Below are 263,194 nucleotides of genomic sequence, written 5' to 3'. Positions count from 1 at the left end.
TACATTACTGACGCTATAAAGCGCAGTGAAACATATCTCCACTCCAGCACTTTACACTTGACCAGTGACTTTGTCACAATATATAAATATATATATATATATATATATATATATATATATATATATATATATGTATATACAGTACAGACCAAAAGTTTGGACACCCCTTCTCATTTAAAGATTTTTCTGTATTTTCATGACTATGAAAATTGTAAATTCACACTGAAGGCATCAGAACTATGAATTAACACATGTGGAATTATATACTTAACAAAAAAGTGTGAAACAACTGAAATAATGTCTTATATTCTAGGTTCTTCAAAGTAGCCACCTTTTGCTATGATGACTGCTTTGCACACTCTTGGCATTCTCTTGATGAGCTTCAAGAGGTAGTCACCGGAAATGGTCTTCCAACAATCTTGAAGGAGTTCCCAGAGATGCTTAGCACTTGTTGGCCCTTTTGCCTTCACTCTGTTGTCCAGCTCACCCCAAACCATCTCGATTGGGTTCAGGTGACTGTGGAGGCCAGGTCATCTGGCGTAGCACCCCATCACTCTCCTTCTTGGTCAAATAGCCCTTACACAGCCTGGAGGTGTGTTTGGGGTTATTGTCCTGTTGAAAAATAAATGATGGTCCAACTAAACGCAAACCGGATGGAATAGCATGCCGCTGCAAGATGTTGTGGTAGCCATGCTGGTTCAGTATGCCTTCAGTTTTGAATAAATCCCCCACAGTGTCACCAGCAAAGCACCCCCACACCATCACACCTCCTCCTCCTTGCTTCACGGTGGGAACCAGGCATGTAGAGTCCATCCGTTCACCTTTTCTGCGTCACACAAAGACACGGTGGTTGGAACCAAAGATCTCAAATTTGGACTCATCAGACCAAAGCACAGATTTCCACTGGTCTAATGTCCATTCCTTGTGTTCTTTAGCCCAAACAAGTCTCTTCTGCTTGTTGCCTGTCCTTAGCAGTGGTTTCCTAGCAGCTATTTTACCATGAAGGCCTGCTGCACAAAGTCTCCTCTTAACAGTTGTTGTAGAGATGTGTCTGCTGCTAGAACTCTGTGTGGCATTGACCTGGTCTCTAATCTGAGCTGCTGTTAACCTGCGATTTCTGAGGCTGGTGACTCGGATAAACTTATCCTCAGAAGCAGAGGTGACTCTTGGTCTTCCTTTCCTGGGGCAGTCCTCATGTGAGCCAGTTTCTTTGTAGCGCTTGATGGTGTTTGCAACTGCACTTGGGGACACTTTCAAATTTTTCTCAATTTTTCGGACTGACTGACCTTCATGTCTTAAAGTAATGATGGCCACTCGTTTTTCCTTACTTAGCTGCTTTTTTCTTGCCATAATACAAATTCTAACAGTCTATTCAGTAGGACTATCAGCTGTGTATCCACCAGACTTCTGCTCCACACAACTGATGGTCCCAACCCTATTTATAAGGCAAGAAATCCCACTTATTAAACCTGACAAGGCACACCTGTGAAGTGAAAACCATTCCCGGTGACTACCTCTTGAAGCTCATCAAGAGAATGCCAAGAGTGTGCAAAGCAGTCATCAAAGCAAAAGGTGGCTACTGTGAAGAACCTAGAATATAAGACATAATTTCAGTTGTTTCACACTTTTTTGTTAAGTATATAATTCAACGTGTGTTAATTCATAGTTTTGATGCCTCCAGTGTGAATTTACAATTTTCATAGTCATGAAAATACAGAAAAATCTTTAAATGAGAAGGTGTGTCCAAACTTTTGGTCTGTACAGTATATAGATAGATAGATAGATAGATACACACGCAGAAATGTATTTATATATTTTTTATTACTTCACAGCTTTTAATGTATACCCAATAAAGTATTTGTGTTTGAATAATAAGGGTTTTTTCATTTGTTAGACTAACTTTGAATCTATATAAATTTTCCTTTTATTTAAATCATCTGTGATGACGGATGTTTTGCTTGGAATAGAAATAGCATATCCAGCAGCTTCGATTCCCTTGGACTAGTTGACAGAGACCTCATTGTGCCCCCTCACAGCTCCCTGCCTCTCCTTTTACTAGTAATTTTGTAAACATGGAAACCACCTGAGGGAACTGTCCCAAATTTTAAAAGTGATACCTGCAGAAAACAAAAAAAAACAAACCTAACTTTATACAACCCCAATTCCAAAAAAGTTGGGATGTCATATAAAATGTAAAGAAACAAGACAGCTTGTGTTTGGGTGTTGGCGTTTTTCGCTTTGCTGAGCTGGCTCCTGTCACTTTGGTGTTTGGCGGCAGATGCTTACTGAAGTTCGATGGAGGCGCAGAAGGCGATGGGTTCACCCTATAGTCCTGCAATGTCAGTCCTACGGACACTTCCTTGCCTTATACGATGAACTTTGCAAATGCTTAGTAAAGTTTGTGTTTTTCTGTCGCATGATTGTGCATAATTTTGACCTTTTCCTGGATCAGCTGTGGCCTCATCTTGCTGGCCAAATCACTTACATGCGACAAAGCATATCTCCTGAGGAACGTTTGCTAGTGACCACCTTGTCTGTCACACTGATGGCTGCTACGGACAAACGTTCACGTGTTTTGATACAGTATTGTCTTTCTTTGCTCCTTGTTCAAACTTTTGGCCAGGTGGGTAGTGTAAGATAAGTACATTGTTTTAGAGGACCATTATATTGTAAATGAATGACAATTTATTTTTTAACGACTTTCCTTCCCTTTGGAAAATATTGCTCCACCTGTGAGGAGCTGGCCACTTACTAAAGACTATAGAATGAATGGACATAGAGTGGAGTCCATGGCTCTACGGGATGCAGACTTTTTCCAGCATGGACCAATATTATTGTGTTTTATTAGAGATTTGCTAGTTCATCAGTTCGTCCTCAGGAATCAATGTTTCCATTCAGTGACAGAAAGCAGAGGAAGACTTTGCTGGATGGAGCTTATGCATACATGAGGCCAGACAGGAGATTGATAAAGGTAAATGTAAGGGTACTGTCACACAGTACCATTTTGATCGCTACGACGGTACGATTCGTGACGTTCTAGCGATATCGTTACGATATCGCAGTGTCTGACACGCAGCAGCGATCAGGGATCCTGCTGAGAATCGTACGTCGTAGCAGATCGTGTGGAACTTTCTTTCGTCGCTTGATCACCCGCTGACATCGCTGGATCGTTGTGTGTGACAGCGATCCAGCGATGTGTTCGCTTGTAACCAGGGTAAACATCGGGTAACTAAGCGCAGGGCCGCGCTTAGTAACCCGATGTTTACCCTGGTTACCAGCGTAAACGTAAAAAAAACAAACAGTACATACTTACATTCCGGTGTCTGTCCTCCGGCGTCTCAGCTTCTCTGCACTGTGTGAGCGTCTGCCAGCCGGAAAGCGAGCACAGTGGTGACGTCTGACGTCACCGCTGTGCTTGCCGGCTATGGCGCTTACACAGTGGAGAGAAGCAGAACGCCGGGGACAGACACCGGAATGTAAGTATGTACTGTTTGTTTTTTTTACGTTTACGCTGGTAACCACGGTAAACATCGGGTTACTAAGCGCGGCCCTGCGCTTAGTTACCCGATGTTTACCCTGGTTACCGGGGACTTCGGCATCGCTCCAGCGCCGTGATTGCAACGTGTGACCGCAGTCTACGACGCTGGAGCGATAATCATACGATCGCTGCGACGTCACGGATCGTGCCGTCGTAGCGATCAAAATGGTACTGTGTGACAGTACCCTTAAGCAATCCTTCTACTAATCTCCTCTTTATCTCAGGGTATCAGGCCATTGTGTTCCCAGCCTGTAGGCCCATTGTGTGCATAGGAATAGTAGACCCAGGGGAGAAATCACCACAGGGGGGTTCACATGCAATCCCGGGTGATGGAATTCTGGAATATTCTTCATTCTTTGAGCTAAAAGCAAATGTTTAAGGGTGAAGGTGTACACTTTTGCCCATTCAGGGGTCTGATTCCGGGGAAGGAGAAGAAGCCACATGTTTAGTCATGGATTTGGGGAGAGTGGCGTTGAAGGGAAAAGATCGAGGATGATGTCCTTGGAGCCATGGATGGATGGCCTATGGAGTTTGGCGACCGGTTGCCGGCCGTGCTACTGTTGAGGGATCTGCCATCTGGATTTCAGGAACTTTCTTAACTGGCTCTGTTTCTGCGGGATACATGGGCTTTGGTTTTGTTACCTGCCATTTGGAGGAGCGTGGACTATGACTACAGACTATACTGGCGGGAGATACGAAATCTGTGGGCCAACCAAAGGTTGGGAGACAGTGAGTATCGCCTAGTACGGGGCAGTGGGACTACCGGCCCTGGGGAGGGGATCTTGTGGACTGGGGACATTGTATTTTGGCTATATACCCAGAGTTATTGTAAAACCATGGATGTAAGGTATAAAAAATAGTTGCATCGTTAACCTCCCTAGGTGATTATTACAACCCACAACCTCAGATCCTCACATCACCAATCATCCTTGCTGCATTTGGGTGAATCAGAACAGAAAGTATCACCCTGTAGACGCAGAATTAATCCGACTGCTTCTGTCTTCAGTCACATAATCATTAACCACTAGTGACCCGATGCCTTTGGAAGTCAGTCATGTCCGCACCATCACACTGCCTCCGCCATGTGTTACACAGGATGTGCTGTGCCGATGATTATGAGCCATTCCAAGACTTTCTCCTTCCCATCATTCTAGTAGTTTCCAGGACTGGACGGCTTCCTTAGATGTTTTTTTGGCAAAGTCTAATCTGTCATTTCTATTTTCCGGCTGATTAATGGTTTGCACCTTGTGATAACCCCTCTGTATTTGCTCTCATGACATCTTCTCTTTATGGTAAACTATGGATACAGAAACACCGACTTCCTGAAGAATGTTCTTCACTGTTGTGGAGGGTTTTTTCTTCACCACGGAAGGGATTATATGATCATCCACCACTATTATCTTCCATGGAAATCTAGGTCTGTTCGCAGTTCCCAGGCTCACCAGTGCGCCTTTTTTTTCTCTCTGACGGATTTATTCTTTTTTCAGCTTAATAATGGTCGGTTTCTCTTCTACGGAGAGCTCGGTTGAGCGCATGTTTAGGTTCACAGCAACAGCTTCCAAATTCAAATGCCACACCTGGAATCAGCTCCAAACCTTTTACTTGCTTAATTGATGATGGATTGCCGAGGTAATAGCTCATGTAGCCAATAAAAGATCTTTTGAAATATTTGCCAATTACTTTTTGTCTCTTTGAAACAAGTGCAGGGAACCTTTTTTTTCTGCCAGGGGCCATTTGGATATTTATACCATCATTTGGGGACTGTAAAAAATTAACAACTTGATATTTATCCTGCTATATAAAAAATATAATTAACTCACCCCTAATGGAACTGCTTCTCTATGGTGCGGCTGTGATGTTAGGTGGCATTGATGTTGCTACTCGCAACCGATTTTCCAGATTTGCATTGGTCTGGCGTGCAGTCGACAATTTTAGGGTGAATTTTGAAAAGAAAAAGCTGAGGGTACACACATGACAGGGCTGGGGAGGTATGCGTCACAGGAGGGGCTGGGGGAAAACACGTCACAGGAGACATGAGGGCATTATACATAACAGGAAGGGCAGGGGGCATACATATGATAGAAGACATGGGGGCATATACATCACAGAAGGGGCTGTGTAAACACATGACATGAGACACGGGGGCATACACATTACAGGAGCAGCTGGGGGCATATACATCATGGGAGGGGCAGGGGGCATACACATCACAGGAGGTGCTGGTCCTGGGACATATACATTACGGGAGACGCTGAGGCTGTTGTTGTGGTCTTCTTGGGTGGGATGGGAATGCCGAGCGTGCTGACTCTGCCCACAAAGTACATCCTCACGCTGGCCAGCATAAAGACGTAATGCTTTATTGCACAGGCTCAGACTGGCCCATAGGGTAACAGGGGAATCCCCGGTGGGCCCCTGCGCAGATCTGGGCCCCCGACCCCACTGTATGAGCAGTACTTAGCATAATTCACTTGATTCACTCTGTACAGAAAAAACAGCATCTCATCATTCATTTGCCAAACTATTCAGTTTATTATTATATAGAGATATAGGTAAATTTGTGAACCAGGGTAGTGTAATATTTGTATTCAGGTGAAAAGTGGGCCCCCAAAGTCGATGTTACTGGTGGGCCCTGTTATTGCACATGCCATAGCGGTCAGAAGTGAATGATGCATGTGCATGCTCACGCTGCAAGAAGTAATTAAAGGGCCCAGGGGTCTGAGGAAAGGACTTTGTGGGCCCTAAATGACCCACAGGCTGAAGGTTTCCCACCCAAGCTTTAAAAAGAGGCAGATACATATTAAACAACAGAAGACAGTCCGTACTTTCAGCCCTCATTGAATGTATAACTGTGTATTGATTGGATTTGGTGGACAGCTAACATATAAAATCACAAACACACACACAAGTACTTCTTAATGTGGAATTAGACTGTGGACTGTCTCATAGAATATTAACCCCTTACTGTGGAATGGCCGCCAGGGCCGTGGGGTACTCAGTACCGGGTCCGGTACTTAAAGGGATGTGTCATGGCAGCGACCCAGTCCGTGGCCCTGGGCACCCATGTAAAAGGGATATTGATTAAAGTTTACATATGTTCGTGATGCCACCTGTGGTATTCGGTCAGTAGGGACCGACGCTGCTTAAAGGGGTCCTCTGGGGTGATGTTATGGCAGCTAGATGGTATACCTTCCCACAGGTGAAGTGTATCCCCAGGGCTCCCAGTGTATAGGTGAAGATGGTGGTGAGTGGTGCAGTAAGGAACGAGGACACTGGTTTGCAGTCTTTTTTAAAACAAAATAAATTTTATTATAAATATTAAAAAATACACCACTCAGTGCTTTTAGGCAAAAAAACCTAGACATACAAAAAGGAGACCAAGGTGTATTTGCCTAGGTTTTTTTGTATGTTTGTAGGTCTCCTTTTTGTATGTCTAGGTTTTTTTGCCTAAAAGCACTGAGTGGTGTATTTTTTAATATTTATAATAAAATTTATTTTGTTTTAAAGGGGATACATGTTCACTAAGCAAATAATTTATTCCCAGCATATTAATATGTTTTTCTAGTATTTGCAGTCTTTTTACCTGGTTTACTGAAGACTTCAGGCAGCCACAGTCCAGGGCACCAGATCACAGGTACAGGCAGGGTCCGAGCGGCTTGGAAGCAAATCCAGAGTCCCCTTTACCAGGTGGAGATGAAAGCCTTCCTCTAGCGCGGTGGTGTTGTAGTCCCTTACTGTCTATGGCTTCTAAAAAGGTCCTCACAGTTCTTCTCTGTCCTCCATATAGGATAGGACAATACCTGCATGACAGGTAACTCGAGCCTTTTTACAGGGTCTCTATCACGACCCGGGCTCTATGTGTTACTGTGTCTCAGGGGTGTAAAGGCAGACAGGTAACTTAAAGTTCAGCTGTCCTGCCGGTTTCAGCTATGTCTCTTAGAGTCCAACATGGCCTCGGTCTTCTGGCTACCGGAATCTGCGCCAGCCAGGGAGGTAGCCAAATCACAGCTCTGCTCCCCTGGTATCACTCTCCTGTGCCTTCTCTCTCCTGCACACTTTCCACAAACTGTCCTTTCCTTCTGTTTCCTTTCTCCAGGAGCTGTAGCGACTCTGGCTACACGGCCCCTTCAGTCTTTCTGACACTCACTGTCCGACTGCTCTCGTCTCTGTCCTCCGACAGACTGCCCACTAACTTCCCCTCCAGCCAGAATATATTAGGGAAGTTCCCCTTAATGCGGGTTCAGGGCTCCAGCCCACATCTTTCCCGACATGTCAGTGTCAGTTGTTTTGAACAGCTGATATGTGCCCGCAATAGCTGCTGGTGGAATCGCAATCCATCCGCGGCTATTAAATAGTTAAATGCAGCTGTCAAACTCAGACAGCGGCATTTAAATGGCGCTTTCGGCAATCGCGCTGGAAATACGCACATCGTGACCTGCGTCACGCGGGTCACCGGTGCGTCCGCATGACAACCCGAGGTCTCCTGGAGACCTCTATGGTTGTCAGTGCCAGATTGCTGTGAGCGCCACCCAGTGGTCGGCGCTCACAGCAAGTAAGCAATTCTACTACATAGAGTTGTTCCAGCTTTTAGTCTCCTATGGAGACTATTGAAGCATGGCAAAAGTATAAAAAAATGTTTTTAAAAAAATAAAAAAAATATAAAAGTTTAAATCACCCCCCTTTCGCCCCATTCAAAATAAAACAATAAAAATAAAATCAAACCTACACATATTTGGTATCGCCGCGTCCATAATTGCCAGATCTATCAATAAAAAAAGGATTAACCTGATCGCTAAACGGCGTAGAGGGAAAAAAAGTAAAAATGCCAAAATTACGTTTTTTTGGTTGCCGTGACATTGTATTAAAATGCAATAAAGGGCGATCAAAAGAATGTATCTGCACCAAAATGATATAATTAAAAATGACAGCTCGGTGCGCAAAAAAATAAGCCCTCACCCGACCCCAGATCATGAAAACTGAAGACGCTACGGGTATTGGAAAATGGCGCATTTTTTTTTTTTTTTTTTTTTTAGCAAATTCTGGAAAAAAATTTTCACCACTCAAATAAAAAATAACCCAGACATGTTTGGTGTCTATGAACTCGTAATGACCTGGAGAATCACAGTGGCAGGTCAGTTTTAGCATTTAGTGAACCTAGCAAAAAAGCCAAACTAAAAACAAGTGTGGGATTGCTCTTTTTTTGCAACTTCACCGTACTTGGAATTTTTTTTCCCATTTTCTAGTACATGACATGCTATCGTTCCATAGAACAACTCGTCCCCAAAAAAATTAGCCCCCACACGGCCATATTGGAGGGGAAGGAGGGGAGTGAAAAACAAAAACGCAAAACAGAAAAAGCTCCGGGGGTGAAGGGGTTAAAGTGTTAAGAATTTAATATGGCACTAAGATATAGATATAGCGTATTGGCAACTCAATTGACATTAGAATATGTTGGACCATTGATCTTCTCATGATATTAGAAAACAAGTTATTAGAACGCTGATCATCCAATGTGATATTAGAAATACTACACTATATAATGGAAGAGACCTTCTGTTAAATGTAAAATCGAAAGAAATGAACTGGAGTATAAACATGCAAAGTGTGGGAGCATGTTCGCACAGGCCATGAAATGGACAATTGTGACACATCGTAAGATTTTAATACTAGAGGTTAGGACGGTCCCGATTGGGTGCACCTTGACGTGGTGGGATTGCTATTACGCTTTTTTTAATCAAAAAGTGTTTACCAAGTACTCAATTTTAGTTATATGCACCATCGCTTTTTACTTATTACGGCAGGGTAATTGTTCATTTTGTTTCTTTCATATTAGTTTAGACAACCTAAATAGATTCATTCACTAGTTATGCAAATGTGGTGTACAGTATTGATATATGCATCTCGACTCAAGGAAGGCAGATCTGCAGTTACCACCAGCCTTATAGTATTGGGGCTGAGGATGCTATAAAACCTTATGAGGGGGACATCATCATTAGGGCGTTGGGATTTGGGAGCAGAGATTTAGGTGGTGGGAGCCATGTCGCTTTTCCAGAGTCTTTGTTCTTCTAGGAACGTGGAATTTCCATTAAGAAATAATGGACCTGAGTGGACACTTCTTTTGTACGCGATAAGTTAGGGGTTTTATTGGTATTATTTTGGGGTACATAACTTTTTTTATTGCTTTTAACATAGGGCTGGGATCGCATTATGGTGTTCTACGCTGAGCACTTACTTCAGGGTTTCCATGTAAATCCCACAAAAATGTGATTCTCATGAAATCCCCATTGGAACCACTCACTATAATGAGGCAGATGGATACAATTTAGACTCCATTTGGCGCCTGTTCCAGTGGTATCTATCTTATTAGGGGTCCACACATCTGTGGTCATCCAAAATGATGGGCTATCACTGGATTAGAGACCAGTCCAAAGTGTCTCCATCTGTCTCATTATAATGAGTGGTTCCGACGTAGGTTTGAGCAGAATTGTTATTTTTGGGAATTTACCCTATGTAAGCGCTCAGCGGAGAGCACAGTATAAATGTGAACAAAGCAATTTAAGTGATAATACTGTATAAGTGATAAGCAGGGCCGGACTGGGACTAAAATTCCGCGCTGGCATGTGAAGGTACACAGGCCCACTTGTCACATGGTGACTGTATAATATCTTTGTACACCTGTAGGTTACAAGAAGTGAGGGGAGTGTAACACGACTATATAACATATAATCACAGCTGTATCCAGCATTACCGCTCAGTCCTATTTATTGCTTTTAGTTGCAGTACCAAGAAAAGCCGCTACTTTACCTACATAACAGGATCTCGTAGATAATGAAGGGATTGTGGAACCTCATTCTGATGCTCCATAAACTTTGCCTACAGCCACTTTTGGTTCCGCTGCACAGCACGAGACCCGGTGACTCTGAAGAGCGGCGACATCAGTAACATCACCGCTCTTCAGATATTCCGGGTCTTGCGCTGAGCTTGGCGACTGAAGAGCGGTATTGTTACTACCGTCACCGCTCTTCAGAGTCGCTGGGTCTCACCAGGTCTGGGCTAGTACTGGGGGTGTCTGATAGACACCTCTCCATTACTTACACCAGGGATTGATAGCAGCTGACATTACTCAGCTGACATCACCCTAAAAATCATTCCACATACCAGAATTAAATGCTCTGGCGGCTGGGAAAAGCAGTAGAGTTGGCGCTATTCCCAGGCGCCGGGTGCTAACTACAACTGTCATCATCCTTGCCTGGTCTCCCAACGAAGCCTTTCTGTTGTATTTACATGCGCTGATCTCAGGCCACTAAATGAGTGTGATCGACAATACTGAAGTCGTTTGCTAGTTTCCCAGCCTCTTTACACCGAGAAAGAATGATGGGGACAGAACAATCACAATTGAATCAGTCTGCCCCCATACAGTATCATGTTATCAGCAGCACATCTACAGTTTACACCGGCGATGTGCTGCTGAGAACAAGGATTTCTGTTCCCACATAAACTATCCAATCACTCAATGAATAGGCAGCATTTTGCTTGTTTAGAATAATACACCCCATAGTCCTCCATATATTATAATGTGCACCTCAGTCCTCCATATAGTATAATACACTCCTCAGTCTTCCATATAGTAGAATACACTCAGTCCTCCATATAGCATAATACACTCCTCAGTCTTCCATATAGTAGAATACACTCCTTATAGTCCTTCATGTAGTATAATACACTCCTCAGTCCTCCATATATATTATAATACACTCCTCAGTCCTCCATATAGTATAATACACTCCTCATAGTCCTCCATTAAAATACACTGCAATTCCTCCATATAGAATAATACACTCCTCAGTCCTCCAAATAGTATAATACATTCCTCAGTCCTCCAAATAGTATAATACATTCCTCAGTCCTCCAAATAGTATAATACACTCCTCAGTCCTCCATATAGTATAATACACTCCTCATAGTCCTCCATATACATATCCCCACATAAACAATCCAATCACTCGATGAATAGGCAGCATTTTGCTTGTTTAGTATAATACACCCCATAGTCCCCCATATATTATAATATACACTCCTCATAGTCCTCCATTAAAATACACTGCAATTCCTCCATATAGAATAATACACTCCTCAGTCCTCCAAATAGTATAATACATTCCTCAGTCCTCCAAATAGTATAATACATTCCTCAGTCCTCCAAATAGTATAATACACTCCTCAGTCCTCCATATAGTATAATACACTCCTCATAGTCCTCCATATACATATCCCCACATAAACTATCCAATCACTCAATGAATAGGCAGCATTTTGCTTGTTTAGAATAATACACCCCATAGTCCTCCAAATAGTATAATACATTCCTCAGTCCTCCAAATAGTATAATACATTCCTCAGTCCTCCAAATAGTATAATACACTCCTCAGTCCTCCATATAGTATAATACACTCCTCAGTCCTCCATATATTAAAATACACTGCAATTCCTCCATGTAGTATAATACACTCCTCAGTCCTCCATATAGTTTAATGTACTGCCACAGACCTCCATATAGTATAATACACTCCTCATTCCTCCAAATAGTATAATACATTCCTCACAGTGCTCCATATAGTATAATGCCCCGCCATTGTCATCCATGTAGTACAATTCACTTCCCATAGTATAATGCACCCCATAGTTCTTCATATAGTATAATGTATTCCCCATAGTTCTCGATACAGTATAATGCAGCCCACATATAGTATAATGATGCCACCCCAAAGTATAATGCAGCCACCCCAAAGAATATATTGTAGCCCCCTGAGTATAATGTAACCCCCCAAAGAATATAATGCAGCCCCCTCATATAGTATAATGCAGCCACTGCATATATAACCCCTTCACCCCCGGAGCTTTTTCCGTTTTTCCGTTTTCGTTTTTCGCTCCCCTCCTTCCCAGAGCCATAACTTTTTTATTTTTCTGTCAATTTGGCCATGTGAGGGCATATTTTTTGCGGGACGAGTTGTACTTTTGAACGACATCATTGGTTTTACCATGTCGTGTACTAGAAAACGGGAAAAAAATTCCAAGTGCAGTGAAATTGCAAAAAAAGTGCAATCCCACACTTGTTTTTTGCTTGCCTATTTTGCTAGGTTCACTAAATGCTAAAACTGACCTGCCATTATGATTCTACAGGTCAGTACGAGTTCATAGACACCTAACATGACTAGGTTCTTTTTTACCTAAGTGGTGAAAAAAAATTCCAAACTTTGCAAAAAAATAAATAAATAAAATTGCGCCATTTTCCGATACCCGTAGCGTCTCCATTTTTCGTGATCTGGGGTCGGGTGAGGGCTTATTTTTTGCGTGCCGAGCTGGCATTTTTAATGATAGCATTTTGGTGCAGATACGTTCTTTTGATCGCCCGTTATTGCATTTTAATGCAATGTCGTGGCGACCAAAAAAACGTAAATCTGGCGTTTCGATTTTTTTTTTCATTACGCCGTTTAGCGATCAGGTTAATGCTTTTTTTTTATTGATAGATCAGGCGATTCTGAACGCGGCGATACCAATTATGTGTAGGTTGGGTTTTTTTTTTATTGATTTATTTTGATTGGGGCGAAAGGGGGGTGATTTAAACTTTTATATTTTTTTTATTTTTTTCACATTTTTTTTAACTTTTTTTTTTAACTTTTACCATGCTTCTATAGCCTCCATGGGTGGCTAGAAGCAGGCTCAGCCCGATCGGCTCTGCTACATAACAGCGATCATCAGATCGCTGTTATATAGCTAAAATGCAGGTGTGCTGTGAGCGCCGACCACAGGGGGGCGCTCACAGCCACCGGCGATCAGTAACCATAGAGGTCTCCAGGACCTCTATGGTTACAATGTACAAGCATCGCCGACCTCCGATCATGTGACGGGGGTCGGCGATGCGCTCATATCCGGCCGCACGGCCGGATGCGGTAGTTAAATGCCGCTGTCTGAGTTTGACAGCGGCATTTAACTAGTTAATAGCGGCGGGTGATCGCGATTTCACCCGCCGCTATTGCGCGCACATGTCAGCTGTAAAAAACAGCTGACATGTCGCGACTTTGATGTGCGCTCACCGCCGGAGCGCACATCAAAGCGGGGGTCCCGACATGTGACGTACTATTCCGTCACATGTCGGGAAGGGGATAATACATGGCAGCCCTCTCATAGAGCATAATGCAGCCCCCATAGAATATAATGTAGCCCCTCCATAGAATATAATACAGCACCCCATAGAATGTAATGCAACCAGCCCCCATAGAATGTAATGCAGCGAGCCCCCAATAGAATGTAATGCAGCCAGTCCCCCATAGAATGAAATGCAGCCAGCCCCCATAGAATGTAATGCAGCCATTCCCAATAGAATGTAATGCAGCCAGCTGCAATAGAATGTAACAATTCCCCCCATATAATGTAATGCAGTACAGCCCCATAGAATGTAATACAGCCAGCCCCCATAGAATGTAATGCAGCCAGCCCCCATAGAATGTAATGCAGCCAGCCCCACATGCAATGTAATGCAGCCAGCCCCCCATAGAATTTAATGCAGCCAGCCCCCATAGAAAGTAATGCAGCCAGCCACAATAGAATGTAATAAATCCCCCCAAGAGAATGTAATACAGCACAGCCCCCATAGAATGTAATACAGCACAGCCCCCATAGAATGTAATACAGCACAGCCCCCATAGAATGTAATACAGCACAGCCCCCATAGAATGTAATGCAGCACAGCCCCCATAGAATGTAATACAGCACAGCCCCCATAGAATGTAATACAGCACAGCCTCCATAGAATGTAATACAGCACAGCCCCCATAGAATGTAATACAGCCTCCCCAATAGCCCCACAATCCAGTTATCACTCATTGATATATTTAAAAAAAACCACTCTCCTCACCTCTCCTCATGCCCCACGCTGCTCCCGACTCCGGTCTCAGCAGCTGCAGTCTGCCCGCCCGACACACAGCAGGTGCGCGATGATATGACGTCATCGCGCACCCGCAGTGTAAGAGGCAGAGTGGGGAATGATGGGAGAGGGAGCGACAGCGGACACTCTCCCCTCCATCATTGCATTCAACTGTATCAGCCTCATACACGCCGGTATAGTTGAATGCGGCGGCGCTGGCGAGGGGGTGAGTCGCCGCTGGTGGGGAGTCACCGCTGGTGGGGAGTTGGCGCTGGCGAGCTGCCCACTACTGCCACCGGCCCTTCTGGCATTTGCCAGAAATGCCCGATGGCCAGTCCGGCCCTGGTGATAAGACAGCATAAGTGATAGTCTTCGGGTTGGTGTGATTACAGTGATAACAGATTCATATAGTTTTTATGCTTTGCTACTACTATACACTAAAAAAACCCTTTTTTATGAAAAATATTTTTTTGCTGTTGCCATATTCTGAGAGCTGTAACATTGTTATTGTTTGGTGAACAGAGCTGTATTATTTTTTGTGAGACAAGTTGAAGGTTTGTTTGTTACATTATGAAATAAAACTTTTTATTCTGATTATTCAGATGTAGAATCAACAAAAACTAGCAATGTAGTCATTCTTTTTATTTTTTTGTGTGCAGTTTACCATGTGTTAAAAGTGATAACATCAATTTATTCTTTGTGTCAGTGCAATTACAGCTAGATCAGATTTATATATTTTTTTATGCTTTGCCACTTTTACAGACGTAAAACAATGTTTTACAAAAAATGAATTTGTTTTTGCATCACCATATTCTGAGAGCTCTGCCTTTTTTATTTTGTGAATAAGCCATATTAGGGCTTGTTTTTGGCAGGACAATTTGGTACTTTCATTTATCTATTTTTTTTTACATATAACTTACTGATCACATTTTATTCAATTTTTTGTTTGTCAGTATGATGAAAAAGCTACTTTTTTTTTGTTTACGGTGTTTGCCATACAGAAAAAGTAACGAGACAGTTTTACCGTTTAGGTGCTTCCAGTTGAGATGATAACTGCATACGTTTTTTTTATTTTTGTGTTTACAAAAAGCTGCATTTCTAGTGGCAAAACAGCTTTTCATGATTTGTGTGCAATGTTTTTTTTACATATTTAATTGCAGTGTATGAGAATTATCAGTTTCTTACTGACTCTGCCTGTTAGGCCGGGGACACACACAACGTATAAAAAACGGTCCGTTTTTCACGGACGAGAATCGCACAAATGTTTCCAAAACAGTGATCCGTGTGCAGTGCGAGGATGCGATTTCCTCGCATCAAATGATCCATTTGACATCCGTGTGACATCCGTATGGCATCCGTATGCCGAGATTTTCTCGCAGGCTTGCAAAACCAACATCTAATGGATGTTATGTGCTCAAATGTTCATTAAAACATATATACAGTATATATACATATGTATATATATATATATATATATATATATATATGTCATTGAGACACATATATATATATATATTGTGTATTTCTATTTAATTCTGCGTGATATATGTGAAAAGCCGGTAATTCAATTGCCGGCTTTGCATTTCTCCTTCACAAACCCGACATGATATGAGACATGATTACATACAGTAAACCATCTCATATCCCTTTTTTTTTGCATATTCCACACTACTAATGTTAGTAGTGTGTATGTGCAAAATGTGGGCGCTGTAGCTGCTAAAATAAAGGGTTAAATTGCGGAAAAAATTGGCGTGAGCTCCCGCGCAATTTTCGCCGCCAGAGTGGTAAAGCCAGTGACTGAGGGCAGATATTAATAGCCAGGAAAGGGTCCATGGTTATTGGCCCCCCTGGCTACAAACATCTGCCCCCAGCCACCCCAGAAAAGGCACATCTGGAAGATGCACCTATCCTGGCACTTGGCCACTCTCTTCCCACTCCCTGTAGCGGTGGGATATGGGGTAATGAAGGGTTAATGTCACCTTGCTATTGTAAGGTGACATTAAGCCAGATTAATAATGGAGAGGCGTCAATTATGTCACCTATCCATTATTAATCCAATTGTATGAAACGGTTAATAAAACACACACACATTATTAAAAATTATTTTAATGAAATAAACACACAGGTTGTTTTAATATTTTATTGCTCTCTCAATCCACCTGAAGACCCTCGCTTGGCAAAATAATAAACCCACAATATACATACCCTCTGATGAACTGTCAGGTCCCACGAAGTAAATCCATCTGAAGGGGTTAAATCAATTTACAGGCAGGAGCTGCGCTAAAGCACTCGCTCATGCCTGTAAACCCCGGGTGCTGAAAGGAAAGCAGGATGATCTGTACTTACTTGAGTCGCGGTGATGCGCCCTCTGCAGGATGAACTCACATGAACTCGAGCGTGGGAACTTTTCCAAGGCTGCAGTTCATGAGAACATCCACCAGAGGGCGCCTCACCGCGAATCAATATAAGTACAGATCATCCTGCTTTCCTTTCAGCACCCGGGGTTTACAGGTACGAGCGAGTGCTTTAGCGCAGCTCCTGGCTGTAAAATGATTTAACCCCTTCAGATGGATTTACTTCGTGGGACCTGACAGTTCATCAGAAGGTATGTATATTGTGGGTTTATTATTTTGCCAAGCGAGGGTCTTCAGGTGGATTGAGAGAGCAATAAAATATTAAAACAACCTGTGTGTTTATTTAATTAAAATAATTTTTAATAATGTGTGTGTGTTTTATTAACCATTTCATACAATTGGATTAATAATGGATAGGTGACATAATTGACGCCTCTCCATTATTAACCTGGCTTAATGTCACCTTACAATAGCAAGGTGACATTAACCCTTCATTACCCCATATCCCACCGCTACACGGGAGTGGGAAGAGAGTGGCCAAGTGCCAGAATAGGCGCATCTTCCAGATGTGCCTTTTCTGGGGTGGCTGGGGGCAGATGTTTGTAGCCAGGGGGGCCAATAACCATGGACCCTCTCCTGGCTATTAATATCTGCCCTCAGTCACTGGCTTTACCACTCTGGTGGCGAAAATTGCGCGGGAGCCCACGCCAATTTTTTCCGCAATTTAACCCTTTATTTGACACGCTACAGCGCCCAAATTTTGCACATACACACTACTAACATTAGTAGTGTGGAATATGCAAAAAAAAAAAGGGGGATATGAGATGGTTTACTGTATGTAAACCATGTCTCATATCATGTCGGGTTTGGGAAGGAGAAATGAAAAGCCGGCAATTGAATTGCCGGCTTTTCTCTAACACCGGTGCGTATTTCTCGCAATGCACACGCATGGTCCGTGTGTAATCCAATTTTTTCTCGCACCCATAGACTTGCATTGGCGAGTCTCGGCCGGGATACGCTGACAATCGCAGCCTGCTGCGAGTTCCCTCGGATCCTGAATACGGTGGAGAAAATATCGGATGATGGGAGCTGCACCATAGATTAACATTGGGCCGAGTGCTATGCGATTTTTTATCGCATAACACTCGTCCGTATTACGGTCTAGTGTGACCCCGGCCTTAGACTGTGATTATAGCTGGATATAACTGGCCACTGTTCCCTGAGGTCATCAGATGACCTTGAGTTGCCATGGCTACTATAAGCACCCAGACTACGATTGCAGGGAGCCAATTGAGTTAAAGAGGGAACCCTTTTTCTTTTTTAACCATTCAGATGCCACTGTCACAATTGACAGTGGCTTCTCAGGGGTTAATCAGCCCCGAACGGTTCTAAAACCAATCAGGACCGATACCACAGAGTGTCCGCTGTTATGTGCAGATAACACCTGCGGCATGTTCGCCGATTTGGGGTGCTGTACAATTAATCCTCAGCGCCATGAAAAAGGACACCCAATTCATTTTTCTAATTGAGGCCTTTTTTTAGTCAATTTTATATGGCCTCAACTGTTTTTTTTCTATTGTTGCTTTCTGAATTCTGGATGGAGTTTAGTGATTCCAGATGTTTTAGCTGGTTCATCAATATCAACTTTTTAAAAAGTTAAAAATTTGGCACAACTGCACTTCAGTACTGCCCTGAAGAGATGTCATTCACGTTTCTCAAAAAGTCCCGTCACGGGGTTACCGCCACAGAGAGGAGCCCGAAGACCGCGGAGTCTGATTTCTCCTACTCCTGCCCTGGTTTGAAGCACTTCACCTTCATATTAAATGCTGTCAATTTCTTTTAGCAGTGCAAGGGTTAATCATCTCAGTTGAGAGCTCCTGGAAGCTTTCCTGCATTAAGGCACTCAGCTGTGCACTGTTAGCCACTCCCATCTCCTATATAATCTGGGCCCTGGCTAGCACTCATTGTCAGAGTTAGCTTATGCTGCATGGGTGGAGGTTGTTGCTGGTGGTTATTGGAGAAGGCGGTTGGTGGATTTATCTGTGACTGTTGCTAGGTTTTGAGTGTGTGAAAATTCCCTTTCTTCTCCTATTTTGGTTTAACCCCATCCTTCACTCTTCGGTGTTTACCTCTGTTATATGTGTGAGTATATTTGTATGTTGGTATTTTTCGTTACCTCTGTTCCTATTACTTTGTGAGCCTGGTTGATGTACTAAGGTACACTACTACTACCCATTTCTCTGGGTCGTGGAAGGGTACAGACTGAGGAAGGATTCAGGAACTAAGGCAAGGTAAATGGCCCGGTATCTTCACCATCAGAAGTAATCCGAGGACCAGGGCAAGCTAGGGCGCCCCTAGTGTTAGGGACAGGGAAGGATCCCCTGGTCCTGGGACACCTGACAACAGAGTCCTGACAAGTCCCATTTTTTCTGACTTTTTGCTCAAAACATCATAAAAATAATTAATGAGTGACGGGAAAAAAAAAGCCAATTTTAATTCTGTGCAAAATTCATGAAGAGCATGGGCCATTTGGATGAATCTGAAGCAATAAACATCAGCAGATACCACAAGAAGAAAAAAGAAAAGTGTGTTAAAAAAAACTTGCAAATAAATGACGTTTTAGTCTAGTTAAAAAAGCAAAAAACAATAATCATACTATGAAAAAGGAAAAGTTTGCCAAAATTTGTGAAAAAAAATCACATAACACAAAAACTTGATTTATATAATAGGTCGTTATCTGAGGATAGTTTCCATCTTTGTGAACAATTTTTTTCCACTGTATAATATTTTCTACGACAAACATATTAAAATAATTTGTGCTTTATTTAGGAACTTAAGGTACAACATTTTAGCTAAATAGTAATCTAAAACTTTTAGTAATCTACTTATGTACTGTGAAAAAACAAGTAATTTTTTAGCACAAGAATCAAATATATCTCACATAGGTGTGATATTCTGCCCCCTATGTATGTAGGTGAGATGTGTCTGAAGGATGTGACCACGGATCTCTGTACAAGCAATGGTAGATAGGTTACTCGCTATCCTCTTCTCTCTTACCTGACCAGCTGCACGTGGATAATCCAGGAAGATGCAGTGGACAAACTTTTAGGACGAAGTCACAAAAGCATATGGCATCTGATGCTATATGCTAATGACATTCTGCTCCAGCTCTGCTGTGAGCGTGAGCCGAGTGTCTCGTGCTCTGATCCTTTCGCACAGGTGCGGAGGAGATGGAGAAATCAATTTCTCCATCTCCTCCATTGCTGACAGCCTCAGGAATCGCACTGAAGTCGAGTTATATCCGAGTGTAGTGAGATGTTTCACACTCACCCATAGACTTGTATGGGTGAGTGTGATCCGTATTTTGCATACTATCACAGCTGTGAGGGGGGGTTTCAGTACAATCTCGATCCGATTGGAGCGGAAAAAAAATTGCAGATGAACACGCAATCATAGAATAACATTGATTCGAATGCAATCCGATATTTTATTGGATTGCATTCGTCAGATGTATTTGCAAGTGTGAGCAAGCTCTTAGGTAGTTCATTGCCAGTGTGTCATGACACAGTTGTCAGGTGACCCGGGACTCCTTCCCTGTCCCTAACACTATGGGGCACCCTAGCTAGCCCTATTCCCAGGGATACTTCTGAAGGTGAAGATACCAGGGCCTCCACTCTTGCCTTATTTCCTGAATTAGCCCTACGTCTGCTCTTTTCCCCCACCCAGGGAAGAGGGGCGCTACTGTGCACCGTAGTACACCAACTCAACAAACAAGGCAACACAAACAAGACTTAGCAACTGAAATAAGCTTACAGAAATTTCCTTCATACTGCGTTGCTGGGAACAAGTTGTACACAAACAATATTTATGATCCCAAAACAGAGAAAAGCACATTCAGCACTGCTGCACCACCGTGGTCTCTTAAAACAAGTCTACAGAGACTATTCACACACTATATGTTCAAGCCACACACCCCGGGGGACGTGGTGCTCAATCCTGTGTGAATATAGAGTCCAATTGCACAATAAAAGAAAAAAAAAAAAAAAAAAGGAAGGCACTCACTGTTACCAAAAGTGGAAGTCTTTATTTCATGGATAAAAAAGCATAGGCTCGAGAGCAATGTAGAGAGTGAGGACAATGGCCGTTTCGCGCTCCTGCGCTTCAACGGGTCCTAGTTAGAAGTAAACACAATTAAAATGAAGGAGAAGGGCTTCTTCTAAGCCCCGGTGTAGGAGGCATCAGATGCGGCGGTCTTCTGGCCCCACACTGTCGCGGTAACCCAGTGACACAGTGTTTTAACAAGTGATGATATTCAGATGTCAGGGAAGATGAGGTAGAAGATGGATAGTGGTGAGTCGCCCATCAGGGCCGTGAGGTACTCGGTACTGGGTCCAGTCGCAATTAAAGGGGTGGTCACGGTGGCAGCGACCCGGTCCGTGGCCCAGGGCACCCAAGTAAAAGGGACGGTTTTAAAGGGGTTGTGGAAATAAGGAAAGTTCATGACGCCACCTGTGGTTCTCGGTCAGAGGTGACCAACTCTGCTTAAAGCGGTCCTCTGAGAGCGATGGTGCTGCAACAAAGATGGTGTCACTTCCCACAGGTGAAGCAATGTCCCCAGGGCTCCCAGTGTATTTGGCAGGGATGATGAATGCCGCAAATAATTGGACAACACAGGGTAGCAGTCTTTACCTGGTTTACTGAGATGGTATTCAGCCTCAGTCCAGGGAAACAGGTGTAGCTGGAGTCCAGGGAATCCCCTTGACAGGTCAGTTTGGGAGCCTTCCACTATGCGCTAGTGTGTGGTCCCTTGCTGCCTGTAGCTCTCTAACAAGGCCCTCTTTCTTCCCTGTCCAGGGGCAGTACCTGCACGGTAGGCAACTTGAGCCATCTCTTTTGGGTCTCTGTTCACGGTGACTCCGGACTCTGATTGCTGCTGTAGCTCATGTATTATGTGGGCAAGTCCCTTTTAGTTTCCTGCCCTCCGGTTGAGCCGTGGGGCTTGCAGTCCCCCTCAGCCTCGGGCTCTCGGTACCCGGTTTCTGCGCTCGGCTTAGAGAGGTCCAGAAGCAGTCTTTCTCTAGCTCCTAAGTACCTCTGTGCTCCTTCACTGTCTGCTACCATCTGTCAACTGTCTGCTTGTCGGCCTAGCAACTGACTCATCCTCCCGACCAGAGAGAGCAGCTCCCCACAAGTCGGGTGCAGAGCTCCCCCTTCTGGCCTGGAGTCAGAATGTGTTGCATGTAAGGTTTCCTGCCAAAGGGATTCCTCCTGTCTCCAGGCATGGCATTACCCTCCCCGAGAGGAAGGCAGCCCCATTGTGGTACCTGAACTCCTGGGGTGCCACAGTGGTAACAGGGAAATCCACTCTCCAGCTCCAATGTATGATTCTGCTAAGATGGCGTTGACCAGAAAGAACATGAAGTGAGAAAAGAAGAGGAAGAGTCACAGAAAGAACGAGGCACTGGGGTAAATTGCAGCTACATGAAAACATAATGATGGTCAAAGGACAACAACTGTCCCCGGGCATAGTAGCAGCATACAGACCCTCGGCCGATGTCCTTGTGATACCTGTAACCTCATCAGAGGACGGGCCGGACACCACCTAGGAAGCGTCCGAAACACACGGTTACCGACCTTCCATACTTGTGGAAATGCCAGGAAAACAATCTCAGCTGGAGTCCAATGGACAACACCGACTAATGAAAGGTCACAAATGTTACCCAGCTGTGCCGCCTACTGCTGGATGGAGTGAACCGAGAGTCAGCCAGCTCCCTACAACAGTCCGAGGGGAAGTTCCTGACTTTTATCCAGGGTTCAAATGTGAATATGCAAGAAAATAGGTATTAAGCTTACCGTTAATTATGTTTCCAGGAGTCCATCCTGACAGCACTATGGAGGACGTCCTCCTCCCCCTTGCTGGGACAGGAAACACACGAGAGTTCAAAAGGTCCGGTCCCACCCCCATTCCTCAGTGTTGTAACAAGAACCGCCTCAAGGGAGATGCAAAAAAATAATATTTAATGGTAAAGAACATAACACCATATATCAGGAACATATTACATCATATGTTTAGGAAATACTACAGACATGTCAGGTTCATATTACAAAGGCATAGTCATATTAACAGGGAGGGAATTACCCGTGCTGTCAGGATGGACTCCTGGAAACATAATTAACGGTAAGCTTAATACCTATTTTCCAGGACGTCATCCTGACAGCACTATGGAGAGTACCAAAGCACCTCCTCAGGGTGGGATTACCGCTTGGAGAACTTTTCTCCCGAATGCAGTATGCTGACCGGACAAAACATCAAGTTTATAATGTTTGCAGAAGGTATTCACACTAGCCCATGTAGCGGCCTTACAAATCTGCTCTAGAGAGGCGCCTGCCCTCTCAGCCCAAGAAGTAGCCATCCCTCTAGTAGAGTGTGCATGAAGACCTTTTGGAGGAGAGATGCCCTCCGACTGATAGGCCTCAGAGATCACAGACGTGATCCATCGAGCAATGGAGGCCTTAGAGGCCTTCTTTCCCTTATTTTTACCCCCAAACAAAATAAACAGGTTTGGATCGATTCGCCATGGGTTGGTGGCTGATAGGTAGTCGATGACCGCCTGTCTGACATCCAAGGAATGCAGAGCTTCCTCTTTAGAATTGGAAGGGTTACAGCAAAAGGATGGTAACACTATCTCTTGATTCCTATTTTTTAGAGTTCCCACTTTTGGAACGAACGAGGGATCTAGTTTGAGAACCACACAATCATCTCTAATCTGGAGGTACGGATCCCGTGTGCACAAGGCTTGGATTTCCCCCACCCTCTTAGCTGTGGTGATCGCCACTAAGAATGCCGTTTTACGTGTCAGGGCTGAAATGGACATGTTATCTGCCGAGGCGTAATTATTTTTGCAGAGGAAATTCAGGACAAGGTTAAGATCCAAAGGAGGAGTTAACTGTCTAATGGTGGGGCGCAATCTTTGGGTGGCTCTGATAAACCTAACTATCCAGGGATGTGTTGCTAGGGGATAGTCTAGAAAGGAGCTTAGTGCGGAGATCTGCACCTTTAAGGTGCTTGGCCTAAGCCCTTTATCGAACCCCGACTGTAGAAAATCCAGAATTCTGGGTAAGTCGGGAGTGCCTGCCGCAACCTCGGACCTGCCACCCTCCAGACAGAAACGTCTCCAGATCTTCAAATAGATTGCTGACGTGACTGGCTTTCTACTAGCCTTGATAGTGGATATGACCTGGTCAGACAGGCCTCTTGCCCTCTGGATGTTCCTTTCAGGATCCAGGCTGAGAGGTGTAGCTTCTCTGGATCCGGATGGTACACTGGGCCCTGGTGGATTACATCTGGTCTGTGAGGCAGTTCTACTGGACTCTCTATCGCCAGGTCTACCAGAAGAGAGAACCAACTCCTTCTTGGCCAGTATGGAACTACCAAAATTACTCGAGCCTGTTCTTCTTTGATCTTCCTGAGAACAGCCGGGATTAGTGCTAGAGGAGGGAAAGCATATGAGAGGGGCTCTGTCCAACTCTGACTTAGACCATCTATTCCTTCCGGCAGATCCCGAGGGTTCAGAGAGAAGAACCTTGAGACCTTCGAGTTTCTCCTGTTCGCGAAAAGGTCTATACTGGGAGTGCCCCAACGCCGGCACAGTTCCTGGAAGATGTCCTGGTTGAGTTCCCACTCTGTTGCGAACACTCTTCTTCTGCTCAAGTAATCCGCTATGACGTTCTGGGAGCCCTCCAAGTGGATTGCAGAGATGGAGAGGATCGATTTTTCTGCCCAACGAAATATTCTCCCCGCCAGCTCCTGGAGAAGATGGTGCCTTGGACCTCCTTGGTGTTTTAGGAAGGAAACAGCTGTCACGTTGTCGGACAATATCCTTACATGACGATTCTCCAGCGTGCGCCGATTTCTTCTCAGGGCTTCCCAGACAGCATACAGCTCTCGGAAGTTGGACGAGTTGCCGGCTACATCTGGAGGCCATTATCCCTGGAGAATCCTTCCTTCTAGGTGAGCTCCCCAGCCCCAGGCGCTGGCATCTGTGGTAACTACCACGTGAGGGTCGGTAGTCCATAGTACCCCGATTCTTAGATTCTTTGGGTCTGTCCACCAAAGGAACGAACTTCGTACTGGACCTGGAAGATATAAAATACTTTCCAGAGAAGATTGACGACGGTCCCACTTGGAGAGGATTAAGCTCTGCAGTGGTCTTGAATGGAACTGTGCCCATCTTACGCATGGTATGCATGCCGTCATTAGGCCTAGCACTCTCATGGCCATTCTTATTGAGACTCTGCGTTCTAGTAGGAGTCTGACATGGACTTGTATTGACTCCAGCTTGGATTCGGGCAGAAGGGATATTCTGTTTGCAGAATCCAGACAGACACCCAGGAAGATCTTTTTGTGTTCCGGAATCAGATCTGATTTCTGCCAGTTGATGATCCATCCCAAGTGTTCCATTACAGCAATGGTCCGGTTCCTGTGATCCGTTAAGACCTCTGGTGTTCGTGCTATCAGCAGAAAGTCGTCGAGGTAAGGGACTATTATAATCCCCTGGTTTCTTAGGAAAGCCACTATCTCTGAGACCAGCTTTGTAAACACGCGAGGTGCTGAGGCAAGTCCAAACGGAAGGCATTGAAACTGGTAGTGGCAGGTCCCAGACGGCAGAACTACCACGAACCTCAGAAACCTCTGAGATAGATGGTGGACAGGGACCTGGTAATAGGCACTCTTCAAATCGAGAGTGCACATCACCGCATTCCGATCTATGAGGAGGATTGCAGAACGGATGGACTCCATGCGAAACCTCTTGTACCTGACCCAGGCATTCAGAGGCTTCATGTTTACTATTGTATGTGAGTCGCCGGACGGTTTTGTAATGGAGAACAGGGAGGAGTAATGACCCTGGCCTACCTCTAGCGGAGGTACTGGAATTATGACCTTCGAGGCAAGCATGTCCCTCAGGTCTTTTAACATGGGAGAGTCTTGCATAACCACCGTAGGTACGATGTACCTGTCTGGCGGAGGCGAGTAAAACTCTATGCTGTAGCCCTCTGAGATAGTACGAAGGACCCATTGATTTTGCGTGACTCTGCTCCAGTTTACCGCGAAATGGCGCAGCCTCCCCCCTATAAGAGTGGCGTCATTGTGGTTTAGTTTTAGAGGAGGGGCTGAAGAAGAAACTCCTGTTCTTACTACTCTGGCCACGGGAACCCCTGTTAAACCCTCTATTGGACCTTCCCCCTCTGAAGTCGGACCCTCTGAAGTCAGACTGTCGTCTAAAGGGAAATCCCCTCCGAAAGGACTGAGACCTCTTAGGCTTGTCCTCTGGGAACCCTTTTTTCTTGTCTGAGGCCGACTCTAAGATGGTATCGAGGGAAGGACCGAAAACTCTTGCACCTGAGAAAGGGATTGAACATAATTTTGTTTTGGACGCATTATCGCCCGACCAAGACCTTAACCAGACCGCTCTTCTAGCCGCATTGGACAATGACCCATTTCTGGCTGAAAATCTGACTGACTCAGCCGTCATGTCAGATAGAAAAGCTGTGGCGGACTTCATTATAGGGAGAGAGTTTAAGATCTCTGACCTTGGGGTCTTACTAGAGAGATGCTCCTCTAATTGACCCATCCAGAGGTGCATAGACCGGGCTACCGAGGTAGCTGCAATATTGGTTTTAATTAGAGCCGCGGAAGACTCCCAGGCTCTTTTTAGCAATATGTCCGCTTTACGATCCATTGGATCGCGCAAGGTTGACGAGTCCTCGAACGGAATAGCAGTCTTTTTGGCGACCTTCGCCACCGGGACATCCACCTTGGGTATCTCGTCCCAAAGCTTAACATCCTCCGGCTCAAAGGGTAGGCGCGACTTAAAGTCTTTAGACAGTGTCAGCCGACGTTCCGCCTCCTTCCATTCTTCGAGCACCATGGCCTTGATATGCTCACTGACCGGGAAGACTGTCTGCCGACGTGACATAAGTCCCCCGAACATCAGGTCCTGCCTGGTTTGCGGCTTAGATGTTTCCTCTACTTGCATGGTGCATCACACCGCCTGCACCAGCTCATTTGTGTCCTCCGCCTGGAAAAGGTACTTCCTCTGGCGGTCCTGGCTTTCAGAAGGAAGCTCACCCTCTTCCTCGAAGACAAGGTCCTCAGAATCGGACCTGTCCTCAGAAGTATATTCCAACTCCCGCCTGGCCCTTTTGCGACTGGGCATAGGGCTGGATTTTTCGACCATGGTAGCTAGGGAAGCCTGGACCTCTTCTCTGATTAGGGACCTCATCTCAGATAATAAGGTGGGCTGCGCCTCTCTCATAACCTTGGATGTGCAGTTAGCGTTACATAGTGGACATCTGCTGGACTTCCCAGAGGCTTTTCCAGATCTTTTAACTTGACCAGGGGGGACGGCTGGAGTTCCCTTATCCTAAACGATATAAGATAGGGAAGGTGACAGGGTGGCTTTATTACTGGGTGTCAGGGGAGTTTGCGCTCTGCGCACTTACCCCATCCTCAGGTGTCATGCTCTCCATAGTATCCAGAGTGTGACCGCTGCAGCGCCTCTCAAACGCTATAATACCTGGGATCCACGCTGGAGCGCACGCCTTCCCTGTACATCAGCGTTACCGGAAGTCACAGTAACGGATGCCGCAAACCGGAAGTGACGCGGTCCCCGGAACTTCCGCCGGAAGAGTCAGAGCCCGGCGTTCACGCTGCTGAGTGCTACTGACCTCGGGAACCGCGTCCGCAGCCGAGAGCCCCCCCCCCGGGAGGAGCGGCTGCTGGTCTTTGGAGCAGAGGGACCCCCCTCTGGAGGGTTTCTGCCCTGAGCGTCTTGACAGGGGGAAGGATCTGGCAAGCCGCACGATCCCCCTGAGCTCCGGTAAGCTGCGCAGCTTCTCTCATGTGTCCCTTGCAGGGACAGGAAAAACACTGAGGAATGGGGGTGGGACCGGACCTTTTGAACTCTCGTGTGTTTCCTGTCCCAGCAAGGGGGAGGAGGACGTCCTCCATAGTGCTGTCAGGATGACGTCCTGGAAAACAAAGCGTGTAAAGCTGAACGGTGCAAAAGTGTTCACGGTAAAAAAAATACAGTATACGTCACTGGATGTGGACGATCCCTTTAAGTGATTAGAGCTAATTGCAGCTTTTCCCTCATTCCACCCTTCAGAGATTTAATAAAGATGATAAAGTCGTCTGCGGTTATTATCGACGACCACTGAGTTGAATCCGCAGCCGCCAGACGGAGACGTGAGGTAAAACCGCTCTGAGCAGCTCGGTCTGATACTTTGGGCACCGTGTCGCCATTTTTCACTTTCACCTAATAAATAATGTGAATATAGCTGAACTTCCCCTCACACCTGTAACCGCGCTTCTGTCAGTTATTGCTCCGGTACACGGCGGCACAGCTGGGGACAGACCACCACTGACACCACAGCTGTCACCACGACCACCACTGACACCACAGCTGTCACGACCACCACTGACACCACAGCTGTCACCACGACCACCACAGCTGTCATCACGACCACCACTGACACCACAGCTGTCACCACGACCACCACTGACACCACAGCTGTCACGACCACCACTGACACCACAGCTGTCACCATGACCACCACTGACACCACAGCTGTCACCACGACCACCACTGACACCACAGCTGTCACCACGACCACCACTGACACCACAGCTGTCACCACGACCACCACTGACACCACAGCTGTCACCACGACCACCACTGATACCACAGCTGTCACGACCACCACTGACACCACAGCTGTCATCACGACCACCACTGACACCACAGCTGTCACCACGACCACCACTGACACCACAGCTGTCACCACGACCACCACTGACACCACAGCTGTCACCACGACCACCACTGACACCACAGCTGTCACCACGACCACCACTGACACCACAGCTGTCATCACGACCACCACTGACACCACAGCTGTCACCACGACCACCACTGACACCACAGCTGTCACCACGACCACCACTGACACCACAGCTGTCACAACCACCAGACACCACAGCTGTCACCACAACCACCACTGACACCACAGCTGTCATCACGACCACCACTGTCACCACAGCTGTCACCACGACCACCACTGACACCACAGCTGTCACCACGACCACCACTGACACCACAGCTGTCACCACGACCACCACTGACACCACAGCTGTCACCACGACCACCACTGGCACCACAGCTGTCACCATGACCACCACTGACACGACAGCTGTCACCACTGACACCACGACCACCACAGACACAACTGTCACCACTGACACCACAGCTGTCACCACGACCACCACTGACACCACAGCTGTCACGACCACCACTGACACCACAGCTGTCACCACGACCACCACTGACACCACAGCTGTCACCATGACCACCACAGCTGTCACCACGACCACCACTGACACCACAGCTGTCACCACAGCTGTCACCATGACCACCACTGACACGACAGCTGTCACCACTGACACCAGTCACCACGACCACCACAGACACAACTGTCACCACTGACACCACAGCTGTCACCACGACCACCACTGACACCACAGCTGTCACCACGACCACCACTGACACCACAGCTGTCACCACAGCTGTCACCCTGACCACCACAGCTGTCACCACGACCACCACTGACACGACAGCTGTCACCATGACCACCACTGACACCACAGCTGTCACCATGACCACCACTGACACGACAGCTGTCACCACTGACACCACTGTCACCACGACCACCACAGACACAACTGTCACCACTGACACCACAGCTGTCACCACGACCACCACTGACACCACAGCTGTCACGACCACCACTGACACCACAGCTGTCACCACGACCACCACTGACACCACAGCTGTCACCACGACCACCACAGCTGTCACCACGACCACCACTGATACCACAGCTGTCACCACGACCACCACTGACACCACAGCTGTCACCACGACCACCACTGACACCACAGCTGTCATCACGACCACCATTGACACCACAGCTGTCACCACGACCACCACTGACACCACAGCTGTCACCACGACCACCACTGACACCACAGCTGTCACAACCACCAGACACCACAGCTGTCACCACAACCACCACTGACACCACAGCTGTCATCACGACCACCACTGTCACCACAGCTGTCACCACGACCACCACTGACACCACAGCTGTCACCACGACCACCACTGACACCACAGCTGTCACCACGACCACCACTGACACCACAGCTGTCACCACGACCACCACTGACACCACAGCTGTCACCACGACCACCACAGCTGTCACCACGACCACCACTGACACCACAGCTGTCACCATGACCACCACTGACACGACAGCTGTCACCACTGACACCACGACCACCACAGACACAACTGTCACCACTGACACCACAGCTGTCACCACGACCACCACTGACACCACAGCTGTCACCACGACCACCACTGACACCACAGCTGTCACCATGACCACCACTGACACCACAGCTGTCACCATGACCACCACTGACACGACAGCTGTCACCACTGACACCACTGTCACCACGACCACCACAGACACAACTGTCACCACTGACACCACAGCTGTCACCACGACCACCACTGACACCACAGCTGTCACGACCACCACTGACACCACAGCTGTCACCACGACCACCACTGACACCACAGCTGTCACCACGACCACCACAGCTGTCACCACGACCACCACTGATACCACAGCTGTCACCACGACCACCACTGACACCACAGCTGTCACCACGACCACCACTGACACCACAGCTGTCATCACGACCACCACTGACACCACAGCTGTCACCACGACCACCACTGACACCACAGCTGTCACCACGACCACCACTGACACCACAGCTGTCACAACCACCAGACACCACAGCTGTCACAACCACCACTGACACCACAGCTGTCATCACGACCACCACTGTCACCACAGCTGTCACCACGACCACCACTGACACCACAGCTGTCACCACGACCACCACTGACACCACAGCTGTCACCACGACCACCACTGACACCACAGCTGTCACCACGACCACCACTGACACCACAGCTGTCACCACGACCACCACTGACACCACAGCTGTCACCACGACCACCACAGCTGTCACCACGACCACCACTGACACCACAGCTGTCACCATGACCACCACTGACACGACAGCTGTCACCACTGACACCACGACCACCACAGACACAACTGTCACCACTGACACCACAGCTGTCACCACGACCACCACTGACACCACAGCTGTCACCACGACCACCACTGACACCACAGCTGTCACCATGACCACCACTGACACGACAGCTGTCACCACTGACACCACTGTCACCACTGACACCACAGCTGTCACCACGACCACCACGACCACCACTGACACCACAGCTGTCACCACAGCTGTCACCACGACCACCACTGACACCACAGCTGTTACCACGACCACCACAGACACAACACAGATCAGCCATAAATGGAAGCGTTTCCCGCCGAAAATGGTAATTTGACTCCCAACGACCCGCGACTGCGCACAGCTAAGGACGTCGCGGCCATTTTGCTCCTCTCATCCTGATCCGAATGCTCAGGTGTCTTTCAGTGACAGGGAGTGGTAAGATGGCGACGGGAAGAGATGTCACAGCTGTCAGTGAGGGCGGGGCCTGGAGCTGTGACTTCCCTTCTAGCCGGGAAAGATGGCGGCGGCGTGTCTGGTGATACGGAGGTCGCTGCGGGCGGGTCTGCAGCTCGGAGGGCGAGCAGCCTGGCCTGTGGCTCCTCAGGTGAGAGGGGAGCGGGGCAGGTGATGGAGGGAGTCGGGGGTCCCGCGGGGGGTCGGGCGGAGCGGAGAGCCGGTGACCGGGCGGTGAATGAAGGTCACCGGGGGAGAGAGAGGGAGGCCGGGCCCGGAGGCTGCGGACACGGCTCAGTGCGAGCTCCGGGGTCACCGCGGGGAGGGCGCGAAGGTGGCAGCGGCCGGGAATGGCGCAGGCGTGTCCTCAGCATAAATGTCGCCGGAGCCGGGAGAGAATCTGTCCAGACCCCCAGTACGGAGACCCCGATAGACCCCCAGTACGGAGACCCCGCCAGTCTGCAGCCCCCCCAGTACGGAGACCCCCATGGGTAACCGAGGCTCGTGCCCCCAGAGTACGGAGACCCCGCCTGACCCCCAGGAATAGCCGGAGCTCGTGCCCCCACAGTACGGAGACCCCGCCTGACCCCCAGGAGTAGCCGGAGCTCGTGCCCCCACAGTACGGAGACCCCGCCTGACCCCCAGGAGTAGCCGAGGCTTGTGCCCCCCAGTACAGAGACCCCGCTTAACCCCCCAGGAGTAGCCGGAGCTCGTGCCCCCACTGTACAGAGACCCCGCCTGACGCCCAGGAGCAGCCGGAGCTCGTGCCCCCACTGTACAGAGACCCCGCCTGACCCCCCAGGAGTAGCCGGAGCTCGTGACCCCAACGGGAACGGAGACACCGCCTGACCCCCCAGGAGTAGCCGAGGCTCGTGCTCCCCAGTACGGAGACCCTGCCTGACCCCCCAGGAGTAGCCGAGGCTTGTGCCCCCCAGTACAGAGACCCCGCCTGACCCCCAGGAGTAGCCGAGGCTTGTGCCCCCCAGTACGGAGACCCCGCCTGACCCCCCAGGAGTAGCCGAGGCTTGTGCCCCCTAGTACGGAGACCCTGCCTGACCCCCAGGAGTAGCCGAGGCTTGTGCCCCCCAGTACGATGACCCCGCCTGACCCCCCAGGAGTAGCCGAGGCTCGTGCCCCCCAGTACGATGACCCCGCCTGACCCCCCAGGAGTAGCCGAGGCTTGTGCCCCCCAGTACAGAGACCCCGCCTGACCCCCAGGAGTAGCCGAGGCTTGTGCCCCCCAGTACGATGACCCCGCCTGACCCCCCAGGAGTAGCCGAGGCTTGTGCCCCCCAGTACGATGACCCCGCCTGACCCCCAGGAGTAGCCGAGGCTTGTGCCCCCCAGTACGATGACCCCGCCTGACCCCCCAGGAGTAGCCGAGGCTTGTGCCCCCCAGTACAGAGACCCCGCCTGACCCCCAGGAGTAGCCGAGGCTTGTGCCCCCCAGTACGATGACCCCGCCTGACCCCCCAGGAGTAGCCGAGGCTTGTGCCCCCCAGTACGATGACCCCGCCTGACCCCCAGGAGTAGCCGAGGCTTGTGCCCCCCAGTACGGAGACCCCGCCTGACCCCCCAGGAGTAGCCGAGGCTTGTGCCACCACAGTACGATGACCCCGCCTGACCCCCCAGGAGTAGCCGAGGCTTGTGCCCCCCAGTACAGAGACCCCGCCTGACCCCCAGGAGTAGCCGAGGCTTGTGCCCCCCAGTACGATGACCCCGCCTGACCCCCCAGGAGTAGCCGAGGCTTGTGCCCCCCAGTACGATGACCCCGCCTGACCCCCCAGGAGTAGCCGAGGCTTGTGCCCCCCAGTACGATGACCCCGCCTGACCCCCAGGAGTAGCCGAGGCTTGTGCCCCCCAGTACGGAGACCCCGCCTGACCCCCCAGGAGTAGCCGAGGCTTGTGCCACCACAGTAAGGATAGAAGTAGAAAATCTGGAGAGCAAATAAGGTCTTAGCTGGATAAAAACATGGGGTGCATCGGGGGGGGGGCTCACCTAGTTTTGTTGCAATTAAGCAACATGTAAAAAGCATCAGCTGCTGCAGGAGACGGGGCCAGAGACCGAGGATAATGGTGACACCGGGGGGGTGTCCGAATCTGCGCTGCTGATGGATGGCGGACGATATTCTTCAAAGCTTTATTTCAAGCAGGTTAATAGTCAACACGTTTTGAGGTCGTGCAGGACCTTCCTCAGGACGAAACCTACAAAAGGTTTGGACACATACACCCGGTTTCACCATTAAGCACAGTAAGGAGACACCTGGACCCTCAGGACCAGCCGGTGTTTGTGCCCCCACAGTACAGAGACCCATCCAGACCCTCAGGATCAGCCAGGGCTCCTGTCCCCGCTGTCCGGTCGACTGTCGCAGCAGCTTATGTGCCATCATGGCCAGTGGTTGGTGATGGATGTGTCCTGTCTATTGGTAAATTGGTGATTACTGGGGTCTGCCTGCTGGGGCTCCCCACAATCCTGAGTGTAGTGGACGTGCACATGGCCTCAGCTCCATTAATTGGCTATGGGACAGTGCTGCGCTCGGCCTCCATTCATCGTCTGTGGGACTGAGTTCTGTGCTCGGCCTCCGCTTCTTTCATCGTCTGTTGGACTAACAAGTGCTGTCCTCAGCCTCTGCTTCATTCATCAACATCAGAGCAGAATGAGAACAGCGTCCAATCCAAGGTGATGAGTTTCCTAAAAAGATTTGTTCCGCCATAGACGTACAATGTAGCAGGTCTTTACTTGATAAACACCAGCTACAGGTCGAAATGTATATGTCTGTGGCGGAATAAATCTTCTCCTAAACTCATGACCTTGGATTGGACGCTTTTCTCATTCTGTTCCTTGGAGCGAGCCCACATTTTAGTGAGTGCTTTTGTGTCAGCTTCATCCATCGTGTACGGGACTAACGATTGCTGCCCTCGCCTTCCGCTGCATTGTCTGTGGGGCTAACAAGTGCTGTGTTCACCTATTTCCGGCAGTCCTGCAGAGAATGAATGGAGCTGAGGCTGAGCGCTGCACTCGTTAGTCCCATAGACAATGAATGGAGCAGAGGTTGAGCATGTCCAGGATGGGGCCACGTCTCCCTGATATCGCGGAGGTGGGGCACACCAGTTTGACCACTATGAAGCCCCATGTTGGCTATTAGTGATGAATGTGCTCAGATAACGTGTCCTCCGAGTATCTGGTAGCGGTCGTTTATTATGTTTGCATCCCTGTGGCTGCAGGATTTGGGGGCTGTTTGCCTCAGCACGTGGGATTCCCAAACGGGCAATCCTGCATGTGATCAGGCTAACAGCGCAAAATCCTGCAGCCACAGGGACGCAAAGATAATCTACGAGCGCTACAAGATACTCGGAGGACACGTTATCTGAGCACGTTCATCAGCGCTATTCACGATTCATAACGCATGGGAGGAATGTGCTGATCTGCTTCGTGGTGCCCCCGAGATCCTGATATTGGGGCTGTGCAGCAGTCTACCATTGTCTTTCGGACTGTTAGTGCTCATGTCTGGGCTGCACATACCTGATCATGTTTGTGCGGGGGGGACCCTGTGTCTGTGGTCTCACGTTACTGCAGAATCCTGTGCTGATTGTGACTTTCTGCCTGGGAAGAATGGTGGTGATGTAAATGTATTCGATCTGCTCTTTCTGTAGATGGCGATGACCGGTCTAGACTGCGCACTAAACACCTCTTTTCTTTCATGGGTGCTGAGAAAAGCACGTCATCCTTTCCGTAAAATGGGGCATAACGTTAAATCGCTAGGACCCCTGTGAATCTCAGATTGGGGCTAAGGATCTGCAAGGAAGGGGCTCTGCGGCCTGGTCTTGCTTGGAGCAGTGGTGCACATGCTCGCTGTCCGCTCCTTTCATTATTTGGGGCTTCTGGAAATGCAGAGACTGCCCTAAGCTGTCCATTGACAATGTATGGGGCGAGCACGCATCATTGCTCCATACAAGACCAGGCTGCAGGAGCTTAAAGCTGGTGTAACAAATGGCGGGAAACAATACGAAGTACGACTGTGCACAAGTGCAGTAAGCCCCCTGATAATTATAGACGCCAGTCACGGCCCGGGTGTACAGACGGGTTATCCGGGCCGCTGTGTGGTCTCCATACGGGATCCAGTGACTGATGAAGGTCGATGACCAGTTCTAGCTAATACCCAATGCTGTACTCAGGAGAAGCTCATATACCACGTGTACTTAAAAGGGCTGTCCAACACTTAACTCAACCTTTTGAATGTCCTTAATGTGCTCAATAAAACAAAAGTAAGCTTATCTTCCGGGCTAGAGGTTGCCGGTGGGGCTCCGGAGGTACGGAGAGACTTTGGCCAGGACATGTTTCAGCCCACTTGTTTAGCCACTCGTGCTCCCCCTAGCATGATGTTTTCTAGAGTATCAGATGCTGATTTAATGAACAGTTACTCTACAGATCACACAGGTTTATAGACTGCTGTGACCCCATGAGGCCCTATTTCCAGATCGTCTCCCTTTTTGGGCAGCCATTGAGCATTTCCCATGCGCTCTCCTTGGGTGAATAAACCCTTACACCACCTGTCATATCACCTCAGCCTTACACCAGACAGACCCTGCATCCCCACCAAAGTCATCATCACCCATGGACACAGTTTAGGACTTGATTCATCAGGAACCTCTGAGTGGAGTGATGTGACTGCCTGGTACCTGAGCAGATTTTCACCATCCTAGACTCCAAATTCCTCTGTATCTATCGCTCGGGTTGATATTATATTCTGTGGTTCCCACAGCGGAATATCCTGGCGCTTGACCTCACAGATTCATTTACGTATTCTATGGCAGTCCATGTTGTACTTTCATTATTTAACCCCTCTATCGCTCTTGTTGCAGGCCAACATGTCGTTCTCCTCTCTGTCCCGGGGTAGGAGACTGGCACTGTCCACCATCGGTGTCGTCGCCGCCGGAGGAGCAGGATTGATGTTTGCTCTCCACAATTCTGTTAAAGCTACCGACATGGAACTTCACGCTCCGAGCTACCCCTGGAGCCACGCCGGCTACCTGTCCTCCCTGGATCATGCCAGGTAATGCCCTGAGGTGGAACTTTATGATGCCACTCGCACATTTGCTAAAGGGGTTTTAGCCGTAAGCAAACTAAAACCTGAGCAGAGTAATGTGTTTCTCGCTGCATTCTGGGACATGCATGGGGGGCCGGGGTGGGCGGCAGCTGCCGGTGGTGAACCTCACCATATAGGTAACGTTGTAATGGTCACGCTTGATCTCTCGCTCAGCGTCCGCCGCGGCTATCAGGTGTACAAGCAGGTGTGCGCCGCCTGTCACAGTATGGACTACCTCGCCTTCAGGAATCTGGTCGGTGTGTCTCACACAGAGGCTGAAGCCAAAGCCCTCGCTGAGGAGGTGAGTGTGGGGTGGGCAAACCTCCGGGGTATTTCCTATGCTCATAACCCCAATATTGGTCTTTTTAGTTTGAGATCCTTGACGGCCCTGATGACAACGGCGAAATGTTTACCCGTCCTGGTAAGCTGTCTGATCGTTTCCCAAAGCCGTACCCCAACCCTGAAGCGGCTAGAGCGTCCAACAACGGGGCGCTGCCCCCTGATCTCAGCTACATCGCCAACGCCAGGTCAGACTTACCATTGGACGTTGATCTGCCTTTATATGGCCTTTCTGAAGTTTTTCTCAGTCTACAGGACCTTAATTGTATAAAATTGCCCCTCTGGGGTTATGTATTAGATTTGACCCCAATAAATAGGAATAATTTGTGGAGAGATTCACTTTCTGTGGTAGGCATTAGGCCCTGTGTAGCGTTCACACAGGCCATACAGATTTGGTCCAAACACGTGCAGTTTTTATTGCTTTGCACAGCAACAAATCAAACTCTGATATAAATCCCTGCTTTGTCCAGGCGCTAACTAAACACCCCTGATCAGTCACACATACAGCTAGGATTTCACCTTCATCGCCAGGCTAAATTTTATAATTCTTACCACTGTCACTTTGTGGTAATAACTCTGAAACTCTTCAACGGATCCCACCGATTCTGAGATCTTGTTTTTTTTTTCGTGACACATTGTACTTTATGGTAGCGGTAAAATGTGATGTGTTGGAAATGACTTGCATTTATAAGGGCCTAAAAAATTGTTAAAAGGTGCTCAAAACCACATTCAAGTTTATTAATCTGTCAGGTGCTTCACAGGAACTGAAGCAATTTGAAAGGAAAATATGAACATTTATCTTTTTTTTTTTTTTCACAAAAAGTTTGCTTTAGACCCACATTTTATTATTTTCACAAGGGTAACAAAAAATGGACCCCCAAAATATGTTGTGCGATTACTCCTGACTACATAGATGCCCCATATGTGGGAGAAAACTACTGTTTGGGCGCACAGCAGAGCTCAGAAGGGAAGGAGCGCCTTTTGGCTTTTTGAATGCAAAATTTGCTGGAATAATTAGCCCGACCCCATGTTGCATTTGGAGAGCCCTTGATGTGCCTAAACAGTGGAAATCCCCCACAAGTGACACAATTTTGGAAACTAGACCCCTTATGGATTGTATTTAGATGTGTGATGAGCACCTTGAAACCCTCCCAGTTGCTTTGCAGAAATTTTATGTAGAGCCATAAAAATAAAAAATCTAATTTTTCCCACAATGTTTTATTTTAGCCCTCAGTTTTTTTTTATTTTAACAAGGGTAACAGGAAAAAATGGACTCCCAAAATTTGTTGTGCAATTTCTCCTGAGTGCGCCGATACCCCATATGTGGTCGAAAACTACTTTTGAGGTACAGTGAAAGCTCAGAAGGGAATAAGCGCCATGTTGGAGTTCAGTTTGCTGCACTGGTTTGAGGGTGCCATGTCACATGCAGAGCCCCTGAGGTGTCGGAACAGCAGAACCGCTCATAAGAGACCCCATTTTACAGCCTACACCTCCCAATGAATTCATGTAGGGGTGCAGCAATCCTATTAACACCACAGGTGTCATAGAATTTCATACCATTGGGCAGTGAAGAAAAACAAATAAGTGCGTGTTTACCACCAAAACTTATTTTTAGCCCCATACTTTACATTTTCACACTGGGAAAAATGGCACCATAATGTGTCCCACAATTTCTGTTCAATGTAGAAATACCCCATATGGTCCTGCTTAGCTACATCGCGAGACTTGGGAGGGACGGAGCACTGTTTGCCTCCTGGAGCGCAAAGTTTTCTAGAATAGTTTGCGGACGCCATAAACAGATATTCTAAGTGATAGAATCACATAAGCCCCCCATCCCCTCTCAAGTGACCCCATTTGGAAATAAATTCCCAAAGGTGTAAAATCTACAGGTGTAGTGACGATTTATCGGTCGTCCATGACAGCACCACAGAGAGAGGGGATCCGCCCTTCAGGAACAGGAAACCTACAGATACATGAAGGCGGCACCTCTCCCACACATCAGTTGGTTTCCTGTTCCTGGAAGACAGATATCTGCAGTTTCATCTGTAAATACCCAGGCCGGCTGTCCGACTCAGGTAGCGAGGGGGTCTTCCACCTCGGGCAGTGCGGGTCCCTGGAAGCGCCACGGTGGATCCGGGTAGGGCTCTACGACAGTGAGCGGTGCAGGGAGGAGCGGAGTCCAGAGGAGGTCCGTCTCCAGATGCCAGCGAAGGTGAGTATTTTGGGGAGCTGTCAGAGGCCATAGGGGTGGGGCAGTGACCGGCACGGGGAGGGGTGGATCCCTGGCCACACACCTGCACACAATCCAGATCCGGGGGAAGGGCTATATATAGCCGAACAGAACTCTGCAGGGCTGCTTGTGAGCCCATCTGCAGCTATGGATGAGCCAGAAGCTGCCGTCGGTCTGCTGGAGCAGGACAGCGCCTCGGAGAGGTCCCATGCAAACCCCCAGCCGAAGACCCGCGGACGCAGTAACCAGCCCAGTCGCAGATCTAGACTGAAGGATCCGGTTCGCTCCCCCAGTAATCCGGTACCTACCGCTACTGCCACTGCCTGGATAAGAGATCTTCGTGAACGTACCCTGATGTAGTCTTTTCCTATGTTTATGTTTATTTCCTTAGGGGAAAAAATGCGCTGGTAAAGTAAAGAATAAGGAGTGCACACTATGCGGTTGCCCTTTGCCAGACGCCTACCCTAAGAGACTATGTCAGTCGTGTGTGCGACAGACCGTAGGGAGTAAAACGATGGGATATTGTGTAGCGGTAGCACCCGTTAAATTACATAGGGTTTTTTTTTCTTCCGCTCTGATAGGTGGCGGAAGAGTCTCCCGATTTTACTTCAAACCTTAGAGAGATTATCAGGAAAGAAGTAAGATTCCCTAAAATCCTTGTTCCGCGGGGAGCCTTCCAAGAGAAGAAGGGAGCCTAGCATTTCAGCTTCAGATTCCTCTACTGCCCCTAGAAAGGAAAGTGATTCGGAAGCCTCCGTCTCCTCTGCCTCCTCTTCAGAAGAGGATTCTAATTGATTCTGCTTCCCACTGGACCAGATGGACAAGTTGATTAGATCAGTTTAGATCCACCATGGGGGTGGCTGACGAAAGGCCAGAGCTTTCAGCGCAAGACCTAATGTTTGGCGGTCTAGACCCGAAAAAGCATAAATCATTTCTGCTTAATGACAGGGTTCAGAACCTTATCAAAAGGGAATGGAAAAAGCCAGAAAAAAAGGGCTCCCTTCCACCTGCCTTTAAACAGAGATATCCATTTGAATGACCCCTTGGTGAACACGTGGGATAGGGCACCAAAATTGGACACAGTGGTGGCTAAGGCGTCTAAAAAATCCTCTATTCCCTTTGACATGGCTTCCTTTAAAAGATCCTCTTGATAAGAAAGCAGACTCGTTTCTTAAAGGGACTTGGGAGATGTCGGCGGGTGCCCTAAGACCTGCAGTAGCTGCGACGTGCAGCCAGATCAATGATGGTCTGGCTGGATCAACTGGGGTCTAAATTGGAAGATGGAGCCTCCAGGGAATCCATATTAAAATTCCTGCCAACAATACAGAATGCTGCTGCTTTTCTCGAGGACGCATCTGCTGATTCTGCAAGGATGGCGGCTAGGGCGGCAGGATTATCAAATGCGGCACGCAGGGCCCTATGGCTGAAATGTTGGCCAGGTGACCTTCAATCCAGATCCCGTCTGTGCTCTATTCCGTGCGAAGGAGAATACCTGTTCGGTTCAGTCCTAGACAAACTGCTGGAGAATTCCGGAGACGAGAAAAAGAAATTTCCCAGTCTACCGACCACTTCTTATAGGTGTCCCTTCACAGGGAAAAGGTTCTTTCACAGAAGACCGGCTAGGGACCAGAGCAGATGGGACGATAAAAAGAAAAAAGGTACTGGATTTATGTTTGGAGGTGGGGGGCGTCAGGAACCATCCCGTGAGATCAAAAAGCCACCCCAATGACTAGTCACCCCGGTGGGAGGTAGACTATCTGCCTTCTACCCGGCCTGGTCCAAAATTTCCAGTAGCAATTGGATTTTGGGAATAATAGCTACGGGTCTGCGGCTAGAGTTCTCCTCTATCCCCCATAATTTCTTCAGAGTTACCCCACTCAGGTCCTCTCCAGCAGAACAGGTGGCCCTGGAAACGGAAGTTCATGACCTGCTCAATAAGAACGTCCTATCAGAGGTTCCGGAAGGAGAATGGGGTAGAGGGTTCTACTCTCCTCTATTCCTGATACGTAAACCAGACAGCTCCTTCAGAACTATTATCAACCTTAGGGCTCTTAACAATTTTCTGACAGTACAATCGTTTAAAATGGACTGTTAACACCGCAATAAAACTACTGTTTAAAAACTGCTTTATGGTGGTGTTGGATTTAAAGGACGCCTATTACCATATCCCTATTTATGCAGGACACCAACAATTCCTGAGGGTGGTGGTCCGGTTGGATGGGGTGGTCAGACATTTCCAGTATAGGGCCCTCCCTTCTGGTATATCGGTCACCCCTCGGGTATTTACTAAGGTAATGGCTGAAGTTATGGTCCACCTACATGAGTCTGACATTCTGGTAATCCCCTACCGCGACGATATCCTTATCGTGGGTAAAACGACGGATCACTGTCTAGAACAATTGCATAAAGTAATGTCTGCCCTGGAGCGTCTGGGGTGGTTGCTAAATGTCAAAAAATGACGGTGCAGCGATTTTTAGGCCTGACCTTGGATTCCTAGGTTCAGAAATGTCGTTTACCTCACGAAAAAATTGATCGTCTGCCCCTTCAGGTGTTGAATGCCTCTAAAAACCCCACCATGTCACTTAGGAAAGCGATGTCTCTGTTGGGCTCTCTCTCGTCCTGCATTCCAGCGGTCCGATGGGCCCAGTATCATACAAGAATACTTCAGGGCGAGGTGCTGTCACAACAACAAAAAATGTTGGGGGGGTCGTCTAGAGAGCCAGCTGACGGAAATGTCCAACCTGAAGGAATTAACGGCAGTGGAACAGGCAGTTAAAACACTTTGCCTATCTACAGGGCCACCACGTGCAGATATTCTCCGACAATCTGGTCACCGTGGCATATATAAATCACCAAGGCGGAACCCGTTCCAAATCCCTAATAAACTTAGCAGATCTTCTGTTCCAGCTAGCAGAGCAACATCTTCTCTCATTGATGGCTCTTCACATAAGAGGAGCAGAAAATACTATGGCGGATTACTTAAGCCGCGACACATTTGAGGCAGGGAGAATGGTCCCTAAACGGCTCCATCTTCAACCTCATTGTGGAAAGGTGGGGTCAACCGGAGGTAGATCTTTTCGCCACAAAGGAAAACAGAAAAGTGACACAATTCTGCTCTCTGAACCCCAGAGAGAATTCTCTGTCAGTAGACGCCCTCCTCATAGACTGGAACTTCAGGCTAGCTTATGCCTTTCCTCCCCTATCTCTACTTCCTCTGGTGGTGAGGAAAATCAGGAAGGACAAGGCCACAGTTATAGTAATTGCCCCCTTCTGGCCCAGAAGGACGTGGTTTTAATGCCTCAGGACCATGTCAATATCCGACCCATGGGTCTTACCAGACATCCCGGATTTCCTATCTCAGGGCCCAGTCTACCATCCTCAGGCGGTTGGCCTTCATCTGACGGCGTGGATTTTGAGCGGGCGCTGTTAAAAGATAGGGGGTTTTCTCTGGGCCTCATTAACACTCTGCTGAAGAGCAGAAAAATAATCACCACAAAAATTTGTCAGGATCTGGAAGAGATTCCTTCAAAACTCAGGGGTAGTAGCTGGTCAGTCAATACCAATAGACCAGATTTTGGAATTCTTGCAAAAGGGGTTGGATATGAGGTTATCCCCAAATACTCTTAAAGTACAGGTGTCAGTCTTGGGGGCCCTCTTTGGCTGCAACATTGCTGAAAATTACTGGGTCAGCAGATTAATCAGGGCGACAAAACGCTCTAGGCCAATGGTGAAGAATAGGGTCATGCCATGGGACCTAAACCTAGTGCTCTCGGCCATGACAGAGGCCCCATTTGAGCCAATTTCTTCAGCCTCTATTAAAAACCTGTCTCTTAAAGTAGCCTTCCTGGTGGCCCTAACGTCAGCGCGTAGGATAGGCGACATCCAAGCATTATCCAGGCTTCCCCCTTACATGCAACTTAGGGATGAGAGTGATACTATCCCCTGATCCAGCATATCTTCCTAAGGTAGTGTCCAGATTCCACAGAACACAGGAAATAGTTCTTCCATCTTTCCTCCCTAATCCTACTAATAAGGAAAGGAAACTACACACTTTAGATGTAAAAAGATGTATTCTGGAGTATCTAGCAGTGACTGATCCTCGGGAAAATAGATAACGCCCTATTCGTGTCCTATCAGGGTAGCAGGAAAGGTCATAGAGCATCAAAATCCTATATTAGCTAGATGGATCAGGGAGGCTATTTCGCTGGCATACATCTCAAAAGGCAATCCGGCGCCTGGAGGTCTAAAAGCGCATTCCACTAGAGCTATGGCGGCCTCGTGGGTGGAGAGGTTGGAGGTGTCGATCGACCAAATTTGTAAGGCTGCTACTTGGTCTTCTCCAAACACTTTCTATAACCACTATAGATTAAACCTGGGTGCCTCCTCTGACTTCTCTTTCGGTGTAAGGGTGCTGCAAGCCGTAGTCCCTCCCTAAAACAGTTACTCTCTGTAATTCTCTCCGTAGTGCTGTCATGGACGACCGATAAAGTCATAGTTACTCCCTGGTTAACGGTGTTTTTCGGAGTCCATGACAGCACCCATACATACCCTCCCGTTTTCTTAAGTTCTGGGTGTACACCTCTTCCTTTATTTATATAATTCACGGGTAGTGAATAGTTAGTTATTGTATCATTGTTTATTATGTATGCTATTAACCTTGGTGGTCCTCTTGTGCTCTGTAAACCAACTGATGCGTGGGAGAGGTGCCGCCCTTATGTATCTGTAGGTTTCCTGTTCCTGAAGGGCGGAACCCTTCTCTCTGTGGTGCTGTCATGGACTCCGAAAAACACCGTTAACCGGTGAGTAACTAAGACTTTTGACTCCATGGGTGTTTTCCAGAAACAAGCAGCAATGGATGTTGCTGAGTAAATTGCAAACTGCTGTTGTAGTGACCAGCTCATGCTTCTGAAGACACACACCTATAAATTAGGCAGGTTGTCATCGCTGCCGAAATGCAGGAGGGGGGCATTTGGATTTGGGAGTGCTGAATTTCTTTTGAGGGGACGAGGAGCCATTTAGCTTTACCAGTTACGTGGAAGGTTATATTTCTGTTAACAGATGACGGACTTTTTTTTTGTGGGTGGAGTTGAATCTTTTATTGGGAACATTTGACATAACGTTTGGGATCACATTTATCCTGCTCTTCACGCTGAGCACTTATATTGGGGTTTCCATCTAAATCTCTGCAGCGTGATTCAGATGATGACACCGAGGCTTCTGGAGACAAGCACCCGTAAGTTAGGTGGGCTCTCATCTCTTCAGAAATGCCAACATGTGGACGCTGTATGTGGTTTAGGCACACTGTGGGGCTCAGTAGGGAGTGTGGCATTTGGATTTCCAAGCTCAGAATTTGCTGAATTTCTTTTGGTGGGCGAGGAGCCATTTCGCTTTTCTGGAGCCTTTCTACTCCCAGTAATGTGGAAGCCCCTACATTTCCATTAACAGATGACGGACCTGAATGGGGACTTGGTTTTTTTGTGGACTGAGTTGAAGCTACAATTAAGAACGTTTTACATAACGTTTGGGATCACAGATATCCAGTGCTCTACACCGACCACTTACATCTGGGTTTCCATTTACATCTCCTTGTGAAGTGATTCAGATGAAACCCAAAGGGATCCATTGACTATACTGAGCAGCAGAGTTACTCTGGCCTCTGTTCAGCGGTGTCCTTCTGAGAAGTGTACAAAACTGCGTGGGACCACGTTTTTATGTACGCTTAAAAAGACACACCGCCGGATCAAACTATGGCATCCACAGTGTCTCCATCTGCCTCATAGGGAATCTTCTGCCAGAGTTTGTCTGAATCACGTATTTCTCAGACGCCCATGACCGCACTACCAGAGAGAGGGGATTCACCCTTCAGGGACAGGAAACCTACAGGATAAAAGGGCGGTACCTCTCCCCTGCATCAGTTTGGTTTCCCGTCCCTGACTGGGAACCTTCTAGGACGGTACCTGCTAAAGCCGAAGACCGGAATCTGAAGACCGACCGAGGAATCCGGAGCCGGCCAGTCCGAGTTCTGGCAGTGGGGAGGCCCCTGCCACGGCTACGACCGATGGGTCCGGAGCGTGAGCGGGGGGAAGCGCAGCCGCCACTCCGGATAGGAGTTGGGGGCTTCCGGCATTCTGCCGCGCATTCCAAGATGGCGCCGCACCGGAGGTGGTAAGGGGACTTCCGGTTCAGGGGCGGCGCAGTGAGTGAGGTGCCTATCTACCAAAAATTGCGTCCACATTCCATAGGTCTCAGGAAATGATCCTTCCTTCCTTCTGTCCAGACTCTAGAAATAAGAAAAAAGAAAAATTCCACACACTAGATGTGAGAAGGTGTCTAGTTCAATATATTAAATCCACCCAGCAGCATAGGATGGAAGGGTCTCTTTTTATATGCTTCCAGGGACCCAGGAAAGGACTCAGGGCCTCTAAAGGCACTATAGCACGTTGGATAACAGATGCGATAGCCTTGGCGTACTCGTCCACCGGGAACGCAGTTCCAGAGGGTCTGAAGGCCCACTCTACCAAGGGCTATGGCGACCTCCTGGGCCGAAAGGTCAGAGGTACCATTAGATCAAATTTGTAAGGCGGCCACCTGGTCATCACCTTCAACCTTTTTTAGACACTACCGCTTAGACCTAGCCTCTTCATCTGACTTAACCTTCGGAAGAAGGGTTCTGCAGGCTGTGGTCCCTCCCTAAGCAATAATCTCCGCAATTCTCTCTGGTGTGCTGTCATGGGCGACTGAGAAAAGCATAGTTACTTACCGATAACGGTATTTCTCAGAGCCCATGACAGCACCTGCTTATTCCCCCCTCATCACGTGTGCGGTGAGCACCTTATTTTGTAAATGTGTTTTCTCTATATAGACACGGTGTTCACTTGTTAAGCAATATGATAAAGTTGTATATTTTTGTTGTTGTGACTAACCTGGAGGACCTCCGATGCTCTGTAAACAAAACTGATGCTGGGGAGAGGTACCGCCCTTTTATCCTGTAGGTTTCCTGTCCCTGAAGGGCGGATCCCCTCTCTGGTAGTGCTCTCATGGGCTCTGAGAAACACAGTTATCGGTGAGTAACTACGCTTTTCAGAGATTTACATGGAAACCCTGGTGTAAGTGCTCAGTGCAGAGCGCAGGATAAATGTGCGTCGAGCTCTACTGCGATCTTTGGGAGGCAGAATGAAAAAATCAACAGGTGAAGAATTGGTTTTATTTTTTTTCCCTTCCCCATGACAGCACCGGTACATGAGAGATGGTCCCGCCCCCAAGAACAGGAAACCTGCATAGGAGATAAAAGATGGGGGCGGCACCTCTCTCCTCAGTTTGGTTTCCTGTTCTTGCGGGGAACCTGCGGTGCTGCATGGGGAGAGGTCTCCCGTGCTTGGCCGGTCTCTGACCGAGGTCCGCGGTGGGAGCAGCGGTGGCGGCGTGTGCGCGTCGCCTCCATACCTGGAGCTGCAGGTGCGTCCTTCCCACTGCGGACTCCCCGGCGTCCGCTCCTGGCCGGAGGCTGGGCCGAGGGAAAAGAGTGAGCGTTCCCATCACGACGCTGGCGCCGACTGAATGGGGGAACTTCCGGGATTAAACCGGAAGTGACGCTACACGCTGAAGAAGCGGTGTGCTGACACTCCCCGGGGGGGAGGAAGTTCAGAGGCGCACACACCGCTTCCTGCCCGCCATATTTAAAACTGCAAGGCGGCAACCAGACGCTGGGAACAGTCTCCTGCAGGATGGCAGATCCGAAGGAATCGACGATCCCAGCTGAAATCCCACAGCCTGTCGTGGTACTGAGGGTCCGGTGGGTGAGTGCCTTTGTAAGGCAAAAAACATGTCAGTGACACTGTGTTTTTTGTATATATGCAGGGAAAAAAAGTCACCTCTAAACAAAAGCATAAAGTATGTGCACTCTGTGATAGAAGCCTCCCCAAAACGTATGAAAAGCGTATGTGCCGCTCATGCATAGAAAAAACTGTGTCTGAAGAGTCTTCATCTTTGCTTCAGAATATAAAAGATATAGTTAGAAGTGAAGTACAAAGCACTGTAAAGGAGCAGTTAAAACAACATGGACTGCAGAGCTCCGTAAACCCATTCCCTACGTCTGCCCAGACATCTGACGTAGAATCCGAGGGTGAACTGGGTGAGCTTCCGCCCGATGAGGGTTCGGACCTGGACTCTTCAGACGAAGAGGGTGGCCGGCCTTATGTGTTATCAGAAGATGTGGGGAAGTTGCTAAAACTGGTCAGGTCCACCCTGGGGGTTGAGACGCCAAAAGAGAAGCAAACAGTTCAGGACTCTATGTTTAGCAATTTGGAGGATAAGAAACGAAAAGTTTTCCCGTTTCATGATAACATTCTAAATCTCATTAAAAAAAGAATGGAAAAAACCGAATAAAAAGATTTCAGTTCCCCAGGCTTTAAAACGTAAATATCCCTTTAGTGAGGAAATTTGCGAGAAATGGGAAAAGGCGCCTAAGTTGGACGCGGCTATCGCAAGTACCTCCAGGGGCATAGCACTTCCCTTCGAGGACATGGGGGCCCTAAAAGACCCCCTAGATAAAAAGGCGGATGCCTTTCTAAAATCAACCTGGGAGGCCTCAACTTGGGCGTTTAAACCTGGAGTAGCGGCTACTTGTACTGCCTGTGCCATGGTTAAATGGCTGGAGGAACTTAGTGACCAAATAAAAAACAAATGCCCAAGAGACAGACTTCTAGAAGTCATCCCTCCACTTCAAAATGCAGCGGGATTCCTGGCGGACGCTGCCATTGATTCTGTGCGGTTTGCTGCCCGGGCTAGTGCCCTTTCAAATTCAGGAAGAAGGGCGTTATGGTTAAAGAACTGGAATGCTGATTTCCAATCCAAAGTGAAGCTCTGTGCAGTCCCCTGTGAGGGCCAATATTTATTCGGCAGCGCTTTAGACGAGATTTTAGAAAAAGCAGCGGACAAGAAAAAACACTTCCCTCCACCTCCCTTCTTTAGACGACGTTGGTATGACAACCGTCGGTCCTTTCGAGGATCAGGTAGGGGCCGAGGCCGCCCAACGGATAGAACCACACGGGGGAAACCCTGGGGTGAGAAAAGAGAAAGAGGTTTTCTTTTCAACAAACCCCCAAAACCAGATCCTAAACAATGACGCCATATTCCAGGTGGGAGGAAGGTTACGGTTTTTTGTCCATCAGTGGGTAACCTTACAGCCGTCCCAATGGATAATCAACTTGTTATCAGACGGTCTACGGTTAAATTTCATCTCCCTTCCTCCCCACCGAATAAAAGTTACTCGTGTGGCCAAAAAGAACCAGTTGGTTCTCGAAAAAGAAGTTCGTCTTCTTCTAGACAAAAAAGTCCTGGTAAGAGTACCTTCACAGGAAATAGGAAGGGGATTTTACAGCACTCTTTTCCTCACTCCAAAACCGGATGGATCTTTAAGAACTATTTTCAATCTAAAAGAATTAAACAAATTCATCCGAGTAGAAAAATTCAAAATGGAGACGCTGAGAACGGCGGTAAAACTGCTCTATCCAGGATGTTATATGGCAGTGATAGACCTTACCGATGCCTATTATCATGTGCCAATCAGCAGAGAGCATCAACAATTCCTGAGGTTGGTTGTGCAGCTGGGGCAGGTCTACACCCATCTACAATACCAATGTCTCCCCTTTGGGGTATCGGTAGCTCCTCGTATTTTTACAAAAATAATTTCGGAAGTAGCATCCTTCGTAAGGAGAGAAAACATTCTGCTAGTGCCATATTTAGACGATTTCCTCTTGATAGCAGACAATCAAGAAGAGTGTATAAAAGCAGTTACGACAGTACGAGAGCTACTAACCAAACTAGGTTGGATAATAAACTTAAAAAAATCAAGATTGATTCCAGCCCAGATACAGGAGTTCCTGGGGATCCAATTAAACTCAATCAAACAGATCTGTATCCTTCCAGACAGGAAAATCGAGGTCATAAAACAAAGAATAACACAAATACAGGTGGCCCAATACGTCTCGGTGAGGGAAGCCATGTCCCTCCTAGGCATGCTTACTGCAACAATTCCGGCGGTCCAATGGGCACAACTTCATTCAAGGGACCTACAGTGGGAGATCCTGTCAGAACAAACAAGAATACCCTACAATCTAAACCGGAAAATCGTATTGTCACAACATGTCCGGGACTCTCTAAACTGGTGGCTAGATTCCGGGAATCTAAAAAAAGGGGTCCCATGGTCAATCCAGAATCCGGTGATACTGACCACAGATGCGAGCCCATTAGGTTGGGGAGCACACCTATCAGATCGGATCCTACAGGGTCTATGGAATCCACAGATGCAATCAGCCTCCTCAAACCTGAGGGAATTGACAGCAGTAAGGCAGGCAATTCTTCAATCAGAAGAAGATCTCAAAGGGAAACATTTAGTAGTATTGTCCGACAACAGCACAACGGTGTCGTATATAAATCGACAGGGAGGAACCAGATCAAGTTCCCTAATGGAAGAAGCAGGAAGACTATTTCTTTGGGCCGAAAACCACCTTTTATCCCTCACAAGTACACACTTAAAGGGGTCGGAAAACTTTGTCGCAGATTTTCTGAGTCGTCACGTCCTGCACCAGGGCGAGTGGTCGCTAAATCAAAGAATATTTGGAGAAATCTGTGCAGTCTGGGGGCTTCCTCAAGTGGATCTTTTTTCCACAAGGCAGAATCGAAAAGTAAAAAGGTTCTACTCTCTAAACCCGAAAGAGAACCCGGAAGGAGTAGATGCGTTACTACACCAATGGAAATTCCAACTAGCCTATGCGTTTCCCCCGATCCCATTGATCCCTACAGTCCTGAAGAAGATCCGAGAAGAGAAATCACGCATAATCTTAATCGCACCCTTCTGGCCAAAGAGAGCTTGGTTCACTTGGCTCAGACGTATGTCCATCTCGGACCCGTGGATACTTCCAGAGGTCCCAGACCTTCTACACCAGGGTCCGGTGACACACCCTCAGGTTCACAGCCTACACCTCACTGCTTGGAACTTGAGAGGGGACTTCTGCTAGCAAAGGGGTTCTCGGATCCATTAATTACTACTCTACTGTCCAGTAGGAAAAAAGTCACAACTGATAAATACCAAAAGGTATGGGGAAAATTTTTAGAATTCTCAGGCCGAGGGATAACTGATACCGTTCAGAAGGTCCCTATATCTGAAATCCTAGAGTTTCTCCAAAAGGGTCTGGAGAGAGGATTATCTACCAGCACTCTGAAAGTGCAAGTCTCGGCGCTTAGCGCCTTGTTTGACCAAAAATTGGCTGATCACCCCTGGGTGTGTAGGTTCATTCGGGCCTCCTTTACAGCCAGACCATTCAAACCTCGTCCAAAGGTCGCTCCCTGGGATTTAAATTTAGTTTTAAACGCCTTGACCTCCTCTCCCTTCGAGCCTCTTTCCTCCATATCGGAAAAAGCGCTAACTCTAAAAACAGTTCTCCTGATTGCCCTTACCTCAGCCAGACGCATTAGTGAGCTTCAGGCTATATCTATTGACCCTCCGTATACTGAAATTCTGGAGGATAGGGTAATTATAAAATCTGATCCGGCCTTCTTACCTAAGGTCAACTCGAAATTTCACAGGGACCAGGAGATAATCTTGCCTTCATTCTGTGCCAACCCAAAATCCCAGGGAGAAGAAACCTTCCATTGCTTGGACGTCAGACGTTGCCTTCTTCAATATATAGAAGTGACAAAACCATGGCGACAGTCTACAGCCCTTTTTGTCTCCTTTCAGGGGGCAAACAGGGGAAAAAAGGCCACAAAATCGACTATTGCACGTTGGCTCCGTATGGCCATATCACTTTCCTATTCCTCTTCGGGACAGGTCCCTCCACCTGGTGTTACGGCCCACTCTACGAGGGCTATTTCCACATCTTGGGCAGAGAGGGCAAATGCATCGATAGAGCAAATCTGTAATGCAGCAGTATGGTCTTCTCCCTCTACTTTCTTCCGCCATTATAGATTGAATCTGGGGCTATCAGATCTTGCCTTTGGTAGGAAAGTACTATCTGCTGTTGTCCCACCCTAGAGGTTCTTTCTATTTCTTCCTCTCATGTACCGGTGCTGTCATGGGGAAGGGAAAAAATGATAATTACTTACGGGTAATTTGATTTTCCAGATCCATGACAGCACCGCTCTAGTTCCCGCCCTATCTTGGTGATGGTGTGTGATTCACAAAAAAAAAAAAAAAAAAAAAAAATAATAATAATAAATATATACACAGATGAAAGATGGGGTAATAACCACTTAACATAACAATAGATAAATAGTCTTAGAGTTAAATATAATTTTTTATATGCCTAAAACTAACTTAGCGGTTACCTTACATTCTCTGTAAACAAACTGAGGAGAGAGGTGCCGCCCCCATCTTTTATCTCCTATGCAGGTTTCCTGTTCTTGGGGGCGGGACCATCTCTCATGTACCGGTGCTGTCATGGATCTGGAAAATCAAATTACCCGTAAGTAATTATCATTTTTCGCCATTCCTCGTGCAGTATAAGTGATTAGGCGACTTAGGTCGGTGCGATTACAGTGATACTAGATTTATATCGGGCTTTTATGTTTGGCAGCTGTCACACACTAAAAGACGATTTTTATTGCGAAAACTATAGCTCTCAAAATGTGGTGATGCAAAAACTAACGTTTTCATATTTCCGGCCGACAGTTGTGACAGCGTGTGGTTAAAATTGGTAAGACCACTTTATTCATCAGGTCAGAATAATTACAGCGATACCTCATTTATATCTTCTTTTTTTTTTTTTTTTTTTTTTTTTTTGCGCTTTTAGGGTATGTGCACACGTCCGGATTTCTTGCAGAAATTTCCTGAAGAAAACTGGAAATTTTCTGCAAGAAATCCGCATGTTTCTTTTTGCGTTTTTTTTCCCGTTTTTTTTTTTTTTTGTCTTTTTTTTTTTAGCATTTTACAAGCGTAATTAGCTTGCAGAATGCTAGTTTTCCAAGCGATCTGTAGCATCGCTTGGAAAACTGACAGGTTGGTCACACTTGTCAAACATAGTGTTGACAAGTGTGACCAACTTTTTACTATAGATGCAGCTTATGCAGCATCTATAGTAAAAGATAGAATGTTTAAAAATAATAAAAAAATTAAAAAAATGGTTATACTCACCTGCAGTCAGCCGATCTCCTCAGCGGCTTCCGTTCCTATAGATGGTGTGTGCAGGACCTTCGATGACGTCGCGGTCACGTGACCGCGACGTCATCGCAGGTCCTTCACACATACCATCTATAGGAACGGAATTGGCAGCGTGCACCGCTGAGAGGCGGGAACACTCCGGGGGCCATCAAAGGTGAGTATATGACTATTATTTATTTTAATTCTTTTTTTTTTTTTTTTTTTTTCCAATTATATGGTGCCCAGTCCGTGGAGGAGAGTCTCCTCTCCTCCACCCTGGGTACCAACCGCACATGATCTGCTTACTTCCCGCATGGTGGGCATAGCCCCGTGCGGGAAGTAAGCGGATCAATGCATTCCTAGGTGTGCGGAATCCCCGCAATTCCGCAAATTTAATGAACATGTTGCTTTTTTTTCCGCTATGCGATTTTTTTTTTTTTTTTTTTTTTTTTTTGCGGAAACAAATGCAACATTTGCACAAGATATGCAGAATACACTGAAAATAATGGGAGGCATATTTAAGCTTTTTTTTGCATTTTTATCACATTTTTATAGCGAAAAAACGCGAAAAATACTGAATGTGTGCACATGGCCTTACACAATAAACTTTTTCTGCTGATGGAGCTGTGTGGCTGCTTTTTTTTTTTTTTTTTTTTTTTTTTTTTTATACAGACGATTACTTTTCATCTGTACCATTTTTATTTGCATCCGTCTTTTTGATGCTCACAAGCCACCTTGTTCTTGTCCTGATGGAAGAGCGCAGACGTGTGCTGGGTCGATTTCCGATTATAGGATGCCCGTCCAATGGCTCACAGCGGAGGGTCCCTGAAGATGCTGGAACACCGCTGATACAGCATGCGCACAATCGCCGCAACTCTGAACACCTGCTATTCCATACGCATATACTGGCTCAGCCATTGGACAGGCATTTCATAGTCCGAAATCTCCCCCCGCCTCCACCAACACGCGCCTCCTGAAGTTAAAACGAAACGTGCGTTGTGGACTTTGTTACCACGTCCAGTTCAGTAACTCCACTCCTTTTTCGTGTGCTGCTTTTGATTAGGCTTAGTTATAGCCATCTCTTCTACATGGGTTCACACCCTTGTCTGGTTGGTTAGCACATTGCACTTCTTGTCTTTTCCCTCGCTGCTAATGGAATGTGTTCTCTGCACTGTCAATGACGCATATACTTGTTTATGTACCATATTTTTCGGGCTGTAAGATGCACCGGACCATAAGAAGTACCTAGGTTTTAGAGGAGGAAATTAGGAAAAACAATTGAAGCGAAAAGTGTGGTCAATTCTGTACTTCAATATATATATATATCTGCGCTGTGGATAGATCCTTTTTGGTTCTGTGTGCAGTTTTCAGCCGTTCACGTGTAACATCACGTGCATGTGACGTCACACGAGGTCCTGCAGCCTCTCTGCGCCTCGTCGGCAACAAGCGTGTGGAAGCGCTGGCTCACGCTAAAGACCCAGGCTCACTACAGACGAGGTAAGGGGTGACTGTCACCGGCCGGGACAGATCTTTTTCACCCGCTCCTCACATTTTTAGTAGAAGGAAAGAACGTTAGAAGTATTACCATTGTTCACCTACTTAGAAGACTCTGATTGTGCTACACGCGGCAACCTGTGGTTCTAATCCAGGAAACTTGGACTGCAACCGCCCGGTAAATATCAATATATATAATTCAGAGGTAATTTAGTAACTAATTTCAAACTGGGCTACTCACGGTAGAGTGTATGTTGGGTGACATATGTAAAATATTATTTCTATCAACAGATCTCCCTTGTAATCTACAGCGCAGATATATATATATATATATTTATTGATTCTTGGGTTGGTTCACTCCATTTTGGACTTTTTGGTAGTTATGTCCGTTTATCTGCAGCAGTAGGATTACCAGTGTTGATACACTGTGTGCAGCGCCCGCAGTTGTTTTTATTAATTCTGTACTTCATATCCCCCCTATCCTGGGGTATATATGGTCCCATCATCCCTATCCTTGTCTGCATGGCTCCTCATCCCTATCCTTGTCTGCATGGCTCCTCATCCCTATCCTTGTCTGCATGGCTCCTCATCCCTATCCTTGTCTGCATGGCTCCTCATCCCTATCCTTGTCTGCATGGCTCCTCATCCCTATCCTTGTCTGCATGGCTCCCTCATCCCCATCCTTGTTTGCATGGCTCCCTCATCCCTATCCTTGTCTGCATGGCTCCCTCATCCCTATCCTTGTCTGCATGGCTCCCTCATCCCCATCCTTGTCTGCATGGCTCCCTCATCCCCATCCTTGTCTGCATGGCTCCCTCATTCCCATCCTTGTCTGCATGGCTCCCTCATTCCCATCCTTGTCTGCATGGCTCCCTCATTCCCATCCTTGTCTGCATGGCTCCCTCATTCCCATCCTTGTCTGCATGGCTCCCTCATTCCCATCCTTGTCTGCATGGCTCCCTCATTCCCATCCTTGTCTGCATGGCTCCCTCATTCCCATCCTTGTCTGCATGGCTCCCTCATTCCCATCCTTGTCTGCATGGCTCCCTCATTCCCATCCTTGTCTGCATGGCTCCCTCATTCCCATCCTTGTCTGCATGGCTCCCTCATCCCTATCCTTGTCTGCATGGCTCCCCTCATCCCCATCCTGGTATGCATGGCTCCCCTCATCCCCATCCTGGTATACTAGACCCCCTAAACCCCATCCTGGTATGCATGGCCCCCCTAGTCCCCATCCTGGTATGCATGGCTCCTCATCCCCATTCTGGTACGGAGGGCCACATCCTTAACCTGGTATGATTGCCTGCACACACCCATCCTGGTATGCATGTCCCCATCAGAAAACATTAAAAAACAAACCATTATATTTACCATCTGTCACGAACAACACTCACGACTAGGGTTGAGCAAAACGGATCGTTCATTTTCAAAAGTCGCCGACTTTTGGCAAAGTCTGGTTTCGTGAAACCCGACCCGACTCCAGCGTCGGATCGGCCACGTGGTCGGCGATCTTGGCGCCAAAGTCACGTTTTGTATGACGCCTTCCCCGCCATTTTTTCAGCCAATTAAGGAGTGTGGGCAGCGTGATGACTTAGGTTCCGGCCTGGTTTCTGCAGCGTCATAAAGCAATATTACCGTTTGGGTTGCAGTGATTTCCTCAGTCAAACACAACATATGCTTTGCACGGAAGAGAGAGAGAGAGAGATCCGACTTTCGAGAAGGTCGGGTTTCACAAAACCCAACTCGATCCTAAAAAAGCAAAAGTCGCTCAACCCTACTCACGACTGTGCCAGGGGATATGGATACCACCCCGCCGTCACCAATCTGACGGACCTTACACAGTCGCAGCTCTGACGACCCCTTTACCCTCATGTCAGTTAGAGAACTGCACCTAGGATACGTAGTCGCTGAAGCGGCTGCCCTGTCACATGCTGGTTATTGGGGCACTCTGCAGTGAGGGCGGTATATATATCACCAGTCCCAGGCCGACAATACATATATAAACCTCCGGTCCGTGACTGCCAGGATCCCCCAATAACACCAGAACCACTATGCTGCCACCAGTTCCTCGTTATATATAGGCCTGGTACATTAACAAGCGTATATCGGGTCAGAAACCAGCCCCAGGTAGCGTGAATTTGTGTGGAGTACTTGTCGGATCGTTCATAGAGCAAGAAGAACAAAGCTAGCAATCTTACAAGTTTCAATACACTAAGTTTCACTTACAATAATCAGCAGTGTTTACAAAAGATACAAAAATATTACAACCGAGACAAAATACAAATATGAACAAACAGTTATGAAATAAAAGGGATAAAGATACAAAAATTACTAAATCTCAGTCACAGGTATGGCATGTCGCTAAAGGGGAGGAGAGTTCCAAAGAAATGATTCAGTACCCCAGTTCAGCTGTCTCTCCGGCTCTGATTAATGGCCAAAAATGGACATTCATGTTTTAAGCTTTGGCCATAAACTTAGGAACTCCCACTTTGCTAACCTCGCATATGGGCTGTTTTCTGGGAGGTACACATCTCTTTGAAAGTTATCAAAACTCCTTTTCTTCATATCTTTGGCCTGGAATCTCACAGGCCAACGATATTGGCATTATTTTTTCCCTGCAATTTTACTGTTCTTTAGAGTCCAAACATGGTATGTCTGTGATTTGTTAATGGGCAGAAATTCATTTCCCAGGTTTCTGATGGCCCTAAATGCCGCAAAACGCTGCCATGCGTAACCCCAAGTGCCCCGATCTTGGACATCTAATTTTCATGTTTCTAGGATTAATGTGTGTCATTGAATTTGACTGAGTGTTATGCCTAGGAAACAAAGGGATGTTTGGAGAGAAAACACGTTCAGCTCTGCTACGCTGAAGGGAGGGGAGTGGAAAATGACAGAGGGAGAGAGGGGGCTGCATGCAGGACCCGGCCCTGCAGCAGACAATTGTGGGAGGAGTAGCAAGCCAGCTCTGGTTGTATACCCAAAACAATGGAAGAAAATTCATAATTTCCTGACACCTTCCCGGCGATCCCTCGCTGCGTCCTGTTCTGATGCCAGCAGCACATTTTTGGAGGAAAAAAATGCATCTTATAGTCCGACAAATACGGTATATACTTATTTATTACATTCAGTGGTTTTGTCTACATTTTGGCAGCTCGGTTCAACATTGTGGTAGACATTTATTTATTTTTTGTCATCATGTCTACATCTATTAGAACTTTCTAAACTATTTGTTTTTTGCACTTTTTTTTTAATTTGATACAAATTTATCTTTTTGGCTACAATTTATACATTGACTTACTTGTTATTGAATATCTCTGCACTTTGCATTTTATAGGTGACATTCTGCCCCCGCTTGTTTGGTGTCCAGTAGTTCTCTGATTCCCATTGCCTATTTTTTTTTTTTTTTTTTTAAAGATATTAATAACCCCTTCCCGACCTGTGACACAGCGTATGCGTCATGAAAGTCGGTGCCAATCCGACCTGTGACGCATATGCTGTGTCACAGAATGATCGCGTCCCTGCAGATCGGGTGAAAGGGTTAACTCCAATTTCACCCGATCTGCAGGGACAGGGGGAGTGGTACTTTAGCCCGGGGGGGGGCTTCACCCCCCCCCCCCCCCCCCCCCCCCGTGGCTACGATCACTCTGATTGGCTGTTGAAAGTGCAACAGCCAATCAGAGCAATTTGTAATATTTCACCTATGAAAATGGTGAAATATTACAATCCAGCCATGGCCGATGCTGTAATATCATCGGCCATGGCTGGAAATACTGGTCTGCCCCCCCCCCCCACTGCCCCCGATCTACTCCCCAGTCCTCCGTTCGGTGGTCCGCTCCCCTCTGTCCTCCTGTCCGCTCCCCCGTCCTCCTCCCCCGTGCTGTGATCCACCCCCCCCCCCCCCCGTGCTCCGATCTCCCCCCCCCCCCCCCCCTTCATACTTACCGAGACTCTCGGTGTCCATCCGTCTTCTCCCTGGGCGCCGCCATCTTCCAAAATGGCGGGCGCATGCGCAGTGCGCCCGCCGAATCAGCCGGCAGATTCGTTCAATGTACATTTTGATCACTGTGATAAAACCTATCACAGTGATCAAAATAAAAAAATAGTAAATAACTCCCCCCTTTATCACCCCCATAGGTAGGGACAACAATAAAATAAAGAAAATTATATATATATTTTTTTTTTCCCCCCACTAAAGTTAGAACTAGGGTTAGGGTATGTGCACACGTATTCTGGTCCCCTGCGGATTTTTCCGCAGCGGATCTGATAAATCCACAGTGCAAAACCGCTGCGGATTTATCGCGGATTCACCTTGGTTTTTCTGCGGATTTCACTGCGGTTTTACAACTGCGGTTTTCTATTGGAGCAGGTGTAAAACCGCTGCGGAATCCGCAGAAAGTGACATGCTGCAGAATGTAAACCGCTGCGTTTCCGCGCATTTTTTTCCACAGCATGGGCACAGCGTTTTGTTTCCCATAGGTTTACATTGAACTATAAACTCATGGGAAACTGCTGCGCACCCGCAGCTGCGGACACACTGCAGATCTGCAGCGTTTTCCGCAGCGTGTGCACATAGCCTTAGAATTAGGCTATGTGCACACGGTGCGGATTTGGCTGCGTATCCGCAGTGGATTGGCCGCTGCGGATTCGTAGCAGTGTTCCATCAGGTTTACAGTTCCATGTAAACCTATGGAAAACCAAATCCGCTGTGCCCATGGTGCGGAAAATACAGCGCGGGAACGCTGCGTTGTATTTTTTCCATCATACATGACGGCACCACGAGAGAGGGGATCCGCCCATCAAGGACAGGAAACCTTCAAGATAAAAGGGGCGGCTCCTCTCTCCACATCAGTTGGTTTCCTGTCCTTGACGGGGAACCCTCAAGATGGAAGACGTCTGATGAAGATGGATGACGTCTGAAGATTGAAGAGGATGCCGGGGCCTGGGTCGGGTGGATTTGGGCAGGCTCTGTCTGCTGCACCCGTCACCAGGTACCCGTAGTCGCCTCGGGGGTCAATGTATACCATGCCCACCCTGAGCGAAGCATGGCCACAGCCCGCGAGGCGAACGCCCGGGTGAAGTTCCTCCACGGGGGCCGCAGGTGCGCTTCCCCCCCTGTCGAGTTGAGAAAAATCCTGCCTGTCCACGGGGGTCACTTTATGGTGCCCCCCCTGTTGACTACTGGTGGCCATGCAGCCCGTGAGGCACATCGGTGCCCGGGCTTAGTAAGTCTCCTCGGAGGTTGGGGCCCTCCCTGTCGAGTGTCAAAAGCAGGTCTCCCCCCTTCCCCCGCCTCCCTGACGGTACCTGACAAGCGGTGTTCGGAGAGTGGTGAGGTAACTGCGCTGTCTGTGGCATGGACGCTCCGGAAAGCCTCCCTCCAGCGGCACCAGGTATCCAGGAATTGGAGGTACGTGCGCGCGCGCTCGCGCGGAACGTTTAATGCGGGCAGAAGGGCAGGGGGACCAGAATCTTCGGCGCGCACCGGAAGTAAAGGCCGGGTGCGCGCCCGGAAGTGAAGGAGCGTGCAGGGCCGTGTGCACGCGTTGGAACCGGCGGCAGCACTCAGAGGCAGGATCAACCAGGTGAATGGAGCGTGCACCGGAGGTGGTTGCCGGGTGTGCGCTCTGGCATCACTTTACTGCGCAAACGTTGCGCAGGGCGGCAATGGCAGGATCAGCCAGGTAGATGGTGTCTCTAATAGCGCGCACCGGATGTGGTTGCCGGGTGCGCGCTCTGGCATGTTTACACAGCGCAGGCGTTGCGCTTGCGTGGGCACGATCAACCAGGTGATTGATTGCACATAGAAGCACCGGAAGTGGTGCAGGCACGATCAGCCAGGTAATCATTCAGGACAGGTGCGATTATACACCTGATCACTGAAGCAGCCAGTAAGGCAGGATCAACCAGGTGATTCATTAGGAAAAAAAAAAAAAAGAGTGAATCTATTTAAACAAGCCAGAAACGCTGCCCTGTGTCACTAAAACCAGGCCAGGTTGAAGGTGACTACTCTTGCTAAGTGTTAACGTGTATGATGGAGAGTCTTTCACCAGAGCATTTGATGCCACAGCAAGAGATGCAGGAGAGGCGGTCTCGCTCAAGCAAAAAGAGCCAGTCCCGCCATGGCAGCAGCAGAAGCCGCTCGGACAGCGTACGGACGGATCGCCGTGCCAAGGAGGGGTCCCTAGTCTCAGTGGGAGACACGGAGAAAACCAGCCAACCTCCGGATCCGGTACCCGTACTTTGAAAGCGTCCGAGTGGTGAGTGATCTGCGAGAAAGTCCAGCACGCTAATGTCTGTTCTTTTCTCTTCTCTTATCTCCGTCTCTCCCCTCTCTTCTTACATACATTGCGGGGTGGAGTATAGGAGGTCCCCAAAAAGAGTAGAGGAAAAACTAAAAATAAGGAGTGCCCCTTATGTAAAAAACCCTTAAAGACATCTTGGGGTAAAAGACTGTGTCAGGAATGTATCAACCAGACTGTTGCGGAGGAAACACCCTCCTTTACGGACAGCCTAAGGTCCCTGATTCAGACCGAAGTCTCTAGGTCCGTAAACGCATTACAGACAGCTGACACAGATGCCAGATCTAGGGACAGATCCAGCCCTTCAGTAGGATCCCAAAGAGATTCCTCGGGGTCAGAGCAGGATTCCGATACAGCCCGCTGCTCTGATAGTAGCTCAGAGGAAGAAGACATCTTTCCAGCAGAGGCTACGGATAGGCTTATTAAAGCTGTTCGCTCTACCATGGGGCTGGTAGATGAGAAGGCCAAAAAGACAGCCCAGGAACTCATGTTCAGTGGCCTACAAAAGAAAAAGCGGAGGTCATTCCCTGTTAATGAGCAGCTACAAGAACTAATTAAAAGGGAATGGCAAAAGCCAGAAAAAAGGTCCCAGTTAACTACCTCCCTAAAAAGAAGGTACCCTTTTGAAGAGGAGGCGTCCTCATCTTGGGACAGAGCCCCAAAAATTGATGTGGCGGTCTCCAAAGTTGCCAGGAGATCCTCCCTGCCATTCGAGGACCTAGGTTCTCTAAAAGAACCTCTGGATAGGAAGGTGGACAGTTCCCTGAAGACAGCTTGGGAAGCCTCAGCAGGAGCACTAAGGCCAGCCATCGCGGCCACTTGTGTAGCCAGATCCCTTAAAATCTGGATAGACAACCTGGAGGAACAGGTAGAGAAAAAAGTTCCCAGGGAAACTATCCTGGAGGCAATACCAACTATGAAAGCAGCGGCGGTGTTTCTAGCTGAAGCGTCAGCGGACTCGGCTAGGCTGGCAGCAAAATCAGCAGCGTTAGCCAACACAGGACGCCGTGCCGTATGGCTTAAATGCTGGCCAGGAGATACTCAGGCGAAGATGAAGCTCTGCTCTTTGCCTTGTGAGGGGAACTTCCTCTTCGGACCGGCTTTAGACGAGGTGTTGGAGAAAGCCGGGGATAAAAAGAACTTCCCGAAACAGCCGTTTCAGCCCTTTCGTCGCTCCTTTCGGAGAGGTCAAAAATTCCGGAGACAGCAGTACAGAGACCGAGACAGGAGCAACCTGGACAAGCGACCCAGGGGAGGAAAGGGCTTCTATTTCGGCAAGTCCCCCAGAGACACCAAAAAACCCTCCCAGTGACGGTCCTTCTCAGGTGGGAGGGAGGCTCTCTCACTTCCTTCCAGCCTGGGAGAGGATCTCATCCAGCATATGGATCCGGCAGATCGTAGGATCAGGCCTAAAACTAAAGTTTCACCACTGGCCTCCAAGAAGGTATATGCAGACCCCAGTACAATCCTCTCAGGAGAAACAAGACAGTCTGGAAGGAGAAGTAACATCACTCCTAGACAAACACGTCTTGGAGGAAGTTCCTATAGAGGAAAGAAGGGAAGGATTTTATTCCCCTCTTTTTCTCATAAAGAAACCAGACAACTCCTGGAGGACAATAATAAACCTAAAAGGCCTCAACAAATTTCTGGTAATACCATCATTCAAGATGGAGACCATAAAATCAGCGGTGAAACTTCTCTATCCCCAGTGTTACATGTCCGTCCTCGACCTCAAGGACGCTTATTATCACGTCCCAATCAGACAACAAGATCGTCGGTTTCTCAGAGTGGCAGTCCAGATGGGGTCTCAGCTGCGTCACTTCCAGTACAAGGCTCTGCCCTTTGGGATAGCAACAGCCCCACGGGTATTCACAAAGCTGATAGCAGAGGTCACAGCTCATCTCAGAGAAAAAGACGCTCTGATAATACCCTACCTGGACGACTTCCTGATAGTGGGGAAGAACTTTTCTCACTGTCAGGAACAGGTCAGGATAGTGATGGACACTCTTCAGACACTGGGATGGCAACTAAATCTCAAGAAGTCCAAGCTGGAGCCAACTATGGTCCAGAATTTCCTGGGGATAACGGTAGACTCCGTGGCACAGGAGTGTCGCCTCCCAGAAGGAAAAGAGGAAAAAATCAAACAAATGATTATGACCACTTTAAAAAAACCGGAAATGACTTTAAGAAGGGCCATGTCGGTGTTAGGATCCCTAACCTCCTGCATACCGGCAGTAAAGTGGGCCCAGTTCCATGCAAGAGAACTGCAATGGTGTGTGCTGCAGAACGACCAGGAACTTCAGGGGCAGTTAGAGCAGAAGCTCACTCTCCCACTCTCTGTGCTCCAATCTCTCAGATGGTGGTTACAGATAGAGTCATCCCCGAGAGGAGTTCCCTGGACATTTACAGCCTCCAAGGTGATCACAACAGACGCCAGTCCGTGGGGGTGGGGAGCCCACTCAGACACACTATGGGTCCAAGACCCCTGGGCTCAAGAGGAGAAAGATCTATCCTCAAACGAGTGGGAGCTCCTAGCAATAGAAAAAGCGCTAGAGAGATTACTTCCTCACTTGGCAGGGCATCATGTGAGAGTCCTATCGGACAACCGAACAGCGGTCGCATACGTGAACCACCAGGGAGGCACCCGCTCTCGGGCTCTGATGCACGTAACCACAAGACTCATGTCTCTAGCCGAAAGGCACCTCCTGTCATTATCGGCCCTGCATATCCGAGGCGTGGACAACATAAAGGCAGACTTTTTAAGCAGGAACCACTTGAGGCAAGGAGAATGGTCCCTAAAAAAGTCCGTTTTTCAACGGATAGTGCACATGTGGGGAAAACCCAAGATAGACCTCTTTGCCTCAAAAGTCAACAAGAAAGTCCAAAAGTTCTGCTCCCTGAACCCAGCAGACAGGCCGTTGGCAGTAGACGCCTTCAGCATAGAATGGACGTCAGGACTCCTGTATGCCTTCCCACCGATATGTCTAATCCCAGCGGTTCTGAGGAAGATCAGGGAGGACAAGGCCAGGGTAATTGTCATAGCTCCCTTCTGGCCGAAAAGACCGTGGTTTTACTGGCTGAGAGTGATGTCAGTGACGGACCCATGGGTTCTCCCGGAAGACCAGGACCCTTCTAACGCAGGGTCCCTTCAACCACCCGCAGAACTCCGGGCTTCATTTGACAGCCTGGCATTTGAGCGGTCGTTACTAGAGAAAGAAGGGTTCTCAGCTGGGCTAATATCCACCTTGCTCAGCAGCAGAAAGCCAGTAACGACCAAGATCTATGGGAGAATATGGAAGAAATTCCTCTCCAGCTCAGGGCCAATACGGGAAGGGGAGGTCCCAATAGTGGCAATACTGGAGTTCCTGCAAAAGGGCTTAGATCTGGGGTTAGCTGTTAGTACCCTCAAAGTACACATTTCAGCCTTAGCAGCCCTATTTAACGGTGACCTGGCAAGTAATAGGTGGGTGGTGAGGTTTGTCCGAGCCTGTAGTAGAGCTGACTCTGTTCCATCTCCTACTCCTCCACCATGGGATCTAAATCTAGTGTTAACAGCCCTGACGGAAAGCCCCTTTGAGCCATTAAATACAACTTCTGATAAAATACTAACATTAAAAACAGCTTTGTTAGTGGCCCTTACATCAGCCCGTAGGGTGGGGGATTTACACGCGTTGTCAGCTGACCCCCCTTACACACAAATCATGGACGATAGGGTTGTATTAAAATTAGATCCGGCATATCTCCCCAAAGTGGTATCGAGATTTCATAGGGCTCAGGACATAACCCTACCCTCTTTCTGTTCCAATCCCAGTAACCAAAAAGAGGAGAGACTCCATTGCCTAGACGTTAGGAGATGTATCCTACAGTATCTAGAGGTGACAAAATCCTGGAGGAAGCATATAGTCCATGAGCCAAGAACCAAATTTGACGATATCGGTACCAAGCGGAGTGACTAATTCTCTTTGGTATTTTTAGGTAGATGCATGTCTGTAGTTTATTTTTTGATATGATAGCCCTTACATATACGTAGCTTATTAACCCCTTCAGCCCTAGGCCTATTTGTACCCAAGTGCCTAAGCCAATCTGACCTGTGCCACTTCATGGGCTAATAACTTTGGAACGCTTTCACCTATCCAAGCCATTCTGAGATTGTTTTCTCGTGACATATTGTACTTCACGTCAGTGCTAAATGGGAGTCAATATATTTTACCTTTCTATATAAAAAAATGCTAAATATTCGGAAATTTTGGAAAAATCGGCAATTTTTTAACTTTGAAATTCTCTGCTTTTTACAAAAATACTGATACCCCCCATAATAGTTATTAATTTACACTCCCCACATGTTTACTTCATATTGGCATCATTTTGAAAATGAAACCTTATTGTTTTACGACGTAATAGGGCTTATAGTTTTATGCGCAATTTTTCACATTTACAGCAAAACCCACTTTTCAAAGGACCAAGTCACTTCTGAAGTCACTTTAAGGGGCTTACATAACAGAAACCACCCATAAATTACCCCATTTTGCAAACTACACCCCTCAAGCTGTTCAAAACTCATTTTTAAAAACTGTTAACCCTTTAGGTGTTCCACAGGAATTTTAGCATGAGCCAAGAACCAAATATGACGATATCGGTACCACCCGGAGTGACTAGATGTAGTATTTGTAACAAAATTTAATCCAAGTTATGTAAATACACACTGAACATGTCATGTGCATATATATATATATATATATATATATATATATATATATATATATATATATATATATATATATATATATATATATATATTACGTTACTCCATAATATCTTCAACATCGGACTCTGAATCTGACTGTTGTTCTACTGGCTCGTCTTCAGTACCCTTGTTCTGGCATGTCTGTAATCTGCACATGTCTGTGCACTTCAGGCCATTGCTGAGGCAAGTACACTGAGGAAGTTCACATGACCGCACACACTTGCAGGACAGTAGCTGTATAATAGCTTCTGGTGCTGGTGCCCCTTGCATCCACTTGACAACAAGCTTTCCGTCGTTATCTATCATCCAACCGCAGTCTGTTGGGTTTGCAACCCATGGCTGGCTCTGCAGACTTCTCCTCCAGATCGCAGCCTGGTAGTTTGCACGCAGTGCATGCATGAAAAGGCAGTCCTGGCAAGGAGGGAGTTGACTTGACTCTACCACTCCACGTCTGGCACAGAACAGCTGATAACGGAGCCTGTTTACCTCAGTTGTTTGGGTAGTTGGCAGGTACATGTGGCAGGTGATTTCCTGTAACTTCTCAAAAAGTTCGGTAGACACTTCCCATGAACGACCAACTTCCTGAAAGGCATCCTGGTATGTCTTGTTCATCTTCAACTGCTTGAGTGTCGTCATCTTCCCACGGCCAGCGAATGCACTGACGGTGTCACAGCCTGTAAATGCATGCATACCAATCAATGAATCACATACGCTGCCTCCCAATGTTCGGCTCAGAGTGGTGATATCCAGGAATCTTGTCCGGTTCTGTGTACCGCATTTCTGGAACAGGTGGGATGGGATTTTGTGGCACATGCCCAGACACAGGACCATGACATCAGTATCCTCCGAAGTGATGATGACCGACTTGTAACCAGATTCTGCTGCATGAAGAGCATGGAGAAGGAGGCGTGTGTCTGCTTCTTCTTGATTTGACTTAAGGTCAGCAGCCTCTTCCCACTGTTCTTTGGTGATCTTAAAGCAGAGCTGCTCACATGTGACATACAGCTCCTTCTCCTCAAGCTTCTCCCTGTGGTGTTTCGCCTTCCATTCTTCTACCAGAAACTTTATGAGGCTTGCCTTGTTGGAGGAACTACTTAGAAGCTTTTTCCACTGCTGGATGTTGTGCCCATGTTGAATGTTCTTGAAATGGATCCCTGTGCCTTCATATCTGTTGACTCTTTCTGTATCTTTGATGGATGTCTCCTTGTAGACGTCAAAGACAATATCAATGCGCTTGCTCTTAGCACCCTCATGGATAGCGCGACTCATTGCTGTGCCTGCTAGCTGGCCAAATGTTGCATTGTTTCCCTTCAGTTTCTGAACCAGGCTCATCCCATCAATGATGGTTGCAGAGGGCTCGGGGATCACTTCTGCAGGACGAGCATTCCTCTCCAACTCCCTTGCGAGGGCAGCCTTGTTGGTCTTGCGGATAGACCCATCACCATTGGCAAGTGCCCATGGCAATGGACCCAGGGGATGAGTCAAGACATCACTCATTTGTAGCTTTCTGTTCTCAGCTACAAGTATCATCTGGCCAAATAGGTTTCTGTCAGCCTTCAAAATTACCTCCTTGCCAAGACCTTGTCTGCGTGTCTTCATTTGGATGTTAGAGAACGTTTTAAGTTTGTTCTTCGTCATCTTGTCATGAAACAATGTAGTTGGCTTATCGGTACCCAAACGCTCATCCTTGAATGTTTGATATGCATCCTCTCCTATACTGTATGCCCCTTGAAGGTCTTTGGCTACATCTGGTGGTGCTACAGTCGCTGTTGACAAACTGATAAGTTCACCATTATGCTCTTTGTTGAAGGGGTTCACCCAACCTGTCTCCAGCAGTTGAACGAAAGATTGGACATCGGCTTCATCTCTTCTAATCCTAGACACCTGTAGGTCTGAATGGCTGAAGTCAGTATATTGTTGGCCTACCAGGGCCCTCAGCTGCCTCAAGTACATACTGCGGTACTCTGATGTCAGGTAGAACCTGGAAACAGCTCCAACTTTGAGGCTGAAGCCTTTTGTGCCCCCTGGTGTCTGGGTGTCTTTGTTGATTGTCTCTTCAATGGTCTGGTCCACAGGAATTCGTCCAAAAGGATTCTTGCTACCGATCTGGACCGAAAAGCCACCTTGCATGAAGTATTCATGGACCTCTGGGTGTTCTATGGGCAGCCGAGACATTGTGGCATAGTAATAGGTTAGGTATCGGGCATAGTTGACCTTGTCATAGGCAAAACACCATGGTATCATCTGTCGGATTGCTCCTAGGTGAAGCATCCAGTTGCCTTCTCTTGAAGCTCGAACCAGGGCCAGCATGGTCTCGACCATGTCCAAGTATGACATCCAGAATGCTGAGAGTTGTTCATTTCTGAGGGTCTCAAGATAAACTTGAAAGAGCTTCAGGGTAAGTGTGCAAGATTCATTATCCAAGAGCTTTTCGAAGGATCCCTGCGACACACTGATGCGAAAGTTTGTGATGTTCTTCAGTGTTTCATCCAGATGGTGAAGGTCCCTTGCATGGTTTTCTTCTAGCCATGGAAGGAAGTTTTTCCATGCAAGCCTCATAAGTGCTTCATAGACCAGCTTGTGTAGTCTCACTGCTCTGTTGTACCTCCGGCCGTCCATCACTCCAGACACTGATCCTTCAGCGATTACACCGGATTCAACACACAGATCTCTAAGGCCTGCATCCTGAAATCTGTTCCCTATGATAGAGAGGAGATTACAGATTGTGTGGAAGACACCCATTCTAATTATAATGTTCTTGAACTTCTCCTGTTTCCAGATAACCTCGGCAGCTTTGGCATAGAGTGCTTGATCAAACACACACACAATTCTGTTAAGCTTCAGGGTCTGCATGATGGCATGTGTTTGCTCCAAGACTTCATTCACAGTGGACATGGCTGTTGCAGGAGCATTGATAGTGGGCAGGTAGCTTACAGTGTCCTGGGCCACTACAATGTCGCTGCGGATTTTTATGTTGAACCCAGTCCAACTGCTGGTGGTCTGATCCTCATGGTCTGACATTCTAGCCAGAAGCCAGATATGGTTTTTGGTTTTTGAATCCTGGACCTCCTTGGTAGTGTTAACATTCGAAGTCTCAATCCTGGGTGGCTCTCCCCGCTGCCCAACATTGTATATCGGTAGCATTAATTCTGTCAGAGTTATGCTTCTTTTATGCTATGTGACATAGCCCCCTAGATTTCTTCCAGTAAAATTTGCACTCCAAAAGTCATTTGGCGCTCCTTCCCTTCCGAGGCCTGCCGTTCCCCAATACTGCAGTGTACGACAACATATCGGGTGTTGTTGTGTTCGGGAGAGATTGGTGAACAAATAGTGGGGTGCATTTTTTGCTGGTACACCTCTTAAAAATAAAAAAATGAGCCTAAAATGACACCTTCATGTAAAAAATGCACTTTTTCCATTTTCTCAACCAAGTGTTTCCAACTACTGTGAAACACTGGTTGGGTCAAAGTGGTCACTATACCCCCTAAAAGATTCCTTGGGGGTGTAGTTTCCAAAATAGGGTCACTTTTTGGGGTTTCCACTGTGGGGGTACCTCAGGCAGCCTTCAAATGTGACATGGCCCCCTAGATTTCTTCCAGTGAATCCGCCACCCAAAAACCACATAGCGCTCCTTCCGTGTTGAGCTGTGCTGTGTGCCCATACTTTAGTTTACGAGTACATGTGGGGTGTTTCTATAAACTGCAGAATTAGGGTAACCAAGTTTGGGTTTGCCGTTAACCCTTGCTAGGTTGCAGGTAAAATTGGATTACAATGTAATATCTGGAAAAAAAATGAAATTTTGAAATTTCGCCTTCATTCTGCTAAAATTCCTGTGGAACACCTAAAGGGTTAACAGTTTTTAAAAATGAGTTTTGAACAGCTTGAGGGGTGTAGTTTGCAAAATGGGGTAATTTATGGGTGGTTTCTGTTATGTAAGCCCCTTAAAGTGACTTCAGAAGTGACTTGGTCCTTTGAAAAGTGGGTTTTGCTGTAAATGTGAAAAATTGCGCATAAAACTATAAGCCCTATTACGTCGTAAAACAATAAGGTTTCATTTTCAAAATGATGCCAATATGAAGTAAACATGTGGGGAGTGTAAATTAATAACTATTATGGGGGGTATCAGTATTTTTGTAAAAAGCAGAGAATTTCAAAGTTAAAAAATTGCCGATTTTTCCAAAATTTCCGAATATTTAGCATTTTTTTATATAGAAAGGTAAAATATATTGACTCCCATTTAGCACTGACGTGAAGTACAATATGTCACGAGAAAACAATCTCAGAATGGCTTGGATAGGTGAAAGCGTTCCAAAGTTATTAGCCCATGAAGTGGCACAGGTCAGATTGGCTTAGGCACTTGGGTACAAATAGGCCTAGGGCTGAAGGGGTTAATAAGCTACGTATATGTAAGGGCTATCATATCAAAAAATAAACTACAGACATGCATCTACCTAAAAATACCAAAGAAAATTAGTCACTCCGGGTGGTACCGATATCTGGCCCGGCTCATGGACTAATAGGGCTTTATTTGTTTCGTTCCAGGGGTCAAGGAAGGGCCTTAAAGCCTCAAAACAGACTATAGCTAGATGGGTGAGAGAGACCATTATTCTAGCGTATAGTAGTGCAGGCAAGGTTGTTCCACAGGGTCTGAAAGCCCACTCCACGAGGGCCATGGCGACGTCGTGGGCGGAGAGAGCAGATGCTACCATCGACCAGATTTGTAAGGCGGCCATTTGGTCCTCTCCGTCTACGTTCTTTAAACATTATAGGCTAGACCTATCTGCTACCTCTGATCTCACATTTGGGAGAAGAGTGTTACAAGCAGTGATCCCTCCCTAAAGAGAATACAATCTCTGTAACTCTCTCGTGGTGCCGTCATGTATGATGGAAAAACACGGGTATTACATACCTGGTAATGTGCTTTTTCATGAGACATGACGGCACCCTTATATTCCCACCCTTTTGATCACGTCATTAGTTGGGTGCATTATTAGCATTATTTGTATTATACACTCCCTGGGGTATCGGTGAATAGAACCGTATAGGATGTATTATTTATGTGTACACTAACCAGCGGAGTTCCTCTCGTACTCTGTAAACAACTGATGTGGAGAGAGGAGCCGCCCCTTTTATCTTGAAGGTTTCCTGTCCTTGATGGGCGGATCCCCTCTCTCGTGGTGCCGTCATGTCTCATGAAAAAACACATTACCAGGTATGTAATACCCGTGTTTCCGCAGCATGTCAATTCTTTGTGCGGATTACGCAGCGTTTTACACCTGTTCCTCAATAGGAATCCGCAGGTGAAATCCGCACAAAAAACACTGGAAATCCGCAGTAAATCCGCAGGTAAAACGCATTGCCTTTTACCTGCGGATTTTTCAAAAATGGTGCGGAAAAATCTCACACGAATCCGCAACGTGGGCACATAGCCTTAGGGTTAAGGTTGAAATTAGTTAGGGTTGGAAATAGGGTTAAGATTAGGCTTGTGGTTAGGGTTATGGGTGTGTTGGGGTTAGGGTTGCGGTTAGGGTTGGGATTAGGGTTAGGATTAGGGTTGGGATTAGGGTTAGGGGTGTGTTGGGGTTAGGGTTATGGCTAGAGTTGGGATTAGGGTTAGGGGTGTGTTGGAGTTAGAATTGAGGGGTTTCCACTGTTTAGGCACATCAGGGGTCTCCAAACGCAACATGGCGCCACCATTGATTCCAGCCAATCTTGCGTTCAAAAAGTCAAATGGTGCTCCCTCGCTTCCGAGCCCCGACGTGCGCCCAAACAGTGGTTTACCCCCACATATGGGGTACCAGCATACTCGGGACAAACTGGGCAACAATTATTGGGGGCCAATTTCTCCTGTTACCCTTGTGAAAATAAAAAATTGCTTGCTAAAACATCATTTTTGAGGAAAGAAAAATTATTTTTTATTTTCACGGCTCTTCGTTGTAAACTTCTGCGAAGCACTTGGGGGTTCAAAGTGCTCACCACATATCTAGATAAGTTCCTTGGGGGTCTAGTTTCCAAAATGGGGTCACTTGTGGGGGGTTTCTACTGTTTAGGCACATCAGGGGCTCTGCAAACGTAACATGATGCCTGCAGACCATTCCATCAAAGTCTGCATTCCAAAACGTCACTACTTCCCTTCCGAGCCCTGCGGTGTGCCCAAACAGTGGTTTACCCCCACATATGGGGTACCAGCATACTCAGGACAAACTGGGCAACAACCATTGGGGTCCAATTTCTTCTTTTACTCTTGTGAAAATAAAAAATTGCGGGCTAAAAAATAATTTTTGAGGAAAGAAAAAAGATTTTTTATTTTCACGACTCTGCGTTATAAACTTATGTGAAGCACTTTGGGGGTTTAAAGTGGTCACCGCACATCTAGATTAGTTCCATGGGAGGTCTAGTTTCCAAAATGGGGTCACATGTGGGGGAGCTCCAATGTTTAGGCACACGGGGGCTCTCCAAACGTGACATGGTGTCCGCTAACGATTGGAGCTAATTTTTCATTCAAAAGTCAAATGGAGCTCCTTCCCTTCCGAGCCCTGCCGTGTGCCCAAACAGTGGTTCCCCCCACATATGAGGTATCGGCGTACTCAGGACAAATTGTACAATAACTTTTGGGGTCCAGTTTCTCTTTTTACCCTTGGGAAAATAAAAAAATTGTTGCTAAAAGATCATTTTTGTAACTAAAAAGTTAAATGTTCATTTTTTCCTTCCATGTTGCTTCTGCTGCTGTGAAGCACCTGAAGGGTTAATAAACTTCTTGAATGTGGTTTTGAGCACCTTGAGGGGTGCAGTTTTTAGAATGGTTTCACTTTTGGGTATTTTCAGCCATATAGACCCCTCAAACTGACTTCAAATGTGAGGTGGTCCCTAAAAAAAAATGGTTTTGTAAATTTTGTTGTAAAAATGAGAAATCGCTGGTCAAATTTTAACCCTTATAACTTCCTAGCAAAAAAAAATTTTGTTTCCAAAATTGTGCTGATGTAAAGTAGACATGTGGGTAATGTTGTTTATTAACTGTTTTGTGTCACATAACTCTCTCGTTTAACAGAATAAAAATTCAAAATTTGAAAATTGCAAAATTTTCGCCAAATTTCCATTTTTTTCAGAAATCAATGCAAAAATTATCGACCTAAATTTACCACTAACATGAAGCCCAATATGTCACGAAAAAACAATCTCAAAACCGCTAGGATTCGTTGAAGCGTTCCTGAGTTACCTCATAAAGGGACACTGGTCAGAATTGCAAATAACGGCCAGGTCATTAAGGTCAAAATTAGGCTGGGTCATGAAGGGGTTAAATAAAAATTTTTTTTTTTAAAAGGTTATACTCTTTAGTGGTCCATTTTTACGTCCTCCTTTCAGTGTTATGTACTTATGAGGATTTTTGTCCTTGTTATGTGACTTATGTGCTAAATACAGTTTACAGTATTGTAGCTGCTTTCTCCCAGGACATTACATTTTTATACTGTAACCTCCTGTGCTCTCTGGGACTTCATGCCCGTATTCTCCACCAATTGTAGGGATTCACTCGCTGTGGTAGCCATTAGGCCTTGGGTAGCGTTCACATAGGCAATGCAGTTTTGGTCCAAACACATGCAGTTTTTATTGCTTTCCACAGGTTACACAAAAAAAAACCTCATAAACCTAAATCCAGACCTTGTCCAGGCACGATCTAAACAGATCCGACCCTGACTGCTCATACACAGCTGAGCTAGCCCCTGCTCAGTCACACAAGACGTCGATTGTCCATATCAACCAGTGATGCTTGTGGTTCTCGGCACACGGCCTGTGCAGACTCTTCTCAGAGAGGGATTCTAGCTGGTCTCTCTTCAGCTCTAAGACACATCCAGTCTGGTCAGCTTCCCTGAGCCTTAGATGAACTCCTAGCCTGGTTATATGCAGGCCAGCCAGGTGATCTGATCAGAACCTGCAGAGCTAGGATTTAACCCTAGCTTACCTGGCATTGCTACATTGGACAGATCTGTCCTGAATCTTGATCTGTAATTGTTCACCCCCAAAACGGTGAAGCATCGGTGTACAATCCAGGGTGTAAACACTTAATGGGCATCTGTCACATCATCACTGCTGTTGCATATGGTTCCTAATCTAATCTTTGGTTGTTTTCAGGCACGGAGGAGAGGATTACATATTTTCTTTGCTCACTGGATACTGTGACCCTCCAGCCGGTGTTGAACTGAGGGAAGGACTGTACTTCAACCCTTACTTCCCGGGCCAGGCCATCGCTATGGCGCCTCCCATCTACAACGAGGTTCTGGAGTACGACGATGGTAGGTTTGATTGCTTGTAGATTGTGGGGACTCCACACTAAGATTTACACTGTAACAGGACAACCGCGTGGATTGATGAAAGATAAATTGTGTTTCCGCCAGCATGATGGGTTTCTATGAGGAGGTAAGTGCAAATCTGGATGTTGGCCATGTGGCTGATGTGATATATCTGTACTTGGATACTGAGCCACGCCACAGCCTTGTACTGACGCTCCAGAACCGGGGACATATATGTACATGGGTAAAATACTGGCTAAGGGACCAAAAATAGTTGTTGGAAAGGGTACATTCTCTAAGTGGGATAAAGTTAGCAGTAGTGGCTGCAGGCATCTGCGTCGGGAGGGGTGGTGGCCGCTGCGGGGATCTGCGGGGATCTGCGCCGGGAGCGGTGGGGTCTGCGGAGATTCTGTATTCTTTTTAATCAGCGATAAGGTTACAAATAGTCTAAATCTTTGAAATTCTGCTGGTGCAGTCACTGTGTACATACATTACTGATCCTGAGTTACATCCTGTATTATATCCAGAGCTGCACTCACTATTCTGCTGGTGCAGTCACTATGTACATACATTACTGATCCTGAGTTACCTCCTGTATTATACCCCAGAGCTGCACTCACTATTCTGCTGGTGCAGTCACTATGTACATACATTACATTACTGATCCTGAGTTACATCCTGTATTATACTCCAGAGCTGCACTCACTATTCTGCTGGTGCAGTCACTGTGTACATACATTACATTACTGATCCTGAGTTACATCCTGTATTATACCCTAGAGCTGCACTCACTATTCTGCTGGTGCAGTCACTGTGTACATACATTACATTACTGATCCTGAGTTACATCCTGTATTATACTCCAGAGCTGCAATCACTATTCTGCTGGTGCAGTCACTGTGTACATACATTACATTACAGATCCCGAGTTACATCCTGTATTATACTCCAGAGCTGCACTCACTATTCTGCTGGTACAGTCACTGTGTACATACATTACATTACTGATCCTGAGTTACATCCTGTATTATACCCCAGAGCTGCACTCACCATTCTGCTGGTGCAGTCACTGTGTACATACATTACTGATCCTGAGTTACATCCTGTATTATATCCAGAGCTGCACTCACTATTCTGCTGGTGCAGTCACTGTGTACATACATTACTGATCCTGAGTTACCTCCTGTATTATACCCCAGAGCTGCACTCACTATTCTGCTGGTGCAGTCACTGTGTACATACATTACATTACTGATCCTGAGTTACCTCCTGTATTATACCCCAGAGCTGCACTCACTATTCTGCTGGTGCAGTCACTGTGTACATACATTACATTACTGATCCTGAGTTACATGCTGTATTATATCCCAGAGCTGCACTCACTATTCTGCTGGTGCAGTCACTGTGTACATACATTACATTACTGATCCTGAGTTACATCCTGTATTATACTCCAGAGCTGCGCTCACTAATCTGCTGGTGCAGTCACTGTGTACATACATTACATTACTGATCCTGAGTTACCTCCTGTATTATACTCCAGAGCTGCACTCACTATTCTGCTGGTACAGTCACTGTGTACATACATTACATTACTGATCCTGAGTTACATCCTGTATTATACCCCAGAGCTGCACTCACCATTCTGCTGGTGCAGTCACTGTGTACATACATTACTGATCCTGAGTTACATCCTGTATTATATCCAGAGCTGCACTCACTATTCTGCTGGTGCAGTCACTGTGTACATACATTACTGATCCTGAGTTACCTCCTGTATTATACCCCAGAGCTGCACTCACTATTCTGCTGGTGCAGTCACTGTGTACATACATTACATTACTGATCCTGAGTTACCTCCTGTATTATACCCCAGAGCTGCACTCACTATTCTGCTGGTGCAGTCACTGTGTACATACATTACATTACTGATCCTGAGTTACATGCTGTATTATATCCCAGAGCTGCACTCACTATTCTGCTGGTGCAGTCACTGTGTACATACATTACATTACTGATCCTGAGTTACATCCTGTATTATACTCCAGAGCTGCGCTCACTAATCTGCTGGTGCAGTCACTGTGTACATACATTACATTACTGATCCTGAGTTACCTCCTGTATTATACTCCAGAGCTGCACTCACTATTCTGCTGGTGCAGTCACTGTGTGCATACATTACATTACTGATCCTGAGATACATCCTGTATTATACCCCAGAGCTGCACTCACTATTCTGCTGGTGCAGTCACTGTGTACATACGTTACATTACTGACCCTGAGTTACATCCTGTATTATACCCCAGAGCTGCACTCACTATTCTGCTGGTGCAGTCACTGTGTACATACATTACATTACAGATCCTGAGTTGCAACCTGTATTATACTCCAGAGCTGCACTCACTTGTATTATATTCCATTTTATTATGTTGCGTGCATTTTCTTTACCATGCGGGGGCTTATTTGGTGACTTGTGATGTGTTTTTATGCAGGAACCCCGGCAACAATGTCTCAAGTGGCTAAAGATGTCTGCACGTTCCTGCGATGGGCCTCCGAGCCAGAACATGACGACCGCAAGCGCATGGGCCTTAAAGTGAGTTTTCTATGTGGGGAGGATGTGGGCTTTCTAACACACGGAGGCAATAAATCTATCAGTTCTCCCAAGATTCTTATTACTGAGAGTGACAAGTAGGTTAAAGTATCACTAAACATAAGCGTGCGGAGGATGCAATTGTAACAATCCCCCAGCTGTGATCAGGATTTGTCCTATCTTATGTCTTGGCAAGAGTTTAGCAGAACTACTGATGCAGAAATGAAGACTTCTCTTGTCCGGCTGTCGAGGAGCGACACTGCATCAGAGCGCTGCTCAACTCTACTCCCCAGACTGCCACAAATATTTTACTCGTATAGCGCCATTAATTCCACAGACACCCCCATCTCTGGCCCCAGCGGGGCTCACAATCTACAGTCCCTATCGGTATTAAATAGCATGGTGGGATTTGAAGTCTGCAGTATAAGAAATCTGCTTTCACCAGACACCTGTAACCTTCCGTTCCACAAGATTGAAGCATGGCTCCAGGGCGCTTTGGCTCCAGGGCGCTTTGGCTCCAGGGCGCTTTGGCTCCAGGGCGCTTTGCTCCAATCGGTCTTCTCATTTTCCCTTTTTTGCCTCCAGATCGTCTTGATGTCGTCCATCATTATCTCTGTTCTCTACTACATGAAGAGACATCGGTGGACCGTGCTGAAGTCCAGGAAGTTGGTCTATAAACCACCAAAGTAAACAGGATGACTGTAGGTCCTGGTGGACCCCCTCCTCATCTTCGTTGGCGGCCTCGGCGGTGACATCTGGATTGCGCTATTGTCCCTTTCCTGCCTCCTGACAGTGGAAGCTGCATTTGGACAGACCTCCATTGTAATATTATTTCTCTGCTCCCGTTATCAGAGTTTTGTCCTTTTTATATTTTTATTTTTTTTGTTTATCCATCTGTTCATCAGTATCATCCACCTGAGAGGAAAAGGGACTGCGGGAGAAATCTAAACACACACACAGTTCTTGGTGTCCATTACCATCCCTTCCATGGGGAGGCTGATAAATTAAATTAAAAAAGAAAAAAAATCTTTTAAATCTGACGGAGGGTGAATGATTATTTACATGAGGGCTCAAATCTGCTCTGGTTATTTGCCGAAATTCTGTGAGGATTGAGATGAGCACACGGCGTGTACGAAGCATCTGGACTTTGCCATTTTTATGGCACGGACCTGTAAACCTGCACCCTGGTAGCCTTGCTTAAGTCAAAGCTGCAGCTTTCGTTTCTTTTTGGAAGTGACATGATTGATCACAGCGATTGCAATCAAAAAACGCCAACTTGGCTCCGATAACGTAATCCTAATTAGTCGTATCATGTACTTCTATAAATGCTCTCTGTAAGGAATACAGTCTGAGGATTTCTTCACTTAGTTTCTTAGCGTATTGACATGTTTCTTTAAGTTCTTTCAGATATGCCTCATTCTTGCATTAACAAAGCAGATAGTTTTTGCTCCATATGCGGAAAGGTCACTTTTGCATCACAAAGGCGAAACTTGACTACCACGATAAGGAAAAAAGCCTAAAACCTGTATTTTGGCTGCAGAATAGAAGATCAGGACAAGAGTTTGGCTCTACACCTGCTGCAATACATGAGCCTCACATCTTACCCAGTGATTGCATGGGAAGAGGCAATCCATGCCCTTTACAGTCCCAATGAGCTGGAGAGAGCCAACTAATTGTTACTTCTGCATGGTGCCCCCCATTAGGAAAGGAGTTTCAAGGAAGAAGACTCTACAGTATCCGAACCTTCCGTCTACAATACGCCCACTACCACAGACAGAAGAACTACCCGTTCCAAAAGCACCAGAAACATTTTAAGTTGAGTCAAGGGAGGAAGAGGGTGCAGCCTTACCCGAACCAGATCTTGACACAAAGTTTACTGCACAATCTTGTAAGAGATTTGTATCTGCCCAAGAGTAAGGCTGAGCTCGTAGGCTCCAGCACTGAGGCTGAGCTCGTAGGCTCCAGCACTGAGGCTGAGCTCGTAGGCTCCAGCACTGAGGCTGAGCTCGTAGGCTCCAGCACTGAGGCTGAGCTCGTAGGCTCCAGCACTGAGGCTGAGCTCGTAGGCTCCAGCACTGAGGCTGAGCTCGTAGGCTCCAGCACTGAGGCTGAGCTCGTAGGCTCCAGCACTGAGGCTGAGCTCGTAGGCTCCAGCACTGAGGCTGAGCTCGTAGGCTCCAGCACTGAGGCTGAGCTCGTAGGCTCCAGCACTGAGGCTGAGCTCGTAGGCTCCAGCACTGAGGCTGAGCTCGTAGGCTCCAGCACTGAGGCTGAGCTCGTAGGCTCCAGCACTGAGGCTGAGCTCGTAGGCTCCAGCACTGAGGCTGAGCTCGTAGGCTCCAGCACTGAGGCTGAGCTCGTAGGCTCCAGCACTGAGGCTGAGCTCGTAGGCTCCAGCACTGAGGCTGAGCTCGTAGGCTCCAGCACTGAGGCTGAGCTCGTAGGCTCCAGCACTGAGGCTGAGCTCGTAGGCTCCAGCACTGAGGCTGAGCTCGTAGGCTCCAGCACTGAGGCTGAGCTCGTAGGCTCCAGCACTGAGGCTGAGCTCGTAGGCTCCAGCACTGAGGCTGAGCTCGTAGGCTCCAGCACTGAGGCTGAGCTCGTAGGCTCCAGCACTGAGGCTGAGCTCGTAGGCTCCAGCACTGAGGCTGAGCTCGTAGGCTCCAGCACTGAGGCTGAGCTCGTAGGCTCCAGCACTGAGGCTGAGCTCGTAGGCTCCAGCACTGAGGCTGAGCTCGTAGGCTCCAGCACTGAGGCTGAGCTCGTAGGCTCCAGCACTGAGGCTGAGCTCGTAGGCTCCAGCACTGAGGCTGAGCTCGTAGGCTCCAGCACTGAGGCTGAGCTCGTAGGCTCCAGCACTGAGGCTGAGCTCGTAGGCTCCAGCACTGAGGCTGAGCTCGTAGGCTCCAGCACTGAGGCTGAGCTCGTAGGCTCCAGCACTGAGGCTGAGCTCGTAGGCTCCAGCACTGAGGCTGAGCTCGTAGGCTCCAGCACTGAGGCTGAGCTCGTAGGCTCCAGCACTGAGGCTGAGCTCGTAGGCTCCAGCACTGAGGCTGAGCTCGTAGGCTCCAGCACTGAGGCTGAGCTCGTAGGCTCCAGCACTGAGGCTGAGCTCGTAGGCTCCAGCACTGAGGCTGAGCTCGTAGGCTCCAGCACTGAGGCTGAGCTCGTAGGCTCCAGCACTGAGGCTGAGCTCGTAGGCTCCAGCACTGAGGCTGAGCTCGTAGGCTCCAGCACTGAGGCTGAGCTCGTAGGCTCCAGCACTGAGGCTGAGCTCGTAGGCCCCAGCACTGAGGCTGAGCTCGTAGGCCCCAGCACTGAGGCTGAGCTCGTAGGCCCCAGCACTGAGGCTGAGCTCGTAGGCCCCAGCACTGAGGCTGAGCTCGTAGGCCCCAGCACTGAGGCTGAGCTCGTAGGCTCCAGCACTGAGGCTGAGCTCGTAGGCTCCAGCACTGAGGCTGAGCTCGTAGGCTCCCGGCTACAGCCATGGAATCTCCTAGCTGCCGATGTTCGTAATTCTTTGTTCTGCAACTGTGATAAAAATGTAATCCAATGTGTCTTCATGGATGGCGATTGTGTGCATGCACCAACAGCACCAGTTTACTGGAACTTCTGAGGTTATCTTCATCCAGAGGAATGGAGGCCCTTCATCGCTTTGTCCAAAACAAGCCTAAAAGTCATCTTGCTGTATAACGGCAATGCGCTTTCAATTCCAGTTGGTTACGTCGTCCACATGAAGGATACCTATGACATGAATCAGCTGTTGGCGGTGTCTGAACTATGACCAATGTTTGTGGCCCCTGTGTGGTGATGTAAAGGTGGTTGCCCTCTCATGTAGTCTCCAGGGTGGATAGGTAAAGTCCTGCTGCTTTCTGTGTGAGTGGGATAGTCATGCAAGTGAATATCACTACAAGAAGAGACTGGCCTCTCCGACATTCACTTCAGCCAGGAAAGCATAAAAATGTCCTATATCCAGGACTTGACTAACAGTTGCACATCCAAGATGGGCCTAATGAAGATCTATGTAAAGGCAATGGATACAAATGCAAAAGCATTCCAGTATCTCATTGCTACAGGCAACTTTGGAAATTTATCAAAGATAAAAGGTAGGAGTCTTTATTGGACCTCAGATTCGTAACCTTCTAAATTTGTTGCAGGGCAAGGAGAATCCTGCATAGGTAGCATTTGTATTAGTGGAACTCATTTTTGGGGGAAACTCAAGCAGAAAACTAAGTGTTGGGGGGCGGGGAAACGCTCCTCAAAACCTATAAGGATCTTGGCTGTAACATGTCCTTAAAGATTAATTTCTTACTCCACCTAACTGCGGAGCAGTGAGCAACAAACATGGTGAGAAATTTCACTAAGATATTGTGCCTATGCAGAAAAGATAAAGAAAAATGGAATCCATCAATGCTTGCAGATTACTGCTGAACAATTGTAAGAGATGATCCGATGCAGGAGTACAAGAGACAAGCAAAAAAAAAAAGTCACTGAATGAGGAGCAAATGTTGTAAAGCAATTTCTGTAACTTTATAATTCACAATAGTGATTAGACGTTTTACTTATTGAATTGTTGCTAAGTTTCCTCTAAATATCAGAAATTGGCAACAAAATCTGCATCTTTATACCTGCAAAAATAATGTCTCAAAGTACTGAAACTTTTCCTTACAGTAAAACGAAAAGTCTGTTATACAGAAATGAGCAACTAACAGTGTTTGTCAGGTTTGAATTCAGGAGGTCAAAATCATTAAAAAAAAAAATGGCTAAATTCATAACTGAACCTGACAGTTTTTGAGAACATGTAGAACAGTGTGATCCGCCACATCCATGATTTGCTGCATCTTACATATTTTCAGCTTTTAATCTACCCATACATAATGGTGAGAGAGTAAGCGCAGACTAGTGTAGAGCCTGCAGCAGGATGATGGGGCCTAGGAACCTTTACGCATCTTTTCCTTCTGTGTTGCCCACTCAGAGGGAGGCCGTAGCTGCATCGCACTTGGACAAACCCCAAAAAATTGAAAGGATCCATGCACCTTTTTTAAAAGGTGAGGTTCTCAGTGGCTGAGGGCCCAGTCAGCAAGTGATAACTTATTCTGGGTATATGCCTGACCTGGCTGCAATATCCCATCTTCATAAATCGTATTGGCGTATAGTGCTGGTAAATGCAAGCAATTTATTGCTTACTGACATTTTCAGCTGTTCATGAGAACTTTTTTCTTATGTTTAAAGCTCATCCCTTGGAAACTGATCAACCTCAGCTAGAAAACAGAATTGTGTCAGAGCTTGCGTTTGTAGCCTCACCCTTTGTTTCTTGTACTTTCTCAGCCAGCAGTCTTCCAGGCCCTCACGGCTGAGTCCCTGCTCCTCAGCAGTATCTGTGCCCTCGTATACTAATTTCTGCATGTATCCAACCCAAGAGGTGGGAGAGATTGGGCAGCAGGTAAACAGACAGTTGTGTTAGCAATGGGAAAAAAAAGACAAACTTAGGATCTGATCCACTCCGACAAAAGCAAAAATGTGATGGCGACAACTGGGTTAGAGCATCTCCAACATGGCAAGTCCTGCGGGATGGTTAGTGTCTATGAAAGATGATCAAAGCAGTGACAGCTGGTGATGGTCATGAGCGCGTTAGACTTGATGATGTGCGGACAACCAGTGAGCACGGTCGTCGTGACACTTCTGGCAATCATGTGGGTGCAACATGTACCATCTGTCTAAAGGTAGAGCCATACCTCCTGTCAGGGTGTAAGGATTTCCTAGTGGTAATTGCTTGTTCTGCAAGATATTGATTATTCTAACATGAAATTTCAAGGTGATAAATAGGTTCCAGCCTCAATGGGTCAGAGCGGTCTTACTGTCAAGAAGGTGACCACCAATATTGGAAAGTGTTTTGTTTTTTTTTTACTGCAAGAAACGTGAAGCCTTTAGATTCCCCTAAATTTATGTAGAGGTATAAATGTGTTCTGGTGTGCAGAGCCAAACTGGTAATGGTGATCCATGGAGACACTGCTAAAATAGAAGAACGAAAAGCCTAAATGCAGGGTAACACGTCCAGGCAGTCATCTTAAAGAAAGCTCGACACGGGGCTGATCTGAAGCAAACCCTTTACTGTAAATAATTCAGAATATAACTCACACTTATACATTCAAAAACATTTGATTTATTTATTTGAGAAGAACTCTAAAGAGACACTTCTGAGAAGAGTTCCAGGAAATCAGAAGAGATGTCTCAGAAGTGCACTAACAAATCAATTGAGGAAGAGAGAAGCGGTCCTGGAAATCGGAGGAATAAATGAGGACAGAAGTTGAGGCAATCCAAAGAGTAAGTGAAACCACAAAGAAGAGGTCCTGAAAATTGGAGGAAGATAAGGGAAGCTGAATAAGGCTGAAAAGAAAGACACCACTTCGAGAAGAGGCCTAGGAAAATCGGTGAAGGAAGAGACCAGAAGGAAATACAAGATGAAGAGGAAAAGACAACACTTCGAGGAGAGGCCTAGGAAACAGGTTGCGGGAGAGAAGGGGAAAACTGACAAAAAAAAAAAAGACCCCATCAAGCAGGATTGTATAAGGAAATCAGTAGTAAAAGACACTGAGGCGAGAGGCCTAGCAAATTGGTGGATAAAGAAATGAGATGGGAAGTCCAGGAACGCTGAAGAGATGCCACCATGAGAAGCCTCTAATCAGAAGAGGAAGAAATGATCCAGGAAATTGGAGGAGAATAAGATATACTACTGGGAGGAGAGGTCTACGAAATCAGTGAAGGAAGACATGAGAGGGAAAAGCAGTCACCACTTAAAGGGGAGATTTGAGAAATCATCAATGAAGTCAGACAATTCTGAGACTAGATATCTAGGAATTCAGTGGGGAAAGAGATGAAAAGAGAAGTCTAGGAATTGTGAAGGAGGAGTAGCACTGCTGAGGGGAGGGGTATAGGAAATACATGGAGGAAGTGATGACAAGAAGTCCAGGAAGCTTCAAGACAAAGATGCTACTGGGAGAAGAAGTCCAGAATCCAGTGGAGAAAGCGACCACCACGTAGAGATATCCAGTAAATCAGTGGAAACCGAGGTGAAGGAAGTCCAGAGAATCTAAAGTGGAAGAGACACCACTGATCGAAGAGATCTAGAAATTAAAGGAAGAGACATCATGGCAAGGGGAGGTTTAGGAAATCAGAAGGAAAAGATGCTGCAAGAAAAGTCCAGTAATTTAGCAGAGATTCAGTAAATCAGAGGCGGTGATCATAAGGCAGAATCATTGTATAATCTGTCTATGGCTGTGATAGCACTAAAGAGTCCTACATTCAGAGGATTATGGACTGATCCACTTCTGATCATCATCTTACTTCCTCTAAATCCTTATTCTTTAGGTTTTATTCTAGTCACAGCTGCAGTGAACTTTGGCCTAATGCTCTGGTCTGAGCTTGTAGTCAAATCTGTGTCCTGTCATGCACACTTCCGCTGCCTTGCTGCTAGCTCTCAGGCTGTTGCCCTTACCTCTTTATGCTTGGACGTGATCAATGGTTGTAGCATCACAAAAGCAAAGTAAGCTGCTGTGGAACCACATTTATTGCCAATGTGGCTGTCCGGTCACACTCAGTGAGATACAACAGTAGTCAGCTGTGAGGAAGACGAAGCTCTCGCTCGTTCTGTTGGCTTCTGAGTCCTGGGATGTCGACTGACTGTAGTGTTCCATTGATTGTCTAATGCAGGGGGAGAGTCACCTTAATCTACTATTGGGGAGGGGGAGACGCCTAGTGTAAACACAGACAAGTATCGAGGGTTATGCTCCAGTCTCCAGGACGCTCGCTAATTAATCCTTCAGCTATAACGATAACTAAAGTGGGGCTCCCCTTTAAAACAAAAAAATAGACAAAAACTGTACAATAAAGAACATAAATCTGTGAAATGCAAGACCACCAATCACAAGTCCGTGGTGCCTCCCGGGGTGAGGAGTTATTGCACCTTTCTGCATAGGTTACAGGCGGCATCTCATCAGTCTTTTCCCTCCCCTTCTGTCCATCACGGCTTCGGCCATAACGCTAGACGCCATCATTAGTGGTATGTACAGTGATCTCGGAGCAGTGAGGCACGGCGGGGACAATGCTTGCATATATAATGGATGGGCAGCTGCTGTGACTAATGATCAGTGGCAGTTCTGACATCTGGGATCACATTTCCTTCCGTTCACATTACACTGACATCCAGCAGATGTGTCTCCAGGACCCTGTGCACACAGAAAAAAGAAAAGTAACTATGAGCAATCAAGATGGCGGCTCACGGCGTACACGGTCCGGGGCCATTCATTCATCTTTAGTCTCGTGATGTGCTGACCCCGGGCAGGAGTCGTTCCCAGGATTCAGACTCAGCACTCTGTTTTACCCCCTTGCCTATAAGCCCCACCATGTACACCAGCCTCAATTTACCTGTGGCCCCCAGCGAGGGCCCTTGGTGACCCAACATATCTCAGTCTGGCACATGGTACAGCGGATCCAGTCGCAGCCATCCTTCTTCTGGACGATAATCTCACATGCCGGACAGTACATGGCCTCCCCCGTCTGGACCAGGATCTGAGGACAGAGCACATTCACATTACATATACGGCGCTCACAGTCACCCCCTACAGGCGTCTCATACATTCAGTGTAAGGGCAGGAGATGAGAAATGACACCTGCAAACAAAAGTCAATGCCTGCAAACACCAAAGCACACGTACTGTATACAGCAGACACCAAAGCACACGTACTGTATACAGCAGACACCAAAGCACACATACTGTATGCAGCACACAGCAAAGCACACGTACTGTATGCAGCACACACCAAAGCACACGTACTGTATACAGCAGACACCAAAGCACACGTACTGTATGCAGCACACACCAAAGCACACGTACTGAATACAGCAGATACCAAAGCACACGTACTGTATACAGCAAACACCAAAGCACACGTACTGTATACAGCAAACACCAAAGCACACGTACTGTATACAGCAAACACCAAAGCACACGTACTGTATACAGCAGACACCAAAGCACACGTACTGTATACAGCAAACACCAAAGCACACGTACTGTATACAGCAAACACCAAAGCACACGTACTGTATACAGCAAACACCAAAGCACACGTACTGTATACAGCAGACACCAAAGCACACGTACTGTATACAGCAGACAGCAATGCACACGTACTGTATACAGCAAACACCAAAGCACACGTACTGTATACAGCAGACACCAAAGCACACGTACTGTATACAGCAAACACCAAAGCACACGTACTGTATACAGCAGACAGCAATGCACACGTACTGTATACAGCAAACCCCAAAGCACACGTACTGTATACAGCAAACACCAAAGCACACGTACTGTATACAGCAAACACCAAAGCACACGTACTGTATACAGCAAACACCAAAGCACACGTACTGTATACAGCAGACAGCAATGCACACGTACTGTATACAGCAAACCCCAAAGCACACGTACTGTATACAGCAAACACCAAAGCACACGTACTGAATACAGCAGATACCAAAGCACACGTACTGTATAGAGCAGACACCAAAGCACACGTACTGAATACAGCAAACACCAAAGCACACGTACTGTATACAGCAGACACCAAAGCACACGTACTGTATACAGCAGACAGCAATGCACACGTACTGTATACAGCAAACACCAAAGCACACGTACTGTATACAGCAGACACCAAAGCACACGTACTGTATACAGCAGATACCAAAGCACACGTACTGTATAGAGCAGACAGCAATGCACACGTACTGTATACAGCAGACATCAAAGCACACGTACTGTAAACAGCAAACACCAAAGCACACGTACTGAATACAGCAGATACCAAAGCACACGTACTGTATAGAGCAGACATCAAAACATATGTACTGTATACAGCAGACAGCAATGCACACGTACTGTATACAGCAGACAGCAAAGCACACGTACTGTATACAGCAGACAGCAATGTACAAGTACTGTATACAGCAGACACCAAAACATGTACTGTATACAGCAATCAAAGCACACGTACTGTATACAGCAGACAGCAATGCACACGTACTGTATACAGCAGACACCAAAGCACACGTACTGTATACAGCAAACACCAAAGCACACGTACTGTATACAGCAGACAGCAATGCACACGTACTGTATACAGCAGACACCAAAACACACGTACTGTATACAGCAGACGCCTAAACACACATACTGTATACAACAGACAAATACATGTACTGTATACACATGTATATGCCCACACACACTGTATACATATAAACAAACACCAAAACACACGTATTATATACAGCACACACACACTGTATAAATATCAAACACCAAAACACGTATACAGCAAATACACAGACTGTATACACATGTACACGCCTGTGTGCACGCACACTGTATACACGTCAGCAAACACCAAAACACATACTGTATACAGCAGACAAATACACACACTGTATACACATGTAAACGCCTGTGTCCATGTACACACACTGTATACACGTCAGCAAATACCAAAACACACGTACTGTATACAGCAGACAAATACACATATTTCATTCACATGTACATGCCGGTGTGCACACACACACACACACACTGTATACACATCAGTAAACACCAAAAAACACGTACTCTCTATACAGCAGACAAATACACATACTTCATACACATGTACAAGCCTGTGCGCGCGCACACACACACACACACACACACACACACACACACACACACACACACATCAGCAAACACCAAAACACGTACTGTATACAGCAGACGCCAAAACACACGTACTGTATATAGCAGACACCAAAACACGTACTGTATACAGCAGACGCCAAAACACACACACTGTATACACATCAGCAAACACCAAAACACGTACTGTATACAGCAGACGCCAAAACACACGTACTGTATACAGCAGACGCCAAAACACATACTGTATACAGCAGACAAATACACGTACTGTATACACATACACTGTATACACATCAGTAAACACCAAAACACACGTACTATATACAGCACACATACACACACTGTATAGACATCAAACACCAAAACACGTACTGTATACAGCAAATACACAGACTGTATACACATGTGCACGCACACACTGTATACACGTCAGCAAACACCAAAACACACGTACTGTTTACAGCAGACAAATACACATACTTCATTCACATGTACACGCCGGTGTGCACACACACACTGTATACAGATCAGCAAACACCAAAACATGTACTGTATACAGCAGAAAAATACACAAATTTATACACATGTACATGCCAGCGTACACACACACTATACACATCAGGAAACCCCAAAACACACGCACTGTACACAGCAGACACCAAAACACACATAATTGTATACAGCAGAAAAATATACAAGTACACGCTCGCGTGCGGACACACTGAATACACATCAGCGAACACCAAAACACATGTACTGTATACAGCAGACAAATACACATACTGTATACACATCAGCAAACACCAAAACACACGTACACGACCGCATGTACATGTACACACTGTATACACAACACCAAAACACGTACTGTATACAGCAGATAAATACACATGTACACGCCTGTGTGCACACACACTGTATACACATCATCAAACACCAAAACACGTACTGTATACAGCAAATACACACACTGTACAGACGTGTACACTTCCACAGACACACATTGTATACACGCCTGCAGACACACACACTGTATACACACCTGCACACACACTGTAGGTGTCGCTATACTCCTGCTATCGCTTTATCTGTCCAATGTGATCCGGCCTGCTGTAAATTCCCCCTGAATCACCCGGTCCTCACCTTCAGCATGTCACTGGTCTGTCTGGCGGCTGCGTCGTTCTGAGCGCGGATGCGGAGGTCGTCCTGGTATTCTTTGCAGTTCATCCCATCATGTATGGCCTGGAGGAGGGAGATTCAACAAGCAATGTTCCCAACTACATAAAGCAATGATGGGTCATCGCAAGACCCAATATAAGCCCCCCGAGCTCAGGGACATGCCGGGTGACCCATTATATTAGGACTCCCCGGCCCGCACGCGACCATGCCGCCCTGTCATCCATCGGCAGTGTACCTTGCAGATCAGGCAGTTCTGAGCCCGACATATCGGACAGATGAACTCATTGACAGAGTCCTCGTAGATGCACCATCCCTTACAGTCCGCCGTCCGACAGTGGTAGCTGTTCCGACTTCTGCTCTCCGCCACCACCAGCCCGCGTTCCAGGAAGCGAGAATACTCCTCCGCCGACACCAACTGTGAAGAGAGAGAAGACGCACATACAGGATGGTGCAGACATGGACTATCTGTATACTAGAGTGGGGAAAGAAGAGGAGAGGAAGAGGAGGAGAAGGCAAAGAAGGAGAGCATGGAATAGAGGGGAAGAGGAGAAAGGAAAGAGGCGATTGAAGGGATGAACAGAAGAGGAAAACCGCAGAGGAGAAAGAAACGGAGAGCATGGGATAGAGTGAAAGAGGAGAAAGGAAAGAAGAGGAAATTGTGTGGATGAACAGAAGAAGAAGTTGAAGAGCAGAAGAAAGAAGGCAATGAGGGGAAAACCAGAAGAAAAAAAAAAAAAGGAAGAGAAGAAGAAGAAAGGAAAATAGAAGTTGGGAAAAGTAGAAGAATAAAGAGGAAGTGCAGTTAAGTTATATGGGAAGAGTAGAGGAAGAAGACAGGAAGAGCAAAAAAGGGAAAAAAGGAAATGAGGGTGAGGCCGGGATCACACATACGCGAGATACGGCCGAGTCTCGCAGGTGAAAACCCAGCTCTGGCACCGGCACTCCGCAGCTGAGGGTGCAGCTGCCCAGCAATACATGGAGCTGCACGCTCCGCTCCGGAGTGCCGGCGCCAGAGCTGGGTTTTCACCTGCGAGACTCGGCCGTATCTCGCGTATGTGTGATCCCAGCCTAAAGGAGGAGAACAGGAGGTCAAAACAGAAGAGGAGCAGAAAAGCAGATGATAGGCAGAGGAGAGGAAAAAAGACGGGAAGAGATGAAGAACAGGATATGGTGAAAGTGGAAAAGCAGAACAGAGCAGAGGAAGACAGCTGGAGAAAAGGGAAGGTCAGGAAAAGTAGTTCATAGAGAGATAAGAGGAGAAAATAACAGGAGAAAGAACGTTAAAGGGAATCTGTCACCCCCAAAATCGTGGGTGAGCTAAGCCCACCGGCATCAGGGGCTTCTCTACAGCATTCTGTAATGCATTCTGTAATGCTGTAGATAAGCCTCCAATGTATCCTGAAAGATGAGAAAAAGAGATTATACTCACCCAGGGGCGGTCCCGGTCCGGCTCCTGCCATCTTCATCAGATGATGTCCTCTTCTTGTCTTCACGCTGCGGCTCCGGCACAGGTGTACTGATCTGTCCTGTTGAGGGCAGAGCAAAGTACGGCAGTGCGCAGGTGTCGGGCCTCTCTGACCTTTCCCAGCACCTGCGCACCGCAGTACTTTGGTTTGCCCTCAACAGGACAGATCAGTACGCCTGCGCCGGAGCAGGAAGTAAGGAAGATGACGTCATCTGATGAAGATGGGAGGCCCCGGACCGGCCCGCATCGGGACCGCCCCTGGGTGAGTATAATCTAACCTCTTTTTCTCATCTTTCAGGATACATCGGGGGCTTATCTACAGCATTACAGAATGCTGTAGATAAGCCCCTGATGCTGGTGGGCTTACCTCACCCACGATTTTGGGGGTGACAGGTTCCCTTTAAAGAGGAAATACAAGATGAGGAGAAGGGAGGAAAGCAGAGGGCAAACCGAGAACAAAAGGGAAGTAAAAAGGAGGATAAGAAGGAAAAATGAACAGGAGGAAGAGGACGGTGTGGAGAAGGGAGAGTGCAGTATGATTGATCGCTCTATCAGATCATACTCCACAGGATTCATGTGCTTCCCTGTTTTCCTCCGTGTTACCTATGACCCCTAGTGCTGCAGATATGGGGGTACAGGAGGGGCACATTTCTTATTGCGTTTGAACCCATCTCTTGGGGGAGACTTTGTGAAGAGCTCCCTACAGCTGTGCACGTGTCCTCCAGGTCAGGACTATCATGCCTGTTGGGGACTGGTGCGTGGACTACTCACCGCTCGGACCTCCCTCTGCTGCAGCTTCCGGTCACAGGCATACGTATCATCCCGGTAAGGACAGGACACCTCTGGATCCTCGCAGCAGTTCACGACTTGTCTCAGGCATTCCCTGGGGAGGAGACAACACAAAACCTGAGTACCGCAGCTCTGGTCACAGGAGCTCACAATCTAAAGGTGATGAGGGAAAAGGAACTCAAAGAAGAAGATCCTGCACACCGAACATCCGCCGGTGACAGGGTACTGTAGGATGAAGGGTAATAGAACGACCATACATACGAACCAGCTAAAATGCTGACATACCACCCATCACCTGGTGATAACTATGCCTGGTGGGGGATATACTTAACTAAAAATTGAAGTGGGACAGAATGTGGCATCTCTCTAGGGGTGTCCCCGAATATGGTGGGTCTAGAGGGGGTGTTTCTGGCATGTGACAGCTCTCGAAGAGATGTTCCCAGAACTCGGCGGCTCCCGTGGAGTGTTGCCAGAACGCGGCGGCTCCCGAGGAGTGTTGCCGGAACGCGGCGGCTCCCGAGGAGTGTTGCCGGAACGCGGCAGCTCCCGAGGAGTGTTGCCGGAACGCGGCGGCTCCCGAGGAGTGTTGCCGGAACGCGGCGGCTCCCGAGGAGTGTTGCCGGAACGCAGTGGTTCCCGAGGAGTGTTGCCAGAACGCGGCAGCTCCCGAGGAGTGTTGCCAGAACGCGGCAGCTCCCGAGGAGTGTTGCCAGAACGCAGTGGTTCCCGAGGAGTGTTGCCGGAATGAGACACCTTCTGAGGAGTGTTGCCGGAATGCGGCAGCTCCCGAAGAGGGTTGCCGGAAAGCGGCGGTTCCCGGGGAATGTTTCCGGAACGCGACACCTTACGAGGAGTGTTGCCGGAGTGCAGCAGCTCCCGAGGAGTTGCCGGCTTGTGACAGCTATCAAGGAGTGTTTCTGGAATGCGGCGGCTCTAGAGGAGCGTTGCCGGAATGCGGAGGTTCTCATAGGGTTTTCCCAGAATAATGCGGCTCTCAAGGGTTGGTTCCAGTGTACCGCATGTGTCGTGGGTCTGTCCAGGGCAGTGGTAGGTTTTGATGAGTGTTGTCGATATATATGGCAGGCTTCGAGGGTGGTTCCCAGGATATGCTGGGTCTTGAGGTGGGGTCCAGATATGAAGATAGAAAGCGGTGAAAAGACTTTTAGGAATACAGAGACAAGTCATCGCCCGGATCTCCATCTGATCTATCATCTGGAGTTGGAAAATGGGAGTCCAATCCACAGAGGCTGCACAGAGAAACCATTCTCCAGACAGCTACCATCAGCCCCTGGCAGCAAAAGTGTGGAGTTCAGACCTCAGCGGGTCAGACAGGGGGCGCTATATCAGACAAGTGGTTGTAATATTACGGCTGATCGGTGATGGCTGTGCAGCCACCTACCTACAGAAGCTGTGCAGACACTCCCGCAGCAGGACCCCGACCCCCGCAGGGACCTCCATGTAGCAAATCCGGCATTCAATAAGCTCCTGGTTGGGGATCAGAACCTCGTTGTCCAGTTGCAGAAGATGCTGAAAGTTCTGCTGCCGCTCCTTCTCCAGAGCCTGAAAAGAGAAGGACGGAGCATGACGTGTGAGGAGCACGGGCTCACCGATGCACCGGCGCGGATACACCACAGGCGGCGCATTTCTTACAATTTTATTGCTCCAAATGGAAAAAGAAAATTAAGCAAATTTGCAAATAGTTAATCAAAACCATCTCCCGTTTTGTGTTTTCAGCTCCTCTTCAGACTTCTACAGTTACAGACTATAGACAGTCCCCTTTATGTGCACACGTTGCGGATTCCATTGCGGATTTAGGGCAGTTTTTGTGCGGACTGCACCTGCGTTTTTACACCTGCGGATTCACCACGGATTTAGTGCAGTTTTTGTGCGGATTTCACCTGTGGATTCCTATTAAGGAACAGGTGTAAAACGCTGTGGAATATGCACAAAGAATTGACATGCTGTGGAAAATAAACCGCAGTGTTTCCGCGCAGAATTTTCTGCAGCATGTGCACTGCGGATTTGGTTTTCCATAGGTTTACATGGTGCTGTACACCGCATGGAAAACTGCGGATCCGCAGCTAGATTCGCAACGCGTGCACATACCCTTATAATCTGACCCTGCAGTAATGTTACTGTGGAATCTTATCTGTAAAGGAAGCATCAGCTCTGAGTGTAACTGGAGTAACAGAAGAAAGCAAAGGATTTAGTTACTCCCCATTAATGATGCAGCTCTGGATGTGACTGGAGCGTAAAATATCTCAAATCAGAAGAAGAAGATTTAGTTAGTCAGTATCATAATAATAAGTTGACTTTCTAATGCAGGTTTGGATGTGACTAGAGCATACTATAACTTACAGGTGACCCGTCAATTGCTGTAAATATGTATTTTTCCCCTTGGTGTAAAAGCCGCTGTCCTCCTGAATGCGGCAATGTTTTTCTTTTGCTCCTGTGCCTCTCTGTTCCCGAGATACAGTCTCCTCTTCCAGGTGTATAATTTTAATTTTGTAAGCCAAGTGGGAGTGGAACTCACAAAGGCACACAGAAAAGATCTGATAACCACACCCACTTGGCTATAGGGAAAAAAGACTAGACTTAGATACAGAGGCCATACCTCAGGAACAGAGAGGAGCAGAAACAAACTAAAAACATTGCCGGATTCAGGAGAACAGCGGCATTTACACCAGGGGAAAAATTACATGTTTACGGCAAGTGATAGATCCACGATAAAATGAATACAGGACAGTAGAATGAAAGAATTTACAGCTACTCAGAATCATAGTGGTAATTTACTGACTTGTTGCAACTATGTAAGGAATTGGAGCATAAAGTAACTCCTAAACAAAAAGGTGTTGCGGCTCTGGATGTGACTGGAGCAAAATAGGACTCCAAATCAAACCAAAAGATGAAAAGAATGGATAATGAATTCTAAAAATTAATGCTGCTCTGGATGTGACTAGAGTAAAACATGATATACCATTGATCAATGACATAATGGTCATTAGTTGACTTAATGTAGCTCCGGGTGTGACTAGAGGATAATGTAAAAATCAATGTAGGAGAAAAAAAATAAACATACAACCACCGCTTTATGCATACTACTGACTTTTTAGTCTAGGCGTGACTGGAGCCCGGTATAGCTCAAATGATACAAGAACAAAATCAAAGGATTTCATTAGTTCCTGAATTGGACCGGGCGAAGTGCAGCTCAATGCCAGGCAGCCACCACGAAAGTCAGAGGAATCATAAAATGAAAGATTGCAAGATCATGGGCAGACACTGTAGAGGACAGGAAGAGGGGACAGAGACTACATCCTGCTGACAGCCACAGAACGCATCTTCTGGTCACGCATTTCTCAGAAACTCAAGACGAGGAAGAGTCAAAAGCAAGAGTGAAGAGGAGTGCGAAGGGGAGAGGGGAGAGCGAAGGGGAGAGGGGAGTGCGAAGGGGAGAGGGGAGTGCGAAGGGGAGAGGGGAGTGCGAAGGGGAGAGGGGAGTGCGAAGGGGAGAGGGGAGTGCGGAGGGGAGAGCGAAGGGGAGAGGGGAGAGCGAAGGGGAGAGGGGAGAGCGAAGGGGAGAGGGGAGAGCGAAGGGGAGAGGGGAGAGCGAAGGGGAGAGGGGAGAGCGAAGGGGAGAGGGGAGAGCGAAGGGGAGAGGGGAGAGCGAAGGGGAGAGGGGAGAGCGAAGGGGAGAGGGGAGAGCGAAGGGGAGAGGGGAGAGCGAAGGGGAGAGGGGAGAGCGAAGGGGAGAGGGGAGAGCGAAGGGGAGAGGGGAGAGCGAAGGGGAGAGGGGAGAGCGAAGGGGAGAGGGGAGAGCGAAGGGGAGAGGGGAGAGCGAAGGGGGAGAGCGAAGGGGAGAGCGAAGGGGAGAGCGAAGGGGAGAGGGGAGAGCGAAGGGGAGAGGGGAGAGCGAAGGGGAGAGGGGAGAGCGAAGGGGAGAGGGGAGAGCGAAGGGGAGAGGGGAGAGCGAAGGGGAGAGGGGAGAGCGAAGGGGAGAGGGGAGAGCGAAGGGGAGAGCAGAGGGGAGAAGGGAGAACGAAGGGGAGAGTGGAGATCAAAAGGGAGAGCGAAGGGGAGAGGGGAGCGCGAAGGGGAGAGCAAAGGATAGGGGAGAGAGAAGAGGATAGGGGTGAGAAAAGGAGAGGGAATAGAAAATGAGAGGGAGAGAACAGAGGAGAGAGGAGAGTGGTGCGTAAAGGATCCGCACCTTGCCACCCCTCCTGATGACAATATTAAGTCAGCGGGATCATGTGGTAAGTTTTCAGGTTTCCCCAGTTGCACCAAAGTGACGTTCCGTACCCCCTGGGGACACGCAAGGTCAGACTGGTACAGTTTTACATGGACACCCCCCCTGTCCACACGGGCCCAGGGAGGCACAGGGAGTGAGAGGACGTGGCACCACACTCGCACCCAACCCTGACAGGCTGAGAGGCCCCTTTCACTGGCACCAGTGAAACAATGCCTGGTCAGCCCAGTAGGACTGCCACCAGTTCCTCGTTCAATATAAGCCTGGTCCATTAACAGGGTTATATCTGTCCAGGAACCAGCCCCAGTAGCATGGAAAGTTAAACCGAGAAACAGACGAGTGGATTCGTGGATCAATATATGGAGCAGCCTAAGCTTAAATTAGATATTTAATGCACTAGACAGTGCACTATAGAGTATACACAACGGTTATATATAATAGTTAGATATGCAAATACAGGTATTGTACAAAGATATAAGCAGATGGATCATGTCAATTACCGGGTGATGTTCGATCATGTGTACGCTGGTCCTCGGGGGCGTCAGCTTCCACTCCTAGGTCCTTCACAGCACGTTACTCGACGTGACCCCCCCCTGTTCGAAGTGGGCCACATGCATCAGAGAAACAGACCACATGGCCATACACTAACTTTTATTCCACCCCCCTTTGATTCACTCCCCTCCTGCCCTCTGGGCTGAACTTAAATCCCCTCCCCTGGAGGTTTGTAGCTAAATCTCCCAAAACCTATGAAAAGATCATAACTATTGATGAGCTAGTGTACTCGTTGCTCGGGTGATCTCCGAGTATTTGTTAGTATTCGGAGATTAAGTTTTTATCGCCTCAGCTGAATAATTTACAGCTATTAGCCAGTTAGCCTGCTTGATTACATGTGGGGATTACCTAGCAACCAGGCAACCCCCACATGTACTCAAGCTGGCTAATAGCTGTAAATCAATCAGCTGCGGCGATGAAAACGTAATCTCCGAACACTAACAAATACTCAGAGACCACCCGAGCGTGCTGGGGAAAACCCGAGCAACGAGTATACTCGCTCATCACTAATCATAACTCCTTTCTGGACGGTCCTAGGGCGGCGGTTCTGGTGCCATCGGATCCGGCCGGGACCCTGCTATGCATTAAGAGCAAACACAGGTTTACTACCTAGCATCTAGTAGCTGTTCTATGTATCTCCCTACCCCTGGGTAACAGATCGAGACCCTGGAAGGCATTCCGTCCGGCCCAGAGATCACGAAAATGTAGCAGGTGTGTGGCTAGGAAGTACTATAAGCCCATATTCTCTTTATGAAATTCTAGCTGACTGAACAAAGCAGACCACATGGATTGGACCCACAGGGGGTCTTCCTGTAGTTGCTGAATTCTAGTTAGCTTTTGGGGGTGCGAGTTCTGAAATTGCAGCTGAAAGGTGGGACCACCTGCGGACCCAGGTGTCTTGTTACAGCTATACATGCTTACAGGACGATTGTAAGCTGCCATTACATCCTCCCAACCTTCACACTTAACCCCCTTTAGAGGGTGCTGGGCGGGGTGCAGCACTTTCCAGTCTACCCCCACTTGCAACTTCCCCTCGTCGGGATAACCCATTGCTTTACCGTGGTCACAGCCCTTCTTGTGGTGAATGATGAAGTGGTACTGATGAAGTGCAAGGCTCCAGCGTAGCAACCTCCCATTCATTTCAGATATGGTGTGTAACCAGCTGAGGGGGTCGTGGTCCATTTCCACAGTGAATTGGTGTCCATACAAGTATGGCTGCAGACACACAATTGCAGTATGGCTGCAGGGCCACACAATTGCATTCTCCATCGTGAAGTAGGCCACCTCCCTTGGCAGGTGCTTCAGGCTCAAGTACAAAACGGGTTGTTTTTGGCTCATAGTTTCGACCTGGATGAGTAAACAGCCGTGTAAAGTCTACAGCTTCCTGGTACTACAGGCAGCTAAGGACAGTCTTCAGCGCCCAGAAGGCTGTCTCACAATCGTTTGTCCAATCAACTGCGGAAGGCAGCTTCTTGGTGAGGTCAGTCAAAGGCTTTGCCAAGCTACTATAGTGAGGGACAAACCTCCTGCAGTACCCAGGAAGAACATCACTTGTTTCTTGGTCCTGGGGTGGGCCAGGATGTGATGGCATCCACCTTCCCGGGCTATGGCTTTAGATTCCCTCCCCCCCCCCCGCCTACTCAGTGTGCCCGGTAGAGGACCTCACTCATACCCAGCTGGCACTTTTCCAGCTTGAAGGGTCAAGCCTACCCGGCAGATCCGCCCGAGCACCAGATGCTCTAGGTGATCCTCCCAGGTGGGACTAAAGATTGCAATGTTGTCCAGGTACGCAGCCGCGTACTCTTCAAGTTCCTTGAACAGCGTGTTGATAATCCGCTGAAAAGTGGCACGGGCATGCTTCATGCCGAATGGCATCACTGTGGGGTGATAAAGGCAGAGCGTTCCCATGCCTTGCGGGTCAGGGAAATCTGCCAATATTCCCCGCTCAGATCCATGATGATAAGGTACTTGGCCCCAGCCAAATGATCGAGCAGGTCATCGATGTGCGGTATTGGGTACGCATCAGTGACCGTGACCGCATTAAGCCCCTGTAGTCCATGCAGACCCAGGTTGTCCAGGCCTTCTTTGGAACGAGGACTACAGGCGAGGCCCAAGCCCTGCTGGATGGTTGGATGACTTCCAGCTTCAATCTCCTGGCGCATGTGCTGCTGTACCTTCAAGGAGATCACCAGTGTCCATGTGATGGACTGACGACTGTCCTTCCATGCTTCTTACTGAACAAATCCCAGAAGGAGTTTAGGGTAGCCCACAGCTGGGACAGTTGGTCTGACAAGAGCTGGTTGCAAACCTTCACATCCTTAATGGTCCCACCCACCCTAGCCTGGGCAAGCCTAACCAGAAGTGTTTCTGCCTCTCCCTCTTCTGATAGGCTGCATACAGGGAGGCCACAGGCTTCCAAGCTCATGATGTGTCGTCATCATGTTCATGTGGAAGGCCTTCTGCCTTCCCCGGGCTTGGTCCAGGGTGACCAGGTACATTACGGCACTGAGAGTTGCTGGTACACGAGGTACGGGCCTTTCCAGGCCACCTGAAGCTTGTCCCGGGTACAGAGACCAGCACCCACACCTTTTATCCCACCTGGTAGGTCCTCTCAGAAGCGTTCTGGTCGTACCATCGCTTCTCATTGGCCTGGCCTTGCATCATATTATTGTGCACCAACTGTGACAAGGCCTACAACTAGTCACGGAAGCACACAACATATTCGATGACTGACACTCCAGGAGTGGCTAAGTCTCCGTCCCAAATCTTTCCCCAGAGCAAGGGTCCACCACACACGTCGCTCGTACAGGAACTCGGGGGGGGGGGGGATAGCTTGGGGGACTGGAGAACCCTGTCAAGGCCTATGTAACCTCCCAGTAGGCAAATAACATGTGTGGGAGGTACCGCTCCCAGTTGCGCCTATGGGAGATGACCAACATCTTAAGCATCTACATTAGGGTGCCTTTGAACCGTTCACATAGGCCGTTGGTCTGTGGGTGGTACGGGCTGGCCACCCGGTGTTCCACCTGTATCTGCTTACAGAGGGACTCCATCAGCTGCAATATGAACTGGGTCACTCGGTGAGCATTTCCTGGGGAAAACCAACTCGGGAAAAAAATCTTCAATAAGGCGGTGGCCACCTTGTTGGCCCATATGGACAACAAGACTACCCCTTCCGGGTGCTGGGTGGCATAGTCTACTACCACCAGTACAAAGTGTTTCCTGGAGCTGCTGGGAGTGGCCAACGGGCCATACAAATCCACAGCCACCCTCCTGAAAGGCTCTTCAATGATGGGCAGAGCTACCAGTGGGGCTTTGGGGCCAGGCCCCGCCTTCCCCACCCTCCGACAGATGTCGCACAAACGGCAGTAGGCAGCTACATCGGATCCAATCTTTGGCCAGTAGAAATGCTGTGCTAGCCTGGCCTTGGTCTTAAAGAACCCTAAATGCTCAGCCATCGGAATCCCTTGCGCAACCCACAAGAACTCCACCTTGAACGGATAAGGTGCCACTAACCATCGGTCCCTAAGTCGCAGCAACCCCGGGTAGTGTTCCTCTACTTCCGACCAAGTTTTCCAGTCCCAAATGACTATCCTGGGCCTCTGGCATCCCAGTTTTGGAAGAACCCTGCAATTAGGCCTTGAGACTCCTACCTTCTTTAGGACAGTCCCATCCTCAATTGCATGCTTCCCTTCCGTAGCTGTCTGCCCCATGTGTCCCCTCTGTAACATCCTCACAGGACAAACTGTTGGAGCATGCCAGCTAGCCACACTAAAGGTACCTTCACACGAAGCGACGCTGCAGCGATAGCGACACCGATGCCGATCGCTGCAGCGTCGCTGTTTGATCGCTGGAGAGCTGTCACACAGACCGCTCTCCAGCGACCAACGATGCCGAGGTCCCCGGGTAACCAGGGTAAACATCGGGTTGCTAAGCGCAGGGCCGCGCTTAGTAACCCGATGTTTACCCTGGTTACCAGCGTAAAAGTAAAAAAAAACAAACAGTACATGCTCACCTGCGCGTCCCCCAGCGTCTGCTTCCTGACACTGACTGAGCTCCGGCCCTAACAGCACAGCGGTGACGTCACCGCTGTGCTTTCACTTTCACTTTAGGGCCGGCGCTCAGTAAGTGTCAGGAAGCGGACGGCAGGGGACGCGCATGTGAGTATGTAGTGTTTGTTTTTTTTACTTTTACGCTGGTAACCAGGGTAAACATCGGGTTACTAAGCGCGGCCCTGCGCTTGGTAACCCGATGTTTACCCTGGTTACCAGTGTAAAACATCGCTGGTATCGTTGCTTTTGCTTTCAAACACAAGGATACACAGCGATCGGACGACCAAATAAAGTTCTGGACTTTATTCAGCGACCAGCGACATCACAGCAGGATCCTGATCGCTGCTGCGTGTCAAACGAAACGATATCGCTAGCCAGGACGCTGCAACGTCACGGATCGCTAGCGATATCGTTTCGTGTGAAGGTACCTTAAGGCAATATCACAGCTATCTTGATTGTTCTCCTACCTCTCTGTGGGAGAGGTACACAGTACATCACCCACCCCCACATCCCCATCAGTAGGCGTGTTAAATCACATTGACATCAACAGGAGTGGACATAATGTCTGGAGGATCAGGCCTTGATGGTTAAGTAGCTACATACTGGGACACTAGCCACCCCAAGTTTGTCCCAAGCAAAACAATCACGGGAATATTTGAGGTTAACCCCACCTCCCGCACTCTCCTCCCGGCGCCCCAGTCCAAATTCAACTTTGCGACGGGCAGCGCCAGTTAGACAACTCCAATTCTGGAGACAGCAAGGATTTTCCCGGGTACCAAGTCCTGTGGAGACACCAGCTCAGGCCGCACAAGAGTCATCTCAGTGCCAGTGTCCCATAGTCCCTTGTCCATGGCCTGGCCTATCGCGAAGGGCTGAAGGTTGTCAAGGGACCTCCCACATCCCCCAATACACTATATACACAATGGTTATAAATCTAATATATAAAGCTGAATGTGTGTATGTGTGTGTGTATGTGTGTGTGTGTGTATGTCCGGGATTGGCATCTGAACCGTCGCAGCTACAGCCACAAAATTTTGCACAGTCACACGTCTGGACCCCGAGAGCGTCATAGGCTATGTTGTGAGGTGAAATTTTAACCCCGCACATTCCAATTCACCAAACAATTTTGCCCCTATCTACATAATGGGGAAAAAGTGAAGGGAAAAGTGTTGGAGGCAAATTAACAGCTGCCAGATGTGAACAAGGGGGACTTAAAGAATGACAGCGATGGCGCCAAAGAGTATATACTGTACAGTTGCTAAGGTGGGGCCCCGACATGGGATAATCACCACACCACCACGGGGATATGAACACACACACAAAATGCGCCACACACTACCACGTGCTTGAACACATATACCACCCTCAGCACACATTTCACCACACATACACCAACCTCGCCACATAAAAGTCGAAACACAAAAGTCACCACTCAAAACTCGCCACGCGCAAAACTCTCCACATGCAAAACTCACCTCATGGAAAACTCACCTCATGCAAAACTTGCACACACAGAAAAATTGCCACATGCACACGGGTAGTACAGCTAGTATATATAATTGTCTAAGGGGTACTTCTGTCTGGTTGGAACTTCCGTCTGTCTGTCGCAGAAATCCCGACAGGCACAGTCCGGCCGTGAATTCGCCCTTCCCTACTCCCCTCCAGTCAGTGCCCCCTCTCTACTGCCCTCCAGTCAGTGCCCCCATAGCGGTTTAGCAGTCCGTTAAACGGACTGCGTTGCACCACAGCATAACGCGGTGTTACGCAGTCCGTTAACGCTGCTATTAACCTTGTGTGACCAACTTTTTACTATTAATGCTGCCTGTGCAGCATTAATAGTAAAAAGATCTAATGTTAAAAAAAAAAAAAATCATTGGATTCTCACCTTCCGGCGCCTTTCCCGTTCCTGGAGACGCTCCAGTCCCAAGAATGCATTGCGGCAATGACTGGAGAGGACGTAGCGATCTTGCGAGACCGCTACATCATCACGTGTTATTGCCGCAATGCATTCTTGGGACAGGAGCGTCGCAAGGAGCATCGCTAGACGCCTGGGCTGGATCCGGGGGCCGCCGGAAGGGGAATATATAACTTTTTTATTTGAATTCTTTTTTTAACAGGGATATGGTGCCCACATTGCTATATACTGCGTGGCCTGTGTTAGAAACTGCGTGGCCTGTGCATATATACTCCGTGGGCTGTGCATATATACTCCGTGGGCTGTGCATATATACTCCATGGGCTGTGCATATATACTCCGTGGGCTGTGCATATATACTCCGTGGGCTGTGCATATATACTCCGTGGGCTGTGTTATATACTCCGTGGGCTGTGTTATATACTATGTGGGCTGTGTTATATACTCCGTGGGCTGTGTTATATACTACGTGGGCTGTGTTATATACTCCGTGGGCTGTGCTATATACTACGTGGGCTGTGCTATATACTACTATATATATTCTAGAATACCCGACACATTAGAATCAGGCCACCATCTAGTATGCATGTATGTATGCATGCATGCATGCATGTATATAAATAAATAAAATGGTCAGACATGCAAATACAGGTATAGTACAAAAAATATAAGCAGATGGATCAGGTCAATTACTGGAAGATGTTAGATTATGTGTACGCTGTGCCTCGGGGGGCATCGGCTTCCAGCTGGATCCTAGGTTACACAGCTACACATTCGATGTGCTAATTCTGAAATTGCAGCTGAAAGGCGGGACCACCTGCAGAGCCAGGTGTCTTGTTACAGCTACACATGCCTATAGGATGATTGTAAGCTGCCATTAAATCCCACCAACCTTCACAAGGTGAGAGGAGAAAAAGAGATAAAGAGGGAGGGAAAAGGAGGGAAAAGGAGAGAAGGCAGTACAGGAGAGGCGGCTGCTATATCACAGCCATAATACAGTAACAGAGAAGATTAGAAACTACAGACCCCAAAATACAACACACCATGTGTGCACTCACAGCTCCACGTTGCACCGCACGCACACAGCTCCACACTGCACCGCGCGCGCACACACACAGCTCCACACTGCACCCCGCGCGCGCGCACACACAGCTCCACACTGCACCCCGCGCGCACACACAGCTCCACACTGCACCCCGCGCGCACACACACAGCTCCACACTGCACCCTGCGCGCACACACAGCTCCACACTGCACCCCGCGCGCACACACAGCTCCACACTGCACCCCGCGCGCACACACAGCTCCACACTGCACCGCGCGCGCGCGCACACACAGCTCCACACTGCACCGCGCGCGCACACAGCTCCACACTGCACCGCGTGCGCGCACACACAGCTACACATAGCTGAACACTGCACCACGCGCACACAGCTCCACACAGCTGCACACTGCACCGCGCGCACACAGCTCCACACTGCACCGCGCGCGCACACACAGCTTCACACTGCACCGCGCGTGCGCACACACACACAGCTCCACACTGCACCGCGCGCGCGCGCACACAGCTCCACACTGCACCGCGCGCGCGCACACAGCTCCACACTGCACCGCGCGCGCGCGCACACAGCTCCACACTGCACCGCGCGCACACAGCTCCACACAGCTGCACACTGCACCGCGCGCACACAGCTCCACACTGCACCGCGCGCACACAGCTCCACACTGCACCGCGCGCACACAGCTCCACACTGCACCGCGCGCACACAGCTCCACACTGCACCGCGCGCACAGCTCCACACTGCACCGCGCGCACACAGCTCCACACTGCACCGCGTGCACACAGCTCCACACTGCACCGTGCATGCACTTACACTTCAGTCCCTGGTTGGATTTCCCATCAGCCCTTTCACACAGCGGCCGATCCCCAGGACTGTGTCATCCACTATCCCTCCTCTTCTCCATGGTGGGCGCGGTGCACGTATACCGCGGGAACCTCTATGTACCAGTAGTATTGGATTGAGTCAATCAGTAGAACACTGTCGGTAAAAACCATTTTATTCCTTGATGCAGAGGTTGCAGATAAAACCTGAGTAGCCAGCGCCAAATACCTGAGAGTCGCCCTCCATCTGCAGAGGCGAGGGGTCACCACACACCCAGATACAGAGACATCTTCTATAAAGTGCATAAACCTTAAAAAGAAGCCCCCTCCTGCTCCTCGTCCCAGCAAAGCATTCATCCTCTGACTATAGTATTATACAGCAGTGTGCACATTGCTCATTTTACCTTTCTACCCGGCTAATCCGTCTCTTTTCTATTAGGTTTAAGACATCACGTGATTAATAACTGACAAGCTGAATCCTTCTAAGCTCTATGTAGAAACAGGAGGTCAATTTTCCCTGTATGAGTCATGAGCCCCTGCAAAAATCCCTGGGAGGGGGAGGAGAGAGCAGCCGAGTCAGGAGGTGAAGAGGGGAAAGATAAATGCAGGGACAAGAGACTTCCTGTTTCTACATAGAGCAGAGAAAAGAGAAGAATTATCTGGGTAGAAAATGAGCAATTGTGAGTGCGCAGCGCTGTATAATATGACGGGTAAGAGGATAAATGAGGCTATGGGAGGAGGAGGAGGAGGAGGAAGGCTTCTCTAAAAGGGAACCCCACCTGTAAACCCCACATTACATAGAGTCTCAGGCCAAAGCTCCACGTGATGCACAGAAAGTGATCCAGTCACCTCCAGAGCTGCGCTCACTATTCTGCAGTTACATTGTGTCTTATCCTCCAGTCACCTCCAGAGCTGCAGTCATTATTCTGCTGTTACATCATCTTATCCTCCAAAGCTGCAATCACTACTCTGCTGTTACATTGTGTCTTATCCTCAAGTCACCTCCAGAGCTGCAGTCACTATTCTACTGTTATATCAGGTCTTATGCTCCGGTCCTATTCAGCAGTTACATCATGTCTTATCCTCCAGTCACCTCCAGAGCTGCACTCACTATTCTGTTACATCGTGTCTTATCCTCCAGTCACATCCAGAGCTGCTATCAGGAAGCATTGCATTGTGGGACTTCAGACAGCACATCAGAGAAAACTAAGCCTTTCCAGTAGTCCGTGTCCAATGAAGACCAGCAGAACTGTGAATGCTGCTCTGGCTGTGTATAGAGCATACAGATTGAGAAGTGTTGGTAACTTCAGGGCGGCCCGTTAACAGCAATGACGGGTGAGATGAATAAAGGACGCCGACCCCGGGACAATCTGATTGATATGGCTGCGGATATGTGGACCCTCGCGAGTCCGGTGCAGAGCAGCTCCAGCCTCCGTAGCCTGATTAAGCAGAATTTTAGGTGGAGCGCTCCTTTAAAACATATCTGAAGTCCGCTTTACCCAACTCCACAGAGCCGGCTTCATCGCTTCCTACGCTCTAGTCGCATCCCAAGCTGCATTCAGTCCTGTTGGCTCTTTAGGTGCTGTTCTCCAATCACACACTACGACCGAACAGCGAGCGCAGCTCTGGAAGGTACTGGAGTATCATCGTTAGGCGATGGTAGTTCTAAGAGTTGCAGCTTTGGTTGTGACTGGAGGACGCATCTCAAAATTTGGCCTGAATATTGGGGCTCTGAGCTGCCAGCACAATGCAGAGTCCGGGATGTGGCGGTGAAGGACATGACGGCAAACCCCGCCATCGCATATTCTCTGACCCCGCACTAACAACCACCTCTAAAAAAGGGTTAAAAAAAAAAAATCTGGAAACCGCGTCCAATCCTGTCCACAAGATGGAAACCGTCGTTATCACGTGACCGCGCATTAAAGGGGGCTCCACCTAACCAAAGCCGCCCATTCATGCCCTGGGGGTAAATGGCGACATCCTACCAGCAGCGCAGCGCCAGGAGCGTCCAGAAATGTGTCAATGCAGGGGGATGGATTGCGCAGCCCCCATCGGTCTATTGGGTGGAATTCCCCTTTAAGAGACGGAGCGGGTGACAGCAGCCCTTCCTCCACGGGCGCCGGCTGCATTTCCTCCGTCGGTGCATCGGTCTTGTGATCATCAATCCAATCAAAAACAAGTCACTAATTAATAGTCCGTTTGAAGGTTGCGCTGCACTCGTGGCGGCCATGACAGATAACGTCACCATTAAAGGGGCAAGGAACATGCCGGGCCTGGACGTCAGTGCGGCTCCTACCCCCGCGAGGGTCGCCATCACTGTAACAGGGTAAAATCGTCCAGAGAGTCGCCGGCCGGCGCCTTGTGGGAAGGGGGCGCCGCTTCTCTTCTTCCTTTTTCCTGGAGAAAGAAAGAAGAGAAGGTTTCTATCATAAAAGGGATCACTGCTCGGATATTAAAGGGGTATTCCTGCCTCAGCGCACACAGAAGTATACAGCGGAAGATTGCCTTGCACCGAGCCGAGCAAATAATGGATTTCAAGATCTCCGCTTGCTGTCAGTTAATAGAAATAGTCTGGGAATGAAGCCGCAGGGCTCAGTACAGTCTCCAGCAGAACAGGACACATCTGCGTCCCCGATGGAGATCAGCAACAGCAAGCAGAGATCCTGAACATCCCGATATTAATAATGCAGAAACGTCCCCAAAATTACATCACAGCAGGATTTACAGGAAGAACTAGAGGAGCAGTCGCCCGCCGAGAGTGTGTGTACACGGAGGAGGAGCAGCAGTCAGCCGAGCGTGCGTGTACACGGAGGAGCAGCAGTCCGCCGAGCGTGCGTGTACACGGAGGAGCAGCAGTCAGCCGAGCGTGCGTGTACACGGAGAAGGAGCAGCAGTCAGCCGAGCGTGCGTGTACACGGAGCAGGAGCAGCAGTCAGCCGAGCGTGCGTGTACACGGAGCAGCAGTGAGCCGACAGTGCATGTACTCGGAGGAGCAGCAGTCAGCTGAGCGTGCGTGTATACGGAGGAGCAGCAGTCAGCTGAGCGTGCGTGTATACGGAGGAGCAGCAGTCAGCTGAGCGTGCGTGTATACGGAGGAGCAGCAGTCAGCCGAGCGTGCGTGTACACGGAGGAGGAGCAGTCAGCCAAGCATGTGTGTACATGGGGGAGGAGCAGCAGTCAGCCGAGAGTGAGTGTACAAGGAGGAGAAGCAGCAGTTAGCCGAGCATGCGTGTACATGGAGGAGCAGAAGTCAGCAGATCCTGAGTGTATATGGAGAAGCAGAAGCAGTCAGCCGAGCACGTGTGTACACGGAGAAGCAGCAGTCAGAAGATCCTGCGTGTATATAGAGAAGCAGAAGCAGTCGAGCCTGCGTGTACACTGAGGAGGAGCAGCAGTCAGCCGAGCCTGCAAGTACACGTAGGAAGAGCAGCAGTCAGCTGAGAGTGCGTGTCTATGGAGGAGCAGCAGTCAGCCGAGGGTGCGTGTACACATAGGAGGGGCAGCAGTCAGCCGAGCGTGCTTATGCAGAGGAGGAGCAGTCAGCCGAGCGTGCGTATGCAGAGGAGGAGCAGTCAGCCGAGCCTGCATGTACACATAGGAGGGGCAGCAGTCAGCTGAGCGTGCGTATGCACAGAGGAGGAGCAGTCAGCCGATCATGCGTGTACACGTAGGAAGAATAGCAGTCAGCCGAGCGCCGAGCCTGCATGCACACGGAGGAGCTGCAGGAGCAGCAGTCCGCCGTGCGTGCGTGTATATGGAGGAGGAGAAGCAGTCAGCCGTGAGTGCGTGTACACTGAAGAGGGACAGCAGTCAGCCGAGCATGCATGTATACGGAGGAGCAGCACTCCTCCGAGCGTGCGTGTATATGGAGGAGGAGAAGCAGTCAGCCGAGTGTGCGTGTATACGGAGGAGCAGCAATCAGCCGAGTGTGCGTGTATATGGAGGAGGAGCAGCAGTCAGCCGAGAGTGCTTGTACACGGAGGAGGAGCAGCAGTCAGCCGAGTGTGCGTGTATATGGAGGAGCAGCAGTCCTCCGAGCGTGCGTGTATACGGAGGAGCAGCAGTCAGCCTAGTGTGCGTGTATATGGAGGAGGAGCAGCAGTCCTCCGAGCGTGCGTGTATACGGAGGAGCAGCAGTCAGCCTAGTGTGCGTGTATATGGAGGAGGAGCAGCAGTCTGCCTAGTGTGCGTGTATATGGAGGAGGAGCAGCAGTCCTCCGAGTGTGCGTGTATACGGAGGAGCAGCAGTCAGCCTAGTGTGCGTGTATATGGAGGAGGAGCAGCAGTCAGCCTAGTGTGCGTGTATATGGAGGAGCAGCAGTCCTCCGAGCGTGCGTGTATATGGAGGAGGAGCAGCAGTCAGCCGAGAGTGCGAGTATACGGAGGAGAAATGTCCCAGCTATCAAGTGACTGCACACTTACAATATAGGCTATAGGGAAACTGACATTGTGGGGGAAGAGGATGGAGCTGCATTTACTATTCCAATACTCCAGTCACCCCCGGAGCTGCATTTACTATTCCAATACTCCAGTCACCCCCAGAGCTGCATTTACTATTCCAATACTCCAGTCACCCCCAGAGCTGCATTTACTATTCCAATACTCCAGTCACCCCCAGAGCTGCATTCGCAGTGTATTTCCCACATCACTTGCTAGCGTCTCCTCCGTTACCTTCTTGTACTGCTGGTAGCTGTCCTTCTCCAGCTGCAGCCTCCGCCGCTCCGTCTCGTCCGGCTTGTATTCCTCCGGCACTACGTAGTCGGTGGGGCGAGCGGCGCTGCACATCTCACAGCCGGGGCGGGTGGGTTTATTGATGAAGGTGCACTGAGGACATGACCAGCCGGGCTGCAGGAGGCAAAACAGCACATGAGAGAGGGCAGCACAGCCAGGGGGCGCTCTGCCGAGACCCCTGCAATAGACTCCGACTGACACAGCTGCAGGGCTCGTTACAGTGGGTCAGAGCGTTCAGCCTGGATCTGATGATGGAGCCCGGACGCCCCTTTGTCCCACCATACTGCGCCCCATGTTTGTTTTTACGCTTTCTTGTTCTTCTCTTCCTCTAGGAGCTGGAACATTTGAGTTTTTCTGTCCTCGTCGAGGGATTAATTTACCATAAAAAGTATTGAGAAAAAAAAATAAAAATTTGTGTTGTGATCACTTTTTTTGGCAAATGTGACTGAAACAGAACAATATTTGTTGGCGGGCTAAGGCAGGAGCCATGGGGGTCTATGACAAATCCATGACAAGCCAACTGGCTCCTCACAGCCCCCCACAGACGAAGAAGAAGAACGTAAATGGTTGAAGTCGGGGTCCACACAAGGAGGAAGGAGTAAAGGCTGGCACCTACCTGTGCGGGGGACGGGGGCGCAGCAGGGACGTGGGGCTTCTGCATTAGGTTTAAGGACTTGAAGTCCAGGTGTAAGGTGTGCGGCGTCTGCTCCGGCCGAAGATTGTGCGACCCTAGAAGAAGGACCCCGAGGTCAGTAAGAGGCGAAACTTGACAAACATGGCTGCTCTCCGTCACAGAATGATTATAGATACACGAGGGACGTTCATTACAGATTTCCCCTGACCTACTTGTATTATCACAGGAAACTGACACTGCACTTGTGTAATGACAGAAGTCTCTAAGTTACAGATCAGACCTGAGAACGGTCCTGATACAGGTGCTGAAGTGGTGCGAGGTTTCATAATGGAAGTGGTGCGAGGTTTCATAATGGAAGTGGTGCGAGGTTTCATAATGGAAGTGGTGCGAGGTTTCATAATGGGAGCGGTGCGAGGTTTCATAATGGGAGCGGTGCGAGGTTTCATAATGGGAGTGGTGCGAGCTTTCATAGTGGAAGTGGTGCGAGGTTTCATAATGGAAGTGGTGCGAGGTTTCATAATGGAAGTGGTGCGAGGTTTCATAATGGAAGTGGTGCGAGGTTTCATAATGGGAGTGGTGCGAGGTTTCATAATGGGAGTGGTGCGAGGTTTCATAATGGGAGTGGTGCGAGGTTTCATAATGGGAGTGGTGCGAGGTTTCATAATGGGAGTGGTGCGAGCTTTCATAGTGGAAGTGGTGCGAGGTTTCATAGTGGAAGTGGTGCGAGGTTTCATAATGGAAGTGGTGCGAGGTTTCATAATGGGAGTGGTGCGAGGTTTCATAATGGAAGTGGTGCGAGGTTTGATAATGGAAGTGGTGCGAGGTTTGATAATGGAAGTGGTGCGAGGTTTGATAATGGAAGTGGTGCGAGGTTTGATAATGGAAGTGGTGCGAGGTTTGATAATAGAAGTGGTACGAGGTTTGATAATAGGAGTGGTGCGATGTTTGATAATAGGAGTGGTGCGAGGTTTGATAATGGAAGTGGTGCGAGGTTTGATAATGGAAGTGGTGCGAGGTTTGATAATAGAAGTGGTACGAGGTTTGATAATAGAAGTGGTGCGAGGTTTGATAATGGAAGTGGTGCGAGGTTTGATAATAGAAGTGGTACGAGGTTTGATAATAGGAGTGGTACGAGGTTTGATAATGGAAGTGGTGCGAGGTTTGATAATGGAAGTGGTGCGAGGTTTGATAATGGCCCCAGTGGATACAGAGTCGTCATCAAGTTCCTTTACTTGAAAGGCTGCACATCAAGGGAGACGTTCGATGAGATGAAAGAGGTTTATGGTGATGGTTCCCATCATATGATTTAGTCAAGAACTGGCATCGTCAATTCACATGTGGTCGGACTTCGGAGCAAACCGTTCCAATTCCAGTGTGACCCCACTCACCATCCAGCAAGTAGGTCGCCATTTTGGAAACTCACCGATTGACCGGTCAGAGATTGACCGCGGCATTTAACTAGTTAACAGCCACGGGTGGATTGAGATTCCACCCGCGGCTGTTAGAGGCACATGTCAGCTGTTCAAAACAGCTGACGTGCCGAAAAAGATGTGGGCTCAGCACCGGAGCCCACATCAAAGGGAGGGAGTCATACATTGGCGTACTATTACACCTGGTGTTGGAAATGGGTTAGAGAGATGGGAGAAGTATGTGTCCCTAGGTGGCACCTATGTAGAGAAGGACTAATAACTGTGCCAAGTTTCATTGCTCTCAGTCCACTGAAGTGGGTCATGGGAAATCTTTAATGAACGCTATATATATATATATATATATATATATATATATATATATATATATATATATATATATATATATATATATATATATATATATATATATATATATATATATATATATATATACATATATATATATATATACACACATACATATATACATATACATATATATATACATATATATATACACACATATTCAGAAAAAGCAGGCAGCACTCCGGTTTTCAAGAAAATATGCAGGACTTTAATGAACCCACATGTCTCAGCAACGTTTCGGCTCAACTGAGCCTTTCTCAAGGCTTGAGAAAGGCTCAGTGAAAACCGGAGTGCTGCCTGCTTTTTCTGAATATTGATTGGAGACGACCGGTGGACGGGTGGTCTATGGGCATTGCACCTGAAGCTAAGTATAGGAGTTGTGCTGTTCCAATTTTTGGGTATTATATATATATATATATATACACATACATACATACACACATATACATACAATGGGTAAAATAAGTATTTGATACACTGCCGATTATCCAGAGGTCTGTAATTGTTATTGTAGGTACTCTTCACCTGTGAGAGACAGAATCTAAACATAATACGGACAATCACACTTTAGGAATTCTACATAATTAATTTGCATTTTATTGCATGAAATAAGTATTTGATACAATAGAAAAACAGACCTTAATATTTGGTCCAGAAACCTTTGGTTGCAGTTACAGAGGTCAGACGTTTCCTGTGGTTCTTGACCAGGTTTGCACACACTGCAGCAGGGATTTTGGCCCCCTCCCCCATACTGATCTTCTCCAGATCTTTCATGTTTCGGGGCTGTCGCTGGACAACATTGAGTTTCAGCTCCCTACAAAGATTTTCTATTGGGTTCAGGTCTGGAGACTGGCTAGGCCACTCCAGGGCCTTGAAATGCTTCTTACGGAGTCACTCCTTAGTTGCCCTGCTTGTGTATCTGGTCATTGTCATCCTAGAAGACCTAAAAATGATGCATGTTCAATGCTCTTACTGAGGGAAGGAAGATGTTAACCCAAATCTTGCGATACATAACCCCATCCATCCTCCCTTCAATACAGTGCAGTCATCATGTCCCTTGCTGGTTGGTCGGTGATCAAAACGGTAATTAGACCTACCGGTAAGTGTGTTTCCAGGAATCCATCCTGACAGCACTGAGGTCGTCCTGCTTATCCTTACTGGGACAGGAAATGAGAGGTTAAAAGGACCCTCCCATCTCCCCCCCTCAGTGTCTTTTCCAAGTACCACACCAGGATGGATGCAACAAAATTTATTGACCATTCTTCATACAAACGTTACGTCACGTAGGTATAGAATTTCTCAGAAGGGAGGGAGGGAACTAGCTGTGCTGTCAGGATGGACTCCAGGAAACACAATTACCGGTAGGTCTATTTACCATTTTCCAGGTCATCCCTCTTGACAGCACCATGGAGAATACCAAAGTATGGTGATCTAGGGTGGAACCACCACGTGAAGAACCTTCCTACCGAAGGCCACTTGTCCTAAGACTACGTCTAGTATGTAATGTCTTGAAAATATACTCAGACTGGACCATGTTGCGGCCCTACAAATCTGATCTACTGATGCCCCCTCTTTCTGCCCATGAGGTGGATATGGCTCTAGTTGAATGGGCTTTTAATGTCTCAGGAGGCGGTTTTCCCTCAGCCTCGTAGGCCAGTCCAATTGTGGATCTGATTCACCTTGTGGATTTCGCTGCTTTTTTACCAATATTTATTCTCCCATACTGTACGAATAAGTTTGTGTCCTGTCTCCAGTCCCTGGTAACTTCCAGGTTGTAGAGAAACGTCTGCCTCGCGTCTAGAGAGTGAAAGGTCTGCTACTTGACATTTCTAGGGTGCTGGCAGAAGGAGGGAAGTACAACTTCCTGGTTAATATTCGTGGTCGACACAACTTTAGGGAGAAAGGCTGGGTCGAGCCTCAAGACTATTCGGTCCTCGAATATCTGCAGGTAAGAGTCCCTGATAGATAGGGCCTGTAATTCTCCTACCCTCTTGGCTGATGTAATATCCACTAGGAAGGCCAGCAAATGTCTATACCGCTTACTGGTTCGTGCAGGTGCTTACATAGCGCATTGAACACCAGGTTAAGATCCCAAGGTAGGACAGACCTCACCGAAGGTTTCAGCCTTTTTACTGCTCTGGAGAACCTTGCTATCCAGGGGTGGGCTGCTAGGGAAGAATCGAAGAATATGCTGAACGCTGACATTTGTACTCTTAGGGATCTGGGTCTTAGGCCTCTGTTGAAACCTGCTGCAGGAAATCAAGAATCCTGGGCTCCACCGATGACTCCACGCATTCCATGCAGAAAACTCTTCCAGATTTTGTTATATATAGATGAGGGGGAATATGAGGACGATATGTATCCACCGATGACTCCATGCATTCCATGCAGAAAACGCTTCCATATTTTGTTATATTTAGATGAGGTTACAGATGTTCTTCTTGCCCGAAGGGTAGATATCACTTCATCGGACAACCCCCTTGATCTCAGGACTTGCCTCTAAGGATCTATGCCGAAAGGAGTAGACTGTCCGGGTTCTGGTGAAACACTGGGCCCTGGCAGAGGTCTTTCCTCCGTGGAAGCAGGATGGGATCTTCCACCGACATCTTCCTCGGCAGAGGAAACCAACTCCTTCTTGGCCAAAAGGGCACCACCAAAATCATCTTTGCCACTTCTTCCTGTACTTTTCTTAGTACTCTTGGAATCAGAGGGAGAGGGGGAAACAAATAGGTCAGTCCCCCCCCCCCCCCTTTCATGGCTGGGATAGCGAGTTGACGCCCGCCAGATTATCTAGGGAATTAAAGAAAAAAAATTCCCTGACTTTTGCATTTTTTCTGGATGTGAAGAGATTTACCTGTGGAACTCATGCATGCATGGACACAGCATGCAGAACACCTCCTCGTTCAGCTCCCACTGTCGGAGATAACCTTTGCCTGCTCAGGAAGTCTGCTACCTGATTCTTGGACCCATCTAGGTGAACAGCCAAAATGGATAGCACTGTCCTCTCTGCCCACCGAAAGATCTTTCCTGCCAGATGTTGTAGGGAGGGATGTCTTGCACCGCCTGATGGCGTAAAAACGCCACGGGTTGTCGTGTTATCCGACAGGATTTTTACATGCCTGCCCCTGACTACCGACTGGAGTAGAACCTTCCACACTGCGCACAGTTCTCTGAAATTTGAGAACCTGGCTCCAATTTCTGGGCTCCACGTTCCTTGAAAATCGTAGTTACTTACCGATAACGGTATTTCTCTGATCCCGTGACGGCACCATGGAGAGAGAGGGATCCACCCTCAGGGACAGGATACCTACAGGTGAAAAAGGCGGTACCTCTCCCACATCAGTTGGTTTACAGAGCCTTGTACAGAACTTTCAGCTGCAACTCAAATGATTATGCAAACAAAAAAATTACTCAACTTAAACTTAGAAGAGGCACCGCGTGGCTAATTATCAATAGCTAACTAATTCTAGCGTGCACACCTATGTGTGAGGGGAGGGAATGTACGGGTGCCGTCATGGGATCAGAGAAATACCGTTATCGGTAAGTAACTACGATATTCTCTTTCCCCCATGACGGCACCACGGAGAGATTGAAATAGATTACACATTAAGGGGGGATCACTGCTTCCAGGACCCTTTTCCCAAAGGTAAGGTCTGAAGAAGAGGATAGGTCCAGACGGTAATGCTTAAAGAATGTAGAGGGAGAAGACCAAGTGGCGGTTCTACATATCTGCTCTATTGAAGCGCCGGCTCTCTCCGCCCATGATGATGCCACCGCTCTCATTGAATGGGCTCTTATCCCCTCTGGGATGGCTGTTCCACAGGAGGAGTAGGATACGGTGATGGCGTCTCTTATCCATCTTGCCAGTGTGGCCTTTGATGCTTTCTGTCCCTTCCGCGGACCCTGGAAGCAGACAGAGCCCTATCTTTCCTACACTCCCTAGTACCTATTAAGTATTGAACCAGGCATCTCCTTACATCTAAGGTATGTAACACTTTTTCCCCCTTCAGTTTTGGGATCGGGGCAGAAGGAAGGTAGAGAAATCTCCTGGGTTCTATGGAACTGTGATGCAACTTTCGGGAGGTAAGCTGGGTCGGTTCTAAGAATGACCCTATCGTCAAGTATCTGCGTGAAGTGGGGGTACGCTGATAAGGCTTGCATATCACTAACACGAAGGGCTGAAGTAAAAGCTACTAAAAGGGAGGTCTTGAGGGATAAGATTTTTAACCCCTTCATGACCCAGCCTATTTTGACCTTAATGACCTGGCCATTTTTTGCAATTCTGACCATTGTCCCTTTATGAGGTAATAACTCAGGAACGCTTCAAAGGATCCTAGCAATTCTCAGACTGTTTTTTTTCGTGACATATTGGGCTTCATGTTAGTGGTAAATTTAGGTCAATAATTTTTGCGTTTATTTGTGAAAAAATCGGAAATTTGGCAAAAATTTGGAAAATTTCGCAATTTTCGAATTTTGAATTATTATTTTGTTAAACCAGAGAGTTATGTGACACAAAATAATTAATAAATAACATTACCCACATGTCTACTTTACATCAGCACAATTTTGGAAACAATATTTTTTTTTGCTAGGAAGTTATAAGGGTTAAAATTTGACCAGTGATTTCTCATTTTTACGACAAAATTTACAAAACCATTTTTTTTTAGGGACCACCTCACATTTTAAGTCAGTTTGAGGGGTCTATCTGGCTTAAAATACCCAAAAGTGACACCATTCTAAAAACTGCACCCCTCAAGGTGCTCAAAATCACATTCAAGAAGTTTATTAACCCTTCAGGTGCTTCACAGCAGCAGAAGCAACATGGAAAGAAAAAAATGAACATTTAACTTTTTAGTCACAAAAATGATGTTTTATCAACAATTTTTTTTATTTCTCCAAGGGTAAAAGGAGAAACTGGAACCAAAAGTTATTGTACAATTTGTCCTGAGTACGCCGATACCCCATATGTGGGGGGAACCACTGTTTGGGGGAGCACGACAGGGCTCGGAAGGGAAGGAGTGCCATTTGACTTTTTGAATGAAAAATTTACTCCAATCTTTAGCGGACACCATGTCGTGTTTGGAGATCCCCTGTGTGCCTAAACATTGGAGCTCCCCCACAAGTGACCCCATTTTGGAAACTAGACCCCCCAAGGAACTTATCTAGATGTATAGTGAGCACTTTGAACCCCCAGGTGCTTCACAAATTGATCCATAAAAATGAAAAAGTACTTTTTATTTATTTATTTATTTTTTTCACAAAAAAATTTTTAGCCTCAATTTTTTCATTTTCACATGGGCAACAGGATAAAATGGATCTTAAAATTTGTTGGGCAATTTCTCCTGAGTACACCGATACCTCGTATGTGGTCAGAAACCACTGTTTGGGCGCACGGCAAGGCTCGGAAGGAAAGGAGCGCCATTTGACTTTTTTAATGAAAAACTAGCTCCAATCGCGTTTGGAGAGCCCCTGTGTGCCTAAACATTGGAGCTCCCCCACAAGTGACCCCATTTTGGAAACTAGACCCCCCCAAGGAACTTATCTAGATGTGTGGTGAGCACTTTGAACCCCCAAGTGCTTCACAGAAATTTATAGCGCAGAGCCGTGAAAATAAAAAAATCCTTTTTTTTCCACAAAAATAAGTTTTTAGCCCCTTTTTATTTTCCCAAGGGTAACAGGAGAAATTAGACCCCCAAAGTTGTTGTGCAATTTTTCCTGAGTACGCCGATAACCCATATGTTTGGGTAAACCACTGTTTGGGCGCACGTTGGGGCTCGGAAGGGAGGGAGCGCCATTTGACTTTTTGAACGCAAGATTGGCTGAAAATCAATGGTGGCGCCATGTCGCGTTTGGAGACCCCTGATGTGCCTAAACAGTGGAAACCCCTAAATTCTAACTCCAACACTAACCCCAACACACCCCTAACCCTAATCCCAACCCTAACCCCAACACACCCCTAACCATAACCCTAACCACACGCCTAACCCTAACCCCAACACACCCCGAACTCTAATCTTAACCCTATTTCCAACCCTATCCCTAATTCCAACCCTAACCCTAAGGCTATGTGCCCATGTTGCGGATTCGTGTGAGAATTTTTCCGCACAGTTTTTGAAAAATCCGCAGGTAAAGCGCACTGCGTTTTACCTGTGGATTTACCATGGATTTCCAGTGTTTTTTGTGCAGATTTCACCTGCGGATTCCTATTGAGGAACAGGTGTAAAACGCTGCGGAATCCGCACAAAGAATTGAGTGCAGAAAATACAATGCAGCATTTCCGCGTGGTATTTTCCGCACCATGAGCACAGCGGATTTGGTTTTCCATTGGTTTACATGGTACTGTAAACCTGATGGAAAACTGCTACGAATCCGCAGCGGCCAATCCGCACCATGTGCACATAGCCTAATTCTAACCCTAATTCTAACCCTAATTCTAACCCTAATTCTAACCCTAGCCCTAACCCTAATTCTAACCCTAACCCTGCTGGAAAAATAAAAGTAAATATTTTTCTTAATTTTATTATTGTCCCTACCTATAGGGGTGATAAAGGGGTGGGTTTATTTATTATTTTTTTTATTTTGATCGCTGTGATAGAACCTATCACAGGGATCAAAATGTACCTGGGACGAATCAGATTCGGCGGGCGCTCTGCGCATTAACCCGGCATTTTGGAATCTGGCGGCGCCCATGGAGCAGATGGACGGACACCGGAGGTCGGTAAGTATGGGGGGGGGGGGGGGGGAAGATCGGACTGCAGGGGGAGCGGACAGGAGGACAGAGGGGAGCGGAGGACAGCAGATGACAGGACGGAGGGGAGGAGATCGGTGGCGGTGGCAGATCGCGATCTCCAGCCATGGCAGATGCTATTGCAGCATCGGCCATGGCTGGATTGTAATATCTCACCAATTTTCATTGGTGAAATATTACTATCGCTCCGATTGAAAGTGAAACGTCACTTTCAACAGCCAATCAGAGCGATCAGCCACGGGGAGGGGGGGCGAAGCCACCCACCCTGGGCTCAAGTACTACTCCCCCTGTCCCTGCAGGTCGGGTGAAATTACAGTTAACCCTTTCACCCGGCCTGCAGGAGCACGATCCGACCATGACGCATATGCTGCGTCACAGGTCGGATTGGCACAGGTTTCCATGACGCATACGCTGCGTCAAAGGTCGGGAAGGGGTTAAAGGAACTTCAGGTAGGGGCTCAAAAGCCGTTTTAGTTACAGCTTTCAGGACTAAGTTTAGGTCCCAGGGAGGAGTAGTATGGAGGGAGATAGGCCTGGATCTACTTGAGGCTCTAATGAATCTTACTATCCAACGACTGATGTGGGAGAGAGGTACCACCTCTTTCACCTGTAGGTTTCCTGTCCCTGAGGGCAGATCCCTCTCTCTCCGTGGTGCCGTCATGGGGGAAAGAGAAAATATCTTCCTTCCGTATGACTACTGCAGCTTAGCTGACTTGCGTTGGTGGTGATTACTGTGCAGGGCAAGAGAACCCAGGGAATTCCCGTTTGGAGATTTTCCAGAATGGTCCGTCAGCACAGAGATCTCCTCACGGAGAGGGGCATCATGGTATCCAGGAACAGATGGTGTTTGTCCCAGGCAGATAGAATGGCCCCCCAGAGAGCCATAGGTGCGTGGATTGAGCTACCAAGGTCGCCGTGATGTTGGCACGAATTATGGCTGCCGACTTCAACGTTCTCTTCAGACCATCCGCCTTCCGATCCATTGGTTCTTTCAGGTTAGAAGAAACTTCGAACGGGATAGAGGTCCTCATCGACACCTTGGCTATGGGAACATCAATCTTGGGGATGTCTTCCCAGGTTTTAATTTCCTCTGGCTCTAAGGACAGGCGAAGATTCAACTCTTCCATGGTCACCGAGCGGATGTGGCTGTTGACCGGGAAGACTGTTCCTCTGGAACCTCAACCCACCGAACATCTTGTCCTGTACGGAGATAGGATTCTGGGTTTCCTCCACCTGCATAGTGCTCGTGACTGCCCAGAGGAGTTCGTCCACATCCTCAGAGGAGAAAATGTATCTCTTCCCTCCCTCTGGCAGGTCGGCAATCATTTCCCCTTCTTCCTGGTCAGATTTGCCTGAGTATATGTCCTCCTCAGAGGTCAACTCCATCTCCCTTGACCTCTCTTTTCACAGGGACCACCCTGGGACTCGGGCTGAGAAGCGTGCGTGTGGACCAGCCCCGAGATAGAGGCCTGGACCTCCTTTCTGATGATGGACCTCATCTGACAGCAGAGCTGACTGTTCTTCTCTGATGACCTTTGAGGTGCAAGGTTCACATAGATGCTTCTGCCAGGTGTCCGGCAGCTTCACATCACATTGCAGGTAGCACATCTTCTACTTTTCCCTGCTTTCTTACTATCCCATTTAGGTGTTCCTGAGGTGGATGTTCCCCCCCTAGAATACACACAGTACATGCCATGTGTTACTATGTGTAGGGTAAGGGGCTGCAAGTGGGTATCTCACTAGTCTACTCACGTGCCCCTGGCTATGTTCAGAAGTAGTCTTGAGTTTGGCAGATTCCTCCATGTCCAAGCATACAGTAGGGCAGCCTACCTGCATCTAGGACCCTATTTATAGGATACCCCCATCCGAGGCGCCGCTAGGATCCATGCTTCGCTGGATATCCTTCAGCATTCTACTATGGAACGCACGCTGGCCGCGACCCGGAAGTGCTCTGCCCGGCCCGCAGAGATGACATCACCAAAAGTGCACCCGCAGGGAATTCAGTGTGCCGGAGATGAATCTCCCGGTAGGAGGAAACGGCTCACAGCCCGGGAGCAGCGTTTACCAGGTAGGCTGAGGGACCCCCCATCAGAGGTGTCGGCCACAGACCGCTTGACTGTGGGAAGGGAGAGGCTGGGCCCTCCAATCCGCATTGGGTCTGCGAGGTACGACCAGGAGGGATACGCCGGAGCTTTTCTCTCATCGTTCCTATTCTCACTGGGACAAGAAAAACACTGAGGGGTGGAGATGGGAGGGTCCTTTTAAATCTCTTGTTGTTTCCAGTCACAGTAACGATGAGAAGGACGACCTCCATGGTGCCGTCAGGATTGATGACCTAGAAATAGTTATTTCATGCAATAAAATGCAAATTAATTATGTACAAAAATCATACAAAGTGATTTTCTGGATTATATTTTTAGAATTTTTCACAGGTGAAGTGAACCTACGATGAAAATTACAGACCTCTCCACTCTTTGTAGGTGGAAAAACTTGCAAAATCGGCCGTGTATCAAATACTTATTTTCCCCACTGTAAACATACATACATAGTTCAAGACCCCTAAGGGGAGTACAAAATAAGTGTGCAATAAGCTTAAACAAAATATTAAAAGATGATATAAATAAACCCAATTTTACCAATCCAAAACGAAAAAAAAAAAGAGCACAGCCTCCATCTCCTCAACAGCCTATAAATTTACTAAACAGAGCCCAGCCTCCACCTTATTTACAGCCTATAAAGTTACTACACTGAGCACAGCCTCCACCTCATCTACAGCCTATAGTTACTACACTGAGCACAGCCTCCACATCACCTACAGCCTATAGTTACTAAACTGAGCACAGCCTCCACATCACCTACAGCCTATAGTTACTAAACTGAGCACAGCCTCCACATCACCTACAGCCTATAGTTACTAAACTGAGCACAGCCTCCACATCACCTACAGCCTATAGTTACTACACTGAGCACAGCCTCCACATCACCTACAGCGTATAAAGTTACTAAACAGAGCTCAGCCTCCACATCACTTACAGCCTATAGTTACTAAACTGAGCACAGCCTCCACATCACCTACAGCCTATAGTTACTAAACTGAGCACAGCCTCCACATCACCTACAGCCTATAGTTACTACACTGAGCACAGCCTCCACATCACCTACAGCGTATAAAGTTACTAAACTGAGCACAGCCTCCACATCACCTACAGCGTATAAAGTTACTAAACTGAGCACAGCCTCCACATCACCTACAGCCTATAGTTACTAAACTGAGCACAGCCTCCACCTCACCTACAGCCTATAGTTACTACACTGAGCACAGCCTCCACATCACCTACAGCCTATAGTTACTAAACTGAGCACAGCCTCCACATCACTTACAGCCTATAGTTACTAAACTGAGCACAGCCTCCACATCACTTACAGCCTATAGTTACTAAACTGAGCACAGCCTCCACATCACCTACAGCCTATAGTTACTAAACTGAGCACAGCCTCCACATCACCTACAGCCTATAGTTACTACACTGAGCACAGCCTCCACATCACCTACAGCGTATAAAGTTACTAAACTGAGCACAGCCTCCACATCACCTACAGCCTATAGTTACTAAACTGAGCACAGCCTCCACCTCACCTACAGCCTATAGTTACTAAACTGAGCACAGCCTCCACATCACCTACAGCCTATAGTTACTAAACTGAGCACAGCCTCCACATCACTTACAGCCTATAGTTACTACACTGAGCACAGCCTCCACATCACCTACAGCCTATAGTTACTAAACTGAGCACAGCCTCCACATCACCTACAGCCTATAGTTACTAAACTGAGCACAGCCTCCACATCACCTACAGCCTATAGTTACTACACTGAGCACAGCCTCCACATCACCTACAGCGTATAAAGTTACTAAACAGAGCTCAGCCTCCACATCACTTACAGCCTATAGTTACTAAACTGAGCACAGCCTCCACATCACTTACAGCCTATAGTTACTAAACTGAGCACAGCCTCCACATCACCTACAGCCTATAGTTACTACACTGAGCACAGCCTCCACATCACCTACAGCCTATAGTTACTAAACTGAGCACAGCCTCCACATCACCTACAGGCTATAGCTACTAAACTGAGCACAGCCTCCACATCACCTACAGCCTATAGTTACTAAACTGAGCACAGCCTCCACATCACCTACAGCCTATAGTTACTAAACTGAGCACAGCCTCCACATCACCTACAGCCTATAGTTACTAAACTGAGCACAGACTCCACATCACCTACAGCCTATAGTTACTACACTGAGCACAGCCTCCACATCACCTACAGCGTATAAAGTTACTAAACAGAGCTCAGCCTCCACATCACTTACAGCCTATAGTTACTAAACTGAGCACAGCCTCCACATCACCTACAGCCTATAGTTACTAAACTGAGCACAGCCTCCACATCACCTACAGCCTATAGTTACTACACTGAGCACAGCCTCCACATCACCTACAGCGTATAAAGTTACTAAACAGAGCTCAGCCTCCACATCACCTACAGCCTATAGTTACTAAACTGAGCACAGCCTCCACCTCATCTACAGCGTATAAAGTTACTAAACTGAGCACAGCCTCCACATCACCTACAGCGTATAAAGTTACTAAACAGAGCTCAGCCTCCACATCACCTACAGCCTATAGTTACTAAACTGAGCACAGCCTCCGCATCACCTACAGCCTATAGTTACTAAACTGAGCACAGCCTCCACATCACCTACAGCCTATAGTTACTAAACTGAGCACAGCCTCCACATCACCTACAGCCTATAGTTACTAAACTGAGCACAGCCTCCACATCACTTACAGCCTATAGTTACTACACTGAGCACAGCCTCCACATCACCTACAGCGTATAAAGTTACTAAACAGAGCTCAGCCTCCACATCACCTACAGCCTATAGTTACTAAACTGAGCACAGCCTCCACATCACCTACAGCCTATAGTTACTAAACTGAGCACAGCCTCCACATCACCTACAGCCTATAGTTACTACACTGAGCACAGCCTCCATCTCATCTACAGCCTATAAAGTTACCACACTGAGCCCAGCCTCCACATCACCTACAGCCTATAAAGTTACTAAAATGAGCACAGCCTCCACCTCATCTACAGCGTATAAAGTTACTAAACTGAGCACAGCCTCCACATCACCTACAGCCTATAGTTACTAAACTGAGCACAGCCTCCACATCACCTACAGCCTATGAAGTTACTAAACTGAGCACAGCCTCCACATCACCTACAGCCTATAAAGTTACCACACTGAGCACAGCCTCCACATCACCTACAGCCTATAGTTACTAAACGGAGCACAGCCTCCACCTCATCTACAGCGTATAAAGTTACCACACCCGTCTGAGGGATAACTTGGTCAGACATGCCCAGCCTCATGCGGTAACTCACCACCATTTTTTGTACTGGACCTGCTTGGCACGGTGTTGAACTTGATGCGCTCATCCCAGCCGGAGGCGGGCACCAAGGGGAAGGGCTGGTACAAGTTGCTTGTGTATGGATCTTGCATATTCAGTTTGGCCTGTTTCGCCCCCAGCAAGTAGAGGAAGGCGGTGTCTCCATCTTTCCTGATCCCATAAGAGGCAACGGTGCGATCGTCCGAGCAGAGGCACTGGCCGATAATCCAGCGCTGGATATTGGGGAGGAACTGATACTCGTTGAAAATCTGTAAAGAAATCCATGGACTTATACTCCAGTCACATCCAAAGCTGCAAGAAATGTCATGCAGCCAGGGAGTTAACAAAAAAGGTACAGAAACAAGGCTGCAGCTCTGATTGTGACTGGAGCTTATGTCTAGATGTTACACAAGCCAAAAAACCATCCACATCCGTAGAGCAGCCGCTCCAGGGCCGGGCGTCTCCACTCACCTGCTGCTTCAGAGCGGCGATCGTAGTGTGAGCGCTCACGTGCACCGAGATGTTAACAGACGCCGAGGCGTCCTCCACACCAACCTTCATGCTGGGGAGGGAGAGAGGCGTCAGCCTGGACACCGATCACACAGCGAACCGGTCAACGAGCGCATCAAGACTCACCAGATCTCACTCTTAGGGTAACACACTGGATTCAGCTGGATCTGGAGTGGAATCTTCTGCCGAGCGAGATCCGAGGCGCACAGTGCCGCCATCTTCTGATCTCCGGCCTCAATGGATCTGCTGAGCCGCAACACCAAGTCCTCTGCAACAGGAGAGAGACCCTGGGTCATCTGTGGTGTTACATGGGACTGCGGGTGACATCTACTACATTATCTGTACTCAGAGTTATCACTGTGTTATCTGTGGTGTTACATAGGACTGCACGTGACATTATCGGCCCCACCTCGGACGCTGCTCACCTTTTGTGCAGAGGTTTGTCAGCGGCTCGTCCTCTGCAGACGGTGACTTAGCAGCAGCCGCGTCCGGGGGGATTCTGGGCTTTGACCCGGTAACTTCCGTCTGTGATTGCGCTACTAAATAGAAAGAACAATAAGTTGAGGAGCAGCCGCCAGACGAGGGGCGACTCCCGGTGTGCGGCCCCGTTGGTGATCACTCCGCCATTACTGGATTCGGCTCCAGCTATCTCTGCCCCATCCACAAACTACGACGAGAGCCGCGACTGACGGATAAAGGGGAGGAGCATCACCAGTTCCCAGCCAATCACAGCCGGCTATGGCTCACCTCTCCGGGCCTCCCGCAGAGAGCTGCTCACCACCGTCCACCATCGCTGGGCCTCCCGCTCATCATCAAACTGGAAGGTGAGGACGCGGCCGGGCGTCTCCAGGGAGGAGAGTTCATGGCACCGCGACGTCTTCATGTCGTACGAGACGTCTCTGAGTTGGAAGTTCCCGAGGATCTGGGCGACAGAAGAGACAAGTCATGAAGGGAGACAAGAGCCGGCAGGGGGCAAGGAAGGGGGACAGTGGAGGGCATGGAAGGGGGCCGGCGACAAGAGACGGTGGTGTGTAAGGAAGGGGGCCGGCGAAGAGAGACGGTGGTGTGTAAGGAAGGGGGCCGGCGACGAGAGACGGTGGTGTGTAAGGAAGGGGGCCGGCGACGAGAGACGGTGGTGTGTAAGGAAGGGGGCCGGCGACGAGAGATGGTGGTGGGTAAGGAAAGGGGCCAGCGATGAAAGACGGTGGTGGGTAAGGAAGGGGACCGGCAACGAGAGACGGTGGTGGGTAAGGAACGGGGCCGGCAACGAGAGACGGTGGTGGGTAAGGAACGGGGCCGGCAACGAGAAACGGTGGTGGGTAAGGAAGGGGGCCGGCAACGAGAAACGGTGGTGGGTAAGGAAGGGGGCGACGACGAGAGACGGTGGTAGGTAAGGAAGGGGGCCGGCAACGAGAGACAGTGGTGGGTAAGGAAGGGGGCCGGCGACGAGAGACGGTGGTGGGTAAGGAAGGGGGCCGGCGACGAGAGACGGTAGTGGGTAAGGAAGGGGACCGGCGACGAGAGACGGTAGTGGGTAAGGAAGGGGACCGGCGACGAGAGACGGTGGAGGGTAAGGAAGGGGGCCGGCGACGAGAGACGGTGGAGGGTAAGGAACGGGGCCGGCGACCAGAGACGGTGGAGGGTAAGGAAGGGGGCAGGTGACGAGAGATGGTAGTGGGTAAGGAAGGGGACCGGCGACGAGAGACGGTGGAGGGTAAGGAAGGGGGCCGGCGACGAGAGACGGTGGAGGGTAAGGAAGGGGGCAGGCGACGAGAGACGGTAGTGGGTAAGGAAGGGGACCGGCGACGAGAGACGGTGGAGGGTAAGGAAGGGGGCCGGCGATGAGAGACGGTGGAGGGTAAGGAAGGGGGCCGGCGACGAGAGACGATGCAGGGTAAGGAAGGGGGCCAGCGACGAGATCCAGACTGGACGGGGCACGTGCACGGCGAGAGCAGCTCTGGATGTGACAGTTAGGGTATGAGCACACGTTTCGGATTCCATTGCGGATTTTTCTGTGCGGATTCTGCAGAATACGCAGGTAAAATGACCTGCGTTTTACACCTGCGGATTCCTATAATACAATAGAAGTAAAATGCTGCAGATTCCGCACAAAGAATTGACATGCTGAGGAAAATAAACCGCTGCGTTTCTGCGCAGAATTTTACGCAGCACGGGCACAGCGCATTTGGTTTTCATAGGTTTACATGGTACTGTATAACGCATGGAAAACCGCTGCGAATCCGCACCGTGTGCACATAGCCTAAGGGAATGTGCACACGTTGCAGATTTGCCTGTGGAATTTTCTGTGCAGATTCTTCCCTCTCTTGCCAGAAAGCGCAGATGCGGATTTGCTGCATTTTATTATGCATTTTTGATGCGTTTTTTCATGCAGATTTGTCTGCATTTTTGTAACCTAAATAAAGCTGACATACTTTAAAAAAAAAAATAAATTGTTATGTAATTTCCTGTCCAACCTCTTCATTTACATACTCCATTGAATAGACAGATAATAGATGGATAATAGATAAATAGATAGATAATAGATAGATGAAAGATAATAGATACCAAGCCCAATGTTTAGTAATAAACATAATAAAATGGTGCATAAAGAGATAAAGACGCACACACACACAAAACCAGCGTTAGGCCGGGGTCACACTTGCGAGAAAAATCGCACCTCAATACCCAGCACTGCCGCCAGCACTGGGACCGGAGCGTTCAGCTACAAAGAAATACACGCAGCCGCACACTCTGGTCCCGAGTGCCGGCGGCAGTGCCGGGTATTGAGGTACGAGACTCGTGCGAGTTTCTCGCAAGTGTGACCCCGGCCTTAAACTCAATGTTTAATTTAAAAAAAATAAATAAAAAAAAAAACCTGACGTGCGCTCCCGTGCAATTTTCAAGTCCAGAGTGGGAAAGCCAGTGACTGTGGGCAGTTATTTGTAGCCTGGAAAGGGGGTAATACCCATGGCCCTTCCCAGGCTATGAATCTCAGCTCACAGCAGTATATTTAGCCTTTACTGGCTATTAAAATAGGGGGACCCCAAGAAAAAAAAATGGCAACGCAGACAGCTGCGGGCTAATATTCATAGCCTAGAGAGGGGCCGTGGATATTGCCCCCCCTCCCCCCAGCAACAAATACCAGCACCCAGCCACCCCAGAAATGGCCAATCTGTAAGATGCGACTATTCCGGCACTTAGCCTCTCTCTTCTCACTGCCCTGTAGAGGTGGCATATGGGGTAATAAGGGGTTAATGTCACCTTTGTATTGTTAGGTGACATCAAGCTCAATTAGTAATGGAGAGGCGTCAATAAGACACGTATCCATTGCTAATCCTCAAATAATGAAAATTTAAAAAAAAAAAAAAAAACACAACCAGAAAAAAGTATTTTAATATTCTATATTTCACCATACTTACAACCACTCCTAATTCCCCGAAGCCTCGATCGCCTGCAAAAAATAAAAATAAACCAACCGTATACTCCCTGTCCGACGTAGTCCAGTTAATAACGAGTGTCCCACAACAATCTCCCTTATAGAGCTGTCACATTAGGAGATATGACAGCTCTATAGGCCTCCAGTGACACACTGACAGTAGACGGCAGGGGGTAAGGAAGGGGGACAGCGGAGGGCAAGGAAGGGGGCCAGCGACAAGAGACAGTGGAGGGTAAGGAAGGGGGCGACGACAAGATCCAGGAGATGTGACACCTCTATAGGCCTCCAGTGACACACTGACAGGAGACAATGGCTCCTGCAGTGTTATCACTAAGGGTTCAATGAGTTCATTGCTCTCACTTTACGGCACTGATGCGTGAGAATTTTCCCACGCAGTTGTGCCGCAAGTGGCAGTATGAACTGTACTGTACTCACAACGACAGAGGGATGCAGTGCAGAAGGATACCTGCCGTCATTGTATCCCGGAGTCCCTGGAGAGCGGTCGCATCAGCTGATGTGAAAGCTCTGAACAGGAGATCGTTGTGGGACACTCGTTATTACATGGATTACTGCGAATCAGGGAGTGTATTGTTGGTTTATTATTTTAATATTTTTTACAGGTGATCGAGGGCTTTGGGGATCAAGGTGATGGTATGTACTGTCTGTTCTGTATGTGTTTTTCTTTTTACACTTGAACACAGTAGCCGGATGATGGGACTATACTGTCCCATCATCTGGCTACCTGTCACTGTATCAGGCATAGCCGGATGGGACTAGTAGTCCCATCGGACGATGCCTGCCTACATACAGACCCGCACACACCCCCGCTGTTATGACCCCAATGGCGAGGGTCTCAGAGGAACGTGGAAGTCTGCAGAATACAAAAATCCAGCTCATAGGGTAGTGGTAACTGGGTTGACCATATATCTACTCCTAACGCCAACACTAGAAGTAGCCGGGGATCATTCCTACGTTGATTCTAGATGACACGCGCCAGCCGGAGAATCTAGCTACCCCTAGTAGAGGAAAACAAAGACCTTTCTTGCCTCCAGAGAAGGGGACCCCAAAGCTGGATAGAAGCCCCCCACAAATAATGACGGTGAGGTAAGAGGAAATGACAAACACAGAAATGAACCAGGTTTAGCACAGAGAGGCCCGCTTACTGATAGCAGAATAAAGAAAGGTCACTTATATGGTCAACAAAAACCCTATCAAAATCCACACTGGAAATTCAAGAACCCCCGAACCGTCTAACGGTCCGGGGGGAGAACACCAGCCCCCTAGAGCTTCCAGCAAAGGTCAGGATATAGATTTGGAACAAGCTGGACAAAAATACAAAACCAAAACAAATAGCAAAAAGCAAAAGGCAGACTTAGCTGATATAACTGGAACCAGGATCAGTAGACAAGAGCACAGCAGACTAGCTCTGATAACTACGTTGCCAGGCATTGAACTGAAGGTCCAGGGAGCTTATATAGCAACACCCCTAACTAACGACCCAGGTGCGGATAAAAGGAATGACAGAAAAACCAGAGTCAAAAAACTAGTAACCACTAGAGGGAGCAAAAAGCAAATTCACAACAGTACCCCCCCCTTAGTGAGGGGTCACCGAACCCTCACCACGACCACCAGGGCGATCAGGATGAGCGGCATGAAAGGCACGAACTAAATCGGCCGCATGAACATCAGAGGCGACCACCCAGGAATTATCCTCCTGACCATAGCCCTTCCACTTGACCAGGTACTGAAGCCTCCGCCTGGAGAGGCGAGAATCCAAGATCTTCTCCACCACGTACTCCAACTCGCCCTCAACCAACACCGGAGCAGGAGGCTCAGCAGAAGGAACTACAGGCACAATGTACCGCCGCAACAAGGACCTATGAAATACATTGTGAATAGCAAACGACACAGGAAGATCCAGACGAAAAGATACAGGATTAAGGATTTCCAATATCTTGTAAGGCCCAATAAAACGAGGTTTAAACTTGGGAGAGGAGACCTTCATAGGAACAAAGCGGGAAGAAAGCCATACCAAATCCCCAACGCGTAGTCGGGGACCCACACCGCGGCGGCGGTTGGCAAAGCGCTGAGCCTTCTCCTGTGACAACTTCAAGTTGTCCACCACATGATTCCAGATCCGCTGCAACCTATCCACCACAGAATCCACCCCAGGACAGTCAGAAGGCTCCACATGACCCGAAGAAAAGCGAGGATGGAAACCAGAGTTGCAGAAAAAAGGCGAAACCAAGGTGGCGGAACTAGCCCGATTATTAAGGGCAAACTCAGCCAACGGCAAGAATGTCACCCAATCGTCCTGATCAGCAGAGACAAAACACCTCAAATAAGCCTCCAAAGTCTGATTGGTTCGCTCCGTCTGTCCATTAGTCTGAGGATGGAAAGCAGACGAAAACGACAAATCAATGCCCATCCTACTACAAAAGGATCGCCAGAACCTGGAAACGAACTGGGATCCTCTGTCTGACACAATATTCTCAGGGATGCCGTGCAAACGAACCACGTTCTGGAAAAACACAGGAACCAGATCGGAAGAGGAAGGCAGCTTAGGCAAAGGAACCAAATGGACCATCTTGGAGAAGCGATCACATATCACCCAGATAACGGACATGCCCTGAGATAGCGGAAGATCAGAAATGAAATCCATGGAGATATGTGTCCAAGGTCTCTTCGGGACAGGCAAGGGCAAGAGCAAACCGCTGGCACGAGAACAGCAAGGCTTAGCTCGAGCACAAGTCCCACAGGACTGCACAAATGACCGCACATCCCTTGACAAGGAAGGCCACCAAAAGGACCTGGCCACCAGATCTCTGGTGCCAAAAATTCCCGGGTGACCTGCCAACACCGAGGAATGAACCTCGGAAATGACTCTGCTGGTCCACTTATCCGGGACAAACAGTCTGTCAGGTGGACAAGACTCAGGCCTATCAGCCTGAAATCTCTGCAACACACGTCGCAGATCCGGAGAAATAGCTGACAAGATAACTCCATCTTTAAGAATACCAACAGGATCAGCGACTCCAGGAGCATCAGGCACAAAGCTCCTAGAAAGAGCATCGGCCTTCACATTCTTTGAACCTGGTAAATACGAGACAACAAAATCAAAGCGGGAGAAAAACAATGACCAGCGGGCCTGTCTCGGATTAAGGCGTTTAGCAGACTCGAGATACATCAGATTTTTGTGATCAGTCAAGACCACCACACGATGCTTAGCACCCTCGAGCCAATGACGCCACTCCTCAAATGCCCATTTCATGGCCAACAACTCCCGATTGCCCACATCATAATTTCGCTCGGCAGGCGAAAACTTCCTAGAGAAAAAGGCACAAGGTTTCATAACAGAGCAACCAGGGCCTCTCTGCGACAAAACGGCCCCTGCCCCAATCTCCGAAGCATCCACCTCAACCTGAAAGGGAAGTGAGACGTCAGGCTGGCACAAAACAGGCGCCGAAGTAAACCGGCGCTTCAATTCCTGGAAAGCCTCCACGGCAGCAGGAGCCCAGTTAGCTACATCGGAGCCCTTCTTGGTCATATCCGTCAAAGGTTTCACAATGCTAGAAAAATTAGCGATAAAACGACGGTAGAAGTTAGCGAAGCCCAAGAACTTCTGAAGACTCTTAACTGACGAGGGCTGAGTCCAATCAAGAATAGCTCGGACCTTGACTGGGTCCATCTCCACAGCAGAAGGGGAAAAAATGAATCCCAAAAAGGGAACCTTCTGTACACCAAAGAGACACTTTGAGCCCTTGACAAACAAAGAATTTTCACGCAAAATTTTAAAGACCAACCTGACCTGGTCCACATGCGAATCCCAATTATCAGAAAAAAACAAAATATCATCCAGATAAACAATCAAAAATTTATCCAGATACTTCCGGAAAATGTCATGCATAAAGGACTGAAAAACTGAAGGCGCATTGGAGAGCCCAAAAGGCATCACCAAGTACTCAAAATGACCTTCGGGCGTATTGAATGCGGTTTTCCATTCATCACCCTGCTTAATGCGCACAAGGTTGTACGCACCACGAAGGTCTATCTTGGTGAACCACTTGGCACCCTTAATCCGGGCAAACAAGTCAGACAACAGCGGTAAAGGATACTGAAATTTGACAGTGATCTTATTTAAAAGCCGATAATCAATACAAGGTCTCAAAGATCCGTCCTTTTTTGCCACAAAAAAGAATCCCGCACCAAGAGGGGAAGAAGACGGACGAATATGTCCTTTCTCCAGAGACTCCTTGATATATGAACGCATAGCGGTATGTTCAGGTACCGACAGATTAAACAGTCTTCCCTTAGGAAATTTACTGCCTGGGATCAAATCTATAGCACAGTCACAGTCCCTATGAGGAGGCAGTGCACTGGACTCAGACTCACTGAAGACGTCCTGATAATCAGACAAATACTCCGGAACTTCCGAAGGCGTAGAAGCAATAGACACAGGCAGGGAATCCTCATGAATACCACGACAGCCCCAACTTGAGACTGACATAGCCTTCCAGTCCAGGACTGGATTATGGGTCTGTAACCATGGCAGCCCTAAAACAACCAAATCATGCATTTTATGTAAAACCAGGAAACGTATCACCTCGCGGTGTTCAGGAGTCATGCACATGATAACCTGTGTCCAATACTGCGGTTTATTTGCTGCCAATGGTGTAGCATCAATACCCCTAAGAGGAATAGGATTTTCTAATGGTTCAAGAGTAAAACCACAGCGCTTAGCAAATGAGAGATCCATGAGACTCAGGGCAGCACCTGAATCTACAAACGCCATGACAGGATAAGATGTCAGTGAGCAAATCAAAGTTACAGACAGAATAAATTTAGGTTGCAAATTACCAACGGTGACAGGACTAACAACCTTAGCTATACGTTTAGAGCATGCTGAGATAACATGTGTAGAATCACCACAGTAGTAGCACAAGCCATTCCGGCGTCTATGAATTTTCCGCTCATTTCTAGTCAGGATTCTATCACATTGCATTAAATCAGGTGTCTGTTCAGACAACACCATGAGGGAATTTGCGGTTTTGCGCTCCCGCAACCGCCGGTCAATTTGAATAGCCAGTGCCATAGTATCATTCAGACCTGTGGGAATGGGAAAACCCACCATAACATTCTTAATGGCTTCAGAAAGGCCATTTCTAAAATTAGCGGCCAGTGCACACTCGTTCCAATGTGTCAGCACGGACCATTTCCGAAATTTTTGGCAATACACTTCAGCCTCGTCCTGCCCCTGAGACATAGCCAGCAAGGCCTTTTCTGCCTGAATCTCAAGATTGGGTTCCTCATAGAGTAAACCGAGCGCCAGAAAAAACGCATCAAGATCAGCCAATGCCGGATCTCCTGGCGCCAGCGAAAAAGCCCAATCCTGAGGGTCGCCCCGTAAGAACGAAATAACAATTTTTACTTGCTGAGCAGAATCTCCAGATGAACAGGGTCTCAGGGACAAAAACAATTTACAATTATTCACGAAATTCCTAAACTTAAACCTGTCTCCGGAAAACAGTTCAGGAATCGGTATTTTAGGTTCTGACCTAGGATTTCTGATAACATAGTCTTGTATGCCCTGCACACGAGTAGCCAGCTGGTCCACACTTGTAATCAAGGTCTGGACATTCATGTCTGCAGCAAGCATAGCCACTCTGAGGTAAAGGGGAAGGAGAAAAAAAAAACTCAGAATCTTCTTTCTTATAATCCCTCTTCTGCAATGCATTAAACATTTAATACTGGCCTGGCAAACTGTTATGACCCCAATGGCGAGGGTCTCAGAGGAACGTGGAAGTCTGCAGAATACAAAAATCCAGCTCATAGGGCAGTGGTAACTGGGTTGACCATATATCTACTCCTAACGCCAACACTAGAAGTAGCCGGGGATCATTCCTACGTTGATTCTAGATGACACGCGCCAGCCGGAGAATCTAGCTACCCCTAGTAGAGGAAAACAAAGACCTTTCTTGCCTCCAGAGAAGGGGACCCCAAAGCTGGATAGAAGCCCCCCACAAATAATGACGGTGAGGTAAGAGGAAATGACAAACACAGAAATGAACCAGGTTTAGCACAGAGAGGCCCGCTTACTGATAGCAGAATAAAGAAAGGTAACTTATATGGTCAACAAAAACCCTATCAAAATCCACACTGGAAATTCAAGAACCCCCGAACCGTCTAACGGTCCGGGGGGAGAACACCAGCCCCCTAGAGCTTCCAGCAAAGGTCAGGATATAGATATGGAACAAGCTGGACAAAAATACAAAACCAAAACAAATAGCAAAAAGCAAAAGGCAGACTTAGCTGATATAACTGGAACCAGGATCAGTAGACAAGAGCACAGCAGACTAGCTCTGATAACTACGTTGCCAGGCATTGAACTGAAGGTCCAGGGAGCTTATATAGCAACACCCCTAACTAACGACCCAGGTGTGGATAAAAGGAATGACAGAAAAACCAGAGTCAAAAAACTAGTAACCACTAGAGGGAGCAAAAAGCAAATTCACAACACCCCGCGCAGCCCCACACTTCTTCCCCGCGCGCAGTCTCTGCCCACACACTCTTCCCCCTGACCAATCTGCAGCATTTCTTGCACCCAACTCTGCAGCAAAACTGCAGATCGTGCGGTTTTGCTGCAGATTTGACTGAATCAATGGAAGTTAATGGGTGCAGAAACGCTGCAGATCCGCAAAAAGAATTGACATGCTCCTTTTTTGAATCTGCTCCATTTTCCGTGTTGATTTTTCTGCACAGCATTTTGTTTCCCTCATTGATTGACATTGTACTGTAAGGCTGTGTGCCCACGTTGAGTTTTTTATGCGTTTCTGCAGTGTTTTTGCCGCAGTGGAAACTCTAAAAAACGCATTCCCATGCAATCCTATGGGATTCTGCAGTTGCTGTGCCCATGCTGCGGATTTTCCGGCTGCGGAATCGCATAGTGGTAAAATCTGCAGCATGTTCACTATTTCTGCGGAATCGCGGGGCCATAGGATTGCACTGAAACGCTCACTATATGCATGTGGTTATGCCCAGCATGAGGGAAGTACCGTATTTTCCGGCGTATAAGACGACTGGGCGTATAAGATGACCCCCCAACTTTACCAGTTAAAATATAAAATCTTCTTAAAAGTCGGGGGTCTTCTTATACACCCTATGTCGTCTTATAGGGCCGGTGAATATGTGCCTTTTGGGGGGGGGGGGGGGGGGGGGGGAGTGTTCCTGATGCCGAGGGGGCGTCTCACAGGAAAGTGAGTATCCCCCATTACCTTATCGTAGCGGTGCAGCGTGGGGGTCTCAGTGCTGGGAGTGGCGGCGGCGGCGGCTGCTGTGCTCTGGTGCGGCGGCTGCTGTGCTCTGGTGCGGCGGCTCCTCTTCTGTGTGGGGCCTCTGTGCTGTGCGGTGGCGGCGGCATATCTTTATCCAGTTGGGGCTCCTCCGGCATCTCCTTAGCCCTGGAGGCCCCGCCGCAACTCCATCGGTGCAATGCAGCGGCCATTTTCCCGGAGGCAGCTCAATAGGTGCGATGCGGTGGCCTCCGGGAAAATGGCCGCTGCTCAGATTCAGATCTCGTCCCGAAATCTCGGGACACGAGATCTGAATCTGAGCAGCGGCCATTTTCCCGGAGGCCACCACATTGCACCGATGGAGTTGCGGCGGGGCCTCCAGGGCTAAGGAGATGCCGGAGGAGCCCCAACTGGATAAAGATACGCCGCTGCCGCCGCCACCCCACAGCACAGAGGCCCCACACAGAAGAGGAGCCGCCGCACCAGAACACAGCAGCCGCCGCCGCTCCCAGCACTGACACCCCCACGCTGCACCGCTAGGATAAGGTAATGGGGATTACTCACTTTCCTGTGAGACGCCCCCTCGTCATCAGGATCACTCCCCCTCCCCACCCACCATATACACCGGCGTACAAGTCGATTCCCGGCGTATAAGACGACCCCCGACTTTTAAGAAGATTTTCGGGGGTTAAAAAGTCGTCTTATACGCCGGAAAATACGGTAAGCGCTTTATGTGCGGAAGGTACCCGGTCTACAGGAGAGGAGACTTCTCCAGGCCCTAGGTACAATATCCCTGTAAAAAAAAAAAAGGATTTAAATAAAAACTAGGGCTATCCTTACCTTCTGACGGCCCCGGAGTCCTCCCGGCTCTCAGCAGTGCACGTGGCGGCTTCCATTCCCAGGATGCATTGCACGTGGCGGCTTCCGTTCCCAGGATGCATTGCACGTGGCGGCTTCCGTTCCCAGGATGCATTGCATGAATCACCTGGGATGATGCTGCGGTGACACGACCGTGACGTCACAAAGGTCCTTTGCGCAAAGCATCCTGGGAACGGAACGTACCGGCAGCGCCGCTGAGGGGATCGGGGCCGTCGGAAGGTGAGAATAACCAGAGTTATTATTTTTATCATTCTCTCTATTGATGCTGCAGAGTAGGTCGCACTTGTCAGCACTGCGCACGACGGCCGACCGGTCAGTCACTTCTCCCAGCGATGCTTCACGTGTACAGCGCACACAAGATAAAGAGAAGTCCGCCTGCGTTTTACCCGCACCAGTGACTTACGGACTTTCCTGCACCGTGGGCACCCGGCCTAAATCACTTGCGGATCTGCAGCGTTTCTGCGAGGAAAAAAACAGCTGCGGATCCGCAGGAAACCCGCCCGGTGTGCACACAGCAGATCCAGGAGGGGGGCTGATAGGAAGTGGTGTGTCACGTGCAGGTATACGGGGGCTCCGCTGTCACCGGGGGTCTCTTCTCACCGCTCCTGCCGGGCCCTGGGCCGCCGCTTGGCTCCTCCGCACCGACAGACGGAAATCACCGGCTCTCTCCGGCTCCACGCTCAGCTGTAGATGCACCGTGTCCCGGCCGCTCCCCGCTTCCTCCAGCCATGCTCGGGCCGACACCAGCACTGTGGGCAGCGGCTGTGAGGGGACGGGACCCCCGCACGCCATGTCTCCCGGCCGGGGGACTTCCGGGTGCTGCCGCCCTCTGCTGACCGCGAGCGGAAATGCAGCCGGTCACCTCAGGCGGCCGTGACCCTGACTCCCTCTGCTGGTGGTGACTGGTACTACTGCAGTCCGTCCGGAGGCGGAGCTGAGGGAGACCGGAAGTGAAACTGGTAAGCCCGCCCGGAGGGAGGAGCCAACCGGCGGAGGAGCTGGGGGGCGGGGACTAACGGAGGAAGAGGAACGGAGGAGCCAACCGGGAGCTGACGGGAGCAGGATGGGTGAGACTGAGGAGCAGAGAGAGGAAGCCACAAGCTGCCAGAGGACTCCATAGTGTCAGTGTGTATATCTGTGTGCTGCATATATCCCCTCAGCCTCCACCACAGCCTCCCCTCACCCTCCACCGTCCTCCCCTCACCCTCCACCACAGCCTCCGTCCTCCCCTCACCCTCCGCTACAGCCTCCACCGTCCTCCCCTCACCCTCCGCTACAGCCACCACCGTCCTCCCCTCACCCTCCACCACAGCCTCCACCGTCCTCCCCTCACCCTCCACCACAGCCTCCGTCCTCCCCTCACCCTCCGCTACAGCCACCACCGTCCTCCCCTCACCCTCCACCACAGCCTCCACCGTCCTCCCCTCACCCTCCGCTACAGCCTCCACCGTCCTCCCCTCACCCTCCGCTACAGCCTCCACCGTCCTCCTCTCACCCTCCACCACAGCCTCCACCGTCCTCCCCTCACCCTCCGCTACAGCCTCCACCGTCCTCCTCTCACCCTCCCCTACAGCCTTCACCGTCCTCCCCTCACCCTCCACCCCTCACCCTCCACCACAGCCTCCACCGTCCTCCCCTCACCCTCCGCTACAGCCTCCACCGTCCTCCCCTCACCCTCCGCTACAGCCACCACCGTCCTCCCCTCACCCTCCGCTACAGCCTCCACCGTCCTCCCCTCACCCTCCACCACAGCCTCCACCGTCCTCCCCTCACCCTCCCCTACAGCCTTTACCGTCCTCCCCTCACCCTCCTCTACAGCCTCCACCGTCCTCCCCTCACCCTCCACCGTCCTCCCCTCACCCTCCACCACAGCCTCCGTCCTCCCCTCACCCTCCTCTACAGCCTCCACCGTCCTCCCCTCACCCTCCCCTACAGCCTCCACCGTCCTCCCCTCACCCTCCACCGAAGCCTCCACCGTCCTCCCCTTACCCCCACTACAGCCTCCACCGTCCTCTGCTACAGCCTCTGTCGTCCTCCCTTCACCCTCCGCCACAGCCCCCGTCGCCCTCCCCTCACTGTCATGTACCCGCTTCTCAGCACGCGACTTGGGGTTGCGCCTGCAAGGGTTAATCTATCTCCTCTATCTCAGTCCAGCATTTGACCTCTGTCCTATGCTGCAGTGGGGAGCATAAATCACACACCGCCCCAGGCCACACACCCGCTCATACACGCTGCCACCACTCACCGAATACACGGGCGATAAGTCCCGGAAACATGACTACTACTGTCTGTCAATCATAAGGATCACACACTTTAAAGGGAAGCTGTCGAAGGTGAGCTAAGGCTACGTTCACATTTGCGTTGTGCGCCGCAGCGTCGGCGCCGCAACGCACAACGCAAATAAAAACGCAGCAAAACGCATGCACAACGCTGCGTTTTGCGCCGCATGCGTCGGTTTTTTCATTGAATTTGGACGCAGCAAAAATGCAACTTGCTGCGTCCTCTGCGCCCGGACGCGGGCGCCGCAGCGACGCATGCGGCGCAAAACGCAAGTGCGCCGCATGTCCATGCGCCCCCATGTTAAATATAGGGGCGCATGACGCATGCGGCGCCGCTGCGGCGCCCGACGCTGCGGCGAGGACCGCAAATGTGAACGTAGCCTAAGCCCCCGATGTATCCTGAAAGATGAGAAAAAGAGGTTAGATTATACTCACCCAGGGGAGTTCCTGGTTCTGTTCTGGTCCGATGGGCGTCGCGGTCCGGTCCGGGGCCTACCATCTTCTTTCGATGACATCCTCTTCTTGTCTTCAGGCTCCGGCGCAGGCGTACTGATCTGTCCTGGTAAGGGCAGAGCAAAGTACTGCGGTGCGCGGTGTTATGGTTCTCAATGGCAAGAGAACATAGCCCAGCAAACATACGAACTAGCTCTTGGAAGGATGGAAACTAAACTGACCATGAACTAAACCTGCCGCACAACTAACAGTAGCCGGGTAGCGTAGCCTGCGTTTTATCCCTAGACGCCCAGCGCCGGCCGGAGGACTAACTAATCCTGGCAGAGGAAAATATAGTCCTGGCTCACCTCTAGAGAAATTTCCCCGAAAGGCAGACAGAGGCCCCCACAAATATTGGCGGTGATTTTAGATGAAATGACAAACGTAGTATGAAAATAGGTTTAGCAAAATTGAGGTCCGCTCACTAGATAGCAGGAAGACAGAAAGGGCACTTTCATGGTCAGCTGAAAACCCTATCAAAATACCATCCTGAAATTACTTTAAGACTCTAGTATTAACTCATAACATCAGAGTGGCAATTTCAGATCACAAGAGCTTTCCAGACACAGAAACGAAACTACAGCTGTGAACTGGAACAAAATGCAAAAACAAACAAGGACTAAGTCCAACTTAGCTGGGAGTTGTCTAGCAGCAGGAACATGCACAGAAAGGCTTCTGATTACAATGTTGACCGGCATGGAAGTGACAGAGGAGCAAGGCTAAATAGCGACTCCTACATCCTGATGGAAACAGGTGAACAGAGAGGATGATGCACACCAGTTCAATTCCACCAGTGGCCACCGGGGGAGCCCAAAATCCAATTTCACAACAGCGCGGGTGCCGGTAAGGTCAGAGAGGCCCTGCGCACTGCAGTACTTTGCTCTGCCCTCAACCGGACAGACAAAGTACGCCGAAGCCTGAAGACAAGAAGAGGACGTCATGGTAAGAAGATGGGAAGCCCATCGGACCAGAACAGAACCGGGACCGCCCCTGGGTGAGTATAATCTAACCTCTTTTTCTCATCTTTCAAGATACATCGGGGGCTTATCTACAGCATTATAGAATGCTGTAGATCAGAGGTGTCAAACTGCATTCCTCGAGGGCCGCCAACAGGTCATGTTTTCAGGATTTCCTTAGCATTCCACAAGGTGCTGGAATCATTCTGTGCAGGTGATTAAATTATCACCTGTGCAATACAAAGAAATTCTGAAAACATGACCTGTTGGCGGCCCTCGAGGAATGCAGTTTGACACCTCTGCTGTAGTTATAAGCCCCTGATGCCGGTGGGCTTAGCTCACCATCGATTTTGGGGGTGACAGATTCCCTTTAGGGCTATGGATTCTTTTAGAGCATACAAGGTTCAAACTTATTAAAGTTTTAAGCTTTAATAGAAAAGGTCCAGTGCTTACAATAAAAGGATATAAAAACATGTAAAACAGTTATAAAATAAAGGGAGAAACTTGAGGAAGTATCTAAACTTTGCAGCCCCTGAGGCGGAGGAATATGAAGTGGATCACATCAGCTTGGCTGCCCTCAATCTGTGAACAACTTTCTTTGTGTAGGGCCCAAGTTATAGGCTCACCCTGGAGATCAGATCTCTAGACCAGCCTTTCATGTTAATATTCTAATCCCTGATTTGTGACTGGACCACAGCTACTTTACCAATGAATACATTATTTTTTCTCTAAATGCTCGTTGTCGTAACCTTTCTTTCCTATAGTAAAAAGAAAGTGTCAGACTGCACTAGGTCCCATTTGGTGTCTTCCTTCAAAGGAAGGCATCAGAGGTGTGAAATGTTTCCAATTCTGTGCATTCTCAGGAAGGCACCCTGGGGTCTGAGACCAGGAATGCTGCCTTTGCTCCGGATAGCATAGCTTATGACCTTTGTGAAGACCTGCTGCCTAAGAACACATGCTAATTTACTGCCGGTCATACAGTACAGACCAAAAGTTTGGACACACCTCATTTAAAGATTTTTCTGTATTTTCATGACTATGAAAATTGTACATTGACACTGAAGGCATCAAAACTATGAATTAACACACGTGGAATTATATACTTAACAAAAAAGTGTGAAACAACTGAAATTATGTCTTATATTCTAGGTTCTGCAAAGTAGACACCTTTTGCTTTGATGGCTGCTTTGCACACTCTTGGCATTCTCTTGATAAGCTTCAAGAGTTAGTCACCGGGGGTGATGGTGATGCTGCATATGACCAGGGACGCACCTGGTTCCTCTGGCAATCCTTCAAGGAGAGCACGGGGTTCCTGACTTGGCTGCGTACATACTTATAATTCTCAATACGTGGGCATGTACATTGCTGGGTCTTCCTTAACCCCCCCTCCCCTCTCCCTCCTTACTCCCATTCCCCCCTCCCCCCCCCCCCCTTTTTTCTTCTCTCTTTTTCGCTTTCTTTCCTTATCTCCTATCTCTACAATTGCTTTTCTTACAGGTTCTGTATTCTGTATATAAGGTCCATGTCCCGAGGTGATTCTCAAGATGAGAAGCATGTACCCTTTATGTGCCAGAGTCCTTGTTCAACTACACTTGTGCTGTGTTCTCAGAGGCGTAATGCATAGCTCTGGACGTTGTAATGATTCTTTTTATTGTTTTTCCTGTTCAAAATTTCAATAAATATATTTACTGAAAAAAAAAAAGAGGTAGTTACCGGGAATGGTCTTCCAATAATCTTGAAGGAGTCTTTTGCCTTCACTCTGCGGTCCAGCTCGCCCCAAACCATCTCGATTGGGTTCAGGTCTGGTGACTGTGGAGACCAGGTCATCTGGCGTAGCACCCCATCACTCTCCTTCTTGGTAAATAGCCGTTACACAGCCTGGAGGTGTGTTTGGGGTCATTGTCCTGTTGAAAAATAAATGATGGTCCAACTAAACGCAAACCGGATGGCATAGCATGCCGCTGCAAGATGCTGTGGTAGCCATGCTGGTTCAGTATGCCTTCAATTTTGAATAAATCTCCAACAGTGTCACCAGCAAAGCACCCCCACACCATCACACCTCCTCCTCCATGCTTCACGGTGGGAACCAGGCATGTAGAGTCCATCCGTTCACCTTTTCTGCGTCGCACAAAGACACGATGGTTGGAACCAAAGATCTCAAATTTGGACTCATCAGACCAAAGCACAGATTTCCACTGGTCTAATGTCCATTCCTTGTGTTCTTTAGCCCAAACAAGTCTCTTCTGCTTGTTGCCTGTCCTTAGCAGTGGTTTCCTAGCAGCTATTTTACCATGAAGGCCTGCTGCATGAAGTCACCTCTTAACAGTTGTTGTAGAGATGTGTCTGCAGCTAGAACTCTGTGTGGCATTAACCTGGTTTCTAATCTGAGCTGCTGTTAACCTGCGATTTCTGAGGCTGGTGACTCGGATAAACTTATCATCAGAAGCAGAGGTGACTCTTGGTCTTCCTTTCCTGGGGCGATCCTCATGTGAGCCAGTTTTGTTTGTAGCGCTTGATGGTTTTTGCCACTGCACTTGGGGACACTTTCAAAGTTTTCCCAATTTTTCGGACTCCAGACTTGAGGACACCAGACTTCTGCTCAACACAACTGATGGTCCCAACCCCATTTATAAGGCAAGAAATCCCACTTATTAAACCTGACAAGGCACACCTGTGAAGTGAAAACCATTCCTGGTGACTACCTCTTGAAGCTCATCAAGAGAATGCCAAGAGTGTGCAATGCAGTCATCAAAGCAAAAGGTGTCTACTTTGAAGAACCTAGAATATAAGACATATTTTCAGTTGTTTCACACTTTTTTGTTAAGTATATAATTCCACATGTGTTAATTCATAGTTTTGATGCCTTCAGTGTGAATGTAAAATTTTCATAGTCCCGAAAATAGAGAAAAATCTTTAAATGAGGTGTGTCCAAACTTTTGGTCTGTATTGTACATTGCCTACAAATACATATTTTCACTACTCACCCTCTGTCACTGGCCCCCGTCGCCCTCCCCTCGCCCACCGTCACTGGCCCCATGTAGATATAGGAAAGATATATATTTTGGTACCATGTTAGCCAGTAGATAGAAAAAGGTATCAACCACTGAGGACTCTCAATTCTAAATATTTTTGGCCCCATCTATTCGCCCTAACCTCCACTCACTCCTGCTCTTTTTTTCATCCGCCCGTCCTATTTCCTGCTGTCAGTGCTGATTTTGCTGTCACCTCCTGTCCAGGTGATGTCCCTGCCAGGCGGCCACCATGTTGTCTTTGGTGTTTATCTGCAGTAGGAGGTTGGTGTCGGACCACAGCTCCCTGCGCCGTGCGCTGCCCCTCATCCCGGAGGAGCTGTACCCGATGCTGTTCAGAGCGGCGTTCCTGGATAAGAAGACGCTGGTGCTGCAGGATTTGGTGCAGACATGGCCGTTCTCTGTACTGAGTCTTCAGAGGCTGCTGCAGGGCGATGAGTGCCACCACCCCGTCCAGATGTATGAGAAGGGCAACAAGCTGTGCGTGCAGACTGTCATCTTGGGCGTCGTGGCGTACCTGAGGGAGGAGCTGGCTGGGCAGAAAGAGTGGCGACTGCCAAGGTGAAGGTCTGATTTAGAAGTGGAGGGTCTACCACTAAGGTGAAGGTCTGATATAGAACTGTGGGGGCGATCGCTAAGGTGAAGGTCTGGATACAGTGCCTTGCAAGTGTATTCGGCCCCCTGGGACTTTTCAACCTTTTCCCACATATCATTCTTCAAACATAAAGACACCAAATGTAAATTTGGTGAAGAATCAACAAGTGAAACACAATTGTGAAGTTGAACGAAATTTATTGGTTATTTTAAATTTTTGTGGAAATTCAAAAACTGAAAAGTGGGGCGTGCAATATTATTCAGCCCCTTTAACTTAATACTTTGTTGCGCCACCTTTTGCTGCGATTACAAGTCGCTTGGGGAATGTCTCTATCAGTTTTGTACATGGAGAGACTGAAATTCTTGGCCATTCTTCCTTGGCAAACAGCTCGAGCTCAGTGAGGTTTGATGGAGATCGTTTGTGAACAGGGGGCCGAATACTTTCGCAAGGCACTGTATAGAACCGTGGGAGGGGCGACTGCTAAGGTGAGGGTCTGATACTGAAGTGGAGGAGAAGAGGTGTGACCGCCAAGTTGGGGGTCTGACATAGACGTGGGTGAGGCGACCGGTGAGGTGGTAACCGTTGAGGTGTAGGTCAGATATAGAAGTGAGGAGGGCTACCACTAAAGTGAGGGTCTGATATAGAAGTGGGGGGCTACCGATAAGGTGAGGGTCTGCTATGGAATGGTATGGATTGTGATCTTTGAGGTGAGGGTCTGCTATAGAGAGGTGGGGGTGACTGTTGAGGTGAGGGCCTGCCATAGAAGGTTGTGAGGCTGGGTGACCATCATTACTCCACATTCTTTTCCACTGCTCACGTCACTCCTCATGTTTCACCCCCAGAAAGCAGCGTCTGCGACTCCTGGACATGATGGGGACCCATGATGACGGGCTGGAGCAGGGCCCCGACACCATGAGTCTCTGGTTCCGCACCGTGGCCCTGGCAAAGGCATGCATTGATATGGCCAAAAGACAACACGAAGAAAGGACTCAAGCCTCGAAACGCAGGAGAGTACCCGAGGACATGGCGGCCTCCTCCGCTTATAGCGCCGTGTGTGTGGATGTGCGCGTGGATCTGTTTGTGAACAGCACTTCCTACGCTGTTCTGCGTGAGGCACTGATGCTTGGCACCCATGGCCCTTTGCGTTTGCAGTGCAGGGACATCCGGGCGGAGGAGCTGTCTGAGCGTAGCACTGTGACTCTGCTGGAGCTGCTGAACCCTGACTACCTTCGACAGATAGACCTGAGGTTCAATAACCTGGGTCTGCCAGGCCTGAACGCTCTGCTCCCATCCATGACGCGCTTTACTCACCTCCTGAGTCTGAAGTTACCCTACAGCAATATAGACGTGATGCGCCTGGCACCCGCCGCCGAGGAGGCCCTGCAGAACTTCACCTCCCAGATCTGCCAGCTGTCAGCACTCCGGGAGCTCAACCTCGGGTCTTCACGTCTCTCTGGGCGTTTATCACAACTTCTCGGGTAATAATGGTATAAAGAAGGCCAATCAGGAGAAGTAACCTACATAGGAGTCCACAGACACAAAATACTAATCTACAGCCTACATTATACCCCAGAGCTGCACTCACTATTCTGCTGGTGCAGTCACTGTGTACATACATTACATTACTGATCCTGGGTTACATCCTGTATTATACCCCAGAGCTGCACTCACTATTCTGCTGGTGCACTCACTGTGTACATACATTACATTACTGATCCCGAGTTACATCCTGTATTATACTCCGGAGCTGCACTCACTATTCTGCTGGTGCAGTCACTGTGTACATACATTACATTACTGATCCTGAGTTACATCCTGTATTATACCCCAGAGCTGCACTCACTACACTGTGTTCCAAATTATTATGCAAATAATATTTCCTCCTATTTTCTCTAAATTACCTATCTGAATTGCAGTCATTGTTATTTTCCAGTCATCTACTATTCTAGTATAATTGCAATGTTTTGGAACAAACTGCCTATGAAAACAGTATCTTTAAAAAAAAAAAATAAACACTCAAAATGCATGTTCCAAATTATCATGCACAGCAGAGTTTTCAACCTTTTTTTTATTTTGAACAAAAAAATGGTTACCGTATTTCGCGGACTATAAGACGCACCGGACCATAAGACGCACCCCAAATTTGGGGTGAAAATTGCAGAAAAAAATTTTTTTTTATAAGATGGGGGTCCGTCTTATTGTCCGAATTTACAGTATCTTACCTGAGGGCTGGCGGTGGCAGAGCAGGGTCACAGGAGGCATGGTGTCGGCAGAGGTGGGGTGATGCGGTACGGCGTGCACCTGAGCAGGGTCCCGTCCTGACGCCATGGCCTGATGTGCTGGGATGAGGAGGCGCTGGGATGAGGAGGCGCTGGGATGAGGAGGTCCTGGGATGAGGAGGTCCTGGGATGAGGAGGCGCTGGGATGAGGAGGCGCTGGAATGAGGAGGTATAGTGTAAGAGGGGTCCCTTTCCCCGGTGAGGTGATGCAGCAGCCCGGTAATGCAGCAGAGCCGGGTGAATCCTGTTATTAATAACATCAAACTTAGATGCCGCGCTACAAGGGGATGCTACTACTTCGTAGAGCAACACAAATAATGCAATAAACAAATCCTAAGGTGAGTTACCTTGTGGCCGTCACTGATGTGTCCCCGTAAGGCAGTGGGCTATTGTAATAACTGTGTTCTCCGTGCTGATGAGAGCAACGTTCCTCAGACAACACAGACAAGGGAGCGTCCTCCCAGTCTGTAGAAACCCCTGCGCGCACGCTGCTGATAGTGCCGGCACAGTTATCACAGTAGCCCACTGCCTTACGGGGACACATCAGTGACGGCCACAAGGTAACTCACCTTAGGATAGCACAGTCTCACTTTAGCGCCGGTGTTCATTCTGAGTATCTGAATCCTGTTATCACCGGTGGTGGCGGCCATCTTGCGGAGGCCGCGAGTGCGCAGATGGAGCCTCTGCTGCCCGGGGCTTCAGGAAAATGGCCGCCGTGATCCCCATCTGCGCACGCGCGGCATCCCGCGGCCATTTTCCTGAAGCCCCGGGCTGCAGAGGCTCCATCTGCGCACGCGCGGACTCCGCAAGATGGCCGCCACCACCGGTAATAACAGGATTCACCCGGCTCTGCTGCATTACCGGGCTGCTGCATCACCTTACCGGGGAAAGGGACCCCTCTCACTGCGCCTCCTCATCTCCGCACGCCTGCCGCCGCACCTCTGCCACCGCACCTCTGCCACTGCACCTCTGCCGGAACGGGTAAGCCTGCATTTCGACTATTAGACGCACCCCCCATTTTCCCCCCTTTTTTGGGGGGGAAAAAGTGCGTCTAATAGTCCGAAAAATACGGTAATTGTGAAGTTATAAGCATTATCAGCTAATTACAAAATGAAATCAAACAGTTTTCAAGTGAAAACTTTATTCTAGGTGATGTTACATTTGCACATCGGACCCCTTGTTGGAAAGAAGCTTCTGAACTCTCTCATGCATTGAATTTGTCAGTTTTTGGATGGTTTCTGCTTCAATTGTTTTGCATGTGGACAGAATCCCCTCCCAGAGCTGTTGCTTAGATGTGAACTGCCTCCCGCCATCATAGCCACTCCTTTTGATGATGCTTCAGAGGTTCTCAATGGGGTTGAGGTCAGGGGAAGATGGTGGCCACACCATAAGTTTGTCCTCTTTTATGCCCATAGCAGCCAGAGATGCAGATGTGTTTTTTGCAGCATGAGACGGTGCATTATCATGCATGAAAATGATCTTGCTGCGGAAAGCACGGTTCTTCCTCTTGAACCATGGCAGGAAGTGTTGTTTTAGAAACTCCACATAGATTACGGAGTTCATCTTTACCCCTTCAGGGATCATAGAGGGGCCGACAATCTCCCCATGATTCCAGCCCAAAACATTACTCCACCTCCTCCTTGTTGGCGCCTTAGCCGTGTTTTCATGGGGTGTCCATCCTCCACTCCATCCATCTGGACCATCGAGCGTTGCACGGCACTCATCGGTGAACAAAACCATTTGGAAGTCAGTCTTCACGTATCGTTTGGCCCACTGGAGCCGTTTCTGCTTGTGTGCAGTGGATAGAGGTGGTCGACAGGATGGCTCACGCACCTCTGAAGGACCCTGCATCTTGTTGTTCTGGGGACGTTGGAGGCAGCAGCCTTCAAAAACTTGTCTGCTGCTATGACAAGGCATTTTTGCAGCTGCTCTTTTAACCTTACGCAATTGCCTGTTGGAAAGAGTCCTCAATTTTTCCTTATCAGCACGCACACGTGTGTGCTGGGAATCAGCTACATACTTCTTGATTGTGCGATGATCACGATGAAGTGTCTTGGCAATGTTGATTGTAGTCATGCCTTGACCTAAATACTCCACAATTTGTTGCTTCTCAGCAGCCGACACATCCTTTTTCTTTCCCATTTTGGCAAAAAATGTAGGCTGCTTAATAATGTGGAACAGCCTTCTTAAGTAGTCTTGCCTTTATTTGGACGCACCGGCCAAACTAATGTGCACAGGTATCTGCAATTGCTTTCAGTGATATAAAGAGCCCTGACACACATCACCATCAATGAGTTTAAATGACAAACAAAAAAATTCTAACCTTATCACTCCTAAACTCTTTGTGCATAATAATTTGGAACACAGTGTATTTTGCTGGTGCAGTCACTGTACATACATTACATTACGATCCTGAGTTACATCCTGTATTATTATTATTACGCCATTTATTCCATGGCACTTTACATGTGAGGAGGGGTGTACATAATAATAATAATAATAATTTTATTTATATAGCGCCAACATATTCCGCAGCGCTTTACAACTTATAGAGGGGACTTATACAGACAACAGACATAATAAACATAATAAACATAATAAAAAACAGGTACAATAATCTTAATCAATACAAGTCACGACAGGTACTGGAGGAGAGAGGACCCTGCCCGCGAGGGCTCACAATCTACAAGGGATGAGTGAGGATACAATAGGTGAGGGCAGAGTTGGTCGTGTAGCGGTTTGGTGGATCAGTGGTTACTGCAGGTTGTAGGCTTGGAAGAGGTCGGTCTTCAGGTTCCTTTTGAAGGTTTCCACAGTAGTCGAGAGTCTGATGTGTTGGCGTAGAGAGTTCCAGAGTAGGGGTGATGCGCGGGAGAAATCTTGTATACGATTGTGGGAAGAGGAGATAAGAGGGGAGTCGAGAAGGAGATCTTGTGAGGATCGGAGGTGGCGTGCTGGTAGGTACCAGGAGACGAGGTCACAGATGTATTGAGACAGGTTGTGGATGGCTTTGTATGTCATGGTTAGGGTTTTGAACTGGAGTCTCTGGGTAATGGGGAACCAGTGAAGGGATTGACAGGGAAGAGGCCGGGGAATAGCGGGGGGACAGGTGGATTAGTCGGGCAGCAGAGTTTAGGATAGATTGGAGGGGTGCGAGAGTGTTAGAGGGGAGGCCACACAGCATGAGGTTGCAGTAGTCAAGAAGGGAGATGATGAGGGCATGCAACATAGTTTTTGCAGATTCTAGGTTGAGGAATGTACGGATCCGCGATATGTTTTTGAGTTGAAGTCGGCAGGACGTGGAAAGGGCCTGGATATGTGGTTTGAAGGACAGGGAACAGTCAAGGATTAATATTTATTAAGTATTATACCCCAGCGCTGCACTGACTATTCTGCTGGTGGAATCACTCTGAGTTGTTACCTTCCTGCTTTGCTTCTCCTCACAGGGGACTGCGGACACCTCTGGAGAGCCTGGAGCTGGCGTTCTGTTGCCTCCTCCCCGCCGACCTGCACTATCTCGCTCGAAGTATTCATATCTCGTTTCTCAAGAAGTTGAACTTGAGTGGGAACAACCTGAGTGGCGTTCTCCTCCAGCCGTTCCTGCAGCTCCTTCACTCTGTTTCCACCTCCCTCCTCCACCTGGATGTGATGGAGTGTAGGCTGAGTGACTCCACCATGGCGGCGCTGACCCCGGTGCTCTGCTGCTGTCGCTGCCTGCGCTTCCTAGCGCTGTTCTGTAACCCAGTGACTTGTCAGGGCATTAGGACCCTGCTGCTGCGCTCCCTGCACATGGCCGACCTGCGGCTCGTCATCTACACCATCCCGTTTGATTGTTACCTGGACGCTCAGCCTCCTGACGACGTGAGAGCTCTCGATGTGGACAAAGTGGTTGGCTTTGAGGAAGAAGTGCAGGAGACGCTGATCCGTGCTCAGAGAACAGACATGGTGTGGACCTACAGAGCTGGTGAGGCGCCGTCCCCCGAGTATCTGAGCGCTTACAAAGATTTCTAACCACCGTTCCTGTGCATGTGCCAAAATTGTGCTAGAAGAAAGGACTTATACTGGTCTTATAATACTTAAAGGGAGGGTGCCGTGATTTAATATTGTAAAAAAAAAAATAAACTTTTAAATTCCTTATTTTTATGTTATTTTCAAGTGAATAATATTTATAGTTGTTTTTTTTATTCATTTTTTTTTCTGCCACTGGGCGCCGCCATTTTGATTTGCAGGACTGTAAGTGTGGCTGCACGACACTTTCAGTCTGCAAATACGGCAGCCCTGCGCATAGAGATCTGCGGTCGGACGCCGACCCTATCTATGATACAGTAGCCACATTAGCTGTGAACTGGGCACGCCCACTTCACAGTTGTGTAGGCGTGTCTGGGTGCCATTGTATTGTAGCCCAGGGCTTTACCTGTTGTCATTCCGATCTGAAACCGGAAGTGAAGGTCATTCACCTCAGATCCTGTGATGACAGACATACCAGACCGGAGGAGCAGAGCTGCCAGCTGTGAGGGATTTTAGAAGAAGACATACAGCGGCGAGACGCGTACAGAGCGAGCAGGCTGAACATTGCGGGACGGTCACTCGGTAAGGGCTCATTTCCACATGCGAGGCACACGTCCGTGTCTCGCATGTGGAAACCAAGCTGTGGAGCCGGCACTCAGGAGCGGAGCGTGCGGCCGCATAGGAACACATGGAGCTGCACAGCTCCGCTCCAAGTGCCGGCTCCACAGCTTGGTTTCCACATGATACGGACGTGTGACTCGCATGTGGAAATGAGCCCTAAGACTGAATGTAGCAGCATCAGGGCTGCGGCGGTGAATGGCTGAGCACGAGTGTTCACTGCACAGGGAAACATTGTAAGATGGAGGAGTGAATTGGAGGCTGGGAGAGAGAGTATGGGGCACAGCTGGAGCATGCGAGCCAGAGCTTGTGTATAGTGAATGGGAGCAAAGCCAGAGCTGAGCTATGGTGATTAGGTGCTGAGCCACAGCAGGAGTATGGTGAACAGGAGCAGAGCCTGAGATAGGGTATGGTCTATGTGAGTAGAGCTGGAGTATGGTGAATAGGAGCAGAGCCGGAGTATGGTGAATAGGAGCAGAGCCTGAGATAGGGTATGGTCTATGTGAGCAGAGCTGGAGTATGGTGAATAGGAGCAGAGCTGGAGTATGGTGAACAGGAGCAGAGCCTGAGATAGGGTATGGTCTATGTGAGTAGAGCTGGGGTATGGTGAATAGGAGCAGAGCCGGAGTATGGTGAATAGGAGCAGAGCCGGGGTGCGGTGAATAGGAGCAGAGCCGGGGTACGGTGAATGGGGGCAGAACTGGGGTATGGTCAATGTAAGCAGAGCTGTGGTATGGTGAATAGGAGCAGAGCTGTGGTATGGTGAATAGGAGCAGAGCTGTGGTATGGTGAATAGGAGCAGAGCCGGGGTATGGTGAATAGGAGCAGAGCCGGGGTGCGGTGAATAGGAGCAGAGCCGGGGTGCGGTGTATAGGAGCAGAGCCGGGGTACGGTGAATGGGGGCAGAACTGGGGTATGGTCAATGTAAGCAGAGCTGTGGTATGGTGAATAGGAGCAGAGCTGTGGTATGGTGAATAGGAGCAGAGCTGTGGTATGGTGAATAGGAGCAGAGCCGGGGTATGGTGAATAGGAGCAGAGCCGGGGTGCGGTGAATAGGAGCAGAGCCGGGGTGCGGTGTATAGGAGCAGAGCCGGGGTGCGGTGAATAGGAGCAGAGCCGGGGTACGGTGAATAGGAGCAGAGCCGGGGTGCGGTGAATAGGAGCAGAGCCGGGGTGCGGTGAATAGGAGCAGAGCCGGGGTGCAGTGAATAGGAGCAGAGCCGGGGTGCGGTGAATAGGAGCAGAGCCGGGGTGCGGTGAATAGGAGCAGAGCCGGGGTGCGGTGAATAGGAGCAGAGCCGGGGTACGGTCAATGCGAGCAGAGCCGGGGTACGGTGAATGGCAGTAGAGCCGGGGTACGGTGAATAGGAGCAGAGCCGGGGTACGGTGAATAGGAGCAGAGCCGGGGTACGGTGAATGGCAGTAGAGCCAGGATATGGTGAATAGCAGCAGAGCTATAGCTGGAGTATGGTGAATGGGAGTAGAGCTGGGGTATGGTGAATAGGAGCAGAGCTGTGGTATGGTGAATAGGAGCAGAGCTGTGGTATGGTGAATAGGAGCAGAGCCGGGGTATGGTGAATAGGAGCAGAGCCGGGGTATGGTGAATAGGAGCAGAGCCGGGGTATGGTGAATAGGAGCAGAGCCGGGGTATGGTGAATAGGAGCAGAGCCGGGGTACGGTGAATAGGAGCAGAGCCGGGGTACGGTGAATAGGAGCAGAGCCGGGGTACGGTGAATAGGAGCAGAGCCGGGGTACGGTGAATGGCAGTAGAGCCAGGATATGGTGAATAGCAGCAGAGCTATAGCTGGAGTATGGTGAATGGGAGTAGAGCTGGGGTATGGTGAATGGGAGCAGAGCCAGAGCTGGTGTATGGTCAATGGGAGCAGAGTTGCGGTAATGTGAATGGGGCTAGAGTCAGACTTGTTCACTTCCGGTATTACAGATCCTGTGGAGCGACAGCACACAAGATTCAGCATTGCGGACCGGAGGAGCAGAGCTGCCAGCGGTGAAGCCAGGAGCTAGTGGCCTAAACACAGCAGCGGTGAGGAGAGAAGCGTGATGGTCGGTGACATGTTAGCTAAGAGGAGGCCGCACTTGTTTACCACTGATCTATTTGGATTGCCAAACATTGTTGGGGTCTAAAATAGACAAGACGTTGTATATGTAGTAACTAGTGATGAGCGAATATACTCGTTGCTCGGGTGCTCTCCGAGTATTTCAACTGCTTGGAGATTTAGTTTTCGTCGCCGCCGCAAGTGAATGATTTATGGCGGTTACCCAGCCTGAGTACATGTGGGGATTCCTTAGCAACCAGGTAACCCCCACATGTACTCAGGCTGGCTACTAGCTGTAAATCAAGCAGCGGAGTCAACAAAAACTAAATCTCCGAGTAGTCACAAATACTCGGAGACAACCCGAGCGTGCTCAGGAAAACCTGAGCAACGAGTACACTCACTCATCTCTAGTAGTAACCTATGTCTTTTATCTTTGTCTTTTTTATGTATGATCATATCAATAAATATAAATGTTGTTTTTTTTCTGTGTAAATTAATAAAAATGAAATTTCTTCATTTTCTATTCTCCCTTTTTCATGTTGTCCATACATCGTATCTGAATGCTCATTATCGTGATTGCAAACAAGACACATGTACTTCTGTGGTGTAATCTAGTGGTATACCCCCTTCACACCTCCATGTCTCTAGGACTTGTTGCCTGTATTCACACCTGGAGATATGTTCACACATATGTTCACAACAGAGATCTTCACACCTCTGTGTTTTCTCAACAAACATGTCTGTGTGAGTTCCTTCACACTAAACGACTTTGCAACGATAGCGATCCGTGACGTTGCAGCGTCCTGGATATCCATATCGTTGTGTTTGACACGCAGCAGCGATCTGGATCCTGCTTTGATATCGCTGGTCGTTGCTGAAAGTCCAGAACTTTATTTGGTCGTCAGATCGGCGTGTATCGTTGTGTTTGACAGCAAAAGCAACGATGCCAGCGATGTTTTACAATGGTAACCTGGGTAAATATCGGGTTACTAAGCGCAGGGCCGCGCTTAGTAACCCGATATTTACCCTGGTTACCATTGTAAAAGTAAAAAAAAAAAAACAGTACATACTCACCTTCTGCTGTCTGTCATGTCCCTCGCCATCTGCTTCCCGCACTGACTGTGAGTGCCGGCCGTAAAGTAAAAGCAGAGCACAGCGGTGACGTCACCGCTGTGCTGTTAGGGCCGGCGCTCACACAGTGCAGGGAAGCGGACGCCGGGGGACGCGAATGTAAGTATGTAGTGTTTGTTTTTTTTACATTTACACTGGTAACCAGGGTAAACATCGGGTTACTAAGCGCGGCCCTGCGCTTAGCAACCCGATGTTTACCCTGGTTACCCGGGGACTTCGGCATCGTTGGTCGCTGGAGAGCTGTCTGTGTGACAGCTCTCCAGCGACCACACAGCGACTCTGCAGCGATCGGCATCGTTGTCGATATCGCTGCAGCATCGCTTACTGTGAAGGTACCTTTAGGCTGCTCTCACTCTGGCATTATTTCAAATACATGTCCATCTGTTTTGAAAGGGATGCCGATGGATCTGTTATGGCCTCCCATGCTGTCCTATGGGCATGGATTGGTCCGGGTGTCTCCGTTTTGTCAAGGATCCATTGGTGTCCGCAATTTTCATGTACTCAGAAACGTAAACTGTTCTCTTTCTGGGCTTTCTCGAAAATCACGGACAGGCATGGATCCATGTCTGTCTGTAAGAAATTAACATGGAGCTCTATGGTGGACCGATCCCTGAAAACCAACGGATCTGTGAAACAGCATGCTCAGAAGCAAGGTAGGGATAGGGATTAGTGATGAGCGAGTAGCATTGTTGCTCAGGTGATCTCCGAGTATTTGAGACTTCCTGAGATTTCGTTTTCCTTGCCTCAGCTACATGATTTACGGCTTCTGGACAGGGCATGTGGGCATTCCCTAAGGCCTCTTTCACACGTCCAGATAATTCCGGTACCGGAGTTATCCGTGTACGTGTGTCCGTGTGCTCACGTTGCACATCAGTGTGGCACAAGTGCGGCATCCGTTTGCCACCTGAGGACCACACGGACCCGCAGGAGAGAAGAGATGAATGATGAATTTTTTTTTTATGTTAAAAATAAAGTTGCTGGGACCGCCCGGCCCATTGCAGAAGAAATACTCATCCAGCTCCCGCGATGTCTCCTTTCTCCTCTCAGCGCTGGCAGCCTGTCCTGTGTGAGCGGTCACGTGGGACCGCTCATTACAGTGAGGAATATGCACATATTCCTCACTGTAATGAGCAGTTTCACGTGACCGCTCACACAGGACAGGCTGCCAGCGCTGAGAGGAGACATCGCGGGAGCTAGGTGAGTATTTCTTCTGCAAGGGACTGGTCGGCACACTGGGGATGAGAGGCAGGAGGTCCCAGCAACTTTATTTTTAACAAAAAAAAAACCAAAAATTGATCATTTATCTCTTCTCTCCTGCGGGGGAGAAGAGATGAATGCCGCCTTCAGCACCACAGCAGGGGGGACAGCGCTTACTGTAGCGCTGTCTCTACTGTGGGCGGTACGTGCACACAGAGGAGAATGCACACTGTTCTCCGTGTGCATGTTGTATTGCTGTACGTGCTGCCGGAGAAACACGGACATGTCTCCGTGTTTTGAACACGGAAACACGGTCGGTGAAAACACGGAAACAAGGTCCGTGAAAACTGTCACTACACGTACCAGAGACACTGAAGTGTGAAAGAGGCCTAACAGGCATTCCTCACATGTATTCCACCTGGCTAGAGGCCGTAAATCATGCAGCTGAGGCGATGAAAACTAATTCTCCGAGCACATCCAAATACTCGGAGACCACCCGAGCAACTAGTATACTCGCTCATCACTAATAGTGAACTCTGGTATGTCGCCTAAGAGGAGGCGCATGTCGTGTCGGCTAAGAGGAGGCGCACGTCGTGTCGGCTAAGAGGAGGCGCACGTCGTGTCGCCTAAGAGGAGGCGCATGTCGTGTCGGCTAAGAGGAGGCGCACGTCGTGTCGGCTAAGAGGAGGCGCACGTCGTGTCGCCTAAGAGGAGGCGCATGTCGTGTCGGCTAAGAGGAGGCGCACGTCGTGTCGGCTAAGAGGAGGCGCACGTCGTGTCGGCTAAGAGGAAGCGCACGTCATGTCAGCTACGAGGAGGCGCACGTCATGTCAGCTACGAGGAGGCGCATGTCATGTCAGCTACGAGGTTGCGCACATCATGTCAGCTAAGAGGAGGCGCACGTCATGTCAGCTAAAAGGAATCGCACGTCATGTCAGCTAAGAGGAGGCGCAAGCAATGAATAGCCAGGCCTTTCTCCGGGAAGGAACAACCACGGGAAGGGCAGCACCCAATAAAGGAGAATATCCAATAAAGGAAGACCACCTATGCCAAGCATGGTATCCATCCACAAACAGCTGTTTCGGGGTTTTTGCCCCTCATCAGTGTGGAGTAGGAAACTGGCTATTAGGAGCAGTGCCTGGTGAAAGGCTATGAAGGAACAGATGAATGACCTCGGGGAGACCAAAACATCCAACACTGCGGAGACACCATCACGTGTTTCTCAACGCAGTGATCCAGAACACTGCCCCCATCCCTTATGGGAAATATGCAAACGCATGTAAAGTAAGCTGCGGAGACACCATCACGTGTTTCTCAACGCAAGCAATGAATAGCCAGGCCTTTCTCCGGGAAGGAACAACCACGGGAAGGGCAGCACCCAGTAAAGGAGAATAGGTCATTCATCTGTTCCTTCATAGCCTTTCACCAGGCACTGCTCCTAATAGCCAGTTTCCTACTCCACACTGATGAGGGGCAAAAACCCCGAAACAGCTGTTTGTGGATGGATACCATGCTTGGCATAGGTGGTCTTCCTTTATTGGATATTCTCCTTTATTGGGTGCTGCCCTTCCCGTGGTTGTTCCTTCCCGGAGAAAGGCCTGGCTATTCATTGCTTGCGTTGAGAAACACGTGATGGTGTCTCCGCAGCTTACTTTACATGCGTTTGCATATTTCCCATAAGGGATGGGGGCAGTGTTCTGGATCACTGCGCTGAGAAACACGTGATGGTGTCTCCGCAGTGTTGGATGTTTTGGTCTCCCCGAGGTCATTCATCTGTTCCTTCATAGCTAAGAGGAGGCGCACGTCATGTCAGCTACGAGGAGGCGCACGTCATGTCAGCTACGAGGAGGCGCATGTCATGTCAGCTACGAGGTTGCGCACGTCATGTCAGCTAAGAGGAGGCGCACGTCATGTCAGCTAAAAGGAATCGCACGTCATGTCAGCTAAGAGGAGGCGCACGTCATGTCGGCTAAAAGGAATCGCACGTCATGTCAGCTAAGAGGAAGAACACGTCATGTCAGCTAAAAGGAATCACACGTCATGTCAGCTAAGAGGAGGCGCACGTCATGTCAGCTACGAGGAGGCGCACGTCATGCCAGCTACGAGAAGGCGCATGTCATGTCAGCTACGAGGTTGCGCACGTCATGTCAGCTACGAGGTTGGGCACGTCATGTCAGCTAAAAGGAATCGCACGTCATGTCGGCTAAGAGGAAGTGCACGTCATGTCAGCTAAAAGGAATCGCACGTCATGTCAGCTAAGAGGAGGCGCACGTCATGTCAGCTAAGAGGAGGCGCACGTCATGTCGGCTAAGAGGAGGCGCACGTCATGTCAGCTAAGGAAGCATACGTCATGTCGGCTAAGAGGAGGCGCACGTCATGTCGGCTAAGAGGAGGCGCACGTCATGTCGGCTAAGAGGAGGCGCACGTCATGTCAGCTAAGGAAGCATACGTCATGTCAGCTAAGAGGAGGTGCATGTCATGTCAGCTAAGAGAAGGCGCATATCTTCTTCTTGCTGTTCTTTTTTTTTCGGCTGGAGAGACAATATTCGGTTTGGATCCTGAAACACTTTGCTCATCTCTCGAAGCTCCCTGTACAATTCTTCTCTCTAATAACAATGAATTATACATTTGTCACTTACAGTATTATTGACAAAATATATCAATAATTGAAATGGAAAATCTTGACAAAATTAGATTTTCTCAAAAAAAAAGCATGCTCTTACCCAGGGGTGGGCAATTAATTTTGCCATGGGGCCGCATGAGAAACTGGGATGGCTTTAGAGGGCCAGACTAATATAATTACTGTATTTTTCGGACTATAAGAAACAGCGGACCATAAGGTGCACCCCAAATTTGGGGTGAAAATTGCAGAAAAAAAGATTTTTTATAAGATGGGGGTCCGTCTTATTGTCCGACTTTACAGTATCTTAGGCTACTTTCACACTAGCGTCGTGCACTGCACGTCGCTATGCGACGTTGCAGTGCACCGACGCATAGTGTGGAAGCGCCGCACTACGGGGGCAGCGGATGCTGTTTTACATCGCATCCGCTGCCCCATTGTGAGGTGCGGGGAGGCGGAGTTCACGACGCTCACGACGCACAAAAAAAGTTACATGTAACTTTTTTTGTGCTGACGGTCCGACGCAACACGACGCAACCGTCGCACTGCGTCGCTAATTCAAGTCTATGGAGAAAAAACGCATCCTGCAAGCAATTTTGCAGGATGCGTTTTTTCTACAGAATGACGCATTGCGACGTGCAGTGCACGACGCTAGTGTGAAAGAGGCCTTACCTGAGGGCTGGCAGAGCAGGGTCACAGGAGGCGTGGTGTCGGCAGAGGTGGGGTGATGCGGTGTGGTGTGCACCTGAGCAGGGTCCCTTCCTGCTTAGGTGGGCGACGCCACGGCCTGGTGTCCATGGGGGGGGTTGCAGCAGTGGTGTGGCGACGGCAGAGGTGCGGTATGGCGTGCGCAGGGTCCCTTCCACCGGTGAGGTGACTCAGCAGCCCGGAATGCACTGTGAGCAGCAGAGCCGGGTTGAACATCGGTGGTGGCGGCCATCTTCTCGAGGGGGGCTTCAGGAAAATGGCCGCGGGAGGCCGCGCGTGCGCAGATGGAGATCGCGGTGGCCATTTTCCTGAAGCCGAGCTCTAAATCTGCAAATTCGGCTTCAGGAAAATGGCCGCCACGATGTCCATCTGCGCACGTGCGGCCTCCCGCGGCCATTTTGAAGCCCTACTTGGAACCCTACTCTGGGCCTTGTTAGGCTCACCAAGTTCCTTGGATCACTTGGTATCTGCTTCCACTTAGCTACTAAATTGTAGTTCCTAAATACTTCAGTCATTGGTTAAGTGGTTTAACAAATAGAAAATAGCTAAAGAAGTCCTCCTTTTTACTAGTCGCCTCTGTAGGGAGTTTGTCTCTAAGATTCTTTATTGTTGGGCATTATTCTAATGTCATCCAAGCATGTAGCTAGGGAAGCTCTATAAATGTAGGTCTTCTCCACAATAATTATTCTTAATTAGGCCAGAAGGATTTTTCGTCCGTGGGTCAAGAGAAATAGTCCATTGTTTATATCAGCCTGAATGTTGACTCTTGGATTGATATTTGTTGCAACTTATTGTGCTACTATCCTTGGAACACAGGGTAATTGAACAATCAGTGTTTTCCAATATGTTTGATTACCCATTGTATTAGTCCATGAAGCTTGTTAACCTGCAAACAGTGAAGGACAAACTATGCAGATTGATTTAATACTCAAACAATGAGAGACCTTATCCCGCCTTTTATTATTATTATATTATTATTATAAATTTTTATAGCTCCATTTATTCCATGGCACTTTACATGTGAATACGGGACAAATATAGACAAATACATTAAACATGAGCAAAAAACAAGGCACACAGGTACATAAGGAGGGAGGACCCTGCCCGCGAGGGCTCACACTCTGCAGGGGATGGGTGAGAATACACTAGGAGAGGGCAGAGCAGGTTGTGCGGCTGTTCAGTAGCTTGAGGATCGCTGTAGGCTTGTTGGAAGAGGTGAGTCTTCAGGTTCTTTTTGAAGGTTTCTTTGGTAGGTGTTATGGTTCTCAATGGCAAGAGAACATAGCCCAGCAAACATACGAACTAGCTCTTGGAAGGATGGAAACTAAACTGACCATGAACTAAACCTGCCGCACAACTAACAGTAGCCGGGTAGCGTAGCCTGCGTTTTATCCCTAGACGCCCAGCGCCGGCCGGAGGACTAACTAATCCTGGCAGAGGAAAATATAGTCCTGGCTCACCTCTAGAGAAATTTCCCCGAAAGGCAGACAGAGGCCCCCACAAATATTGGCGGTGATTTTAGATGAAATGACAAACGTAGTATGAAAATAGGTTTAGCAAAATTGAGGTCCGCTTACTAGATAGCAGGAAGACAGAAAGGGCACTTTCATGGTCAGCTGAAAACCCTATCAAAATACCATCCTGAAATTACTTTAAGACTCTAGTATTAACTCATAACATCAGAGTGGCAATTTCAGATCACAAGAGCTTTCCAGACACAGAAACGAAACTACAGCTGTGAACTGGAACAAAATGCAAAAACAAACAAGGACTAAGTCCAACTTAGCTGGGAGTTGTCTAGCAGCAGGAACATGCACAGAAAGGCTTCTGATTACAATGTTGACCGGCATGGAAGTGACAGAGGAGCAAGGCTAAATAGCGACTCCCACATCCTGATGGAAACAGGTGAACAGAGAGGATGATGCACACCAGTTCAATTCCACCAGTGGCCACCGGGGGAGCCCAAAATCCAATTTCACAACAGTACCCCCCCCTCAAGGAGGGGGCACCGAACCCTCACCAGAACCACCAGGGCGATCAGGATGAGCCCTATGAAAGGCACGGACCAAATCGGAGGCATGAACATCAGAGGCAGTCACCCAAGAATTATCCTCCTGACCGTATCCCTTCCATTTGACCAGATACTGGAGTTTCCGTCTGGAAACACGGGAGTCCAAGATTTTTTCCACAACGTACTCCAACTCGCCCTCAACCAACACCGGAGCAGGAGGCTCAACGGAAGGCACAACCGGTACCTCATACCTGCGCAATAATGACCGATGAAAAACATTATGAATAGAAAAAGATGCAGGGAGGTCCAAACGGAAGGACACAGGGTTAAGAATCTCCAATATCTTGTACGGGCCGATGAACCGAGGCTTAAACTTGGGAGAAGAAACCCTCATAGGGACAAAACGAGAAGACAACCACACCAAGTCCCCAACACAAAGCCGAGGACCAACCCGACGCCGGCGGTTGGCAAAAAGCTGAGTCTTCCCCTGGGACAACTTCAAATTGTCCACTACCTGCCCCCAAATCTGATGCAACCTCTCCACCACAGCATCCACTCCAGGACAATCCGAAGATTCCACCTGACCAGAAGAAAATCGAGGATGAAACCCCGAATTACAGAAAAAGGGAGACACCAAGGTGGCAGAACTGGCCCGATTATTGAGGGCAAACTCCGCTAAAGGCAAAAAAGCAACCCAATCATCCTGATCTGCAGACACAAAACACCTCAAATATGTCTCCAAGGTCTGATTCGTCCGCTCGGTCTGGCCATTAGTCTGAGGATGGAAAGCAGACGAGAAAGACAAATCTATGCCCATCCTAGCACAGAATGCTCGCCAAAATCTAGACACGAATTGGGTACCTCTGTCAGAAACGATATTCTCCGGAATACCATGCAAACGGACCACATTTTGAAAAAACAGAGGAACCAACTCGGAAGAAGAAGGCAACTTAGGCAGGGGAACCAAATGGACCATCTTAGAGAAACGATCACACACCACCCAGATGACAGACATCTTCTGAGAAACAGGAAGATCCGAAATAAAATCCATCGAGATGTGCGTCCAGGGCCTCTTCGGGATAGGCAAGGGCAACAACAATCCACTAGCCCGAGAACAACAAGGCTTGGCCCGAGCACAAACGTCACAAGACTGCACGAAGCCTCACACATCTCGAGACAGGGAAGGCCACCAGAAGGACCTTGCCACCAAATCCCTGGTACCAAAGATTCCAGGATGACCTGCCAACGCAGAAGAATGAACCTCAGAAATGACTTTACTGGTCCAATCATCAGGAACAAACAGTCTACCAGGTGGGCAACGATCAGGTCTATCCGCCTGAAACTCCTGCAAGGCCCGCCGCAGGTCTGGAGAAACGGCAGACAATATCACTCCATCCTTAAGGATACCTGTAGGTTCAGAATTACCAGGGGAGTCAGGCTCAAAACTCCTAGAAAGGGCATCCGCCTTAACATTCTTAGAACCCGGCAGGTAGGACACCACAAAATTAAACCGAGAGAAAAACAACGACCAGCGCGCCTGTCTAGGATTCAGGCGTCTGGCGGACTCAAGATAAATTAGATTTTTGTGGTCAGTCAATACCACCACCTGATGTCTAGCCCCCTCAAGCCAATGACGCCACTCCTCAAAAGCCCACTTCATGGCCAAAAGCTCCCGATTCCCAACATCATAATTCCGCTCGGCGGGCGAAAATTTACGCGAGAAAAAAGCACAAGGTCTCATCACGGAGCAATCGGAACTTCTCTGCGACAAAACCGCCCCAGCTCCGATTTCAGAAGCGTCGACCTCAACCTGAAAAGGAAGAGCAACATCAGGCTGACGCAACACAGGGGCGGAAGAAAAGCGGCGCTTAAGCTCCCGAAAGGCCTCCACAGCAGCAGGGGACCAATCAGCAACATCAGCACCCTTCTTAGTCAAATCAGTCAATGGTTTAACAACATCAGAAAAACCAGCAATAAATCGACGATAAAAGTTAGCAAAGCCCAAAAATTTCTGAAGACTCTTAAGAGAAGAGGGTTGCGTCCAATCACAAATAGCCTGAACCTTGACAGGATCCATCTCGATGGAAGAGGGGGAAAAAATATATCCCAAAAAGGAAATCTTTTGAACCCCAAAAACGCACTTAGAACCCTTCACACACAAGGAATTAGACCGCAAAACCTGAAAAACCCTCCTGACCTGCTGGACATGAGAGTCCCAGTCATCCGAAAAAATCAGAATATCATCCAGATACACGATCATAAATTTATCCAAATAATCACGGAAAATGTCATGCATAAAGGACTGAAAGACTGAAGGGGCATTTGAAAGACCAAAAGGCATCACCAAATACTCAAAGTGGCCCTCGGGCGTATTAAATGCGGTTTTCCACTCATCCCCCTGCTTAATTCGCACCAAATTATACGCCCCACGAAGATCTATCTTAGAGAACCACTTGGCCCCCTTTATGCGAGCAAACAAATCAGTCAGCAGTGGCAACGGATATTGATATTTAACCGTGATTTTATTCAAAAGCCGATAATCAATGCACGGCCTCAAAGAGCCATCTTTCTTAGCCACAAAGAAAAAACCGGCTCCTAAGGGAGATGACGAAGGACGAATATGTCCCTTTTCCAAGGACTCCTTTATATATTCTCGCATAGCAGCATGTTCAGGCACAGACAGATTAAATAAACGACCCTTAGGGTATTTACTACCCGGAATCAAATCTATGGCACAATCGCACTCCCGGTGCGGAGGTAATGAACCAAGCTTAGGTTCTTCAAAAACGTCACGATATTCAGTCAAGAATTCAGGAATCTCAGAGGGAATAGATGATGAAATGGAAACCACAGGTACGTCCCCATGCGTCCCCTTACATCCCCAGCTTAACACAGACATAGCTTTCCAGTCAAGGACTGGGTTATGAGATTGCAGCCATGGCAATCCAAGCACCAACACATCATGTAGGTTATACAGCACAAGAAAGCGAATAATCTCCTGGTGATCCGGATTAATCCGCATAGTTACTTGTGTCCAGTATTGTGGTTTATTGCTAGCCAATGGGGTGGAGTCAATCCCCTTCAGGGGTATAGGAGTTTCAAGAGGCTCCAAATCATACCCACAGCGTTTGGCAAAGGACCAATCCATAAGACTCAAAGCGGCGCCAGAGTCGACATAGGCATCCGCGGTAATAGATGATAAAGAACAAATCAGGGTCACAGATAGAATAAACTTAGACTGTAAAGTGCCAATTGAAACAGACTTATCAAGCTTCTTAGTACGCTTAGAGCATGCTGATATAACATGAGTTGAATCACCGCAATAGAAGCACAACCCATTTTTTCGTCTAAAATTCTGCCGTTCACTTCTGGACAGAATTCTATCACATTGCATATTCTCTGGCGTCTTCTCAGTAGACACCGCCAAATGGTGCACAGGTTTGCGCTCCCGCAGACGCCTATCGATCTGGATAGCCATTGTCATGGACTCATTCAGACCCGCAGGCACAGGGAACCCCACCATAACATCCTTAATGGCATCAGAGAGACCCTCTCTGAAATTCGCCGCCAGGGCGCACTCATTCCACTGAGTAAGCACAGCCCATTTACGGAATTTCTGGCAGTATATTTCAGCTTCGTCTTGCCCCTGAGATAGGGACATCAAGGCCTTTTCCGCCTGAAGTTCTAACTGAGGTTCCTCATAAAGCAACCCCAAGGCCAGAAAAAACGCATCCACATTGAGCAACGCAGGATCCCCTGGAGCCAATGCAAAAGCCCAATCCCGAGGGTCGCCCCGGAGCAAAGAAATCACAATCCTGACCTGCTGAGACCCGCAGGCACACTCAGAACTGAGAAAAAAAAAAAAAAAAAAAAATCTTCAGCAGACTTCTCTTTTCTCTCCTTTCTCTGTCAATTAATTTAACCCTTCTTGGCCGGTCAAACTGTTATGGTTCTCAATGGCAAGAGAACATAGCCCAGCAAACATACGAACTAGCTCTTGGAAGGATGGAAACTAAACTGACCATGAACTAAACCTGCCGCACAACTAACAGTAGCCGGGTAGCGTAGCCTGCGTTTTATCCCTAGACGCCCAGCGCCGGCCGGAGGACTAACTAATCCTGGCAGAGGAAAATATAGTCCTGGCTCACCTCTAGAGAAATTTCCCCGAAAGGCAGACAGAGGCCCCCACAAATATTGGCGGTGATTTTAGATGAAATGACAAACGTAGTATGAAAATAGGTTTAGCAAAATTGAGGTCCGCTTACTAGATAGCAGGAAGACAGAAAGGGCACTTTCATGGTCAGCTGAAAACCCTATCAAAATACCATCCTGAAATTACTTTAAGACTCTAGTTTTAACTCATAACATCAGAGTGGCAATTTCAGATCACAAGAGCTTTCCAGACACAGAAACGAAACTACAGCTGTGAACTGGAACAAAATGCAAAAACAAACAAGGACTAAGTCCAACTTAGCTGGGAGTTGTCTAGCAGCAGGAACATGCACAGAAAGGCTTCTGATTACAATGTTGACCGGCATGGAAGTGACAGAGGAGCAAGGCTAAATAGCGACTCCCACATCCTGATGGAAACAGGTGAACAGAGAGGATGATGCACACCAGTTCAATTCCACCAGTGGCCACCGGGGGAGCCCAAAATCCAATTTCACAACAGGTAGGCCAGAGTCTGATGTGTTGGGGGAGAGCATTCCAGAGTATGGGGGAAGCACGAGAGAAGTCTTGGATGCGGTTGTGGGAAGAAGAGATGAGAGGGGAGTAGAGAAGGAGGTCTTGAGAGGATCGGAGGTTGTGTGTAAGTAGAAACCAGGAGACCATGTCACAGATGTATGGAGGTTGTAGATGGCTTTGTATGTCATTGTGAGGGTTTTGAACTGGAGTCTCTGAGCGATAGGAAGCCAGTGAAGGGCTTGGCATAGGGAAGAGGCTGGGGAATGCCGGGGAGACAGGTAGATTAGTCGAGCAGCAGAGTGTAGGATGGATTGGAGTGGTGCCAGAGTGCTAAAGGGGAGTCCAGAGAGCAGGAGGTTGCAGTAGTCAAGGCAGGAGATGATAAGGGAATACACAAGTGTTTCTGCGGTGTCGCGGTCAAGGTATGCGCAGATCCGGGAAATATTTTTGAGTTTGAGATGGCAGGAGGAGGCAAGGGCTTGGATATGTGGCTTGAAAGAGAGGACAGAGTCGAGGATCACCCCGAGGCACCGGGCGTGTGGGACTGGGGAAAGTGAGCAGCCATTGACATTGATGGATAGGTCTGGTGGAGGGGTAGAGTGAGATGGGGAAAGATGATGAATTCTGTTTTGTCCATGTTCAGTTGTAGAAAGTGAGCAGAAAAGAAAGCTGAGATAGCAGACAGACAGTGCGGGATTTTGGTAAGTAAGGAGGTGAGGACAGGTCCGGATAGGTAGATCTGCATGTCATCGGCGTAGAGATGGTACTGCATACCGTGGGATTCTATGAGCTGTCCCAGGCCGAAGGTGTAGATGGAGAAGAGTAGGGGTCCTAGAAGGGGGCCTTCTCTCTGACCTCTGTATGATAGCCTGAAGGACAGTTGTGAACTGTAAAAGGGGGTTCTGCCGGGTTCCCAGAGAGACTCTACATGAGAGTAGCTAATGCGCCATGGCTCTAATACAGATTTGAGACAATATACAGGATGCCATTTAGGGGAACACACTTCTAGATGCAGGAATACAGATCTGCTCCATTGTCCCAACCTCCATGGATTCAGTGATGGTCAATCAAGTCACCTGGCCAAGTACCTCAATGGACTGTCAGCTTCTTAAACTTATTACCTCCTTTCTGTGGGGGCCCGCCAAAAGTGGGTGCCATTTCTGGGGGTAGTTAGCCCTGGAAGCCCCGAAGTCGCAGGTTCTCTAATTCGGCATGCCAGCAGAAGGGTGAGACTGCAATTTGCACCATCTTGTGATTTGCTGAGGCTGTACTATATGTTATTGTCTATTGGTGGTTCAATAAAGTATTGCCACACTGTTTTACCCTCACCCTGTGTTGTCTGAGAAGTATTCTGCCCATGGCAAAGGAGTGCAGGCGTTCAGTAGGATGAGCCCTGGTCCATGCGGTCTTTCTAAAGACAGCTGTGCCAGCAGACGAGAGCAACCACTGACCCTCGAGTCTCCACAGTGCTACTTCCTGATTTTTGCTGCCTTCAGTCTGAATCTACTGTACAATGATACAATATATAAGTACAGTGAACGTTTTAACCAGGTGAGGAACGTAAGAAACGTAAAAAAAGAGTTGGTGGCTTTTAGCAATTAACAAAATGCAATCTGAATGCACAAAAGAGAAACGGAAATCCCATCAGTGGCTGGTGACCGCCTGTTACCTCCATTACTTCTTGGTCAAGGGCACGCAGTTTAAGGAACTCTGCAGAAGGTTGTTCCAAACATTTTGGGCAACTGACCCCAGATTTTCATGCACATTCACCGCCCCATCCCCCCTCCATCACCACTTATACACATTAGCCCCTCTCTTCTTCCCTCTCCCATGTTCAGCTCCCATGCGCTTTTCACCTTCCTGAAAAATGTGAGTCCATCTTGCTCAAAGATACCGCACAATAAACCATGAGTCTTTTGTGCCTTTTGTCTCCATTTTTTATGGTTGAATATTGCTTATTTTTGCTTTATTTAGTTTACTCTGCTCACCGATATATATATATTTATATATATATATATATATATATATATATATATATATTCTTTGCTTGTGTGCACTTTATATTTATTTCTTGTAATGTCCTGCCATCAAACTGCTCAGGAAGGAGACGGGTTCTGTGTCCCAGAGATGAACATCATTTGGTCCAATGTGCATATCAACCCAAGGACAAAAGTAAGAGACCTTGTGAAGATAATGGCAGAAGCTGGTAAGATTGTGTCACTATCCACAGTGAAACGAGTACTGTATCAACATGGGCTGAAAGGCCACTCTGCCAGGAAGAAGCCATTACTCCAAAAGAAACATAAAAGGCAAGATTAATGTTTACAAATGTGCACAGGAACAAATACCTTAAATTTTAGAGACATGCCCTGTGGTCTAATGAAACTAAAATTTAATTTTTGAGGCATAATGACCATCATTATGTTTGGAGGAAAAAGGGAGAAGCTCGGAAGCCTAAGAACTTCATCCCAAGTGTGAAATGTGATGGCAGCATCATGTTGTGGGGTTGTTTTGCTGCAGGAGGGACTGGTGCACTTCACAAAATAGATGGCATCATGACAAAAGAAGATTATGTGGCAATACTGAAGCAACATCTCAAGACATCAGCCATGAAGATAAAGCTTGGGCGGAAATGTGTATTCCAAATGGACAATGACCCGAAGCTTACTGCCAAAATGGTAGAAAAGTGGCTTCAGGATAACAAAGTCAGTGTTTTGGAGTGGCCATTACAAAGCCCTGATCTCAATCCTATTGAAAATTTACGGGAAAAGCTGAAAAGGCCGGTGCAGGATAGGCGACCTACAAACCTGGATCAGTTACACCAGTTTTGTCAGGAGGAATGGGCCCAAATTCCGACCAACTATTGTGAGTAGCTTGTGGAAGGAGATCCCGAACATCTGACTCAAGTCATTCAGTGTGAGAGCAATGGTGCCAAATACTAATGAAGTAGAAAAAAGTAATAAAAATCTACTATATAATTGTCTAAGGGTCACTTCCGTCTGTCTGTCCTTCTGTCTGTCTTTCTGTCACAGATATTCATTGGTTGTGGCCTCTGTCTGTCATGGAATCCAAGTCGCTGATTGGTCTCGCCAGCTGCCTGTCATGGCTGCCGCGACCAATCAGCGATGGCCACAGTCCAATTAGTCCCTCCCTACTCCCCTGCAGTCAGTGCCCGGCGCCCGCTCCATACTCCCCGCAGTCACGGCTCACACAGGGTTAATGCCAGCGGTAACGGACCGCGTTATGCCGCGGGTAACTCCGTTACCCCGCTATTAACCCTGTGTGACCAAGTTTTTACTATTGATGCCGCCTATGCAGCGTCAATAGTAAAAAGATCTAATGTTAAAAATAATAAAAAAATCATATACTCACCTTCCGCCGCCTTTCCCGCTCCTCGCGACGCTACGGTGACCGCTCCATGCAAGCGGCAGGTTCAGGTGGCAAGGATGGTCTGCGAGAAGGACCTGCCATGATGTCACGGTCATGTGACCGCGACGTCATCACAGGTCCTGCACGCCTGCATGAGAAGGAGGCCCTTGGAAGGTGAGTATATTTTTATTTTTTAACCTGTGACATACGTGGCAGGGCAATAAACTACGTCGCTGGGCAATATACTACGTCACTGGGCAATATACTACGTGGCTGGGCAATATACTACGTGGCTGGGCAATAAACTACGTCGCTGGGCAATATACTACGTCACTGGGCAATATACTACGTGGCTGGGCAATATACTACGTGGCTGTGCAATATACTACGTGACTGGGCAATATACTACGTGGCTGGGCAATATATTACGTGGCTGGGCAATATACTACGTGGGCTGTGCAATATACTACGTGGACATGCATATTCTAGAATACCCGATACGTTAGAATTGGGCCACCATCTAGTATCTTATAACATTTGCTCTCATTATTCTGGCATTTGGCAAATAATAATTATGGTAATCCTAGTTGTCCTAAAATGGGAAAGGTTTATTCTGATTTCATGTCAGATATTGAGAAAAATCTGCAGATATGTCTTTATATATAGTGGATGGAAACTTCTGGTTTCAACTGTATTTAATATTTACAGCCCTCTTCCATTACACTTATTGTTAAATATGCTTATTTTTCACATTTATTTAATCAAGACTATTCACCAGGTGCGTTACTCTTAAAGAAAAAATGTCATGATATTTTCATAAAAAATGTAGTGGTTTATTGAATTGTCCACAGAAAAAACACATTGCAGCAAAACATAAAAATAGATAAAATAGTTACAAACAGATTGTCCATTTGTTCCTATCAGCGCTTGTTCCTCATCGTTTCTGAAATGGAATAGAAGTCATATTTCTTTCTTGGAGTAGAATCATGGCTATCAGCTGTTCCTTTCTTCTGTGACTTGTCTGACGTCCATGGAGAATGATGGTGAAGGCAGGAGGTGACCCCCACATGACGACCCCTCCACCTCCTAAGAGCTGTGTTTATAAATGTGTCCCACAGATCACGTGTTCTCTCTTTATGGTGTTAACTTATACTCTCAGCTACATATACAGAAATAGCTTTTGTAACGTCAGCGAGAGGCAATGTGTTCAGTATAGGATTCAGAATAAGAATAATTCAATTAATATTTAACACTTAGGCTACGTTCACATTAGCGTTGTGCGGCGCAGCGTCGGCGACGCATGCGTCATGCGCCCCTATATTTAACATGGGGGGCGCATGGACATGCGTTGCACTTGCGTTTTGTGACGCATGCGTCACTGTGGCGCAAGTGTCAGGGCGCAGAGGACGCAGCAAGTTGCATTTTTTTTGCGTCCAAAAGCAAGCCAAAAATGGACGCATGCATCACAAAACCATGCGTTTTGCATGCGTTGTGCGTTGCGTCGCCGACGCAACACACAACAACGCAAATGTGAACGTAGCCTTATCTGTTAGATTTCTCCGTCTCGCTGCCATATTGTTCTGACGTATTACACCTGGTGTATCAGGGGAAAGATCTGACTGTTATTAAAATGGAGGATAAAGAAGAAGCCGATGAGATGATGAGGAGCGATCCACTAGTATGAAAGAGTGAATTCCTGTAGATGACTCCACAGGTAGGTAATACTGAACTCAGGGAGAAAACTCTTCTGTTAGTTAAGGTGGGTTCCACCATGGTGTTACTTTACTGTAACATTTTGTGCAGTGATGTCCTGGACCTAAGGAGGCTATAAAACCTATAGACGTTCTCTCCCAGATGTTAGATGAAACCCGTCATGTAGAACACTTGGATTAGTTTTTTGGGGGAAAAATAGCTGCACTGAAATTTATGAAGGAATTAAAATGTATCACTTTAATTCACTTCAATTTGCAGAAGTCTTCGACCTTAAATGCCCATGAAACGGCTTCTTAAGGCTGGAATCGCATATTTATTCGGTCTCCCATGACAGCACCACAAGAGAGGATCCGCCCTTCAAGGACAGGAAACCTACAGATATAAAAGGGCGGTCCCTTAGAAAGGCGAGGTCCCTGTTAGGGTCATTAACCACCTGCATCCCAGCAGTCCGGTGGGCTCAATATCACACAAGAGCCTTACATTGGGACACCTTACTTAATGACAGATCCCTCAGAGGGTACATGGATGAGCTAATGACTTTGTCCCCAGCTTCTTTGCAGTCTCTGACATGATGGTTAGACCGGGCTAATCTATCCACAGAGGTTCCTTGGGTATATCAGATATCTCAGGTAGTCACTACTGATGCTAGCTCTACAGGTTGGAGGGCTCATCTGGGTGAGGTCATGGTCCAGGGAATTTGGAGAGGAGAACAGCTAGATAGCTAATCTAACCTGAAGGAACTGATGGCGGTGGATCTAGCTATAAGAAGGCTCCTTATATCCCTACAGTGTCATCATGTCAGGAATGGATCCTCTCTGACAATCAGGTGGCGGTGGCATACATCAGCCACCAAGGGGGAACCCAGTCCAGACCCTTAATGGAGGTGGCGGATCGATTGTTTCAAGTAGCAGAGAACCATTTTTTATCACTACTCTTCACATAAGAGGAAAATAAAACAGAGCAGACTTTTTGAGCCGCAACCTACTCAGGCAGGGAGAGTGGGTACTGAATGGTTCCATCTTCGAGCAGATTGTGTGCATGTGGGGTTGTCCGGACATAGACCTCTTCGCCACCAAAAAGAACAGAAAGGTGAAGCAGGTCTGTTCTCTCAACCCCAGAAAAAAAAGCCACTGGCGGTGGATGGCTTCCTGATCAGCTGGAACTTCAAGCTAGCTTATGCTTCCCCCCTTAGCTCTGTTGCCACTGGTACTGAGAAAGGTCAGAGAAGACATGGCAAGGATTATTGTGGTTGCCCCCCAGAAGGGCATGGTTTTCATGGTTGAGGACCATGTCGGTCACCGAGCCGTGGGTGCTATCGGAGCTCCCAGATCTCCTCTCCTAGGGGCCAGTCTGCCATCCACAAGTGGCCAGGCTTCACCTGACGGTGTGGAATTTGAAAGGTCATTGCTGAGGGAAAGAAGGTTTTCTCCTAATTTGGTAGTCACTGGTCCAGAAGACACTCCTATTTACTTATAATAAAATATAACCTTTATTGTTGGAATTAAAATACAAAACGTGAATCAAATATACACCACCACCATAGTGTCATAGACACTTGCAGGAGAACCTAGGGAGGTGCCTGTCCCTACAATGTCCTGTGGTTACCCTACCTACCAGCAGAGGTTGGCACCCTAGATCCCCCCGCTCATCAATGGTTCACCCTGCTGCCCCTATTATAAGGCAGGGGAGAAAGGAGGAATGATAGAGAAACAAATATTAAAATATTCTATGGGTTTTCGACTTAATTGTCAGAATGAGAATACTTGTCAGAAATGAGGGCGTTGTATATGTATACTGTTGATGATACACTTTCCCCTACTCTGAGACTGCCTAAACAGCGGGGGTTGGCGCTCCAAATGAAGCGAGAGTGACTTCCCCGCTCCTCGGTGGCCGTCCCTTGCTGGATGTTAATATCAATTGGTATAGTGAGAAGAAGAAGAAGATGCTTAGAATATAGGATCCCACATGTAGCAACGGGGTAATAATAAACCAATATATTACAACAATATTGTTGGTCCTGTGTTCACTGGCCAATAGACATATGCTGTGTTCAAAATATAACCCAAAGCTTTATAACCTAGTAATAGCAAAAAAGCATAAAAGCTGCAATAAATTATATACAACACGACCATCTCACTAGGCCATAAAACAAAACAAACATACATCCTTATATACATAGCACTGCAATTGTCTTAGATAAAGCGCCTCAAGCTTTATATGCAAGTAATGGGTAAGTCACACATAATAGTAGTAGAGTAATTTGAAGTAGAGGGATCAGCAAAGGCCAGCAGAACCATAATGAGCTACCTAGATCAGTAGGAAAACAGTCTGATGTTCACTGTCTAATACACATAACACTCAACGCGTTTCCCCTCTCTTGAGGTTCATCAGGAGTGAGATGACAGTGTAAAAGGTGATAGTAAACTCATCGGGCATCCTATGCTGGAGGATAACTATATCACTACCATGATCCCTTAGGATCGATAACGGTAGGAAGGTATTACAATCGTGCTGAGCCTGAGAAAAAGGAAAAAGTCATTTAGATGAAACAGCCAAAATGCATTTGCTTGTTCAGACCCTTAGGGGTAACAGTATCCAATCTGTGTAACTTTCTCAGTTCCTTTTTTAAAATCTTCCAGTCCCAGTCACTGCCCCTGGGGGAAGGGATGATGACCTCGATCACACAGAAACAAAAAGACCCCAAGTCCCCTTGGTGTGCCTCACGGATATGTCTCAATATAGGCGTCTCTCTGCCATGTATTAAATCACCAATGTGGTCCCTTATCAGTCTCCTAAATTGTCTATTCCCCTAATTGTGCTTTCCCCTACAGTAGCCCTCTTGGTAGCATTAACATCTGCCCGAAGGGTGAGTGATATTCAGGATCTTTCTAGGCTACCACCATATACCTAGCTCCTGGAGGATGGGGTTATCCTAAAGCCAGATCTAGCTTAATTACCAAAGGTAGCCTCCAAATTCCATAGGTTGCAGGAAATCGTTCTCCCTTCCTTCCTTCCCAATCCTAAGAACCATAAGGAATTGAAGCTTCATACACTTGATGTCAGGAAGTGCCTGTTAGAGTACTTGTCAGTCACTGATCCTTGGAAGTATTCCTTATTTGTGTCCTTCCAGGGGGCTAGAAAGGGTCTTAGGTTGTCAAGAAGCACTTTAGCTAAATGGATTATGAAGGCTATATCATAAGCTCTTACATCAAGTAGCAAGACAGCGTCAGCAGGTCTGAAGGCTCACTCCACACAAAGCCATGGCAGCCTCCTGGGAGGAAGGAGCGGAGGTCTTGATCGAGCAGATATGTAAGGCCGCTACATGGTCTTCCTCTTCCACCTTTTATAAACATTACAGGTTGGATATGGGTGCCTCTTGCGATCTCACATTTGGGATAAGGGTGCTTCAGGCTTTAGTCCCTCCCTAAATTTGTTACCTCTCGTGATGCTGTCATGGAAGACCGAATAAAGTCTTATGTACTTATCAGTAACTGTATTTTTCGGAGCCCTTGACAGCACCCTTATATTCCCTCCCTTCACGTGTGCGTGAGCACTTCTTCCACTTGTACGTATTCGTGGTTGTGAAATCATCTGGTGTTAGGTGTATTGTATGTTTTTCTACCATTAACCATGGGAGGTCCTCTCCTGCTCTGTAATCCAACTGATGAGTGGCAGAGGTCCCGCCTTTTATGTCTGTAGGTTTCCTGTCCTTGAACGGCAGATCCCCTCTCTCATGGTGCTGCCATGGGCTCCAAAAAATACTCTTACCGGTAAGTAACTAAGACTTTTTCATTTTATTCCAATTTCCCTTGAAAGTGGGGCTGGTATATTAGACCCAGCGAGAAGGGAATTGCTGTATCCTGGCTCCATGGTAGAGCAGTCTGTGTCTCCACGGTAGAGCAGTCTGTGTCTCCTGTGACCAATCAGCTGTTGTTCACTCACTGTGCAGTGAGTTTTGCTCTGCGTATACAGCGATGGAGAAGGTACAGACGGTAAAAAACCTTTTGTGCCCTTTCTATGGGTCTCTTACAGCAGGATCCCCGCTCGTGCAGTTACACTATGGCCTGAAGCTTCGCTCCTATGCACTGATGTTTTACAAAGTAACTGCAGAGTAGGAGCCGGACTGCCTGGACTTTTACAGTCTATTGGCAGTCAGGAAGCAGTTAAAGGAGTTGTTCTCTATAGGACATCCCTTTATTATGTGTCTTAATATGCTGCTTGCAGAAAAGTATTCTTACCTCTTTAATCAGCACTGCTTCTCCACTCTGCCATGTGTCCCGTAACAGTGTCACCCTACAGCTGCAGCCAATCGGAAACTGAAGCCTTCACAATTGTGTCTGAGCAAATCCACAGCCCGTAATTTCTTGTAGCGGTCACATGCTTATGTCCAGAGACTGGCAAGAAATAATGTGGTTCGGAGTGGAGGAGCAGTGTTGGTTCCGTAGGGAAGTTTACTTTTTTTTTTCTTTTTTTACACTGCATATTGAAGGAACAATTAACTGTTCTACAACCAAACTGGTTCAGAGATAAATCAGTGGAACTTGACTAATTTTGTGGTGCTAAAAACTAATCTGATGTTTACATTTGCTGATTGACTACACCTACTTTTATAAATGCTCTGCGCAAGATATACAGGTTTAGGATTTTTTTTACATGTTTCTATATATTTTTTCAGATATGCCTCATTCTTGTATTAACAAAGCAGTTTTTGCTACATATGCGGAGAAGTCATTTTTGCGTCACAAAGATGAAACGTAACTACTATGATAAGGAAAGCCTACAAACTGTATTTTGGCAGCAGAATAGGAGATCAGGACAAGTGTTGGACTCCACACATACACTCCCTGACAGAAGTTATATCACTTATCCATGTTATGTAAATAAAAGCTTTATAACCTGATGTTAAATTCATCCATTGGTTGTATAAATTATTCTTTTGAAAGCTGAAACCCTCCAAAATGTGGTTTAGATTAAGAAAATAAATTGGCAAATATTGATCAGTTAATGGACACAGAATGGTCAGATTTTGGCAAGACAAAAGTTTTGTCGCCCACAGAAAGTAATGTGATATTCAAACAAATAATTAACTTAAAATACAACTATATGTTGCATAACATTGGTGAATGAAGTTGTTGTGCTATTAGAGTCATATTTAATATTTTGTGTGACTTCCATGAGCTTGAAGGACTGCATCCAATGATTCATACAATGTATTAATGACATCATCAGGAATAGCAAAGAATGCAGTCTTATATGCCTCCCAGAGTTCATCTAGATTCTTTGGTTTTGACTTCCAAGCTTTCATCCTACCCCAAACATGCTCAATGATGTCCATGTCTGGTGACTGGGCTGGCCAGTCCTTGAGCACCTTGATCTTTTTTGCCTGGAGGAACTTTGTTGTAGAGATGGCTGTATGAGATGGAGCACCATCCTGCTGCAGAATTTGATCCCTTTTATGATTTGGAATATAAGAGGAAGCTAATACTTCTTGATATTTTAGGCTATTGATATTGCCTTCCACCGTGCAAATGTTTTGCACACCCCCATACTGAATGTAACCCCAGACCATGATCTTTCCACCACTAAATGTAACTGTTTTCTGGGTGTATTTTGGATCCATAAGGGCTCCAGTAGGTCTCCTGCAGTATTTGCGGCGGCTGTGGTGTAATTCTACTGAAGATTCATCAGAGAAATCCACCTTCTGCCACTTTTCCAGCGTCCATCTGTTTAGCAGGCTGTGGGACTTTGCAAATGCCACACGGTTTTTTATTTGCCTTTTGTTTAGTGCTGGCTTCTGGGCACTGGAAGCCATTTCGAGACAGAATCCTACAAACTGTTCTAGTTGACACAGGGACTTGAGGTGACCAGGCCTGTTGGAGCTCTGCTGCAGTGGAAGAGGGACTAGCTTTGGATTTTCTAACCAACAAATGTTCCTCCTGAGCAGTTGTCTTGCGGGGTCTGCTGGACCTGGGCTTGTCAAACACATCACCAGTCTCTTCAGATCTTTTTTTAATTCTTTGTACTTGACGCTGAGACACATTAAAGATGCCAGCCACCTCTGCAGTGGATCTGGTCTTCAGCCTCTTGATAATCCAGGCTTTGGTCCCAGGGTGGATTTTTGGCATGTTGTCAGAGCTCAAGTTGGAGTTCAGGTGAAGGTCTGGGGTGCTGGGTTTCTTTTTATACACACATTAATTAACTGATCATTTACTGAGAACAGGTGAGGATGTAAACTAGGATTGGGTGCATTATATGACCAGGCGACAAAACTTGTGTCTTGCCAAAATCTGACCATTCTGTGTCCATTAACTTATCAATATTTCTGCATTGATGCCAATTTATTTTCTTAACCTAAACCACATTTCGGAAGGTTTCAGCTTTCAAAAGAATAATTTATACAACCGATGGATGAATTTAACGTCAGGTTATAAGCTTTTATTTACAGAACATGGATAAGCGACATAACTTCTGTCGGGGAGTGTATGCTGCAATACATGAGCCTCACATCTTACCCAGTGGTTGCATGGGAAGAGGCAATCTATGCTTTTCGCAGTCCCAATGATCTGGAGAGAGCCAACCGATCACACTACCAATTGCTATTTCTGCATGGTGCCTCCCATTAGGAAAGGAGTTTCAAGGAAGAAGTGGACTTTACAGTATCCAAACCTTCCATACAGAATAGACCCAGTTTCACATTCAGAAAAACTGCCAGTTCCAAAAGCAGCAGAAAAATTTTCAATCGAATCAAGTGAGGACGAAGAGGGCACTTGGTGTCATCAAGCATCTTCCTCTCATGACTCAGACTGTCAGCAACCTCAACTAAACCACAAATATAAAACACAAAGTAAACTGAACGATCTTGTTAGCAATTTGGATTTGCCCAAGAGTAAGGCTGAGCTCTTAAGTTCCAGGCTACAGCAGTGGAATCTTCTAGCAGGCAATGATCTTCATTAATTCGCCCAACACAATCCGAAAAGCCATCTTGCTGCATAACAGCAAAAAGCAGTGGAGGAACCGTACACCTGCAGGTGGGAGGTGCTTTTCAGATAAACCACATCTTGTTACACACAAAGTCACACAGGAGAGAAGTCATATCCATGTTCTGAAATTGGGAGGTTTTTTTTTACAACAAAACCAATTTTTTTTGTTATCAGAAATTTCATACAGGTGAGAATATATATTCGTGTGCAGAACTTGGAAACGCCACACAGGGGAAAGGCCATTTCCATGCTCAGTATGTGGGAAATGGTTTGTAACTAAATATCTTGTTAAACATGAGAGAAGCAGTATTCATGTTCAGAATGGTGGAAGGTTTTTAACCCCTTCATGACCTTGAGATTTTCCGTTTTTCCGTGATCCTTTTTCGCTCCCCTCCTTCCCAGAGCCATAACTTTTTTATTTTTCCATCAATATGGCCATGTTAGGGCTTATTTTTTGTGAAACAAGTTGTACTTTTGAACGACATCATTGGTTTTACCATGTCGTGTACTAGAAAACGGGAACAAAATTCCAAGTGCTTTGAAATTGCAAAAAAGTGCAATCCCACACTTGTTTTTTGTTTGGCTTTTTTACTAGGTTCACTAAATGCTAAAACTGACCTGCCATTATGATTCTCCAGGTCATTCCGAGTTCATAGACACCAAACATGTCTAGGTTCTTTATTATCTAAGTGGTGAATAAAAATTTCAAACTTTGCTAAAAAAAAAATTACACCATTTTCCGATACCCTTAGCGTCTCCATTTTTCGTGATCTGGGGTCAGGTGAGGGCTTATTTTTGCGTGCCAAGCTGATGATTTTATTGATGCCACTTTTGTGCAGATACGTTATTTTGATCGCCCGTTATTGCATTTTAATGCAATGTCGCGGCGACCAAAAAAACCTAATTTTGGCGTTTCAATTTTTTTTCTCGCTCCGCTGTTTAGTGATCAGGTTAATGCTTTTTTTATTGATAGATCGGGCGATTCTGAACCCGGTGATACTTAACCCCTTTCTGTCATTAGACGTACTATTCCGTCCATGTGGGGTGGGCCCTACTTCCCAAGGACGGAATAGTACGTCATACGCGATCGGCCGCGCTCACGGGGGGAGCGCGGCCGATCGCGGCCGGGTGTCAGCTGACTATCGCAGCTGACATCCGGCACTATGTGCCAGGAGCGGTCACGGACCGCCCCCGGCACATTAACCCCCGGCACACCGCGATCAAACATGATCGCGGTGTGCCGGCGGTATAGGGAAGCATCGCGCAGGGAGGGGGCTCCCTGCGGGCTTCCCTGAGACCCCCGGAGCAACGCGATGTGATCGCGTTGCTCCGAGGGTCTCTTACCTCCCTCCTCGCCGCAGGTCCCGGATCCAAGATGGCCGCGGCATCCGGGTCCTGCAGGGAGGGAGGTGGCTTACTGAGTGCCTGCTCAGAGCAGACACTTGGTAAGCCTGCAGCCTTGCACAGCAGATCGTCGATCTGACAGAGTGCTGTGCACACTGCCAGATCAATGATCTGTAATGTCCCCCCCTGGGACAAAGTAAAAAAGTTTTAAAAAAATGTCCACATGTGTAAAAAAAAAATAAAAAAAAAATTCCTAAATAAATAAATAAAAAAAAAATATTATTCCCATAAATACATTTCTTTATCTAAATAAAAAAAAAATCAAACAATAAAAGTACACATATTTAGTATCGCCACGTCCGTAACGACCCCACCTATAAAACTATATCACTAGTTAACCCCTTCAGTGAACACCGTAAAATAAAAAAATAAAAAACGAGGCAAAAAACAACGCTTTATTCTCATACCGCCAAACAAAAAGTGGAATAACACGCGATCAAAAAGACGGATATAAATAACCATGGTACCGCTGAAAACGTCATCTTGTCCCGCAAAAAACGAGCCGCCATACACCATCATGTGCGAAAAAATAAAAAAGTTATAGTCCTCAGAATAAAGCGATGCCAAAATAATTATTTTTTCTATAAAATAGCTTTTATCGTATAAAAGCGCCAAAACAAAAAAAAAATGATATAAAAGAGGTATCGCTGTAATCGTACTGACCCGAAGAATAAAACTGCTTTATCAATTTTACCAAACGCGGAACGGTATAAACGCCTCCCCCAAAAGAAATTCATGAATAGCTGGTTTTTGGTCATTCTGCCTCACAAAAATCGGAATAAAAAGCGATCAAAAAAATATCCCGTGCCCGAACATGTTACCAATAAAAACGTCAACTCGTCCCACAAAAAACAAGACCTCACATGACTCTGTGGTCTCAAATATGGAAAAATTATAGCTCTCAAAATGTGGTAACGCAAAAAATATTTTTTGCAATAAAAAGCGTCTTTCATGTGTGATGGCTGCCAATCATAAAAATCCGCTAAATAACCCGCTATAAAAGTAAATCAAACCCCCCTTCATCACCCGCTTAGTTAGGGAAAAATTAAAAAAATGTAAAAAATTTATTTATTTCCATTTTCCCATTAGGGTTAGGGCTAGGGTTAGGGTTAGGGCTAGAGTTGGGGCTAAAGTTAGGGTTAGGGTTTGGATTACATTTACGGTTGGGATTAGGGTTGGGATTAGGGTTAGGGGTGTGTCAGGGTTAGAGGTGTGGTTAGGATTACCGTTGGGATTAGGGTTAGGGGTGTGTTTGGATTAGGGTTTCAGTTATAATTAGGGGGTTTCCACTGTTTAGGCACATCAGGGGCTCTCCAAACGTGACATGGCGTCCGATTTCAATTCCAGCCAATTCTGCGTTGAAAAAGTAAAACAGTGCTTCTTCCCTTCCAAGCTCTCCCGTGCGCCCAAACAGGGGTTTACCCCAACATATGGGGTATCAGCGTACTCGGAACACATTGGAGAACAACTTTTGGGGTCCAATTTCTCCTGTTACCCTTGGGAAAATACAAAACTAGGGGCTAAAAAATAATTTTTGTGGAAAAAAAAAAAAATTTTATTTGCATGGATCTGCGTTATAAACTGTAGTGAAACACTTGGAGTTTCAAAGCTCTCACAACACATCTAGATGAGTTCCTTAGGGGTTCTACTTTCCAAAATGGTGTCACTTGTGGGGGGTTTCTACTGTTTAGGTACATTAGGGGCTCTGCAAACGCAATGTGACGCCTGCAGACCATTCCATCTAAGTCTGCGTTCCAAATGGCGCTCCTTCCTTTCCGAGCCCTCCCATGCGCCCAAACGGTGGTTTCCCCCCACATATGGGGTATCAGCGTACTCAAGACAAATTGGACAACAACTTTTGGGGTCCAATTTCTCCTGTTACCATTGGGAAAATAGAAAACTGGGGGCTAAAAAATAATTTTTTGGGGAAATTTTTTATTTTTTTTATCTTCACGGCTCTGCGTTTTAAACTGTAGTGAAACGCTTGGGGGTTCAAAGTTCTCACAAAACAACTAGATAAGTTCCTTGGGGGGTCTAGTTTCCAATATTGGGTCACTTGTGGGGGGTTTATACTGTTTAGGTACATTAGGGGCTCTGCAAACGGAATGTGACGCCTGTAGACCAATCCATCTAAGTCTGCATTGCAAATGATGATCCTTCCCTTCCGAGCTCTGCCATGCGCTCAAACGGTGGTTCACCCCCAGATATCAGGTATCAGCGTACTCAGGACAAATTGGACAACAATATATAGGGTCCAATTTCTCCTGTTACCCTTGGAAAAATACAAAACTGGGGGCTAAAAAATAATTTTTGTGGAAAAAAAATATTTTTTATTTGCACGGCTCTGCGTTATAAACTGTAGTGAAACACTTGGGGGTTCAAAGCTCTCACAACACATCAAGATGAGTTCCTTAGGGGGTCTACTTTCCAAAATGGTGTCACTTGTGGGGGGGGTTTTACTGTTTAGGTACATTAGGGGCTCTGCAAACGCAATGTGACGCCTGCAGACCATTCCATCTAAGTCTGCATTCCAAATGGCGCTCCATCCCTTCCGAGCTCTCCCATGCGCCCAAACGGTGGTTCCCCCCCACATATGGGGTATCAGCGTACTCAGGACAAATTGGACAACTATTGGGGTCCAATTTCTCCTGTTACCCTTGGGAAAATACAAAACTGGGGGCTAAAAAATAATTTTTGTGGGAAAAAAATTTTGTTTTATTTTTACGGCTCTGCATTATAAACTTCTGTGAAGCACTTGGTGGGTCAAAGTGCTCACCACAGCTCTAGATAAGTTCCTTAGGGGGTCTACTTTCCAAAATGGTGTCACTTGTGGGGGGGCTTCAATGTTTAGGCACATCAGTGGCTCTCCAAACGCAACATGGCGTCCCATCTCAATTCCTGTCAATTTTGCAGTGAAAAGTCAAACGGCGCTTCTTCCCTTCCGAGCTCTCCCATGCGCCCAAACAGTGGTTTACCCCCACATATGGGGTATCAGCGTACTCAGGACAAATTGTACAACAACTTTTGGGGTCCAATTTCTTCTCTTACCCTTGGGAAAATAAAAAATTGGGGGCGAAAAGATCATTTTTGTGAAAAAATATGATTTTTTTATTTTTACGGTTCTGCATTATAAACTTCTGTGAAGCACTTGGTGGGTCAAAGTGCTCACCACACATCTAGATAAGTTCCTTAGGGGGTCTACTTTCCAAAATGGTGTCACTTGTGGGGGTTTCAATGTTTAGGCACATCAGTGGCTCTCCAAACGCAACATGGCGTCCCATCTCAATTCCTGTCAATTTTGCAGTGAAAAGTCAAACGGCGCTCCTTCCCTTCCGAGCTCTCCCATGCGCCCAAACAGTGGTTTACCCCCACATATGGGGTATCAGCGTACTCAGGACAAATTGTACAACAACTTTTGGGGTCCAATTTCTTCTCTTACCCTTGGGAAAATAAAAAATTGGGGTCGAAAAGATCATTTTTGTGAAAAAATATGATTTTTTATTTTTACGGTTCTGCATTATAAACTTCTGTGAAGCACTTGGTGGGTCAAAGTGCTCACCACACATCTAGATAAGTTCCTTAGGGGGTCTACTTTCCAAAATGGTGTCACTTGTGGGGGGTTTCAATGTTTAGGCACATCAGTGGCTCTCCAAACGCAACATGGCGTCCCATCTCAATTCCAGTCAATTTTGCATTGAAAAGTCAAATGGCGCTCCTTCGCTTCCGAGCTCTGTCATGCGCCCAAACAGTGGTTTACCCCTACATATGGAGTATCGGCGTACTCAGGACAAATTGTATAACATCTTTTGGGGTCCATTTTTTCCTGTTACCCTTGGTAAAATAAAACAAATTGGAGCTGAAGTAAATTTTGTGTGAAAAAAAGTTAAATGTTCATTTTTATTTAAACATTCCAAAAATTCCTGTGAAACACCTGAAGGGTTAATAAACTTTTTGAATGTGGTTTTGAGCACCTTGAGGGGTGCAGTTTTTAGAATGGTGTCACACTTGGGTATTTTCTATCATATAGACCCCTCAAAATGACTTCAAATGAGATGTGGTCCCTAAAAAAAAATGGTGTTGTAAAAATGAGAAATTGCTGGTCAACTTTTAACCCTTATAACTCCCTAACAAAAAAAAATATTGGTTCCAAAATGGTGCTGATGTAAAGTAGACATGTGGGAAATGTTACTTATTAAGTATTTTGTGTGACATATCACTGTGATTTAATTGCATAAAAATTCAAATTTGGAAAATTGCGAAATTTTCAAAATTTTCGCCAAATTTCCATTTTTTTCACAAATAAACGCAGGTAATATCAAAGAAATTTTACCACTATCATGAAGTACAATATGTCACGAGAAAACAGTGTCAGAATCACCAGGATCCGTTGAAGCGTTCCAGAGTTATAACCTCATAAAGGGACAGTGGTCAGAATTGTAAAAATTGGCCCGGTCCATAACGTGCAAACCACCCTTGGGGGTGAAGGGGTTAATATGTGTAGGTTTGATTTTTTTTTTTTATTGTTTTATTTTGGGGCGAAAGGGGGGTGATTTAAACTTTTATATTTTTTTCATTTTTTTTTACTTTTGCCATGCTTCAATAGCCTCCATGGGAGGCTAGAAGCTGGCACAACTCGATCGGCTCTGCTACATAGCAGCGACCATCAGATCGCTGCTATGTAGCTGAATTGCAGGCTTGCTATAAGCGCCGACCACAGGGGGGCGCTCACAGCAAACCGGCATCAGTACCATTCTGACGCATCGCTGACCCCCGATCATGTGACGGGGTCGGCGATGCACTAATTTCCGGCCTAATGGCCGGAAGCGCCGGTTAAATGCCGCTGTCAGCGTTTGACAGCGGCATTTAACTAGTTAATAGCGACGGGTGAATCGCGATTTCATCCGCCGCTATTGCGGGCACATGTCAGCTGTTCAAAACAGCTGCCATATCCCGGCTTTGATGCGGGCTCACAGCCGGAGCAAGCATCAAAGAAGGGGGTTCTGACATCGGACGGACTATCCCGTCTGAGGTCAGAAAGGGGTTAAAGATAGAACTAGTCTTGGTATACATGAGAAACCACACAGGAAAAAAAACATTTCCATATTTAATATGTGGAAGACGTTTTAAATATAAGTATATTTAACACTTCAACTGTGAGACATAATCTTAAAAAAAATTGTTTAAATCCAATCGCATTGTAAGATTTTTACATAATTAATTTGCATTTTATTGCATGAAATAAGTATTTGATACCATAGACAAACAGAACTTAATATTTGGTGCAGAAACTTTTGTGCAATTGCAGAGGTCAGATGTTTCCTGTAGTTCTTGACCAGGTTGCACACACTGTGGCAGGGATTTTGGCCCCCTCCTCCATACTGATCTTCTCAAGATCTTCCAGGTTTTGGGTCTGTTGCTAGTCAACACCGAGTTATAGCTCCTCCAAAGACTTTCTATTGGGTTCAGGTCTGCAGACTGGCTAGGCCACTTCAGGGCCTTGAAACAGTTCTTATGGAGCCACTCCTTAGTTGCCCTAGCTGTGTGTTTTGGGTCATTGTCATGCTGAAAGCCCCAGCCACGACACATCTTCAATGCTCTTACTAAGGGAAGGAGGTTGTTGGCCAATATCTTGCGATCAATGAACCCATCCATCCCCCCTTCAATACAGTGTGGTCGTCCTGTTCCCTTTGCAGAAAGGCACCCCCAGAGTATGATGTTTCCTCCACCATGCTTCATGGTTTGGACGGTGTTCTTGGGGTTGTACTCATCCTTCTTCCTCCAAACACTGTGAATGGAGTTGATACCAAAAAGTTCTATTTTGGTCTCCACTGACCACATGACCTTCTCCCATGCCTCCTCTGTATCATCCAGATGGTGACTGGCAAACTTCATGCAGGCCTGGACATGTGCTGGGGTGAGCAGGGGGACCTTGCGTGCCCTGCAGGATTTTAATGGTGGCTTTCAGCCACTATACCCCAGCGCAGGAATACCTCTTACCACCTTCGATCCGTTTAAAGTGTGATGCCCTATGAGTATTTACTCATCTTCCACTTCAATAACACAGCATTTATCTGATGAATGTCCATGTGGACAAAAATGTTATCCACTAGCTCTTGATCCATGGACTGTATATAAATTCAGGAAGATTGACAGTTGTCCTGTTTCTTCCATTTTCTAATAATTGTACCAACAGTTATTTATTATGCTTTGCTTATATCTCTTATTCTGCAGCGCTTTTCAGACATTATCATCGCTGTCCCCAATTGGGCTCACAATCTACATTCCCTATCAGTATGTCTTTGGAATGTGGGAGGAAACCGGAGAACCTGGAGGAAACCCACACAAACACAAGGAACACATTTACTCTATTTATAGATGTTGTCCACCATGATCCCCAATTACGTAATTGGAAAATTCTTAACCCCACTAGTGATGTTGTTTCTGATTACCTTATGGGCTGTTTCAGTCTCTCACTGGATTTAATAAAGAAACTATCATCCATATTAAAGCCCCTATTTCCCCTTGTGGCGGTGTTTCCCTATAGGCTGTCGCCTGATCCTCTGACCAGATGGCCTAAATCGGTGTAGTTGTTATCACGGTTGAAAAGACACACACTGGGAGGTGTCGTGGAAATCCCCTTTAGGGGAGACACAAAGGGTCTCACAAGTTGCCAGTTTTGATCAAATCATGGCGGCAACCGATCGGAAATAAGAGCATACACAGGTGTGTGTCTACAATGACTCTGAGCGAATGCAGAGGGTTTTAATTATACTCACAGAAAGGAGGACGTTTCAGTACTTTGCCACAAATGTTTAGATTAGGAAAAAAATGGGAAGGAATAAAGCGCAATAGGGTCTTATCTGATGACAAAGGGGTCTTATCTGATGACAATGGGGAGTCAAACAAAAGAGGCTGCACTCACCTTGGTAGGTTGCTTCAAGGCAACACACAACGGGCATGTAAAACAGTTGCTGCACAGATACCGGTCAGGACATAGACCACAGGTACAAGAAAGAGGCTGTTGGTATCACTCATGCGCTGCTGATGACGGATCATTGATAAAATTAGGACATTTATTTAAGCAGGTTTAAAAGCCAATGCATTTCGAGGTCACGAAGGAGGTTTTGTCCTAATGAAGAGGTCCTGCTTGACCTTGATAATCGTTGACTTTTACACATGCTTAAATAAATGTCTTAATTTTATTGATGATCCGTTATCAGCACAGCATGAGTGATACCTCCTACCTCATTCTTGTACAAATGGATATACAGTGGGTACAGAAAGTGTTCACACCCCTTTACATTTTTCACTCTTTGTTTCATTGCAGCCATTTGAAAAATTCAGAAAAGTTCATTTTTTTCTCATTAATGTACACTCTGCACCCCATCTTGCCTGAAAAAACAGAAATGTAGAAATGTTTGCAAATTTATTGGAAAAGAAAAACTGAATTATCCCATGGCCATAAGTCTTCAGCCCCTTTGCTCAGTATTGGGTAGAAGCACCTTTTGAGCTACTGCAGCCATTAGACTTCTTGGGAATGATGCAACAAGTTTTTCACCCCTGGATTTGGAGATCCTCGGCCATTCTTCCTTGCAGATCCTCTTTAGTTCCGTTAGGTCTCTCCAGAGATGCTCAGTTGGGTTTAGGTCAGGGCTCTGGCTGGGCCGGTCAGGAATGGTCACAGAGTTGTTCTGATGCCGCTCCTTTGTTATTTTAGCTGTGTGCTTAAGGTCATTGTCTTGTTGGAAGGTGAACCTTCGGCCAAATCTGAGGTCCAGAGCACTCGGGAAGAGGTTTTCATCCAGGATATCTCTGTACTTGGCCGCATTCATGTTTCCTTCAATGACAACCAGTCGTCCTGTCCCTGCAGCTGAAGAACCCCCATAACATGATGCTGCCTCCTCCATGTTTCACTGTTGGGATTGTATTGGGCAGGTGATGAGCAGTGCCTGGTTTTCTCCACACATACCTACCGTTTAGAATTATCACCAAAAAGGTCTACCTTCGTCTCATCAAACCAGAGAATCTTATTTCTCATAGTCTGGGAGTCCTTCCTGTGTTTTTTTAGCAAACTCTTTGCGGCTTTCATATGTCGTGCACTGAGGAGAGGCTTCCGTCCTATCAGTTTAATTACACACAGCTGGATTCCAATGAAGGAGTAGAACCATCTCAAGGAGGATAACAAGGAAATTGACTTAAATATGAGGGTCTGAGCAAAGGGTCTGAAGTCTTATGGCCATGTGATATTTCAGTTTTTCTTTTTTATGAAATTTGCAATAATTACTACATTTTAGTTTTTTTTCAGTCAAGATGGAGTGTACATTAATGAGAAAAAAAATAACTTTTTTGAATTTACCAAATGGCTGTAATGCAACAAAGAGTGAAAAATTTAAAGGGGTCTGAATACTTTCCGCACCCACTGTATCACTTATAACAAAAAGCTGACTCCTGAAGAATGGCCTAAACCAACTTCCAACGTTTTCCACAGTTCTTGGTAAACCAATACCGTCTTTTTGCATTTATGAATAAAACTTGAACTGAGCATTATTAAAGCCAGATAGTTAGGTCCAGAAATATGTGGCAGAGACACACGTTTTTAGCTCTTTACCAATAAATATTCAATATATAGTTATACAGTCATGGCTGAAAGTTTTGGCACCCTTGAAATTGTTCCAGAAAATAAAAGTATTTCTCCCAGAACAATTGCCCATATTGTATTATACAGTTTATTTCCTTTGTGTATATTGGAACAACACAAAAAAAAAACAGTTAAAAAAGGGCAAATTTCACAGAAAACCCCAAAATAGGCAGGACAAAATTGCTGGCATTGTCAACGTTAATACACTGCTCAAAAAAATAAAGGGAACACTCAAATAACACATCCTAGATCTGAATGAAATGTTCTCATTGAATACTTTGTTCTGTACAAAGTTGAATGTGTTGACAACAAAATCACACAAAAATTATCAATGGAAATTAAATTTATTAACCAATGGAGGCCTGGATTTGGAGTCACACTCAAAATTAAAGTGGAATATAATGTCCTTAAAACAAGTCAAAATGATGCTCAGTAGTGTGTGTGGCCTCCACGTGCCTGTATGAGATCCCTACAATGCCTGGGCATGCTCCTGATGAGGCAGCGGATGGTCTCCTGAGGGATCTCCTCCCAGATCTGGACTAAAGCATCCGCCAACTCCTGGACAGTCTGTGGTACAACATGACATTGGTGGATGGAGCTAGACAAGATGTTCCAGATGTGTTCAATCGCATTCAGGTCTGGGGAACGGGCGGGCCAGTCCATATCTTCAATGCCTTTATCTAGCAGGAACTGCTGACGCACTCCAGCCACATGGGGTCTGGCATTGTCCTGCATTAGGAGGAACCCAGGGCCAACCCCACCAGCATATGGTCTCACAAGGGGTCTGAGGATCTCATCTCAGTACCTAATGGCAGTCAGGCTACCTCTGGCGAGCACATGGAGGACTGTGCGGCCCGCCAAAGAAATGCCACCCCCCCCCCACACCATTACTGACCCACTGTCAAACCGGTCATGCTGAAGGATGTTGCAGGCAGATCGCTCTCCACGGCGTCTCCAGACTCTGTCACGTCTGTCTCATGTGCTCAGTGTGAACCTGCTTTCATCTGTGAAGAGCACAGGGCGCCAGTGGCGAATTTGCCAATCCTGGTGTTCTGTGGCAAATGCCAAGCGTCCTGCACGGTATTGGGCTGTGAGCACAACTCCCATCTGTGGACGTCGGGCACTCAGACCATCCTCATGGAGTCGGTTTCTAACAGTTTGTGCAGACACATGCACATTTGTGGCCTGCAACAGGTCATTTTGCCGGGCTCTGGCAGTGCTCCTCCTGTTTCTGCTTGCACAAAGGCTGAGCTAGAAGTCCTGCTGCTGGGTCGTTGCCCTCCTACGGCCCCCTCCACGTCTCCTGGTGTACTGGCCTGTCTCCTGGTAGTGCCTCCAGCCTCTGGACACTACGCTGACAGACACAGCAAACCTTCTTGCCACAGCTCGCATTGATGTGCCATCCTGGATGAGCTGCACTACCTGAGCCACTTGTGTGGGTTGTAGAGTCCGTCTCATGCTACCACGAGTGTAAAAGCACAACCAACATTCAAAAGCGACCAAAACATCTGCCAGAAAGTATTGGTACTGAGATGTGGTCTGTGGTCCCCACCTGCAGAACCACTCCTTTATTGAGTGTCTTGATAATTGCCAATAATTTCCATCTGTTATCTATTCCATTTGCACAGCAGCATGTGAAATTGATTGTCAATCAGTGCTGCTTCCTAAGTGGACAGTTTGATTTCACAGAAGTTTGATTTACTTGGAGTTATATTCTGTTGTTTAAGTGTTTCCTTTATTTTTTGGAGCAGTGTATTTTGTTGCACTTTTTGGAATAAATAACTGCAATTAATTACTTCCTATAACCACCAAGTTTCTAACACCTCTCAGCTGGGATTTTGGACCACTCTTCTTATCTATTTTTTCTCTTTATTTTTATATAGCGCTAACATATTCCGCAGCGCTTTACAGTTTTGCACACATTACCATCGCTGTTCCTAATGGGGCTCACAATCTAAATTCCCTATCAGCATGTCTTTGGAATGTGGGAGGAAACCGGAGAACCCGGAGGAAACCCACGCAAACATGGAGAGAACATACAAACTCCTTGCAGATGTTGTCCAGGGTGGGGCTTGAACCCTGTACTCCGGTGCTGCAAGGCTGCAGTGCTAACCACTGACCACCGTGCTGCCCAACAGCAATTTTAAGATCTCTCCACAGGTGATCAATGGGATTTAGATCCGGACTCACTGCTGCCACGTAAGAACTCTCTAGCTCTTTGTTTCCATCCATTTTTGGGGGCTTCTTGAAGTATGTTTAAGGTCATTGTCTTGAAGAAAGACCCATGACCTAGAACACAAACAGCTTTCTGACACTGGGCACTACATTGCCACTCAAAATCCTTTACTAATCCTCAGATTTCATGACACCTTGCACACAGTCAATGTTAAGTTCAAAATTCACTGCACACTCTTAAGTATACGTTGCAAAAAAGATTTATTAAAGCCATGCATGAAAAGGTTTCGACCCGTCCTGGATCTTAATCACAGTGACATAATGATTAAGACTTGGGATGGGTCAAAACCTTGTAGTAATATTATTATATAGTCGCTTTTTTGTACCAGCTACCATCTGCTCCCAATCTTTTCATGTATGAGCTTTGTATGGTAAATCTTTTTTGCAACATATACTAAAAGAGTGTGCAGTGAATTATGAACTTACATTAACGTGGGCTTAAACAGCCCGTTTCACTAGCACCTCGCCCTCTGACAGTGCGTACACTAATATCTACTCTACTATTGCACAGTCAAGGCACCCAGTGCCAGAGGCAGCAAAACATCTTTGAACTTCCACCATATCTGACTGTAGGTACTGTGTTTTTCTTTTTAAGGCCTCATTCTGTTTTTTGGTAAACAGTAGAATGATGGGCTTTATCAAAAGCTGCATCTTGGTTACATCTGTCCACAAGACGCTTTCCCAGAAGGATTTGGGCTAATTCAAACATTTTGCCAAACTGCAGTCTAGCTTTTTGTCTCTGTGTCAGCAGTGGGATTATCCTGGGTCTCCTGCCATAGCGTTTCATTTCATTCACATGTGGACAGATAGTTTGCGCTGTCATTGTTGCGCCCTGAGCCTGGAGGACAGCTTGGATTTCTTTGGCACTTGATTGGGGCTGCTTATCCACCATCCGGTCTATCCTGCTTTGCAATCCTTTGTCAATTTTTCTCTGCCGTCCATGTCCAGTGAGATTAACTACAGTAGCATGGGTTGTAAACTTCTTGATTGTGCTGGGCACAATGGACAAAGGAACATCCCAATCTCTGGAGATGGACTTGTAACCTTGAGGTTGTAGATATTTTTTTTTACAATTTTTGTTCTCAAGTCCTCAGACAGTTCTCTTCTCCTCTTTCTGTTCTCCATGGTTAGTGCCATATACAAACACACAATGCAAAGATTGTGTCAACTTCTCCACTTTATCTGGTATCAGGTTTGATTTTCATTTTGCCCACACCTGTTACTTGTCAAAGGTGAGTGTGAACGAGCATCACATGCTTCAGACAAAATGGTTTACCAACAGTTTTGTCCAGCCAAGGCAAACAAAGTAAGGAACGCGTTAAAAGAGGCAGATGCTGATAAGAACAGATTTTCCTGTATAGAAATCACTAGTGCGGTCACACTTAGAATACTGTGTACAATTTTGGACTCCAGAGCTGACCTAGAGCGGGTGCAGAGAAGAGTGATAAGGTTATTAAGGGAATGGGTGGACTATGAAGACGGGTTAGTAAACTCGGGGTTATTCAGGTTGGAAAAAGAGAAGGCCTAAGGGCGATCTTACTACAATGTACAAATATATGAGGAGACGGATAGAGATCTGTACAATGGTCATTTTACACTTAAGGCTTCGATGGGAACAAGAATTAGTCATAATCACAGACACTGATTCCTTACTGTAAGAGTACTGAGACTATTCTTTACTGCTGCGGAGCGCGGGAAGAGTTTGGCAGCTTGTGGCGAGTTGCAGAGCTCAGGGGAGGTGGCAGATCTTGGAGCAGGTTGCGAAGCTCAGGGCAGGTAGCAGAGATCAGGGCAGGTAGCGGAGCTCGGAGCCAGAGCTCAATGCAGGTGGCGGACTCTGGAGCAGGTGGTGGAGCTCAGGGCAGGTGGCCGAACTCAGTGCAGGTGGCGGAGCTCGAGGAAGGTGGCAGAGCTCAGGGGGAAGGTGGCGGAGGTCAGTGCAAGTGGCGGAGCTTGGAGGGAAGGTGGCGGAGCACGGGGCAGGTGGCGAACCCTGGAGATGGAGGAATTTAGTCCAGGTTATGGAGCTCCGGGGTCAAGACAGGAGCAGCTGGCAGTGAAGCCGTCAAAAGGTTGGAAGGTCGGTATGGGTCACGTAGCTGGTGGCGGATCTTGGAGCAGGTGGCGGAGCTCAGTGCTGGTTGCAGAGCTCAATGCAGGTGGCGGACCTCGGGGCAGGTGGCGGACCTTGCGGCAGGTGGTGGAGCTCAGGGGAGGTGGCGGACCCTGGATTAGATTGCGGAGGTCAGTGCAGGTGGCGGAGCTTGGTGGTCTGGGCAGGAGCAGCCGTCAGGATCTTGGAGGTCGGTGATGATCTGCGGCTGTCGGACCTCGGACGCACATATAGGATCAGACTCGGCTTCTCATCTCTCTACAATATTTCCAGTTACCGCACTGGGAGCGAAGGGGTCGGGGCAGAACCAGCTACTAATGCAGCCATGTGCCGTTACAGCTTCAAAACCAGGGGACTACAAGTCCCAGCATGTCCGAGCTGTGATCACATATTACAGTGAGAAAGTATAAGAGAACTAAAACTCCCAGCATGTCCCAGGAAGGAACCAAACACTACAACTCCCAGCACGTCCCAGGAAGGAACCAAACACTACAACTCCCAGCACGTCCCAGGAAGGAACTAAACACTACAACTCCCAGCACGTCCCGGGAAGGACCTAAACACTACAACTCCCAGCATGTCCCGGGAAGGAACCAAACACTACAACTCCCAGCATGTCCCGGGAAAGACCTAAACACTACAACTCCCAGCATGTCCTGGGAAGGAACTAAACACTACAACTCCCAGCATGTCCCGGGAAGGAGCTAAACACTACAACTCCCAGCATGTCCCGGGAAGGAACCAAACACTACAACTCCCAGCATGTCCCGGGAAGGAACTAAACACTACAACTCCCAGCATGTCCCGGGAAGGAACCAAACACTACAACTCCCAGCACGTCCCAGGAAGGAACTAAACACTACAACTCCCAGCATGTCCTGGGAAGGAACTAAACACTACAACTCCCAGCACGTCCCGGGAAGGAGCTAAACACTACAACTCCCAGCATGTCCCAGGAAGGAACCAAACACTACAACTCCCAGCATGTCCCGGGAAGGAACTAAACACTACAACTCCCAGCATGTCCCGGGAAGGAACTAAACACTACAACTCCCAGCATGTCCCAGGAAGGAACCAAACACTACAACTCCCAGCATGTCCCGGGAAGGAGCTAAACACTACAACTCCCAGCATGTCCTGGGAAGGAGCTAAACACTACAACTCCCAGCATGTCCTGGGAAGGAGCTAAACACTACAACTCCCAGCATGTCCCGGGAAGGAGCTAAACACTACAACTCCCAGCACGTCCCGGGAAGGAGCTAAACACTACAACTCCCAGCATGTCCCGGGAAGGAGCTAAACACTACAACTCCCAGCATGTCCCAGGAAGGAACTAAACACTACAACTCCCAGCATGTCCCGGGAAGGAACTAAACACTACAACTCCCAGCATGTCCCAGGAAGGAACTAAACACTACAACTCCCAGCACGTCCCGGGAAGGAACTAAACACTACAACTCCCAGCATGTCCCGGGAAGGAACTAAACACTACAACTCCCAGCATGTCCCAGGAAGGAACTAAACACTACAACTCCCAGCATGTCCTTGTTCTCTGAGGTGAAGAGAATCCTCCGCTCCATCATTTCTCCTCACAGCACAAGCTCCTCCCCCTCAGGTCACATGGTCACCACACAGGTCCTTCATCCACCACTGACAATGTCAGTGCGGAGCTCCGCCCCCTCACGTGACTGGTCGCATGGTGATGACGTCATCACAGGTCCTTCACTCCTAGATGACAAGCTGCAAATCAGTCAGGAAAATCTACAGAGAGAAGAGGTAATGGCGGGAGATACATGGGGGCTGTGGGAGGTCAGCGGTGTGGGGGGCACTGGAGATACATGGGGGCTGTGGGGGGTCAGAGGTGTGGGGGGCACTGGAGATACATGGGGGCTGTGGGGGGTCAGCGGTGTGGGGGGCACTGGAGATATATGGGGGCTGTGGGGGGTCAGCGGTGTGGGGGGCACTGGAGATACATGGGGGCTGTGGGAGGTCAGCGGTGTGGGGGGCACTGGAGATACATGGGGGCTGTGGGAGGTCAGCGGTGTGGGGGGCACTGGAGATACATGGAGGCTGTGGGAGGTCAGCGGTGTGGGGGGCACTGGAGATACATGGAGGCTGTGGGAGGTCAGCGGTGTGGGGGGCACTGGAGATACATGGGGGCTGTGGGAGGTCAGCGGTGTGGGGGGCACTGGAGATATATGGGGGCTGTGGGGGGCACTGGAGATATATGGAGGCTGTGGGGGGTCAGCGGTGTGGGGGGCACTGGAGATACATGGAGGCTGTGGGAGGTCAGCGGTGTGGGGGGCACTGGAGATACATGGGGACTGTGGGAGGTCAGCGGTGTGGGGGGCACTGGAGATACATGGGGGCTGTGGGAGGTCAGCGGTGTGGGGGGCACTGGAGATACATGGAGGCTGTGGGGGGTCAGCGGTGTGGGGGCACTGGAGATACATGGGGGCTGTGGGGGGCACTGGAGATACATGGGGGCTGTGGGAGGTCAGCGGTGTGGGGGGCACTGGGGATACATGGGGGCTGTGGGAGGTCAGCGGTGTGGGGGGCACTGGAGATACATGGAGGCTGTGGGAGGTCAGCGGTGTGGGGGGCACTGGACATACATGGGGGCTGTGGGAGGTCAGCGGTGTGGGGGGCACTGGACATACATGGGGGCTGTGGGAGGTCAGCGGTGTGGGGGGCACTGGAGATACATGGGGGCTGTGGGGGGCACGGGAGATACATGGGGGCTGTGGGAGGTCAGCGGTGTGGGGGGCACTGGACATACATGGGGGCTGTGGGAGGTCAGCGGTGTGGGGGGCACTGGAGATACATGGGGGCTGTGGGAGGTCAGCGGTGTGGGGGGCACTGGAGATACATGGAGGCTGTGGGAGGTCAGCGGTGTGGGGGGCACTGGAGATACATGGAGGCTGTGGGAGGTCAGCGGTGTGGGGGGCACTGGAGATACATGGGGGCTGTGGGAGGTCAGCGGTGTGGGGGGCACTGGAGATACATGGAGGCTGTGGGAGGTCAGCGGTGTGGGGGGCACTGGAGATACATGGGGGCTGTGGGAGGTCAGCGGTGTGGGGGGCACTGGAGATACATGGGGGCTGTGGGAGGTCAGTGGTATGGGGGGCACTGGAGATACATGGAGGCTGTGGGAGGTCAGCGGTGTGGGGGGCACGGGAGATACATGGGGGCTGTGGGAGGTCAGCGGTGTGGGGGGCACTGGAGATACATGGAGGCTGTGGGAGGTCAGCGGTGTGGGGGGCACTGGAGATACATGGAGGCTGTGGGAGGTCAGCGGTGTGGGGGGCACTGGAGATACATGGGGGCTGTGGGGGGCACTGGGGATACATGGAGGCTGTGGGAGGTCAGCGGTGTGGGGGGCACTGGAGATACATGGGGGCTGTGGGGGGCACTGGAGATACATGGGGGCTGTGGGGGGCACTGGAGATACATGGGGGCTGTGGGAGGTCAGCGGTGTGGGGGGCACTGGAGATACAGGGAGGCTGTGGGAGGTCAGCGGTGTGGGGGGCACTGAAGATACATGGGGGCTCTGGGAGGTCAGCGGTGTGGGGGGCACTGGAGATACATGGGGGCTGTGGGAGGTCAGCGGTGTGGGGGGCACTGGAGATACATGGGGGCTGTGGGAGGTCAGCGGTGTGGGGGGCACTGGAGATACATGGAGGCTGTGGGAGGTCAGTGGTGTGGGGGGCACTGGAGATACATGGGGGCTGTGGGAGGTCAGCGGTGTGGAGGATTCTGGGTAATCACGCTCTCACTGTCAGGTTTCTATTAGGTGTCAGGACGTCGCTGTCTGTGGGAATCTCGAGGACACCAGGATCGGTACGAGGACGCCGTGATGGAGGCCGCTCAGCCCCGCACATCACCAGGTGAGAGGAGACTTATAGGCAGTGACGTCCTGATCCCCCGGCGGAATCTTCCGTGTAGTAAAATTCCTGGAATTGTTCATATATTTCCTGGTGGAGCCGATCACATCATCCGAATACTAAGTGATGGGGATTATTGTCCCCAGGTAAATTACGCCCTATATATTAAAGCACTGACATGTTTTGAGTTGACCTTCACTGTGGTGCTGCCTGTACGAGCCTGCAGCATTTACAAGCTTTACATTGTTATAAGACCCCGATAACCCAGGAGCAGGAGGTGATGGGAGAAGTGTGTGATAGACGGGTCTCCATGGACTCCACCACTGAGTGTCTGTGTCTCCCCCAGATGGATCCCGGAGGAGAAGCCCCCCGGAGAGATGTCCCCGTCCTCAGTGTACCCCGGACCCTGCAGAGGAGAGTCATCAGGTAGGGGGGGGCTGAGCTCTATATGATTTGTACGGGATGTTTTGCTCCTGTCGTCGTACTTTGCATAGATTATTGGTGGTTTCCAGGACATGAGGCTCAGACTCTGGGAAATGGATTATAAGTTTTAACATAAAGGAGAAAATGTAATAAAGTTTTACACTTTAATATGAAAGGTGCGGAGTTTAGTAAGAAATTGCCACAAAACCGAGCAACATAAAGAAAGGCAACAACTAAGAGAAAAAGAGAACAGAGACTAATGGCGTCATGTAGGAAGAAGAGGAGGTTCATACCTGAGGCTGCCGCTTCTCCTACCAGTGCGCGACATTTATTGGTCGTTGTTTGGCTGCGGGTTTTCCGGTTGGCGGTAATTTAATATGCGGTCGGCCGGTCCAATCGGATTATCACTAGTCCGTCCTTCTGTAGGAGTAAGCAGCCATTATTGTTGGCAGCAGAGCTCCTGTTTACACAGGACAATGCACTGATGAGGACTAGGAGCTTTTGGGTAAACCAAGAGTTTATTTCACCCCATGAGGAAGCGTTCTTCTCATTTGTTGGGTGATCGGGAAGCGAGCCGTGCCCAAGAATGCAGATAGGGAATCTAGATTGTGACTGAATCCCCCCACGGGTGACACCCCCATGACAGAAGCGTAAACCCTGCCAGAAGGCACCATCAGGAGCTTGTCCTTCATATCCGTGATAGGGACAGGAACACACGAGGATGAGTTCCCTTCCTTCACCACTGCTCAGTGATTTCCTTATCAGGGACAGACACAGAAGAGGTGTACTCACATCTGCCAGAGGCAGGAGGATCGGGATGGGGTCCTTGCATCTCCTCTTCCTCCTTCGGAAGGTCCGGAGGCCGACACCCTGCTGATCTAAGGGCGTCCCCCAGACTCTACAGTCGGGCGGTGGCTCCCGGGGTGGATATTGGCTCATGCTGTCCATCCCTGCGCGCAGCTCCTGTGTGCGCTGAAGATTGAACACAACATTTCCAGTTAGAGGGACGATGCACAGACCTCTAGTGCTCGGCGTGTGTTCCAGCTTGAAAAACAGTTCTGGGAATTTGAAAAAGGCACCGAATCCTAAATTTAAAGGGGGGCGACCTTTTTGACTATTTAGATGGAAGACTAAATACTATTTAAATTATGTGCAGAGCGGAGCTGAGGTTCCTATGGATGCCAAACCACCAGCCAGTCTGATACCCTGGTCCAAGAGAGTTATCCGGGGGGGGTTCTCGCACACTGTCCGCCATCTGAGGTGTATTAATAGTATGATCCTTTGTTCCTTTATAGGACAAGGAAGCTCCTAAAAAGTCCATGACGACATCCACACTTAAAAAGAAAGAGTTGCTCCATGTGTAATGCTCAACTGCCGGACACCTATGGCAAACAGCTATGCCCAGAGTGTATTCCCCAGGTGGTTACAGAAGAACCTCCGTCTTTTATGGCCGATATAGAAGGACCATAATTGGTTCAAAATTCTGTTACAGACTTAGTCACCCCACAGTCCTCCCAGATGGCTCCCAGGCAAAAAGACCGAGATGGGAGAAGCCTCCTCTGAACTGGATTCTATCAGGTTACACTGACCCTGAACAGGAGGAAAAGGAAGAATTTGTTGCAATTCCACCAGAAAAGAAAAATCAATACCTTTTTCTCTTGGGAAGATAATGACACACTTCTATCAGCTGTCAGATACTATGAAGGTGGGGGATAATCTTTCCGCCCTCCTCAATACAGGATCACATGTTCGGAGGTTTGAGAAGCCGCATGAACAGAGTATTCCCTGCTAATAGCAATATGAAAGCTATCATCCTGGAGGACGTAGAAAAGCGACTGACAATTCCCAGTAGTCTGAGGAGATAAAATTATGCAAAGAAATCCCTAAAGTCGATATCCCTATAGCTAGGGTAGCAAAGAAGATGGCTATCCACTTTGAGGACTCATGCCTGAAAGATCCGATGGAAAGAAAGGCAGATTGTCTTCTCAAAAAACATGGGAGTCCTCTGCAGCCATAATTAAGGCTAATATAGCATCTACCTCTGGCAAGATCCATGATGATTTGGATAGAAGAGTTGGAAGGAAGAATAAATCCAGAGATGAGATCCTGGAATCTATGCCGTTACTTAAAATGGCAACAGGATTCATGGCTGATGTCTCAGCAGAGTCCATTAGATCTGGTGCAAGAAATGGGGCACGAGCCAACACGGCTAGGCGGGCAGTCTGGCTAAAGACGTGGTCAGGGGATTGTCATTCTGAAAACAAATTGTGTTCCGCCCCTTCTTCTGACCTGCGAATGTTTGGTCCTGTACTAGACGACATGTCGGAAAGGGAATCGGACGAGAAAAAGGGGTTTCCAGAAGAGAAACCTAAAAATGTTTAGTCCTTCTGGAGGCCTCAAGCCCATCAGTAACCGGAATATAAAGGTAAAGGGAAGACCGGTAGTTGGAGCCACCCGAAGGGACATAAAGGAAGGAATACCTTTCCCAGTTCAGCAAATAGCTTGGGTAGACAGTGACGCCAAGACAGTGAGGGAAGACTCCAAAACTTTATCACAGCCTGGACAGAGCTATCCAAGAACCCATGGATACGTCAGACAATGGCAGGCAGATACAAGATACCAGTTATGCAGATTTCTCAGGGAAGATTCCAGCTAACGACTATCCAGTCCCCCCAGGTCGCAAGAAGGCTACTGGTGGAAGTAAAGAAGTTGGTGTATTCGGGAGCGGTGGTTCCAGTACCAGAGCCAGAATGGTTCCTGGGATACTATTCGAGTCTGTTCTCAGTAAAGAAACCCGGGTGGAATTATCGCACAATAATAAACCTAAAGTCTCTAAACAGATGAGTACAAGAAATTCAAGATGGGGTCTATAAGATCTACTATTCCATTGATCAAAGAAAAAATAGTAATGTTGATTGTCCAGTATGATGGCAGAGAACTCCAGCAACTAAGGACCAGTTTAACATCAACCGTCTTAGTATTAAACAACTTGGGATGGATCATAAGCTGGAAGAAAAATCAGATCTTGATCCGGGAAGACGGAAGGTCTTCCTAGGAATTCTCTTGGACTCGGTAAATGCGCAGATGTCCTTCCTGCCAGAGAGGAGACAGACAGAACTCAGGCACAAGGCTACATCCTTAAGAGGGAGATCCCAGGTTTCCATCAGACGCTGAGGGTTTTGGGACTGATGGCTGCTTCTATACCAGGGGTCCGGTGGAGTCAATTCCACTCGAGACCATTACAACATCAGGTCCTGACCACCTGGAATAGGAAGACAGATGGGCTAGACAAGAAAAGATTGTCAGCAATAACAAAAAGTCATTAGTCTGGTGGACGTCCATAACTAACCTGAAGAAGGGGATTATGTGGAGACTGTCCCCGTTCATATTGGTCACCACAGACACAAGCGACAGTGGCTGGGGGGCCCAGGTACATACAGGGTACCTGGCAAAAATTAGATCCTCCAAGATTGTCCATCCTCAGAGCTTCAGGCAGTCTGGGAAACAGCAATGTGGACCAGGTCTAAGAAACCATCACATCAGAATCCTGTTTGAGAATATTACAACAGTGGCCTTCCTGAAACATAATGAGGGTCCAAGACACGGTCTTCTACAGGCGGTAGCATGGAAGATCTTCCTATGGGCAGAGGAAACGGTGTCATCGGTGACCGCAGTACATCTGAAGGGGTCTCAGAATGTGGTAGCAGACATTCTCAGCCGGAAAGAAGTTCAACAGAATGGGAGCTGAACTGGGACGAGTTCCATCGCATAATACGCCGATGGGGGTTCTCCCAAGGTGGACCTGTTCTTTACAAGAAAAAATTCAAAAACAGTAACATTTTCTCTCCATCATGAAGACAGGCCGACACGAGTGGATGCCTTATCTCAAAAATGGAATATGGACCTGGCATATGCATTTCCCCTAATTCCAGCAGTGCTGAGGAAGATACAGGAGGATCAAGTCAAGGTGATCGTATTATTACTATTTGGCCCAGAAGAAGCTGGTTCCCCTTACTGAGAAGGATGGCCATAAAAGATCCCATCATCCTTCCGGAGTGGCATGATCTACTGGTTCAGGGGCCAATACACCATCCCAATGTGAATCTCCTACAGTTGTCTGCCTGGATCCTGAGCAGCAGATCTTGAGGTCTAAAGGCGTCCCGGTCTCTGTCATAACAACGATACAAAAAGCAGGAAATCTGTAACATCGGCCAGATGGATTAGGGAAATACAGGCGTTGTCCATAAAAAGCCCATACCTAAAGGATCTTAGATGATTGCGTTATCCTCAGGTTAGATCCTGCTTTCCTACCAAAACTAGTAACATCCTTTCGTATGAGCCAAGGGGTAGTCTTGCCTTCTGTCTGCCAGGACCTTTAAAAATAGTCAAGAACGGTCATTTCATTCTCTAGGCGTCTAGAGTAGCCCTCTAATACTTGGAATCCACAAAAGACTGGCGAATAGATCCCAATTGGTTCTTACAGTTTTGGGGAAAAAATTAGGTTTTCCAGGAGTCCATCAGGACAGCACCAATTACATTCCCTCCCTTGAATTCCTATCTAAGGCTGGTTTCACACTTGCGTTCGGCAGGCCTGCGGATGGCAGCCTTCTTCCTCCATTAAGCCCCACCCACTGCGGCACCTCTTCAGCTCCGCCTACATCTGCATGCGTCCTGCGTACCCTGTCTTTAACATTGGGTATGAATGCCATGCGGATGCCTTCACATGCGTCTTTTTGATGATGCGCTGAACTGTGTCAAACGCAACATGTTAAATTATTTTGCGATCGGTGCAGCGCCAAAACGACGCATGCGGAGGCATCCGCATACAGCGTACGTCCCTGCGTACCTAGTGTTAAAGATGGGGACACATGCAGATGTAGGCGGAGCTGAAGGAAGAGGTGTGGCAGTGGTCGGGGCTTAACGGAGGAAGAAGGCTTTCATCCGCAGCCCTGCCGAACGCTAGTGTGAAACCAGCCTAATATGTGACGTTAACGTATGTAGATGGAAAATGGAATAAAATCGAGTTGCATCTATCCTGATGTGGACAGTGGTACTTGAAAAATCACTGCAGGTGGTGGAGGAAGGGGCCTTTTAACCTCTTGTGTGTTCCTGTCCCTATCAAAGATATGGATGACAACCTCCTGATGATGCTGTGATGATAAACTCCTGGAAAGCCTATTACTGGTAGGGCTAAAGGTACCTTCACACTAAGCGACTTTACAACGATATCGCTAGCGATCCGTGACGTTGCAGCGTCCTGGATAGCGATATCGTTGTGTTTGACACGCAGCAGCGATCAGGATCCTGCTGTGAGATCGCTGGTCGTTGCTGAAAGTCCAGAACTTTATTTTGTCGCTGGATCTCCCGCTGACATCGCTGAATCTGTGTGTGTGACACCGATCCAGCGATGTCTTCACTGGTAACCAGAGTAAACATCGGGTTACTAAGCGCAGGGCCGCGCTTAGTAACCCGATGTTTACCCTGGTTACCATTGTAAAAGTTAAAAAAAAACCACATACTCACATTCCGGTGCCCGGCGTCCGCTTCCCTGCACTCCTCCTGCATCCTGTGTAAGTGCCGGCCGTAAAGCAGAGCGATGACGTCACTGCTCTGCTCTGTGGGAGATGCCAGAGATGTTCGGCGCTGACACAGGATGCAGGAGGAGTGCAGGGAAGCGGACGCCGGGCACCGGAATGTGAGTATGTGTTTTTTTTTTTTTTTTACTTTTACAATGGTAACCAGGGTAAACATCAGGTTACTAAGCGCGGCCCTGCGCTTAGTAACCCGATGTTTACCCTGGTTACCAGGGGCCCTCGGCATCGTTGGTCGCTGGAGAGCCGTCTGTGTGACAGCTCTCCAGCGACCACACAACGACTAAACAGCGACGCTGCAGTGATCGGCATCGTTGTCTGTATCGCTGCAGCGTCACTTAGTGTGAAGGTACCTTAATACCTACTTTCTTTCCAGCAATCGTATTCATAGTGCAGGCTAGAACCTTAAACGTATCCTCCATTAAAGTAATGAAAACTATCAATTGCTATGAGCAAACTGTCTCATGAAGACTTACCCAGGAAAGAAATTACATCTGCTGCAGAGGATAAGTTCATCAGTTACCAACCTCAGAAACCGCAAACTGTTAGCCCCTCAGATAATGGCCCTCAAACATTATGCATAGATATCAATAAAGCCGCCCTTTATGGATGAATTGCTGCACGGAAAACACTACTGAGGAATAAAAAGAGATTTGTCCTGTCCTTTTGTTGCCTGGCGTAAACATTAGAGCAGTGGAAATCTGTATTGTTGCTCTAACATTTTTGGTACCAGCCGCCATATCTTTGTGAGACGCATAAAAGGTGAGCTTATTGTTTCATGTGTGGTGCCAATGTAAGGCCTGGCAGGGAGGTGTGTGGTGGTTGAGGGAGCTTTGCTGGTGACACTCTAGGTCAGGGTTGGGGAACCTCAGGCCCGGGGTCTGTTTATGGCCCTCAGTGATCTTTTATCTGGTCCCCGGGCAGATCCCTGGGGACCGCAGTACTTGGGCTAGCAGCTTATTTTGATATCTGCTGGCCCGTTAACTTGTTCTTGCCCTGTGAGCAAGCACACAATGTTCACTACTGAGCGCTGAGGCGCATGCAAAAGAAAGATAACGTCCTTGCAACAGCTTGTTTTTTCTTTTACTAGTTCTAACACCAGTGCCAGAGTAAGGATGTACTTTGTGGGCTGAGTTTGTTCGTAATTTGTATAGTACTCAAAAGATGGTTAAAATATGCAAATGGCCCTTGGCCGAAAAAAAGATTCCCCACCCCTGCTATAGGTGATTTATTTAAAGTTCTGGGCACACTTACCCGGCATGATTACTACAGCATTCTGCTGGGATCGACATGCCATCTAGTTTGCACTCCATGAGACCGTCATTTGTGATACAGCAGGACAATGACCCAAAATGCCTCCAATCAATGAGAGTGCTGTGTGACCAAGAAGGAGAGGCATGGAGGCTGCTTCAGATGACTCGGCCTTCAGTCACCCAACCAGAACACAATGAAGATGTTTTGGGATGAGTTGAGTGAAGGCAAAGCAGCCGACAAGGGCTGAGCACATCTGCGAACAACTTCAGGACTGTTGGCAGCCATTACCGGTGCCGACTTGATGGAGCTGCCAAGAGAGTGTAAAGCTGTCTTCATAGTAACGATGTACATTAGGAATCTAAGGTGTAACAACATATTCTGGTTTCACATCTTTACACCTTGTTTTCCCAGGCATGAGCTTTGAGAAATGTAGATATTGTGCCTCCAGTACCTACTGCCTCATCTTTTGTGTTTGGCCTATAGACTTATGCTTTGTTGATGTGGTGGCAGCGGCCTCGTGTTTGGCTTGCCATCATATGTCTTGATCTTGGCTTTCCGTCTTGTGTTGATCTGCTGTCTCTGCCACTAGGCTTGATGTATCCCTCCACCTCATGCCCTGGCCTATGGCCGGGTGTGACCTTTGGTAATTTGCCTTTACTTCGCCAATAGCCTCACTGTCGTTTTCCAGCCAACACATGCTCGCCTCCCACCCACTCCCCTAAAAAAACCATCTGAATAATGTCTTTTGGCCTTCAGCATCAATAACAGCTTGACATCGATATCTCATGCTGTTAATAAGTGACGTTATTGCCTGCGGAGGCATGGCATCCTACTTTTCTTGAAGGGCGGCCCTCAGGTCATTGAGGTTCTGGGTTACAGAGTTCCGAGCCTCTACACAGCGACTCGGCTGATCCCCATAGGATTTCTATGGGATTCAGGTCTGGAGAAAGAGCAAGGCCGCTCCATGTGAGGTCCCCCAGTCTCCAGCAGCCATTCCCTAATGATGCGACCTCGATGAGCTGTAGTATTGTCCTCCATGAAGATGAAATTAGGCCTGTGTTGTTCATGCTGAGGCACAATGACTGGATTAATGTTATTCAAGTAGTAGGGGCTTGTCAATGTAACATTCGCAAAGTGTAAGGCAGCTCTGTATTCACTAGACTCCTATTCCCACACTGTAACGCCATCAAAGGCTCATCTGGAGACAACAGCGGCTGATGTCTCAATCATCCTTGGTGACCGTCGTTTCTGCTCAGCGTAAATCGACTTTCATCAGTGAGCAGCACTGAGGCCCACTGGTCCCTCATCCAGTGTAGTTGACGCCTGTGCCTGGTGGTGTAGTCAGGTACCTTGCAGGACATGTAGCACACAGACCTTGCTGATGTAAATGCTTTTGAATGGTCTGATGTGACACTTGGGCGCATCTCTCCTCCCTTACATGTGCCTGGAGTTGTGCGGTGTAACGGGGTCTGCTGTGCTGGAGTACCTCTTTCAGTACCACCCCGTGGTTCAGGAGGTCCACTCTGCTTTGGCTGGAGTCTGAATGAAGGACGCTGGCTGGAATTGCTTGGTTACATGGGCGCATATAAAAGATCACTGCTTCTCCACGTATTTCCAGTGTGACAACTCTTTACTCACAGAACACAGAATATATATCACGCAGATACAGAGGGCAGGCCCATTCAAAAGCGGCAGGCCAGTCATACATTACAATAGCCGCAGGTGGCTGGAGCCTGCCGATATTTACTGTGGGAATTACAAAGGTGGGGGAGGTCAGAAGGGGGATATCTTGTCCCCTCTGCCCAGGGGCACAGCCTGTTTGCTGATGCATGAGGGACATATATCTCACATGGAACCTATTATATATACAAATAACTGCATAACATATTCTGGGTGCTGGGGGGTTCTGTAACACGGCTCTCCCTTTCAGCGACGCGATCGGCATACACAGTCTGGTCCTTAACGGATCGGTTTGGGGATGACCGAAGTTTATGGGGTTGGTACAAGTTCCGTTTATCGACTTAGTCCATCGGCGTTACCGTTTTGTTTGCTGGGTCTGTAGTGGATGGTGAAGTCCAGAGGTTGTAGGGCTAAACTCCACCGCAGTAATCTGGTGTTGTCTCCGGAGACCCGATTAAGCCAGACTAGGGGATTATGGTCCGTTAGGAGGGAGAACTGTCGTCCATATAAATATGGTTGTAACTTTTTGAGTGCCCATACTACCGCCAGGCACTCCTTCTCGATGGCCGCATAGCTTACTTCACGGGGCAGTAGTTTCCGACTCAGGTAAGCTACCGGGTGTTCTTCGCCGTCCGGCCCGACTTGGCTCAGTACTGCCCCCAATCCAAACATAGAAGCGTCTGTGTGAACAAGGAAACGTTTAGTTGGATCGGGTGCGGTCAATACAGGGCTATTGGTGAGGGCGTCCTTTAGCTGGCGGAAGGCTTCCTCACACTCTGGGGTCCAGGTTACCTGGCGGGGTTGGTTCTTACGGGTCAGATCAGTGAGGGGCTTGGCTACGCTGCTGTAATTGGGAACGAATTTCCTGTAATACCCCGCTGTCCCTAGAAACGCCATGACCTGGGTTTTAGTGCATGGGGTGGGCTATTTGGCTATGGCCTCAATCTTGGCTGGTTCTGGTCGCTGTTTCCCACTTCCCACCCAATGCCCTAAATACTGAACCTCTGCTTTACCACGTGACACTTGTTTGGGTTCAGGGTGATTCCGGCCTTGTGGATCCTGTCTAATACTGTCTCTAGGTGATTTAGATGCTCTTCCCATGTCGCGCTGTAGATGGCAATGCCATCCAGGTAGGCACACGCATAGTCCTGGAGACCATCCAGAAGCCGGTCAGCCAGCCTCTGGAAGGTCGCAGGGGCATTCTTCATCCCGAATGGCATAACTCGAAACTGGAATAAGCCGAACGGGGTGACAAATGCCGACTTGGGAATAGCGTCAGGACTAAGGGGAATCTGCCAGTAGCCTTTGCATAGATCGATGGTGGTCAAATACTTTGCCACCGCCAGCCGGTCTAACAGCTCATCCACGCGCGGCATGGGATACGCATCCGTCACCGTTTTCTCATTGAGCCTGCGATAGTCTACACAAAACCGTGTAGTCCCATCCTTCTTGGGCACTAACACTACGGGGGATGCCCAGGGACTATCTGACTCTTCAATGACCCCTAAACGCAACATCTCTTGTATCTCTTGTCACATCCCTTCTCGTACAGACTCAGGGACGCAGAAGGGGGGTTGTCTCAGGGGGGTCTGATCCTGGGTCTCAACCTTGTGTTGTGCCAGGTGAGTGTACCCTGGTCTCCCTGAAAACATCCTCTGTCGCTGCCTCAACAATGCCTCCGCCTGCTGTCTCTCCCGGGGACCTAGGTCTTCACCCAAGTGTACCTGGTCCCATGTTTTGGACTGAGTCCTTCCCCTAAGACATCAGGCAAGGGGAGTCCGGCTACATCCTCTGCTTCAGGTGCAGAGATGGCCACTACCTCTTCAGGGCGCTCCCGGTAGGGCTTCAGCATATTCACGTGGAACATGCGGATAACCCTGGGGTCGTCACAATCGGCGACATTATAGGTGGTGTCGGCTATTTTCCCCACTACCTGGTAGGGCCCCTGCCATGCAGCTTGGAACTTGTTCTGCCTAGTGGGCTCTAACACCAGGACCTTCTGTTCTATTTCCAAGGTGCGTTCTCTGGCCCTCCGATCGTACCATACGCGCTGGCGCCGCTGAGCCACCTGCATGTTCCCACGTACAGCCTGGGTCAGTTCCTGTAGGCGGTCCCGCAATTCCAGCACATAGGGTACAATAGGTACCCCATCTATGGTGCCCTCCCCTTCCCAGTGTTCTAGCACTAAGTCTAGGGGTCCCCTTACCCGTCTCCCGTATACCAGTTCGAACGGGGAGAACCCCGTGGATTCTTGGGGCACCTCCCTATAGGCAAACAGGAGGTGAGGCAAGAATTTCTCCCAATCCCTGTAGGTCCTGGTAAAAGTCCCAATGAGTTGTTTTAACGTCCCATTAAAGCGTTCACACAACCCATTGGTTTGCGGGTGTTACGGGGCGCTTCTAATGAACTTTACACCACACAGCTTCCACAGTTGGTTGGTCACCTCTGCTGTAAACTGGGTACCCTGGTCCGAGATAATCTCCCGGGGAAATCCAACCCGTGAGAAAACCTGGAGCAGGGCAGCCGCCACCGTCTCTGCCAGTATGTTAGGTAACGCAACCGCCTCTGGATACTGTGTGGCATAATCTACCACTGTCAATATATACCTTTTCCCTGACGGACTGGGTTTGGCTAACAGCCCTATCAAATCGACCGCTAGTCGGCTAAAGGGTTCCTCCACAATGGGAAGGGGGCGTAATTTGGCCTTGCATCAATCTCCCCTCTTGCTAATGCGTTGGCAACTGTCACAGGTCTGGCAGTGCTGACGAACATCATAGGTTACCCCCGGCCAAAAGAAGTTTTGTGTCAGATGATGCCTGGTGCGACTGGCGCCGAAGTGCCCGGCCAAGGGTATGTCCTGAGAGATTCACAGTAACTCCTGCCTATACTTCTTGGGAACTACCAGCTGTCGTTTAATAGTGGGGCTCATCCCTGCTTGGTGCTGCTCTGTGATCCGGTAGAGGAGTCCCTGCTTCCATACAAACTGTTCCCCTTCCAGTAATCCTCTCCCCTCCTGTGCCTTCCCACGATATCCCTCCAATGAAGGATCCTCAAGTAACTCCCTCTTAAATTCATCTGGTGTGGCCCAAGAACTTTGTCTGGCTATCGGAATACGTGTAGGGCTGGGATGTCTTACCTGGGCCTCCTCTGAGTGTGATTCCGCCTCCGCAGCTCGAGCTTGTCTCCGGATGGTCACAGGATATGTCTTAGCCAGAGGAGCGACCGAGAAGGCAGACAACATGGGCCCCAAGTCATTTCCCAGCAAGACATCTGCGAGCAAATCTCCATCAAGCCGACCTCAACAAGGCCATCCCCGACTCCCCAGTTCAGGTGAATCCTGGCAGTGGGCAGTCGATGTATGGCTCCCCCAGCTACACGGACTGCCACTGTCCGGTCCGTCTTCTCTTGGTCCCGGACGAGATGAGGCTTCACAAGGGTCAAAGTTGCCCCGGAATCTCTTAGTCCCTGCATACGTTTCCCATTAACCCACACGACCTGTCGATGCTGTTGTCGATTATCTGCCCGGGCTGCCTGCACGGGGTCTACTTCATGCAGTACTTCCTCCATCTCTTCCACCCCCTGGTTAGTCGTAGCCCCCAATGTTGGGTCAGCTTCGCCTTGGTAACAGTGTACAGCGGCCCGGCTGAAGGTAGCTGTTCCTGCCTTTGGCCACTGGGTATGCGGAGTCCGGTTGCGACATTGTCTTTGCAGGTGGCCCAGCTGATGGCAGGTGTGGCATTGCGCCCCAGGGGAACTGTGGTAGGTCGGGTTTTGAGCTGGTCCCCCGACAATCTTCTGTGGTTTCTGTGGTCGGACCCTTAGGGACCATCTTTGATCCGGCCGACTGAGACCTCCTGGCATCATGGTGTTCGTCGGCCAGACGAGCGGCTTCCTCAAGAGTCATTGGCCGCCTGTCCCGAAGCCATTCCTGTGTCTCGGGGGTTAGTCCATTAAAGAATCTTTCTAACAAGAAGAGCTGGAGGACGTCCTCCTTAGTGGTTGCTTGGCTCCCTTGTACCCACTGTAGCAGTGACCGCCGTAATTTACAGGCCCATTCAGCGTGGGTATCGGTTACGCGTTTTATAAGTCCGCGGAACTTTTGGCGGTATGCTTCTGGTGTCAGCGCATACCGGGCCAAGATCACTTCTTTGATCCGCTCATAGTCCATACAGTCCTCATCAGGTACCGTGCGATAGGCGTCCGCTGCCCGGCCTGTCAGCTTGCTGGCCACAATCTGAACCCGTTCCTCCAGCTTCACTTGATGAAGGGCACACCTCCGCTCAAAGACCTGCAGAAAGCCATCAATGTCTTCCTCTGCCTCCCCCAACTGTCGGAAGACATTATACTGGATCTTTTTGTGGCTTACTGTTGAAGGTACCTGGGTGGAGGCCAGAGCTCCCCCTTCTCGCTGACTCTCCATCTTGGCCAGCTCCACTTTGGTCCGCTCTGCCAACTCCATCTTGGCTAGCTCTATCCTGGTCCGCTTGGCCATCTTTTCCTTCAGATCAGTAAGCACATCAGCCATCACCTCTCGTATGATCTCTACTGCAGGGTTTGGGCCATAGAACACCAGTCTGTTCTTTACCTCCCTCTGGAATTCAGTCTCCTCCACGTTCACACTGGGGGGTGCTGCACTGTCCTGTTCCATGATGGCTGCTATCAAATCCGCTTTTGTTTTGTTGCTGGCGATTAACCCTCGGCTTTCCACCAGATCTTTTAATGTAGTCCTCTTTAACTTCTGGTAGTTGTTTTCCATTCATTCCTTTCCTCCTGTAGACGGGTATCACATCCCGCTGTGCCACCAGTGTAACTGGGTCTACCGTGCTGGAGTACCTCTTTCAGTACCACCCCGTATTTCAGGAGGTCCACTCTGTTTTTTTTAGCTGGAGTCTGAATGAAGGACGCTGGCTGGAATTGCTTGGTTACATGGGCGCATATAAAAGATCACTGCTTCTCCACGTATTTCCAGTGTGACAACACTTTATTCACAGGACACAGAATATATAACACAGATACAGAGGGCAGGCCAATTGAAAAGCGGCAGGCCAGACATACATTACAATAGCCGCAGGGGGCCGGAGTCTGCCGATATTTACTGTGGGAATTACAAAGGTTGGGGAGGACAGAAGGGGGATATCTTGTCTCCATTGCCCAGGGGCGCAGCCTGTGGGCTTATGCATTAGGGACATATATCTCACATGGAACCTCTTATACATACATATAACTGCCCAACATATTCTGGGTGTTGGGGGGTTCTGTAACACGCGGCATTCGTAATCCGGTTCTGAAGGACATAGTCACTTCACTGTGAACAATCTGTGTGGGATGTAGCAGAGGACGTCCACTTCTCTGCCTTTCTGTGACTATTCCAGTCTCTGTATCCTTGTTGCACCCTTCTGATGACACTCTAAGCTTTGTGTCTACTTATCTCTGAGAACATCCCGCCTGAAGCCTCACAATGTGAGGTAGGTCTTGTTCATCAATTAAGTGTTGTCTTGGTGTCATGATGTCAAAATGTGACCTGCATGATGAGGACTGTTTAATACCGACTCTAATTGAACCCCGAGATTCATGGATAAAACAGCTGTTGTGAATTTTGCCATTAAGCTCCTTGTTGTGCAAAAAGTACTGAAACATTGTACAGTGGGACTTCAAATGTTTAGAGACTGTCACATTCAGTTCACCTGAAAGGTTGGAGTCCATTTTAGGATGATCCTGAAATTTCGCCCAAAAGCCAAATATCCCTGACATCTCGCAAGTTGTGGACGCTGTCATAAAACTGGTAAACCGAACGAGGCCATTTAAAGAAAGGTCCAGTTAATTTTCCTTTTGGAGTCCTAGAAAGGCAAGTCTGCTATAAGCGGAAGAGGCGATGGATTGATTGAAGTCCGTCCATGTCAAACTCCTGTAGCAAAAGATGAACAATACCCTTAGATAAAGACCATCTGAGCTGTGACCTTGTGTCTCTTCATGTGACCCCAGACAGCCTGGATGATGTGAGATCAGAGCTGTGTGGATCTGGATCATAACTTCTAAGTCTCCTCATTCTTAATTATATTGGCTGGATGTTTGGGGTCGTTATCCGGCTGCAGAATAAATTTTGAGCCAATCGAAAGGCTCCTTGATGATATTACATGATGGGTATGTATCTGTCTGGATTGAAGATAACTAAATTTTGAAGAAATTCCCAACTCCATTTGCGGAAAAGCAGCCCACAAGCTTGCAGGACTTTCCACCTGCGTCCCTTCTCCTGCTGACCCTCATTCGTGTGCCAGCCTTCGGGAACATACTGACTTCTGCTACAACTCAATAGATATTTTCATGCTTTGGTCAAGGGTACCTGCTGTCTTTTTTCGGCTCCCCAGTGCCTATGTTTTTGTGCAGAGTTGTGTCACTCAGCCTTGTTGACATGTAGAAGATTTGGACTTTTTATCTGCAATTCTACCCTGAAGGCAAATTCTCCAAATAGACGATGGGACTCACTAATTGCTGATGGCACTGCCAGACATCCTCTGATTTTTGAAGGGTTCTTTGGCCGACCAATGTGTTTATTTTCCTGAACATGGCCAATTTTTTGGTGTCCATCATGCAATACCATCATGGAGGCATCTGGTTGGGTCCAAGTTCAGTCTGCAGCCGGACGACGACCATGAACATCAAGGCAATATAATTAAGAACAATCTTCCGTGTAAAGAAAAGTGATGAATCCTGTAAGTGATGATCCGGCCCCACAGAGCTCTGATGTCACATTATCCAGTCCACAAGACCAAAGGATCCGCACAAGCCTCATACACAAAAGATCTGGGAATGGCTCTCCTGCGGAGTTGCTTCAGAAACTGTGTGCAGGTGATGAGAAGAACTGATGAAGACTGGCGGTCTTAAAATACTGAGGGCATTTATATCTCACTTTTGTTCATTAACTTAATAATTTTATTTTTTTCAATGAAATACAAACACTTCTAAGTATGGGCTTTTTTCCTTACTGTGCAGGATTTTTACACATCTGCACAGTACGGTATGTTATATTAGGAAGAAAAATGTAATCTGTTGAAACGATACCAATTTTATAGTTTGTGTCATTCTTTCATAATGTCGAGAAAAATCTTTCTAAGGCCTCTTTCACACTCCTGATATTTCCGGTACCGGAAAAACCAGTACCGGAGATATCCATGTCCGTGTGCTCAAGTGGCACATCAGTGTGGCACACGTGCGGCATCCGTGTGCCGCCTGAGGACCACACGGACCGTGCAGGAGAGACAGCGCTACACTAAGCACTGTCCCCCCCGCATGTGGTGCTGAAGGCAGAATTCATCTCTTCTCCCCCAGCGTTCATTGGAGAGAAGAGATGAAAGATCAAGTTTGTTTGTTTTTTGGCGAAAAATAAATTTTGCATGTGCCCCCCGCCTCCCCCCTGAATATTCCCTGACTGTAATGAGCGGTACCACGTGACCGCTCACACAGGAGAAGCTGCCAGCGCAGAGAGGACAGAGGAGACATCGCGGGAGCTAGGTGAGTATTTCTGCGGCAAGGGGCCAGGCGGCGCACTGAGGGGGGAGGCGGGGGGCACATGCAAAATTTATTTTTCGCCAAAAAAAAAAACTTGATCTTTCATCTCTTCTCTCCGGCGGGGGAGAAGAGATGAATTCCGCCTTCAGCACCACAGCGGGGTGGGGACAGTGCTTAGTGTAGTGCTGTCTCTCCTGCCGGCGGTAAGTGCACACGGAGGAGAGTGCACACTGTTCTCCGTGTGCACGTGTGCTGTCCGTATTGTGGTCCGTGCTGCCGGTCAAAAACGGACATGTCTACGTGTTTTCAGCACGGACATACGGTCCGTGTGAAAACACGCACATGTGCATAGACCCATTCATTTAAATGGGTCTACGTGTGTCAGTGTCTCCGGTACGTGAGAAAACTGTCACTACACGTACCGGAGACACTGACGTGTGAAAGAGGCCTAAGGGAAACAACTTTTGCACAGGAGATAGGAAATTTTCAGTCGTTGATGGGGTAAAATGTTTCCCCGGTTTGGGTACATGGATGTCCATTTTTCAATCTCTTAAATTTTGTCCCAACAAGGTCGAGGTGGTAAGTTATTCCCGGCTGGAAACAAATGCTTTAAAGAAAAGTGTGACAACACATATTTACAGTCCTCTTCCATTACACTTATGCTGATCTGTTAGATTTCTCCATCTTTCTGCCATATTGTACTGACGTGTTACACCTGGTGTATCAGGAGGAAGATCTGACTATTATTAAAGTGGAGATTAAGGAAGAAGCCGATGAGATGATGATTGATCCACCGAACGAAGGGAAAGAAGGAATTTCTGATGATGACTCCGCAGGTAGGTAATGATGAACATAGAGAACTCTGCCGTTAGTTAAGGTGGGTTCCATCATGGTGTTACTTTACTGTAACGTTTTGTGCAGTGATGTCCTGGACCTAAGGAAGCTGTAAAACCTATAGAAGTTCTCTCCCAGATGTTAGATGAATCCCGTCATGTAGAACACTTGGCAGTAGTCTTTTGGGGAAATGGCTGCACCGACCTCTAGAGTAATACTAGAGCTAACAGAGGGGAGAAATAATGGAGACCATGACATTTGTGAAGGAATTAAAGTATATTAGTTCAATTCACTTCAATTAGCAGAAGTCTCGAACCTTCAATTCCCATAAAACATCTTCTTAAGGCTGGAATCACACATGCAGTATGGCCATTTTGGTGCAGCAATGAGTCCTAAAGGTGGATTAGTATGGAGGGGGAAAAGGACAAATAAGTGCATCAACCACCGTGGTATTTGTAACCCCTCACAAAACTACCCAACCAACAGTCAGAAATTCGGCCTAAAGTTGCCTATTCTTACCCATTATGCTGGATCTGGTCCCAAAAAACACCTATAGGAAATCTTCGACCTGTGTTTTCACTTGATATATCATTGATTTATCAAGGGGAGAGATAAGAGAAAACCTGCAGAACTTTATAACCCCCTTATCCCAGGTCACATGACCAGGGGTCAATGGGATCCGACAGTCCGCGCTCGCGTAGATCGCCGCGTGCACTCGCCAACCATCCCCAGCTATCAAGCTGCCAATGCGCATGTCCGAGAGCGATGATTTGGCTCTCTTGCGTCACTGCAGAGTAGGAGCGGGAACACCCGGACGTGTACAGTCTATGGGCCATCTGAAAGGAGTTGTCCACTAGTAGACATCCCTCTTATTGTGTGTCTTATTGTGCTGCATGAAAACAAAAATGGCTACCTCCTCGATCCTTCTCCACTCTACGCCATATGTTCCCTAATAATGTCACATTACAGCTGCACAGAAGCTGATGCCTTCACAATTAGGTGTTTCTTTAGTTCAGACCTAATTGTGAATGCTAGAACCAATGAGCAGCCACGTACGTCACGAGACTGGCAAGGGATAACATGGCTCACAGTGGAGGCGCAGCGTTGGTTCGGCAGGTAAATATCCATTTTTTTATGTTTTTTCATTTTACACCAGATATATTTGAAATAAATGAGGTTGTCCAATAATAGATAATCCCCTTCACACAATTGCTTATACGATTGTCTATTTTATGATTTAGACAGATTTGACAAATATATCTTTTAATCTTAACATAATAGCCCAGTAGAAATTCACAGGAAAACTTTGTGTTTTCAGAAAATTATAAAGTAGAAGATGAAGATATCATGCAGCCCTCCTCTGGACTTCACGGTACAAAAAAGGCCTCTAATAATGAACGTTCTGCTCAATCACAGACTGCAAGAATTCTCCCAGGGAGGAAAAAGTACACCTGCTCAAAATGTGGAAGGTACTTTCCAGAAAAATCGCAACTTCTTACACACAAGAAAAGTCACACAGGAGAGAAGTCGCATTCATGTTCTGATTGTGGGAAATTGTTTACAACAAAATCAAATCTTGTTAGTCATCAGAAAATTCACACAGGCGAGAATCTATATTCTTGTGCCGAATGTGGGAAGAGCTTTACAAAAAGAACCAATCTTGTTATACATGAGAGATACCACACAGGGGAAAAGCCATTTCCATGCTCAGTATGTGGGAAATGTTTTATAACGAAATATAATCTCGTTAAACATGAGAGAACTCACACAGGAGAGAAGCCGTATTCATGTTCTGAATGTGGGAAATGTTTTGTAAGTAAGTTTAATCTGGTCGCACATCAGAAAATTCACACAGGAGAAAGACCGTTTTCATGTTCCGAATGTGGTAAATGCTTTATAAGTAAAGTTAATCTGGTCGCACATCAGAAAATTCACACAGGAGAGAAGCCGTATGCATGTTCTGAATGTGGGAAGTGCTATAAAGATAGAACAAGTCTAGCCTCACATGAAAGAATTCATACAGGAGAGAAGCCATATTCATGTTCAGAATGTGGGATGTGCTTTAAAGATAGAATTAGTCTTGGTATACATGAGAGAAGCCACACAGGAGAAAAGCCGTTTCCATGTTCAATATGTGGAAGACGTTTTAAGTATAATTCAAACGTTGTTGCGCATGCGAGAACACATACAGGAGAGAAGCCGTATTCATGTACTGAATGTGGGAAATGTTTTAAAACAAAATCAAATCTTGTCATTCATCAGAAAATTCACACTGGAGAGAGGCCGTATTCATGTCCACTGTGTGGGAAGTCTTTTAAAGGGAAGGCAAATCTTGTTTCGCACAATAGAGTTCATTCAGGAGAGAAGCCGTATTCATGTTCAGAATGTGGAAAATGCTTTACAAACAAAACAACTCTTATTGTACATGAGAGAACACACACAGGAGAGAAGCCTTATTCCTGCTCAGTATGTGGAAAAGGTTTCATAGTTAAATCGAGTCTTCTTAGTCATGAGAGAACACACACAGGAGAGAAGCCGTATTCATGTTCATTTTGTGGGAAATGTTTTACAGGTAAACAAAGTCTTGTTAAACATGAAACACGTCATAAAGAGAAACCGTATTCATGTTCACTATGTGGCAAATGCTTTATAGATGGCTCAGGTCTTAGTAAGCATCAAAAAAATTGCGCCGCAGAGAAGCCTCTGTGATTTATGCTTGGAAATGGTTTTTACAAATCCTAACTTTTCAGAGAATTCGCATTTATAAGAAACCTATTCTTTTTTGGATAAGCAAATTATTTTTTTGTAAAATTAGTCTTGATCTCCCAAACACCCAAATTATAGTTACCCAAGTTCAGCTGTGACCAGGATTCTTGGAGAAAATTATTTTCTTCACAAAAAAAAAAAAAAAAGAGCCTTGTTTAGTTTGTAGGCAATGAGGCTGAAATGTCCCCTCTGGAGCTCACAACTTTGTTCATCTTTTACCTTATTTCTTTTACTCGCCTATATAGCACCATTGACCCACAGCACTGTACACATCGAGGTCCCCACTGGGGCTCACCAGCTAAATCTAATATGTCTTTGGAGTGTAAGAGGAAACCGCGGTACTTATACGAAACCCACAAAACCGAAGAACTTATTGACTCCTTGCAGATGTCCTTGTGTGTGATTTTAACCCAGGACCTCAGCTCTGTAAAACTACATTGCTAACCCCTGAGCAACTGTGCGGTATTCATAAAATCATCTACACTGAGAATCTAGAGCCAGTGAAAATGTAAGAAATTGGAGGCAAAAGGCCATTGTCGCCTCCAAATGATCAATAATTCGCAATATAGTGAAAGTTTTAAGTTTGACAACGCATTCCGTCGTTGATCGAACGTTATCAGATAGAAACAGCAGCAACCAACCATTGACCTTTTATTTCTAAGTAGCATTCGTGATATTACAAGCACATCCCTTATTCAGCTGAGTACTAATGCTTACAATTGGCTGAGAACATATTCAGAAGTTTTCTATTATAAAAATAGCAAAAAACATGCTTATGGATAAGAAAACTATTAAGACCTTCAGCAACCAAACTTTACATTCAAATTAAGATGTTACAATGGCATGTAAAAGTTTGTGCACCCCTGGTTAAAATTACTGTTATTGTGAACATTTAAGCAAGTTGAAGATTAAATGATCCCTAAAAGGCCTAAAGTTACAGATGACACATGGAAAAATAGAAAAAAATCTATATTTTAATCTGTATATATATATATATATATATATATATATATATATATATATATATATATATATATATATATATATATATATATATATATATATATATATATATAAATTTTTTTTAATTTTTTTTTTTATTACAAAAAGAGAAATGGATCAATGCAAAAGTTTAGTTTGGGCGCCCTGCATGGTTAGGACCTACCGTATATACTCGAGTATAAGCCGAACCCCCTAATTTTGCCACAAAAAACTGAGAAAACTTAATGACTCGAGTATAAGCCTAGGGTGGGAAATGCAGCCGCTACCGGTAAATGTCAAAAATAAAAATAGATACCAATAAAAGTAAAATTAATTGAGACATCAGTAGGTTAAGTGTTTTTGAATATCCATATTGAATCAGGAGCCCGATATAATGCTCCATACAGTTCATGATGGCTCCATAAGATGCTCCATATTAAAATATTCCCCATATAGTGCTGCACAAATGCTGATTATGGCCCCATAAGATGCTCCATAGTCTATTATGTCCCATATGCTGTTGCTGCGATTAAATAAATAAAAAATCACACACTCTCTTCTCGTCTCTCAGGCCCCCGGCACTTGCTATAGTCACCTGTCCTTGTTCCGGACGCCGCTCCGTCTTCCGCGTCCTCTGCACTGACTGTTCAGGCAGAGGGTGGTGCGCACACTCATCGCGCCCTGTGACTTGAGCGTCACTGCAGAGGACGTAGATGACACCGCGGCACCCGACGGTGGAACAGGGGACAGATGAATATCGCGCAATGCCCCCGTCATACTCACCTGCTCCTAGCGCGGTGTCCCTGGTTCTCCGGGCGCTGACAGCTCTTCCAGCGTTGAGCTGTCACCGGTACCGCTCATTACAGTAATGACTATGTGGCTCCAACCCTATGGGAGTGGAGTCGGGTCCATATTCATTACTGTAATGAGCGGTACCATGTGACCGCTCAGTGCAGGAAGAAGGTGCCGGGGAACCAGGGACACCGCGCCAGGGGCAAGTGAGTATGATTAGACAGCTGCCGCTCCCCCTCCCCTGCCGACCCCTGGGAATGACTCAAGTATAAGCCGAGAGGGGCAATTTCAGCCTAAAAAAATTGGTTGAAATTCTCAGCTTATACTCAAGTATATACGGTATGTATCAACAAACAGAGATTCCAACAGAATATAATCAATAAAAAAAATCAATTTTATTAATAATGATTAAAATGAACTGTTCATTTTTAATCATTATTAACAAAACTGATTTTTTTTTATTGATTTATATTCTGTTGGAACCTCTTTATCTGGTGGAAACCAGGCAACTTACAGACATTTGTTGATATATGGTAAATTGAAGTGTCTCACAAATTATTCATTTTGGACATATTGGTATTATGGTTAGCACCTAGTAGCGCCCCCTTTTTTGCCAGTATCACAGCTTGTAAATTCCTTATGTAGCCAGACAAGTGTCTTTCAATCCTTGTTTGAGGGATTTTCGTCCATTCTTCCTTGGAGAATTCCTCCTTCTGTGAGATTCCTGGGTCGTTTTGCTTTCTCTGCTATTTTGAGGTCTAGTCACATTTTCAATGATGCCCAGATCAGGGGACTGTGAGGGCCATTGTAAAACCTTCAGCTTGCGCCTCTTGAGGTCATCTACTGTGGATTCTGATGTGTGTTTAGGATCATTATCCATTTTTAGACGCCATCCTCTTCCTTTTTTCATCTTCAGCCTTTTTTTTTTTTTTACAGATTTTTTTTTTTTTTTTCTTGAAAGAATTTGTTGAAATCTCAATGAATCCAGTCTCCCCTCTACCCATGAAGTGTTCCCATGCTATTGGCTGCAACCCCACCCCAAAGCATGATTGATCCACCCCCATGATTAATGGTTGGCGAGATGTTCTTTTCCTTCAAATTTGTGCCTTTTTTCTCCACACATACCTGTGATCATTGTGGTCACGGAGTTCAATTTTAACCTCATCGGTCCACAGGACTTGTTTCCAAATTGCACCAGACTTGTTTAGATGTTCTTTTACATACTTATGACTCTGAATTTTATGGTGAGGACACAGGAGAGGTTTTCTTCTGATTGACTCTTTCATGAAGGCCATATTTGTGCAAGTGTCTCTGCACAGTAGAACAATGTACCACAACTCCAGAATCTGCTAAATCTTTCAGAAGGTCAGGCGGGGATTCTGATTTGACTCTCTAGCAATTCTACGAGCATCTCTCACTGACATTTTGTTTGGTCTTCCAGATCTTATCTTTATCTCCACTGTTCTTGGTAACTGCCATTTCTTAACTACATTTTGAACTGAGTAAAGGACAACTTTAAAAAGCTTTGCTATCTTCTTATATCCTTCTCCTACTTTGTGGGCCTCCACCATCTTAATTTTCAGAGTTCTCGGCAGCTGCTTAGAAGAATCCATGGCTGCTGTTTTTTGGCACAAGGTTAGAGGAGGCTGGGTTTTTATAAAGCTGTGAAATTAGCATCACCCGGCCTTTCCTAACGATGATGGTAAACAAGCCATAACCCTAACAGGCTAAGTAAGGTCTTTAACTTTGGTCGAAGTTATCTGAGCACTCAAATCTCCAAGGGTGCCCAAACTTTTTTGTCAGTCCATTTTCATTTTGTAAAATGGGGGAAAAATTACTTTTCCTTTTTGAATTTTAGGCACAAAGTGTCATCTTTAACTTTAGGCCTTTTAGAGATCACTTAGTCTTCAATTTGCTTAACTGTAAACAACAACAGTAATTTTCAGCAGGGGTGCCAAAACTTTTACATTCCACTGTATGGTCAATACTCGTACACAACATGTTGACATTTGGGCTGATCATCCTTTTATGCTCCACGTCACAATGGTGGCTCCTGGAAGACTTCTCCATAAGATTGTTATAAAAGACTTTGGCAGGATGAAACCTGAACCCAGGAAATATGATTAACTATTAATGGACAGAAAGCCCTATTATTTTTTTAAATGATCAGATTGTGATACACGCTGCGTATAAAAGTAATTTTGAACATTCTGCATATATCAAAAAAGCTACTTGAATTGCAGGTGCTGCACAATACTGAGCCGCTCTACAGACGTCTCTAAATTAGATTTTAAAAGCTAATCAAAGGTTCTATTCGATTGCGGCTTCTTAATAAACTGGAAACATTTTCTTTACGCTAAAGATTTTCAGTAACTTTATTTATTACCAAAAATTCACAAGTTTTATTCATGCCTCGTTGTAATTTCAGGGGTGCGACCTGTTACTTCTCATTTGTCACACTGATTTATTTCATCAACCATTTTTCTTCTGACACTCTCTTTCCTTACATTGGTTGTCACTTCTTTGTATTCCAATATTGACCGCTAGATTTTATCGATCTGCCAATCGTTTCATTCCTCAAAATCACATTCAATTCCTTTTACAAGTTATTGATTTCACATATACACTTTTTTTTTTTTATTTAGAACCTTTTTATGAAAATCTTTTGAGCAAGTATATGCACAGCGCCTTTCAAAAGTATTCATACCCAGTGAACGTTTCAACATTTTTTCACACCACAAATTTTTATATATTTTATTGTAGTTTTATGTGATGCACCAACACAAAGTATCAAGTATTTATAAAGCGTAAAGGAACTTGGATTTCTAAATGCTTAAAAAGTCTAAATTTGAAATTGTGATGTGCATTTGTTCCCCCTGTACACTGATACCCCCTAAATCAAATCCCGAGTGACCGATTGCCTCTAAAAGTCACATAATTAGTACATGGCATCCACCCGGGTTAGGTTATAAAACAACTGGCCAAGCTCTGAACATGTCACCCAGCACTGTTCAATCCAAAAATTGAAAGAGTATGGCCCAACTGCAAACCTACCATCACATGGCGGTCCACCTAACCTGACGTCCCAAGCAAGGAGAGCACTGATTAGAGAAGCAGCCAAGAGGCCCATGGTCACTGTGAAGGAGCAGCTGGGAGGAGAATCTGTCCACAGGACAGTTGTATTAGTCGTAGACCCAACCATTAAGGCCTTTATGGAAGAGTGGGAAGAAGAAAGACATTTGTGAAAGCCATAAGGAGTCTCATGTAGGGAACACAGCGAACATGTTGTAGAAGGCTCTGGTCAGATAAAACCAAAGTAGAACTTTTTGGGCTAAATGAAAAATGCTGTTTGATGTAAAACTAACACTGGACATCACCCTGAAAACACCATCCCCACTGTCACACATGGTGGTGGCAGCATCCTGCTGTGGGGAAGCTTTTCTCCAGCAGGGGCAAGGAAGCTGATCAGAGTTGATGGTAACATTTATAGAGATAAATATAGGGCAATCCTGCAGGAAAACCTGTTAGAGGCTGCAAGAAGAAGGGGGGGGGGGCGTAGGTTCTACCAGCAGGACAACGACTCTGAACATCCTGCCAGAGCTACAATGGAGGGTTTAGATCAGGTATATACATGTGTGTGAGCGGCCCAGTCACCGTCCAGACCCAAATCCCAGAAAATCTGACGAGATGTGAAAATTCCTGATCACAGACGTCTCCAATCTCAATGAGCGAGGGGGCAAAGAAGAAGGGGCAAAATGTCACCTCTAGATGTACAAAGCTGGAGAGTCCGACCCCAAAAGACTGCAGCAAAAGTTGGTAGAGACAGACCCCAAAAGACTGTAGCAGAGAAAGATGGGAGGGAGAGAGACAGACCCCAAAAGACTAGCAGAGAAAGATGGGAGGGAGAGAGACAGACCCCAAAAGACTGTAGCAGAGAAAAATGGGAGGGAGAGAGACAGACCCCCAAAGACTGGCATCAGTAAATGCAGTGAAAGGTGGTACTAGAAAATACTGATGGGGGTGGTTTGGGTTTGAATACAAACACACTTATTATACACATTTAAACTTGTGGGTGTAACATGAAAATGTGGAAAAGTTAAAGGAATATGAATTCTTGTTTAATACCTTGTGTATCAGATCTGACAGATGTTTTGTGTTCTTTCCTCCTTTTTTTTCCCCCATACATGTTAATTGTACTTTTAAAGGGAATGTCATCAAAAAATGTTTTTCTGTAACAACTAAAAAAAAATTTGATTTAACCAATTTTTTTTTTATGGTATAAAAATGAAAAATAAAGGTTTGATATTTTTAACGTTTAACACTAGAAAGAGGAGCTGCTGAAACTTGCCATGAAAACGAAATGTGATACTTGCTCGCCTTATGACTGCAGTAAATGTGGGCGGGGTCTGCTCAGTGTGTGATGTAACTCCTCCCCTTTCTGGCTGTTCCGAAAAGGGGGAGAATGAAGTTTAGTGTCACCGTGCAGAGACTTTTTGCTGGTGATTGCAAAGTTATACTGACATGTGGACTGAGTCAAAGATGACGACTGGCAGCGCCAACAAATGCAAAGGCAACACCGGTAGAAAATAAAAATAATAAAAAAAAATTGTTAACACTACAATTTGTTTTGTTTTTAAAGTAAATGATTATATATTCAGTTAGTACAAAAATAAAATGGCGTAAAGCTATGATGACCCAAGATTGACGTAGTTGGAATAACTTTAATTGCTGATGAAATAAAGCATTCAGTGTAATGAGTGCCCCGTTTTTCTGATTCCAGTAGAGGGGTCTCGTCTAAAGTCACTTGTCCCAATAGAGGAAATCTGTCTTCACCCCATGAATCCTCACCAAATCCTTGTGCTGCTCTTCCACTGGCCGAGTCTAACAGTAACGACCCATCGATCACCATAATTGTGTGCTGTGAATGGGTTGAGCGACTGAAGTGTCCAAAACCGCTCATTCATCGCTAGACTCCTCAAGTATTTCTAGAGAAAAAAAATCTTCCCTGGTTTTAATTATTTGTCTCCAACCCATTTACACTCCCTTATTAAAAAATTGTCCCCCCTCCTCCAAATCCTTTTCTTCTCCTGTCCTGTTTTTTTTTCTTTATGCTTGTTGTATTTGTGGTTTGTCTATAAAATAATAATACAAACTTTTGAAACAGAAAAAAACAAGGAGACTAGAGGTACAGCTGACACTACAGCTCCATTGAGGCAACGGCCCCCTGCCGTGTCCAGGTAATTAGATTGGAGATTCACTGGGGAACAGACCACAAGACTGAGATTTGTTTATACAGATGTGGAGAATTGCAGGGGCTCCCATTGTTCTAAGGATGCAGCACCCTGGGTTGAAAGGATTTTTCTAAGAGTGTTCTAGACTATTGCTCTACTGTATATGAGTGTAGGGGTTTTGCATCAATCTGATATTTATGGCAGATACATTTTCAGCACCGTAGTGAAGGGATGAACAGAACTCATTCACTCACATCATTGTAAGGCCATTAGAACGCCTCCAACTTAATACCTGTCCTTTAGCCGATGCTTTACCTGTCATATTTCATATCTATTGAAAGATAAAATTGCAATATGAAACATGACAATATCTACCGCCTTTGACCTCCTTCAAGTAAATGCAACAAGGTTGATTGAGCAGCGCTTCACAGTAGAGATGGACAATGACCTAAAACATAATGTGAAAGTCAAGAAGTGGAAAATTTTGCAATGACCAAGTCAATCACCATATCTCACCCCCATTGAACATGCATTCCACATGCATAAGACAAAACTTAAGTGCCATAGAGGAAAATTAAAATCCATAAAGACCTCTCCAGAGAAGAAACAGAAATTACCCTTCAACCTCCATTGAAGTAGGACACTCGCATTGAACATATGGGATTAATTACAACTGGGGAAGAGAAAAACTAACCAGGGAAGGGAGAGCAAACCCTTCAACTTCTTTTGAAGTTGGGACCTCCTGCAGTGACCAGGTAATTACAACAGAGAAAGGCTCTGGGGAAAAAGACACAAAGGCTGAGACCCATATATCCATATATTTTAGAGGCAGAGAAGTGAAAAATGTAACACCTTTAGAGACAACTATTGTTCTCTTCAAAGAAAACTGGACAATTGCAGTTAGACACACTGTCTCCGATGTCCAGATATGAATATTGGGGTTTGCATTGATCGGATATTTATAGTGAAGGGACAAACATAACCATCATTATAAGACCGACAGAACCCCTCCAACTTAATATTAGATGATGCTATACCTGCCACCTGTAACCTGATGACGGTATCTACCGCCTGGGACCTACAGAGGCGAAGATATCCTGTAAGTTGGGGGATCTCACACAATTTTGCATGGCCTAGCACATCTCACAAGCAGCGCCCACCTGAGCTCATCAAGGGGAGGTATGTGTGTGTAACTTTGATCTAAAAAAAGCAGAATATGGGTTTTGTCCTTGTTCATTTCTGGAAGACACAGTTCGCTGTGAGATTATTCCACATAAAGCAGGTGGCCACATGCAGCTGTCTAGTGTCACGACAGATTGTGGCATGGCCGGTGGTAGCTGCCCCATGACGAGCATAGATCCTGAGGTATTAGCGGAGGGGATCATGAAAAAGGTGGTCGCATACAGCTGACAGTGTCACGGCCGTTGTTGGCTGCCTCAGGATTCGCATTGCTCCGGCGGTATCAGGTGCAGCAGGGAAAGTTTTATTATCAGCCTGTCAGGATGGTGGAATAGTATGGGCCACAGCCAGTCAGGGTGGTGGGAAAGTGTTAGCCACAGCCTGTCAGGATGGTGGGAAGGTGTGTTCCAGAGCCTGTCAGGGTGAGGGAAAAGTGTTAACGATAGCCTGTAAGGTGATGGGAAAGTTATCCACAGCCTGTCAGGATGGTGGGAAAGTGTAACACATCCAGGCAGGGTGAGGGGAAAGTGTGTCCCACTGACCTGTCAGGGTGGTGGGAAAGTGGTACAAAGAGATTGTCAGGATGGTGAGAAATAGTATCCCCAGTCTGTCTGGGAAAGGGTTACTCAGCCTGTCAGGCTGGTGGGAAAGCGTTATAGTCGCTGTCCCCTGCAGTCAGAGAGCTCAGGGCGCAGGTAACATGCTGCCTTCTAGTCCCTCATCATCCAGAGGGATAACAGTACCAGTTACTGATCCAGAGCAGGTCCCAGAGGGTTCCTGTAAGGTCGCGGCCTTATTGTCACTTCTGGCTGCCTCTAACCAGGATTTTCAGACAGCACTACCCCTAGATACCAGTCTTGAGGTTCTGAATGACATCACGGAGAAGCCCATCTCCAAGAACAAGAAGAGATGGTATTGTGGGATCCAGGGAGGTTGTGTCGTGAGATGGGCTTGGGAGATGATATGTAAACATGTCATCTCTAAAAAAAGACATAAAGACATCCCCAGGAGGACGTGACACTCTTGACAGTAGTTCTTGTGTTATTGTGGAGATGGCAGTGATCATAAAGGAGGTATATATTTTCCATGCGTTGAAATAGGAAGTATATATAACAAATGCCCACTGTGAGGTCCCTAATAACTCATCTAGTAGTGGAAGCAGCCGCAGCCTCGTCCATCACTCGTCAGTAAATTATGTAATTGTTCTGACGACTGTAGGCAGCAGAGTTGCGTCTTCTTGACAAACTGGTGGCAGCGGTGGGATGTGCGTGATCCCCCCGGGTGCTCGAATTTCACAATTGGTGGGATATGTGTGACCCCCCCGGCTGTCATCTTTGACATTAAGGAACAAAGATTCACAAATATTCAATAACTGAATTCAGGTGCAGCAGCCTTCACAGATGAGAGCAGGTTCACACTGAGCACATGAGTAGTGTAACATCGGGTGGTTTCGTCAAACTCAATTTGACAGGTGCCCCGCCCCTATCAAAGTGTGTAACCCCTCCCCTGTCTGTCAGCTGTCCCACCGGCTGGCTGCATCTTTTGATACAGTTTGATATTGTTAATTTGATACAGTGATTATTATCCCAGTATTGTTTTTATATTAGATTTTGATATTGTTAATTTGATAATGTATTTTATCCTGGTATATTATGTATATCCTATTAGATAGACCAGTTTACAACTATATCATAGGATTCTCATTTTATATGAGATTTATAACACATTATCATTTTTATATGAGTTTTATAACACATTCTCACGGGTGTGTTATGTATATTTTGTGTTTTGCATCATTATTTGATACTGTGATTCTCATTTATATGAGTTTTATAACACATTCTCATTTTTATATGAGTTTTATAACACATCACACTCATTTTATGGGCATATTATGTTTATTCTGTGTTTTTGCAGCATTATTTGTTTCAAATTTACAAATCTAAAATGGTCTGTATGTATATGAGCGTTGAAACTGCGGGACGACCTTTGATGATAATAAAAATGCTGTAAAACGTCTGAACGATCTACGACATTTCATTATTAGTTTAATTTTTTCAACCAATAGCCAACCAAGCTTAGTCAGGTGGATTTAGATTTATTTAAATTCACAGGTGGTGTATGTACACATGCATGATTTAGTTTAAAATCATATAGTTCAGCGATAATGTCAGGTGTTGGACAGGCATTTATCAGTCTCTCATACGCATCACAGAAAGATTTTAGTTTGATCTGTGTGAGTTTGGTATGGACATACTGAGCAGACAGGACAATAAACATTTTGACATGTTCATCATCCCACACAGGGCTCCCGGTGTAGGATGAATGTTCAGCCACCTTCTGTTTTTTACTTACACGACGCCGTGATACTGTTCGTTTCTTTAGAGGTAATACAATGCCGAAATCGCTAGAAGAGCCTGCAAGTGCAGTATCTGCAGTTGTGCTAATGGCTTCCTGAGTTATGTCGGGGCTGTCGTTCTGCAATGCAAATCTCTCTCTTGAAACATTCTTATATTTTTGATGTGAAATCTTGGGGCTTGGATTCCCGGAGTGTTTGGCTGTCACGTAGCTTTCCTCATGATCCACAACACAGATGGGCGAAAGAGGAGTTGTTCTCACAGCCACATTAGCGCTTTGGGGGTGATTCTGTGCAGTTTCATAATCACGCCGATGCAAAACTCGTGGTTGAAGATCCGGCGTATCTAAAAAAAAGATACAAGTGTCAGTTATCCGCGAAACCGGTGTAAAATTGGAAAAGCTACACGCCGGTAGTAATCAATGATCCTGCGCAATATTTGAAAAGTTAACTATTATTATTATTATTTTTTATTATTTATTGTTATAGCGCCATTTATTCCATGGCGCTTTACATGTGAGGAGGGGTATACATAATAAAAACAAGTACAATAATCTTGAACAATACAAGTCATAACTGGTACAGTAGGAGAGAGGACCCTGCCCGCGAAGGCTCACAATCTACAAGGGATGGGTGAGGATACAGTAGGTGAGGGTAGAGCTGGTCATGCAGCGGTTTGGTCGATCGGTGGTTACTGCAGGTTGTAGGCTTGTCGGAAGAGGTGGGTCTTCAGATTCTTTTTGAAGGTTTCGATGGTAGGTGAGAGTCTGATGTGTTGTGGTAGAGGGTTCCAGAGTAGGGGTGATACGCGAGAGAAATCTTGTATACGATTGTGGGAAGAGGAGATAAGAGGGGAGTAGAGAAGGAGATCTTGTGAGGATCGGAGGTTGCGTGTAGGAAAGTACCGGAAGATGAGGTCACAGATGTAAGGAGGAGACAGGTTGTGGATGGCTTTGTACGTCATGGTTAGGGTTTTGTACTGGAGTCTCTGGGCAATGGGGAGCCAGTGAAGGGATTGACAGAGGGGAGAGGCCGGAGAATAGCGGGGGGACAGGTGGATTAGTCGGGCAGCAGAGTTTAGAATAGATTGGAGGGGTGCAAGAGTGTTTGAGGGGAGGCCACAGAGCAGGAGGTTGCAGTAGTCAAGGCGAGAGATGATGAGGGCATGGACTAGGGTTTTTGCAGATTCTTGGTTGAGGAATGAACGGATTCGTGCAATATTTTTGAGTTGAAGTCGGCAGGAAGTGGAAAGGGCTTGGATATGTGGTTTGAAGGAGAGATCAGCGTCAAGGATAACCCCGAGGCAGCGAGCTTGTGGGACTGGGGAGAGTGGGCAGCCATTTACTGTAATGGATAGGTTCGTTGGGGGGGTCACGTGAGATGGGGGAAAGACGATGAATTCTGTTTTGTCCATGTTAAGTTTCAGAAATCTAGCGGAGAAGAAGGATGAAATAGTGGACAGACATTGAGGGATTCTGGTTAGTAGGGAGGTGATATCTGGTCCAGAGATGTAGATCTGTGTGTCATCAGCATAGAGGTGATACTGAAAGCCATGAGATTCTATGAGCTGTCCCAGGCCAAAGGTGTAAATGGAGAAGAGCAGGGGCCCTAGGACTGAACCTTGTGGGACTCCGACAGATAGGGGGCGAGGTGAGGAGGTGGTGTGTGAGTGGGAGACGCTGAATGTACGGTCTGTTAGGTATGATAAGATCCAGGGTAGGGCCAAGTCTGTGATGCCAAGGGATGAGAGGGTCTGTAATAATAGGGAATGGTCCACTGTGTCAAAGGCAGCCGACAGGTCGAGGAGGAGGAGAACAGAGTAGTGTCGCTTGCTCTTGGCGGTTAAGAGGTCATTGGTGACCTTAGTTAGGGCAGTTTCAGTGGAATGGTGTGACCGGAAGCCAGATTGTAAGCGGTCAAAGAGGGAGCAAGAAGAGAGATGGGAGGACAGTTCAAGGTAGACGTGTTGTTCCAGTAGTTTTGAGGCATAAGGGAGAAGTGATATAGGGCGATAGCTAGATACAGAGGATGGGTCAACTATGACATCTATCCATGAAATCATTGTAACAATGTTTGCATAAATCCAGTATAGAGCAGCCCAGATATATACTTACAAATATGAACCGGGAATTGCACCTCCGCAGCTCCTGGTGTAATGGACATCGCACTGTTCGAACGCGTTGAGACGGGGATATTCTCTTTTTCAAATTGAATTTTTCTGACAAGTAATTTAGCAGATGTGAATAAAATATAACTATTAGTTAACACGATTTATACACAACAACTAAATTTACGTCTACTGCATAAATATGTTTATACTATGCAAAACATAGGTAATACATAGGTAATACGGAATAAGTCTTGCTATATTAATTTTACACCACAAATATGGCTTATACAGTAAAACTATATTACACTGTATCAGCTGATTTAATCCTTTGTATGTAAACACAAAATAAGTGCAATTTCTCATACAGATACTGACACACATCCATCGGTCTATATGCCGGAAAACTGGTGTGTTCCCGAACCATGTGAAAATCTGGATTCAGACGTCGAGATCATAGCTGTCAAGAACAGTGTAATTTCGCCGCTACCTGCTGCTCCTAAAAGACGTGGAAATTCGTTAAGCAGGTGTCTCAAGAAAAGGTAACGGTTCACTTGAAATACATACGGTTCTCGCTTTTGTGTAGAAAATCAATTCTGTGTTAACTAATAGTTATATTTTATTCACATCTGCTAAACTAGTTGCCAGAAAAATTCAATTTGAAAAAGAGAATATCCCCGTCTCAACGCGTTCGAACAGTGCGATGTCCATTACACCAGGAGGTGCGGAGGTGCAATTCCCGGTTCATATTTGTAAGTATATATCTGGTCTGCTCTATACTGGATTTATGCAAACATTGTTACAATGATTTCATGGATAGATGTCATAGTTAACTTTTCAAATATTGCGCAGGATCATTGATTACTACCGGCGTGTAGCTTTTCCAATTTTACACCGGTTTTGCGGATAACTGACACTTGTATCTTTTTTTTAGATACGCCGGATCTTCATCCACGAGTTTTGCATCGGCGTGATTATGAAACTGCACAGAATCACCCCCAAAGCGCTAATGTGGCTGTGAGAACAACTCCTCTTTCGCCCATCTGTGTTGTGGATCATGAGGAAAGCTACGTGACAGCCAAACACTCCGGGAATCCAAGCCCCAAGATTCCACATCAAAAATATAAGAATGTTTCAAGAGAGAGATTTGCATTGCAGAACGACAGCCCCGACATAACTCAGGAAGCCAATAGCACAACTGCAGATACTGCACTTGCAGGCTCTTCTAGCGATTTCGGTATTGTATTACCTCTAAAGAAACGAACAGTATCACGGCGTCGTGTAAGTAAAAAACAGAAGGTGGCTGAACATTCATCCTACACCGGGAGCCCTGTGTGGGATGATGAACATGTCAAAATGTTTATTGCCCTGTCTGCTCAGTATGTCCATACCAAACTCACACAGATCAAACTAAAATCTTTCTGTGATGCGTATGAGAGACTGATAAATGCATGTCCAACACCTGACATTATCGCTGAACTATATGATTTTAAACTAAATCATGCATGTGTACATACACCACCTGTGAATTTAAATAAATCTAAATCCACCTGACTAAGCTTGGTTGGCTATTGGTTGAAAAAAATTAACTAATAATGAAATGTCGTAGGTCGTTCAGACGTTTTACAGCATTTTTATCATCATCAAAGGTCGTCCCGCAGTTTCAACGCTCATATACATACAGACCATTTTAGATTTGTAAATTTGAAACAAATAATGCTGCAAAAACACAGAATAAACATAATATGCCCATAAAATGAGTGTGATGTTATAAAACTCATATAAAAATGAGAATCACAGTATCAAATAATGATGCAAAACACAAAATATACATAATATCCCCGTGAGAATGTTATAAAACTCATATAAAAATGAGAATGTGTTATAAATCTCATATAAAATGAGAATCCTAGGATATAGTTGTAAACTGGTCTATCTAATAGGATATACATAATATACCAGGATAAAATACATTATCAAATTAACAATATCAAAATCTAATATAAAAACAATACTGGGATAATAATCACTGTATCAAATTAACAATATCAAACTGTATCAAAAGATGCAGCCAGCCGGTGGGACAGCTGACAGACAGGGGAGGGGTTACACACTTTGATAGGGGCGGGGCACCTGTCAAATTGAGTTTGACGAAACCACCCGATGCTACACTACTCACATGTGACAGACGTGACAGAGTCCGGAGACACCGTGGAGAACGTTCTGCTGCCTGCAACATCCTTCAGCATGACCGGTTTGGCAGTGGGTCAGTAATGGTGTGGGGTGCCATTTCTTTGGAGGACCACACACAGCCCTCCATGTGCTCGCCAGAGGTAGCCTGACTGCCATTAGGTACTGAGATGAGATCCTCAGACCCCTTGTGAGACCATATGCTGGTGCGGTTGGCCCTGGGTTCCTCCTAATGCAGGACAATGTCAGACCTCATGTGGCTGGAGTGTGTCAGCAGTTCCTGCAAGATGAAGGCATTGAAGCTATGGACTGGCCCGCCCGTTACCCAGACCTGAATCCGATTGAGCACATCTGGGACATCATGTCTCGCACCATCCACCAATGTCACATTGCACCACAGACTGTCCAGGAGTTGGTGGATGCTTTAGTCCAGGTCTGAGAGGAGATCCCTCAGGAGACCATCTGCCGCCTCATCAGGAGCATGCCCAGGTGTTGTAGGGAGATCATACAGGCACGTGGAGGCCATACACAATACTGAGCGTCATTTCCTTGTCTTGAGGCATTTCCACTGAAGTTGGATCAGCCTGTAACTTCATTTCCCACTTTGATTTTGAGCATCATTCCAACTCCAGACCTCCGTGGGATATTAGTTGTGATTTACGTTGATAATTTTTAGGTTTTATTGTTCTCAACACATTCCACTATGTATTGAATAAAGATTTACAACTGGAATATTTCATTCAGTGATATATAGGATGTGGGATTTTAGTGTTCCCTTTATTTTTTTGAGCAGTGTATATTTCTCCTATGCTGCAATATTTCCACAATGCATTTATTTTTTAATCCTCCATTTTGCCCTTGCCCTCAGATATTGCGGGTCCACACCAAATCTTATATGATCCCATTGCGTATCCTTAAACTTCTCGCACAGCTAAATCCTTCAGCGATATATAGTGTGACAAAACACTCCGGGATCGCCTTTGCTGGGGTCAAAGGTCACGTGGTTTGTGCATTGAATCTGAGGCGTACAGCTGGATACGGAGTATGCTGACCTCTGGTCAGGTTTATTTAAAGTGAAAGCAATATCAACAAAACAAAGCATAAAAATAAATCCTTGCCTGTCCGGCACTTACTAAACAAACACGTTCCTATCTAACAACTGGGGGGGCTACTCCCACCCAGCAAACATAACACAGGTCATGAGCACGGCTCTTACATTTGTCTCACACAGACAGGCATTCTGTGTGCCCCAGGCTGACGCCCACAACCCCCAGCTGGTCATCTTTTATTCCTGCAGATATTAACCCATTAGAACCCTGGAGATACTGAGCGGTCTAATTCACATAGGACAAATACCTGGGCGAGATATACCTGCCCCCGACTACCAGGCCGACATGACTCTTACAATAGATATTGGAATCTTTTATTATTGCACTTTGCCCTCAATCCAAAGAACTCACTAGCACAAACAATTCAATCAAGATCCATACATTGTAGAAGAGCTGTGGAGTCGGTAAGCCAAACCTCCGACTCCTCAATTTCCATGACAAAAACTCTGACTCCGACTCCCTCATACATGGATCATGTTTAAATTATAAATTTACTGTAGTAAAATGGTAACATCAGGCTTTTAATCATTATTATGATACAATAATCAAGCCATTTAGATAGATCATAAAATATATTTATTGGACTACTTTAGAACCAAAAGGTTTTGCATATTTTTAAATTACACACTGCAGTAAGTGGAAAAAACAGTTTTCAGCAATAACATTTGTGCAGTCTATTTATTTGTTCTGAGAAATAGTATCGCCTCCATCAGATCCTCCTCCATAGATGACCTCAAATCTGACCAAATTATTTTGAGGCTAGAGAACGACCTCTCTACACTAACTTGGGTTGGTGGCAAAGCAGTAACCACATGGGCGACATCTCTAACAATTTTAGGGTATAAAGGAATTGCCTCGTGCACAGTCAGTTTTGATGAACTATTATTGTTATCTTTTGTTATTATTTATGCTAGTTGGCGCGTGCAAAATTTTCCCACATTGGTTGTCGAGGTGCAGGCGATTTCAGGAAAATCAAGGTGTGTGTGTGTGTGTGTGTGTGTGTGTGTGTGTGTGTGTGTGTGTGTGTGTGTGTGTGTGTGTGTGTGTGTGTGTGTGTGTGTGTGTGTGTGTGTGTGTGTGTGTGTGTTTTCACGAATATTTGAGCCCATGGATCCATTATATGTCCATTTTGCAAGCCGACGAGAAAATCTTGCCATACGGATGTTTACATGCGAGAAAATCGCCTCCTCGCACTGCACACGGATGACATACGGATCACTGGTCAGGAACATTTCTGTGATTCTCGTCCGTGTAAAACGGACCAATTTTTTATACATTGTGTGTGACTCTAGCCCAGAGGTGTAGCTAGGTTTTTGGTTCAGGGGGGCGAAGCTTCTGAGTGGGCCCATAACCAGGTAACCTTGATTACAACTGGGCGATGCGCCCTAATAGTTGAGGAGAACCTCAGCAGATGACCGCACTATTATTGAAGATAATCTCTATATAAAGACCAACATGGATATTATCGCCATATGGTCAGTGGTAGATACCAGTCCTACAGAACATATAAGAGATCACAGCAGTTACATATAATGTCTTACCGCTGACGTTCTTTATGACGGAGTCGTCACTTTTCACGTCTTTTCCATCTGGCCCAGACCGACATGACAACTTCTTCCAGCCAGGACTCGGCAGCAGAGTATTCAACAAAGACACATTTCACTTCTCAGATTCCAACCATCACCATCTATTCCCAACCTGCACAAACTCCTCATCCTGCTGATACCCCAATACTGAGCCGCTGCTGCCGTATGTGTCCCTATTACTGCCCCTGATACCCCAATACTGAGCCGCTGCTGCCGTATGTGACCCTATTATTGCCCCTGATACCCCAATACTGAGCCGCTGCTGCCGTATGTGTCCCTATTACTGCCCCTGATACCCCAATACTGAGCCTCTGCTGCTGTATGTGTCCCTATTACTGCACCTGATACCCCAATACTGAGCCGCTGCTGCTGTATGTGTCCCTATTACTGCACCTGATACCCCAATACTGAGCCGCTGCTGCCGTATGTGTCCCTATTACTGCCTCTGATACCCCAATACTGAGCCTCTGCTGCCTTATGTGTCCCTATTACTGCCCCTGACACCCCAATACTGAGCCGCTGCTGCCGTATGTGTCCCTATTACTGCCCCTGATACCCCAATACTGAGCCGCTGCTGCCGTATGTGTCCCTATTACTGCCCCTGACACCCCAATACTGAGCCGCTGCTGCCGTATGTGTCCCTATTACTGCCCCTGATACCCCAATACTGAGCCTCTGCTGCCATATGTGTCCCTATTAGTGCACCTGCTGTGTGTTTCTCTGTACCCTCTAAAGTAATGCTGGGTGCAAGTTCCCTAGAAAACAGTGCCCACATTTTGCCCCATAGAAAGTAATATTGCCCTGTGTGCCCCTTTGATAGTCAAAGTAACCTGAGTTCCCCTATAACAATAAGTGCCCACTTTATATTTAATAATGTCCTGAGTCTCCCCCTGTACAGCTCCCCTATACACAGTATAATGCCCCCTAACTGTACAGTACCACCCAAAAAGTATACTGACCCCTTAGCCTCCAAACTGATGGCCCCCTCACTGTAATCCCCACATTGTATGATGCCCCTTCACTGTAATCCCCACACTGTATGATGGCCCCATAGATAACCTCCATATAGTATAATGTGCCAGATAGTCCTAAATATAGTACAAGGCAGCACCCCCATAGGCAGACCCTGTAGTATAAGACAGTACCCCTATCGGCAGACCCTGTAGTATAAGACAGTACCCCATAGGCAGACCCTGTAGTATAAGACAGTACCCCTATCGGCAGACCCTGTAGTATAAGGCAGTACCCCATAGGCAGACCCTGTAGTATAAGGCAGCACCCCATAGGCAGACCCTGTAATATTAAGCAGCACCCCCATAGGCAGATCCTGTATATAAGACCACCCCCCCAATAGGCAGATCCTGTATAAAAGGCAGCACCCCCCAATAGCCAGATCCTATATATAAGGCAGCACCCCCCCTATAGGCAGATCCTGTATATCAGGCAGCACCCCCCAATAGGCAGATCCTGTATATAAGGCAGCACCCCCCCTATATGCAGATCCTGTATATAAGGCAGCACCCCCCTATAGGCAGATCCTGTATATAAGGCAGCACCCCCCAATAGGCAGATCCTGTATATAAGGCAGCACCCCCCTATAGGCAGATCCTGTATATAAGGCAGCACCCCCCCTATATGCAGATCCTGTATATAAGGCAGCACCCCCCTATAGGCAGATCCTGTATATAAGGCAGCACCCCCCAATAGGCAGATCCTGTATATAAGGCAGCACCCCCCCTATAGGCAGATCCTGTATATAAGGCAGCACCCCCCATAGGCAGATCCTGTATATAAGGCAGCACCCCCCAATACGCAGATCCTGTATATAAGGCAGCACCCCCCAATAGGCAGATCCAGTATATAAGGCAGCACCCCCCAATAGGCAGATCCTGTATATAAGGCTGCACCCCCATAGGCAGATCCTGTATATAAGGCAGCACCCCCCAATAGGCAGATCCTGTATATAAGGCAGCACCCCCCCAATAGGCAGATCCTGTATATAAGGCAGCACCCCCCCAATAGGCAGATCCTGTATATAAGGCAGCACCCCCCCAATAGGCAGATCCTGTATATAAGGCAGCACCCCCCATAGGCAGATCCTGTATATAAGGCAGCACCCCCCCAATAGGCAGATTCTATAAACAATACTCACCTCTCTTCCTCCTTGTTCCAGCGGCGCTCCCTGCTCCCGCTCATCTACTGACAGCGGGCGCCGGGCGGTGACGTCATCGCACCCGCTGTCAGTGTGGGGGATGATGGGGGAAGGAGCGCAGCGCTCCTTCCCTCATCAATGCGGTGAGCTGTATCAGCTAGATGCCAATACAGCTCACCTTGCGATAACGGGCGGGGGGCCCACTGCTGGCACCGGGCCCCCCGCCTGCTCAGGGGCCCCATAGCGGCAGAGCAGGGAGACTGATTCTCCCTGTAGCGTAATTAATAGATTTCGTACATTAATGTTGGAGGATCTCCTTTAGGCTGGAGCAGTAGCGTAACTCCAGGTGGGCCCCTCAGAGCACGGGGCCGGGGCGATGGACCCGTGCCCCCCCGATAGCTACGCTACTGCTCCAGCCTAAAGGAGATCCCCCAACATTAAACATAATGGTATTTTACTTACTGATCAGAAGGGGTCTGATTGTCAGGACCTTGCAAAAGAACGGGGGCAGCAGCATTTTTCCCCTCCACAGCAGCACTGCCATCTATCTGCAGTGTAGGGAAGTGCAGCACAGCCCTATGAATGTGAATGGAGCAGCTCCCTGTACAGCAGTGCCACTTTGACAGTAAAAATGATGAAGGAGAATTGACCCCATAAGGCTAGGTTCCCATTGCGTTAATGGGATAGCGCTAACGGACAGCGTTGCACGGCGAAATTAACGCCGTGCACCGCATCCGTTAGCGCTCCCATTGCCGGCAATGTTAGAGCGCATTGTTAGCGCGTGCCATTTTCGGCACGCGCTAGCGATGTGCCGGTCTTTTGTAGCGCGCCTCGGACGCTGCTTGCAGCGTCCGCGGCGCGCCAGAGGTCCGTTCCCCGCTCTCGCAGATCGGGGATCTGCGAGAGCGGGGACGTTAACGCGACCCCGAAAAAGACATTGCGTTAGCGCAATCCGCTAGCGCTAAACGGATTGCACTAACGCAATCTGAACCTAGCCTAACTGAGCATATTTACACCATTGTATAATAATTGGGAATATCCCTTTTAAAAAAAAGTAATATCTGCAGATTATTTTACCCTTTTTTCCCTACGGTTGAATTTTTTTTTTTTCGATTTTTGCAAGGTTGTTTTTACCAATCTCTCCCATCGGGAAACAATGTACAGTCTGAGTTATGTCAACGCTGCAGATTTTTACTTGGAACCAAAGGCGACTCCAGGTCACCAATAAGCTGCAACCTTAGAAGGAAGATAGACTTTTCAATGTCTGGTCCCTTTTAGGCTGCATTCATTTATATCTTCAGTTTTAAAGCTGAAGTCTTAAACAGGTAAAGTTTTACTTTTATTCTACTTCCACATATGTAGCAAATGTATTATATGTACCTGGCTGAAATCAGCCGGGCAAGAAGTTTTGCAAGCTGGAAAGCCCCCAAGGCAACTGTTAGGATTTGTTTCAGCTTTGTGGTAGTATGCTTTGGGGTAGTGTGGTGCCACCTGCAGGTCATTTTTCCTTACTGCAGGTTTATGAAAATGAATGTTTAAACTGTATTTTGTGATCATATCGTGGATGTGTGGTTTGTTTTGCTATTTTCTTGCTGAAGGAGCAAGTTTACCTTTCAAATGGTGTATCCTTTGTGTGTGTGTGGGTGCAGTATGAACAGAGATACAAAGTAATCACCGAAAAAGGGAGTTTAGAAATAATATAGAAGGATCATATATAGAGAATACTCCGCCTCTTCCCGCTGACGCGCTTTTGCGCTGGCCAATCACCAATATCCAAAGGGCCGATTAGGTTCTGCCACATCAGTTGCGTCAGCTGTTGTCTGGCAGTATCCAAGATACCAGACGCTACAGAGAAGACAATGAGGAGGTTTAACCATTTGCGGTGTGGTGGCGTTATATCCAGCACACTCCCCATGTTATAGTGTAGGATCCTATAGTCCTCGCTCTATCTCGTGGTTTCACCATAGGTAAGTGCACCGTGAGCTTTCTCCCAAAAATCCTCACCGAGATCTTCGGTAATAGGAGTCACACTACCGTTCATCCAATAAAAATCATTCTCCGAACCTGCACGATTATTCATCACCTCCCCTGTAGAACGTGCTCCTGACGTGTGTATATCCTTACCAGCCAATAATCCTGGCGTTACCATTCATAGCACGAAGCGAAGAGGGATTTACCAACACTGTAATAGAGGTGGGACTTAACCCCGTCCCGACCAGCGCTGCACATGACGGCACATGTCGGGTCCTTGGTTACCAGTTCCTCACGTCTCTGTCTCACAGGTGACGCTTCCGTGGACTGGTGAAGGGGCCACCTGTGTCCTCAGAAGGCTCCGATCTCCTCGGTGCCCCGGTGACGCCGGCGTCCTGCACCTCACGTCTCACCCGGAATCCACCCAAGTTCTGCTACACAGAAAACACCGCACTGGGAGCACTGGGGTCGGGGCAGAACCAGCTACTACTGCAGCCAGCATCTCCCATCACACATTACAGGGAGACAGTGCAAGAGAACTACAACTCCCAGCATGTTCAGGCTGATATGTGATAACAGGAGACAATACAGGAAAGAACAAACACTACAACTCCCAGCACGTCCCAGGAAGGAACCAAACACTACAACTCCCAGCACGTCCCAGGAAGAAACTAAACACTACAACTCCCAGCACGTCCCAGGAAGAAACTAAACACTACAACTCCCAGCACGTCCCAGGAAGGAACCAAACACTACAACTCCCAGCACGTCCCAGGAAGAAACTAAACACTACAACTCCCAGCACGTCCCAGGAAGGAACCAAACACTACAACTCCCAGCACGTCCCAGGAAGGAACCAAACACTACAACTCCCAGCATGTCCCGGGAAGGAACTAAACACTACAACTCCCAGCATGTCCCGGGAAGGAACCAAACACTACAACTCCCAGCACGTCCCAGGAAGAAACTAAACACTACAACTCCCAGCACGTCCCAGGAAGGAACCAAACACTACAACTCCCAGCATGTCCCGGGAAGGAACTAAACACTACAACTCCCAGCATGTCCCGGGAAGGAACTAAACACTACAACTCCCAGCATGTCCTGGGAAGGAACCAAACACTACAACTCCCAGCATGTCCCAGGAAGAAACTAAACACTACAACTCCCAGCATGTCCCAGGAAGGAACCAAACACTACAACTCCCAGCATGTCCCGGGAAGGAACCAAACACTACAACTCCCAGCATGTCCCAGGAAGAAACTAAACACTACAACTCCCAGCATGTCCCAGGAAGGAACCAAACACTACAACTCCCAGCATGCCCCAGGAAGAAACTAAACACTACAACTCCCAGCATGTCCCAGGAAGGAACCAAACACTACAACTCCCAGCATGTCCCGGGAAGGAACTAAACACTACAACTCCCAGCATGTCCCGGGAAGGAACTAAACACTACAACTCCCAGCATGTCCCGGGAAGGACCTAAACACTACAACTCCCAGCACGTCCCAGGAAGGAACTAAACACTACAACTCCCAGCATGTCCCGGGAAGGACCTAAACACTACAACTCCCAGCATGTCCCGGGAAGGACCTAAACACTACAACTCCCAGCATGTCCCAGGAAGGAACTAAACACTACAACTCCCAGCATGTCCTTGTTCTCTGAGGTGAAGAGAATCCTCCGCTCCATCATTTCTCCTCACAGCACAAGCTCCTCCCCCTCAGGTCACATGGTCACCACAAAGGTCCTTCATCCACCACTGACAATGTCAGTGCGAAGCTCCGCCCCCTCACGTGACTGGTCGCATGGTGATGACGTCATCACAGGTCCTTCAGCTAATTTTAATAAAATCTCCAGATCAGAAAAAAAAAATCTCCAGAGAAGCAGCGGAGGTGAGAGGAGATGGCGGGAGGTGAGCGGAGATGGCGGGAGGTGAGAGGAGATGGCGGGAGGTGAGAGGAGATGGCGGGAGGTGAGCGGTGTGGAGGACTCTGGGTAATGACGCGCTCATTGTCCGGTTCCTATTAGGTGTCAGCACGTCGCTGTGGGGGAGTCTGGAGGACGCCGTGATGGAGGCCGGTGAGCCCCGCACATCTGCAGGTGAGAGGAGACGTCCTGAGCCCCGGGATGTGGCATGTAGGGCGGGATCTTCTGTGCTGCAGGATTCCTGGAATTGTTCATGTATTTCCTGGTGGAGCCGATCACATCATCACAAAACCGAGTGATGGGGATTGTTGGTGCTGGTGTATTTATTACCCTTCACCTGACAGCACCGAGAATCCGCCGCCAGGAGCAGGAAACCTGCAGAGATGAGTGCCGGTGCCTCCGCTACAGCTCAGTGCGGGTCCTGCCCCTGGAAGAGGAGACCTAGGGCCCCGCGGGGGAGAGCAGACAGGAGGCATCTCCAGGAGCAGAGATCCAGGGGGCCGGAGGGGCTGTTCCGCAGTGTCCGGGGGGCCGGAGAGGCCGTTCTGCAGTGTCCGGGGGGCCGGAGAGGCCGTTCTGCAGTGTCCGGGGGGCCGGAGGGGCCGTTCCGCAGTGTCCGAGGGGCCGTTCCGCAGTGTCCGGGAGGCCGGAGGGGCCGTTCCGCAGTGTCCGGGGGGCCGGAGGGGCCGTTCCGCAGTGTCCGGGGGGCCGGAGGGGCCGTTCCGCAGTGTCCGGGGGGCCGGAGGGGCCGTTCTGCAGTGTCCGGGGGGCCGGAGAGGCCATTCTGCAGTGTCCGGGGGGCCGGAGAGGCCGTTCTGCAGTGTCCGGGGGGCCGGAGAGGCCGTTCTGCAGTGTCCGGGGGGCCGGAGAGGCCATTCTGCAGTGTCCGGGGGGCCGGAGAGGCCGTTCTGCAGTGTCCGGGGGGCCGGAGAGGCCGTTCTGCAGTGTCCGGGGGGCCGGAGGGGCCGTTCTGCAGTGTCCGGGGGGCCGGAGGGGCCGTTCCGCAGTGTCCGGGGGGCCGGAGGGGCCGTTCCGCAGTGTCCGGGAGGCCGGAGGGGCCGTTCCGCAGTGTCCGGGGGGCCGGAGGGGCCGTTCCGCAGTGTCCGGGGGGCCGGAGGGGCCGTTCCGCAGTGTCCGGGGGGCCGGAGGGGCCGTTCCGCAGTGTCCGGGGGGCCGGAGGGGCCGTTCCGCAGTGTCCGGGGGGCCGGAGGGGCCGTTCCGCAGTGTCCGGGGGGCCGGAGGGGCCGTTCCGCAGGGGCCGGAGGGGCCGTTCCGCAGTCTCCACGAGGCCGGAGGGGCCGTTCCGCAGTCTCCACGAGGCCGGAGGGGCCGTTCCGCAGTCTCCACGAGGCCGGAGGGGCCGTTCCGCAGTCTCCACGAGGCCGGAGGGGCCGTTCCGCAGTCTCCACGAGGCCGGAGACAGACGAGTACAGTTAATTGTCCGCTTCCGCATTTGAAATGCATGATCAGAAGCAGGTAAAGAGTCAGAATCTAAAAAAGCTGAGACCCCAGAGAAAATCCAACTCTGGGGGGTGCTATACACTTATTTCTCAGCGCCGTTAAAAAGCGTCCCCTTAGCTGCCGCTGTTAAAAGGCATATTGACGGTCGTTACGGGGTTAAATATTTCATATCACCAAACAAATTTAAGTATTAGACAAAGATAACAGAAGAAAACACAAAATACAATTTAATGTCTTTATTATTAATGGAAAAAGAAATCCAAACCTACAAGGCCCTGTGTGAAAAAGTGATTGTCCCTCCTCCCCCACTTAAAAAATACATTAACTGTAGTTTACCAGATCTTTGGGAAGCTGAGTTCACATTCCTTAGCCACACACAGGCCTGATTGCTGCCACACCTGTTCTCAATTTAGAAATCACTTAAATAGGATCTGCCTGACAAAGTGAGGTAGACCAAAAGTTCCTCAAAAGCTAGACATCATGCTGAAATTCTGGAATAAATGAGAAACAAAGTAAGAGATCTATTGGTCTGGAAAAAGTTTTAAAGCCATTTCTAAAGCTTTGAGACACCAGCGATCCACAGTGGGAGTCATTATCCACAAATGGCAAAAACATGAGACAGTGGTGAACCTTCTCAGGAGTGGACAAGCAACCAAAATTACCCCAATAGCGCAGCAACGACTCATCCAAGAAGTCACAAAAGACTCCACAACAACCAAATAACTGCAGGCCTCACTTGCCTCAGTTAAGATCAGTGTTCATGACTCCACCATAAGAAAGAAGCTGGGCAATCAATGCTTAGAATTAAGAACATAAAGGCTCGCCTCAGTTTTGCCAGAAAACATCTTGATGATCCCCAAGACTTTTGGTAGAATACTCCTGTGGACTGACGAGTCAAAAGATGAACTTTTTGGGAGGTGTTTGTCCCATTACATCTGGCTTAGAAGTAACACAGGATTTCAGAAAAGGAACACCATACCAACAGTAAAATATGGAGGTAGTGTGATGGTCTGTTTTGCTGTTTCAGGACATGGAAGACTTGGTGTGGTAAATTGAGCCATGAATCCTGCTGTCTACCAAGAAATCCTGAAGGAGAAGTCCGTCCATCTGTTTGTGACCTCAAGCTGAAGCGCACTTGGGTTATGCAGCAGGGCAATGATCCAGAACACACCAGCAAGTCCACCTCTGAATGGCTCCAGAAAAACAAAATGAAGACTTTGGAGTGACCCAGTTAAAGTCCTGACCATCATCCGATTGAGATGCTGCGGCGTGACCTTAACAAGGCGATTCATGCTCCGAAGCCTCCAATGTGGCTGAGTTATAACAATTCTATAAAGATGAGCGACCAAAATTCCTCGAGAGCGTTGTAAAAAAACTCAATGCCAGTTATCACAAGCACTAGATTGCAGTTGTTACATGTAAGAGTGGCCCAACTCGTTGTTAGGTTTAGGGGGAATCACTTTTTTCCCTTCACCATGACAGCACCGCACATGAGAGATGGCATCCGCCCCCAGGAACAGGAAACCTGTAGCAGAGGTAAAAGAATGGGGCGGCCACACTCTCCTCAGTTTGGTTTCCTGTTCCTGCAGGTGGACGCCTGTGGCAGAGCTCCTACCTCCGGAGGGATTCCCTCTGATGATTCCGGTCCGGAGGCCGAGGTCCGCGGGGGGGATCAGCCATGCTCGGCGGCACTGCGTGCGGTGCTGCCCGGGTGAAGGAGCTGCTGTACCGCGCCTTTTTTCCCCTCGCTGGACTCCCCGGCGACCGCTCTGGGCAGGAGGCAGGTCCGGGGCAGGGGGCGTGTCGTTCACTGACGCCAGCCGCCGAAGTGAAGGATGACGACTTCCGGTCGCGCCGGAAGTAACGTCACACGGCGAAGGAGCCGGTGTGCTGGACACTTCCGGGCGGAAGCTGTTCCAGAGGCGCGCACACCGCTCCTTCTATATACAGGGAGCAACCGATTGGCCGCTGGTCCTCTACAGCACGCAGTTTGCCTGCTAGAATGACCGAACCAGCGATGGATCCGGAGATGCCTGCACCCAGAATATCTGAGGAGGCGCAAGCTACCGCGGTATCCGGGGTCCTGGAGGGTGAGTGCCTTTGTAAGGCAAAATCACTCACACTGATACCCTATATACTGTGTCTTTTTAGGGAAGGAAAGCCACCTCCAAACAAAAGAATAGGGCTTGTCCACTATGTAAGGTGACACTCCCTAAGCTATATACCAAAAGAATCTGCCGGGCCTGTATAGATAAAACAGTCGCAAAGGAATCACCTTCCTTATTACAAAACATTAGGACAATAATACGGGAAGAGGTAAAATCCACAGTCAAAGAGCAGCTGAAACATCATATGGCTAAAGAAAACCCCCCTCCCCCAGCAAGTGAACAGGGGTCGGACATAGATTCATGGGATGAGCCGGGAGTGTTAACCCCCTCTGATGCCTCAGACTTAGACTCCTCGGATGAGGAGTATGGCCACCCGTATTTCCAGTCAGAGGATATTGGAAAACTGCTCAAACTCGTCAGAGCAACTATGGAGGTGGAAACCCCAAAGGAGCCGCGGTCAGTTCAGGATAGCATGTTCAGTAATTTGGAGGGGAAGAAGCGAAAGGTCTTTCCCTTCCATGATAATATAGTTAATCTAATTAAGAAATAATGGAAAAAGCCCAATAAGAAGATCTCCATTCCTCAAGCCTTAAAACGCGAGTACCCCTTTGATGAAGCGGTATGTGAGAAATGGGAAAAGGCTCCTAAATTAGACGCCGCCATAGCCAGCACCTCTAAAGGGGTAGCATTGCCTTTTGAGGATAGCCCTAAAAGACCCCCTTGACAAGAAGGCAGATGCCTTTCTAAAATCGGCTTGGGAGGCATCAACATGGGCATTTAAACCCGGGGTTGCGGCCACTTGCACGGCACGTGCTATGGTCAAGTGGTTAGAGGAGTTAAGTGACCAAATCAAAAATAAGTGCCCACGAGAAAGACTGCTAGAGGCATTGCCCTCCCTACAAGGGGCCGCAAAATTCCTGGCAGATGCATCAATTGATTCTGTCAGGGGGGCCGCACGTGCTTGTGCTTTATCCAACTCTGGGCGTAGAGCATTATGGCTGAAGAATTGGGCGGCTGACTTCCAGTCAAAAGTCAAACTCTGCGGAGTACCCTGTGAAGGGCAATATCTTTTTGGTAAAGCTCTGGACGAGATTCTTGAAAAAGCGTCTGACAAAAAAAGCGATTTCCACCTCCTTCCTTTCCTAGGCGCCGATGGGAGACTTCCCGTTTGTCCTTTCGGGGATCTGGATACAGGGGGACCCGCGGCCGTTCAGATGACAGGTCTGTCCGGGGCAGACCTTGGAGAGATCGAAAAGAAAAAGGATTCCTTTTCAACAAACCTCCCCCTAAGTCTGATCCCAAACACCAATGACGCCAGGATTCCGGTGGGGGGAAGACTCCGGTGGTTTGTCCACCACTGGGCGGCACTGCCGGCTTCTCAGTGGATAACCAACCTATTATCGGAGGGTCTGAAACTCAGATTCTCCAACCTCCCACCAAATCGTGTGACAATGACCCAAGTGGCGGAAAAAAATCAGGCCACGCTGGAAAGAGAAGTTCATCTCCTCATACAAAAAGAGGTATTAGTAAAGGTTCCTCATCAGGAAATAGGGAAAGGGTTCTACAGCACTCTGTTCCTAACGCCAAAACCAGACGGCTCGTTGAGGGTGATATTCAACTTGAGGGCCTTAAATCGTTACATTCATATAGAGAAATTCAAGATGGAGACTCTAAGGACGGCGATAAAAGTGCTCAACCCAAACTGTTATATGGCAGTAATCGATCTTACAGACGCTTACTACCATGTGCCAATCGCTGTCCAACATCAGCAATATCTCAGACTGCTGGTAAACCTGGGAAAAAACCCACCCACCTACAGTATCAATGTCTTCCATTTGGGGTAGCTATAGCACCCCACGTATTTACCAAAATATTTCCGAAGTGGCGTCCTTCATCAGAAAACAAGACATATTACTGGTGCCTTATTTGGACGATTTCTTGGTGATAGCAAACAGCAAAGAAGATTGCGAGAAAGCAGTAACAACAGTTATAAACGTGTTAACGAAATTGGGGTGGATGATAAATCTGAAGAAATCAAGACTTGTCCCAACACAGTCTCAAGAATTCCTCGGGTTCCTACTAGATTCCATCAAACAGGAGTGTATCCTCCCACAGAGGAAAATTCAGTCTATCCAACAGAAGGTGCAACTTCTTCAGCGGCAACAATCTATCTCTCTACGGACTGCAATGTCACTCCTGGGAGTTCTAACGGCGACAATTCCAGCAACGCGGTGGGCCCAAAGCCACACGAGAGAGTTGCAATGGCAGGTACTAGCCGAGAAATCCTTACAATCTGAATCGGAAGATTCTCCTATCTCTAAGGGTCCAAAACTCACTAAAGTAGTGGTTAAAACCAGAAAATCTGAGCAAAGCGGTACCATGGTCATTACAAAATCCAGTAGCCCTCACCACCGATGCGAGCCCATGGGGATGGGGAGCGCATGTGGGGGATCAGGTCCTACATGGTCAATGGGAGCCCTCAATGACAGCAGTGTCTTCCAATCTAAAAGAACTGTCAGCGGTGAGACAAGCGTTTCTTCAAATAGGAGAAAGAATACAAGGAAGGCATGTGGTGGTGTTATCCGACAACAACACGACAATAGCTTATATAAATCGCCAAGGGGGCACAAGATCACCATCCCTGATGGCAGAAGCCAAAGAGCTTTTTTTGTGGCCCGAAAGCAACCTTCTCTCTCTAACCGGAACATACTTAAGAGGATCAGAGAATCAAGTAGCCGACTTCCTAAGCCGTCACCCATTACATCAAGGGGAGTGGGCCCTGAGCCAGGAAGTCTTTGGGAAAATATGTGCCAACTGGGGCATTCCAGAAGTAGACTTATTCGGCACAAAACAAAATCGGAAAGTGAAGAAATTCTATTCTCTAAACCCAAGAGAACAACCGGAAGGGGTAGACGCGTTTCTATACCAGTGGAACTTCCATCTGGCATACGCATTTCCCCCAATACCGTTAATCCCGACAGTCCTCAGGAAAATTCGGGAAGACAAGGCACGAGTGATACTCATAGCTCCCTTTTGGCCGAGAAGGGCATGGTTCACGTGGCTCAGACGCATGTCTATCTCGGACCCGTGGATCCTTCCAGATACATCGGATCTCCTACATCAGGGACCAGTTCAACACCCTCAAGTACACAGGCTACATCTCACCGCCTGGAACTTGAGAGGGGACTTCTATTAGCAAAAGGATTCTCGAACCCTTTAGTGACCACATTGCTTGCTAGCAGGAAAAAAGTCACCTCAGAAAAATATCAAAAAATTTGGCAAAAATTCCTGGAATTCTCAGGGCGACAGTTGTCCCAGACAAGCCAAGAAGTCCCGGTAAAGGAAATTTTAGAATTTCTCCAAAAAGGGTTGGAGAGAGGGCTATCTACTAGCACCCTGAAGGTGCATGTCTCCGCCCTGGGTGCGCTGTTTGATCACAAACTTGCTGACCACCCTTGGGTCTATAGGTTCATCCGAGCCTCCTTTACATCTAGACCCTCAAAATTATCCCCCAAGGTGGCTCCCTGGGATCTAAATTTACTTTTAAATGCTCTAACTGTTTCCCCCTTTGAACCTCTTGATTCTATTTCAATAAAATCTTTGACACTAAAAACTGTCCTCCTGCTTGCTCTGACTTCAGCCCGCCGTACTTGCGAGCTGCAGGCTATTTCAGTGAACCCCCCTTACACTACCTTCCAGGATGACAGAGTGATTATCAAAACTGACCCGGCCTTCCTACCAAAGGTCAATTCTAAATTTCATAGGGACCAGGAAATTATCTTACCCTCATTTTGTCCTCAACCAAAATCCCAGGGAGAACAAACCTTCCATTGTCTCGATGTCAGACGCTGCCTGCTTCAATACATAGAAGCCACAAAATCTTGGCGTCAGTCATCAGCCCTTTTTGTCACCTTCCAGGGGACAAACGGGAAAAAAAGCCTCAAAAGCGACTATTGCACGGTGGTTGCGTACGGCTATCTCACTTTCGTATTCCTCTTCTGGCCAAATTCCCCCACAGGGTGTTACGGCCCACTCCACGCGTGCTATTGCCACATCCTGGGCGGAAAGGGCAAACGCCTCGGTGGAGCAGATTTGTAGGGCGGCAGTATGGTCCTCACCCTCTACCTTCTTCCGTCATTATAGGCTAGACTTAGATCTTTCAAACTTGTCTTTCGGGAGAAAGGTGTTATCTGCTGTTGTCCCACCCTAAGGAGTCTTCTATTTCTTCCTCTCATGTACGGTGCTGTCATGGTGAAGGGAAAAAATGATAATTACGGGTAATTTGATTTTCCAGAACCATGACAGCACCGCATTAATTCCCGCCCTATCTTGGTGATGGTTGTGTGATTCACAAAAAAATAAAAATAAAAAATAATAATAAAATAATATATATAAATATATATATATATATATATATATATATATATATATATATATACACATACTCTTGAACATTTAGATAAGAGCTAATATACAGCTATACAATGTAAATATGATGTATGAATGTGTACTAACAAAGCGGTCATCTTCCATACTCTGAAACAAACTGAGGAGAGAGTGGCCGCCCCATTCTTTTATCTCTGCTACAGGTTTCCTGTTCCTGGGGGCGGATGCCATCTCTCATGTACCGGTGCTGTCATGGTTCTGGAAAATCAAATTACCCGTAAGTAATTATCATTTTTCACACAGGGCCCTGTAGGTTTGGATTTCTTTTTCCCTTTATAATAAAGACCTTCATTTATAATCTGCATTTTGTGATTACTTGTGTTATCTTTGTCTAATATTTACATTTGTTTGGTGATCTGAAATATTTAAATGTGACAAACATGCAAAATAATAGGAAATCAGGAAGAGACACTTTCAGACAACTGTATGTATGATAAACATATATAGAATGGATATTTGGTGAAGAGAGAAGTTTGGGTGTGTGTATATTGCTTATAAAATATATATTTTGTGGCGATGCAACTTACTTGGCAGCGGGATGGGGCATCACAGGAACCGTTCTATTTACAAGTCTGGCTGGTTTATTTCTGTCCACATAAACCGAGCCACAAGCAAAGGAAATAACCGGCCTTTCAGTGGAGGTAAAACAAAGTAAACTGTTCCAATCACGGCACTTTAGGGACAGTCTGGGACACTCAGGCTGGATAGCATCCAGTATACCAGCCTGGTCTGGAGACATCACACAGGAGGCCTTCTTACCTCTATACACAGGAGGCCTTCATACCTCTATACACAGGAGGCCTTCTTACCTCTATACACAGGAGGCCTTCTTACCTCCACACACAGGAGGCCTTCTTACCTCCACACACAGGAGGCCTTCTTACCTCCACACACAGGAGGCCTTCTTACCTCTATACACAGGAGGCCTTCTTACCTCTATACACAGGAGGCCTTCATACCTCTATACACAGGAGGCCTTCATACCTCTATACACAGGAGGCCTTCTTACCTCTATACACGGGAGGCCTTCTTACCTCCACACACAGGAGGCCTTCTTACCTCCACACACAGGAGGCCTTCTTACCTCCACACACAGGAGGCCTTCTTACCTCCACACACAGGAGGCCTTCTTACCTCCACACACAGGAGGCCTTCTTACCTCCACACACAGGAGGCCTTCTTACCTCCACACACAGGAGGCCTTCTTACCTCCACACACAGGAGGCCTTCTTACCTCCACACACAGGAGGCTTTCTTACCTCTATACACGGGAGGCCTTCTTACCTCCACACACAGGAGGCCTTCTTACCTCCACACACAGGAGGCCGTCTTACTTCCACACACGGGAGGCCTTCTTACCTCTATACACGGGAGGCCTTCTTACCTCCACACACAGGAGGCCTTCTTACCTCCACACACAGGAGGCCTTCTTACCTCCACACACAGGAGGCCTTCTTACCTCCACACACAGGAGGCCTTCTTACCTCCACACACAGGAGGCCTTCTTACCTCCACACACAGGAGGCCTTCTTACCTCCACACACAGGAGGCCTTCTTACCTCCACACACAGACCATGTGAGACAAACAGGCACCATTTCACAACGTGATCCACACCCAGGAGTGGGGTATGTGGGCAGCCAGACCCACCCATCTCTCCGGCTGCCCATAAACCTGGCCCGGATGCCCTACCAAGCCTCTTAATACTATGTATACTAGAGCATTACTCCAGGTTTACATCACAGAGGACAATAACTTCCAGGATACATACCTCCCATCAACTATGTGTCCGGTAACCACTGATATGTGTTTTAATTGATGCGGCTACCTTTTATGCTGTGTAAACACACTGAGGCATACGGAAAGGTACCACCCTTTTATTTCTGTAGGTTTGTTGTTCCTGGGTGTGAATACTCTTTCTCTCGGTACGGTGCTGTCATGGTTCGGGAAAATACAATTGCCGGTTACTAATTATCCTCTTTTTGAAGCAATCGTCAAATCAGTGCGTGGCTGACCGCATGAGCTTATAGTTTTAGAAGCTCATTACAGTTATAAGACCCCTGATAACCCAGGAACAGGAGGTGATGAGAGAAGTGTGTGATAGATGGATCTCCAGCTGGTCATGGACTCCACCACTGAGTGTCTGTCTCCCACAGATGGATCCAGGAGGAGAAGCCCGCCAGAGAGATGTTCCCGTCCTCAGTGTACCCTGGACCGTGCAGAGGAGAATCACAACGTCCCGGGGAATCAGCAGGTAGATGGAGCTAAATAAAGTCTGCACGGGGGTCTTTTGGTCCTGTCGTAATAAATTATTGGTGGTTTCCAGTAGATGAGGGTTAGAACACTGTATGAAAGGCGATGGATTGGAAGTTCAGATCATACGAAAAGAAAATGTAATGAAGTTTTACGCTTTAATATGAAAGTTACAGAGCTTAATAATACACGGAGACAAAACTGAACAACATAAAGCGAAAAAACTGTTTAAAAAAAAAAAAAAAGGAGAACTGAGACGGATCACCTTATATATGACAAAACCTACAGGAAACAAAATGAGCATACACCCTGCTGTAACTAATGAAGTAAAAAGCCAAAGTGCATTTAAATGTTATTGACTTGTTAGTAAACACTGTTTATGATAAGAAAGTATAAAATCCATCCTACCAGCGGCAAGGTGACCCTATTTGAGGTGGTCCCGAACTGTGGGATCCAGTCCTTTGTCCTTATTCACACTGAGGTCACATCTCACACAAGGTAAGGTTTTAATATTAGACAGTGCAGGACCGTCCCAAATAGGGTCACCTTCCGCTGGTGGGATGGCTTTTATGTTTTGATTTGTTTTTTCTAAATAAAAATGTTTGCTAAGAACCCTAAATAACCAACGAATAAAGCCGCACTCTGTAACGCTATAGCATGAGAGCATGAAATATGACGTATTAATTGCATTACTGCTCTAGAAAGTATGAAAACTTGAGCATGCTTGGTGTATAAATTGGCCAATTCATGTGTGCCGGCGGCAGCTCTGACTGAGCTCTCCATACATCCATTTTCATTCAGTAGTTTTCTTTTTTTTATTGGAATGTGCACATTGTTGATTCAGACTAAAGGCATAAAAACCACGAGAGAAAACGAGCAGTAAAGAAATACACTTGAGACAAACCAGAATATCAGTTACTACCTGGATACCTCTCAGTGCTCCCCTGCTACTGTGATGACTGGTTGAAGCCCCTTTGGCATTCTCTCCGCAGCTTCACAGGTTGTCACATAGAATAGCTTCCAGTAAATGGGTCAGCTCGTCAAGAGTGTATTTGTGGACTTATCGGCCTTCAGAAAGTGTTTGCTATTATCAGGTGTGTTTTTCAGAGGCACTGCGGGTACATATCTATATAGTGTGTAATGGGTCTGGTAGAACCACTGTGCCGTGGTCCGCGGAGAGCCTGGATGGGTGTGACTAGGTGAGCACCTGACTCTTCACTAGAGCCCCTGATAGTGGGGTTAGGCTTGGCTTCGCATGGACACCAGGTCACCACCCGCCAGGAGAGAGAAGCGGCATACAGGGACGCCGGCGCTCCAGTGTTGGGGCATGTCCATACAGTACTGATATTTTAGGCTAGAATATGGCAAGAGCCACTCAAATAAGCAAAGAGAAATGATAGTCCAACTTGAATGATAGTCATTCAGGAAAATTGATAGACCCTTGAAGATATCCTCAAGTGTAGTCATGAAAAACATGAATTGCTATGCTGAAACTGTCACCTGAGGACCAACCCAGGAAAGTAAGACGGCATTATCTTTGCTGCAGAGGATGAGTTCATCAGAGTTGCCAGCCTCGGAAACCTCTAGTTGTTAGCACCTCAGATAACAGCCCTCTTAACTGATGCAGTCATCAAGTTTACACAGCGGAATATCAGCTGTCTAGAGGAGACTGAGAAAATCCACCCATGTTGGCCAATTTCTGCAAAGGCGCAACCACTGAGGATCACAGACGAGTAAGAATAAGAAAAGGACGACCAGTGGAAATCTGTATTGTGGTCTTAGTCAATATTTTAGATTTTTGGTACCAACCACCGTTTCTTTGTGAGATGCAGAAAAGATGTTGTATGGTTTCTACAAGTGTGGTGCCCACTGTGAAGCATGGAGGGATGCGTGCTTTGCTGGAAGCATTCTGCAATGACCACCATCTTGTTTAGTCTACGCTTAGTAGGACCATCATTGGTGTTGCAACAGGACAATGACCCAAAATACCTACAGATAATGTAAGGTTATGTGACCAAGAAGGAGAGGGATGGAGGCTGCGTCACATGTCATGGTCTCCACAATTACCCGGGCTCTAGCCATTGAGATGGATAGGGATGAGTTGGACGCAGAGTGAAGGCGAAGCAGCCAACAAGTGCTGAGCTCCTCTGGGAAATCCTTCAAGACTGTTAGAAGCTATTCCAGATGATTGTACTACCTCACAACATGATTTCTGGCTTGTTGCTTTACAACCTAAGACTTGATTAGCTTTTTTCTTGTGACCCGATGCTCCTTGGAGAAGGATGAATTCATGAATTCCAGATGATAATTGTGGACTTTTTGGTTCTATAAAGGGGAGGCAGTCCGTTGTATCCACAATAAAATGTAGTTTTGCAGAAAGTCTAAATCCATCAAATGTCCAGTGTATCCCTCCTACTTGGATGTGCATATGGCACTATGTGAAATGAAGCCATTGTATGCCCAGTCATTCTTCCAAGTATACAGTCATTTAAGCTAAAAACCGATCACTGTCCCAGTTTATCCTCCAATTTGGAGCTGTATGATGAATATGGTTGCACAAAGACGAAGCAACCCATTGTAAGTCCAATTAGTCCCCCTAGTCTGGAGTCAAATAACAGACTTGTCGATATTAAGTTTCTATCCTCTTAATACTGTTGTATTGCAGCCATCATATTATACAGCACTGTGCACTCACAATTGCTCATTTTGCCTTTCTACCCAGATAATTCTTCTTTTCTCTGCTCTATGTAGGAAGTCTTTTGCATAAATCCTCGCCCTATTTGACTCCTCACTCAGCTGCTCCGCTCCTCCCGCTGCCATAGACTTTTGCAGTGACTCCTGACTTGTGCATAGAAATTTAACCTCCCATTTCTACACAGAGATTAGAAGGATTCAGCTCGTCAGTTATTAATCATGTGATGTCATAGACCTAATGGAAAAGAGAACAATTAACTGGTTAATTTTTGATTAAACTGCAGTCATTAGGGATGTTTGTTTATCCTCACTTGGGTGCTGTCATGGGTGATTAGAACAATAACTGACCTGCAATTTGATTTTCTAGAAATCCATGACACCACCCCTACGTATCCCTCCTCCTGGCTTGTGGTCGGTTTACTTTTTTTCTTTCCTCTTCTCATGGTGAAGAATTGCATAAATAACAAGAATAATGATGGTGGTAATACAATTGGGTGACTCGCCCTTTAGTACTTGGAAAGCACTAGAGAGGAAGTAGAAGTTGCCTTTTATTTTTTGCTCTTGACTTCCTGTGCAGTGATGGGGTGGATCCCTCTCTCGTAGATGCGGTCATGAGATTTTGGGTGGTCCATAATCCGTATCTGGTGAACGCCCGTCGCCTTACTCATCCGTATCTTGTGACTGTTCGTCGCCTCCATTCTTTCTTCTCAGTCACTTGCACACAGTTTATGACGGAAATCGGCAGGAAGTTGTTCTAAACATCTTGGAGAACTGAGCCCAGATCTTCTCTGTGCGAGGCTTGTGCAGATCTTCTGTCTCTTCATATGACCACAGACAGAATGATGTTAGATAAGGGCTTTAAGGGCCGGACCATCACATCCAGGTCTCCTCGTTCTTTATGACTTTGGCAGGATGTTTTGAGTTTTGTCCGGATATAGAATAAATTTGGAGCCAATCATACTGCTCCTTGATGGTATTACATGATGGGTATGTGTCTGCCTGTATTGAGGACACTATAAATCTTACATAAATTCCCAACTCCATTTTCTGAATAGTAAGTGACCCTCTACCTTCGTCACTTTTCCTAAAGACCCTCAATAGTGTGCCGCCCTTCGAGAATTCATATTTTGATGTGTCAGTCAAGGGCACCTGCTGACATTTTCTGCTCCCCAGTTCCTATGTTTTCATGCATAATTGAGACGTCCTTCCTTGTTTCCATGTGGAAGGCTTGGACTTTTTGGCTGCAATTCTTCTATGATGACTACTTTTCCGAACAGTAAATGGGTGTAGATGGGACTCGCTAATTGCTGACGGCACTTCTGGATGTCTTCTGATTTTGAAGGGTTCCTTGGCTGACTAATGTGTTTACTGTCAGAACCAATTGCTTCATGGCCATTATTCCATTAGGGAGGCGTCTTATTGGCTCCAAACTGCCCATGCCGCTGGACAACGACTCCCAACATCCAGCCAATGTCATTGAGAACAATCGTCCGTGTAAAAAGAGCATGGAGTCTTGAAAGTGGTGATCCAGCGTCAGAGTCCTGATCTCACATCATTCCGTCTGTCTGGTATCACATCAGGAGATAGAAGGATTTGCACAAACTTCATACACAGAAGAAGGGGTTGGCTTTCCAAGATGTTTGGAATAACCTCCTGCCGATTCCTTCACAAACTGTGTACAAGTGATGAGAAGAAGTGACGAAGGTGATGGACGGTAACGCAATACTGACGACTGAGGCGACAAGTGGTAACCAAATAGTCAGGAGATTTTTATTACTTATTATTTATTCACTTTATTTTTATCAATTACCAAACTACAAACACTATACTATCTATGAAGCTTTATACTATGTAGTATGTTATTCCACACCTGCCTAAAACTTCTGCACAGTACGTTATGTAGTTTATTAGGAAGAAAAATGTCATCAGTTGAGATAATACCAATCAAGAAACCAATGTCAAGAAAAAAGTATTAGTAAGCAAAAATAATTTGGTGCAGGAGATAGGAAATTGTCAGTAGTTGATGGGGTAAAATGATTCCCCGGTTTGGGTACATGGATGTCAATTTGTCCATCTCTTAACTTTTGCCCCAACAAGGTCAAGGTGGTAAGTTATTCCTAGCTGGAAACAAATGCTTTAAAGAAGAGTGTGACACACACATTTCCAGCCCTCTTCCATTACACTGATCTGTTAGATTTCTCCATCTCGCTGCCATATTGTACTGACGTGTTACACCTGGTGTATCAGGGGGAAGATCTGACTGTTATTAAACTGGAGGTTAAAGAAGAAGCCGATGAGATGATGATTGATCCACCGAGTATGAGCGAAGGGAAAGAAGGAATTCCTGATGACTCCGCAGGTAGGTAATGATGAACATAGAGAACTCTGCCGTTAGTTAAGGTGGGTTCCATCACGGTGTTACTTTACTGTAGTGTTTTGTGCAGTGATGTCCTGGACCTAAGGAAGCTGTAAAACCTATAGAAGTTCTCTCCCAGATGTTAGATGAATCCCGTCATGTAATAACACTTGGAGTTAGTGTTTGGGGGGAAAAACAGCTGCACTGACAACTATACAACCCCTGGCAAAAATTATGGAATCACCGGCCTTGGAGGATGTTCATTCAGTTGTTTAATTTTGCAGAAAAAAAGCAGATCACAGACATGGCACAAAACTAAAGTCTTTTCAAATGGCAACTTTCTGGCTTTAAGAAACACTAAAATAAATCAAGAACAATAAATGTGGTAGTCAGTAATGGTTACTTTTTTAACCAAGCATAGGGGAAAAATTATTGAATCACTCAATTCTGAGGAAAAAATTATGGAATCACCCTGTAAATTTTCATATCCAAAAATAACACTTGCATCAAATTAGATCTGCTCGTTAGTCTGCATCTAAAAAGGAGTGATCACACCATGGAGAGAATCATGGCGCCAACACGAGAGATGTCAATTGAAACAAGGGAGAGGATTATCAAACTCTTACAAGAGGGTAAATCATCACGCAATGTTACAAAAGATGTTGGTTGTTCACAGTCAGCTGTGTCTAAAATCTGGACCAAATACAAACAACATGGGAAGGTTGTTAAAGGCAAACATACTGGTAGAGCAAGGAAGGCATCAAAGTGTCAAGACCGGAAACTTAAAGCAATATGTCTCCAAAACAGGAAATACACAACAAAACAAATGAGGAACGAATGTGAGGAAACTGGAGACAACGTCTGTGAGCGAACTGTAAGAAACCGCCTAAAGGAAATGGGATTTACCTACAGAAAAGCTAAACGAAAGCCATCATTAACACCTAAACAGAAAAAAACAAGGTTACAATGGGCTAAGGAAAAGCAATCGTGGACTGTGGATGACTGGATGAAAGTCATAGTCAGTGATGAATCGTGAATCTGCATTGGGCAAGGTGATGATGCTGGAACGTTTGTTTGGTGCCGTTCCAAAGAGAGTTGTACAGATGACTGCCTGAAGAGAACATGCAAATTTCCACAGTCATTGATGATATGGGGCTGCATGTCAGGTAAAGGCATTGGGGAGATGGCCGTCATTACATCTTCAATAAATGCACAGGTTTATGTTGATATTTTAGACACTTTTCTTATCCCATCAATTGAAAGGATGTTTGGGGATGATGAAATCATTTTTCAAGATGATAATGCATCCTGCCATAGAGCAAGAACTGTGAAAACATTCCTGGAAAAAAGACACATAAGGTCAATGTCATGGCCTGCAAATAGTCCGGATGTCAATCCAATAGAAAATCTTTGGTGGAAGTTGGAGAAAATGGTCCATGACAAGGCTCCAACCTGCAAAGCTGATCTGCAGCAATCAGGGAAAGTTGGAGGCAGATTGATGAAGAGTCCTGTGTGACCCTCATTAAGTCCAGGCCTCAGAGACCGCAAGCTGTTAGAAAAGCCAGAGGTGGAGCAACAAAATACTAGTGATGGGTTGGAGGGTTTTTTGTTTGTTTTTCATGGCTCCATAATTTTTTTCCTCAGAATTGAGTGATTCCATAATTTTCCCCCTATTCTTGGTTTATAAAAGTAACCATTACTGACTCCCACATTTTTGTTCTTGATTTCTTTTAGTGTTTCTTGAGGCCAGAAAGTTGCCATGTGAAATGACTTTAGTTTTGTGCCATGTCTGTGATCTGCTCTTTATCTACTGAATTAAACAACTGAATGAACATCCTCCAAGGCCGGTGATTCCATAATTTTTGCCAGGGGTTGTAGTAATGCTAGAGCTAACAGGTGAGACCTAATGGAGACCATGACATTAATGAAGGGATTAAAGTATATTAGTTCAATTCACTTCAATTTCTAGAAGTCTCGAACCTTAAATGCCCATGAAACCGCTTCTTAAGGCTGGAATCACACTGCAGTACGGCCATTTTGCTGCAGTTTTTTGAGCCAAAGAAAGGAGTGGATTCAGTAGTAATAGAAAGTATAGAGGAAAGTCATGTCCTATTACCGAATCCCCTTATGACTTGGCTCTAAAAATATATGTGAAACTAAACCCCCTGTTCCTGACCAGGCACAGTTTCAGGTTTTTCATACATGCAGTTTAAGAGCTATAAAACAAGTTTGTCGTTCAGGCATTCAAGTAGTATTATCGTTTTTGGTTTTTTTGTGATCCATGATGCTTCATTTTTATGCCACTTCATTCATTTTTTTTTTTGTGACTACTCGGGACCATTAAAATACATCTTCTACATACAGCTCCACTCCACCCGCGGATGTTAGGCACTTGATGGCGGATTGAGTCATTTTGATCTTCAACTTGCTTAACTGTTCACAATAACAGTAATTTTGACCAGGGGTGCCTGAACTTTTACATGCCATTGTATTGGGCATATTAAGTGTCTCAATGTGATCCATGGAAAAGTTTTAAAAAATAAGCATACATTTTATCTCCTAGATCAATGCTGCTTCTCCACTCCGTGCCATGTGTCCCCTAATAATGTCACATTACAGCTGCAGCCAATCAGCAGCTGAATCTTCGACAATTATGTCTGAGCAGAACAGTGTTTCTTTTGCTCAGACGTAATTGTGAAGGCTGCAGCCAAGCGGCAGCTTCAGATTGCTTGTGATGATCACATGTTTATGTCACAAGACTGGCAAGAGCTAACATGGCTCGGTTTGGAGGAGCAGCGATGGTTCGGCAGATATGTATACATTTATTTTGATTTTACACAGCATATTGAGTGAATTAATAATTGGTTGTCCAATAATAGATGGATACCCTTAATATGATTTTTTTTTAAGTTTGTCAAATGTGTCTAAAACATAAAATAGACAAATATATCTTTTAATCTTAACAGAAACCCCCATTAGAAATTCAAAGGAAATCTTTGTGTTATCGCGCAATTGTAAAGTAGAAGATGAAGATATCATGCAGCCCTCCTCAGGAGAAAGCCTTAATGTAAATCCAGGACTTCACAATACAGAAAATTTCTCTAAAAAAGAAGAACCTTCTCCTGATCAATCACAGATTGCAATAATTCTCACAGTGGAGAAACCGTACACCTGCTCAAAATGTGGGGGGTGTTTTCCAGATGAATCGCATCTTCTTACACATGAGAAAAGTCACACAGGAGAAAAGTCATATTCATGTTCTGATTGTGGGAAATTTTTTACAACAAAACCAAATCTTGTTAGTCATCAGAAAATTCACACAGGAAAGAATGTATATTCATGTGCAGAATGTGGAAAGTGCTTTACAAAAAGAACAAATCTTGTTATACATGAGAGACGGCACACTGGGGAAAAGCCATTTCCATGCTCAGTGTGTGGGAAATGTTTTGTAACTATATTTGATCTTGTTAGACATGAGAGAATTCACACAGGAGAGAAGCCGTATTCATGTCCTGCATGTGAAAAATGTTTTGTAAGTAAGTTTAATCTGGTCGCACATCAAAAAATTCACACAGGAGAGAAACCGTTTTCATGTAACGAATGTGGTAAATGTTTTCTAACTAAAGTTAATCTGGTAAAACATCAGAAAATCCACACAGGAGAGAAGCCGTATTCATGTTCAGAATGTGGGAAGAGCTATAAAGATAAAACAAGTCTTGTTTGTCATGAAAGAATTCACACAGGAGAAAAGCCGTATTCATGTTCAGAATGTGGGATGTGCTTTAAAGATAGAACAAGTCTTAGTAGACATGAGAGAAGCCACACAGGAGAAAAGCCGTTTCCATGTTCAATATGTGGAAGACGTTTTAAATATAATTCAAACGTTGTTGCACATGAGAAAACGCATGCAGGCGAGAAGCCATATTCATGTACTGAATGTGGGAAATTTTTTACAACAAAATCAAATCTTGTCATTCATCAGAAAATTCACACTGGAGAAAAACCGTATTCATGTCCACTGTGTGGGAAGTCTTTTACAGGGAAGGCAGATCTTGTTTCGCACAATAGAGTTCATTCCGGAGAGAAGCCGTATTTATGTTCAGAATGTGGAAAATGTTTTACAACTAAAACAGGTCTTATTGTACATGAGAGAACACACACAGGAGAGAAGCCATATTCCTGCTCACTTTGTGGAAAAGGTTTCATAGTTAAATCAAGTCTTATTAGTCATGAGAGAACACACACAGGCGAGAAGCCGTATTCATGTTCACTTTGTCAGAGATGCTTTACAGGCAAACAAAGTCTTGATAAACACGAAAAACGTCACAGAGGAGAGAAACCGTATTCATGTTCACTATGTGGGAAGTGCTTTATAGATAGCACATGTCTTAGTAAGCATCAAAAAAGTCACACAGTAGAGAAACTTTGATCCATGTGAGGAAATGTTTTACAAATAAATCATAACTTATCATAGAATTAACATTGATGATAAACTCGAATCTCTTCAGGATGTGGGTAATGCGATAAGCAAAAAATATGACAAGCACCCAAACTATAATTACCTGAGTTCAACTGTGACCTGGATTCTTGGAGACCATTATTTTGGCAATAAAGAGCCTTGTTTAGTTTGTAAGCTATGAGGCTGAAATGTCCTCAGTGGGACTCACAGCTTTGTTAGTTTTTACTTTATTTATTTTACTCGCGTATCTATCATCATTAATCCACAGCACTGTACACAACCTCACTGTCCCCACTAGAGCTCACACTCTAAATATAATATGTCTTTTGAGATTGAGAGGAAACGGCAAAACCCGTAGGAACTCATGAAGCCATTGATAAAGCTTTGCAAATTGAAGGAAACTGTTTCAAGTTTCTCATTTTGTCAACTCTTAGCCTGTCATTTTGAAAAGACAAAAGCCAGTGTGTTTTACGGTCCACTGATACGGCAGTTCCTCAAAGATGAACATTTCATCTTGACAATGTCAAAACTCTAAAAGAATGCTTGGTTATCATTGAAAGACCTTATCGTGGACTATCTTGGAAATACACAAGCATACAATTACACTGAAATTGTCTGAAAAATCTTGGAGCATTTTGTAGTGTTTGGTTGCAACATGAGCATCAAGGTACATTTTCTGCATAGCCATCTTGATAACTTCACTTAAAATCTTGGTACCATCGGTGATGCTAATCAAAGTTTATGGAAAGATGGATGGAGCTATATACAGGACAGACCTGGAGGAAAACCTGAGACTGGAGCAGGTTCACCTTCCAGCAGCACAATGACCATGAACATCCTGCCAGAGCCACAATGGGAGTTTATATCTCCCCGTCCAGACACAAATCCCAGTGAGTCTGTGACAAGATTTGTAAATTGCTGATCAGTCTCCTCCATCCAATGTCGCTGTGCAATGAAGAAGGGGCAAAAATATCACCTCTCGGTGTGCAAAGCTGGAGAGACAGACCCTAAAAGACTGCTGCAGTAATTGCAGCAAAAGGTGGTTTAAAGTATTGACTCGGGGTGGCTGAATACCAATGCGCATCACAATTTTTCAAATTCATATTTTTTAAAACTTTAGAAGATCTTGTATCCTATCCTTTACACTTCACAAATACAGTATATACTGGTGAAAAAGCTGAGTTTTTCAGCACATTTTTTTTGTGCTGAAAACGCCCCCCTCGGCTTATACACGAGTCACGGTACAGAAAGCCGGAGGGGGTGATGGCGCACACATCATACTTGCCTACTTACACGCCCTCAGTGCTGGCACTGCATCTCATTCCGGCCGCCCGCGCCTGCCTGCAGCTCTTCTTGTGCTCGGCGGTCACGTGGTACCGCTCATTAAGGTGATGAATATGGACGCGTCTCCACTCCCATAGGGGTGGAGTGCATATTCATCACCTTAATGAGCGGTACCATGTGACCGCTGAGCACAGGAAGAGCTGCCAGCAGGCGCCGGCGGCCGGAATGAGATGCAGTGCCAGCACCCAGAGCGCGTAGGTAGGTGAGTATGATGTTTTTGTTTTGTTTTTTTCAATAGGAAACATACACACAGGAATAGGGAATAAGGAGGCATGCATACAGGGGCGGAACTGGGGAGGCATGCATACAGGGGCGGAACTGGGGAGGCATGCATACAGGGACGGAACTGGGGAGGCATGCATACAGGGACGGAATGGGGGAGGCATGCATACAGGGACGGAACTGGGAGGCATGCACACAGGGACTGAATGGGGGAGGCATTCATACCAGGACAGGGAAGTGGGAGACATGCATACAATGATGGGGACAGGGGAGGCTTGCAGACAGGGATGGGGAGGCATTCCTACCAGGACAGGGAAGGGGGAGCCATGCATAGCAGGACAGGGATGAGGTGACCTTGCACACCCAGTTTATACTCGAGTCAATAAACGTACCCAGTTTTCCATGGCGAAAGTAAGTGCCTCGGCTTATACTCAAGTATATACGGTACTTGTATTTTATGTAATACCAACATTAAGTAGCATTTAAGTTTGCAAATGTAACAGGAAAAAATGTGGAAAAGTTTACGAATTATTAATAGGGATGATCAAATAGCTTTGGATAAGAGCTTATACGAATAGATATAGCGCTTCTCGAATAAGCTGCAGAGGGTAACCGGCTTCCTGGAGCGCTCCCGATAATCAGCTGCATGTGTCGCGGCTGTGTGACAGTCACAACAGGCTGTCCGTGCATGTGTTATGACCGTGAAGTAGCTGCGGCGCCGAACAGCTGATAACCGGGAGCGCTCCAGGTAGCCGGTTCGGGAAGCGCTATAGCTATTCGTATAAGCACTTATCCGAAGCTATTCGCTCATCCCTAGTTATGAATAATGTTTCAAGGCATTGTATATCACATCTGACAGATATTGTTTTCTTTGTTCTTAACTTTTTTTGCAACTCAAAAAATGTAAATGTATGAAAAAAAATGAAGTATTTGGGTTAACTTTAAAAATATGGTATAGAAAAATAATTAAAGGTTTGATATTTTTAACTTTTTAACCTAGTGTGGTGCTTGCCTTACGACTGCAGTAAATGTGGGTGGGGTCTGCTCCATGTGTGATGTAACTCCTCCCCTTTCTATTTGCAAAAGGATGAGGAAGAAAGAAGTTTAGTGTCACCGTGCAGAGACTTTTTGTTGGTGATTACAAAGTTATACCGACATGTGGCGTCAACCAGGACCACATCATATAATCAAAACACTGGAGCCCCTTCTCAACAAGTTGTTTTTAAATTATTTCATTCCTCCACACTTATTTTATCACTTTTTTTGTCTTTTTTTTGTGCTACAGGTATGGCACACACCATCTTAGGTGCACATTTAAAAAAAAAACAATGTATATTATTTTTCTTCCTTCTTTCCATTTGGTATTCTTTCCGAGCATGATGTCTCCTAACCTCCTCTTCTGAAGCAAGGATTCTGTACTCGTTTCCTGGGAGGCTTGAAGGAAAATAAGAGAAATTCAGATCCATACCAGCCGTGCCACGGGTGACTGCTCATGCGCTCTCTGCAGTTCTCACCGACCTCCCTTGGAGCGTAACATAGCGCTTGTGGTTCGCTGCGCTCTGTAGGAAGACCGACAGGAACGCTATGTGCCCAATGCTGCCCTAAGCATGACGTCAGGGATCACTGATGATTGGACAGTGGCCCGTTGACGTGTTCATATCATTGGTTGGTGGGTAAATATAACACCGCTTCGACCCCACTTAGACACGACCCCACTTAGACACGACCCCAGGAAAAAGCAAACGTGGCGAAACGCGATTCGGGGTTGGCAGCACATACCATACCTGACTTGCCATCAGCTGAATGGAGACGCTCGTTTTATAGATATAACAGGGCTGCTGTGTCCCATGAGGTGTACCTTGTTTTGTGCCATATCGTTTTAATGTATTTATTTTTATGAAATTTTCCATTAAACGTTTGGTTTTATTATGACCTAGATCTCTTCTTTCTTCTGGCCTGTATATGTAACTCAAAGTGCTATGAATTTTTGGGGTTTGGACAAACCTTGATTATGGATTTTGTAGATGTCAGAGCTAAAAAGTTGTCACAAAGTTGGAAAATTCTTAGCCCCACCAGTGGAGTGATCTCTGGTCACCCTAAGGGTTGTCTGTGAGTCTCGATAGATTTAGCAGATATCAGAGTTGAGAAGGTATCACCCACATGGGAGCCTCTGTCCTTTTGAGGTGGTGTCTCTATATGGGCTGTCGCCTTATCCTCTAACCATATGGCCCAAATCAATCTTGTTATCTCTATTGACAAGACTTAGCTTTTCTCCATCGTCTTTTAAAGATTGTGAGATCCAATACTGGGATGTGTCGTGGAAACTCTCTTTAGGGAGAGCCATAAGAGAGACACAAGGGGTCTCAGACGCTGCCGAGATTGATTAGAGACAAGAGCATACACAGGTTTCTGTCTGTTACAACCTGTCTGACCCTACACAAAGGGAAGAGGGTGTCTATAGGATTCATAGAAAAGAGGAAGTTTCACTACTTTACCAAAATGGACAAATATATTTCTAAATGCGCTATTGACAGGAAATTCTCACCATAGATCAGTAACAATCCATCCAATCAACACAGGCAAAGAAATCAAATCCTAGATGTCCATAAATTATGTATAGTAACGAGAAATGACACTAAAAAGTATTGGTAACGCTTACTGAAATGTATTTAATACTTCATATAAAAGCCTTTGTTGATGATGAAGTTTCAATCTCCTATATGGAGAAACTAGTTGCAGGCATTGCTCAGGTGTGATTTTGGCCCATTCTTCCACACTTCCTGAATCTTCCATGGCCTCCTTCTATGATCTCTGTTTTGTTTGGCATCCTTTTCTTGCTGAAATGTCCACGCTCATTTCATCTTCATTATCCTGGTAGATGGGAGCAGATTTTTATCAGGAATGTCTCCGTACATTTGTTCATTCCTCCTTCTTTCAATTATATGAAGTTTGCCAGTGCTGTATGCTGAAAAACAGTCCCACACCACGAGTTCCCAGCTACACACTTTACTGTTGATATGGTGTTTTTCGAGTGACATGCAGTGCCTTTTGACCTCCAAACATGATGTGTATTATGGCATCCAAAGAGTTCAAGTTTGGTCTTATCTGACCAGACTGTATTCTCCCAGTATTTCACAGACTTGTCTAAATGTTTTTGGGCAAATGGAGTCTTGCGTGGTGAGTGTGCATATTGTGTATTACTTAACATTTTAATTGAAACAATTGCTGATTCCAGGTCTTTCTGTAGCTTTCAATAGGTGGACAACCTGGCTCTTGGACAACAACTCTTCTAATAATTATTTTCCCTCCTCTAGCACCTGGGGGTGGCAGATTTATGGTGAAATGATGTTCTATCCACTTCTGGATTCTGGCCTCAACAGTGCTCACTGTAATCTTCAGTAGTTTAGACATTCTTATGTAATCAATGCCATCAGTATGTTTTACATCAATAAGGTTGCGAAGGTCTTGAGAGAGCTCACTGGTGTTAGCCATCCTGAGATGTTTCTTGTGTGGCACTTTGGTAATGAAACACACCTTTTTATTGGCCATCAGTTGAACCAGGTGATATTTTTTACTAAGTGGCAGGATTGCTTTCTAATTACTGATAGATTTTGGCTGTTGTCATGACTTTTCATGGCACTTTCCACCTCTTTCTTCATGTGTTCAATATTTTTAACCCTTGTTTTTCGATATTGCACATAATTTAATATATGGGTATCTATGGCTTGATTTCTTTGCCTGTTTGGGTTGGATGGGATGTTATGGACATCTGGTGAGAATTTGATGTCAATATCACCTTTAGAAATATATTTACTTAGAAAATTGGTGACGTATTTAATACTTATTTCACCGACTGTGTGTAAGTTACACCAAAAAGCTACCTGACTCCTGAAGACTGGCTTACGTCTTCTAAACTTCAGTAAACCACTATCCTGCCTTTTTGCTTTTATGAACAAAACTTTTATTGAGCATAAAAGACAGTTATTAAAGCTGGATATAAATGAAATTCAAGGCAAGATATGAAATATTGACCATATCAGATGTATCTTGGGGAACAGTGGTCTGGTCGCACAGAGGATAGTATCCGTGGTTCCGGTCTTTGCCCACATAACGGTGGTATCTCTATCATCTCTACCAGAAGTTTCCAGTCTCCGGTGCCTGAACAAGTGTAGCTGTGTTATCATTGAAGCCGAGTGTGAGCGGCGTCTTATCAAACGATAAAATAAATACGACCCAAACTAGTCTGACGGTCACTTACTGAACCATTCAGTACAGGGACATCACAATACTTCAGTGCTCACAGGAAAACTTCACACAAACTGCTTTATCTTTTGGCAAAAATATTTGGGCGAATCTAGAACCCAGCATAAAATAATATATCCACACACAAGATGGCTGCCATGGCACATGTAAGGGGCAGGCTCAGGAGGGGGCAGGCTCAGGAGAGAGCAGCCGGAGACCTGGAGCCGCCACTAGGCTGCCAAACTGCTGATTACACAAGTTGTCTGGTTCCGTTATGAAATGAGCCATTTCTTAATTATTTTGAACATTTTTTGTTGGCTCTTGTCTCTATGATATCAAAGAGTTTCCCTTTGACTGCTACAGAAAATTAAGGGGGTCTTCTAGTCTAACGGATCGGAATCATGTTTTTGTTTTTCATATTTTTCAAGTTTTTAATGTGGAGAATATACCTGCAAAATGATTTAGCTCGAATATTGATTTGCAATTTTAAAAAAGTTATAGCAACTTATAGGGTGTAAAACCAAGAAGAAAGCGGGCAAAAATAGTGCACACCCAGCATCTACCATACACGAAAAAGGGCTTTATTGATACAGAAATGCCAAAGAGACAGGAAATGACAATTAAAAACAAAACTATTTGTATAGAGGATTATGCACAACAATGGTGAGCAGGCTGGTGAAAATCTTATGAAATTATGAAATATTATCAACCACGTATATTAAAAAATACAACACTCCATTAAGTAATAATTATCAGCACAAATACAAGTACAGAAACTCAGAAGGAAAATAAAATGCCAAAATTACCAGATCACAATAGATCCCGTAAATATTTATATAATTGCCTTGTAATGTTTTCATTTTCTGTTCTGTCCAGATGTCACCATATTTCAGAATTCCAAGCGGAGGAAGTTCACCGACCGCAATATTGGGACATCCAAGTGATGATGTCTCAATATGGAAACTGTTGCTGGTACCAACCTATTGCGCGGTAC

At 47.3% G+C, this 263,194-nt stretch overlaps 4 protein-coding genes across 13 annotated transcripts; 3 read left to right on the top strand and 1 right to left on the bottom strand.

Moving 5' to 3' along the window:
* Positions 1–31,454: 31,454 nt before the first annotated feature.
* CYC1 (cytochrome c1) lies at positions 31,455–76,742 on the top strand. The gene is made up of 7 exons (XM_077271428.1): positions 31,455–31,647; positions 36,360–36,550; positions 36,758–36,884; positions 36,953–37,110; positions 72,955–73,115; positions 75,605–75,705; positions 76,288–76,742. Exons 1-7 carry the CDS (start codon positions 31,561–31,563, stop codon positions 76,390–76,392), a joined length of 930 nt encoding a protein of 309 aa, XP_077127543.1. The 5' UTR covers positions 31,455–31,560; the 3' UTR covers positions 76,393–76,742.
* A 6,509-nt stretch (positions 76,743–83,251) lies between these two features.
* LOC143783133 (ranBP-type and C3HC4-type zinc finger-containing protein 1-like) lies at positions 83,252–134,806 on the bottom strand. 2 transcript variants are annotated; one of them, XM_077271430.1, is made up of 14 exons: positions 134,579–134,806; positions 123,122–123,296; positions 122,800–122,913; positions 122,501–122,642; positions 122,336–122,426; positions 121,860–122,133; positions 107,865–107,977; positions 107,189–107,362; positions 91,270–91,430; positions 89,853–89,964; positions 87,852–88,031; positions 87,581–87,679; positions 84,127–84,270; positions 83,252–83,927 (listed from the first exon to the last, which is right to left on the bottom strand). In XM_077271430.1, the coding sequence occupies exons 1-14, from the start codon at positions 134,768–134,770 to the stop codon at positions 83,847–83,849; spliced, it is 2,052 nt and encodes a 683-aa protein (XP_077127545.1). In that variant the 5' UTR covers positions 134,771–134,806; the 3' UTR covers positions 83,252–83,846. The 2 variants fall into 2 exon arrangements, with proteins under 2 accessions (XP_077127545.1, XP_077127546.1); XM_077271431.1 differs by lacking the exon at positions 107,189–107,362.
* Positions 134,100–147,745, top strand: LRRC14 (leucine rich repeat containing 14). 9 transcript variants are annotated; one of them, XM_077271436.1, is made up of 4 exons: positions 134,100–134,197; positions 140,942–141,295; positions 142,172–142,807; positions 147,055–147,745. In XM_077271436.1, the coding sequence occupies exons 2-4, from the start codon at positions 140,967–140,969 to the stop codon at positions 147,617–147,619; spliced, it is 1,530 nt and encodes a 509-aa protein (XP_077127551.1). In that variant the 5' UTR covers positions 134,100–134,197; positions 140,942–140,966; the 3' UTR covers positions 147,620–147,745. The 9 variants fall into 9 exon arrangements, with proteins under 9 accessions (XP_077127551.1, XP_077127552.1, XP_077127556.1 ...); XM_077271437.1 differs by lacking the exon at positions 134,100–134,197 and adding an exon at positions 134,801–134,937; XM_077271441.1 differs by lacking the exon at positions 134,100–134,197 and adding an exon at positions 134,811–134,937 and having other exon boundaries at positions 140,993–141,295.
* A 42,991-nt stretch (positions 147,746–190,736) lies between these two features.
* Positions 190,737–258,953, top strand: LOC143783342 (uncharacterized). Its single transcript, XM_077271746.1, has 12 exons — positions 190,737–190,869; positions 192,876–192,980; positions 193,324–193,403; positions 210,159–210,267; positions 211,584–212,970; positions 213,277–213,353; positions 226,612–226,914; positions 236,416–236,583; positions 236,720–236,791; positions 246,787–246,884; positions 251,825–251,936; positions 254,900–258,953. The coding sequence occupies exons 2-12, from the start codon at positions 192,950–192,952 to the stop codon at positions 256,360–256,362; spliced, it is 3,900 nt and encodes a 1,299-aa protein (XP_077127861.1). The 5' UTR covers positions 190,737–190,869; positions 192,876–192,949; the 3' UTR covers positions 256,363–258,953.
* The last annotated feature ends 4,241 nt before the right edge of the window (positions 258,954–263,194 follow it).

This window comes from Ranitomeya variabilis, chromosome 6 (assembly GCF_051348905.1).
Source record: "Ranitomeya variabilis isolate aRanVar5 chromosome 6, aRanVar5.hap1, whole genome shotgun sequence".
NCBI lineage: Eukaryota > Metazoa > Chordata > Amphibia > Anura > Dendrobatidae > Ranitomeya > Ranitomeya variabilis.
The sequence above is the reverse complement of the archived record's forward strand: the minus strand, read 5'-3'. Positions and strand labels throughout refer to the sequence as shown.

What these genes read in the sequence shown, in the direction of transcription:
- CYC1 (XM_077271428.1), top strand. Translation starts at nt 31,561, where the DNA reads ATGGCGGCGGCGTGTCTGGTGATACGGAGGTCGCTGCGGGCGGGTCTG. An exon ending in CCTGGCCTGTGGCTCCTCAG is followed by an intron (nt 31,648 to 36,359) that starts GTGAGAGGGGAG and finishes CTCTTGTTGCAG; the next exon opens with GCCAACATGTCGTTCTCCTC. An exon ending in GCAAGCGCATGGGCCTTAAA is followed by an intron (nt 75,706 to 76,287) that starts GTGAGTTTTCTA and finishes TTTTGCCTCCAG; the next exon opens with ATCGTCTTGATGTCGTCCAT.
- LOC143783133 (XM_077271430.1), bottom strand. Translation starts at nt 134,770, where the DNA reads ATGGCGTGCGGGGGTCCCGTCCCCTCACAGCCGCTGCCCACAGTGCTG. An exon ending in AGCAGAGGGAGGTCCGAGCG is followed by an intron (nt 88,032 to 89,852) that starts GTGAGTAGTCCA and finishes CTCTCTTCACAG; the next exon opens with TTGGTGTCGGCGGAGGAGTA. An exon ending in GCCCTCGCTGGGGGCCACAG is followed by an intron (nt 83,928 to 84,126) that starts GTAAATTGAGGC and finishes CTGTGTGCACAG; the next exon opens with GGTCCTGGAGACACATCTGC.
- LRRC14 (XM_077271436.1), top strand. Translation starts at nt 140,967, where the DNA reads ATGTTGTCTTTGGTGTTTATCTGCAGTAGGAGGTTGGTGTCGGACCAC. An exon ending in AAAGAGTGGCGACTGCCAAG is followed by an intron (nt 141,296 to 142,171) that starts GTGAAGGTCTGA and finishes TTTCACCCCCAG; the next exon opens with AAAGCAGCGTCTGCGACTCC. An exon ending in CGTTTATCACAACTTCTCGG is followed by an intron (nt 142,808 to 147,054) that starts GTAATAATGGTA and finishes TTCTCCTCACAG; the next exon opens with GGGACTGCGGACACCTCTGG.
- LOC143783342 (XM_077271746.1), top strand. Translation starts at nt 192,950, where the DNA reads ATGGAGGCCGCTCAGCCCCGCACATCACCAG. An exon ending in TCAGCCCCGCACATCACCAG is followed by an intron (nt 192,981 to 193,323) that starts GTGAGAGGAGAC and finishes TGTCTCCCCCAG; the next exon opens with ATGGATCCCGGAGGAGAAGC. An exon ending in ATCTAATATGTCTTTGGAGT is followed by an intron (nt 213,354 to 226,611) that starts GTAAGAGGAAAC and finishes TCTTTTTTTTAG; the next exon opens with ATACGCCGGATCTTCATCCA.